The 288,358-nt window shown below is 45.0% G+C and overlaps 3 protein-coding genes across 9 annotated transcripts; all 3 read right to left on the reverse strand.

Annotated features, from left to right (window-relative positions):
- Positions 1-10,527: 10,527 nt before the first annotated feature.
- WNT2 (Wnt family member 2) lies at positions 10,528-56,321 on the reverse strand. The gene is made up of 4 exons (XM_048836932.2): positions 56,073-56,321; positions 47,240-47,517; positions 43,384-43,648; positions 10,528-11,113 (listed from the first exon to the last, which is right to left on the reverse strand). The coding sequence occupies exons 1-4, from the start codon at positions 56,290-56,292 to the stop codon at positions 10,884-10,886; spliced, it is 993 nt and encodes a 330-aa protein (XP_048692889.2). The 5' UTR covers positions 56,293-56,321; the 3' UTR covers positions 10,528-10,883.
- A 16,075-nt stretch (positions 56,322-72,396) lies between these two features.
- Positions 72,397-189,227, reverse strand: ASZ1 (ankyrin repeat, SAM and basic leucine zipper domain containing 1). Of its 7 annotated transcripts, XM_048836153.2 has the most exons (13): positions 189,044-189,227; positions 183,261-183,360; positions 174,107-174,229; positions 168,253-168,364; positions 108,495-108,606; positions 104,538-104,672; positions 101,178-101,302; positions 98,516-98,591; positions 95,623-95,679; positions 83,814-83,926; positions 76,720-76,825; positions 75,774-75,887; positions 72,397-72,879 (listed from the first exon to the last, which is right to left on the reverse strand). In XM_048836153.2, exons 1-13 carry the CDS (start codon positions 189,143-189,145, stop codon positions 72,727-72,729), a joined length of 1,428 nt encoding a protein of 475 aa, XP_048692110.1. In that variant the 5' UTR covers positions 189,146-189,227; the 3' UTR covers positions 72,397-72,726. The 7 variants fall into 7 exon arrangements, with proteins under 7 accessions (XP_048692110.1, XP_048692111.1, XP_074980542.1 ...); XM_048836154.2 differs by lacking the exons at positions 183,261-183,360; positions 189,044-189,227 and adding an exon at positions 118,022-118,085; XM_075124441.1 differs by lacking the exons at positions 183,261-183,360; positions 189,044-189,227 and having other exon boundaries at positions 108,495-108,602.
- On the reverse strand, positions 92,920-95,065 carry LOC142070920 (uncharacterized). The gene is made up of 2 exons (XM_075124879.1): positions 94,113-95,065; positions 92,920-93,524 (listed from the first exon to the last, which is right to left on the reverse strand). Exons 1-2 carry the CDS (start codon positions 94,693-94,695, stop codon positions 92,983-92,985), a joined length of 1,125 nt encoding a protein of 374 aa, XP_074980980.1. The 5' UTR covers positions 94,696-95,065; the 3' UTR covers positions 92,920-92,982.
- Positions 189,228-288,358: the final 99,131 nt, after the last annotated feature.

The raw sequence follows: 288,358 nt of genomic DNA on the forward strand, positions 1-288,358 counted from the left end.
GGGAGGAGTTAGCCACACAACTCAACCACTGTGTTTAAAGTTTAACATTTTGATAAAAACTGACAAGGAAAGGAAATTTGCAGTGAAGGCAGAATTGCAGTGTGAGGCTTCCCTATGGATGAGCATATGTGCTGCAATTGATGCTGTGGCAGACTTAACTCTCAATTTCCTTCCAGCTTGCCACCTGCCAAGGGGACCAAACATAATACAGAAGGACACAACCAAAACAGTGGAGGAGAAAACCTGAAACACAGTTAGTTTCATTTATTTAATAAAGCAGCAGTGAAAGGTGGGAAGATCTCACATAGGAACCCATTGTTAAGGAATAGGCATGTAATCTGGTGGCGTAAACCAGCTTCCAAAACAAATGATTGTGGTCACTGCCCATGCGACACTGTCGTTTTTCAGATCTGAACTATAGCAGAATGCAAGTCCATCAGTTGAACTAGACAAATATACGAACACATAGGACTGGACTCATCCATGAAGCCTGCTTTTCTGTCTCCATCTGTGACCGTCACCTACTGCCTGAGGGTAATATCCCCTATAAGGAACTTAACCTGTTGTTCATGGGGAAAAAATTCAGCCATGGGCCTCAATGAGGTTTTGTTCTTTTTAGCAAAATCTTAGTTTGCGTGACTATAAATAATTATCGAGTGAAATCCAGGAATAGTGTTTCCTGTGATGTCCCTCTACATCAGTGACTTCTAGAGAACAACTCAGTCCATTACAACCATATACTTTCATGAACAGTGATAATGCCTTACAACAGCTTTCATCTAGTAGGATCCCAAAGTGCTTCACGCCCTACAAGAGAACCACTTTATCAACATCAATTGCAACCCCCTCTGGGATGTAATCCTGCCTCAGCAAGGGGGCCAGAGGGGATGACCACTGAGGGCCCTTCCAGCCCTACATTTCTATCCTTCTGTAGCTACTGATTAACAGAACACAGCAGAACAGTTTTAAACCAGAACAAAGACTTTATCCAGTTGACACTGCAGGAGGACTTTAGACAGGCAGAGTGTAGTTAACCCTTTATACAGAGTATAAAATCAAGACAGCTGGGGGTTAACTGGATTTGCTGAAAATCACCCAGGAAGTCTGTATGAGATGTGGGGACTGATCGCCTGACCTAAGCCCAGAACTGTTTCTCTGTAAATGCTGAAAGTTCCACCGAATATGCTTGTGCCCGAACCGCCTTACAAACACTTCCTCTCCTTAAAGGGCAGCATATCAGGGCTTTCTGAGAGTTGCAGCACTCAGAGCCTGGGTGACCAGAAATGTCTGACATCATCCTTACGAGGTGTTACTTTTAATGGGAGCTATTTTAAATGGCCCTGAAAACCTGCTTAGATATATCTGTGAGAGAGAGAGCGAGAGAGAGAGAGAGAGCGTGTGTGGGGGGGTGATACTACAGGTGAAGCGACTGTCATGTTGACTGATTTTTTTTTTCATTTGACAGCCAGCAGGGCTAAAAAGATGAGCCAGTGAATAGCTGCATCTGACATGGGTCATTTACAACGAACATGGAATCAACATAATCTCGGCAAGACAGCCAAGTTCAGATCTATTCGAGCTGTATACTCAGCTTACTGCCATACAAAACACAGACATTATGCCACTTGGACTGGGCAAAGCTGGAGGCTTTCCACACAAACTGCCAACATTGTATATTGGGCATAAAGTGGAACACTTCATTCATAACTGAGAGGTTTACGGTCACTCTGGTTTACAGACTACGGGACACATAGTCCACAGATGGCATATTATGCTTTTTGGACATGTCACCAGAATGCCGCAAAATGTGCCAGTGAACGCCATTCTCCGGATGACTTGTAACAGCCGGGATAAAATTTCGTCAACCGAGAGCTGGAGATGGCCCCGAGACAGACCCCTCTATTACACGGGTGCATCAAATCTGTTCTGATGTTGGACTCTTGGCACCATCAAGCCCCTGTGGCCGCACAGGAATGGACCAAATAGCGAACAGTTGCTCTGGCCGACTGGCTAAGCATTGAAGAAGAAGTGCATGTTCTGAGTGACAGAAATGAGCTATTGAAATGGCTGCTGCCATTTTCAGGGAAGGAGCAGGAATACCGTGGACATAGCGCAGTGTACAATCATTTAACTGCCATGTAAAATAACTCCGTCCCTTTTTAAAGGCTGCTCTTTTCCCCTCCCCTCCAGTTAAGAGACACTGATGCCCTTTATTGAGGCTTCTCATGAAACAAAGCCATGCCCTAATTATTCTAGTGGGGGGTGGGTGGGAGGGGGGGCGAGTTTGTGTTTGTTTTTTAGAAAATAATTCCAAAATATTTGCATGTCCAGAAGGGTCTCAGACAGCTGTTGGCTAGCAGCACCTGATATTCCATGCTTCAGAAGAATAGGTACTTTTCCCAGAGCATAGGCTGCATATTTTAAATAACTAAATAAAACCCACACAACCTTTTGCACAAGCTGACATATTTTCTAGCAGATTTTTCAGAAATTAAAATGTCTGTCTTGGGACAGCTGGTTCTTCTTCATGAATAAACATGAAGCTAAATCTGTTCCATACCCTCGGGGATGATTTCATTTCCCTCTCTTGAATTCTGTTCACGATGGCCTACCTCAGATGGCTGAAATCCAGAGTCCAGCTCATCCCTGTCCTCTGCTTTAACCCCATGCATCAAGGCAACAAACCAAAGAGCCAAAACTGCAGATGACATGCGTATGCTGCTTATTTATTTATTTATTTAATATTTGTGGCACAATGTGGCTGCTGTGCAGCGTCTGCACACCTGGGGCACTGCTTCAGGCTGACTGATCTTGAAGGGCATAATGGAGACAACTGATGTCACCCAAATATCTCATCTGTCTGAACTCGCGATTGCTTTTCTAATCAACCAGCTGTCAATGAAGTGCCTCGCTCAGCAACGTTTGTGTCAACAGTACCCCTCCCCCACCGAAAAGGGCAAATGCTGTGAAGAGCTCTTTCCTGGAGGAAGACACAGAAACATGCCACTCCCAGAAGAAGTTCAGTGTGAGCTGTTTTTCATGTAAATACCCTGAAAATGCACCAAGGGCAAGTCATGCCTGACTAATCTAATTGCCTTCTATGATGAGATAACTGGCTCTGCGGATGAGGGGAAAGCAGTGGACGTGTTGTTACTTGACTTCAGCAAAGTTTTTGATGTGGTCTCCCATAGTATTCTTGCCAGCAAGTTAAAGAAGTATGGGCTGAAGAATGGACTATAAGGAGGGTAGAAAGCTGGCTAGATCATCAGGTAGTGATCAATGGCTCTATGTCTAGTTGGCAGCCGGTATCAAGTGGAGTGCCCCAAGGGTCGGTCCTGGGGCCGGTTTGTTCAATATCTTCATTAATGATCTGGAGCACGGCGTGGACTGCACTCTCAGCAAGTTTGCAGATGACACTAAATTGGGAGGAGTGGTAGATATGCTGGAGGGTAGGGATAGGATACAGAGGGACCTAGACAAATTAGAGGATTGGGCCAAAAGAAATCTGATGAGGTTCAACAAAGACAAGTGCACAGTCCTGCACTTAGGAGAGAAGAATCCAATGCACCGCTACAGACTAGGGACCAAATGGCTCGGCAGCAGTTCTGCAGAAAAGGATCTACGGGTTACAGTGGACGAGAAGCTGGATATGAGTCAACAGTGTGCCCTTGTTGCCAAGAAGGCTGACGGCATTTTGGGCTGTATAGGTAGGGGGATTACCAGCAGATCGAGGGACATGATCATTCCCCTCTATTCGACATTGGTGAAGCCTCATCTGGAGTACTGTGTCCAGTTTTGGGCCCCACACTACAAGGATGTGGAAAAATTGGAAAGCGTCCAGCGGAGGGCAACAAAAATGATTAGGGGACTGGAACACATGACTTATTAGGAGAGGCTGAGAGAACTGGGATTGTTTAGTTTGCAGAAGAGAAGAATGAGGAGGGATTTGATCGCTGCTTTCAACTACTGAAAGGGGGTTCCAAAGAGGATGGATCTAGACTGTTCTCAGTGGTATCACATGACAGAACAAGGAGTAATGGTCTCAAGTTTCAGTGGGGGAGGTTTAGGTTGGATATTAGGAAAAACTTTTTCACTAGGAGGGTGGTGAAGCACTGGAATGTGTTACCTAGGGAGGTGGTGGAATCTCCTTCCTTTGAGGTTTTTAAGGTCAGGCTTGACAAAGCCCTGGCTGGGATGATTTAGTTGGGGCTTGGTCCTGCTTTGAGCAGGGGGTTGGACTAGATGACCTCCTGAGGTCCCTTCCAACGCTGATATTCTATGATTCTATGACTGAACCCCTCCTGCAATGGGGACATTCCAATAGGGCTGTTTAAGCCCCCTTTGTGCTGCCACACCACAAGGGAAGTGGGAAATTAGGCCTCCTCAGTTCTAGTTTTGGCCCTGCCACTGACTTGTTTGGCTTTGGCCTAGTCACTTAATCCCTCTGGGCTTCAGCTTCTCCATCTTTGAAAAGATACTGTAATACTCACCTACCTCATAGAAAAGCTGAAAGTCTTCATTAAATTAATGTTTTAAACCACTATGGCCTGGAGCCACAAAGATACTTGTGCAGCTAACCCCCAGGTTTAAGCACTTAAATTCCATTTTTTAAGGCACCATTGCAATCCACAAAACTTCTGCGTGTCTTCTGCCGAACCCTCTAGGTGCCTAAACTCACTCAGCACCTATGTTTTCAGCGTAAAAATTCCTCAGGCACTTAGGTTTTTGCCTCTGGGCATGCGCTCTGCTACCTCCCTCTACATGTCCAGACACCTCCCATATCCCACCTAAGCCCTAGAGCAGGGGCGGGCAAACTTTTTGGCCTGAGGTTCACATCAGGTTTCCAAAATTGTACGGAGGGCCAGTTCGGGGAGGCCGTGTCTCTCCAAACAGACAGGCGTGGCCCGGCCCCCACCTTCTATCTGACCCCCACGCTTCTCACCCCCTGATGGCTCCCCCAGAACTCCTGCCCCATCCACCACCCCCTGCTCCCTGTCTCCTGACCACCCCCAGATCTCCCATCCCTGACTGCCCCCTGCCGCCCCATCCAACCCCCCCCCCATTCCTGACTGCCTGCCGGGACCCCTGCCCCATCCAACCCCCCTCTTCCCTGCCCTCTGACCACCCCAACCCCTATCCACACCCCCGAACTCCCCTGGCCTCTATCCAACCCGCCCTTGACCCCTCACTGCACTTCCTGGAGCACTGGTGGCTGGCGGCACTACAGCCGTGCTGCCCAGAGCACCGGGTCAGGCCGCGGCTCCGCAACTGTGCTGCCCGGCCGCCCAGAGTGTTGCGCCGGCAGCGTGGTGTGCTGAGGCTGCGGGGGAGGGGCCAGGGGCTAGCCTCTGGGGCCACGAGCTCAGGGGCTGGGCAGGAGGGTCCTGCGGGCTGGATGTGGCCCACAGGCCATAGTTTGCCCACCTCTGCATTAGGGTGATGCACAAACCAGGGGAGGAGAGGTACTCCTCCATCTACCTCACATTCAGGGCCTGACTTGGCAGGCGTGCTCAGAAGCTGCCTCACTCCACACAAAACACTGAGAGGGGAAAGGAGACCCTTCCTTAGCCCAGAGTTAGGGTATTCACCCAGGATGTAGGAGACTACAGTTCAAGTTCACACCCTGCATGATGAGGAGAAGGGATTTGTAGAAGGATCTACCAGCTCTCGGATGAATACCCTAGCCACTGGACTATAGAGTGAGTTTCCTTCTTTCTCTGGCCTAATTAAATTGTAACAATGTCAATAGGTGAGATAAAGGAAGATCCACTCTGCTCCCCCATCACAATATCCCAGCGGTTAGAACACCCACCTGAGAGGTGGCAATCCCTGTTCACATCCCTTTTCCACATCAGGTAGAAGGGGGACTTCACCTGGGGTTTCCCACATACCATGTGAATGCCCTAATCACTAACTAAAAGTTATAAGGGAGCTCCTCCTTCTCTGCCACATGGAATTATGCAGCCTCAGATCAGGTCCCACACGTGAGTTAGGAAGAAGAACACCTATTTCCCGCCCCCCCCCCCCCGGTTTGTGGATTTCTAGCAAAGCGAGGCTCCTGCCTGCAACCCTGACTAAGGCACCTATCTCCACAGGGGGGAGGATCTTAGGACACACCTTTATCATCAACATTTCTCACTGGCTATCTTAGATGACTCCCCACCTAGCATGCTTGCTTTTGTGGATCCAAGACGCCGATCTCTCCCCATTCGTTGTCGAGGGAGCCTAAATTCCTAACTCAGGCTTTGCAGATCACCATGTTGTTCCTCTGATGTTCTAGGTGCCACACTGCTGAACCTTGGAACACCTAAGTCCTTTTGCAGATCTGAGCCTATGATATTCTCAAATAAAAGGTGATAAGGACGTCGTAAGTAGTAATATTAGATTTTGTGTAATAGCACATCTGCTGTTTGTGGGTATATATTCTGCACTCAAAGCAAGAAATCAGCAGTTTAAGATTCTAGCTAATTACACCTCTGTCAAATATATTTTAATACCAGGGAATAATTCTGTTCATTAGTTGTGAAAGCAACTAATATTTCTCCCTGAAAATGGACAGGCTGAGAAATAGCCAATGCGTAAGATGAAACTGGTACCTTTGTAAATGATCTATAGCATCAGTATAGGAATACACACTGCGGCACTGCATAAGAACCCTAAACATATATTGTAGGATAAATCTCAGGGACACAGGCTTTCAGAAAGATTTCATAGTGGTTCCCTGGTATTTCAAGGCTCTCTGTAGGGTTAGAGCAAGTTAAAATCCCCTTGCAAGAAAACATTACAATGGCAATTTAGCATAAAATTGAATATTTTTAGACCTGTCCTTATTTAAGCATTGAAATAAAAATGATGATCTTAGCAACAAGGCCTAATTCTAGGTCTACATTTCAAATATAAGGGCCAGTTTCCAGAGTTCACATAAGCCTGTTTAATTTTCATGGTCCTGCTCTGTATTTCCAGCTATTTATGCTGTCAGAATAAGATCTACACCTGTAACCCAGTGATCCTAAAACATTTACAGATGCATTTGGAAAGTACAGACAATTTTGTTTCCGGCTGTGTTAATTGGACTATTCATTTTATCAGAGATTGATAGTGGGGGCATCAGGACTCATTTCATTATATGGAATAAGCTCACTAGCAGTAACGATACTTCCTTTGTTTTCAGAACTGTGTAAAACTTGTGTTATTAAACTGTGAAGGCATGGATTACTCAAGGGAAATCGGACCCCTGCGATCAATTTACAAAGGCTCTCTGACTCAGTCAAGATACTTAAATTAGAAAAGCAGAAACAGTTTTTAAACCTACAAAACATTTCACTGAGCTTCAGATAGTTGGTTTTAAAACATGCCATTTTCCAGATTGAGACAAGGTAGGTGAGGTAATATCTTTTAGTGGAGTAACTTCTGTGAGTGGAAGGACAAGCGTTTGAGCTTCACAGAGCTCTTCCTCAGGTCATGATGAGCTCATGAATCGTTAATAAAGAATCTCTTTGGAATTCACCGCTAAATTTCAATTCACTGCTATGTATACTATTTAGTTTATCCAAACCAGGGCCAGTTTTCGCATGCAGCTAATGCATATAACATTAACAGTGGTTATCACTGAATTGTAAGTAGCAAAAACCTGTTCTTCAGTCAGTTGCATTCATGTAACAGAACTAGTTCATACAAGAGTTTCATGACCTAGACACAGCAAATATATAGTATTATGCAGTGTCTATAATACTAAAAGAATTGCTTATCACGTATAGTGATTTGTGAATTCAGAAAACAGTATTTACACAAAAGCAACACAGTCAAATAAGGGACGGCACTTGCAAAGCAGAGTAAAGGCAAGGAAAGATTTCTGTTTGTTAAAACTTAAAGAAATGGGTTTATAAGCATTCCAGGAGAGTGTTGTATGATGCAGGAAAAAAAAAATTCTGAAGATCACTGTGTGACAAAGGTTTGTGATCTGGAATAATTTCAGGCACCAGAATCAATCCTGAGTATGACTAAACTAGGGGGGAAAAAAAGCACTATATTAACATAACAGCAAGGATCTAGCATCCCAATTAAAAGTAGCAATTCAATCTTCAGTTCCCTCTGTTAGGAATTTCCATACTGGATCAGACCAGTCCGGTTGTCCATCTAACCCACTGTCCTTTCTGGCAGTGGCCAGCATCAAATGTGTCTGAGGAAGATACACAAAACCCCATAACGGACTATTGTGGAAGACCATGCCAGCAAGCGATGTTTCTTCCTAACTCAGTCAGTGGTTGATTTATGCCCTGAAATATCAGGATTTATAGCTCTAATTTAAAGCATTACGTTAATCCTATCTAATATAACTGAGGAAGTTCTTATAATCCAAATAAATATCCAATCTGTCTTTTGAATCTTGCTATGCTTTTTAGCTCAACAATATCTTGTGGCAACGAGTTCCACATCTTAGTTAAGTATAGTTTAAAAATGAATTTCCTTTAATCAATCGAAATTAGCTGTCTTTCAATTGCTTTATTTTTATCTTCCTGTATTGCAGTGAGAAAGGATAAACAGGCATGCCTATTTTATCTTTTCTTTACTGTTTGTTATTTTGTATGTCATGACTCTCCAGTATCCCTGCTTATATTACTCTCCTTTGGAAACAAAACCAGCCTCAGTCTTTTTTCACATGGAACATTTTTATTACCTGGCCCTGGACTCCTGCTGTTAGTGAAATTTAGTTTAGTTTGACTCTCCTCCCTGGGCTTCCTGCCTCTTCACAGGCCCCTTTATGTAGTCTTTTTTCAAAGGCTCTTTACATAGTCGTTCCCTATCTCTCTTGGCAGAGAGCCCCACTTCAGGTCTTGCCTTATTCTATGGTCTCTCCTTTTCTCAGGGAAAGCTGTTCCTTACATTCTCTGGCACTCCTCCCCACTGTATCTACAATTGCTAGGCGCCCTCTGGGGCCTACATCTCCCAGAAATCCATTGTTCTGCGCTGAACCAAGTCCAGGCCATGTTTGACCTAAAGTCGCCCATATAGGGCCAATGTACACTTTGTTAGCATCAAACTTTGCAGGACATGTTTTCAGAAAAACTGATTTGGGCAGTGGGGGTGTGGGTGGGGGACACACGTCTGAGCTGAAAGTATCCCTTTAACTATATTTAATGAAAGTTATTAATAGATTCCATTGGAATGAAAGCCGTTTGCGGAATCAGGGCCTGCAGCAGAGCCAGTCTTCGGGCAACCTAATGAGCACAGCTTGTCTGTAACAGATTGGCTATACTGCCCGATTCGTTGGAAGAGACAGCAGACCAGCTCCTAGGCACAGCAGTAGCAGTGCAGTTGGCTGCTCAAAGTCTTTGCCCATGGCGGTGATAGCTGCAGCCATGCCTCAGGCCAGATAACGAGGCCTCTGATGCCAGCTCTGACTCTATCACTCTCAGGGGTATCTAGCACGGTCATAAAAGACCCGCAGATGGGCTGGCTCAACTGGCTCAGGCTGCAGGGCTAAAAATTGCAGCATAGACATTTGGGTTTGGGCTGGAGGCTGGGTTCTGAAATCCACCACCCTCATAGGGTTTCCGAGCCTGGACTCCAGCCTAAGCCAGAACAGCTCAAGTGCAATTTTTAGCCTTGTAGCCTGCCCCCCTGAAGCTGAGTTAATTGAGCTGGGCTCTGAGAATCGATGCTGTCGGTTTTTTATTGTAATGTAGATATACACGCAGAAGCCAGCTCTGATTCTCCGGCCCCTCAGCCCTAGCTGTGATGCTGGGCTCCAGTTCCTGTTTGGAGTTTGACTCCTGCTCCAACCACTAGGCAAGACTGTTCATGTTCCACTCATGTGACAAGCAGGAGAAGATTATTAATGAGACGAGCTGCTTCTGTTTTACAGAGGCTTTCTACAGATATTTTCACATTTAGCCAGTTAGTAAAAAAAAAAATTAAAAAAATATTTATGCCCAAGCTATTTCATGTCCCTTTTCCAAAGGGAGGTGAACAACTAACTTCTAATTTTGATACATCTGCTCAGATAAAGCTAGCTAACAAAGGGTCTGAGAAATAAATGCCCTCCTTCCATTTAATTACATTGCAACTTGCAGGGGGAAAATATCAGTGATTCACATGAATACATTTGTTTAAAATCCTTTTAAGGTAGGTTTTAAACTGAGAATTCTGTGCAAATGTAACTAAAAGACTTGCGCTGACTCTTTAAGAGGAAATACCATGGGGTGAATGCAATTGGATGCAATTTCCGTCGCTTTCCATTGTGGTCTGTAGTTTAAATGTGCAGCATGTTGACATCCATGGGACTAGCAAATGGGCATACAAAGGCAGAACTGACCCCACGTAATGTATAAGAGGGCAGCCCTATGATTTGACATGAGATGGAGAAAGTTACTTCTAGAACACCTTTACTCCATACTGGGCTCAGAGGTTCCTTTATACAGCAATTGCTATACTGGATCAGAGCAATGGTCCATCCACTCCATTGTGTTGTGCTGACTGGGGCCAGGACTATATGGTTTGAAGGAAGCTTTAAGAAATCTCATCCTATATAATGCAACAGTGGACGTTCTTATTCATATAAATGTATCACCTCTTTCTGAACTTTACCATGCTCTTGGCTTTAGTAACATCTTGTGGCAGTGATTTCCACAGGCGAATTATGTGTTGCATTTAAAAAACAGTGACTTAAAAGTTTCATCATTTCCAAACACCGAGAGCAAAGCTACAAAAAAGTTACAACTTCAAAAATATAAATTGGATACAACATAATTTATATTAATTATTTAGCAATTTCTCTGTGCTGAAAGGGAGGTGAAACTTGCAAAAAAGTAGCAAATGCCCTAGACATACTCCCTGCATGAAACTGAAATGTTCAGCATTTGAATGCCAGTCGCCCCACGTAGTCATGTTCGAGCTATCCATCCAGCACTTTTCGGTGCTTTGCATGTGTGTACGTCCACCACCTCCAGGCAATCTTGACAGCGGACAGCGCAGCACCAGTGGAATTTACATTCGCATTTTGTCATCTGGCTGATCCGTGAAGTGTCATAACCTCTTCCACAGCACATCACCTCGCAGCTGTCCATGCCGCGGGAGGTTTGGTTACAAACCCGGCCAGCGGTCCCAAGGGAACCTAGAATGGAAATGCATTAGAACTCAGTTGAAAAGATGTGGAGTATTTTCAAGAATGGTAGAAAATATGGGAGCAAAACAACCATTAGCCAGGCACTTGAGGCCTGTAAAGCAAGATATGTCTCTCTTTGCAGAATGGGAAGTGGAAAGATAGCCAATTAATTTTACATTCTACCTCTTGGTTGTGGAGAGGACCAGGGACAGACTGATTCTCCAGCACCAGACCACTTGCGACTCAAGGTCAAGCAACAGAAAGGGCAAATATTATGGAAAATTGCATTCAAATTATAGATAGGTCAGCTTTGGTTTTGTAAAACCGCACTTTGGGTGAGGGGAAGAGGAGGCAGGAACTGAGGCAGTGGTTCTAGATTTGGTTAATTTTTTTTAGTGTTACAGTATCTTACTTCACCTGTCCCCTGCCTCCCTGCTGTTTTAATTCTACCATGACTCACCCAGGCATATGTACTCACTCCTGGCCAGGTACCCACCTGCAGCCAGGCACCTACACTCAATGCTGTGAGAGCCTGGAGCCCAGAAAGGAGCCACTGTTAGGGCCATTCCTGTTTCCTAAAAATATTCACCTTACAGTGCCATGCCTGTAAGTACGCCACTATGTAATGAACTGCCTGGAAACGGTGAACTGTGCAAGGAGGAGGTTGAAAAGTTTTCCATTCACAAATCTAGTCCATTTCAGTTAGAGAATCGACAGCATCGATTCTCAGAGCCCAGCTCTGGGTAAAGGGGGAGAAAAGAAGCCCTACAAAGGGGCTGTGGACTGGCTATGAGCAGAAGACCCCAAACAGTGCTGTCTGCTATCTGTATAGGGAACAAGCAGCGAAGGCAGAAGCAGTTCCTACCAAAAATTCAGCACCGAAGCACCCAGAGCCAGGGGAGCCAGCCAGCAGTACACACCTACTGATGGTGGCACCAGTGGGCTGGCCCCTCAAGCCAAGGCCTGGGACAATTGCTCTGGTCTGAAACATCTGTGGCTATGTCTATACTGCAAAGCAAGTCAGGGCCCAGGCTTGAGCCCAACCCCAGACTCCAACTACATACAAATCTCTCAGACTTGGGCTTGGACCTAGGCTCCTCGGACCCTGTGGGGGTGGAGGATTCGAGCTCAAGTCAAGACATGACACAGGATTTGAGCTCTATTGCTTTTGCAGTGTAGACACAACCCTGATCTCTGACTCAGGCCCTGGGAGTCCACTGAAAGTATCCCATGGTCCTAGGGACCAATTTCCATTGTCCCCTCTATCCCAAGAATCTCTAATTGACTCCAGGGAAAATGGAAACAACCCTCCTTCGAGTAGTGCAGAGGCTCAGTGAGTCAGCATTCGCCTTTTCCATTGTCTTCTGACTGCCGAACTGCAACCACACCAGCAGAGAGCCTCCTGTGTTTGCAATGGAGACTGAACAGAAGAAGGCCTTTGCAAAGCACGCTGCTTCATGGTCACAGGAGCACAGCCTCATTTTGGTGAATCTCTGGTGGGAGGCCAGAAAAACAGTGGACTTTAGTAAGAGAATCAGGAATGACCACACATTCTAGCAAATAGCAAAGAAGCTAGCAGCTTTGCAAATTTACCAGACTGGTGACCAATGCAGGGAGCAGATTAAGGAGCTCAAAAGTACCAGAAAACCAAGGACCAGAAACACACCTTGAGCAACTTGCTGATATTACGTTAATTTTATGTGGAGTTTAACTGGATGCTGGGAACTGTGCTGAGCCTGGACCCAACGGTGACCTGGTCAGCCAGGATGGTGCCCTGCTAGCCCCAGAATCCAGCACAGGAACCGATGGCAGCCAGCAGCAGGTACTGAGTGAGGACTGTGAAGTGGCTCTGTTACTGAAACTGGTCCCCCAGGAGGCTTTGCTACAGAAGCAGCAGCAGCACATCCTGGGACTGTACTCGGAGGAGCTGCTTGATGCCTCCACGGGGAACAGCCTGACATGGAGCCTGCAGCAGACACAGAAGGGGCAGAAGCTGACCTGGAGCCTGGTAAGTTTCTGGCTCCATTTTAATGTTTATTCATATAGGAATGGGAGGGATTTCTGTTCTCTGAACCAATGCAAAAGTTATTAGAAGCCCCGGCTAGCAGAGTGTATCCATTAATGGCGAATTATATGCCAGTGGCTTGGCTCTCCCTCTGACCTCTCCCCCACCACACGGAATTCAAAATGGCAACCAGGAAATGCAAACAGTAAAAATGCCTTGAAAGTGAATTTTTACTGGAAAGGCACAGATTTTTGTTAGGGCCATTCCTGTTTCCTAAAAATATTCACCTTACAGTGCCATGCCTGTAAGTACGCCACTATGTAATGAACTGCCTGGAAACGGTGAACTGTGCAAGGAGGAGGTTGAAAAGTTTTCCATTCACAAATCTAGTCCATTTCAGTTAGAGGTAGTCCAGGCAGTCTATAGGCAACAAAATCATTTGTGCCCAATTCAACTGGGGTTTGAAATTTTGTCCAGAAATAGGCTGGGGGGTAGGGGAAGGAGGAGTAAGGGGATGGCTGTGGAGTTCTGCGTGTTTGCACGCAACCATGACAGGCTAAGCCATGTGGAAGCTAACTCAATATACTGTTGATTCCCTCATTTCTGACTCAATCCGGGGTGCTGATAGCTGCAAACTTTTCCCAAAGCAGGAGCTCTGGATAGTCAGTCACATTTCAGGGAAGGGTGTATTTTCCAGGGCCATCTTGGCAGCTGACCAGCCCACTCCACTCATAGATGTGCTGTTCAGTCACTATATGTTTGAATACTCTGGCTGCATAAACTGCAGGTTTCCCACTGGCAGTTTGGAATAACATCTTCCTTTGCCAATCGGGCACCACAAGAACTGTTATGCGGAAGGCCTGAAATGATAGAACAAGCTTTTGTGGCATGGCCACTGACAGCCCTTGCCTCAAACCCAAGTAGTTCTGCAATTACTAGAAAACAAAAAAAAAACCAACAGTTTTTTGAATTTTTAACTTACCATGTCTCTGCAGTTTTTTCTCTGTGACTAACTAGGCAGTGTCCAGTGAGCTTCTGTGGCCTAAAGCATCCCTCTCACAATACACTGAAGTTCAGTTTGGAAATGTACATTTTTATGTCCTTGAAAATCCACAAGGATTTTTTGTGTGCTCCTGCACTGGGCTATTCGAGACAATAACCCTCTGTGTCTTGTCCTGTTCCAGGCCCCTGTTCCAGCACTTCCACAGCTTGTCTACAGTGCAGCAGAAGCCTGGGCCAACCTAACATCAGGGATTGTTCCAAGAGGAAGTGTTTCTGCAATGAACTTATGGTTCTGGAGAGGGCTAACAAGCAGGTCCAATGACAGAGAGACTTGCAGCTAGAGGAAAGGCATGGTGAGAGGCAAGAGGCAAGGCCCAGGCTGGCTGCACAGATTGAGGACAGGGTTTCAGCTCAAAAGCAGGCACTTGCTTTGCAGTTCCTGGAACAGGAACGGTGGCTAGAGGAGGACAGAGCTCAGCAGAAAGAGCTGTTTGAGTGGCTGAACTCACTAATGACCACAAAAGTAGCAGTTCCTGCTGCATCATCCACACCACGGCCTGAGTCCCCTGAGCGCTACCCTGTGATGCCATCCAGAAAGAGCTTGAAAAACTCCATGGCTGGGTGGTCCTTGCAATCAGGCCCCACGAGCAGCTGGGCAGGGCAATCTTGCCTCTGCAGCCCTCCATCATAACCCTCTCCCCTGTGGATGTCTCCATTCCCTTCCCCAGCATCGTGTGCATGTCAAATGGGGAAAAAAGGGAAAGAAGAATGTGGGGTCCAGGGCACATGCCATGGTAGGGGGTTTCTGCCTTGCACATGGTTTTACTGTTTGCACTTGTTCATGCACTTGGTTTTTATTTTATTTTTCTGTAAGGTTTTGTTGATGCGGGTGTTCTGATGTGGGAATGGTGACAGGCCAGCCTGGCAATGGGCGCATGTTGTACTTGTCTAATACATTTATAAATAAAGTTTTTTATTTCATCATGAAAGTTCTTTTGTTGTCGCTGCGTCATACTATGTCATGTGTAAACACATGATCAAGGACAATTAGGAATTAGTATGCAAACATTATTCCTCAACAGTTATCTACATCAATCCATACTTCAAACAATTCCTTACATCAGGGGCAGCCAACCTGAGCCTGAGAAGGAGCCAGAATTTACCAATGTACATTGCCAAAGAGCCACACTAATATGTCAGCAGTCCCTCATAAGCTCCCCCTACTCCAACCTGCAGTGCCTCCTGCCCACCGCGATCAGCTGTTATGCGGTGCGCAGGAGGCTCTGGTGGGGAGTGGGGAAGAGCGAGGGCATGGCAGGCTCGGGGGAATGGGTGGAGTGGGGGGCAGAGCCTGGGGCAGAGCAGTGGGTTGAGCACCCCCCTGCACATTGGAAAGTTAGCATCTATAGCTCTAGCCCCGGAGTCAGTGCCTATGCAAGGAGCCGCATATTAACCTATGAAGAGCCTCATGCGGCTCCGGAGCCAAAGGTTGGCCACCCCGCCTTACATCAATCCACACTGTGAATCTAAACCTGCCCCCCAATTTGATAAGTGATCATGTCATTCAAAAGTACATTGTATGGCAATCAACCTCCTGCTCCTGCCCAAGCATTGGAAGCCCCAGAATCAATGAGCCCCATCCCATCCCACCCCACCCACACAAACACATTCTCTCTCTTCCTTGGGGCTATGCAAGTCCATAAAGTGTGCTCACAAAGCATCCCTGACCTCTGTTGTCTCGGTGCATCCAGCTCCAGCTGTGGTAGCTGCACTCTCTAGCTGAGTGTACCAATTCAGCAGACCCTCACTGTCACAGGTCCATTCAGGGGGAAATGGCTCTCCTCTAGCTCCACAAAAATTGTGATGAGACCAGCAAGCCCCGGTAAAGTGGCCAGCATTGATGATATTGGCATTCTAATGGGTCTGTAAACATCTCCAACAAGATTTCAATCTGCCAAAAGCAAATTCAATAACAATTCTACACCTGCTGAGAGTGTAATTAAACTGTCTTTTGTCAGGGCCTCTGAAATCAGAGGACGGTTTCATAAGTCAAGGCAAAAGCAGGTATGCAGGGCCCCCAGAATAATGGTGGGGACAGGAACTCTGCTTATGACAATGTCATCTGATGGGAATAGTGTCCCAGCCTGTCCATGAATATAGACTCCCGATCAGCGAAAAACCTTAGCATCATGAACTTTTCCTTTACAGTCCACATTGATATTTATAAATCTGCCTTTGTGGTCCACTAGTGCCTGCATAACAATGGAGTAGTGCCCTTTGTGGTTTATGTACTCATGTGCTCCTTGAGGAGGGCAAACTATGGGCACGTGCATCAGTGGCCCTGGGGCATTCTCTCAAAGCCAGCAGTTACTTCAGGAATATTCTTTTATGCCCACCACCTGGGGGCAAAGCATACACCTGATTGTCTCAGAAACATCCACTGCTTTACCCACAGTCGACTTTCCAATACAAAACTGGTTGGCAACAGACCTGTAGCAGTCTGGGATAGCAGCTTCTAGACAGTTATAACAACCTGCTTCTGGACTGGCACAGGTGACCTCGTGGAGGATTGGGGCAAGCTGCTCACAAAGCTCCAGAAACGTAACTTTCTTCATGCGAACATTCTGGACCCACTGCTGGACATCCCAAGTGCACTTGATGATGTGATCTCCCCAGTCAGTGCTTGCGGCCCCGCTCCAGAAGTTCTGGTCTACATAGGGGACATCAACGGCTGTACCAAGTGTCTTGAGCAGCATCGAGTCTGCCATGTCTGAGTCCTCCTCCTCTTGCTCCATCATGAGCTCTGTCAGGTGCCTTTGGTAGGTCAGAAAATGCCACCGAAATGTCCACCAGCATCTCACAGAAGCCCTGCCATTTCCTGACACAGGAGTGAAAGCACAAGCAAGAGAATCTCTTCAAAAGGCTCCTCCTACATGGCACTGGCTCCAGTAGCTGGGAGCTCAGAGACCAAAATGATTGCTTGGCAGGATGTGTTGGCGGTCAGTTCAAACTTCCTGTAACATGCAGGGGACAGTCAAGTTTTCCCACAGTGCATCAAGGTCAAAGGAAGAGTGGCCACATTTCAGGCGGGCACTAGGGAGTCTGGGATATGGTTGGTTTGACTCAGGTCTACATGTTGCACTGTGGACCCAGGCTCAAGCCCAGGATAGAAAATTCTTAAAATCTAATCAGTGTAGATGCTCAAGCCCTGGGTTCTCTAATCCAGGGTCAGCTGATTTAAGTCCCACTAACTGGGCTTCCATTGCAGTGTATAGACATACCTTGTGCTGCTCAAGCTCCCTACCTGTAGAACAAGGCTGATACATGGTGGCCTGTATAAAGTGCTCTGAAATCTCCTGAGAATAAATCAATATAAATACAAACAGCTCTTCTTACCCCTCCTCAACATGGGTTAAAGTGGACTTTTCTTTCCACTTCTAGGATTTTTAAGAAGAGTAGGAAGGCACTGGAGACATTTTACATTTTTATGAAACATTAAAATGCCTCTTGCAAGACTCAGAGAGCCTCTGCCATTCCTCCCATGGTGAGAACAGGCTGGATTTACCTTTCTAGAGCTCTAGAATTTTCCCACAGTGCACCCTGGTCAAAGAGCTAGTGACCACATTTCAGCTGGATGTTGTAATACCCTCGATTTTATAATTTTGCCAGGATTGACCTGAAAAAAAGTTCATTTGTTGAACTGAATGGAACTGTTTTATTTTAGGTCAGATTGACATTAAACTGTATGAGTCTGAGCTGCCAGGCTGCCTCCTGCCCCCATTCTCTCCTATGGGCTGAGCTCCTTGGCCAAGCTACATATCCCATGAAGCATCACAGTCTTCCCTCTGGCCAGGCCTCCACAGTGCATGATGGGAGTCCCATGAGTAGGCGAGATCAGCCATTTTTACTTAGTTGTCAGCAGGACGTTTTCCTCTCTATGGAAGAAAACACTAAATTAGTCTGTCCTCCCAGAAAATGTGCAGATGATCACTACTGTGTTCTGTGTCGGATTCTGGGTATGTTCAAGTGTATGGATGATCACTTCATCCCCAGTGGCTGAATAAACACAATACTGTTTCTTGTCTAGTAGGGATTAGGCCATTTTCTTGCGGCTGCAGATCACAAGAGGATATAAACTCTTACATTACTGCCCTATCATGAATATTTCATAGATTACAACATTAAATATGGAAGAAAGAGGACAGTATGACAGTATACAGACACAAACACATCAGCTGAGAACTGTGTTTACTATTTGAACTAATGATTTCTAGTGTTCTGCTCACTTTCTGTGTGAAGGAGTCAGTATCAGAAAACTTGGTAATTTCACTGCTGAAAAAACATGACCATAACCTGCAGACAAAGGAAAATATTATGTAGGAATTGCTATCTAATCTAAATTAAACTTACCATCGGACTCATCACCAAAGTATCTAACTACTGATCAGTGTGCGCCACCACACATCCCGGATACCTGCTCCTTATCCCATTTAACCTATTCTGTTAAACAAATTCAAAAATATTGTAGAGAGTAAATTCTGATGGCATTATCCTGTTATTCTTAGCCAAACGTATGGTTAAGAATTCATTTTAATCCCCAAATGGGTTGTGATTAAACTAATTGGAAGCACCATTTTAAAATGTACCTGCTTTTTAATAAATAAGTTTATCATCGTTTAATATTGCGGATTGGGATGGGGTTTTTTTGGTTTGGTTTTTATTTTTTTCTTTATGATGGTGGCACTTCAAATATGAAACTACATTTTCCTTCTTAAACTTTAAGAATAACAGGAATGCTGAAGTTAACTCAGACTTTCATTGCATAGAATGGCCAATAAAATACGTAACTGATCAGGAATGTAAGTTTCACAAACAGTCATTAATATTCACTGTTCTGTTTATCTAGGGTATTTACATGGTCCCCATGTCACCTTAGTATCTGAGCACCTCAGAATCTTTAATGTATTTATCTCACAATCCCCCAATGAGGTATGAAAATCCTCTTGTCCCCATTTACCAGAGAAGCAAATGAGGCTTAGACAGACTACGTGACATGACCAAGGTCACACAGGAAGTCTATGGCAGAGCAGGGAAATGAACCCGAGTCTTAGGCTCCCATTCTATCCACCGGCCCATCCTTCTTTTCAGCACTTCTATGTGTGCATGACACTTTACAAATTGCATACCTGCAGCATTGAAAAGTAAAGTATTTGGGCATGTGCCTGCCTACATGAAAATATGTCACTGTTCATAACACACAAAATCCATTCAAATGCACAGCCACTGATATAGGGGCCTGCACTTTCTGCTCAGGCAAAAGACTTGTATGGACAAGCCTGTGGCCAATGTGATTAATGCCTGGTATTAAGAATTTGCTTTGAATTCCTCCTTGCCACCCCACATACACTTAACCTGGTTCCTGTTATAGCCCCTCTCATCTGTTCTCTTCCTTGCTTTGCATACTGTTTTAACTTTCTGATGGGAAGTAAGTCTTGCCCATGGACTGCAGCATGTCTAGAACACTAATCTATAACAACCATGATTTGGATTAAGTTTCCAATTGCTTTGTGCTCTGTTTGCTGTATGCGATTTGTGTGAAACAGTCACGCAGCTGTCAGCCAGATATTATTCTTTCAGTGGGGAACAAGCAAAGCAACTGTTCACCTTGATTTGTCTCTTGAACTTGATTAAAGAAAGGGTTGTGTTGGTAGTTTCCTTGATACAGAAGGAAGACCTCAGATGAGCCCTTACATAAGGTCAGGGCCTATTCATTAGGAATTGCTGTATTTATGCAGGCACTTTCTTGCAAGGGGACAATAATATTCTTTATCTTAGATACAGGTTCATTTCCAACTTGAAAGTTTTTGTCTGATTTCCAGATGCTTGGAGCAATGACACAGGCAGTTAAAGGCAGCTCTTTGCAGAATACCCGGGGTGAAATCCTGACTCCACTGAACTCAGTGAGAATTTTGACGTTGATTGCAATGAGGGCAGGATTTTACCCCATGACACATAGAATCATGGAATCATAGTGTTAGAAGGGATCACAAGGGTCATCTAGTCTAACCCCCCTGCCAAGATGCAGGATATTTTGTGTCTAAACCATTCAAGACAGATCGCTATCCAGCCTCCCTTTGAAAACCTCTAATGAAGGAGCTTCCACAACCATTGCCTCTTGTCCTACCATCTCTGGCAAGAGAGAACAACTTTTCTCCATCTTTTTTATGGCAACCTTTCACATATTTGAAGACTGCTTTCATGTCTCCCCTCAATCTCCTCTTTTCCAAACTAAATATATCCAGTTCCTTCAGCCTTTGCTCATATGGCTTGCATTCCATCCCTTTGATCATCTTCGTCACTTGCCTCTGGATCCTTTGGTCACATTGGTGACAAAAACTGGACACTACTTCAGCTGAGGCTAACCAGCGCTGAGTAGAGTGGTAGAATCATAGAATCCAAGGATTTGGAGCAATCAAATTTTTGAATTGCTCCACTCCGGCACCAATAGTGACTGCTCCAGCTCCGCTTCGCGCTCCAACTCAAATGAATTTTTAACTAAATAAAAAAGTGCATACTGTAATTTTGAAAAAACATTATTTTTATTCAGACTTCTAAAATAATTTAAATGTTATCAACAATTATACAAACTAGAATCATTCATAATTCATTCTGTAAAAAATTATAGCAGCAATCAAGTCGTCTTTCGTAGCCTGCCACAAATCATTTAAAATTAACTTTAAAGCCGAAAACAGTCGCTCTACACTAGCTTGAGTAGTTGGCATGCTTGAAGCAATTCTACAGGCAGCCTGAATGCGGTGTGGGTAGCTGTGAATGGCCTCAAAAAACAGACTTAACTTTTAGTCTACCAATAGACTCCATGACCTCACAATCTTCCCGAAAGTTTGTCTTGAATAATGCTTTATTACAATTATGAATGGCAGAAACTTGCCGGCGTCTTGTTTATCCAATTCCTTTTCAAAGGTGTCATCTTCTGAAGAATTGGTGCTTGAATTATCTCCATTTCCCTGTGATGGTTGAAGACGTCTCAGGGATGGACCCTCCAACAAGTTCAGAGTGTAGACAGAAGTTTGAGAACAGCCTGCTATTTCTGAAGGATGTGAACTTTCCGAAACCGCAAATTTGATTGTTGATGACTCCTTTTGTTGTGTTTTGTTTTCTTCAACCTCTTTCGCCGAGTTCAAATGTAGCAACAGATTTTGTTTTTCGAGTCGTCGAGCAATATCAAGGAGCCCTTCCTTTGCCTTTGCTATTTCCCTTGAGGTAAGAAGAATCCGATACCATGGGCAACATAAACTCCAGCAAGGAAATGAACATTGTCAAAAAGCTTCTCTTTGTGTTTCTGCATGGAGGATAGAATTCCTTCTGCAATTTGTCCACCATTTTCTTGCAAGAATTTTGACAGTTTTCCCCATTCCTTCATTAAAACTCCTGGGGTTACATCGACAGCTTGAAGATTCACAGCTGTTTGGTTTGGCTTTGCCAAGAAGTCTCACAGGTTCTTCACTTCGTCCCATTCAGCTTTTGTTAACTTGAGTTCTCTTGTTCCAGCAGCAGCCACTTGTTCACAGTAAGACTGAGAATCATCGCAAATGTTGACCCCCAGCGAGTCACAGTATCCAATGATTGAGTTACCCCATGTAGATCAAGCAGAACACTTTGAATACTTGGGGTTCGTAGTTTGACAACGACTTGTCGAATTTTTGCCAGAAATTTCTTTGCATGTTCTTTGCTAACTGAAGAGTGTGAATACCACACCTCATCAGTTGGACTTTTGAGTCATCCTCATGAAGTCATGTTGGAAGTATGAGGCTAGGGTCATTAACCCATTGCGCAGCAGCATCCATGTTGAGTTCGATTTCATCCATTCCTTTAGTTCCTTCATCGGGCAAAATAGCTTCAGTTCTGTCCACATCCCTGTTCTCAGAGGTAGAAATGATTTCATTGTCCCGCTGAAATTTTTGACAGCACACGTTATGTTTGCTGCATTGTCAACACAGATGCTCAGCACTTGCATTTCACTGATCCCAAATTTTTCTAAAATAGCTTTTACTTGACTTTTCAAGTATGAAGAATTGTGACGCCCTTCAGTGTCGATTATGTCCAAGGTTTTTACCACAGCTTTATCTTTTCCTTCTTCGTAGTACTGAGCATTGATTGCAAGGAAATTTCTGTTTCCATGGGTTGCCGCATCCATTTTCTGGTAGCACAATTTTTGCTCCAAAGCTTTCTTGAGCTCTTTGCGACCAGACTCAGCTGTGCTGACAACTAAATGACGAACTACATCATGCCCCATCGAAACACCAAGCTGCCAACCCATTTCACCTGCAATTTTTTGGAATCTTTTGTTCTTTAGCCTGAAGGTAGTGAGCGGTGTTGAACTCAAGCAAACCACTTCCATCAGCCCTTCATGGAAAGTATTGGCATCCATGGTGACTGTAACCTTTGAGGACTTTGAGTCAAGTTTTGTTTGCTCAATTTTGGGTTTCTTTTCAGATGAAGCTCTGCAAAAAATCTTTTCTCCAGGAGTTTTCAAAGAGCCAGATGAACGTCGTTTAGCCACGCCAGCTTTCCATTTTGCCTCATCTTCCTGGTCCTTTTTTGTAACCAGAGCCACATAGTTTTCAGGATGGTTACATTTTACATGCCACCAAAGGTTGAAACTTTTCACGGCACTTGCTTCGTTTGTCTTGAAGCTACATGGTTTGAGCTCGCCATTCACTTCCTTTTCCACCTTGCACGTTGCCAATTTCTTCTTTGCTTTTCCCAAAAGCCCAAATTTGGGCTTTTCAAATTCAAAAGTAAAGACGTCGTTGAGATCCTTTTCCGTAAATCAGCTATCAATCATGGGGGGCAGATTTGATTTTTTTGTTGAAGCCATGGCCAAATCTTCTTGTGCTGCTACCTCATCCAAATGTTTCTTGTTATGATCTTCGAAAAGCAATGAACAAAAGCATTACACTTTTTTATAATGTACCTGCCTGTGATATCTTAACCACTTAAGGTACTTTGAATTTATTTTGGATTTTCTGGACAAAAATGATCGCATTTTCTTTTTACATAAAATTATTATTAAAGTATATTTTAATATTTTAACATGTTTCTTGCAGTTTTAATGAAGTAAGAAGTATTTTAGTATACATAATTAATATAAATTTTTATTTATAAATTGCAAGATAGTTTTTCTTATGAAATTTTGAGGTAAAACTATTCGAAATATTTTCCAAGTTTATAATTAATATCTCAAAAACACTTTAATATAGATATATCAATGAAATTTGGTATGTACCGTAGCATTAGTACATGCTATCGCTGTTCTACAACATTAATTGTTGGGAAGTAACGAGGCTACACGTTACAAGGTTGAAAATAAACTTTAATGGGAAAGCGGATTCAAATTGCAAGCACAGTCCTTTTAGTAAAGAGAGCAAATTTTCGGAAATATGTTTTTGCTTCATCAGCCTGAATAGATTATACAAGATAGAGCAATAACAGGTTGTATCTTGTATAATGTTTCCAGCCTGATGAAGGAAAAACGTATTTCCAAAAATTTGCTCTCTTTACTAAAAGGACTGTGCTTGCAATTTGAATCCTCTTTCCCGTTAAAAGTTTATTTCCAACGTTCTATCATACAACATCATTCAAATAAAATTATTTAAACTATAGGCGTTGTGAACTTGGGGGACTGGGCCAATTTTATTTAATATTTTTAAAATCTTCAACTATTTAACAGATACGACCCTGGAATATGATTTAATGCTAAAACATGCATTAAAATGGTACTCTTAATTTATTTTGTATAATTAACCATTTCCGAGAAAACTGTTTAAAAATTTTAATCATGATACAAACAATTTTACTTATTACTTATTTTTCAACTTTGGAACGATAAATTTTAAATGTCATAATAAATAATAACCAAAAATTATTAACTTATTATGGAACATAATATGACCGCTCGTAGTCAGGGGCAGTCGACGACAAGCCTTTCTTGAAATATGAAATAAAAATGACTAACTGCCAGTTCAGGACACCTATGGTTTACATAATTTTGGATAATGTATTATGGTAGCACATACTAACGCTAAGACACAGACATAATTTCATTACTTTATATTAAAGCGTTTTTGAGATATTAATCAGAAATTAACTTTTCATTACCACCTTGAAGGGACTGTAGCTCCCTTAGGAAGAATTTTAGGACACGTGTTCAAGAAACGTTTTTTCTTAAAATGACCTAAGGATTCATCCCCAAAGTTGTGTTGGGCATTTTCCAATCACTCTGGATATATCATAAAAGTCACTCCTAATTTATGCAAAAATGTTTACTGTATATTTATATGCCTGCTGCACTTGACTTTTTCAGTAAATTTAAAATTACAAACAACGCTACCAAAAGACCGTTGAACAGATGATATATAAAATAAGTCTGCCAGAGTGATACGGGGGCACGTACAAATGAACAAATGTACCGGTAATGGGAGCCCGTGTGAGAAATGAGCTTAAATGGTTAATATCTCTTGCGATATCTTAATATATCAATAAACAAAAACATTTTTTGCCATATACCTGTTTGTGATATCTTAAATGTTGCGTCTTGCGTCACACTTTTCTGTAATCACAGCACTCAGCGTGTCTCGTTGATCAACCCTTATAAAAGAAGTATCAACACATACTAATCTAACTATCTAACTAATCTATGCAAGTACGTACTCGCCTAACCTTGGCACAGGGGTGGGAGCAGTCTGCAGTGTTGCCGGATGTCTGATAATTATCTGATTCTTTAATAAAATATATCTCCAGAAAACTTTGTAATTTTGTAACTGTACATTAAATCTTGATTTCGGCCAAAGTGAGAATAACTGTGACATATTACGTAAAGTGGTAAAGTAGATGTTAATATCGTTAGACAATCAAACTTTTTGGCACCTTTAGGACTTTCTTGCTAAATATCATTCATTTTCAATTGAAAATGGAAAAAAAAAAAACCTGGAGCAGTGGAGCAGTCAAGATTTTCTGTGCTCCGGCTCCACTCCAGCTCTGGGCAAAAACCTGCAGCTTCACTGCTCCGCACTACAGCTCCGGGCTCCACTCCAAAGCCCTGATAGAATCGTAGGACTGGAAGGGGCCTTGAGAGGTCATCTAATCCAGTCTCCTGCACTCATGGCAGGACTATTATCTAGAACATCCCTTTGTCTAATCAGCTCTTTAAAATTTCCAATGGTGGAGAGTCCACAACCTCCCTAGGCAATTTATTCCAGTGCTTATCCACCCTGACCATTAGGAAATTTTTCCTCCTGTCCAACCTAAACCACCCAAGGTTCAATTTAAGCCCATTGCTTCTTGTCCTAGCCTCAAAGGTTAAGGAGAACACTTTTTCTTCCTCCTCCTTGTAACAACCTTTTACATACTTGAAAACTGTTATGTTCCCTCTCAGTCTTCTCTTCTCCAGACAAAACAAGCTCACTTTTTCCAATCTTCCCTCATAGGTCATGTTTTCTATGCCTTTAATCATTTTTGTTGCTCTTCTGTGGACTTTCTCCAATTTGTCCACATATTTCCTGAAATATTGTGCCCAGTACTGGACACAACACTCCAGTTGAGGCCTAATTAGCACAGAGTAGAGTGGAAGAATTATTTCTCGTGTCTTGCTAACAACACACCTGCTAATACATCTAAGAATGATGTTTGCTTTTTTTGCAACAGTGTTACACTGATGACTCATATTTAGCTTGTGATCCACTGTGACCCCCAGATCCCTTTCTGCAGTACTCCCTCCTAGGCACTCATTTCCCATTTTGTATGAGTGCAACTGATTGTTCCTTCTTAAGTAGAGTACTTTGCATTTGTCCTTATTGAATTTAGCAATTCTGCCATTTCCACATTTTCTGTTATTGTTTTTTACCCTCATTGAGTAACAGACCTACCCTGTCCTTGGTCTTCCTCTTGCTTCTAATGTATTTGTAGAATGTTTTCTTGTTGTCCTTTTTTATCTCTAGCTAGTGCTATCACCTCCTGTGACATGCATGCTATGTCTCTGTTAATGCAACCTAAAATTGCATTTGCTTTTTTTTGCAACCACATTGCTGACTCATGTTGAGGTTGTGATCCACCACAACTCCCAGATCCTTCTCAGCAGTGCTGCTGCCAAGCCAGTTATCCCCATTCTGAATTTGTGCATTTGGTTTTTCTTCCCTAAGTGTAGCACCTTACGTTTGTCTTTGCTGAATTTCAGTTTGGTTGTCTGTAGCCCAGTTCTCCAATTTGACAAGAACCATCTGAATCCTCATCTCCCCCCCCCCCCCCCACCTTTGTGTTATCTGCAAATTTGATCAGTATGTTCTCTATTCCTGCATCCAGGTCATTAATAAGGATGTTAAACAACACCAGACCCGGAACAGATCCCTGTGGAATCCCACTTGAGACCTCCCTCCAATCTGACATCATTCCATTAATAGTTACTCTTTGTTTGTGGTTGTTTAACCAATTATGTATCCACTTAGCGGTAGTTCTGTCAAACCCGCATTTCTCCAGCTTACTCATCAGAATGTCATGTCAAAGCCTTGCTGAAGTCCAGGTATATTATGTCCACTGCATTCTCCTATCTAACAAACCAGTCCCCTGTTAAAGAAGGAAATCAAGCTGGTTTGGCATGATTTGTTCTTCATAAATCCATGCTGGCTGCTAGTGATTATTCCTTCATCCTTCAGGTATTCACAAACTGAATGTTTTATATATTGCTCTAGTAGCATCGTAGGATCGAAGTCAGGCTGACGGGTCTATAGTTCCCCAGCTCCTCCTTTTTCCACTTTTTAAAGATGGGCACTATGTTAGCCCTTCTCCAGTCTTCTGGGACCTCTCCTGTTGATACAGGAAAAACTTCCCAGACTCCATTTTGTATTCTTAAACTCCATTTTTTGTCTCTGACTTCTCTCTGGAATAAGCAGAAATCACTTCACTAGCTGAAAGCTGCAGGTCACTTACCACTCGACGATGTGGGACACATGACTAGAGCTGAGAGATCTCTAGGCTGAGCATGCCCAGTGCTGAAAATTGAGGTAGCTACTGAGCATGTGCAGTGGAGGGTGAGAGAAAGGTCAGCTAGTTGACTAGCTGACTGACCACAGCTCATCCATACTAGTTCCAACTTGTTCTAAAGGTCAGAACTGTCAACCATAATTCGGAGGTAACGGTTTGCACTGAGCATGTGTGACTGGGGTATTTGCTTACGGGTATACAAGGAAGTCTCAGTAGGACAGTATAAAAGGTCAGCTGCCAGCGGGCAGAAGTCAGTCAGGAGCCAAGAAGAAGAATTGCTGGAGAAAGAGATCAGAGGGGTGGCCAAGACAACAGAAGAGCAGCTGAAAAGACAGTTTAGATAGAATTCTGAGGAGAGCACCTACAGCAGTAGCCACAACATCAGCAACACTGAAACAAAATAAATAAGGGACGATAGGACAGAGGCAACAGGAAGTGAGCTGCATCTGCAAAGGGAGAAATGGAGATGACTGGGAGTAAGTTGATTAAGAAGCTACAGTAGTAGCAACATTTGCAACAACACCTCAAAATCAAAGGATAGTGTGAGCTTGGCAGTTTTTTTTAAACTATAAATTTACCGTATAGTATAGTATAGATGTGTATGCTTGAAATGTGTGTGTGAGAGAGATTTGTATATTACCTATGTAGAATTTAAAGTATAAGTTAAGAATAGCTGTCAGCGCTTTGTTGCAAACTGGCCATTTGTAGCAAAGCGTCCTGCTTAGAATCATTTAAACTTTGTAATTTAAATGCTCTTTACCTTGCAATAAGAGATTTGTTTCTTATTTAGGGTTTTAGATCATATTGTAGTAGGGATTATTAGTGACATTAATAAAAATATATTTTGTTTTGGAAAATACACTGCTTGTGTCAATCACTTTATCGGAAGGTTATATGTATGTCCTTCAAGTGTTTCCTTAAGTACCCGGGAGACCCATACCCTAGGAAAAGCACATTAAGGAGGTTATTTTATTAAGGCAGGTTACTCTAGGGGCACCCCCAAGCCTAAATTTTGGGGTAAAACTGTCATCCATGAGTTTGCAAATATTATTGCCAGTGGCTCCGAGATTTCTTCAGCTAATTCCTCAGGTGAATAGCATCAGGCCCTGCTGATTTGAATTCATTCAGATTGGTCAGAAGATTCCTGACATGTTCTTTACTTATCCCAGTCTGCATCCCTTCCCCTTTATTATCTATGGTAATTTCGCTAGTCGTCCAGTCACATTATTTTTTGTGAGAAGACTGAAGCAAAGTAGGTGTTCAGCACCTCTGCCTTCCTAGCATCTTCCATTACCAGCTCACCTTCTCCATTGAGCAGCAGACCACGCTATCCTTGATCTTTCTTTTTTGTCTGACATGTTTGATGAGCCCCTTCTTGTTGTCTCTAACATTCCTTGCCTGCTATACTCACTCTTTGTCTTGTCTTTTCTGATTTTGTCCCTACATGCTCATACTATTCCCATGTATACTTCCTTGGTGACATGCCCCTCCTTCCATTTCCTGCCTGTATCCCTTTGGGGTTTTAGATAGCTAAAAAGTTCCTTGTGCAGCCACATTGGCCTTCTGTGGCTCTTCTTACCTTTCCTCTGTGTCAGAATAGCTTGATCTTGAGCCTCTGGCATTGCCTCTTTTGCCAGCCCCCTTCCACTCCTTTTCTTCCTATTTGGGCTTTCCATGGGACCTTGCCTACTATTTCTCTGAGTTGGTTGAAATCTGTCTCTCTGAAGTCCAGTGTCCTTGTTTTGCTGCTCTCATGTCCTCCTTTCCATAGGATCTTGAATTCTATCAGATCATGATCACTTCCTCCCAAGTTCCCAACCACCTTCACATTTGCAACTAATTCATCCCCATTGGTCAAAACCAGATCCAAAATGGATGACCCCTAGTTGTTTCCTCAACTTTCTGAATCAGAAAATTGTCCCCTACACCTGCTAAGAATTTTCAAGACAAAATAAGTTTTGCTATAATAGTCTTCCAACCGATATCCTTCCAACAGAGTCCTGCACTTTATTATTTGCCATAATAGCCTTCCAACAGAGCCTTCCAACTATTATTTGTTATAAAAGCCTTCCAACAGAGTCTTGCACTTCGGATGGAAGAATCCCATGCACCGCTACAAAATAGGGAGCGAGCGGCTAGGAAGCAGTTCTGCAGAAAAGGACCTAAGGGTTACAGTGAACAAGAAGCTGGATATGAGTCAACAGTGTGCCCTTGTTGCCAAGAAGGCCAATGGCATTTTGGGCTGTATAAGTAGGAGCATTGCCAGCAAATTGAGGGACATGATCATTCCCCCTCTATTCAGCATCGGTGAGGCCTCATATGAATTACTGTGTCCGGTTCTGGGCACCACATTACAAGAAGAATGTGGAAAAATTGGAAAGAGTCCAGCGAAGGGTAACAAAAATGATTAGGGGGCTGGAGCACATGACTTATGAGGAGAGGCTGAGGGAACTGGGATAATTTAGTCTGCAGAAGAGAAGAATGATGGGGGATTTGATAGCTGCTTTCAACTACCTGAAAGGGGGTTCCAAAGAGGATGAATCTAGGCTGTTCTCAGTGGTATCAGATGACAGAACAAGGAGTAATGGTCTCAAGTTGCAGTGAGGAAGGTTTAGGCTGGATATTAGGAAAAACTTTTTCACTAGGAAGGTGGTGAAGCAGTGGAATGGGTTACCTAGGGAGGTGGTGGAATCTCCTTCCTTCGAGGTGTTTAAGGTCAGGCTTGACAAAGCCCTGGCTGGGATGATTTAATTGGGGATTGATCCGGCTTTGAGCGGGGGTTGGACTAGATGTCCTCCTGAGGTCCCCTCCAACCTTGATATTCTATATCACATCAGGGAAGTTAAAATCCCCCTTAATACTAGCTCATGTGTGTTAGCTAATCTTGTTACCTGGTTGTAGAATGACTCATACACTTCCTCTTTTGGATATGGTGGTCTGTAATAGACCCCCCCACCATAAGTAAGTTCTTTTCTGTTCTTTTCTCTTTTTTATCCTGACCCAGATTCTTTTCAGTAGGTCTGTTGTTCACTTCTTCTTGGACCTCGAAGCAAGTGTGTACATTCTGGATGTATAGTGCAACACCTCCTCCTTTTTTCCCCTACTTATCCATTTGGAACAAGCTATATCCCTCAATGCTGGTACTCCACTCATGGGAGTTGTCCCACCAAATCTCTGTAATGCCAGTTAGGTCATGATATTCTTCATATACCATGACTTCCAGTTCATCCTGCTTGGTTCCCATACTCCTGCATTTGTACACAGGCATCGAAGGTGCTCAGCTTCCAGCAGCCCATCTGGAAGGTTCTTGGCAATTTTACTTGCTGCTTGCCAGCAGAAAGACAAATAGATAAAAGGCCTCTAGGAGGGCAGCACTGAGCCAAAAAAATTCCTTGAAGGTTCTTGCAATAAACGGAATTTTGCCAAAAATTCCATTTTCAGAGAACTGTAAAAGAATTTTTCTGGAATCTCTTTCTGGGAAAAAAAAAGTGTATTTGACTTTTTGTCCTGATTCAGGATGAAAAATTTTCAGAAACATGACATTTGTCACAGGAAGGGATTTGCATTTTTCGGCCAACTCTAGTTCTTACCGTACGGCAATGTTAACTTGGCCACATTACAAATACACAGTCCTTTCCAAGTGTGTGCAACAAACTCTCCCTAACGAACTAAGGACCATCACAAACTTCACCAACTTCCACTCCAAGTGCCAGGGGCACTTTTTGACCTGCTTTCTCTAATATAAACACAAAACAGTTTGCACATTTTAAGAAATACAAAAACTAAACCCTATCAAAACAAAACACTACAATGCATATACTGTTCTCCTTCTCAGGAGGGGCTCAGAAAGAGAATAAACCATACATGACAGATGTTAGTAATGTCACTTAGTGCACTACTGAAAGGTGCACAAATACTATAGTGATGAGGGCAGTATAAGAACAATATAGACTTGGCTAGACTAGAATGAGTATTTTCTACTTCTCATTTCATGTTAAATGTATACCACAAAATGCTATATATATGGAATATGACTGAGCTCCAATAAGACAGGAATATATGGTAATTTGTCAAAAGCTTCCCCAGAGCTGCCTGGTTTGCTGTTCAAGTGTTGCAACTGTCATGCCTAGGCATAACATGCAACTATATCTTCAAAATATCAACAGATTTTAATACTGCTACCTTTAGATGCATACATCTACCCCTTTCTCCACCCAGGTTATTTGTGGGGACTAATGTTGGGAGAATTCTGTTGCTGAAAACAATTATTCTCCTATTCCCAAAACCTTGGGGTAAGTAACTAAATTTAAACACTAATTTATAGTCTGAGATTTTTTAAACTAGTCTTAATTAGAAAACTTGCCCCTAGTGATGTGACGTATTAGTTTGCACTGATTTTTTTTTAATACCAATTTCCATGTATGCAGTGTGGCATATGACAAGAGTTTATTGTAAAGGAATTTAACACCACCATTGAAAGGAGCCTCTGAGTTGGTCTTCAATTCTAACATAGTCATACTTCTTATGTTCCCATCATCTTCCTATCTAGACATTCATCTTGTAGATCAGGAATTCCTGGTAGATATTTATTTATAACTCATAAGTGTGACAAAATTTGGCACAAAATATAGTCTGTCTGAGGAAAAACCCAGGACAGCAATAACAAGGATTTTTCAGACCAGGATGAGGAGTGTTAACAGAGAGGTGAGGATGAAGACGCTTACACAGATCTAGTTTGCAATAAACATGTATTTGTACACAGTGTGGCTACCCCTCACTTTAATGATCACAAAAATCTGTCACATATTTTCAGAAGTGAGTGAGGAAATCTCTTTTTAACAATATACAACAAGTAGGCTTGGAAGGATTAGGTTTTTAATTGGTAAATGTCAATTTTACTATACACAAAAAAAACAACAAAAATATTTCCATTGATAATTATTGAAACATATAGCTAGGCGAAGTAAGAAAAATGCTGCTTGAGACCTGAACAGAGTTTGATGTAAGGATATCTACTTTGTATATTTTGACATGTGATGTTGACAATTTGTGTTTTCATGGCTATGAAACTTTACGTTTTTCAATATGAACTTCTATTGTCATAAAATAATTATTGTCTGACACCCCTATCCTCTGACCCTCCAATGTCCTGCAACTGTGAAAATGTTAATCAATAAAAATTGAAAAAAAAATGCTTAAAAATAAACATCAATATTATCCATCAAAATTATTTTTTTAAAAAATCTAGTTCTGCCAAGCCTAGGCAGGTGAACATGTGCTGGCACACTGGTGCAGCATTACCAGAGAGAAAACTGGAAGGATAGCTACCATTTTATTAGCTCTCTATGACCTAGTCCAGTGGTTCTCAACCTGCTACCCAATTAGCAGCTGTGTGCTAAAGGCTGCTGCCCAGCTCCGTCCAGACCTGTCTGGCCGGGTCTGGGGCTGCTGCACATCCTGCCCCTGGAGTACCGCTCATGGCTCCACTCTGTGGAGGGGTCTCTGGGTGGGGACACTGGGCACAGGGGTCTGTGGTGGGGGTTGAGGGGGAGTGCTGTGGTTCTTAACCTGTGGCACAGGTAACACACTGGGGGGGCTGCATACGCAGCCCACAGTGATAAATAGGTTGAGAACCACTGACCTAGTCTAAGCTTGCAGCAGCATGTAGGGTATGCATAGCTACACACTGCAGTGAAAGGCTCCGGCAGGAAGGGAAGCAGTGGGAAAAGGCTCCAGCAGCAGGGAGTGCCGAAGCCTCTCTCTCATGGGCAGCGGGTGAACCGGCTGTTGTGGGAGACTAGCCCCTAGTCCCTCCCCTCCTGCCTGAGGCCCAGCTACTCCCCTTCTCCTTTTTCCTGCTTCCCCTCGCAGGAGCCCAGAGCACCCTCACCGTGGCCACCGGCCCACCGCAGCAGGGAAAGGCTCCAGTAGCAGGGAGACAGCGGGACACTACACTTCTAAGAATAGCTGTGTAGGTATGGGAGGCACTCTTTGTGCCAGTAAAGAGCTGTGTAGGGTATAGGGTAGCCTAGTATAGGGTATATAAGCAGTGCCTCACTGTCTCCATTGCTATTTATATCAGTGCTAGCTGGGTGTGCAGTTTCTGTACTATACATGCCACTGTAAGTGAACTTCTGCCCCTATTGAAGTCAGTGGAACTCAGTGGAGCCCAGGATTTAACTGTAGGTATTTTGAATGCTTGGATTGGGAGATCTATAGTTACTCAGTGACTGACAGTATGCTGGTAACCAGGGTTACCTGCTTTTGACACACACCAGAATTGGTTACTCACCACAGGTTTCATACTTAAAGTAATAATACAGTATATCAAGCCCAACACCAATAATTTACACCCTGCAGCCTTAATATCTCATTCTGCCTGTAATCCAATCTTGGTTACAAAAGTCACTGAGATGTGGTCAATTGCTAATTTGGGCTGGCACAATAATTCTGTGACATATCCAAAGCAATCAGATTTGGGTAGATGAACATAGAAGCAACAGTGAGGATCAAACAGCATCTACCACTGTTAGTTCAGCAGATTAAATATCTCTGCAATGCCATCAACTGGATGTGAAGCTCTTCCAGCTGGTGTAAGCATCAGTTTGTCAGTCTGGTTACAAAATGCGTAAGGTACAGTTTTCTGAGCCAAGTGAGGAGAGCTCCCCACACATTCAAAAAAGGTTAGGTGGGAGGTAACGGTGGATTTAACACCACTGAACCACCCAGTCCTAGAACGATTCAGGTGCTGGGCCCCTCCCCCCATAAACATGAACAGCCTGACCACTGTTCTAATGTACAATGATCCTCAAAAGGACCCCAGGGACAGATATGGCAGCCCGAGAGCCTCCAGGCCTAGGAAAAACCTGCCCATGCTGTGACAGGCAGACCGGGTGCTAGCTCATACCAAGGTCCCCAATGCCTCAGTGGAATGCTGGCAAATATATAGCTGGAATCAGTCTGGCTCACCTGCGTCTTAGTATTGTTAAAATGGGTATGAGAACTGTAGGAATGTGTTTAGATTTTATTGAATACCTGTCAGTTGCTGCATGCATTAATCTCACTCATAACCTCTGTATTCCATATTGTAAGGTAATATTTGAGCAGCTGTATCATGAGCCTTTGTAACTACATAACTCAGTAGGGGGACAAACCCCAAATTGGTTGGGAGTTCTGTACTTATGCTTGATAACTGGTTGGTAAACTCTAAGTCCTAACCATGGAGCCACAGACAGTCCCCTTGGGTATGACGATCTACTTCGCCACCCCAAGTGAGTGTACCTTTGTGACAGATGGCCCCTTACATCAAGGATCACAGCAATATTCAGTTTATTCACAGTCCCAAAGGACCAGTCATTTACCCCAGGTTAATTGCACCTTAGATCTCACACCAAAGACAATGCCTGTACCCAATCCTATAATAAACTATACACCGATTTATTAATAGGGAAAGTAAACAAGAATTATTTACAAGGTTAAAGCGGGTAAACATATATGCACAAATGAGTTACAATCTTAAAATTTCAAAAAGGTAATAGAAGCTTCTGTAATAAGCAAGCTCTACATGACCTATATGGCTAAACCAGGCTAAGCACTGGGGACCTCTTGCTTATGCCTAGTAACCACACCCACCAAATCCAAGCAGCGTAGAAATCCAGTTTCTTCTTGTTAGAATGTTTTTATCCCCATCCTCCCTTGTGCTTTAAGCTGCAAACTTAGCTGACGGGAGGAATCCACTTGCAGGACTCATCTTCATGGAGGGAGTAAAACAACCAATGCCTTTTGTTGTCTTTATCATCCCACAGTAGTCGTGTTGGTCAGGATGTAACACCTGCTGTTGGAGAGCAGCACTTCATGCTAATTAATGCCTCTCTCCTGTCAGTTGATTTACACAGCTACAGAAGCTTACAAACACAACCGCTCAAATATTACCCTTCAGTATGGGATACACAGGTTATAGATGAGATTAATGCATGCAGCAACTCACAAGCATTCAATAAAATCTAAACACAAAACCACATCATATAGTTCCAATACCTATTTTAAGAGTAACTAACGCACCGGTGATTCCAGCTATGAATGTGTCAGCATTCCACTGAGCCACAAGGACCTCGGCATGAGCTGGCACCTGGTCAGTCAGTGTTACACATGACTCCCTGGTTCCCCAGCAACATCCTCTTACATCAGCATCTCTACACCACCAGAATATCCTCCTCCACTGGGAGGCTCCTTCAGTAGCTGGTTTAGGACTGTTTTGTGACCAGCTTAAAGCAGTCCTATTGTACGAGTGAACTGGATTCTTAGTCTTGAGACCCACCACCAACACCATCCCACTGAAAACTACAGGCACCTTTCCTTCTTCGAAGTGTCAGTCACATCACTGGCAATTTACTTCAACTTTTTCTAGGCACTGGACATGATTTTGCTAGGTCTCCTGTAAGAACAGGTTTCACTCATATGAACAGAGTCTGATTGCCCTGAAGAATGTTTTGTATCGGAATACAGTCCACTACCTAAGACAGTGACTGCAGGTGAATGGCTTATAATAAAGATGCTGTCAATCAATTCATAACCTCTACACTACTACCTTTCATACATTTAGACATGGAACATGCTCCAATTTTCCACTGGCATGGTCACAATGTGATATACTTACAACAGCTTTCAGTGTACTGAGCCTAACACGCATGGCAAAACAGTGTACGTTTGTAAAATGAAACTGCCTAACAGCTGTCTATTTGAAGATGATGAAGGTGGCTTATTCAGAGCATTTTTGGAGGGATAGATGCATGCCCAGGAGGGGCAGTGTGCGGTTTTAATAAATGAAGTGTCATTTATATAAACCTCCCTCGGCTTCCCTTTATTTATTGAAATGGCTCCTGAGGTCTCCTATTGTCCAGGCTGTTCTTGCTGAGTCTTTACTCATTCTGGCAGCTGGCAATTTATAAGCAGATGAAGAAAGAGTGTTTGTGTCAGGATTTCTAAGCGGTTAAGGGGTGGGATTTTCAAAAAGCACTCAGTGTTGGCCTATCTCTGCTGCCACTGAAGTCAATGGTAAAAAGTTCTTCTGGTTTCAATAGGAGCAGAGATAAATGAATGCTAAGGGTTTTTGAAAATCCCACCTTACATCCTTTTTAAAAAGTTCTCAGTTTTAGCATGAAGCATTAACATTAGCTGAAATGTTAGGCCACTGCATTCCCCACTTACCAACCACTTGGCTGTTAGTGCTTGCCACATGTGATGTTACCTCAGAAAACACTGCCTCCCATGTTCCTTCTAGGAAGGCTGGTACAGTACCAGTGAGTTGTGTTTTATCATGTACCAATTAGTGTACACATGCATTAGTGCCTTCCACTAGGTGGACTGTGAGATCTGCACACGTGAGCTCAACCATAGCACCCACTATAGCACCCTCTAATGACTTAGGATTTACTTAGGATACAAGCCAACACAAAGAATAAAAGCCTTCATAACAGTGGCACATGGATAGGCCAGTATATTTAGGTAGAAGGTCCTTAGGTTCAGTCCTTTAGCCAAAAGTTAATACAACAATTGAGCATCTGTAACTCACTGGTCAATGCATAGTATGTCTTCCTCAGTGTGCCCAATCACTGAAGAGGTGAGTTGTAACAGACTCATAACTGGTGAGCGTGGCTCTTTAGCTCAAGCTAGAGAAACTCATAATTTTAGCCCTGGAAGTCTCTAGTTCAATCCCCAGAGTCAGTCAAGATGGCGGTCATCACACATGATCACAATTACAATTTCTAGATGTACCATGTTTAGGAAGAATAACAGAGAAATGACAGAATTCTTAGAGGTATTCTTCCAAGCATCAAAATGTCTGAATTCCCTGGGAGATGACAGACAAGCTATGTTCAGGGACATAACGAAGCTTTATGACAGTACATTTAGTTGGCACTGACATGCTAGACAACAAACATTTCCCAACTCAAACTTCGATAATCCTCCCCAATACAAAATTTCACGGGGTTTCTCCTGTGGAGGCTGCAACTTAGTGAAGTTAAATTAAGCATGAAAAAAAAATCTCCTCAACTGCTTCTATCATCTTTGTCAAAGTCTGATCCATGTTTGTTGAGTTTATCAGATTTTTTTTGTATTATTAGAATAAGCAAACAGAATCACACAGAGCTGAACTACATATTCCCTCATTACATTAAAGTTTTACTACCGTTTCTCAAAAAGTTTACCCTTTGTAACAAGTAATTTCTCAGACTCATAGAGCAGCAAGAAATTCTTCATTTAATGTGTTATCTTGAGATGAACAACAGCATTTGTCAGGCTCTACAGCCTCTGAGCGGAGCTGACAAAGTCAGAGGAAAAGTAAAGATAATACTCCGCAGAGAAAAATGCCCAATCGCCTCTGAGATAACAAGCCTGACAGAATGCATTGCACTTCCTATAAAGACTATAAAACAGCATTTTCACTTACAAAAGTTTAGGTAAAGGCCTGTTCTTTTAGGGAAAAATGTGTCACAGGATTTACAACGAAAGAAGCAGCCTCCAAAGAGAAAGTTGTATCTGTAACTCTAGGCTATGAAGTCAGTCTCTGTACAGTCAGGGCCGTCCTTAGGCATATGCAGCATACACGGCTGCATAGGGCACCTGAAAATTTGGGGCACCACTAGGACCATACTGACTTCTCATCTTGCCGGGGGGTGCTCGACACCCCGAGTCTGCTCCAGGCCCCGCTCCCACTCCACCCCTTCCCCCAAGCCCCTGCCCTGCCTCTTCCCATCCCTGCTCCACTCCCACCCCTCCTCTTCCCCACCTCCTCCCCCTCCCTCCCACAGCTGTTTGCGGTGCTTCGGAAGCGCTGGGAGGAGTTGGTAAGCGTGGGGCTGCCGGTGCATGAGAGACGTGGGGGGAGGGGGCAGAAGGGGGGGAGCTTTGCGCCGGTGGGTGCTCCCTACCCACTACATTTTCCCCGTGGGTGCTCCAGCCCCGGAGCTGGGACAGCAGGTCAGAGTGGGTCGGCTCCTGCACACCCAGCACGCGCACAGTCTCCTTACTAGGCAGAGGGCAGGGGCCGTATTCACAGGGCCGAATGCGCCAGCGTAAGGGCACCGGTTGCACCAGCATAGGGGCACCAGTATTCACAGAGCCAAATGAGCCGGCGTTGGGGCACCAGTTGCGCCAGCATATGGGCACTAGTTTAATAATACTGCGCAGCGCCCCATAAATCCTTAGGGCGGCCCTGTGTACAGTGCTACAACATGCCCGTAACATGCATGCATCCAGATAAAGATATTATACTTGCTGCCATTACTCACGATAAGGGAGCATGATGGGCATTTAGAGCACCTGCAAAGACCACTAAGTAATATCTGAATCCTCTGATCAGAAAGGCTACTTATTTTACACATATTGGGTGAAATCTTAGCCCTGATAATGTTAACTTAGCAAAACTTCCACTGACTTGACGTGCGATGTGCAGCTGTTCTCCCGCATATGTATTTGGAGTAAAACTTGGATCATAAAGAAGCAGAGATATCCAGAAGAGGTGACCTGCACTTCCCTGTGCTTGTCACTGCTACCTATTGATAGGTCACAGCAATCTGATTCTCACAACCTGTTAATTACCTCCACTCAACAGATGTCATGGTATGGCAAATCTTTTGTGCATTACTTAACTTGCCTCCCTTTTACAGACTTCTGTTCTTTTTATTTCCACATTAGTAACATATTAACATGGTTAAAGTGGACTGACAGTGCCTTACACCCTTCCAGAATGGTGAGTGCACCCACACTGAAACCTCAGAAAACCAGGAAATACAGAGTTAAAGTACACAGCAGCTCCATCCTGCAACCTTAACTCTGCCCCCTGCAACTAGCAAGAGCTCTGGGAACAGGCTTTAAGTATGTTGCAGCCAAGGCTGTCCTATTAGAAGCAGACATGAGGAATGACTAAGTAACTATCATTTTATGTGATGTATTGTGCAGAACTGTATTCTCCCATTCATCTGTATGTCCCATGCATAAAGGACAGCTGTATTGATTGCCACAGAGTTCTCATGGTAGGTTGCCATGGCTCACCCAGTGACACAGGGAGAGGAACATCAGGAATCCCTTGTTTCTGAGCCGAGTTATGTGGGTTGTGCAAGTAGAGGTGCACAATAGTCTATTCTTGCCGCGGGGATTTGCAGCAGTCTGGTACCCTGCATGACAGTGCACTACCGGGCAGAAGTAAGGGCAGGTGACGTTCTAGAGATAGTCCTTAGGATGAAGGTTCAGGGGTTGTAATGTGTGGCAACTCTGGTGTGTTATGTGCAGAAGACATGACGTGGTTGAGTACAGGCCAGGTGTAGCCAACTGATGTTCACTAACACTGCCCAAAATGCAACTTTTGCCTTACTGAGGATGTGGTCTGACAGCTTCTTCTAGTGTATTCGCGTGCTGTGTCCCCTCCCCACAGTGCTACATATCATCTGGAAGACACAGTGCAACAGTGTCTGTAAGGGGAGGGTTGGGGCACCCCTCAAAGGGGACTGGGAGAATTAAGGTTGCAGGGTGGTGCTGGGATGTACATTAACTCTTATTCCCTGGTTTTAAGAAGTTTAAGTATACGTGCAGTTGATACTCTGAAAAGGTACAAGGCGCTGCCAGTCAAACTTAACTGCGCCAGGGAAGTTTTTGGGCAGTGAAATTCCCGTGGTGGTGGTGGTGGTTTCTTTGTTTTCTTTCTTTTTTTTTTTTTTAAGAAGTGGTGGAAGTGAGAAGGTCACGACTGGGGGCCACAAGAGGCTTCCAGGGAAAACTCACTGCCACTCAGCTACCAGCTGTGCTCACCTCTTGGCCCCTCCATGCCCCCAACCCTTGTTGTGACAAACCAGTTTTCAAGGCAATCTCCTTATGCATGTGGATATTAGAGCACTTTGATTATTAAAATCTGCTCCTTACTGGGGGATAGGGTGACCAGTAGCAAGTGTGAAAAATCAGAACAGGCGGTGGAGCATAATAGGTGCCTGTATAAGACGAAGCCATGAATATTGGAACCTATAAAATCAGGACATCTGGTCACCGTACTGGGGGAGGTAGCTGTAACTAAAGAACCCCTTAACTGAACCACTGCAGCTTGCAGCACTGTCTCTACTCCTGGCCCTCGTATATCCACACCACAGTTAAGGTTACAGCAGGATTTCCATTTTAACAGGGGTGAAAAAGGTCTACAAAACATTTTCTTTGGGGTAAGAGTATCATTTTAAACTCTTTACTTCAGTTTTGTGCACTGCTTGATTTTTCTACAGAAGTTTGTGGGGGAAACTGTCATGTGAAGGTTGCTATTACTGTTTTTAAAAGGGTCAGGAGACTAAAAATTTTAGTGTCCATTTCCTTTGGACCTCTTTTCCCAAGAAACTAGAGCACTTGGAGAGTTGAAATAGATAGGTATGAACTCTTGGTTGGTATAGACTGGATGAATTGTTATAGGAAGTTGAAATTTCCTGTGTTTACTTTTCATGATAAATGTAAGTGGCTGTTTTGACTGATGACAGTATTCTAGTGTCGTATTAGTCAATGATAATCTTAATGCAGTCCCTAGAACAGGGCTGTCTGTTGTGAATGCATTTTCTGATGCTCAGCAACTTCTTTAAACATGCTGACACTGGTGAGACTCACAGCTACCTGTTTTTGTTTGATCACACTTGGTCCCACTATTCAGGGAATGGGGCTAGGGGGGAGGGATAGCTCAGTGGTTTGAGCATTGGCCTGCTAAACCCAGGGTTGTGAGTTCAATCCCTGAGGGGGCCATTTAGGGATTGGGCCAAAAATTGGGGATTGGTCCTGTTTTGAGCAGGGGGTTGGATTAGATGACCTCCTGAGGTCCCTTCCAACCCTGGTATCCTATAAGGAGCATGAAGCACAAGTGATTACATCACCCTAATGCTGCTACTTACTAGAGTCTTTCACCTTCCCTCTATGACATTAATGCTATTTCCTTGATAATACTGCAAGTAAAACCAGTCTGAAATTTGGATTTTAGAGCACTTTGAAATATTGTCTCTTAAACCAGAAGCTTTGCTCTTATTGCAAAACTTCCAGAAGGAGCCCCTGAAGAATGCAGGCAGAAAGCCGCTAATGAACACAAGACACATACAGCAATACTTGCTTATAGCACAGAGGGGGGCAAACTACGGCCCGCGGGCCACATCTGGCCTGCAGGACCCTTCCCTCTAGCCCCTGAGCTCCTGCCAGGGAGCGGGGTCAGGACAGGCTTGCAGAGGAGCCAGCCCAACTCCCTGGCAGCGTGGCTGCAGCTCAGGCTAGGCGGCATGGCTATAGTGTCGCCAGACCTGGTGCTCCAGGGCGGCATGGTCAAGGGGCCTGGGCCCTGCTGCTGGGGATAGGAACAGAGCAAGCCAGAGCCCCCCTTCACCTCCAGCATGCTTAGCCCCTGTCCCCAGCAGCCAAGCCCAGACAGGGAGCGAGCCCTGCCTGACTGTCAGGGAGAGCAGCCAAACGAGCAGGGGAAACGCACAGGGAAAGGACTGAGCCCCTTTTTCCCCCACCCCACAGGTAACATGGGGCGGGGAGAGCAGGGAGGGTTGGATAGGTGGCTGGGGGGTGGTCAGGAGGTGGGGAGCAGGGGAGGTTGGATAGCGGATGGATGTCTGGGGGGGGGGGGGGATGCTCAGGGGGCAGAGAGCAGGGGTGTTTGGATAGGATGCAGGAGTCCCAGGGGGCTGGAATGGGGGCAGGGGCTAGGCCAGATCTCTCTGTTTTGGGAGAGCCTTCCCTACCCAGCCCTCCATACAATTTCTGTATTTGATGTGGCCCTAGGGCCACAAAGTTTGCCCACCCCTGTTATAGCATCACAGAGATTGATTGGGCCACTGCAAGTACCAACTCCAGCACTCACAGGTAACATCAAGCTAACTGCTAATCCCCCTGACGTCAGGGCAACACCACAACATACAAGACGATGACAACACTACAATAAAGATATTGCACCATCTAGTGGTGGAGGTGCTGTCTATACTAATCATTACAATAATCAGAATGCTGCCAAGGGCAGGAATCAAAACTCATAGCACTTGGGGCTGCCAAGGTTCTCTGGCCATCCCATGCCACCTTGAAAAATCCACATACACTGACATCAGGCTGTAAATACTCTGGCTTGCAACAGAGCCACATTCCTGCTGTGCATTCGTATCTGGCTCTTCCAGGCTCATCAGTTTGGCTTGAGCCATGTTGCAGAGCCAACATTTACCCTGCATGACTTTTTAAATGTTGCTTCCCCAAAGGGGCAGTGAGTGCCAGACATTAGTAGAGCTCAGTTGTGTGTGGGTGATATCTGTTTTGGGAGTATATGAGCTCTCATTTGAGCCTCTGGGCTGCCCAAACTTTGCAATAATTGTAAAATGTTGACTTCACTTGAATTTTTTTGCACGGGGAGGTTGTATCTCAAGAATGCCTTGCTCAGGTGGTCTTAGATATGGAGCACTATTCCTGCTCCCCATAATGCCTAGCAATTTTGAGAGAACCCAAGTAAGCCTATGGATTTTAGAGCACTTAGAAAAACTGGCTGTTAAACAGTAAGCTGGCCTCACCATTAACTATAGCAATGCTACTGCTCACAACCAATGCCTGTCTCTTGTGCAATCTCTAACTCACAGTGAAACTGAGACTACTTCAAGCCCCTCCGTCTGGTAATCGTCACCATGGGTTTTGGAGCCCAACCCTCCTGCAGATTAGAATGCAGTTGAATATGAGAAGGTGTGTAATACACGAAGACAGCACCCAAAATGCTTAAGAATCACTGATATTGCTTACGAGGGAAAAAGGTAATACATGCAACTGTAGACCCTGCTCCATTCTTGGGACTATAATAGCATTAGTGAATCATGTAGTGTCGTCTTATTGAATTGAACGCTAGTTGAAGTCCAATTTGGGGAACTATATGACTGTCTCATTGAAAAGCTAACTAGAAACTACTGTTCTCATTGCCACAAACCCCCCAATGTATGTACAATATTGGTACAATTGGTTCTCTTCAGTTTAGAGAAGGCCAGGATTTTGCTCGCAGAGAAGTTGTATTATCTCTCACTCTTGTACTGAGTTGTCCTTCTTACTTTAGGTAATAAAGAGTGATGGAAAGAGTGAGGGAAATATATGTAAATCCAATACTGATTGTCGTTTTTTACCTTCAAGGAATAAAAGTCTGAAATCAAACCATGTATGTGTGGTAACTCAAGCTTACCTACATCCCTGTCTCTGATACAGTAGTCTGGCGAGCTCTCAAAGTATACCAGGTCATTCTTGGTGGGCTTCTTAAATCTCTTGTTAGCCACGGTGAAACCAGTGCCATCTTGATTCATGACCACCTGAATCGCTCCATTGTATTTCCTCCATAGATAATCTCCTGTTTTCCTAAAGTCTGCCATGGCCAGCCAGCAGGTTCTCAGAGTACATGATCCACTCACACCATGACATTTGCACTCCTGTTTCAAAAACCGCTTCACAGCCTGCCAAAAAAGCCAGTGAAATATAAACAGGTAAAACAGGCTACATTTTAATTTATGTTTTTCACTCCCCTCCCATTGATCCTGCAGTCTCAGCTTTGTAATGGCTCCTGTAATCATGGTCTGTGGTGACACCCACTGGCAGCAGTGAGTCATCCTCACAAGGTTAGGACAGTCTGCTTAGTTTACTCAAAAAGAAAAGCATCAAATGCTCAAATAAATTGGTTAGTCTCTAAGGTGCCACAAGTACTCCTTTTCTTTTTGAGAATACAGACTAACACGGCTGTTACTCTGAAACCTTAGTTTACTCAGTTATACCAACAATCTTCAGGATTGGTGTTTTCTCCTCTCCCTCTACTTTCAGTCTCCCTGAAGATCCAGGCAACACTACTGAGAAATCATTTCCCTCCTTCCCTCCACTGATATCTGGGACAGAAATTAAGTTCTAGTGTCAGAACACAAATGTCTGGAAGTCAATGGGAATGCACATGCATAACTGAAGGCAGAATCTGCCCCCTCAAAAATGCTATCGGGTTTACTGTGTTGTCATTCAGCTTGAGGTAACACCATACCAGACCTGTCAATCTCACTTTTTATGAGGTTGCCCATTTCCAAGAGATCTTTCACCATGGTTAAAATTGATCAAAAAATTGTGAAATTCACAATTTCAACTAATCTTTTCATCAAAATTTCAGTGGAAAGCAGGTCAAAATCCAATATAAACATTTTTACAGTAATTTTTCCATTTCTCATCCAGATCTATCCATGGTATCTGAGTGCCTATCCAGATCTACAAAGAGTTTCTTAGATGTGGCTTAGAAATTAACCTGGTTTCTCAGTAATTTTATTTTACACAGACAACATAAAGTGTGTTATGTCATCAGACTAGGGCATCCGATGTGAGCTAGTCATTTTCATCTATGTGGCATCTGAAAGCAAAATATATGTATAACTTCTATTTTTACCATTTTTTTTTAAAAAGGTTTATAAGAATTTTATTGCCTTGCACTTGAGGCCTTCATCGTCATCATTCATATAATGATTGGATGGTGTTAAAGCAGTCTCAGCTTCAGGTCAGGCTTTTAACATATTTGTATGGATGTTACTGAACAAATAACGGGTAAATTTATTAATTATGTGATAAGTCATAGTACATAGACCTTTGATCTATGACAATTACATCTCTGGAAGTCTATTCTCAGGATTCATGAAATGCATGCACGTTAGAGTCTGTGTTGCAGAAAAGAAAAAAAAGCCCTATTACTGGATCTGGAGTAGACTGGAATGGCCTTTTCCAGCCCAGAGCTTTCTAAAGAAGCTACAATACATTACATACCCTGAGTAAGAGACCAGCATCTTGGTTTCCTTTTGTGACTGGCAAACAATTAGATCACTCTGGTTCAAATCAGTCACTGACATTCTCACAGTCCTATCTGGCCTGATGAACTTAGTATTAAAATAAGGCCCCAATTCAGCAAGGAATTTAAGCACATGTCTAACTTTAAGCATGTGAGTAGAAATTAATGAGACTTCTGAGTACTTAAAGTTAGGCACATGTTTAACTACCTTGCTGAACTGAGGCCTCAGACATCAAAAGCCGCCCATTAAGATATAGGAGGGTTTTTTCTTAAGTGATGCTCAGATAATGATATACAATATAGCCATTCATTTGGTGCATATGGGATGTTCTGATTTACTCAAATGTAAGGGCTAGTTTTGAAAGGGCCTCTCATCACAATTTGGCCTTTCATTTTGTAGAGGAAAAATAACTGGATACAATTCATTCCATCTAGACCTGTAACTGCCAGATTTGTTGATACACTCAGGTAATGAGACATCTAAAGGACATCATGTTCTAACTAAATTTAAACCACTAAACTGTGGGTACAAAAGGGGAACCCCCTTCTAAAAATCAGGTTCTAAAGCATACAGGGATTTGCTTTATAACTTTTGTTTCTTTGCTGAAGTCTCTTCATTGATCTTATGCCCCCAACCTATTCACTTACCAGATGTGGTGGTACCTTTCTAGATCAATGTTAATAGTTTGTTTATTTTTTTTTTAGCAGTTAGATATCCTGAAACATTGCATGGACAGCAGATACTCCCAGCCAAGGAGCTTTCACCCTTATAAAATCAGGAGCTGTCTCATATACACAACAGCCACTTGCAGTCAGTCCCTTACACTATAAAGCCAGTTGAGATAGCCCTCTTTGACTGGCCATTCTGACACTTCATTGGATTGGATAATCTTATCTGGCTAAACCATGTGTTGTCGACAACCATTTGAAAGTAGGGGGAGAGAGGCTGTTAGAAAACAAAAAACAGACAAACAATCTAACATGGAGGACCATTGTAGATTCACCAGAATTAACCAAATCAAGGGTTAAAAAGGGACACATTTTTCTTATGGTGGATGGTTAATGTAAAAGGACTTCATATCCATTTTAGGGATTTTTTTTTAAAACGATCACACAAAATATGAAAAATATTCTTCCTATGTAATGTGCATGGAAAAAGAACAGAGATTCATGAACAAAGTCATCAAAATTCTTCATTTTTAACGAGTAAATCTTCTCTTCGCTGAAAGTACAGATTCTGGTGCGGCTATATGACAATTTTTCAGATGCTGTGCATATAATGATTTTCCTGTCCTCTGAATAATTAATCAATACACTCCAGTCACATGGACCATACTCATTTATATGTATTCTATAAATGCCAAGGCAAAAGGTGAGTGTATTTTCCAACTCACTGCACAAGCAGTAGGCAACATGCCTAGCGGTTTATTGCCATTTATTAACAAAAATAAGACTATTTTGGAAGTTCCAAGGATATTATTTTAACACACTGTTCGGATAAAGGTTGGGTCAGAGCCTTTGGGCTAAACAAGTGCAATTTGTTTCTATTTATTTTTTAATATTTGCATTTTTAGGTGAGTGAAGTAGGTATATTTCACCCCCTCTGATCATTTGTTTGCATGTTTATTGTCTCCATGTAGATGTAAATTACGTTATTTTATTTCATTGTTGGGATAGAAGGATTTGTTGGGCCAAACCAATCCTTTGCTGTTGTCTTCAAGTGTATTTAAAGGTTTCCCTTCTTTATTCACCCAGGTTAGAATTCACCTATGTGCAAGGTCTAGGCACCAATTAAACTCTCACTTACACTCTGATCTTGCAAAGACTTATACAAGTGCTTAGCACAGATTGGCACATGGTTGTCTTCGTGCTTGGGTGGGAACCCCTGTCATAGAATTTAAGGCCTGTAGGGACCACCAGACCATCTAGTCTGATCTCCTGACATGAATAATTTCATTGATTTCAATGGGATAACTACTCACTGTACATAAAATTAAGTATGTGTGTAAACCTTCTCAGGATTGTGGCCTTAGGTGAGCATGTAAGTGGTGCCATAGATCTTACACTGGCCCTCTGCACAGAGTGAATTTCATCCCAAATGCATTATTGACATATGTTAATGAGTCTCAAAGGATAATGCTCCCAGAATGATGTTTCCATTTTTTGTAAATAGATGAAGGAATTTTAGGTCATTTAGAGAAGATAAGTTGCAGTAAGACAGACATGTCAAACCCACCTTTCTTCCAGCTCTGTTGTTGTGAAGGTTCATCAGTGCCCTGGCATCTTTTCCCTTCCTTTCTTTGGCATCCACAAATGCTCTGGCAAATTTGACACCATAGTCAACGTTATCGCTGCAACCACCCCAATCAAAGTGGCCCTTGTTGTCCTTGGCAGACCCTTTCTTCTTAGGATCACAGGAGCATGATTTTAATTCTCCTTGACTACATGCCCTTGTGATAGCAAATACAACTCCAGCAGAGGAGATGGCATTCACAAAGGCAGACTCCCGGCTACCTGAAACAAGAAGTCTGGCCTTAAGATGGTTGAGATATTCAGTTCCAGATAATTTTAATGGTTAAGATCCATTTATGCTGGACTTCACAGTGTACAAAAGAGAAATTGGGTTGAATTCACACCTGGTGTAATTTCATTAGAGAATTACATATAGCTTGAATTTGGCCCCCTCTCTAGTAAAAGCTCATCAACAGAAGTCTTGAATTAGGATACATTACAAGTTTGTTTCTAGTATTTATTAATACACTTTCATAGATCAGTTGTATTGTACATATACACTTTTAGGACAGCTGTTTTAGTGAATTTAGAAAATCTTTGGTTGTACTGCAAGAAAACAAGCTTGCTACCTAGATGCCAAACCTGTTCACTTTATTCATGCAAATAAGGGCATGGCTACACTGGAAACTTCAAAGCGCTGTTGCGGGAGCTCTCCCGCAACAGCGCTTTGAAGTGCAAGTGTGGTCGTGCGGAAGCGCTGGGAGATAGGTCTCCCAGCACTCCTGGTAATCCACCTCCATGAGGGGATTAGCTCCGAGCGCTGGGAGCACGGCGCTTTAAAGCGCTTGGACTTGCTGCGCTCAGGGGGGTGATTTTTCACACCCCTGAGCCAGCAAGTTAGAGCACTATAAAATGTAAGTGTAGCCAAGCCCTAAGAACTACTGAAGAAATCAATAGGACTACTTGTGTGATTGAGTAGGATTTGGCCCTATAATTGCACTTCCACATGCCAAGTACTCATACAGTTCTGTCTATTTTCAGATACAATACTTTATTACACTACAGACAATGCCCTCTCATAAGGTAAAAAGGTACATATTTCAGTGCAATACCTACATAAAATTCTTTTAATAATAAGTAGTAACTCATAATACACAGCTGTGCTAGATAGAAAACTCTTTAGGGTCTTAATACACTTTTGCTTTCAGACAGTGCTGTATTTCATTATTAGTATGTGTACTTATTAATAGTTGCCACAATAAGTATATGAACAACTTGAAGAAAAACTGAGCTCTCCAGTCAGAAAACGTGAAACAGCTTGGTGATATCCAGAAGCCGGATACTTTTTAAAGCACACTGTATGTCAATACTAACTGGAAGAGCAAAATATTGTATAGCATTGAAGCTTTTGTTCATTTCAGATTTAAAGTTTGCTCATTTCAGTTACAATTTTGTAACAGTGGGCTGAAAATGACTTCTGCCAGTCCTATTAAAAAAAATCAGGAAACCATATCTACATCATATTAAATTACACTTACCTCAGCTTTTTAAAAAACTACCGTGCAGTCTACTTAATACAAATATTCAAATTTATTTCAAGTAGTAAAGTGTTCTCCAGAGGAAAAACACAATCATCAAATGACTGTTTTCAAAAGCAACTCAAAACAGCCAATGGACAACAAAGGATTATGAGTTGTACAAGTGACACTGTTTGCAAAAGAGACATTCAGAAAAGTAAGTTTGTGTTGAAAAGTGCAGTCTTTAAGTCTATGTTAAAGCTAGTGCAGGAAGGTGAGAAGTGCACTTCATGCACTGGCTAAACCCCTAGGAATAAAGAGGAATCTATCACTTGAGGGCTTGTCTTCACTACAAACTTTTATCATGTTAAAGTATGTTAATTTGACTTCAAAGAGTCAAATTAGCCATCACTATGCTGACCATGACTTTGTAATAGGTGTAGACCAGAAAAATTCTGAATTGTGTCATCCCCTCATGAATAAACCCTAGGGGAACAAGGTTCAACCATGATTCACTGACTTGACTTATTAGTATTTAACATTTTTATTCCAGTAGCATCTAGAAGGCTCAGCCAGATGTGGGCTGCATTGTACCACAGTGCTGAACAGGACTTGGTCTCTGCTGTGACCACAAAGTGATGATAAAGATATTGTTAACTAACTTGGCTCCTCACAGTCCTGTACTAACACAATAGCATTTCTGACAAATTTTGATTCACAACTGTTGAAATGTTTCATTTGGGTTTGTTGAACTGACCAGAACTATTTGATTTTGAGTTATCTCAACATTAAATTGCATTTTCCTATTGTCACCTATTGCTTCCTGGGAGGAGTTGTTGTTTAGGAGCCTGATGCCCCCATTCTCCTTTGCTGGCCAGACTCAGAAGAGTTTTTGACTCCCATGATGCACCATGCAGCTTGGTCAGATGGGAATCCATGTTACATTCTGAGAGATGTATGTATTCCTCCAGGGAGCCCAGCCCCTAGGAAAGAATGGGGGCCAGAACTACAACTCCCAAGAGGCAGTAGCAGTTTAATATTTTATTGAACTGATTCAAAACAAAAATGTTTCAGGTCAGTTCAACAGAATGAAATATTCCAATTTGGGTCAAGCCAATGTGAAATACAGTATTTCATTTCGATTTTCCTCACGGAAAAAAATTAAAGTCTTCCACTGGAAAACTTCAATTTTGCAGAAACTTTATTTTCTGTTGAAAAATTCCAGACCAGGTCTAACATACACAGACATCTCTTGTAACAAATAAAAGGCCCTGTGTGCCACATAGACCTATCTACACAACTTCACCTCACTTTGCAAGCAGTTAGTGACACTGGCTGACACTATACATGTTTTCTGTACCTCAGAAGTGACAACCATAAATCAAGAACATCTGTCTGCTCCCCCATACCACACCACACACATCCCTGGGTACTGCCTTCCTCCCCACCCAGGGCACTCCTCATCCCACCCCTGCGGGAGGGCATCAGATCCCAGGGCTGCCCCAGGCATCAACCTGGCTGAACAGGATGCAGCGTTGGCTGGATCCACCTCTCTCCTGTCCCCACAGCCAGTACCTAAACAGCAGTGATTGGGTGCTGCCAGCCCCAAGCTCCCCCTGTCCTGCTCACTGCTCCCAAGCTGCCCTGTCCCCATGGCTCTCAGACGCACCAGAGCTAGAGCTCCCTCTGAGCAGGAACTGCTGCCCGTGGCTCCTCCCACTACACCCACTGCGGGAGCCAACGGGGGGTGGGGATGACTGACCAAAAAAAATATCAGGACTTTTAATGTCCCAGAAGACTTGCAGATTTCCTGGGACAGCTACCTAAAATGAGGGACAATCCCAGGAAAACCAGGACAGGTAGTAAACATGATTTGTAACCATGCTACCTGTGGATAATACCGTGTTAGCAACCACGGGAGCCAACCATGTATCTCTGTTACCAGAGACAGATTGGTGTAATGTGAATCAGAGAGTTTAAGGCCAGAAGGGACTCGCAGATCACTTAGGCTGACCTCCCATAAATCACGGGCCACCAACACCACCCAGCATCCGCACCCTAAACCCAACAACCATAATTAAAATTATAATATTACAACCCACAGGAGACTAGCCTATTACGTTCCACATGCAGAGAATGGGAGAGACCGAGGTGCACCAGTGCCTGATGCCCCTGCAATGGCAGGGAAATGATTAAGTGAGATATACTTAGATAGTGTTGGCAAGTAACCCACACCCACATACTATAGTGGGAAATGAACCCAGTTCAAAGTCATTGCCAATCTGACCTGGGGGGAAATTCCTTCTCAACCGTACACATAGTGATCATTAAGAAGCTGAGCATGAACCAGCCAGCCAAGCACCTGAGAGAATGCTCAATGCTGCCTTTGCCTATGTCACCAGTTTGACCAGGCCTCCTTCCCAACGCTGTGTGGTAGCAGAAATCCCAAGGTGCATTGCTCCACTTGGTGCTGGTGCCACTCAGTTTGCATTCTATCTCCTGCAGAGGCAGTTTGGGATAGCTGCTTAGATTTTCCCAGAATGCACAGACCCAAACACACTTAGGCAACATGGGAAATGCAGACACAACAAACTCGGTGGACACCTGTCTGAGGAAAAAAGCTCCGGTTGGGATGTTTGCCACGACTAGATCAGATGAGAGAGTCACAAAGTGGCTACAAAGCCCCAGTTGTACTTGTAGCCTAGATTGGTCATTATGCACCATGGTGGGGTTGTGCAGTGTGGGGGGAAGCACAGGTAAAGCAGCCATGTCTGTGCTCTGAAGGTGGTCTTCCTGTCATCTCTAAACAAGCTGATCCATGATGGAGCTGTTGGAGGGTAGTGGGGTGTCAATTAGTTGTTGGGATCACTATGTGCTCAGTGCTTCTGCAGATTACTGGCCAAGGAGGGTGGCAGAGGAGCACTGGCTGCTTTTCTTGCCCATAGCAATAAGCACAAACAAAGCCATTCATCCCACATATAATTTCTTACTCAAGCAAAACTTCCTCTAAAGTCAATGGAAATTTTGCCCAAAGACTACAGGACCAGACTCTAAATCAGTGGTTCTCAACCTATTTACCATTGTTGGTCGCATATGCAGCGCTCTATGTGTTATGTGGACCCCCCTCCCACAAACACCTACCTCTATGGCCATGAGGATGTCACATGGGCCGCAGCTGTGTGCCAATTGGGCCACAAGCAGCACCCGGGTTGAAAACCACTACTCGAAATGCTCTGAAGAAATGTTTGTGTTTGGGCTTATCCCAGGGAATTTTTAAACAAATAAGACAGACAGTGAGGAAACATTTTAAAAACAAGTATTAACTAGGGCTGTCAAGCAATTAAAAAAATTAATCACGATTAATCGCACTGTTAAATAATAGAATACCATTTATTTAAATATTTTGTATGTTTTCCATATTTTCAAATATATTGATTTCAATTTCAACACAGAATACAAAGTGCACAGTGCTCACTTTATATTTATTTTTATTATAAATATTTGCACGGTAAAAAGAAAATAGTATTTTTCAATTCACTTAATACAAATACTGTAGTGCAAATCTCTTTATCATGACAGTTGAACCTGCAAATGTAGAATTATGCACACACAAAAAATGCATTCAAAAATAAAACAATGTAAAACTTTAGAGCCTACAGGTCCACCCAGTTCTACTTCTTGTTCAGCCAGTCGCTCAGACAAACAATTTTGTTTACAAGTGCTTAAGATGATGCTGCCCACTTCGTTACAATGTCACCTGAAAGTGAGAACAGGCATTTGCATGACACTGTTGTAGCCAGTGTTGCAAGATATTTACGTGCCAGATGCACTAAAGATTCATATGTCCCTTCATGCTTCAACTACCATTCCAGAGGACATGCATCCATGCTGATGATGGGTTCTGCTCGATAACGATCCAAAACAGTGCAGACTGACATGTTCATTTTCATCATCTGAGTCAGATGCCACCAGCAGAAGGTTGATTTTCTTTTTTGGTGGTTTGGGTTCTGTAGTTTCCGCATAGGAGTGTTGCTCGTTTAGGACTTCTGAAAGCATGCTCCACACTTCATCCCTCTCAGATTTTGGAAGGCACTTCAGGTTCTTAAACCTTGGGTCGAGTGCTGTAGCTATCTTTAGAAATCTCACATTGGTACCTTCTTTGCATTTTGTCAAATCTGCAGTTAAAGTGTTCTTAAAACGAATAACATGCTGGGTCATCATCCGAGAATGCTATAGCATGAAATTATGTCAGAATGTGAGTAAAACACAGACAAAACAGCAGGAGACATACAACTCTACCCCAAGGAGTTCAGTCACAAATTTAATCAATGAATTTGTTTTAAACGAACATCATCAACATGGAAGCATGTCCTCTGGAACAGTGACCAAAGAACAAACGGGCATATGAATGTTCAGCATATCTGGAACGTAAATACCTTGCAATGCAGGCTACAAAAGTGCTATGCGAATGCCTGTTCTCACTTTCAGGTGACATTGTAAATAAGAAGCAGGTAGCATTACCTCCCATAAACATAAACAAACTTGTTTGTCTTAGCGATTGATTGAACAAGAAGTAAGACTAAGTGGACTTGTAGGCTCTAAAGTTTTACATACAAGTTTTGGGTTTTTTTGAGTGCAGTTATGTCACCAAAAATCTTTTATAAATTGCACTTTCACAATAAAGAAATTGCACTACAGTATTTCTATGAGGTGAATGGCAAAATACTATTTATTTTGTTTATCATTTTTATAGTGCAAATATTTGTAATCAAAAATAATAATATAATGTGAGCACTGCACACTTTATATTCTCTGTTGCAATTTAAATCAATATATTTGACAATGTAGAAAACATCCAAAATATTTAATAAATTTCAATTGGTATTCTATTGTTTAACAGTGCAATTAAAACTGTGATTAATATTTTTAGTTAATTGCATGAGTTAATGGTGATTATATTAACTAAATTTTACTATTCTAAAATTCTAATATTAACTAAACAGGAACGATATTAACTCCAGTTTCTACTTACACCGACCTGTCATCAACAGATGATATTCAGTACTTTCATACACACCCGCATGTGCATCCTAATCATCATAGCCATAAGTGAGTAGAACAGCAGAATTTGGTTCTAATTGTCCTCTTTCACACTTGTGTTTTGAAGTTAAGCATTTTTACAAAGAAAATTGGCAGCTAAATTTGAGTTACTTACAAAAGGGAAGATGCAAGTTTAATATAGTATGCATTTGTTTTGCCAAAGCATAGTGCTCTAGGATAGTCAGTTATATATACATGAGACTGGTTTACAGGCCATCTACTCTTCATGCTTTGGTATATTTGTCTTGGAAGAAATATTTGTTGACTAACAACATTTTATAATAATATGGTTACATAAATTTAATCTTACTTGTTACCCAACAATTGTATGCACCTACAAAGCAAGGCTTCTTATCTACTGGCTGATTCTTTGCCTGACACAGAACAATACAATATTATCCCCTGAAATTATATACCACGACAAAGCTTAAAATAGTGCTAAGAATTAACTTAAAAGGGCAGATCCTCAGCTGATGTACATTATCACAGCTGCATTAAAATCAATGGAGTTGTGACAATATGCACCACCTGAGGAGCTGTGCCAAAGTATATAATTAATGAATCCCCATGTCAATTTCATTATTCGTGGGTTATCATAAATTGACTTAATTATTTTTTTTCTGATTTATGATCCAAAGATTTCAAACAACTATTGTTTTAAAGAAATAAATCGAGAAACATTTCACAGGCGCTACTCTCATGTTTCAAACATGGTCAGTTTTAACAACACTCTGTAAGGCACTTAATGGTTTGTGGGCTGTGGGAAATGTAGCTAACAACTCCAAGCAGCCGTCACCAAGGTTACGGGTAAAGCTTTTCTGAAGACAAAAAGCACGTGAGGCTGATTCGCTGGTGACAATGTTTAAGTGGCCCGCTGAGCTCTAGGTGGAGCCAGGGAGCGTTTAGTGCTTTCAGCGCGTTCAGAAGTACTCCCAGGACACATTTATAATCGCAATGAATTAACTCTTGGGGAGGGTAATGGTGGGATGATCACGCCCCCAGGGAAGCCTAGAGACGCTGTGCTGTACTTTTGGCCGCCTCCCATCCCAGGGGCCGGATGATTACATGGTAGCATTAGTGCAACACACTCTGCTAAGCGTCAGAGGGGAACAGCAGATCAGGCTTCCTGGCTTTAAGGAAGGCCGGATTAACCTTTTATGGGCTCACCGCCAAACATATTTGTGGGCCCCCCTGAGGGCAATGGAGCATGGTGCAAGGGGGTCGGTCCCTGAAGCGAGCGGCTGGCCAGTGGCAATGGGGCAACCACCCAGCCCAGTGCTGCCAGCGTGCCCCTTTCCCTGGGGCAGGCCCATGCTGTACCACACAGCTCTCCCACCCAACCCTGGGCCCCCAACTCCCCATGGCCAGCAGTGCAGCCAGGTCTGGTCTCAGGGCAGGGAATTATTCTGGCCCCTCAGGAGTGGCAAGATCAGCCAGGCCAGGGCCTTCCCCAGCCGGGCTCCCTCGTCAGCACCCACTTGCCTGCAGGGGCCCAGCGAAGCACCCCGCACTGGACTGCCATCTGGACCCAGTACTGGCTCTAGGGGAAGGGTTGGGTGGCCGGGGGGAACAGATGTCACACACATCAACACACACAGGGACAGCTAGGCTGCAGCCAGCTCTCCGAAGAGCACGCGTGTCGGTGTCACGCTGCCTCAGGTCTCTCCACGAATGAGTGAGCGGAGCAGCTGAGGACAGACCAGTCTCCCGTTCTGGGCGGAGCCCCTTAGGGCACATGGGCTGCTGCGGCGGCGTCTCCGACTTTCTCCGCACGTGCTGGCACATAGATCGTGTGAGCCCCCGTGTGCCGTGTGCAATTCAACTGTCCGCCAGGAGCAGGGATCCCTCCTCCTTCCCCGCCTCCCCCCAGGGACAGGGATCCCGCCTGGTCTGCCTCTTCCACGGTCAAGGATCCCTCCTGCTCCCCGCTGCCGGGGAGAGGGATACCGCCCGCTCTCCCCCCCCCCCCCCGCAGGGAACAGGGATCCCACCTGCTCTTCCCCCCACAGGGGACAGGGATCCCGCCTGTTCCGCCTCCCCACCCCGCCGGGGACAGGGATCCCGCCTGCTCCCCGAGTGGTGACTCGCGCATGCCCCAGGCGGGGGCGCCTCACTGGTCCCCCAGCAGACCGAGCCGGCGGCGCTGGCGGGCGGGCCGCGCGCTGGGGAGCCGTGGCCGGGTCCGCGGGCCGCAGCGCCCCCGTGTGGCCGGGTACTTACTGCGCAGCAGGACCCTGCCGAAGAGGCTCCGGTCCCGGTGCAGGGTGTTGCAGTTCCAGCGGTGCTGGCGGAACTGGTGCTGACACTCCGCCGTCCACTCCGCCACGCCCAGCCCGATGGAGCGCATGGCCTCGGGGTGCCGCTGGCACAGCTGCCGCTGCCGGCTCACCAAGCCCGGCACGTTGTCACACATCACCCGCGACGAGCCCACCGCCCCCATGTACCTGCGGGGAGCAAAGGCGCACAGGCAGCGGGGGCGAGGAGTGGGGCCCGCGGGCGAGCGACGATGCGTGTGGGGACAGGCTCAGCTGGGGCGGAGGGGGCAGGCACGGACCGGGGGGAGCTACTGCAGAGGGGGAGGATGAGCTAGGAGGAGGGCACCGACTGGAGATGGGCAGTTCCTGGGAGTGGGGAGCTCCTGGGAAGGGCACTGCATGGGGAACTGTTGGAGAGACCCTGGCTGGGAACGGGGAGTTACTGGGGGGGGGGCACTGACTGCAGAGCGGGGCTGAGCTATCAGGGAGAGCAGAGTGGGACTGGTACAGGGATACGGGCCCTTCTGCCTGGCTGTTTGCCAGGAGCCGGTGCGGCTTTCAGTGCTCAGTTGGGATCCCTCCGCCTTCCCCTTATTCTCCTCCAAGGAGCAAAGGCCGCAGAGCGGCTGGCTAAGTCGGCTCTTGCTGGGCCTACATTCTGATCAGCCTCTCTTCCGGAGCCCGTTTAATGTAGTCTAATTGACAGCCGCATTTGCTTTTTTGGTAGAAATCCTTTCAAAATCGTTTGCCTGCTGTGTAATTCCTGCCGAGCCTTGGGAAGAACCAAAAACTCCTTTATAGCGCCTTACTTTGGTTTTTGTCATTTTTGTTCTTAAATTACATCATCATCTGTATCCAGATGTTCGCTATTAGCCCTGAAATGTTTAGAAAGGTACCTTTTATAAAACCCAAACCGCCATGGCTGACTTTTCAAGCGATCAAACAGGAGCAAATGTCTTTTTTTCTGCGTTTTCATTAGTTTATATGATCATCGAATCGTTAAAGCTGTTATTTGCAAAAAATATATAGATTTTCGGTAACAGGTAAAAGACAACGTGACAAAAAGTCCTTGCAATGAATAATGTTTATGCACCTATGGAACAGAAATAGCAATTGAATTGAAAAATGGCCAGTCTGATAAATCAACCTTTGATCCAGTGTCAGCCCTGTCAACGTTAAATGCACTCCCTGGTGACTATGTTTACAAGGGGAAGTTTAACGCCTCTTCCTCAATGAGGTTTGTCTGTTTTGTTTTAAGACCCCATTTTCTGAAGCAAATCTCTGATTTAGGCTCCCCCTTAATTAGCCTTGTGTTTTGCAGCTAGCTTAGAAGTATCACAACCAGCACAAATATCTTTTGAACTAGGATCTGTGGTCCCTGTAGGCTTCCCCACTATTCATTTGGAGGTTTTAGTTCAGCGATGAGAAGCTTTTTTTTTCTCCTGGAGGAGGGGCTGGAGGGAATCGAGGGTCTGAACAAAATTCTGCTCTAGACTATTCTGACAATTCATGTAACGGAATGAACATGGAGGGAAGGCAGTAAACAAACGTGTGTTACACACACGTATGCAACTTTGTCCTAGTACAAACTGCACCATGCCTCTTACTTTCATCGATTCGTTTGGCCAGTGTGTTGTTACCCCAGAGATTTTCTGACAAGCTTATTTTCAGCTGTCATTTTACATGCAAAATAAGTAAATAAAAGAGCAAGGATATTCAATAAAGGAGAATTAATCAGATATATCCTTGAACCTGAAACGATGCAAAAACTTGTTGCATGCCAAAAGCAATATCTTCATACATTTCCTTCTGCCAATTCTTACATGGATTCTATATATAGTTGGTGATAGGAGCTCTGCGGGGCGTATTTTAATCAACCTCCAACTGACTCAGCTGTTACTGTCCAGCTAAAAGCTCTGATCAGTCCTCAAATCAAAGAGTCCTCCTTAGATATGTAGTAAGACAGACGTTTAATTGTTAAGGACGGGGACGGAGGAGTGGGAGCTGGGAAGGAAAAGAGAAGTTGAGAGAAGACATAGGATAATTTGGATTGATTTAACATTGGAGTTTTTGTATCTGAACAGCCGGCAGCGATAAATTTTTCTGTGATCATTAAAGGGGGGGGGGTTCAATTCTTCTAGTTTACCATTAATTTTATCCCACCTTACCCAAGAGCAAATAACCCCTTGTAACTGCAGAACTTACCACCACGAAGAAGTGACTTCTGGGGTTTCCCAGAACAAGATCAGTGGAACCGCAAACCAGATCCCAAAGCGAAAGTTCATATTAGAAACACTTCACTCCTCATCAGTTCTAATGCGAAGGGCGGAGGAAATCCCATGAAACAAAAACTACTGACACAGAGGCAAATGCACCTTGAGGGCTTCTCTCCTCACTGGATCAAGAGTCTCACCATTCCCATGTCACGGTTGCCAGGGGTCAGATTTACTGATACGCTCTGTAATGTGTCTGTGCAGAACTCCGGAGTCTGCTCAATTTGTCCAGAATCACATCCTCAAGAGGGGCAACAAGATCAATTCCGCTCTCATCCTTCTTCCTTGCCCTGATGCAGCTCTTCGGCAGTCAGAGCAAATCTGAGGGGCTGGTGTGAGTTGCTTACAGACTGGGTGGGTTCTGCCTTTCGCTCTTTCTTAACTCTGATGGATGAAATGATGTCAAGAGACATTGGAGGAGGTAACACCTCTGATTAGAGAAGGAATCCCGATGAGCCAGTTGCTTTCCAATAACCTTAAATCCAAACAGAGTTAGTTCAAACCCTGCACAGTTACCAAACACTGCACGGGATTCGTTACCATTGAGAATGCAGCAGTGAAGTCGCCAAACAACGGAAAATACTTAGCACTTCTCAATATTTGATATCAATACATAATGTTTTAGTATTTCCTTCACATCTGTGTATGGTATGATAGGAACAGACACGCCATATGAACTATGCAACTCGACTGTAACATTATATATAAGAAACAGAAAATATTTCCATGTTTTTTGTTTATCTTAATAATCTCAGCCCTAGGAAATTAGGAAGGGGAATGATCTAAATTCTTCACATCTGAGGACACTAACTGTAACTGACCAAGGTGATTCTGTAAAAGAATAGAGACCGGGTGAAATGAAGAATACAATGCAGCAAGCACATTTAAGTGTTAAAACTGGGTACCATTTTATTTAACACGCTGAGGTCTTATTCGTGTAAATGTTACCCCGATTCCTAGCAAAGGAGCTTCCTCTTCCCACCTGACTTTTGACCCTAACAGTCTACTCCAAATTGTACTCTTCAGACAACAGTCTGGCAGGGAACAACTGGTAAAAACAAACACATTGAAAATAGTCAGGACAGCTCACATGACAGCGGTTCACAAGCAAGCATCCATATTGCACACGTTTAGTTAAGCACACGTTAATAACTGTGCTTAGCTCCTTCAAGTGCCACCTGGAAACAAGACAGCTGTCCGGGTCAATTGTCTCTTTCAAATTACGTTTAAAACTTTGCCCAGACAAACAGACCATCTCTCACTAAATTGTTGTTGCAAAGCAATTGGCGGGGAGGGGTTCAAATACCATCTATTGAAGATCAAATTAAACTTCCCTAAGGGAGTGGGGCGACGGAGAGAATAAACGCTCTGAAAGGTGACTGGATTGCAAATTTAGGACCTGATCCAACTCCTGTTGCAGTCAGTGGGATTTTTTCCATTGATGTCAATGGAAGTTGGACCAGGTCCTAGGGCAGTCGGCTTGGGGCAGGCTGTTATCTAAGATAGTGAAGCAGAGAAAAACCAAGCAAGCCCACTTCTCGCTAGGCTTGACGGGGCTACAGCATCTCGTCCAGGCTAGAGATTTCTTCCCCTGAAGCATCATTCCGGGTGAGAATCGACCGCACCAGTTTAAATGCCGCGGAACTGAAACAGGAGTTGGTCGCTGCCACCCCAAGACAGGTTTATACCCCCCACCCCGCATGATCAATGCATTCGTCACCCATCTGCTTTCAGAGGGGAGGGAAGCCCAGGCGCTGCGAGGTGCAGGGAAAGGCACCTCGGGCCTTGCTGCTAGCAGGATTTTATCATCTGGCTCAGCCAAAGGGGCAGGGAGCGATCAACGATCACTCCTAGCTAGCCCACAAGTCTGTGCCTCTAGCCAGCTGGAGACGGGCAGAGATCGAGCTCGACCAAGGCACTAGAGCCGGGAGCCTACAAGCAGAGAAACTCTGCAGGGATCTACATAGACCAGAAAGTGAAGATGCTTCCCTGGAACTGGAAGTTTGTATCCTCCAGGGCACTGAGGAGGGATTTGAAGGCTTCCGTATGGCAATTGTTAAACTGAAACTGGGCTTTCCGCTGCCAGCGAGTACATCGAGAAATAACGGTAGAGGAAACCGTGTCCAGCTGCCAAGCCAGCTTGGCGCAGCCAGACCCGGGGCAGACTGAACAAATCCGGCCGCTCAGTCCTCTGCAGTGACTGACTGGCCAAGGGAGACGCAGTTCACCCGATGGGGAGGCAGAAGAAATGACCTCGCCAGAAGCAGGCGGGCTGCGAAAGCCCCGGGGCTGATAACCCCAGTTCAGGAGAGACCATGGAGGTTTTTTAAATGTAAGAGTATAAAACCTTTCCGGAGAAAGGCAGGCGGCTGAACACATCAGACACAGGGAAAGACACTGCTGGGCAGGAGCCAGGTTCCCTCCCGCAGCCTGCTCCCCAGCCACCATCCCCTGCGCTTCTCCCGCCGCCACCCCAGGAGAGCCCCCTCTGCTTGCACCCGCCCGCTGTTGCCCGGGAGTCGCCACTCGGCAAAGGGTGTGTGCTTACCACCTGGTGCCTACGGTACACTCCCGGTGAAGACAAGGCAGGTGTTATAGTCTTGCCATTGCTTGTCTCCTGTTTCTTACCTGCCCCTCTTTCCTCAAGCCCCCTCCCTTTAAAAACAAACAAACACGAGGGCGGGCTTTTTAGGCCGGGATTTGAGCCTAAGGGAGGGAAGCACCCACAATCCATTGCGTTTTAATGTGATTTGGGGGCCTAAATCCGTAGGATCCTTTGAAATGTTTTTAAATCGGTTTCCTGCTGGGGATGGATTATAAGTAACATTTCCTTTTGGGAAGCAATCCAGGTTGGTACACTAGGGCTTTCCAGGTTTGTGCCCGTACCATTTAGTGGCAGAGTTCACTTACCTTCTACCAAGACTGTCCTGAGACTGAACAGGGACCACGTTCCCATGGCCCTGTGTATCACTGCTCCAGGGGCAGCTCCTGAGCTCAGGTAGGCCAGCATAAATCCTGATGCACTTCAGTGGAATTGCTCATTTTACGCCGGTGTAATGGAAGAAAATGTGAGTTCCTGTCTTTGTAGTAACAGTCATGTCTCACTAAATGAGTGATTGTACATGGGCGTGAGAAACAAGGCAGGAGCTGCCCCTTTCTCTCTTTGGATGTGATAAGCTCAACGTTGTATAGAGCAGATTTCCCTAACCCAGGGCCGCCCTAGCCATCATGGTGCCCTACGCAGTCCCCGGGCAGCCATGAGAGCCTTAAACAGCGCTTTGGCCTTGACTCTCCCTTGTACAACTGAGTTCCCCTTCCTTTAGTTTGGTCCCATTTTGGCACAAGCACCCACTAAAGAGAGATGGCCAATAAACAGGGTTGGTTCAAACTCCTTCATCTGCAAAAGGGCAAGTGTAGGACATGCTATACGTAGAACCTCAGAGGTATGAACACTTTGGGAGTGAAGGCTGTTCGTAACTCTGAAAGGCTCAAACAAAACATTATGGTGGTTCTTTCAAAAGCATACAACTGAACTTTGATTTAATACAGCTTTGAAACTTTACTATGCAGAATTTAAATGCTGCTTTTGACCATTTTAACTTAAATGAAACAGGTATAGAAAGTTTCCTTAAAATATTTTTGTTAACTTTCCCATTTTTTAGTAGTTTACTTTAAACACACTACCGTACTGGTTTTTTTTTTTTTTTGGGGGGGGGGGGGGGAGAGAAGGGGATGTCTCTGCAACTGCCTGATTGCATACTTCTGGTTCCAAATGAGGTGTCAGGTTTCAGAGTAGCAGCCATGTTAGTCTGTATCCGCAAAAAGAAAAGGAGGACTTGTGGCACCTTAGAGACTAACAAATTTATTTGAGCATAAGCTTTCGTGAGCTACAGCTCACTTCATTGGAGGTGTGTGGTTGACCAGTCAGTTTGTAACTCTGGTGTTCATAACTCTGAGGCTCTACTGTAAATGTTTCAGAGAAAAACAGCAATATTAAAGCAAGTCTACTATGGAGGACTGATGGCCTGAAGGGATTTGCTGTGGGCGATGAAGTCTTTATCAAGATAACTCGTTTAAATCCAGCCCCCTTTGCTTGTAACTTGAAGTCATTAGATTCTGAAGACTGTTTGGTGGCCCTATTAGTGTGAGCTGAGTTCCTAGAAAGCATGTGTCTATGTCACAAAGCCATTTTAACAATTTACACTGATTTCAATCCCAGCTGAGGGTCCTAGAAAATGAAATACCGCCCCTCTGCTCTACACCCGGTCAGTCCAGTCCATGGTTAAGGAACATTTGTGGGGCAGGGAAGGGAAGCCATTGTGATAGCTGTTGGGATAAAGGGCTTCAGTATTCTGGGCTATCAATTAACACTTTTCCTGAATGCTAAATTCATTTATTTGAAATGCAAATCATTAAGGATCTAGATGCATAATGCATAATAGAATTGAAACTTGGCAAACGTAGTTCTTTGGAACACCGAATATAGGGTATGATGAATTTACTACTATGAATACTTCTGATTACTTAGGAGCTAAACAAGCATCTTTAAAATTAAACATGGCCAGCAAAGAATTGTAGCACTGAAATGGGATGTATGAAAAAGCCCATCTCAAACAAACATACATCATCCTACTCTGAAGTCTGATTTCTTCAGATCACAAACAAATTAGTGGGTCAAGTGTAAGATTTAACAGTTCAGAAGGAAATGTTCGTTTTGCATTTCATTTCCTTCCAACTGAAAGGAACATCCAGAAACCTGATATAGCATAGCTTGGATTTCAAAATTACTGACACAAAGTAACATTAGAGCAAGCTTTTGGAGTGTATAGGCTCCATTTATCCACACTGAGAAGTTATGAATCACACACTATCTGTGCCACCAGTAGGCAGCCTCCATATTTCCAGATATATAAAACTTGCTTCAGATGCATAAAGAGAGCATGAATGATGGTGTAAAGATAGGAGAGTGAGGTAATCCCTGGCAGAGTGAAGGGATAAGGAAGCAATAAGAAACAATATCCAGGATGTAGAGAAGGCAAAGCTGGGCAGGACCTGCAAGTGCAGATGAGCAGGCTAATCTTCAGTGGGCAAAACATTGACAATTTAGGGATCCGGAAAGAGTAGTGACATGGTCAGATCAAATGAGCAAGGAGGAAAATAGCAGCAGTATTTTAGGCAGACTGGAGAGAAGCAATATTAATTAAGCCAGAGATGAGGTGATAACAGTAACCATGGCAGGAGAAAGTCAGGCAGCCAGTAGAACAATCCCCCCTTTCAAATCCCTCTTCCCTGAAAGACCTGTCTAGACTGCAGCCCAGGTGAACAGCTAGGGAAGACTGTGGAGAGGGGTCATCTTTTCTCTCCTCCATGAAACCTAGAACTGTCTCAAACAGCAATAATCCATAGTTTAAAGATGCTGCGTAAGTGTTCTGGCACTCTACAAGAGTTTGTTAATGTAACTGACACGAATGAATGGATTAGAATGACAGGTTTCAGAGGAACAGCCGTGTTAGTCTGTATTCGTAAAAAGAAAAGGAGTACTTGTGGCACCTTAGAGACTAACCAATTTATTTGAGCATGAGCTTTCGTGAGCTACAGCTCACTTCATCAGAAGTGAGCTGTAGCTCACGAAAGCTCATGCTCAAATAAATTGGTTAGTCTCTAAGGTGCCACAAGTACTCCTTTTCTTTTTGGATTAGAATGGAAGATCTGAAGACACTGACACTAAATGAAATGGAGGGTGGCAGTGTCAAAACCTACTTCTGAAAATTGTGTTAAAACTAACTATGTAAATATCTTCAGCCTTCTAGAGTAAGTAGAGTCTTGTGAAATTTTGAATTTTTTAGGCTTAGGATTTTTATTTTCTGCTTTATTCTGGTAGGACTACTCCTGGTAAAAGATGTTTCTTCTGCACACTCTAGTGTTTCATAGAATCATAGAATATCAGGGTTGGAAGGGACCTCAGGTCGTCATCTAGTCCAACCCCCTGCTCAAAGCAGGACCAATCCCCAACTAAATCATCCCAGCCACGGCTTTGTCAAGCCTGGCCGTAAAAATACCTAAGGAAGGAGATTCCACCACCTCCCTAGGTAACGTATTCCAGTGTTTCACCACCCTCCTAGTGACAAAGTTTTTCCTAATATCCAACCTAAACCTCCCCCACTGCAACTTGAGACCATTACTCCTTGTTCGGTCATCAGCTACCACTGAGAACAGTCTAGATCCATCCTCTTTGGAACCCCCTTTCAGGTAGTTGAAAACAGCTATCAAATCCCCCCTCATTCTTCTCTTCCAAAAACAAAACAATCCCAGTTCCCTCAGCCTCTCCTCATAAGTCATGTGTTCCAGTCCCCTAATCATTTTTGTTGCCCTCCGCTGGACTCTTTCCAATTTTTCCACATCCTTCTTGTAGTGTGGTGCCCAAAACTGGACACAGTACTCCAGATGAGGCCTCACCCATGTCAAATAGAGGGGAATGATCACGTCCCTCGATCTACTGGCAATGCTCATACTTATACAGCCCAAAATGCCGTTAGCCTTCTTGGCAACAAGGGCACACTGTTGACTCGTATCCAGCTTCTCGTCCACTGTAACCCCTAGGTCCTTTTCTGCAGAACTGCTGCCCTACCCACTCAGTCCCTAGTCTGTAGCAGTGCATGGGATTCTTCCGTCGTAAGTGCAGGACTCTGCACTTGTCCTTGTTGAACCTCATCAGATTTCTTTTGGCCCAATCCTCCAATTTGTCTAGGTCCCTCTGTATCCTATCCCTCCCCTCCAGCGTATCTACCTCTCCTCCCAGTTTAGTGTCATCCGCAAACTTGCTGAGGGTGCAATCCACACCATCCTCCAGATCATTTATGAAGATATTGATCAAAACCGGTCCCAGGACCGACCCTTGGGGCACTCCACTTGATACCGGCTGCCAACTAGACATGGAGGCATTGATCACTACCCGTTGAGCCCGACAATCTAGCCAACTTTCTATCCACCTTATAGTCCATTCATCCAGACCATACTTCTTTAACTTGCTGGCAAGAATACTGTGGGAGACATGTCAAAAGCTTTGCTAAAGTCAAGGAACAACACGTCCACCGCTTTCCCCTCATCCACAGAGCCAGTTATCTCGTCATAGATGGAAATTAGATTAGTCAGGCATGACTTTCCCTTGGTGAATCCATGCTGACTGTTCCTGATCACTTTCCTCTAAGTGCTTCAGAATTGATTCCTTGAGGACCTGCTCCATGATTTTTCCAGGGACTGAGGTGAGGCTGACTGGTCTGTAGTTCCCAGGATCCTCCTTCTTCCCTTTTTTAAAGTGTTTGATTGAAGTATCACTTTGTGCATTTAATTATTGCTGTATTACAATCCCTGACTCTGTTTTGGATTTTGACATATTGGATTTATGATAACATAATTGCTCTTTCTGATTATGCTGTGCACGCAAAAAATTTTACATCAATTGAAAGGGTTTATTCTGCTCACATTGTGCACTATGAGGAAAGGATGGGACATTGAATCGTTTGTCTTTGCTGATCTGCTCTATGGCATTAGGACCAGATTTTGAAATATGAGCATCAGGAGTTAAGCACCTCAATCTCTACGTAAGCACTTAAATAAAGGTGGCCTGGTTTTCAGAAATGTGGAGTGCCACAGAACAAGGCACAGCACCTTTGCAATGCATAGTGCCTGACCAAGCACAGGCTTTTGTGGGGAGAGATCATAATAGAAGGATGCTGAACAACACACCTTACCCAGAGTGGGACTACTGTATCTAGCTAATTCAACATCATTTGTGTATTTGGATGTATAGAATTGCTAAAAAAGGTGCCTATTTGCATGCTCTAGGCACCCTTGCATAACTTAAATATACAACCTATGTGTAGTAGAACAATTCAAAGTAACCTTCCAGCTGCAACTGAAATATACTACACTTGATCTTATTTAAAATAGAAAAAAACCACACTGGCTGTCTTGATCCTAATGTTCACTCATTTGATACCTTCCTCCTGCCTGCCAGTGATCTCATTTCAAACTGGTCGAGAAGGTCAAGAATCCTTTTCCCTTTCTCTGAGCAGGAAAAGACAAATTTGATCTTTAAAAGTTCATGAGCATAACATTAGCACCCCCCCCCCAAACCAATAGTTAAAAATGTCTCCAAAAATAGGCCTCTGTAGTGATGCTGGCTGACAGATATCTAGGGATAGAGGGAATCTCTAGGCTCAAAAGATACCCTTCTGTTAGCCTAGCAAAGGTACATGAAAACCCACATGAGGAGGAGACAAAGAAAGGTCCAAAGCACATTTTCCTTTACAGGACTGGCAAGACCAGTTGGTGTTGATCAGAAAAGATTCCCTTCTGCTCTTAAATATCAAAGCACCCCCGAGGGGGGCAGAAAGCCAGAGGGGGGAAGAATCATTACTACTCCCCCCCATGTGATAGCTTTAATACAAAAAGAAAAGGAGTACTTGTGGCACCTTAGAGACTAACCAATTTATTTGAGCATGAGCTTTCGTGAGCTACAGCTCACTTCATCGGATGCTGTAGCACACGAAAGCTCATGCTCAAATAAATTGGTTAGTCTCTAAGGTGCCACAAGTACTCCTTTTCTTTTTGTGAATACAGACTAACACGGCTGTTACTCTGAAACCTTTAATACAAAATGACTTTTGCAAAATAAGGAGAGAACACTGAGGTTGGAGATCTAAGGCCATCACAGCTTCCCACTGGCTGGAAACAGCAATGCGAATAAGGCCCAAGGGCATGTCTGGAGCACTTTAACAGGGATGCAGGAGGTGGAAGAACCTCTACAAGTGAGGAAAAAAATTACCTATAGTTTTTCAGAACCTTTTTGCAGATGAAAGAAATAAGGAGGCAGGAGCAGATATATGCTCCGTAAGAGTAGCTGTCAGCAAAAATGCAAACTGGTGGATGGTCTGGCGGAGTTTGGGAACTAAAAAGGCAGGAGGAAAAGGAAGGCAAAACAGACTACAAGGGTGGCAATTTTGCAACAGAAAAGCTTCAAAAACAGACTCCAATGAGAAACTGCTGAGCTTGAATTAATATGCAAACTAGATACCATTAACTTGGGTTTGAATAGAGACTGGGAGTGGCTGGGTCATTACACATATTGAATCTATTTCCCCATGTTAAGTATCCTCACACCTTCTTGTCAACTGTCTAAATGGGCCACCTTGACTATCATGACAAAAGTTTTTTTCTCCTGCTGATAATAGCTCATCTTAATTAGCCTTTTATTGTTTGTATGGCAACTTCCACCTTCTGTGTGTGTGTATGTGTATCTATATATCTTCTTACTATATGTTCCATTCTATGCATCCGATGAAGTGGGTTTTAACCCACAAAAGTTTATGCTCTAATAAATTTGTTAGTCTCTAAGGTGCCACAAGTACTCCTGTTCTTTTTGCGGCTACAGACTAACACGTCTGCTACTCTGAATCTTGTACTTGGTCAGACAGAGGAATCAAGCACAAGAGCACAGTGATCTGTGCCTGTTGTTTTTCCCTCTTATTCTTCTGCTAAATTGTTGGAAAAATAGTAGCAGAAATGGAAAAAAACCTGAGAATTAATATAAATTCTATACTTGTTTGTCACCTTGCAGCCACGACTGACAGGACAGGGACTGGGCATTTCCTTATGTAGCCTTGGTTACAGACGGCTACTTTTCCCGCTCCCTTCAGAGTAGGTTGAACTGTTAAGTCAGGGCAAAGAATTATGCCACAGGTTGGGGAGCAGTGTCCCAGCCTACTACAAAACAAGACTGTTTTTCTAAACATTAACATTTTGATCCACTGTTGAACAGTAAAGTACCTCTGAGACAAACCTCTCAGAAAGAGCACTACTCAGTGACCCTGTTGTGGAAATATAGTTTTTTTGTGTTTCCTTTGCTTAGATCTATACATTCAACAATAAATGTAGCTTTGAAAATGCAGTGTCCTCTGTCCCTAGGACAGAACTGGAGGTCAGGACTCCTATTTCCAGACCATCACCAAATTGCCAGGGGCCAGATTTTTAAAGATATGTAAGGTGCCTAAAAATGCAGATAGATTAATGGGATTTTCAGACACCTAGGTGCAGAAATCAAAAGGAGTTAGGTGCCTAAGCATTATTGAAAAATCACACCAGGCACCTAAATAACTTTAAAAATCTGGCCACAGTTGAACATGGTCAATTCACTCAGCCGCCCTGTGCCTCAATTTACAACTCCATTTTACTTTACAGGGGTATTATGTGGCTTAACTAATTAATGTATGCAAAGCTCTTTAGCACCTTATCTCCAGCAACCTCTTAGAAGTGCAAAGCAATGTATTATTACTATGGTTGCAAGATAGTGACTTTGGTTCAATACTTTAAGGAATAAAATCTCTCAGCAGGATTGTTTCTAACTGAAATCACCCACAGTGAAACTAAATGGTTCAGAATTTAAAGACAGCATGACTTGGGGCTAGATTTCCAAGTGGCCTCTTCACTCAGAGTTCCCCCCCCCCTTATAGGTATGTTTGAGAAGATGATTTAGACACAACAATGACTAAAACAGACAAAGAAATTAGCAAAACTCTCCCTGAGAAGAGGGAGCATAATGGACCTGAAGTGCACGGTTTAATAAACAGTAATTTGAGATGAGGAAATTAAATGCAACTTCATATGGTGATACGGTGGAAGATAATAACCAAAGATCAGTTTTAGTCTTGCCCTCAAAATTAAGTACTCTCCTCCCCCATACTACAGCCTTTGTGACCCTGATAACTGAAGTTTCAGACAATTCATTGTCATTGTTCCAGGATTCCTGTTTCCCTTACCTAGTATATGTTGCTCTGCACAGCGATCTTGAGCAGTATAAGCAACTGGATGGGAGGAGGGGAGAAAGAAAAAAAAATCTGTACTTCTACCTAAGTGGTGTTTCTATTAAAATGATCAACATTTTCTTTATCAAATAATTTGAAAAGCAAATGGGAACCTGAGGATTTCACAGGGAGTAACTGCTCACAGATGTAATTTGCAGGATTGCTTAACAATAACAAAACAATTTATGTAATTAATATTTCTTATGAGTTGGATATGAAATAGATGCTTTATATGAAGGATGGGCATTTTGACTCATATCCTTTCAATGTTTTACTGGGTTATTTACTGAGGCAAGATCAGGTATATTAATTAGAAATTGCAAACATGACTAGCAACATGTAAACTAGTAATAAGACAGTCTCTCTCTGTTAATTCACAAAGATAAGACTCAGGCTAACTTCAATAACTACACTCTCATCAAAGCTAATTTATACAGAAGAAAATAAGAGGTAACTTTTGCAGAGTACAATTATTTACCTTGTAACTGATTATTTATCTATGAAGTCTGCAACGGATTAAACTAAAGTTTCAACCAATACAGATTCAGTGTTTATGGTTGTCAACCCAATTTTCTAAGGTGTATCTATATCAGGTACCAGGGCACTATTGTGTTTTCTAATTTGCACGAAAGTGAAGTAATTAAATGAAGACATCTGGAATTTATTTAAAGAAAGAATTACCTTTCTGTTGACTTCATCTATATAAAATCAGTTTAGTAGAATTTACAACCTAGAATTGGTTTCTGAAAAGAATTTTATAGTAACTTTTAATTACAAAACACTTATCCATAACTATGATCTTTGCTTTAATATGGCTTTTCTTCATATGTATTTTATGTCATTCATGCTATTATACTTAAAGGATTATAACAGAAATACTGACAAAACTATTTTCTGGAGGGGTTTTCTTTTTAAAATTATGGCCGGAAGTGCAGCATATTAACGGTCTCAATTGAGAAGTTAATTTTCTTCCACAAAATTTTTGGGGGAAAAGTCTTCTTTTAGTTAGTGTCTGAGATGGCAATGAAATATAAATGAGAGAAAATGGTATAGTGGTTGCACCACTAAAATGTGAGTGAGGAGTTCTGAGCTTTGTACCTGGCTCTATCACAGACAGTTTGGATTGTGTCATGTAACCTCTCTGTGCCTCAGTTGTCCTTCTGTAAAGTAAAACAACCTCTCTCAGGGAGTATCCATGAGATTAATTACTCTTTGAAAAGTATTCTAACATCTTAAGTTCCAAAGTATGTGTGTGCAAAATACCATGAAATATGAGACTCTAAACACTAAAAACAAAAGAAAAACATTCAAACAGATGCAGCTACTGCAAATTTCAAAACTCCATCTATATTTAAGAGGATGATAATCTGTAAATGGGTAAATCACAGATGTGAAGAACTTTGGCATTTCGATGTTGCAAGCTAGTTGGGAGAACAGTTTTAGTGATGACCTTGTTTTCAGCAGCAAAGAAAATAAATATTGCATACATAACACTGTTTCCCATTTCTATTCAAAGGTTTTTTGGTGACTGCTAGGTGATATCACAGAAATGGTATTGGTGCAAGAGAAACTGCTTGTAAGATAAAAGTGGCAATTGTGACAGCTAGATCCCACAAAATTCCTTCTTCAAGGCTTGCTGGTTCAAATCGACTGGGCTACAGCTGGATGCACTCCTCCATTTTTGGTGGCAGAGGGAAACTAAAGCTGGTGAGTGGCTGTGCATATGGAAGAGTTGTGCTGTAGGCTTTCCCTTCCTCCTGATAAGCCACATGGCTGGAGTTCTGTTAGTTGAAGAAGAGACTAGGACAATAGGAGGAGCAATTAAGTATACTGAAGTAAACCTACTACCTAATGTAGTTTCAAAGCAGTAATCTGCAAAGGAGCTGAGGATAAAGAATAATGCTCAAAGCAGCATTAATTTCCTTAACTTGCCTCGTACTCTCCTTGGAGAGGATGGGGCAATAGGGACAGGGAACGACCGGTCTCTGCACTACAACCCTGAAACCCAAAGGGCTAGAGTTCGATTTCACACAGAATCAAGGACTCTGAAGTTTTCTAGGCTGTGTCTCCTTAACCCCATCCCATTAGGGGAGAATGCTCCCCATTTGTAACAAGAAGGTATGGAAAGAATTACAAGATGTAAATTACTACAAGAATCAACTGTGTATGTTAATATTTATAACACCAACCACTTATGAGGAAATAAAGGTTTTCGTAACCAGGATGGAGAACGGGTAGAAACACTCACTGAAGACACTAAAACGCACACATTGAGGAAGATTCTATGCAGAGTTCTTGATCATACATATGGAGCTGTTGTAGTAAAGAGCTATGGGCATGTAGAAACATGCAGCAAACTTTTCTGAATCCCTACCATTTAAATCCTTTTGAGCACCAGTAAATCTGTAAATGTTGTTAACAAATGGTGTTGAATATGCTAATATTGATGTATCTACCTGGGGCAAGGGATCAGTTTAGCCATGGTTTGGATAGCACAGTTCAAGGAGAAAAATCCTTGTCTACAATAATCTGGATAGCTGTGCTAGAACCTTGTAACCAACATCCCTATTTATCCAGTTTGTAATCTATATATAGATTTACACAGTTCTACATAACATGGTTTTGATACCTGTGTGAACATGGTAGCTTGATCTGGTTCTAGTCATCTCAACCTTGCTCAACAGTTTGTTGTGTTTATGATCTATTCAACCTTTACAATATTGAACTACAAAAAAGTTTTACTAAAACTAAAGTGTGCCATTCAAACGTTAAACATTTAAATGATATCTACTGTTTTGTAGCACTGGATATGAAAGTACTCACTGAGGTGGGGTAGGAAAATCAAATTGATGCTTCATGATTAAATGCTTGACAAGATCCCTACAATATTGTTGGTGGTAAACAAATAAGAAATAAAGGCATAGTAACCACAGGAAAATATTTTTTGATGTGAAACTATACTGCATGATAAAATACAGAATGTCTTCAGGGAAGTCTACTTAAGTTGTCTTAATTGTTTTGATAAAATGCCCTCCAAAACTAAATTTCTCTATTGTTGCAAATATATAACTAATAAACAATATAGCAGACAAACTACTGAAAATGTTCCACATTCATAAATGACAGATAAATGGGCAAAGAAACTAGCAATAAGTACTAAGCAATAAGAATTATGTTTTTATTTCTTACAAAGGTGAAATATAAAAACAAAACTTTGAAAAGGTTTATACTTACAAGCAATACCCATTTTGTAAAGAAAACCTTTAAACACAAATAAATATGATTGGTTGCACTGAATTTGTAACCTTTATTTTGTTTCTAAATTATTTATAATATTACAAAATTTAAACTCTTCAGAAATGCAGCTAAGAAGAATTTAATGTACTTCTTCAAATATATTTTCTTACTATAAATTGGTTTGTAGTTCCATACATTGAACAGAATCATATTTGAGAACAAAAGTTTGTTAGAAGTATGCATAAAATCAGGCTTTCCTTAAGGTTAATTTGGTGATAAGAAAGAGAAATCCAAATCCAAACAGGGTTACTGCTGCCCTTTTTATTAATCTACTTTTCCAGGTAGGTGTTTTTTCCAGGGGTCGCACACGAGTGGGGTCATTCTTCTGTTCATTTTGAAGCTGAAGTTCATGTAAATATATAATTCAAAATAGTTAGTATATGAGAACTTCTTAAGTACACAAAGGCATTTCAGACAGTACATAAATGTAGATATTCATGTTATTTTACTCTCGTTAAAGCCTGGACCTGATCTTGCTTCCATTAAAATCAATGGCAAAACTTATACAGATTTCAATGGGAGTGGGAGTGGGTCTTTATCTTATCTATTTCACAGAGCGATACTATAAAAATAGTAGAAGCATGAATACCAACACCTTTTTGTAAATAAACAAAATTCCTTAAAGGCTAGTCAAAACTAACAATTGTTAGAAAACATCTTGAACCATTATAACAGCAAAACAACCCTGTTATAAAAACACTAATAATGTCCAATATTTGATTAGGGCCTTTGCTATTTAATCACAAGAGTCATGATTTGTAAAAATATATTTAGTCAAAAAGAGGCTTCCAATGACTTCCCTGTAACAGCAGAGCTATAGTGAGCATATAGGTGAGATCCTATGTTTGTAGGGTGCTACGCACCTTACAAGATTGGGCCCCACAAATAATAACTCTACCCTCGTAAAGGCAGAAGGTGAAATTCTGGCTCCATTTAGGTCAATGTGAGTTTTGCCCCCAGATAGTAAATTATTATAAAACTGGCTAATAGCCACTTGTACACTTTCACAAAGTAATTATATATTATAGCTGTTAACTGTGTATTTAATTAAATCTGGCACAACAATTTGAAATTTTATATACTAATTATATTTACTAGATTTAAAAAATGAATTTTAACTTAGATGTTTTAGAAATAACTAATTTTCACACTAAATGTTATTTCATTTGAGCTCTCTATGCCAGTGGTTCTCAACCTGTGACCCATGTGACATCCTCAGGATCATACAGGTAGAATACATATTGTGTTGACGCAGCCCACATGACACAGAGAGCGGCTGCATATGCGGCCCACTATGGTAAATAGGTTGAGAACCATTGCCTATGCCAATTCAACAATGGCCAATCAAAATGTAGAGCAAAAAAGTATGTTTAAATGTTAAAGCTGTTTCAATGTTATTCAGAACGATACTAAATGAGCAGATGATATGATGTAATGATTACAGTTGTACTGTAAGAGGAATAATAGTTTATAAAATATTAAAAGCGCCAAATGTTTACAGAACATGGCCAAACGTTCCAGTGAGAGAATGCCTGAACTTGATGCACATGCAGTACTATTTTTCACTTGAAAGTGCAACTTGCCCTTTAGGGTATGTCTACACTGTGATAAAAGACCCACAGCACGGCCACGGCTGGCCTGGGTCAGTTGACTTGGGCTCGTGGGTCTAGGGCTGCGGAGCTATAAAATTGCAGTGTGGATGTTGGAGTCTCAGATCTTGGGCTTCACTCCAAGCCTGCATGCCTACACTGCAGTTTTATAGCCTTGCAGCCCAAGCCCCATGAGTCTGAGTCAGCTGACTCAGGCTCTAAGACTTGGTACATCAACCTTAGACATCAACTATAACTGGTCAGTTGGGTGTGCAATCACCTTTTTGCACATGTATTCAATTACTGCATACACAAATGTAGTCCTGCAACTGCCATAAAGTTCTTTGTGGCAGCTTTAAATCTACTCTCACATATTTGGTTCTAAATGTTTTATAAAGCGAAGGCTGTTAACATTCATTTAAATTTACCTAAACAACGAGAGAGCATTAATAGTATTATATTCACTGTCTGACTTCCACATGACTTCATTCAGCAACAGATTCCTTTCTGACACTGATGCTCCATTTACTGAATCTCAACACTCATTCCTTTTACCAGCCTATTACTTAAAGTGATCTTGTCTGACAAGAGCTTGTCATTATGTTGGTTTGAGAGTGAGTGATGTAGTGCTAACATCTAGCATTGACCTCTCCCACCCTTTTCTTTTGACACCTCTACAGACATATCTGGATTGCCTCCTATTCCATCACATAAAACCCTAACATCTTCCTCATGAGTCAATATTTCCATACAATACCTTAATGATGTGTTCACAGAATGGCGTTTATAGTGCAATAGTTCTTAAGGAGCATAAGGATATTCCCCCATTTTTAGCAACCTTTCCTCTTCCCAAGGTTTCACTCATCTCTGCCTTTCAGTACAAAAGGAATGGCTGCAGCTTCCTATAGAACCTGTCAGCACTGTTTCGGAATTGTCCAGATGATTCACTGCTGAGTGAGGCAAAGCAACAGTTACCCCAGCTCTCAACCCCAATTCCCTGCTGCCTCCACATAGGGTGACCATGTGTCCTGTTTTGGTCAGGACAGTCCCTTTTTAAAGCCCTGTCCCAGCTATACCAACTTTTTTTTCCTTGCAAAAGTGGGCATTTGTCCTGTTTGCTCTTGATCAGTTGGCAAGAGCAAATGGGACAAATGCCCAGTTTTGTTAAAAAAGCAGGGTGTGGAGGAATGGGTGTGTGGGGTGTGTGGAGTAGTGATGCCAGCCCTGCATGGGGGGATGCAAGGCTCCAGCGGGGGGCAGGCAGGGCTTGGGCAAGCAGTGATGCCAGCCTCAGGCTTTGGGAAATATGGTCGCCCTATCTAGTATGTGCATCATGCTCACCCAAGCCCTGCCTGCCACCACGTGGGAGGGTCGGGGGGGGGGAGGGGAGGGGGAGCTCGGGCCCGCGGGGCCTTGGGTCCAGTCCCATGCAGTGTCCCATTTGCTCTTTGGGAAATATAGTCACTATCTCCACATCTCTTGCAACTCCTTTCTTTGCAGGTGTTCAAACTACAGTTTTAAAGATCCTTTCTGTGGCAGTCTGATATGCTACCACTTAGCTGATGGGGCAGTATGTACAGAATTTGTTTATAAGAAATCTGTTTATGGCATTTTATTTAGTATATTCATTAAGACACATACCCACCTTTTGCATGAGGTCCTTTAGTTTGCTAACTTCTTCACCCAAATCTTCAACATTGCAAACCAAGTCCTCACAAACTTTAGTGAAGCTCTGGGGTGGACCCCATTCGAGTACTATCTATTAGAAGTTTTACAATGTTATTTAAAATCTAGTAAAAAAACTTCTGATCTTTATATAATTGCTATTAAAATATGAACAACAATTTCTGTGAAGTGCTTATATTCTGTACAGTATGAAATCAATGGAGAGACTGGCATAGTACATAGTTCAACTTAGATCACTTACATATTTTAATAGATCAAACCAGTTATTCAAAATGTCATCTTACCTCGCATAGGTCAACTGGTAGGTAATATTGCCTGAAGGCCCCCAAACATCCCGAAAACACTATGCAACCTCAAGATAATCAGACTATTTAGACAAGCAGTATATATTTCTATGCTTCTCCAGAAGTGTAAACAAAGCAAGGAAAACAATGAAGACAGTCTAACATTACAAAATATTCTCTACTTTTTAAATATTTTTATATTTTAAATATTGTTGTGATAAAATTAAAACACAAACAGATTATTTTTAAAACACAACACCCTACATTTACACATGGTTTGTGTGTGACATGGCACACACTGTTGTGTTTCAGCCTTCCCCTGCCCTTTCTGGAACTTTTCATTTAAATATTTAAACTCTTATCAGCACAAGCAGAGAGGAACAGAATTTTTTTCTTTTAAAAATTTGATTGACTTAAGATTTTTTTAAAATGTAACTTAAAGTGGTATTTCAAGGTACAGTACTACTGGCAAGAATGCTATCTAGTTTACATAAACTGTATGATAAAGGAGAAAGTTGTAAATGGATGTCCATAACTGTTCATTTTCTCATTTATTAGTAGCTAAACTAATAATCCTCCCACCCTGTCCCAAATCAGTCTTCATTTTCCTTTGTTGAATACCTTGTGAGAGTTTGTGGGTAACTGGCTAACTATATTTTGCACAGCAGTTGTAAGATGACCACACTGTCTATTCAGTTTCAGAAGAAAAGTGAGGAACTCATCGCCACTATAAAAACAAAATAAGATAATAAGATATGCAATTTATTTAAGAAACAAAGTAATATTATTTTATTATTACAAATGCACAACTTCCCACAGAACTCTACATGTACTAAAATTCAATAAGCTTATCTATTTCCCCATAAAAATATTATCTAGAACACTGTAGCTATTAAAAACAAGTTTGAAAGTCTGAACAGTTCAAAATCCCCTAAATCTTTAGCAATGCTCAGTTTAATTTCCATTTATTTTTGCTTTTCTTCTTTACCCCGTCTGTTACATGTACCAGTGGGAAGACCTCTTATTTGCTACATGAAAAATATTAAGTGTTCCCTGTTATGCACATGAATTTACAACATTATGGTCTTTTGTGCACAATGATAAAACCTGCAACCAGTAATTTTACAAGATCAAGTACTGGAAGTCTCAGGCCCATTTTATGTTGATGTATGAAATATTCCTGGTCTACAGCTTGTATAATCAAGGATGACATGGAGAAGTTGATATCTGATTGGTACATTGGAGTGTGGGACCCTTACTGAATGGGGGAGGCAACTAGTGACAGATGATGTGGAAAAAGCTGAAGTACTCAATGCTTTTTTTGTCTCGGTCTTCGCCAAGGTCAGCTCCCAGACTGCTGCACTGGGCAGCATAGTATGGGGGGGAGGTGAGCAACCCTCAGTGGTGAGGGAACAGGTTAAGAACTATTTAGAAAAGCTGGACATGCACAAGTCCATGGGGCCGGATGCAATGCATCTGAGTGCGCTGAGGAAGTTGGCTGATGCAATTGCAAAGCCACTGGCCATTATCTTTGAAAACTCACGGCACTCAGGTCCTAGACAATTGGAAAACAGCAAATATAGTGCCCATCTTTAAAAAAGGGAAGAAGTAGAATCCAGGGAACTACAGACTAGTCAGCCTTACCTCTGTTCCCGGAAAAATCATGGAGCAGGTTCTCAAGGAATCAATTTTGAAGCACTTGGAGGAGAGGAAGGTGATTAGGAACAGTCAACATGGATTCACCAAGGGCAAGTCATGCCTGATCAACCCTGATTGCCTTCTATGATGAGATAACTGGCTCTGTGGATATGGGGAGAGCTGTGGATGTGACATACCTTGACTTTAGCAAAGCTTTTAATACGGTCTCCCACAGTATTCTTGCCAGCAAGTTAAAGAAGTATGGATTGGATGAACAGACTATAAGGTGGATAGAAAGCTTGCTAGATCGTCGGGATCAACAGGTAGTGATCAACGACTTGATCATGCGGCATGCCCCAGGGGTCAGTTTTTTCAACATCCTCATTAAGGATCTGGATGATGGGATGGATTGCACCCTTAGCAAGTTCGCAGATGACACTAAGCAGGGAGGAGAGGTAGATATGTTGGAGGGTAGGGATAGGGTCCAGAGTGACCTAGACAAATTGGAGGATTGGGCCAAAAGAAATCTGATGAGGTTCAACAAGGACAAGTGCAGAGTCCTGCACTTACGACGGAAGAATCCCATGCATTGCTATAGGTTTGGGACCGATTGGCTAAGTGGTAGTTCTGCAGAAAAGGAGATTACAGTGGACGAGAAGCTGGATATGAGTTAACAGTATGCCCTTGTTGCCAAGAGGGCTAACGGCATATTGAGTTGCATTAGTAGGAGCATTGCCAGCAGATCGAGGGAAGTGATTATTCCCCTTTGTTTGGCACCGGTGAGGCCACATCTGGAGTAATGCGTCCTGTTTTGGGCCCCCCACTACAGAAAGGATGTGGACAAATTGGAGAGAGTCCAGCGGAGGGGAACAAAAATGATTAGGGGGCTGGGGCACATGACTTATGAGGAGAGGCTGAAGGAACTAGGGTTATTTAGTCTGCAGAATAGAAGAGTGAGGGGGGATTTGATAGTAGCCGTCAACTACCTGAAGGTGGGGTCCAAAGAGGATGGAGCTAGGCTGTTGTCAGTGGGGGCAGATGACAGAACAAAGAGCAATGGTCTCAAGTTGCACTGGGGGAGGTCTAGGTTGGATATTAGGAAAAACTATTTCATTAGGAGGGTGGTGAAGCACTGAAATGGGTTACCTAGGGAGCTGGTGGAATCTCCATCCTTAAAGGTTTTTAAGGCCCAGCTTGACAAAGCCTTGGCTGGGATGATTTAGTCTGGGTTGGTCCTGCTTTAAGCAGGGAGTTGGACGAGATGGCCTCCTGAGGTTTCTTCCAACCCTAATTTTCTATGGGGATTCTGACCAGCATTAGGAAGCTGAACATAGGGTAAAGTGAGGTATCCAATCTAAAATGTGGTGGATGGAGGAGTGGGGGGTTTCCAACTGTGCTGCTCTAGCCCTGGATCTGGCACACCTTCTGTAGTGAATTTCTCTAAGTGACCTAGGGAAAGACCTGAAGCTTTCCAATCTGAAGGAAACTTTCACTTACTGTTCAAATACAAGTGAGAAGATGGTACTGAAGGGTGGTTGCATTAAGGTCTCCAAGAGCACCGATGTGAATGCTCACATCACTTTTTCTTCTTAGAACCTCCAGCCCCTTACTCTGTCCCCATCTGACTTGTTTTCTTTTCTTCCCACTTGCAGCATACAACAAAACCAAGGAGCCTCAGATGTAGATCAGAAAGCTTGGATCTTTTTAGGAAGTCATCCAAAGAATGATCCATAAGCACCCAACCCCCAAGACCCCAAAGTCTCAGCCTACAGTAGAACAACCGCTGCTCACTTCTGCATCTTGGGGGAATGCCATACAGGCCAAAAATGGAGGCATACGATGATCCAGTGCTGCCATTTCTCTATCACAGGAACCTCTCGGGATCTGAACAAAACCTTTTCTCTCAAAGATCTATTAAGCCTAGCTAACAAATTATATGAAGGGGTAAAAAATATATAGGGCACGTTCCCTAAAAATTTTGGACTAAATAAAACGATCCTAACCAGAGAGCAGTTTGAAAGTTTCTCTCTCTCATGCATGTTGAGGACCTGTCAAGCAAGTCTATCATAGAGACTTCCTTCCACCCAGAAGATAAACTTTATAAATGGCTGGAATCAATGATGACATTCTTTGTGCTTTGCCACAAATGAATACTAATTATTTTGTTGAGAGTCTCTTTCCATCATGCCTAAAACAAAATATGACAAAGGCATAAAACCAAGTAAAACACTTACCATTACCGTAGCTGTTAAAATTATTCAAATATTGGGAATGATTATTGGACTGAATTTCAGAACCTAGTAGAAAACCCCTTAAAAATTTAATTAAGTCATGTTGCATACAGAGATAGCTGTTGCACTGACACTTTCCCTTGCACCTCCAACAGGAGTGCAGATTTTCAGAAAAATAAAGGTATCATATTTCTTTAGCATGCAAAAGAAAAAAGTTAAAACAATGAGTTGCTAAACAGTGCAAGAGACCCTGTGGGAGTTTATAATCAATCAGTTCAACATTTTCAACTATGTTAGTTTTTCTATGACTTAATGACTAATATTCCTCCTTTTAGAATGACTTTGAACAAATGGGAAGCAAAATCTTTATATAACAGCATGTAAACATAGCCTGTGATTTAACCACAAGGTCAGATTCCTAGAATACATGTGTCTAACAGTTTTATTTAAAAAGCGCAACACTTCTAATAATTGAATTTGTGTCATATTTTGTATACCTCATGACCCTGAATTAGTGCTTTGTTTCTTGTAATTCATGAACACATGGAAAGTGACATTAAGCTTTATTATTTCTTATAACTCATGAAAACACAGAAAGCTACAATAAGGTTTATAGGTACAATTGATCTAATAACATACATTTTGTGCATTTCACGTATTTAGCATGTTATTTAATTAAAAATCTGTACTGGGAAACAGGTTATCTATATTTTAGACTCCTTTTCTAGATAGCCAGTAGACGGTTGATTTTTTAATTTTCCACTCAATTCTTCATAATTTATATTTTGAGGATAATCTGCCCAAATAAATTTATTTAAAAAAATACAGTATCTCTTTGGCAGCACTATTTGCTTTTATAATAAAATGCGTGAAGCCTAATTGAACTTAATTCTCTTAAACCCATGCTCCTTAAATTAACCTTTGAAGAAGATTGTCTGTAGTGTTGTTGTAGCTATGCTGGCCCAGGGAGAGAAGGTGGGTGAGGTAATAGCTTTTATTGGACCAAGTTCTATTGGTAAGAGAGAGAAGTATTCAAGCTCTTCTTCTGTGTATGCTTGAATGCTTGTCCCACTAAAGAAGAGTCAGTATTCTGTGGCATTTAGTACAAAAATATACATACTCTGTGGCGCATGCTGATACACATTAACAGTTCATTAATGCGCTCTGATTGCAGAAAACGCTGCATTTGGCTGTACAGAATCCCTCAGTGTTGACCTGCAGTATTCTCAGGACTAGCCTGATGACTCCAATGTTGGGGGACAGAATTGTATCGGGAATGTTGTCTGACAAGTGACTCAGATTCAGCCCTAGAAAGGATTTTGAATGCGGTCTGCTGATTGGATCATCAATTTCCCCATTATGAACCAGATACACACAGGATGCGTGACAAGAACACTGGTCCATTTTACATTACATTGAGATGCTCTAGAAAAAGGTGTTGTCTCCATACCATCACACATCATCCTGGTCAATGAAGCTTTCAGTGAGTGTTGAGGAGCCATCTTCGAAGATGCCTGTGCATCCACACTGTGCAGCTGCCATCCAGTCTACATACCATGCATTGATGATGAATGTGCTAAACTGCTCAGTCAGTATGAATCCTCTGATGATCCATATATTGCTGACAACATAACTGAGTCACTGGATGACTAGACAGGCATGATAGGAAGTGATGACTCAGAATCTAGAATTCTTGTTCAAATCAGAAACGCTGGAATTTGATTCATTGTCTCAGCACAGCTCAGCAATCACTACCCCTAAGCCACTCACCTGTCATGCCAATCCAAGCTGCCAGCCACCTGTTGTATGTATCAAAGGCCCCAAATGAGAAGCATGCCAGACAAATTCACGATGAATGGCAGAGGTTCCATCTGAGAGATGCCACTTGGCAATATAGTGAGCTGTTCACAGCCACCAAGCTAGACAAAATTCTGAGTGACATTAGGAGTGGCACTGTTGCTGGCTATGACAACATATTGCTAGAGTTCCTGAAGCACTTCAGGACTTGTGCTCACCCATGATTGGTGCAGTTCTTCATCTGAGTGGTCAATGAAGAGCAACTTCCACATTAGCCCTCCCCAGATTTCTCTGTGATGTTGATGCAGCATGAAGAACGGTCTGCAGCTGACGGCAGAAACCAGTCTCTTATAAGTGACCTGACCTCGCATGTACCTGGATTGATTTGCCACACTGCTCATGGGTCTTTCTGAACTGATTTTGTATGGGCTAGGGTCAATGTGCAGCCAGCCTTCATACCTGCAGCCAACGAGAAGATCCCACATGCAGCTGTGGCCAAAGACAGACAATGTCACCCACCACTAATGACTGCCCTCTGACCAGATTTGATGGTGTTCTGAGGGCTCTACACTTAGCTGAGGAGGCTGCTGTCAATTGGGTTGGCGAGCTGTGTGTCCAACAGGAAGAAGAATGCACTTTGATTAGTTCTGTTTCAAAGAGGACTAGATCAAAGCACGTTAACAAACTGTTAATGAGCATCAGCAGGGTTCACAGGGAAAACTTAGTCCTTGGCAGACTAGTGCAGGGTATAGTCACACCACAGCTTGCCTCCATCTTAAGGGCTCCCTCAGGGGAAAAATGACTTGTTCTCTATCTTGTTTTATGACTGCTCTGAGATGGCATAGCATCTTAGAGATAAAGAGCTGTTTTACTGATTTGACACATGCCAAATTCACTGAATGTTGTCAGAGTCTTTATATCTCCCAAGTCTCTCTGGAACAGTTTGGCCTAAACCAGTCTGTCACTCAGGTAGGGAATTATGCAGACCACTTCCCTCCCTGAGGGCCACTGCAATTACAACTATTGTTTTAGTGATGGTCCTAACAGACTAAAAGTGCAAGTGTTCTTGACCTTTGGGGGTGGATTTGGGAGCCACCGTACTTGTCCTTGAGCTACTGCTGAATTAGAGTGAGGCTGTTCAGACACTTTTCTGACCTGGCTCTCAGCCCTGGCTGTGATAGTTCTGCACAGGGCTGAAGTGGGAGGGAGAAGCAGGAAGTGCAGAGGAGCTATGCTGATGAATGCTGTGGGGTGGAATGGAGGACAACAATATTACAGGTTTCAGAGGAACAGCCGTGTTAGTCTGTATTCGCAAAAAGAAAAGGAGTACTTGTGGCACCTTAGAGACTAACCAATTTATTTGAGCATGAGCTTTCGTGAGCTACAGCTCAAATAAATTGGTTAGTCTCTAAGGTGCCACAAGTACTCCTTTTCTTTTTAACAATATTACAGTAGGGTTTTTTCCAGCTCCTATTCTAGCTATATATAGGTATAAAATATATAAATATCGAAGGAAAATATATATAGAAGAATAAAATGAAACAGGGAAAAAATTTTCTTCAGTCTTTTATTTGTTTTCCCCTGCTCCATTTTATTCTGGAGCTCACTGAGGCGGAAAGAAAACTGACATCTCAGTCAGAGATGCCAGATGTAGCTGTTTCCTGTGAAGCAGGAGAACAACTGGGAAAGCCTTCCCGCACACAAGACAGAGGAAGAGAGAGAAAAAAATACTGCATCCAGAGAGGTGAGGATGATCTCACACATTCAATCAAAGTGATGGCAACATCATCACAGAAAGTAACAGCAACTTAGCCCTCAAGTAACACAGATCCCCATAATAGGCAACTACATGATCTGAATTATTACACTGGTGTTCCTCTGGACCACTTGCTCAGCGTTTGCCACCAACTTTCATAATTTAAGGCTCAATCCTGCTACTAGCACAGGTAACGTGATACTCTGTTTCAAATAATTACATCTTTATGCTTTAGTAAACAGTGCAACCATATTTTCAATATATATTTATGTAACTGAAAGATGGCATTTTACCTGAATTCTAAGTTCATCACTTCAGGCAACTCTCCAAATTTTACTTCTTCCACCTGTAGCTCTTTAACAGCATCTAGGATTTTCTGCTGGTCTCTGGTATTTGTAATCCCAATCTAAATTAAAAAGTTATTTTAAATACATAATTGTGTAATGTTTAAAACAGACAATAGAATTAAAAAAGCTAAAAAGCTAGTTTTTTAAATTTTAGAAGTACACAAAATATAATTATTTATACATATAGCAGCATAGAACCTTTCATTACAGAGGATTCCAAACACTTTACAGACTTAAAAACATTCCAGAAAAGTACACTTGGGATCACTTCAACTAACTCTACAATATAGACAAACACTACTGAAGGTGAAACCTGGCAACTGTTTAATAGTGCACAGCACCGCTATATAATTAGACTGCAAGTGAAGAATGCCTAATTGAAATTGCACAGGAAACACAGGTAGACAGAATGTAATTACTCACATTGGCACTTGGCCAAAATGGGATATTTGTAAAAACTGCCATAGGATTTTCAATGATCACAAATACCTAGGGCCTCTGTTTTAGGTGCCATTTGAGGCACCTCCAGCAGTAAAACACTCCATATCACCATACTGGTTCAGTATTAACTCAACAGGAAGAAAGTCACCTAATGAATCATCAGCACCATTTCCTGTAGAACCTAGGTGTTCCTGAGAGATCTAATCCAACTACTGACCTAACCCAAACCATCTTATCTTGTTAATTAAAAGTACATTGAAAATGACAAAGATCACAAGACTGTTTAGAGTACAATTGTAAACAACAACCTATATGTTTATCATAGTCTTGCCCCCCCCAGAAAAAAAAACAAATTAACATAATGACACCAAAAAGCATATCCAAATTTGTGTCTACTATTATTTTATAAACCATATGCTAATCATTTGGAATTTCCATGTGGTCCATGTATGACCTAAATACCTTTGGATATTTGGAAAATAATAAAATAATTTTATAAAAGAATTTCAGTTGGCATAAAGTATCTAAATATATCTGGGCAATAACTATCTACTTATGAGAGACATAAATTGATGGCTTCTATACAGAGAGTGACAGTGTGTGCCCTTTCCTGCTTGTTTATATAGAAAACGGTAGTTATATTGTCCGACATTATCAGGATGTGCTGGGATTGTATGAATGGTAGTAATGCTTTGCAAGCTTCTTGTACTGCTCTTACTTCCAGAAGATTTATGTGCATTCTGGCTTCCCAAGGTGTCTAAATGCCTTGTGCTGTGTGATTGACCATGTGGGCTCCACAGACCATCGGGGAGGAGTTCGTAATTGTTGTCTTGTTGGGTGTGGGGGATAGAAAGGGAATTCCCGCACATATGTATCCAGGGTCCCTCCACTACACCAGAGATGCACTCACTTCAGTGGAAATTGTAACTATGGTATTCATGCTGTGTTTGCTCAGAATACTTACTGACCAGAGCCAACCTTGCAGACAATGGTGGAGTCTGGTGTCATGTAACATGACACCATACGGCCCAGGAGAGTAAGACACATCTGAACTGATATTTGAGGGTTGTGTGCAATCAGGTACATGAAAGCAACAACGGCACAAAATCTATTCATGGGGAAGTAGGCCCTCACCTTGATTGAATCCAATGTCATTCCTTTAAATTCTATGGTCTATGGCAGAGTCAAGGCAGACTTTTCCATATTTACAGAGATTCTCAGGAAAGTTAGAAGATGGAACAGTGACAAAGTTGATGTTAAGACTTCCAGGCGAAACCTGCTGGTTTGAAGTCAATCATCCAAGAATGGGAAGATGGTGTAGCGATCTGAGCTGAGCTGCTACTACTGAGAACACTTTTGTGAAGACACTGGGAGCTGTAGTGAACTCAAATGGAAGCACTCTGTATTGACGGTGGTGGAGACCCACCACAGACCTGAAGAATCGACCGTGAGCAGGGTGAATTTCCTCATGAAGTATGCATCTTTCATACTGAGAGCCATGAACCATGTGCCTTTTTTAACGGATGGTATTGTTGATGCTAATGTAATCATGCAGAATTTTGTTTTTTTTTAATAAAATCATTCAGTTGATGCAATCGAGAATGGGTCGCCAGCCTGCTTTCTTCTTGGGGATTAGAAAATACTCTGAATAAAACTCTTTTTCATGATGTTGAGGAGGTGCCTGATGTATTGCTCCCTGTTCAAGGAGAATTCCCTCATGACAGCGGTTTGTGACAAGAGATGGGGAAGGAAGTATGGTGGGGGAGAAACTCGATGGTATAGCTAGAATGGATGTTAACTAGCATCCATTTGTCTGTTACTGCTGCCCAGTTTTGGGAAAATTTTGCTAGGTGTCACCCTAAATGGGGTCTCAGAATCAGATGGAGCTGGCATTGATATTGGCTCGTACTTCTCTGGCATCATGTTAAAAATCTGTCTTGGTTAGAGAGTGAAGTTGGGTAGCTGTGGATGAAGTGGAAGACACCAGATACACTGGACTCTGCATTTTTTATTGTTTGCAGGGTGGCTTGTAAGGCCGCTGCTGATAAAATGGGTGAGGTAAGAGCCTTGGTTTGTAGTGCTGTTTATGCTATTTTCTCTTTGGGGCAGGTGTATATACACTAAGGGAGCAGAGGGCTACCTTAGTCTTGTTCAGTGAGTGCAAAGACTTGTTTTTCTTTTTGTTGAAAAGATCAGTCTCATCAAAACGGAAGTCCTCAATCGTGTTTTGCACAACCCTGGGAAAGAGTAGCCACAATTACTGCTGCATCACAGTGGCAGTCACCAGGGATCTCAATGCTATATCAACTGTGGCTTGTAAAGAAGCTCTGGTTGCTAGTTTACCTCATCAATAAAGGCTTGAAATTGAATCCTGTCTTCCTGAAGCAACTTGTCCTTAAATTCAAGGAACTTAGAATAGTTACGGAGATCATATTTGGCGAGAAGAGCTTGATAATTTGAGATCCTAAAATGCAGGCTGGTAAATGTTATGACCATCTTTCCCATAAGGTTGAGACGCTTGGTCTCATCTTTAGGGGAGACCCTTGGGTGTTGTTTCCTGGATCTTTCAGTGGCTGCACAGACCACCAAGGAGTTTGGGGCAGGGTGGGTGAAAAAGAATTCTCTTCTCTTAAGCAGCACAAAGTATCACTTCTCCGCCCTCTTCAGGGCAGGGGCACAGTTGGCCTGGAATTTACCACACAGCATTTGCTGACTCTAGTATGGCTTCATTTACAAGGAAAGCAAGCCAGCTGGAGCTTTTAGGATATCCAGGTGCTTATGCTGAGGGTCCTGGTCCTCTTCTAAGGGGATCTGGAGCTCTTCTGCCACTCTCTGTAAGCAGTTTCGATCATCCAGGAGAAACAGAGGTTGAAGATCATCAGGTGAAAAGGACAATATCCCTGTCAGAACCTGAAGATCCAACTTATTTTACCCCTCTTTTTCTATGGGCTCAGGTGTTTCAGACTGACCCCTCAGAGGAGAGGGTTGATAAGATTCCCTGATGAAATGGGTGGATTCTAGGTAGCATGTGAAAGGGTTTATAACAGAGGGGCATTCATTTCTTGAGCTCCTCCTGCTAGTGTGTGTGGTACTGCAGGCCTTTTCCCTGCTCCTTTCACCCCTGTTTATAACAGAGGGGCATTCATTTCTTGAGCTCCTCCTGCTAGTGTGTGTGGTACTGCAGGCCTTTTCCCTGCTCCTTTCACCCCTGTAGGTTGTGAACATCACTTGATGGGTCTTCAGTGGCTCAGCCCTCTGGCAGGACACAGTCAAAATTAACCTCTTTTGGGGTAGCAAAGAATCCATCAGGGTCTTCGGCCCTGGCTCTGGGCCCTTTAAATTCAGCCCTTCACTTGGGCTTCCAAATGAGCCCTGTCCCCTTTTCAGGGCTTAAGTAAGTCTTGTCCCCTCCCCATCCTTGGGGTTTACCACTTCATGGTGGGGAACCCAGGCCTGCCCACTACTCCAGGTTCCAACCTAGGGACCCTAAAAATAGAGCCCGGCATGGATATAAAAATTTGGATCTGCATCCGAGTTTCATTATAGGTGGCACTGCAGTCAGTATCAATGCAGAGGCGAGTATCAAAGGAGTCTTTTGCACATGCCCATGTGGCTTAGAAGGACCTAACTCCTTATAGCTTGGGTGTGAAGGCTCACCCGATTTGTACAAGGTCGGGAGGGTTTAGGAGGGGATCTATTTTGTGTTTACGAGAGTGTCCCTTTACTCTCATGAAAGAGCCCAGCAAAAGGTCCTCCTCTCTGCCCCTTTCCATTCTGAAGTCAGACACAGAAATAGGAGCATGCTCCTTGACGACCCTGGCCAATGTACAGGCCTGGGTCTAACTGGGACCTCATTGTCTGCTCCATAAGGTGTTTCCGAAGTCTAAGCTCTCATGCCTGACAGTTTCAGCTGGGGAAGGAGTGGCAGACACCTCACACAGAGGAGATATGCGCCTCCCCAAGGCAGCACAGGCAGCGCTGAGATAGTCACTGACCAAAATGAAGAGCAGGCAAGAAACAGTTTTTGAAACTCAGAATCCTGGGCATGATCTGAGTCCTGCGCTGGGATTCTAATTCTAGCTAACTAGAACTATCGTAACACTAACTAACAATGAGGTATGAATAATATAAAACTTTTACTATTTACAGGAAGAAGAGGAAGGATCAGTTCTGGACACTGGAGGATTCTGACTCAGGCCATGCGGTGGTAAGAAGGAACTGTAACTGTGGTCAGTCTGCCCTGCCCCTTATGCCCTCAGTGCAGAGCACAAGAGCAGGGACACAGGTGCAGACCAATAGACACTACTTGCAAGAATTCTCTGGTCGCAAGCACATGGAGCACAAACAAACCCACAGTGAAATACACACAGGGAGCACCAAAAGAACTAGACTAATATCTACTGTAAAATATCAATTTCAAGAAGTGTAATCAATTAACAATTCAAGATGGCTGACACTTGTAGAACCATGATGACAGGGCACCAGACTACACTGGTCTAGTTACTACATGGCTGACCCCTAGCCTGGTTACATACAATTCTATTTTATAGACTTCATCTTAACTGCCTTCGTGTATTATGCTTATTAGACTGCAAGAACTACAAGTGCTTGGTTGAAGATCAACCTAAACTACAAACTGGCACTGTGCTGTATGTTGTAATTGGGTCAGGAAACAATCACATAGACACTGAGTACTCCAACTCAGTTGTAACTTAAAAAGTAGATGAGCCCTGGGAGTCAAGAGACCTTGGTTCCACTCCTGGTTTTTTCCCTGACTCTGACTTTGGACAAGTCAATTATTTCTGAAAAACCTTATTTTCCCCATTTTTATAATGGGGGTTTAAGTTAGACTTCTTGCATGCCCACTGAAACAGCATGATCCCACAAGTATAACTGAGGGCACAATTTGGCCCACACTACTTTTATAACTGGTGATAGTGCACAAGTAGAAAATAACCTAGGGTATGTCTACACTACGAAATTAGGTCGAATTTATAGAAGTCGGTTTTTTAGAAATCGGTTTTATATATTCGAGTGTGTGTGTCCCCACAGAAAATGCTCTAAGTGCATTAAGTGCATTAACTCGGCGGAGCGCTTCCACAGTACCGAGGCAAGCGTCGACTTCCGGAGCGTTGCACTGTGGGTAGCTATCCCACAGTTCCCGCAGTCTCCGCTGCCCATTGGAATTCTGGGTTGAGATCCCAATGCCTGATGGGGCTAAAACATTGTCGCGGGTGGTTCTGGGTACATATCGTCAGCCCCCCGTTCCCTCCCTCCCCCCGTGAAAGCAAGGGCAGACAATCATTTCGCGCCTTTTTTCCTGAGTTACCTGTGCAGACGCCATACCATGGCAAGCATGGAGCCCGCTCAGGTAACCGTCACCCTATGTCTCCTGGGTGCTGGCAGACGCGGTACGGCATTGCTACACAGTAGCAGCAACCCCTTGCCTTGTGGCAGCAGACGGTACAGTACGACTGGTAGCCGTCATCGTCATGTCTGAGGTGCTCCTGGTCGCCTCTGTGAGGTCGATCAGGAGCGCCTGGGCAGACATGGGCACAGGGACTAAATTTGGAATGACTTGACCAGGTCATTCTCTTTAGTCCTGCAGTCAGTCCTATTGAACCGTCTTATGGTGAGCGGGCAGGCGATACGGACTGCTAGCAGTCGTACTGTACCATCTTCTGCCGAGCAGCCATGAGATGTGGATGGCATGCAGTCCTTCTGCACCGTCTGCTGCCAGCCAAAGATGTAAAAGATAGATGGAGTGGATCAAAACAAGAAATAGACCAGATTTGTTTTGTACTCATTTGCTTCCCCCCCTCCCCTGTCAAGGGGACTCATTCTTCTAGATCACACTGCAGTCACTTACAGAGAAGGTGCAGCGAGGTAAATCTAGCCATGTATCAATCAGAGGCCAGGCTAACCTTCTTGTTCCAATAAGGACAATAACTTAGGTGCACCATTTCTTATTGGAACCCTCCGTGAAGTCCTGCCTGAAATACTCCTTGATGTAAAGCCACCCCCTTTGTTGATTTTAGCTCCCTGAAGCCAACCCTGTAAGCGCCCCTCCCAGCGTCAGAGCAATGGCAAACAATCAGGCATCTGAGAGTGCTGTCCAGAGCAGTCACAATGGAGCACTCTGATGGGGCTAAAACATTGTCGCGGGTGGTTCTGGGTACGTATCGTCAGGCCCCCGTTCCCTCCCTCTCTCCGTGAAAGCAAGGGCAGACAATCATTTCGCGCCTTTTTTCCTGAGTTACCTGTGCAGACGCCATACCACAGCAAGCATGGAGCCCGCTCAGGTAACCGTCACCCTATGTCTCCTGGGTGCTGGCAGACGCGGTACGGCTTTGCTGCACAGTAGCAGCAACCCATTGCCTTCTGGCAGCAGACGGTGCAATACGATTGGTAGTCGTCCTCGTCGTGTCCGAGGTGCTCCTGGCCACGTCGGCTGGGAGCGCCTGGGCAGACATGGGCGCAGGGACTAAATTTGGAGTGACTTGACTAGGTCATTCTCTTTAGTCCTGCAGTCAGTCCTATTGAACCGTCTTATGGTGAGCGGGCAGGCGATACGGACTGCTAGCAGTCGTACTGTACCATCTTCTGCCAGGCAGGTAAGAGATGGGGATGGCTAGCAGTCGTACTGTACCATCTTCTGCCGAGCAGCCATGAGATGTGGATGGCATGCAGTCCTTCTGCACCGTCTGCTGCCAGCCAAAGATGTAAAAGATAGATGGAGTGGGTCAAAACAAGAAATAGACCAGATTTGTTTTGTACTCATTTGCCTCCTCCCCTGTCTAGGGGACTCATTCCTCTAGGTCACACTGCAGTCACTCACAGAGAAGGTGCAGCGAGGTAAATCTAGCCATGTATCAATCAGAGGCCAGGCTAACCTCCTTGTTCCAATAACAACGATAACTTAGGTGCACCATTTCTTATTGGAACCCTCCGTGCAGTCCTGCCTGAAATACTCCTTGATGTACAGGCACCCCCTTTGTTGATTTTAGCTCCCTGAAGCCAACCCTGTAAGTCGTGTCGTCAGTCGCCCCTCCCTCGGTCAGAGCAACGGTAGACAATCGTTCCGTGCCTTTTTTCTGTGCGGACGCCATACCAAGGCAAGCATGGAGGCCGCTCAGCTCACTTTGGCAATTAGGAGCACATTAACCACCACACGCATTATCCAGCAGTATATGCAGCACCAGAACATGGCAACGCGATACCGGGCGAGGAGGCGACGTCAGCGCGGTCCCGTGAGTGATCAGGACATGGACACAGATTTCTCTGAAAGCATGGGCTCTGACAATGCATGCATCATGGTGCTAATGGGGCAGGTTCATGCTGTGGAACGCCGATTCTGGGCTCGGGAAACAAGCACAGACTGGTGGGACCGCATAGTGTTGCAGGTCTGGGACGATTCCCAGTGGCTACGAAACTTTCGCATGCGTAAGGGCACTTTCATGGAACTTTGTGACTTGCTTTCCCCTGCCCTGAAGCGCATGAATACCAAGATGAGAGCAGCCCTCACAGTTGAGAAGCGAGTGGCGATAGCCCTGTGGAAGCTTGCAACGCCAGACAGCTACCGGTCAGTTGGGAATCAATTTGGAGTGGGCAAATCTACTGTGGGGGCTGCTGTGATGCAAGTAGCCAACGCAATCAAAGATCTGCTGATATCAAGGGTAGTGACCCTGGGAAATGTGCAGGTCATAGTGGATGGCTTTGCTGCAATGGGATTCCCTAACTGTGGTGGGGCTATAGATGGAACCCATATCCCTATCTTGGCACCGGAGCACCAAGCCGCCGAGTACATAAACCGCAAGGGGTACTTTTCGATAGTGCTGCAAGCTCTGGTGGATCACAAGGGACGTTTCACCAACATCAACGTGGGATGGCCGGGAAAGGTGCATGATGCTCGCATCTTCAGGAACTCTGGTTTGTTTCAAAAGCTGCAGGAAGGGACTTTATTCCCAGACCAGAAAATAACTGTTGGGGATGTTGAAATGCCTATATGTATCCTTGGGGACCCAGCCTACCCCTTAATGCCATGGCTCATGAAGCCGTACACAGGCAGCCTGGACAGTAGTCAGGAGCTGTTCAACTACAGGCTGAGCAAGTGCAGAATGGTGGTAGAATGTGCATTTGGACGTTTAAAGGCGCGCTGGCGCAGTTTACTGACTCGCTTAGACCTCAGCGAAACCAATATTCCCACTGTTATTACTGCTTGCTGTGTGCTCCACAATATCTGTGAGAGTAAGGGGGAGACGTTTATGGCGGGGTGGGAGGTTGAGGCAAATCGCCTAGCTGCTGGTTACGCGCAGCCAGACACCAGGGCTGTTAGAAGAGCACAGGAGGGTGCGGTACGCATCAGAGAAGCTTTGAAAACCAGTTTCATGACTGGACGGGCTACGGTGTGAAAGTTCTGTTTGTTTCTCCTTGATGAAATCCCCCCGCCCCTTGGTTCACTCTACTTCCCTGTAAGCTAACCACCCTCCCCTCCTCCCTTTAATCATTGCTTGCAGAGGCAATAAAGTCATTTCTGCTTCACAGTCATGCATTCGTTATTCATTCATCACACAAATAGGGGGATGACTACCAAGGTATCCCAGGAGGGGTGGTGGAGGAGGGAAGGAAAATGCCACACAGCACTTTAAGCACAGCACTTTAAAAGTTTACAACTTTAAAATTTATTGAATGACAGCCTTCTTTTTTTTGGGCAATCCTCTGTGGTGGAGTGGCTGGTTGGCCGGAGGCCCCCCCACCGCGTTCTTGGGCGTCTGGGTGTGGAGACTATGGAACTTGGGGAGGAGGGCGGTTGGTTACAGAGGGGCAGCAGTGGCAGTCTGTGCTCCAGCTGCCTTTGCTGCAGCTCAACCATACACTGGAGCATACTGGTTTGGTCCTGCAGCAGCCTCAGCATTGAATCCTGCCTCCTCTCATCACGCTGCCGCCACATTAGAGCTTCAGCCCTGTCTTCAGCCCGCCACTTACTCTCTTCAGCCCGCCACTTACTCTCTTCAGCCCGCCACCTCTCCTCCCGGTCATTTTGTGCTTTCCTGCACTCTGACATTATTTGCCTCCACGCATTCGTCTGTGCTCTGTCAGTGTGGGAGGACAGCATGAGCTCGGAGAACATTTCATCGCGAGTGCGTTTTTTTTTCTTTCTAAGCTTCACTAGCCTCTGGGAAGGAGAAGATCCTGTGATCATTGAAACACATGCAGCTGGTGGAGAAAAAAAAAGGGACAGCGGTATTTAAAAAGACACATTTTATAAAACAGTCGCTACACTCTTTCAGGGTAAACCTTGCTGTTAACATTACATACATAGCACATGTGCTTTCGTTACAAGGTCGCATTTTGCCTCCTCCCACCGCGTGACTACCCCCTCAACTTTCTCCCCTCCCTGTGGCTAACAGCGGGGAACATTTCTGTTTAGCCACAGGCAAACAGCCCAGCAGGAATGGGCTCCTCTGAGTGTCCCCTGAAGAAAAGCACTCTATTTCAACCAGGTGACCATGAATTATATCTCACTCTCCTGAGGATAACACAGAGAGATAAAGAACGGATTTTGGTTGAATGCCAGCAAACATACACTGCAATGCTTTGTTCTACAGTGATTCCCGAGTACGTGTTACTGGCCTGGAGTGGTAAAGTGTCCTACCATGAAGGACGAAATAAGGCTGCCCTCCCCAGAAACCTTTTGCAAAGGCTTTAGGACTACATCTAGGAGAACCGCAAATGCCAGGGCAAAGTAATCCTTTCACATGCTTGCTTTTAAACCATGTATAGCAGTTTAAAAGGTACACTCACCAGAGGTCCCTTCTCCGCCTGCTGGGTCCAGGAGGCAGCCTTGGGTGGGTTCGGGGCGTACTGGCTCCAGGTCTAGGGTGAGAAACAGTTCCTGGCTGTCGGGAAAACCGGTTTCTCCACTTGCTTGCTGTGAGCTATCTACAACCTCCTCCTCATCATCATCTTCTTCGTCCCCAAAACCTACTTCCGTATTGCCTCCATCTCCATTGAAGGAGTCAAACAACACGGCTGGGGTAGTGGTGGCTGAACCCCCTAAAATGGCATGCAGCTCATCATAGAAGCGGCATGTTTGGGGCTCTGACCCAGAGCGGCTGTTCGCCTCTCTGGTTTTCTGGTAGGCTTGCCTCAGCTCCTTCAGTTTCACGCGGCACTGCTTCGGGTCCCTGTTATGGCCTCTGTCCTTCATGCCCTGGGAGATTTTCAGAAAGGTTTTGGCATTTCGAAAACTGGAACGGAGTTCTGATAGCATGGATTCCTCTCCCCATACATCGATCAGATCCCGTACCTCCCGTTCGGTCCATGCTGGAGCTCTTTTGCGATTCTGGGACTCCATCATGGTCACCTGTGCTGATGAGCTCTGCATGGTCACCTGCAGCTTGCCACGCTGGCCAAACAGGAAATGAGATTCAAAAGTTCGCGGTTCTTTTCCTGTCTACCTGGCCAGTGCATCTGAGTTGAGAGCGCTGTCCAGAGCGGTCAGAATGGAGCACTCTGGGATAGCTCCCGGAGGCCAATACCATCGAATTGTGTCCACAGTACCCCAAATTCGAGCTGGCAACGTCGATTTAAGCGCTAATCCATTTGTCAGGGGTGGAGTAAGGAAATCGATTTTAAGAGCCCTTTAAGTCGAAATAAAGGGCTTCATTGTGTGGACGGGTGCAGGTTTAAATCGATTTAACGCTGCTAAATTCGACCTAAAGTCCTAGTGTAGACCAGGGCCTAGACTCCAACTCAGATCCCATGCTGAGTTTACAAATCTGGAATAGCAGTTAACAACCACACTTTAAAAAGACAAATAAGCTTGTGTATTTAGCTAGTTGGCTTAAAAAATAAAGCATTAACACCCATACATACACACTACTTTTACCATTCTTTAAAAAAACAGCACTGATTTATGGTTAGCCAAATTATCAAAGGAATAATCAACAAGATATTACACTACTTAGATAACAAACTTTCAGTCATCATATGGCAGTTCTAATTAATAAAATGTAAGCTAAAATGAAGGAATGGTAACAGCTCAATAATTGCATTAGACTGGTCTCAAACTCTAGGACCTGCCTGGTAATATACCCCACAGATTGATCTTTAAAATAGTATACAAAGGGCAGTCTACATTTAGATGCCAAGATCTTGAAAGCAAATAAGAGTTCTTCACGATTTCTGAGAGAAAAAGTTATTGATCCCCTTATTTTTCCCTCTAAAAATTTTCATAAAGACATACAAACAAACAAAGAAATATAAATGAAGTGAAAATAAATTAGAAAGAGTTCTAAAACATTAAACTGACCTGTGTAAAATCATCTTTTCTCATGGCCAAAAGCTGTCTTAAAGCTATATCTTTTTCCTGTAGGAAACAAAAATTTTCACTTAGCAAATATGGAAATTCAGAAGAAAGACTATGAAGAAAAAAGTTAGAAATGTAGCTACACAGGTCAATTAGCAAAAGAGCATTGTAAAATTTCTCAAATGTATTCATAATACAAAAAATATCTAATGCATATAACTAAGCCTCAATTCCTAGGAAGTTTTAATCTTTAGTCTGCTAAAAAACTATAGTAATAATCAGAGGAACACCCTCGCTCTAACTGGCCAATGGGACCACAGAGGGACTCCCTCCCTCCCCTGCTCTGACTTGCCGGTAGGGCCATGGGGGACCCCCGACAGCCACTACGGTGGGAGGTGGGGGGCTGTGAGGTGGGGGGATCTGCCTGGGTAGCTTTTGCAGGAACAGTGCTTGAGTGATCTGGAAAAGGGGTGGGGTGGGGGCTGTCTGTCATAATTAGGGAGCAGCCTTTTGGCTTGTTTAGCCTCACAAAGGAAGGCTAAGCAGGGCTATTGTTGGTCTTTATAAATACATCAGGGTAAATGTTAGGGAGGGTGAAGGGCTGTATAAACTATAAGACTGTGTTGGCACAAGAATAAATGGGTGTAAACTGGCCATGAACAAATTCAGGCTGGACATTAGAAAAAGATTTCTGAGGGCTTGGAGACATTTGCAAGTTACAGCGCAATAAAGGAGCCCCAAGCACACTAGCTCACTACCCGTCCAGACTGGCAAGGCACGTACAGCGGTCTGACTCCGCAGCTACAGCGCTGCTGGTACTCCACCTCGGCGAGTGGAATAACATTTGTTGTGCCCCTGCTGGAGCGCCGCGGCGCCATTGTGAACGAGGTGTTGCATTACTGCACTCTGATCAGCCTCCAGAAATGTCCCATAATCCCCTTAAGTCAAGTGGCCACTCTTGTCATTGTTTTTGAATCGCTGCAGGAATGCGGATATGCCCTTTGAAAGCTCCGTTTCTGACAGCCCGCTATTTATCTGCTCCGAGACAAAGCAAGCCATTATGTGGAATGCTGTGTGTGTGTGTGTGTGTATGTGTGAGGGGGGAGTGGTGGGGGGAATGGGGTCTGCTGCTGTCTGACTTTACAAGACAGCATGCTGACATACTCTCAGCCCCCCCAAAACCCACTCTCTCTCCCCCCACATACACACAACACACTCCCTGTCACACTCCACCCGACCCTGCCCCATTTGAAAAGCATGTTGCAGTCACTTGCATCCTGGGATAGCTGCCCACAATGCACCGCTCCCAATGCCGCTGCAAGTGCTGCAAATATGGCCACGCCAGTGCGCTTGAAGCTGTCAGCGTGGACAGACTGCATCGCTTTCCCTACTGCGCTCTCCGAAGGCTGGTTTAACTCAAAGCGCTCTACATCTGCAAGTGTAGCCATGCCCTAATAATCAGAGGGGTGAGTTTCTGGAACAGCCTCCCATGGGGAACAGTGGGAGGCAAACAATTAGATTTAATTAGATTTCAAGATGAGCTGGTGTGACAGGGTTGGGCCAGATGGCTACAGGATAGTGACAGAAGGCAGATATATTAGCCCCAGGTTAAGTAGGTCCTTTTTCCCTAGGTAAGGTAATAGGGAAGGTTCCAGAACAATCAGGAACTTTCTGGAAACTATTAAGGCAGACAGGCTGATTAGAACACCTGCAGCCAATCAAGAAGCTGCTAGAATCAATTAAGACAGGCTAATCAGGGCACCTGGGTTTAAAAAGGAGCTCACTTCAGTTTGTGGTGCGTGTGAGATGCTGGGAGCAAGAGGCGCAAGAAGCTGAGAGTGAGAAGGCGTACTACTGGAAGACTGAGAAGTAAAAGCATTATCAGACATCAGGAGGAAGGTCCTGGGATGAGAATAAAGAAGGTGTTGGGAGAAGGCCATGGGGAAGTAGTCCAGGGAGTTGTAGCTGTCACGCAGCTGTTACAGGAGCCACTGTAGACAGCTGCAATCCACAGGGCTCTGGGCTGGAACCCGGAGTAGAGGGCGGGCCCAGGTTCCCCCCATCCCCCCATCCTCCCAACTCCCTACTTGATACCAGAGGAGTTGAACTGGACTGTGGGTTCCACCAAAGGGGAAGGTCTCTGGCCTGTTCCCCGATCCACTAGGTAGATCAGTAGAGACTGTGGGGGATTGTTCTTCTTCCTTTCCCCATGCTGGCCAGTGATGAGGCTAACTGACTGAACGGCAGATTTGAGCCACGAAAATGGCCAAACTGAGGGCTGCCGTGAACCTCTGAGGCGAGAAAATCTGCCAATAAGCACAGGACCCACCAAGGCAGAGGAGGAACTTTGTCACAGTGGACAATAAGAAGTTGGATTATATGACAGGGTTGCTTGTGATGTAGGGAGGCAGGGCTCACTTCCTGTTTGTCTTCAGTTCCTAGCATGGGTCACTGTGAGGATTATCTGGATATATCTCAATCAATTCCCTGTCACTGCAGGGTCCTCTGGCACTGCACGTTGGTCACTCAAATCTCTGCCTGTGGCATGTAATAGTCTAGTCTACTGTGGGCTGTAATACTTTTGTCTAATTTTGGTTGTTGTATTTAGTGTGTGGGTGCTGGGTGGTGTTGGTGGCCTGTGATACACAGCAGGTCAGACTAGATGATCTGGTGGTCCCTTTTGGCCTTAAACTCTAGGACTATCACGTAGACAAATTTTACACGTAACATTTCACATACAATTTTCTTATTTATTTTCAAATAAATGCATTAAAATGTGACTTGACAAAAGTATACAATCTAACACTGAAAAATCTAAAGGTCAGAATAACATGAAGCACATTTAATAATTTACAAACTATTTTTAAAATATACAATTTCATTACATTAATCTTACCTTTAATAACTCTGTTATGTGTTCTAGACCAAGACCATGTAAAAACACTTCTAGGTCACCAAAGGCTGCATAGGAACTATACATATTATTGCACGAGTCACAAAAAGAAAAAAAAGTGGTAAATTTATTTTTCATAAATAAAGCAGATGTCTAAACTCTAATAGCCAAACACAAACACACATGCATGCATGCATATGTGTCAGTAAAGTGATGTATATTTCCAGACAAAGGACTTTATGAGACTGTAATTAAAGCTGTAAATTGGTATGAATACTTTAAATGAAAAAAAAATCTTTAGTAAATCATTGTAATTTTAAAAATCAAATGGCTGCAGGCAGGAAATTCAAAGTTAAGGTTACTATTTCAAGAACACCCCAAATGTCAGAAAATATGGAAATGTAGTTATGGTACACCAAACTACTTTAACTCTGCCCTCTAATTACCAGCCACCCTTTATGTAAGGTAGATATGTCCATGACAAGCATCACAGCTTTTATTTTTAGATTAATGGTAAGAAAGGTAAGCACACCTATCCTGGGTTCCTGTGGCCTTTGAAATAATTTTAGAAGTACAAGAAGAAATAAAACTCAGCAGCACTCAAAAGCCAGAAAATTAACAGCCAATCAGAAATGCACATACCAAACAACACCATGCAACAGGCAAAATGATGAGCCATTACTGCACTGCTCCCTCACCAAAATCCTACATTAACAGAGGAGCCTTGCAGCATGCCCCGAGATTAAGTTTATTTCAGACCAAATATGGAGTGAATTCAAAATCTGAAAGCCTTTCCTGGAGAACACCCATCTCAAAACTCCACTCTTATACCCAGAAGACTCTAGTTCAGTTGTATCCTCTAACACAATAAATCCTGAATATCTTGCTGGTTCAGATCAGGAATCCAGTTAGCCAGGAATACTGTATACGTTGGCATTTTTCCTAAGATTGTAGACATCTTAACTACACCCAGTGTCTTAAGCAACAGAGAAAAAGTTGCCTAATCCCAAGGATGTACATAGTGTATGATCTCTGCAGGAAGACAGACAATGGAAAGTAAAGTTTACAATGGTTGCAAAATTTTCAACACCCAGTTAAGAAAAAATATTAAGAAACTGGGATGGGAGTTAGATAAGTCTCAGATTGCTGCATGAGGTATAATATCACCTGGTGCTTCTGTACCTTCCATCCCACTTTATCAACCCACTTTACAAACATCAGTTCATTCTATTCATAACCTCAGTGATATAGGTACTCTATTATTCCCATTTAAGAGGTCAGCAGAGACATTAGAGGCTTGAATGAAAGCAGAGACATTAGAGGCTTGATTTCAAGAGATACTGATCACCCACAACTGCAGCTGAAGTCAATCGGAACTCCAGGTGCTCAGTACCTCTGAAAATTAGGCTATAATTGGCTTGCTTAAAAATCACACAGAAAGTCTGTAAGACGGATGGGAAAAGAACCCAGGCCTTCAGGAATAGATTCAGGCCCTATCTACACTAGGTTTTTGCACTGGTGTAAATACACGGACACAAACCCTCTGTGTTGATGTGCTGCAATGGAGTGAGATGGACCGTTCACTCATGCAATTTAGTAAACTACTAGGGTAAATTGCACCAAAGAAAGCCCAGCTTTGTACTAGTACAGCGTATCTACATTAGTTTTGTACTGATATAACCACATTGGTATAGTTCCACCAGTGCAAATTTTCCTAGTTTAAACAAGCTCTGGTATCTTAATCAAAAGATTTCCTGTGCCTCCTGTGCTCATGCCACTAAAAGGGATAAATTCTCGCGAACAGCATAACTGTATCTCAACAGTATGGCCTTGTAATTTGGTATATGCAAGGCCAATGAGGCAGACTACTTGGCCTTTCTTCCTAAATTGCACATCTTCCTTTTATCTCATGAGGAGATAGGGGAGAGGATTTTCCACTCAGTTATATTTTATTCATATATTTGATTAAGAATAAATATACACATAATATGACTAAGTGAAAAATTGTCTCAATCAACACCTTATATAGCAACTGTTTTTATCAGGAAGTTGAGTGTAGGATGTGAAAAGAATACTCAAATCCATGGAGGGACACTTGATAAAATATCTCCCACCTTGGCCATGGGAAGAACAGATACATATAAGAGCCAGAAGTCCTTGGCATGCTCCAAAAGACCTTCTTTTCTAAAATATCATATAGTGTATGTGGGGTGCTTCTGGTCAGAAGAAACCTCAATTTTTAAAGCATCTGTCATTCTCAACAAAAGTCCTTAACCTTGTCAGAAATTATCTGATGGAGAAGTATACAACAGGGTCACATTCTCCACTGATGATACAGATAAACTTAATTGTGTATATAGTGTGCCAGTGGCCTCTGTTAAAAACTTGGAAGCATCCAAACTATGTAATGCAATATTGAGTTTGTACAGTCAGGCACCTAAATGTCAGGAAATACAAAATTTAAGATGGGTTTCTGTGTTTCATAATGGGATTTCCGTTTCTCATTTTAACAAATTATTACATTAGGTATGATTGTAAAAAAAGTTCCAAAAATAGACACTGTAAATTGTTCTGCATTAATACTAATCATGTACACACCCCAAAAGTATTCATAATATTAAAACTAAAATGAACTAAAATAGCATTAGTTTTCTTCCTTCTTTACCTAACTCTATGATCTCTAACTGCATCAGGGACTGTGTTCAAGAGTTTGTGGATAGTCTCTTCTTTAAGCAGGTTCTGGAACTTCCCTTGCAAGGGATTTGCAGTCAAAGAAAGTAAATTAAAAAGCTGAAAAAAGTATAAAAAAATTTAGTTAATATTCAGTTTAAGAAAACAGAAGTAGAGTAGTGTCCTATTGAATTAAATAAGCACAAGAATAATTCAATGCACAATGAAAATTTAAATTGTAAAAAAGGTGGGAAAATTATTTCATGGACTACTACCTGGGGAGAATAATTCAGGTAAATCATCTCATTCTTCCAAAAGGCAAACATCTGTGATAGAGATGAGCCCGTGGAGCTTAAATCTCCAAGAGTGAATGTTGCTAAGCTAACCTAATTCAATGGAATACTGAACAAGAACCATCAGTATACAGTGAAGCAACACTGTGTACAGTGTGAAGATAAATAAAAACATTCTGATGTGAAATGTGAAAGGCTGAAAGAGGTCATATATAATGTAAAATTAACTGAGTATTTATTTTTGGTTCTAAGACTTAGAAGTTCTTCACTCCCAAGTAAAATCTCTTGCTTGGCTGATGGTAATGTAAATGTAATGTTTAGACATTTTCTATTCAAGGTGTGTTTTCTTTGCTGCCTCCTCATACTCAGACTGAATAATCCTCTTTACGGGATGGTCAGAGAAACAGCTGTGTCCTTCGACTTGGCCAAAACATTTTTTCAGCAGTTCCTACTGAAAATCTGCTCTACTTCAAATTTTTTTTTTATTCCTTTGGTGGGGGATTGAAGCCAAAGAGCAACAGAGATTCATCTCATTCTCATTTCAAATTCTGGTGGGAAAAGATAATCATGCGTATCTTCCTCCCATTTCGTTGGATCAGACTGACAAGCCCATATACTCCATCATATAATTAGACCAAATTCCACTACAAGAATCTTTAAATTTCACAGCAATGTTAATTTATTGTACCTTTATTAAATACTCTTTGTTCTCATTCTCCTCACCTCCACACAAACATAAGCTCCTACTGATGTAAAATTTGTCAGTGATTATTCCCAATGGATTTTTTGCCATACTCTTCAGGCAGCCTGGCTCAGAGCCTCCTTGCCAATGTGTGCCATGAAAAGTAGCTCGTATCTGATTTACAATGGCTCATTTCTCCAAATCGCTAGGCGTTGACTACTCCACTGTTTTCCAGGCAGCCCAGGTTCCTAGTCTGCAATACTGGCTCTTTTCTCCACTTCCTGGCTGTCATTAGATTCCAGCTTTGGCTCCTTGCCCCTTTGCTACCTGGCTCCCAGGAACAGGGCAGGGAAGACCCACTCTAATCCAATGAACTCGCCCTCGTGGGGAAGCTGGAGAGAGAGGCTGAAAATAGTCAGATGCCTAGATGCAGAAAAATGGTGAATTTCACTTTAATAATGCTGATTTCTATGGAGTCCTGGAAAAATGATAAATATCACAGGTATGGAGCTGCAGATTCCACAGAGCTCTGTGATGAATGGTGTAGTTCACAACTCTTGAGAGATACTGACCTGGCCTGGGAGGCTTGCTGTGTAGACATACCTTCTGTTGCTGCTCCTAGGGCCGCAGGAGAAGATTCAACCTTTTTAGACAGACTTCTCCCTGGAGCACTAATAGTTGGAAGCTGCTGCTATTTACTATACTACCTAAAGCCTGCAGCTCCTGTTTCACATTTAAGCAATTTAAAATGTTTTTCTATTTGAATTTCTGTAGAACTCTCTCAAATGAAATGTAGCTAAACACTATACAATGCAATCTCCTCCAAAGTTATCTTGGTTGAATTTAACCAACTATTTCTCAAAGAGTTGATCAGAAAAACTGTCAGTGGATATATTTTTGATACAACGCGTACTAAAATAATAACTCTAAGCAAGGAATTATGCTGGAAATTTAAATACACATATGCAAACAAATTCTTTAGGGCTTGGCTACACTTGCAAGTTAGAGCTCATTAAATCAGCTTTGGGAGCCCTAACTCCTGAGGTGTCCATACTGGCAAGGCACGTAGAGCTCCTGGACTCTGCAGCTGGAGTGCTCCTGGTAATCCACCTGCACAAGAAGCATAAAGCTTGCTGTGCCCTAGCTGAAACGCCCGGGTGTCAGCGTGGACAACGTGTTGTATTACTGCGCTGTGATTGGCCTCCAGAAACGTCCCATAATCCCCTGAAGTCAAGTGCCACTCTTGTCATTGTTTTGAACTTGGCTGCACACATGCGGATATCCCCTTTCAAAGCTCCGTTTCTGACTTATCTGCTCCGGGACAAAGCCAACCATTACTCTGGAATGCTGCTGTTGTGAGTGTTTTTGAGAGAGAGAGAGGAGAGGGGTTCTGCTGCTGTCTGAACTTACAAGACAGCATGCTGACACACTCTCTGCCCCCCAAAACACACACTCTCTCCCACCACATACAAACAACACAGTCCCCGTCACACTCCACCCCCCGCACCCTATTTGAAAAGCACGCTGCAGCCACTTGAACACTGGGATAGCTACCACAATGCACTGCTCCTTGTGGCGTTGCAAGAGCTGCTAATGTGACCAAGCCAGTGCGCTTGCAGCTGACAGTGTAAACACACAGCAGCGTTTTCCCTGCTGCGGTCTCCGAAGGCTGGTTTAACTCCCAGCGCTCTACAAGTGTAGCCAAGTGTAGCCAAGCCCTAAGTTAAAGTTCCCACAGCAACATTAACTTTGCAACATAATACATGTGTAGTAACTTTTAAAGCATGGGTCTCAAAGTCCCGGCCCGAGAACCGCCCCACTGCAGCCTGTGAAAGCTTTGAAAAAAGTTATTTCATCTGGCCCTCATGGCTGCCAGCCAAGGGGGTGGGGTGGGGTAGGAGGGGAGCGAGCAGGAGAGATTCACATGCCCCTCCCCCCAGAGGAGAGACCCATGCAGCCATGCTGTTTTGTCTGTCTGTTGCAGGCGCTGCCTCCCGCAGCTGCCATTGGCTGGGGGAGAGGGACAGAGATACCATCACTAGTCGCCGGGCAGAATTAGCCATGGAGGCAGCATTACTAGTTGCTGAGCAGAGTCAGTCAGGGTGGCATGAGGCCAAGGGAGCAAGGTGACATTATTGGCCCGCTGGGAGGATTTGAAGACTGGCACTGGCCCTAAGGTAAACTGAGTTTGAGACCCCTGTTTTAAAGCAGCATGAACACCTACAGTGTAGCACTGAATAATATTAATAAATATTGGTTAAATATATGCTGTAATACATGTTTAAGGGCCTACATTAACACTGATCTGGGAAACTGTGCAACCAGTGAGAACATGAATGTTTCAGGAAAAACAGAATTAGACCTTAGTGGAGAACAATACCTCTGAATGTTTACTGCTTTTTGCAATCTCTCCTGCTGTCTTTCCATCTTTGGTTTGCAGAATTTTATCAGCTCCAAGTTCAAGCAACTTCAGGACTACATTTTTATGTCCCTGGTGGGATGCCCATGTCAGTGCCTATATATAAAACATTTTGTTTCACTTCGTAGAATAAGTTTAAAAACAAGACAAAAAACAGAGCTTATTATCTCAGTAAAACAAAATAGGGTAACCTTTGTGAAAGGTAAACATGGAAGAGTAACTCTACCAGCTAATCTATGATGATACTGCACAATCTCCTTTTGTCTCATTATAGTTTGGAAGATGACCGGACAGAATACAGTTAATTAAAAATGGACAACATGTAAAATATCTTGTCAAATGCTTTAAAAATTAATTCAAAGTTAAAGTGCAGATTTAAATATGAATGACAAAAGTTCTCAACACATATGCAAAGTCAGTTCCAACTCTGCCCTTTCTCACTCACTCATCTTTCACACATGGAAAGGTGTTCCCTCCTCTTTGCCACACCATTGGACTACATGTATATTTAACAGACTGTCTTAGTTTGTTCTAAATTCTACGATTTTGCTTTATTTAAACATTAATAGCAAAATTACCCCCATACCCTACAGTTTGCAGACTGTTTTAAATACAGGAACATAAGGGCAAACAAGGAAGCAATAAGTTGCCTGTGAAATTCTGAAATTACATTCTAAGCAATTCTCAAAGCTTTGGGGCTACCACGACTCCACATATAAAAGGGACTCAGAGGCTATGGCAACAGGGATTTAAATGTGACTATTTTTTGGGGGGGGTGACGCTCTATACCTCAGGGGAACACGTGGCACCCCCATTTTCATCCTTATAAAATGATCGTGTGGTATCCAATGCAAAGTTTGTCATGTCAGTTGTCTTCAGAAGGCTCATGATGCACTGAGCATTGTTGTCATAGTAATGTTATAGGTTGTTTCATGTATATCGCTATAAGGCTGAAAATGTGTCCTCATGGCTTAAAACAAACCCAGGCAAAAATTCGCCAAGAGCAGAGGGGCAGTTCACACCTTATCAGGCCATGTTCAAGACAAACCCAGCCCAGGCTCACAGGAACAAAGGACACTAGCCTAGGAAGCAACAAAGGATCTGTTGGACTCTCACCCCCCTTCCCTTGGTCAGTTTGGGACTACAATGAGGTAATGCTCACCTGACTCTGAAAGGGGTGGAGGGGCAAAACCAAGAGGGAAGAAAGGACATGATCTTATTTAATCTTTTTATTACTGACCTTGGCACAAAAAGTGGGAGTGTGCTAATAAAGTTTACGGATGATACACAGCTGGGAGGTATTGCCAATTTAGAGAAGGACAGGGATATCCTACAGGAGGATCTGGATGACCTTGTAAACTGGAGTAATAGTAACAGGATGAAATTTAATAGTGAGAAGTGTAAGGTTATGCATTTAGGGATTAATAACAAGAATTTTAGTTATAAGCTAGGGACGCATCAATTAGAAGTAACAGAGGAGGAAAAGGACCTTGGAGTATTGGTTGATCATAGGATGACTATGAGCCGCCAATGTGATATGGCCGTGAAAAAAGCTAATGCAGTCTTGGGATGCATCAGGAGAGGTATTTCCAGTAGGGATAAGGAGGTTTTAGTACCGTTATACAAGGCACTGGTGAGACCTCACCTGGAATACTGTGTGCAGTTCTGGTTTCCCACGTTTAAGAAGGATGAATTCAAGCTGGAATAGGTACAGAGAAGGGCTACTAGGATGATCCGAGGAATGGAAAACTTACCTTATGAAAGGAGACTCAAGGAGCTTGGCTTGTTTAGCCTAACTAAGAGAAGGTTGAGAGGAGATATGATTGCTTTCTATAAATATATCAGAGGGATAAATACCGGAGAGGAGAGGAATTATTTAAGCTCAATAACAATGTGGACACAAGAACAAATGGATATAAACTGGCCACCAGGAAATTTAGTCTAGAAATTAGACGAAGGTGTCTAACCATCAGAGGAGTGAAGTTTTGGAATAGCCTTCCAAGGGAAGCAGTGGGGGCAAAAGATCTATCTGGCTTTAAGATTAAACTCGATACTTTTATGGAGGAGATGGTATGATGGGATAACATGGGTTTTGGTAATTAAATATTCATGGTAAATAGGCCCAATGGCCTGTGATGGGATATTAGATGGGGTGGGAGCTGAGTTACCCAGGAAAGAATTTTCTGTAGTATCTGGCTGATGAATCTTGCCCATATGCTCAGGGTTTAGCTGATTGCCATATTTGGGGTGGGGAAGGAATTTTCCTCCAGGGCAGATTGGAAGAGGCCCTGGAGGTTTTTCGCCTTCCTCTGTAGCATGGGGCACGGGTCACTTGCTGGAGGATTCTCTGCTCCTTGAAGTCTTTAAACTACGATTTGAGGACTTCAATAGCACAGATATAGGTGTGAGGTTTTTTGCAGGAGTGGTGGGAGAAATTCTGTAGCCTGCGTTGTGCAGGAGGTCAGACTAGATGATCATAATGGTCCCTTCTGACCTAAATATCTATGAATCTATGATAAAAGGGAAAGACGTTTGCCATGCTCTCTCTCTCTTCCACCTCCATCTACAGACACGACCACCAAGCTACTGAAGCGCTGATCAAAGTGGAAAGCCTGGCTAAAGGGCAACCAGCCAGCCTGTGGTGAGAAGCATCTAAGTTTGAAAGGGCACTGAAAGTGTTAAGATCAGCTTAGAATGCATTTTGCTTTTATTTCATTTGACCAAATCTGACTTGTTGTGCTTAGACTTATAATCACTTAAAATCTATCTTTTGTAGTTAATAAATCTGTTCGTTTATTCTACCTGAAGCAGTGCATTTGGTTTGCAGCATGTCAGAGACTCCCCTTGGGATAACAAATCTGGTACATATCAATTTCTTTGTTAAACTGATGAACTCATATAAGCTTGCAGTGTCCAGTGGGCATAACTGGACACTGCGAGACAGAGGATTCCTAGGGTTGTGTCTGGGACCGGAGATATTGGCGAGTGTCATTCAAGTTCAAGCAGCGGCCGGCCAGAAGTGCTCACTCATGTAGTAGTGCTCACTCAAAAGTGCTAGAGGCTGTGCGTGAACAGCCCAGGAGTGGGGGTTCTCACAGCAGAGCAGGGTAAGGCTGGCTGCCAAAGTTGAGGATTGGAGTGACCTAGCAGATCACCGGTCCAGATAATACCAGAGGAACGTCACAGGGGGAACTTTAAACATCAGCACCCCGTCCAATGTCCCCGGGCTCTGCTGCCTCCCCCACCACCTCCCCAGAGTACCCCCCGTTTCCACTGTGTCTGGCCACCTTTGTCCCGAGCTCCCTTCTGTGGCACCCCAGGCGGGCGCCAAACACTCACTGGAGGCTGCAGGCAAGGAAGGGATGGGTAACATGCCCCCTCTGGCAGAGCTGGGCTGCCACCTCTGCTTCCCTGCTCCAAGCGTCATCTAGTGGGGCTCAGCGGGAGCACTAGCTGCAGTGCCTTTCTCAGGCATGTCCCTTCAGCTGCGCTCAGCCCAACTCCCACCCTAGCAGAAAGAGGGGAGGATGGGCTCAGGAGAGGGAATCCCAGGGGGGAGGGCAGGGCAGAAGCTGGGAGTGGTGGCGGAGTGGGGGGATGGGCATGTTCCTGCTTGCCCCCCCCCCGTTCATGCCCCAATGGCAACGGATGACAGATAGATGAGAGATAAGGTTAGATAAGGAAAGAAAAACAATAAAAGTCAAAGCTGCTACTGCAAGTGCCATGTTAAGGTACAATCTCTTCTGGTTCAGAAAAAGCTGTGAGTGGTGCCAGATGGAGTTAGTTCCAGAAAAATTTGGCAAGCTGGAGCACAATAGTGAAGGGTATTTCTGAGGAAAAAGTACTAAAAACAAACTAATGTGAAAAGTGTAAACACAGTTCAGTATCACATATAGTATATACAAGTAGCTTGCTTACTGTATAACCATTTTCATCCTGGGCATTTATTTGTGATCCATAAGCAACAAGAAGAGCAACAACCTGAGGGTGTCCTTCTCGAGCTGCATACATTAGCGGAGTCATTTGCTTCCTTGGAAAAAAGAGGAATTTTTGTTAAAATACTCAACATTAGCTAAGGCATCAGCTATATGGCCTTGACTCAGCAAAGATTTAGCAGAACATTCGAGCATGAGCTTAAACTTTAAATGCAATCTTAAATCCTATTAGAGTCAATGGACCTTAAGCAGATGCTTAACTTTAAGCACATATTGAAATGATGTAAAAAATTGGGCCCATATTCCCAATGAGCAGTTTTAACACCTATCCTGTCAAGCACCTATTGTACTGCAATCAGAAGTACAAATATCAGTAAGTGGAAAATCAGTATTATATTCCTAGACAAAAAGATACAAAAGATACACTTAAGATTGCTTGTATGTATCAGCAATTTAGAGTATAATACAGTAACTCCTTGCTTAATACTGTAGTTATGTTCCTGAAAAAATGCTACTTTAAGCAAAATGATGTTAAGCGAATCCAATTTCTCCATAAGAATTAATGTAAATGGGGGGGTGGGGGGTGGAGGGAGGGTTAGGTTCCAGGGAAATTTTTTTCGCTGCGCACGCACACACACACACTATAAGTTTTAAACAAACAATTTAATAACGTACACAGCAATGTTGATTGTGAAGCTTGGTTGAGGTGGTGAAGTCAGAGGGTGGGATATTTCCCAGGGAATGCCTTGCTGCTAAATGATGAACTAGCACTCGGCTGAGCCCTCCAGGGTTAACACATTGTTAATGTAGCCTCACACTCTACAAGGCAGAAGGAATGAAGGGAGGGGAGATTGCATGGCAGAGAGAGACAGAGACACACACCGTGTGTGTGTGTGAGAGACATGCATTGCCCCTTTAAGTACGCTGACCCCACTCTAAGTACACTGCCTTTTTAAGTACATTAGGAAGCTGAGACAGCAGCTGCTGCCAGCAAGCTCCCTCGCTTCTGAGCCTTGTCATGTGTCCCCCCTGCTCTGTGGAGATGAGGTACCGGATCAGGGGAAAGGGGGCACCCTGATATTACCCTCCCTCTTCCCCCCCTCCCGCACAGCAAGCAGGAGGCTCCCTGAAGCAGCTCAGAGGCAGAGGGCAGGAGCAGCACAGGGCAGTGGGGGGAGGGACAGCTGAACTGCCCAGCAATCGATAGCCTGATGGGCGGCTGCCACACAGGAAACTTAGGGGGGCTGCCAGTCCACCCTGGTTCCAAGCCCCCACCAGCTAGCTCCAATGGGCTGCTCTTTCTGCAAGCAGTGGACAAAGCAGGCGGCTGCCAAACGTTATAAGGGAGCATTGCACAACTTTAAATGAGCACGTCCTCTAATTGATCAGCAACGTAACAACATTAACCGGGACGACTTTAAGTGAGGAGTTACTGTACATTATAGAGATGTTGTAACTATCCTAAAAGCAACCATTATAAATCAAGGAAATTCAGAATTAAGGCTAAACTTATAGGAAATATGAACACATAAAAGAATGGAATGTAGTTAGAGCACGCAAACAACCTTAACTCTTCCCTTTAGTAACACCATGCAATAACACTGTGATTAAAGCATTATGGTGTTTGTGACCGATCAGATGAAAATCTGGTGTTCAAAAAAAAACAAAAACGTATGTTGTCACTACAGGGCAGATGTGGTCTGGAGTCAAAGGGCAACACTGAGAAGTATGTAAATAGGTGCAGTTGCAGCCTGTGGCTTCAGTTCCATTAAAAACAATAGGAGATGGCAGCCATTTTGAAAAAAAACAAAGAAGTCTTCAAGAAATTCTCTGAAAGAGAAATTTTCAGTTATGAAGAAAAACTACAAAACCCCGACAATTAATCCACAAAGTAATTCTTCAAAGTAGCCAATGCAAAATATTTCAATGAGATTTAACTATATGGGAAGTTTGAAAAGTTAGCATTATTCCAAGTATTAAGATAAATAAAAACAAATGTTTATTAATATCAATAAAAAAATAATGGTGATGTTACACACCATATTATTTATGGAAATATGCTTATGATATGGATATGACATAACTAAGATTGCAGAGCCATTGGCCATTATCTTTGAAAACTCGTGGCGAACCGGGGAAGTCCCAGATGACTGGAAAAAGGCTAATGTAGTGCCAATCTTTAAAAAAGGGAAGAAGGAGGATCCTGGGAACTACAGGCCAGTCAGCCTCACCTCAGTCCCTGGAAAAATCATGGAGCAGGTCCTCAAAGAATCAATCCTGAAGCACTTGCATGAGAGGAAAGTGATCAGGAACAGCCAGCATGGATTCACCAAGGGAAGGTCATGCCTGACTAATCTAATCGCCTTCTATGATGAGATTACTGGTTCTGTGGATGAAGGGAAAGCAGTGGATGTATTGTTTCTTGACTTTAGCAAAGCTTTTGACACGGTCTCCCACAGTATTCGTCAGCAAGTTAAGGAAGTATGGGCTGGATGAATGCACTACAAGGTGGGTAGAAAGCTGGCTAGATTGTCGGGCTCAACGGGTAGTGATCAATGGCTCCATATCTAGTTGGCAGCCGGTATCAAGTGGAGTATCCCAAGGGTCGGTCCTGGGGCCGGTTTTGTTCAATATCTTCATAAATGATCTGGAGGATGGTGTGGATTGCACTCTCAGCAAATTTGCGGATGATACTAAACTGGGAGGAGTGGTAGATACGCTGGAGGGGAGGGATAGGATACAGAAAGACCTAGACAAATTGGAGGATTGGGCCAAAAGAAATCTGATGAGGTTCAATAAGGATAAGTGCAGGGTCCTGCACTTAGGACGGAAGAACCCAATGCACAGCTACAGACTAGGGACCGAATGGCTAGGCAGCAGTTCTGCGGAAAAGGACCTAGGGGTAACAGTGGACGAGAAGCTGGATATGAGTCAGCAGTGTGCCCTTGTTGCCAAGAAGGCCAATGGCATTTTGGGATGTATAAGTAGGGGCATAGCGAGCAGATCGAGGGACGTGATCGTTCCCCTCTATTCGACATTGGTGAGGCCTCATCTGGAGTACTGTGTCCAGTTTTGGGCCCCACACTTCAAGAAGGATGTGGATAAATTGGAGAGAGTCCAGCGAAGGGCAACAAAAATGATTAGGGGACTGGAACACATGAGTTATGAGGAGAGGCTGAGGGAGCTGGGATTGTTTAGCCTGCAGAAGAGAAGAATGAGGGGGGATTTGATAGCTGCTTTCAACTACCTGAAAGGGGGTTCCAAAGAGGATGGCTCTAGACTGTTCTCAATTGTAGCAGATGACAGAACGAGGAGTAATGGTCTCAAGTTGCAGTGGGGGAGGTTTAGATTGGATATTAGGAAAAACTTTTTCACTAGGAGGGTGGTGAAACACTGGAATGCGTTACCTAGGGAGTTGGTAGAATCTCCTTCCTTAGAGGTTTTTAAGGTCAGGCTTGACAAAGCCCTGGCTGGGATGATTTAACTGGGAATTGGTCCTGCTTTGAGCAGGGGGTTGGACTAGATGACCTTCTGGGGTCTCTTCCAACCCTGATATTCTATGATTCTAAGATATGTTTTATGCAAGATGGGTCATGTGAGATATTGAAAAGGTTATGATTTACTGAATGTGATTATCCAATTTGTATGCATGTATCATTTCTGTATCTAAAGTTAGGAATATGGACTACGTAACAACAATTAAAACTGGGTGTGTATTTGGAAGACACCCACCAGACAACAGGCCATCAGATTTGATGGGCCATTAGGAAGAAACAACAAGACTGTAAAGATACTAATCTCTCTCCTTTCTGGGAGGAGTCCTGGGATGCAGCTGTGACACTACTAGGTCAGATGGTCTTGTCATCGGATACTAAACATCATCTTGGACTTCTTGTAACTTTCCACTAAAAGGAGAGGGGGGGTCAAGTTTGGGAAACAAAATATTCCTGCCTTATGTAAATCTTATTTAAGGGTGGGCAGGAGGGCAAATGGGTCTCTCCTCCATTGCCTATCCAAGAAGAAATACGACTGACAGTACCTGAAGGGACAAAGAAACCAACCTGAAGGGAAAGGCAGGGGTGAGTCCAGACTGAGACAGGGGTCCAGTCTATAACAAAATAACTGGAACTCTGAGCTACAGAAACCCTGCACCCTGCCTAAATTCAACATTTAGGGTGAGAAATTACATTTTGGAACCTGTTTCTTTAGTAAATCAAGCTTAGTTTGTGTGGTTTGTTTTATTTGCTCAGTAACCTGCTTTGTTCGGTTTGCTATCTCTTTAACCATTTAAAATCTGCCTTTTATAGTTAATACAATTTGTTTTGTTTATTATTAAACCCAGTTTATGTAATTTCTAACTGGGGTGGGGAGGGGACCAAGAAGTTGTGCATCTCTCTCTTCACACTGAGGAAGAGGGTGAAATTTTATGAGTTTGAGCTGTGCAGATCTTTCTGTACAGTGCAAAACAATATACTTTGCAGTTTATTTCCCAAAAGGGGTGTGCATGTGAGTGCCGGGTGAGCCTTTTCACGCAGAGCTGATTTCAGTCTCTGTCTGTAGCTGGGTGTGGCCCTACCTGTGTGTGTATGTTCCAAGAGGCTGGAGAGCCTAATTCAGCAAAACAGGGAGAGGGAATCCAGGCTGGTGGAGCAGGAGAGGCTCAGCTAAACTCCAGTACATCAGGTGGCATCCCGGACAGGATAATTTTAACTCAAACTAAATTAATAGATTTACTGTAAAGTCTCAGAAAACTAGTCCTCTACTTGAAGAATAAGTGCTGTATCTTGGGGGAGAACACACTATTTTTTCATGTATAATCAAGAACAAAACTAAGTGCAAAACTAAACTCAACATTAACTATGGAGATGCAACTGATGCCTCCATAATTTGAACACATAAATACATCTGCAAAGCGACAGTGAAGTTTAAATTGCATAGAGGGATCACAGAAACTACAGAGCAGGGATTTCTCAGCCTTGTAGGCTTCAACAATATAGAGCCTAATCCATCTAGCAGTGGATGATTTAGAAACTCTTGAGACCTTGACATTTACACTGGAAGGACACAAACAGGGCACCTAACCTCATTGTGGATTGTGTGTGCATGATGTAGATTTTCAGCACTCTCCTGGCATTAAGGTGCCACTTCTATTCTGTCAGACGTCACAGCTTCGGACAGAATGAAGGAAGGACAACTTTTTGGGAAGTATGAAAGGGAAAATTTACTTTAGGAAGAAAAAACTGGCGTTTTCAGCACCACCTTGGCGTCGTGGAATATACAAGGTTCTTGCACAGATAATATCACCAGTTCTGATACCCATCTAGCAGATGTGAGAGACCAGAAAACAAGCTTTTATGGACAAGTAGAAGGCCATCACTAAAGTCAGGGTCTTAAAGGAATGATCTTTTAGATCTTTCAAAACCAGTGGTAGATCCCATTTTGTGAAGATCAGCCTGATCAACAGCTTGGTCAGCCTGATAGCTCTGAGGAATCTGAAGATCAAGGATTCTGCAGATCCCATAAAAAGGACGCTACTGAAATTACAAATTTGGTGCTACGGTGCTGCATTGAAGGCCCTTGTCTACGACTTCCTGCAGAAAGTTCAAAATGGCTTGGATTGCTGGGGTCCACACAGTACTCGTGGCACAAGACATTGAACCTGGACCAGAGAGAAGAGTATGGCTTTAGTGTCGAGGCTCTTCTGGATGCTAGCAAAGTCTTGATAACTTTGGAAGATAGTCTGGTTACTGAAACGGAGGCCTTAGCAATACTGGGTCTATCAACTGAAGCTGGTCCGAGACCTGGATGGAGAAACAGACCTTGGGAGATTATGTTCCGGTCTCCATGGTCACTGTAGCAGAGGTTCCACTATCAGGTCAGAAAACCAGGGTCTCCTTGGCCAATAGGCAGTTATCAATATGACTTCTGTCTGCTCCCTTTTTATTTTCTGAATCACTTTCCCCAGGAAGGGAAAAGGTGGCCATCTGTGTGAAAGGGCATCTGTCCCCAAGGATTTGGCATCTGTCTCCCTGGTGAATTATCTTGGCCTCTTCACGTTCTCACAGCTCACAAACAAATTGGCTGAAGGAAGACAGATTGTCCTTTGAAATCAAACTGAAGACCTCCTGATTCAGGCACCATTCTAGTGTGTTGAGCTAGTGTCGGTTGAGCCAGTCTACCTTCTGGTTCAATTTCCCTTTACGTGGGTCGTTCTGAATGACAAGAAAGACTGCTCTGCCTGTTTCATTATTTCCATGGTTTCTGCATGTTGCCTTGGGCAACTTCTCCTTCCATGGTTGTTTATGTACATGACCGTAGTTGTGTTCTCTGACTGAAACAGAATATGATTTCCCTCCAGGAAGATCTAGAACTTTCAAAGAGCTAGCTTGACTACTCTGAGTTCTAAAAGGTTTATGCCATTTGTCTTTTCCTCTGGGCTCCAGGTTCCCTGGGTGGTTTGAAACCCACACGAGTACCTCAGCCCTCCAGGTTGGCATTGTTAGTAAGGACAAGGGGATATGGAAGGCATATGGGCAGACCTTTGCAGACAATCCAATGGACAGTCCCTACCACTCTAGGGAGCTGAGTGCCTGGATCGGGATTCAGATGTGGTCTTTCATGTGTTCTGGGGAGTGTGGTTCCACACTCTCAGGAGGAAGATCTGAAGGCACCTGATTGTAGGAAAGATCCCATGGGAAGCAAGTCTAAGGGAAAAAAGAGCTTATGAGAGTTGGCAGGTTTTTAAAGAAACACTATTAAGGGGCTAAGAGCAAATTACACCAATGTGTAGGAAAGATAGGAAGTATGATAAGGGACTACCTTGGCTTAACCATGAGATCTTCAATTACCTGAAACTCAAAACATAATCATAAAAAAGTAGAAACTAGGTCAAATTATGAAGGATGAATATAAAAAACAACAACATAAGGACAAAATTAGAAAGGCGAAGGTAGTAAACAAGATTCAACTGGGGACATAAAGGGTAACAAGAAATCATTTTATCAATACACGAGAAGCATGAAGAAGACCAAGAATAGGGTAGGCACAATACTCAATACGGAGGGAAAAACAAGAACAGAAAATGCAGGAAGGGCCGAAGAGCTAAATGCCTTTTTTTGTTTCAGTTTTCACAAAAAAAGTTAACAGTGATTGGACAACTCACAGTGAGCCATCAGTGTAATGGGGTAGGATCAGAGGCTAAAATAGCAAAAGAACAAGTTAAGAATTACTACAACAAGTTAGATGCCTTCAAGTCAGTAGGGCTTCTGTGGTATGTGTGTTTCTCCCAGGCATCTCACACAGAGAGAATGCCTGCTGGACTGCGGAATCGCTTCTTTGTGGGAGCTGCAACTCTTACAGCCAGGGGTACCTGGCATGTTCAGGGTAGTGCCCCAAGGGAGAGGGGAAACGGAGAAAAGCTTTTACGGAATGTGCTCCCAAGGGAGCAGGGAACCAGAGAAAGAAAAACTATATATTTTTTTAACAGGTGCGAAGAACTACAATAAACTAACTAAATTTCTGTTTTGTCAATTTATAGGGTAAAAAGCTGTTGCACTGCCCTGAGTGCCGTCTTCAGACGAGGATGGTTGAGAAGGACCCGAGGGGCTTGGGCCGTGCACGCGCTAACTGAGACTCCAATGGCGCCACAACACAGCTTCTAAGCACAAGCAGCCCAACTGAGCAGAGCTACCGAAAATCTCCAATTAACAGCATCACGACTCACCATCACCTGAAGTGGAGCACCCACAGGGACAGCACTTGAAGAAGACAACGTGTTTTGTGTAAGTGAGTTTCTCAGGTCTGAGGTGAGAGTTGTTTGCAAAGAACCAGGTACCATTTTGCCAAGGGGTCTCTGTGTCACACTGAGCAATAAAGTTCTTTGGCTCCTGTAGCACCTGAGGTAAATTTTACTGATGTTTGCCTTTGTCAGGCTTGTCCCATTCCTCTGTGATCACATCCTCAGAAGAGGAGCACAGAGGAACAGCAGCTTCAGGGGAGGATTTTAAGGCCAGGAATTTGCTTTGAGGCTTGCTCTCATAAGCCTGTTCAGGCTGGATCTGGATCTGTACAACCTTTCTGTACACGATCTCAAACTTTTCGGGGTGGAGGGGAGAGAAGAGGAAGCGTCAGAGGGAATGTGCCTTCGATTTTTGGGTTTTTTTCCTGTTTTCTTCCCCTTTTTGGTCTTTGTTCTTGTAACCCATCTCACGTCCACAGGAACCCTGCTGGGGCTCTGATGAGGTTTTTATAGCTTGCCTTTCAAAGTGCTTGAAGATCTCCAGAGAGCTCTCTGTCTGATTCCTCCCCTCCAGGGTCCCAGTCCCCTAGAGCAGGGGAGAGGGGTTCATTGCCCAACTCCTCCAGCTCAAACTGGGAGGGAGAGGGTCTGCTTATGAACCCCCATTCTTTCCCCAAGGCATTTAGGAGCCATTTTAAGATGGGGGGGGGGGTGAGGGGGAAGACGGACCTGTAGCCCTGCAGCCTTGTTCTGTTTAGAGTCCTGGACCCTGGGACTTACCCCTCGGCCAGCTAAATGAGATCCTCCTTGTCCTTTGATCCTCTCCCTGCTCTGTTCTGTGGCTCCAGCTCTGATTGTCCTGTGTTGCAGATATGGCAACTCAGCAGACAGGACTCCACATGCCTGTCCAACTTGGAGACCCATTCCTAATGGAGTTAGGGTCAGTTGGTTGGACGGAGGCAGGGCACAATTCACCACCTGCTGAGCCTGGAAGGCTGCCTCGCAAACAGTGCACTTTTTTGGACCTGGTCTGATGCTTCCTTGGCTGTTCTATCATACCTGGGAGAGAGGCAGAGAAGCTGGCAGAGAGACTCTATAGAGGCAGCTTCCAGGTGAATTAACCACCCAACAGTTGATTAACTACCCAAGGGAGGAGGAGAAAGGGATTAAAAAGATCCAGCTCATCTGCTCACCACTGCCTAAAAACAGGAGAGAAAAACAAACAGGGGAGCAAATGAAAGCAGGAGCAGCTAAATCTGCCAACTGTCCCTTGCCACAGAGGCAGAGAACCTAGTGGCAAGCAGGAGCGGGAAGGCATGGCTAACACAAGCAGTGCTGAAATTCTGGAACACCTCCGTGAGTGGCCCTGTGGAGAGTAACAGGCCAGATGTATGAGCACTGGGGGAGATGCTGGGCTGGAGAATATGCATATTATACAACAAATGTCTGAATAGCACCCTCTAGCGAAAGTTATATATAAATTCAAAAATCCAGGAATACGCCACTCTTACCAAGTGGTTCTCTAAGAACAGTAGTGCACAAATATATTTTAACATCAAACAAGTTGAACACATGGTAAAATATCTGAACATCTTTAGTCTTTTACCTTTATTTCTATTTGTTATTCCAAAACTGTGTTTTGATGCTATTCTTCTACACACTTTTACCTCTTGGCAATGCTGCAGGGAAAGTCCTCTGAGACCATTCTCTCTCTCAAATCTACCCTTTATTTCTACACCCCAGAAGACCTGGTGATAGGAGGACCTGCTGACCTGGATAGATTCAAGTATCTCGCAAGCATGTCAATATCACTCTTGAATTGGCTTGGGGACTGGGCTGGAAGAAAAAAAGTGTTTCAAAACAGGAAAGGAATGGAAAGTGCTGAAGATGGGATGAAAATAGGTAAGGATTAAAATACAAAACAAAAGAAAACATTGAAAAAGTCTCATGTTATATCCTCCCCACCTCCTTTGCTGTGCGTCTACTGACAATAAGCTCTTCAGGGCAGGGATTTCTTACCACATGTCTAGAGTGCCTAGTATTCTTTTGAGCACTACAGAAATAAATAAAACAACCAACCAACACTGAGACGAACAGTAAGGGATCATACAATTATATAATGAGAAATATCTGAGGAGAAGCTTTCAAGTTCTGATTGCAGTAAATAAAAAGTAGTTTTGAGTGAGGAGCCACCACTCCTACTAAGGATGGTAAGTAATATTTAAAATGTATTAACATTCAACATTTTGTCTTCACAAGAATTAACCATTGTTTGCATTACATTGTTCTGTGACAAGGCACTCTTCTGTCTGGTGGCAACAGACGTTTCAACTCTTTTCTTAGGAAGAAATGTAAAACCTTGGGAGGGGGCTTTTCCTATAGTACCTACAGGTATTAACCATAATACTGAACACTAGAGGGACCCTGAAAAGCAAGTATATAACAGAGAGGCTGTATAATTCTGTTTGAATGGATGGTGAGAGACTGAGCTTTGTCACTCTTTTACCATATGCTAGTTACAGCAAAGTATGGCATTGTTCATCTTTTCCTGCTATTTTTCATAAGCAAAATATACGGCAGAGAGAAACCTGCTCTCCAGAACATTCACATAAGGAGAAGACTGCATAATCTGAGGCTAAAGAGCATCCAGAGATCAGAGAGGAACTGGGAACTGAAAAATAGACAGACAAAAACTGGTGAGAAAATTATGGCATACTGAAGTAGAGACTAGGAAAGGGAGAAAGGCATGAGAGTCTTATAAAAAGAGGAAGATAGCTAGAAAAGGGTCTCTAATGCTTTCCCTTGAAAGGTGGAGGATTTAGCAGTAGGAAGAAAAGAGCTGATTTAATGCACAGGCACTATAGGATCATGCCTAGGGCTCTGGCTCATGCAGATGTGTGATTATATCAGAATCTAACCTTCCCCTGGAGTTAGAGGGGGAATATTTACAGTGGTTGCACTTTAAAAGTTTATTGCGTGTTAAGAGATATCAACAGTTCTAGTATTTCTCTTTAAGTTTTATGTATTGTGTGTATTGGAATAGCACCCAAGGACCCAATCAGGATTGGGGTCCCACTGTGCTAATCGCTTTCAAACCAGAAGAATCTCAAAAAACAGAAGAAATGTTTTAAAACAGAACACTGTAATTCCATAATCAGATTATGAATAAACTTCCAAAAAGCTCTAGTAACATCTGGAGATGTTACGATAGTAAAAATGGATGTCACTTCTCCAGCGATACAGAGCTTCAATTCCCCAATACCTTCCTTTTCATATCAGTGCGAATTTATCTGATTAACCTTGCTGGTGGAAGGGTGTAAACCTCTTTCCTCTACTAATACTTTAAAAGAGGTTAGACTGAGCACTGATTTTTTAAAATCTTTCGGATGTTTACACCATGACAAAATCTTGGCATGCATTAATTACACTTATTTCTGTTTCTGCCCTTCCTTCGTTCAACAATATTCTTGCCTGGGAACTTGTGTGAATCAATTAACTCAGACAATCCCCAAAACCAAAAAGCAGTAGGTATTGTTTTTCTCCAGCAAAGTGCAGTATATGAAATGAGTATTTATTCAAGTTTCAAGTTATTTATTTATTTATTTATTTATTCAAGTTTATTCAAGTTATTTCAAGTTTATTTGCATCAGTTTCTGAAAAAGCCACAGGGAACAACTGAAAGTTCCATGAGCAGCTGTTGCAGAGACACTGCACAAGTTGCCATGTCATCCCTGCCTAAGATGGGACTAGGTGACTCCTAATGCCTATCTGATCACCTTCAAATATGATTTGGGTTGCCAGCTTAGTTCCATTTTTAACAAAAGCAGCACAAGCCATGTATTAAGCCCTGTAGGAGGATATGGCCACCAACTTCAATGTCATCAAAGCTGCCAAGCTGGATTCCCCAAGCACATTACAGCAACAGTACCACCAGCAACTTAGGGGTGAGCCCTTTTCCTTTAGTGGGCGGCCACACATCTTTACCCAGCAATTTACCGAGTGCCTGACTGAGTCATGGACCGCGGAACTGACAGACATAAACAGACCTTTTTAGACAGTATTCCCAGGAAGGTGCAAACTTGGTACAATGGATCCAGCTTTCTGCTATCAGAAGGAGGCATAAAGAGGATTTAATGGAGGTTGAATTGTTGGAGAAATCACCCTGCTTGTAGCTCAGGACAGCCATGAAAAAGGAAATGTAAGGAAGATTACTGAAGGGCCTTGTGGAATTCAAGTGGGAGGGGGAGCCAAAATGGACATCTGCCTTGACTAAGGGGGATCCATCAGCTTCTTCTACTGTGTATTTTGCCTGTGGGCAAGAGGAACATTTACAAATAATTCTATGCCATGATGGAATCTGACTTCGGAGAGACATGGGCTTGCTGGGGCCACATCTAAAAGGGACTGTCACTCAGCCTCTATGGAGGAGCAATCAGTCTTTCCAGCTGGTGGTGTGAACAAGGACACATACAAAGATTTTGTCCCTTCCAGAGGTATCTCTGTGAATTGGGGAAAAAGGAAGGGGGGAGGAGGAAAGGTGGATTAAGAACTGGTTAAAGGGGAGACTACAAGAAGTCATACTGAAAGGTGAACTGTCAGGCTGAAGGGAGGTTACTAGTGGAGTTCCTCAGGAATTGGTCTTGGGACCAATCTTACTTAACATTTTTATTACTGACCTTGGCACAAAAACTGAGAGTGGCTAATAAAATTTGTGAATGACACAAAGTGGGAGGTATTGCCAATATGGAGGAGGACCGGAATATCATACAAGAAAATCTGGATGACCTTGTAACTGGAGTCACAGAAATTGGATAAAATTTAATAGTGCAAAGTCAAGCAATTAGGGACTAACAACAAGAATTTTTGCTATAAGCTGGGAACTTATCAGTTGGAAGCAACAGAGGAGGAGAAAGACCTGGGTGTATTGGTTGATCACAGGATTACTACGAGAGGGAAGAGCATCTTCACAAGCAGGCTGGCTAACCTAGTGAGGAGGGCTTTAAACTAGGTTCACTGGGGGAAGGAGATATAAGTGGGGAAGTGGGATACCTGAGGAGGAAGTACGAGCAGGAGAGCACGAGAGGGGAGGGCTCCTGCCTAATACTGAGAAAGAGGGACGATCAGCAAGTTATCTCAAGTGCCTATACACAAATGCAAGAAGCCTGGGAAACAAGCAGGGAGAACTGGAAGTCCTGGCACAGTCAAGTGATGTGATTGGAATAACAGAGACTTGGTGGGATAACTCATATGACTGGAGTACTGTCATGGATAGATATAAACTGTTCAGGAAGGACAGGCAGGGCAGAAAAGGTGGGGCAGTTGCATTGTATGTAAGAGAGCAGTATGACTGCTCAGAGCTCCGGTATGAAATTGCAGAAAAACCTGAGTGTGTCTCTGGATCAAGTTTAGAAGTGTGAGCAACAAGGGTGATGTCATGGTGGGAGTCTGCTATAGACCACTGGACCAGGGGGATGAGGTGGACAAGGCTTTCTTCCGGCAACTAATGGAAGTTACTAGATCGCAGGCCCTGATTCTCATGGGAGACTTCAATCACCCTGATATCTGCTGGGAGAGCAATACAGTGGTGCACAGACAATCCAGGAAGTTTTTGGAAAGTGTAGGGGACAGTTTCCTGGTGCAAGTGCTGGAGGAACCAACTAGGGGCAGAGCTATTCTTGACCTGCTGCTCACAAACTGGGAAGAATTAGTGGGGAAGCAAGAGTGGATGGGAACCTGAGAGGCAGTAACCATGAGATGGTTGAGTTCAGGATCCTGACACAGGGAAGAAAGGAGAGCAGCAGAATATGGACCCTGGACTTCAGAAAAGCAGACTTTGACTCCCTCCGGGAACTGATGGGCAGGATCCCCTGGGAGAATAACATGAGGGGGAAAGGAGTCCAGAAGAGATGGCTGTATTTTAAAGAATTGTTATTGAGGTTACAGGGACAAACCATCCCGATGTGTAGAAAGAATAGTAAATATGGCATGCAACCAGCTTGGCTTAACAGTGAAATCCTTGCTGATCTTAACCACAAAAAAGAAGCTTACCAGAAATGGAAGATTGGACAAATGACCAGGGAGGAGTATAAAAATATTGCTCAGGCATGCAGGCGTGAAATCAGGAAGGCCAAATCACACTTGGAGTTGCAGCTAGCAAGAGATGTTAAGAGTAACAAGAAGGGTTTCTTCAGGTATGTTAGCAACAAGAAGAAAGTCAAGAAAAGTGTGGCACCCTTACTAAGTGAGGGAGGCAACCTAGTGACAGAGGATGTGGAAAAAGCTAAAGTACTCAATGCTTTTTTTGCCTCTGTCTTCACGAACAAGATCAGCTCCCAGACTACTGCACTGGGCAGCACAGCATGGGGAGGAGGTGACCAGCCCTCTGTGGAGAAAGAAGTGGTTCGGGACTATTTAGAAAAGCTGGACGAGCACAAGTCCATGGGGCCGGATGCACTGCATCTGAGAGTGCTAAAGGAGTTGGCGGATGTGACTGCAGAGCCATTGGCCATTATCTTTGAAAACTCATGGCGATCGCGGGAAGCCCCGGATGACTGGAAAAAGGCTATTTTACTGCCCATCTTTAAAAAAAGGGAAGGAGGAGGATCCGGAGAACTACAGGCCAGTCAGCCTCACCTCAGTCCCTGGAAAAATCATGGAGCAGATCCTCAAGGAATCAATTCTGAAGCACTTAGAGGAGAGAAAAGTGATCAGGAACAGTCAGCATGGATTCACCAAGGGAAAGTCATGCCTGACTAATCTAATTTCCTTCTATGACGAGATAACTGGCTCTGTGGATGAGGGGAAAGCGGTGGACGTGTTATTCCTTGACTTTAGCAAAGCTTTTGACACGGTCTCCCACAGTATTCTTGCTAGCAAGTTAAAGAAGTATGGGCCGGATGAATGGACTATAAGGTGGATAGAAAGCTGGCTAGATTGTTGGGCTCAACGGGTAGTGATCAATGGCTCCATGTCTAGTTGGCAGCTGGTATCAAGGGGAGTGCCCCAAGAGTCGGTCCTGGGGCCGGTTTTGTTCAATATCTTCATAAATGATCTGGAGGATGGCGTGGATTGCACCCTCAGCAAGTTTGCAGATGACACGAAACTGGAGGGGGAGGTAGATAAGCTGGAAGGTAGGGATAGGATACAGAGGGACCTAGACAAATTAGAGGATTGGGCTAAAAGACATCTGATGAGGTTCAACAAGGACGAGTACAGAGTCCGGCATTTAGGACGGAAGAATCCCATTCACCGCTACAGACTAGGGACCGAATGGCGAGGCAGCAGTTCTGCAGAAAAGGACCTAGGGGTTACAGTGGACGAGAAGCTGGATATGAGTCAACAGTGTGCCCTTGTTGCCCAGAAGGCCAATGGCGTTTTCGGATGTATAAGTAGGGGCACTGCCAGCAGATTGAGGGACATGATTGTTCCCCTCTATTCGACATTGGTGAGGCCTCATCTGGAGTACTGTGTCCAGTTTTGGGCCCCACACTACAAGAAGGATGTGAAAAAATTGGAAAGTGTCCAGCGGAGGGCAACAAAAATGATTAGGGGACTGGAACACATGACTTATGAGGAGATGCTGAGGGAACTGGTCATTTGCCGCCCCCTCAGTTCTGTCTTGCTGGCAACTCTGACAGAGGGGTAGGAACATAGGTTTTGGAATGGACAGGAGCAACACATCTCAAAGAACACCAGTTACAGACAGGTTAGCAACTGTTTTTTCTTCTTTGAGCGCTTGCTCATGTCCATTTCAATGTAGGTGACGCCCAACCAGGTGGAGGGTCCAGAGTTCATCGGCATGCCGACTGTAGCACTGCTTGGACAAAGCCTGCATCATTGCCAGCTTGTTGGGTGATGGGGTAGTTTGAGGCAAATGCGTGGATCGACTTGAAGATGACAGTGTACGGTGGCTCAGAGATAATGGCATGGATCATCATATCTGGCAAATTATAACTTTTTTGCAGATACCTTACACACCTATCTGGCATAACTCATTGTAATTTTACAATATTAATATTCATAATATCCTCAAGTGTCCCCCAGAATCCATACAGTGTCACAAGGAGAATTCATCCCTGGATTCCGCAGGCAGGAGTTCCTTGAACTTTGTCAAGGCTGACCAGGAGTTAAAGTCATAACAGCCCAAGAGGGCCCAATGGTTGGCAATTCTTAGCTGGAGGCTGCCCGTTGAGTGTACATTTCTACCAAACAGATCGAGTTTTTTGGCATCTGTCATAAATATAAAGGGAAGGGTAAACCCCTTTGAAATCCCTCCTGGCCAGGGGAAAGCTCCTCTCACCTGTAAAGGGTTAAGAAGCTAAAGGTAACCTCGCTGGCACCTGACCAAAATGACCAATGAGGAGACAAGATACTTTCAAAAGCTGGGAGGAGGGAGACAAACAAAGGGTTTGTGTCTCTCTGTATGCTGCTCTTGCCAGGGACAGAACAGGAATGGAGTCTTAGAACTTTTAGTAAGTAATCTAGCTAGGTATGTGTTAGATTATGATTCCTTTAAATGGCTGAGAAAAGCATTGTGCTGAATAGAATAACTATTTCTGTCTGTGCATCTTTTTTGTAACTTAAGGTTTTGCCTAGAGGGGTTCTCTATGTTTTTGAATCTAATTACCCTGTAAGATATCTACCATCCTGATTTTACAGGGGGGATTTCTTTATTTCTATTTACTTCTATTTTTTTATTAAAAGTCTTCTTGTAAAAACTGAATGCTTTTTCATTGTTCTCAGATCCAAGGGTTTGGGTCTGTGGTCACCTATGCAAATTGGTGAGGCTTTTTATCCAACATTTCCCAGGAAAGGGGGGGTGCAAGTGTTGGGAGGATTGTTCATTGTTCTTAAGATCCAAGGGTCTGGGTCTGTAGTCACCTAGGCAAATTGGTGAGGCTTTTTACCAAACCTTGTCCAGGAAGTGGGGTGCAAGGTTTTGGGGAAGTATTTTGGGGGGAAAGACGCGTCCAAACAGCTCTTCCCCAGTAACCAGTATTAGTTTGGTGGTGGTAGCGGCCATTCCAAGGATAACAGGTGTAATATTTTGTACCTTGGGGAAGTTTTGACCTAAGCTGGTAAAGATAAGCTTAGGGGGTTTTTTCATGCAGGTCCCCACATCTGTACCCTAGAGTTCAGAGTGGGGGAGGAACCTTGACAGCATCCATGGCCTTAGGGGTTGGCTTTTGTTGTTCCTGTCTCCCTCTTGTTCATCACCAAAACGGCCAGCAAGTCCGGTGGGGAGTGAGCATACAAAAACCCATACCCCTTTGGGAGAACAGAAGTATTTCTTCTCCATCTGTTTAGCAGCGCGCTGGAGGGATGCAGGGGTCTGCCAGAGTGCTTTTATTGGCTCTAGGACGGCATCGTTCAAGGGCAAGGCCACCTGCAATGGCTCTGAGGCCATTAGTATGTCCACTAGGGCGTGGGAGGATTCACAAATTTCTTCTGCTTGTATGCCCAGGTTCTGAGCTAACGTCTGTAGAAGTTCTTGGTGTGCCCTATAATTGTCCTAGGTGGGCACCATGGCAGTCCCCACCACAGCCTCATCTGGGGAGGAAGACGATGAGGCTTGTGCCGGCTTCCTCTGCTACAGGTGGGTCCTGTGAAGGTGTATCTTGCCTCTTGTTACCCAGCTCGGCACTGGGAACCGATCCCTGTTCTGAGGGAAATGGCAGGGGAGCTCACATCTCAGATGCTGTCACATAGGAGTGCCTCAAATGGGAACCCTGAATCAGCTGGAACATCCATGGGTTCCAACTGGCCACTTCAGTGTCATTTGCTATTGTGCTGGTGGCCATGCTGCCAGCACAAAGCCTTGTCTCATGTCTGGCGCCGGGTGTTTCCGATTGGAGCGATAACTGTTCTTGTTCAAGGCATAGGATTCTGTCTCCGAACCAAAGTCAGAAGAATCAGTCCTGGGTGACCATGGTGCTGCGGTGCTGATGGGTGCCAAAAAGTGGTGCCACGCCATCATCACTGGCTTGCCCTTTGTTGGCACCTGCCTTGGTGCCGAGATGTCCCAGGGTATCAGAACTGCCACTGACAGTTCACGATCAGCAGGGGTTGGTGGCATAGGGAAGGAAAGAAGGTCCCTCGCTGCCTCAAAAGCCTCTGGCATAGATGGTAAAACCATGGCTGTCACACCATGGTGGCTCTCCTTGGGCGGGAAGTCCACCAGTACTGGACTCAGTGATTCCCAGGGCTGGAGTCGATGGTGTTGCATGCCCTGTTGGTGCTTCAGAGTTTGATTTGCATGTCTTGGGGTCAGGGAGCATCCCCAGTTTGTCTGTCTTTGTTCTTAATTCAGCACTGGCGATGAAGAGCAGTGCTGAGGGTCCAGTACCAGCGTCAACTTTCTGTGTACCGTGGCTGTATGGACGGTAACGTAAGTCCTGGGCTGTCGGCGTGGAGTCCTTTCTGGGTGTTGGGGAGGACGACCAGCACTGCACCTCTCTCAGAGACACCGCGGTGCTCCTGACTGACACTGAAGTACTCAGTGCCGATTCCACCTGCAGCTCTGAGAGACGAAGTTCTGCCTCCATGAGGAGGAACTTAAGTCTAATGTCCCTGTCCCTTTTTGTCCTGTGTTTGAAGCTCCTGCAGATTCAGCACCTTTCTTGCACATGGGCCTCTCTCAGGCACTTAAGGCAACTATTGTGCAGGTCGCTCACTGGGTTTGTGACACGCTGCACACTCTTTGAAACCCCGGGACCAAGGCATACCCCAGTGCCCTGGATGGGCTGGCCTCACAAGGGCGGGGAACACTACTAACTACACTACACTATTTAACTCCATGCTAACTTAATTCTAGTAAACTATTTACAATTTATTTACAGAAAAATCTACAAAGAGGCAACACCTGCAAAGCAAGAAATGAGCAACATTCCAGCGATGATCACAGATGGTTAAGAAGGAACTAAGGGGTAGCAAGTCCCTATATACCATGCCATGAGGGCACATCTCCAGGGAGCACCAGAGCCGACCTGACGGATACCACTGCATGCGGAAAACTTTACAGTGGTGGTGCAAGCGGCGCACACACACCTACATTGGAATGGACGTGAGCAAGCACTCGAATAAGAATAATGAGTAAGGCTATGATTTAGTCACAGGTATTTTTAATAAAAGTCATGGACAGGTCACGGTCAACAAACAAAAATTCACAGCTCGTGACCTGTCCATGTCTTGTACTATAAATACCCCTGACTAAATCTTAGCTGTGGTGCTGCTGCTCAGGGGGTGGGGTGGGCGGGGAGCCACTGCTGGGGGGGGCCCAGGGAGAGCTGCTGCTCAGGGGTGCCTCTCGGGGGGCCCCGGGGCCAGCAGCACCAGCTGCTACGGGCCGCGAGCTGTGGCTGCTCCAGCCATCTCCGGGGCCGCCCCCCGTCGCTGCTCCGGCTGCCCCTGGGACTGCTGCTGGGGGCTGCCGAGCTGCGGTGCTTCCAGCCGTCCCTGAGACTGCTGCTTGGGTGGTCCCCAGGGCCAGCTGCCCGAGCAGCAGCTTGTGCGGCTGGCCACGGGGCAGTTCCAGCAGCGACCACTGTGGCTGGCTGCAGGGCTGCCCGATCAGCTGGCTGTAGAGCAGCTCCAGCAGCAGCTGGTGTGGCTGTCTCCAGAGCAGCCGGCCCTGGAGCCAGCTGCTTGGACAGCCCTCGGGTCAGCCACACTGGCCGCTGCAGAAGTCATGGAGATCATGGAAACTCACGGAATCCTTGATTTCCGCAACCTCTGTGACAGACCCGGAGCCCTAATAATAAGTAACTTTTAAAAAGCAGTCTGCTCATGTCTACATCCACTAGAGGGTGACCAAAGCATCTGTGTACAGAAACACAGATCTATTATCAAGAGATCATGCAGAAGACTCAACCAAGCAAAGTGAAAATAAAAGCCTGTATTTATATGATTCCAAAACCAAGATGCTTATAGTTTCCCTTTCAGGCTGAACTATGATCTAGTAATAGTTTTAAAAGTCTTAATTTTATATTTTTAGAATTGATATAAGATGCACAGTGACAGTTATTCGGATTATTTGTACAATTAGGATTTACTCTGAAGAATCCCATAACTGCTCTATGGTTTTAATTACTTGGCATAACCGACTCTGATTCAAAGGTGTCTCTGTTTCCGAAATACATTTAAAAAGAAAACCTGCTCTGTGTGGTACAAGCATGGTCTGCTCTGCCATATAAACAATTTTAATTATTAACTGAAGCTAGATTGGGCACAATGCAACTTCTGCAAATATTTAAAACATTGGAACTTGTATAAAAAATAACAAACTTTTACCACATAGATGATACAACTGTCTGCAAAATCCTGACTTCAGAACAGTCAAACTCTGATGCCAGAATTACTACGCAATATCCGAACTGAAAGAAACAAATTCCTTTGTTTGCTTTGAAAGCTAGAATTACAGAAAACTTCTTTCACTTTTAATGTCTATATGTCTGTGTTTGACAAAAAGAAGAAACTTATACTTAAGTTTTATACTAAACTTAGAAATTATTTTTTATTTAAAAGACAAAACTCCTTTAACATATTTAACTACCACTATATCATCCAGTTTAATCAGGATACACTAGCAGTAACCATCTAAATATTTAAAACAGTTAACACAACTAAGAGGGATATTTTCAGAAAGGGAGATCTGCCATTCTTAGCAAATGGACATTCCTGTCTTTGGTATGTTCTGCTTCGTATGTTCAGCTAGCATGAAATTTCTATCCATCCTTTTAGTTCAAGAAAAAATTTCTGCAGAAAACAGTGAGAGGAAAAGAAAGGTTATTTACCCTATAGTAACAAGTTCTTTGAGATGTGGAGTCCCAATGGATATTCACTGTAGGGTGCGCATATGCTCCATGCGCCAGAGACTAGCAATGTCTGTTAGTCCACGCCTGCGCCTCCTCATGCTCTGAACTGACAGCCTACGGGACAGCACAGGGACCAATCTTCTCTTGTTCCTACTCTACCACAATTCATCTAGGAAGCACCTGAAGCAGACAGGAAGGAGGGTGGATAATGGAATACTCATAGGGAATCAATGGATTCAAAGAACTCCAGTTACCATACTGTAAGTACCCCTTTTTTTCTTCTTTGAGTGGTGGTCCATATGAGTATTCACTTTGGGTGAATCACAAGCAGTATTCATAGAGGAGGAGGGTGTTTAAGAAGCTATGCTGTATCACAGCCCACAAGACTGCTTCACCAAAGGATGCATCTGCAGAAGCAGCTTACACAAGGGGGTAATATCTAGCAAAGATGCATACTGAGCTCATTGTAGCTGCTCTATAGATTTCTATGAGTGGTACATTCTGTAGAGAAGCCACAGAGATAGCTTGTGCTTTGGTCGAGTGGACCTTCACACCTTGAGGGAGAGGCGTTTCCATTTGTTCATAACAAAGCAGAATGCAACCCAAAATACAGCTCAAGAGTCTGTGAGATAAGAATGCTTCCCCTTTCTGCCATTCACTGGTAGAAAGAATCTCAGATTTCCTAAAAGACTTTGTCCTTTGCTGATAGAAAGCCAGTGGTCTATGAAAATGGGGAAAATGGGGCTTCTTGCCCTCTCTGATGATGTGAGGGTTTGGACAGAAAACAAGTCGATATGGTGGTTTGATTCAGATGGAAATCGGAGAGAACCTTTGGGATGAACTGGTCTCTTCCTGGGCTGTATAACACTAGGTGCTTGTAGTTTAGTCTCATCTGGCTGGGGAGGCAGCCCCTCCTTGCCTGCTTACACCACAAATTAGGAGCACAGCTTTCTATATAAACAAATACATAAACTCATAACCAGTCTGTATACATATCAGTGACTATTAAATTTAGAAGATTACCAGCCACATATCAATGACCATTAAGTTCAGAACATTACAAGCTTTCATAAAAGACATTAACATTAACATTGTATACAGCTGATTCAACCTGCTCATTCTGTGGGGTTCAAGCATGCTGGGGGTGTTTGGACCCTGATTATCACAATGGATTCTGAAGTGCTGATAGTACCAGATTAAGGTCCTGATTAGGAGTTGCTGTCAATACTGAAGTAAAGGTTCCGATGAGATCCTTCAAAAATCTCACGGTCGTAGGGTGAGTGATGACCAAGCAGTTTTCTATTGGAGGATGGAAAGCATTAATTGCTGCTAGATGTACCTGAAGTGAGCTAATGGATAAACCCAATATCTTCAGGAACAGGAGATACTCCCAAGATGTAGGGATCTCAAAGTCCTTTGTAAATACAGGACGATGCTGCACCAGATGGAGAAATGCTTCCACTTGGCAGCATGACATTTTCTTGTAGAAACCTTTCTATTGTTTTCATTCATAGATTCATAGTTTCCAAGGCCAGAGGGACCATTCTGACCATCAAGTCTGATCTCATGTATAACACATGCCACAGAACCTCCCCTGCAAAAAAAAAATCTTAGATCTTATCTTTTAGAAAAACACCCAATCTTGATATTAAAACTTCCAGCAATGGAGATTTTTTAAATAAAGACTGGATGTTCCAGGCCCGCTGTAAAGCACAGAACACTCCTGTGGAGTGAATATCTATATAAAATTAGGCATCCTTCAAGACAGCTGCAAATCAGTCGACTTTGTTTAGGGAAGGGGTTAGAGAGACCAGGATGGTCATCCTGAATCTTGAATGGCATATGAAGACATTCAGTTGTCTGTGATTCAGAATGGGTCTTATGCCTTCCCTTCTTTATGGGAACAAGGAATTATCTTGAATAGAATCCTTCCCTTTGTGCTGAGGTGGCATGGGCTCTATAGCTCCTAGCTGGAGAAGGAAGTCTACCTCCCAAGAGTCTTCTCATGAGAAGGGTCCCGGAAGAATGATGGGGAAGGGGGAGGGGTTGATGTAGGGATGGAAAGGAATTCAATAAGTGTCGCTGGTGGAGATGATCTCCACAACATCAGGAAGAAATGGGCCTGGAGGCCACTGAAGGGAATGACGGTGTCTGGCACCATAGAGACTGGTTGGTGGCTCTCAAAAGTTCTGTCAAATTAATTTTTTGGCAGGAGGCTGAGGGGGAAATGACAGCAGGGCATTCTGCCTGCTGCGGTGAACCCTCTGTGTTTCCTGGGAGATTCATAGACTCTTTGATGGTAAAAAGGCTGATGAGCAGGACCTTGTTTATCTGAAGGTGGTTTGGAGTACTTTCTCTGAGGTGCTGAGGTGTATATACCCAAGCAGTGGAGGACTTTCTTGTAACCTCAGGGGGTGTGCAACAACTCATCCATTTTCTTACTGAATACTGTTGCTCTTGAAGGGAGGTCCTCCATAATAGTTTGAACTTCCCTGGGAAACCCAGAGGAGTGAAGCAATGAAGCCCACCTCAAGACAACTGAAGTCCCCACAGAACACAATGCAGTAACTGCTGCATCTAACAATGCCTAGAGGAATGACCTGGCTATCAGCTTTCCTTCATCAAGGATAGCCTGAAATTAAGACCTGGGTTCCTCTGGAAGTTTATTAACTATAATAAATTGTCTGAGTTCACCAACAAAGTCATATTTACATATCAGTGCCTAATAATTCACTATACAAAACTGTATGCTGGTAGAAGAGACACTCTTCAGAGAAGATCAAATTTTTTGGCATCCTTGTAGGAAGGACTGGACCTGGACTGATGCAATCTGTTGTGTTCGGTGACTTCATGGATCATTAAAAAATTCAGAGCGGGGTGGGAAAACAAATATTCTACTTCTTTAGATGGAACAAAGTACCTTTTCTCCATCCCTTTTGGAGTCAGGATGCAGGTGGCTAGAGTGTGCCAAACCATCTTGGCTGGTACCAGTACAGTCTTGTTGATAGGAAGTACCACATTGCTATGTCCTATAGTCTGGAGCAGCGGTTCTCAAACTGTGGATAGGGACCCCAAAGTGGGCCACAACCCCATTTTAATGGGGTCACCAGGGCTGGCATTAGACTTGCTGGGGCTTGGGGCAGAAGCCGAAGTCTGAGCCCCACCACCCGGGACCAAAGCCCAAGCCGCACTGCCTGGGGTCGAAGCCAAAGCCCAAGCCCAAGGGCTTCAGGGCTCAGGCTTTAGCTTCACCCCTGGGTAGTGGGGCTCAGGTTACAGGCCCCTCATCCGGGTCTGAAGCTTTTGGGCTTTGCCCCTCCCCCTCGGGTGGCAGGGCTTAGGCGGGCTCAGGCTTCAGTCCCCCCTTCTGGGGTTGTGTCATAATTTTTGTTGTCAGAAGGGGGTCACAGTGCAATGAAGTTTGAGAATCCGTGGTCTGGAGGATGTCCAGACGGTTATGAGAATCTGGTTAGGTTAGGTTAGGAGAATCTGGACAGCCTCCATGCCCCTGCTTAGGAGGTCCTGAAACTGTTGATAGTCATCCAATAGCAATGGTGAGGCTGGTGCCACTGCCGCATTGAGAGATTAAGAGGAGAAATCCACAGGTGGATTGAACGAGTGTGGTTGCTTGGGCTGTTCCTCCTCTTCACAGAACTCCTGAGGAGACTGAGGTTTCCTGAGAGGTGATCTCTGTTCGAATTCCTGCTCGGATCCCTGGAAGTTAGGCGGTCTGAAGTAAGAGTCCCAAGCACCCCAATACAGCATTCAAGGTGATGCCCATGGGGGAGAGTACCACTGGTCCTGAACCTGACAGGATGCCCAAGAGCCTCTAGAACCCCAACAGGGGTTCTAGAGGCATCTTGGGATAGTTGAAGAAGCCGCTTCCTAAGCCTCAAACTTGCAGGAGAAGGAGGAGTCTCAGAGTCTGCAGATGGAGACATTGGTATTGCACGTCTCAAGATGTCACAGCTGGTAAATGGGACTAGTAAATAGTGCAGCATAGGCAGCTTGATGCTATGTCTGGTGAACACAACTGGTGAACAGAACAGAACTAATGGTGTGGGCACCTCTCTGGGAATCATTGGTTCCAAAAATATTGGCTATACCAAATCAGAATAAACTGTGATGTCATTGAGGATGGTATAACGAGGTCTAGCAGATGGAAAGTGAGAGGGACTTCTGTCTCTAGGTGGGGCCAATAGTGCAGACTTGAGTCAGATGGTGATTACAGGTACTGCCAAGTCCTTCTTTTTGCAGTGTGGTACTGACAGTGCAGTTAGCAATCTCTCTTTTCTCTCCCTTGCTAGTGCTAAGATCAGTCCCACCCCATGCACAGGAAGCAGTTTGGACTGTCCTTGGAACTCAGGACCAATAGTACAGACCCTGCTCCCTGTGAACTCCAGACACCCCCATACCAGATTTGAGAGGGTTAGAGAGGCAGTTCTCTTCCTTAGAGGGCTTGGTGGGGAGAGGGGGATTTCTCCTGCTTTTTTGAGGGTGTTTGTTTTTACCTTCCTTCCATCTCTTCTTGCTAGAGCAGTGGTGGGTAACCTGCGGCCTGTCAGGGTAATCCGCTGGTGGGCCGCCAGATCGTTGGTTTACATTTGCACGGCTGCCTGCATCTTCCAGTGGCTGCAGTTCACCGTTCCCAGCCAATGAGAGCTGTGGGAAATGGTGCAGGCTGCAAGGACATGCTGGCCGCTGCTTCCCACAGTTCCCATTGGCCGGGAACGGTGAATTATGGCCATTGGGAGCTGCGGGCGGCTGTGCAAATGTAAACAAACTGTCTGGGGGCCTGCCAGCAGATTACTTTGATGGGCTGCGTGTGGCCCGCAAGCCACAGGTTGCTCACCACTGTGCTAGTCATTAGGTCTAGGCTCCGCCAATCTGGGGCTAGGGAGCACCAGGTCTGGGGGAGGAGGTGGGTCGGAATGCCCAGAGTCAGAATGGAAAGCTCCATCAGATGTCTTCAGAGTCAGAATTCAAAAGATTGTTATGTTCAAGCTGGAAAAAAAACGCAAATCTCATATCTGAAAAGAGTAAGACACCCTGAGGCAATATAAGCAAGAATCATGGGGATCACTAGCTGGAAAGACCTGGGGGCAGGCCATGCAGGACTTGAAGCTAGGGATCCTTGGGCACAGAACTCCTAACCCCAAAACACTATCTAAACCACGGGTTCTCAACCTTTTTCTTTCTGAGACCCACCCCAATATGCCTCCACAGCCCACCTGGGCCACAACTGGTTTTCTGCATATCCAGTAGATTAAAAGCCAGGGCCGGCGTTAGGGGGCAGCAAGCAGGGCAATTGCCTGGTGCCCTGCAAAGCTAAATTGCTTGGGCTTCAGCTTCAGCCCTGGACCCAGCGAGTCTAACGCTGGGTCTGCTCTCTGGTTTATTTTGGTAGTCCCTCTGAAACCTGCTCACAGCTCCCCAGGGGGCCCTGGACCTCTGGTTGAGAACCACTGATCTAAACTACACACTAAAACTAGTTAACTATATAAAATAAGGTAAATAATTTACAGCCAAAACCTGATTAGGAAGGCAGGAACACTAGCAAAGCTGCAGACACTGAGTATTAAGTATTGGAGCATGAGCGGTAGAGAGGAACTGAGGAGGTGGTTGGTCCATCCCGCATCTTATGCTCTCTATTTTGAGCATGAGACAGCACAAGTATAGACTATTAGACACTGCTAATGAAGAATCTTCTGGTCTTGGGTGCATGCCCATGCACATCAAATATTTTCTGTCACTACTACTCTACAAATCACCCTCTCACTTCCCCCTTCTAGATACTCTTCCTCCCACAGGAAAATGTAAGTTCAAAAGGAAACCCACACTTAGGATGGCAGTCCTGAAATGTATGTATTATTTAAGAGTGTAAGGACTTTGGAAAAGGAAGTTTCATATCTGGAGTGGATGGTTTCTGAATAATTATACCCTGAAAAGCAGTGGAAGACAAGACTACAGCTAAAAAAGATGTAACCAGGTGTCCTGAATTCATGAAAAAAGAAATAGTTCTAAACTTCAAAGAAAGTTCTTAAGCCTAGTTCTCAATCTTTTTCATCCGGGACCTTCTTAGCAGAGAGACTCCAATAAAGACCGTAAGAAGGGTGCGTTGTGGAATGAACACGTGCAACACATCTCGAAGAACAGTTACAGAAAGGTAGGTAACCTTCAAGTGATTGCATGTGTCCATTCCACCGTAGGTGATTCACAACCATATTAAGGTGAAGGCAGGCTCAGAGTCTACCAGAACTGTGAATGTAGAACACCATGTCCAAAACTGCCACTGTTCCTGAACTGATGGGAAATGGCATAATGAGCAGCAAATGTGTGAACTGATTACAAGGTTGCTACTTTGCAAATGTCTTCAATAGATAACTGTGCTAGGGAAACTGCTGAAGCTGCCTGCGTTCTAGTCAAATCAGCCAACACTTTAGGCATGATATTAGCTAGCTGGTAGCACAAGTGAATGCAGGCAGAGATTGAGAGTGGAAACTGGTTTACCTTTCACCCTGTGAACAACTCTAACAAATGTGTTGAGGATCTAAAGGGTCTGCTCTGGTCCAAGTAGAAGGCTAAAGCTCTCCTCGCATAAAACAAATGAAGCTTCTGCTCATCTATGTGTGTGTGAGGCTTCAGGAAAAATATTGGCAAATAATAGCCTTGTTAATGTGGACATTGGAAACCACCTTTGTCAAGAATTTTGGGTGAGGGTATAGGTAAGCTTTATCCTTATGGAAAAGTGTAGACGGAGGCTCTGAAACCCAGGCTCTCAATTCACCCACTTTCCTTGCTGAGATCATTGCAACCAGAAATGCTACTTTCACAGAGAGGTGGAGTAGGGAGCAAACCATGAAAGGTCAAATTAAAGACCCATTAATTTTGTTAGCATGAGCTTCAGATCCTTTGAGGAAAACAGGTTCTCACACCTAAGCATATAACCTGTCCAACCCTTTTAGAAATCGAATAGTTATGGGGTTGGAAAAAACCAATCTATTACTCATTGGAGGGTGGAATGCTGAAATTGCTGCCAAATGTACTCTATGGAACTAACCGTCAGGCCTTGGTGTTTTAGGTACAACAGATAATCAAAAACATGGTTAATGGAAGCCTGCACTGGAGAGAGACTTTTCTGCTGAGACCAGACCAAAAAAAATTTCCCATTTGGCCAGGTAAGTACGCTTAGTTAAAGGCTTTCTTCTATTCAGAAGCACCTCCTGAACATCTTTCAAGCAAGCTATTTCCATTGATAGTGTAGATGCTTCACGGTTAAGTGGAGGGCTGGTAGGTTGGGATGGAGAGATGGCCAGGGTCCTGAAAAATTATGTCTGAATCCAACAGGAGAGGAGGGGCAGGTATGACTAACAACACTAGCTGGGTTGAGAAGTTGCCAAGGTCACATTGGTGCTATTAGTATGAGGCAAGCATGATCCTGCTTTGCCTTGAACAGGACTCTGGATAGTAATGGTATTGAAGGAAAGGCATATAGAACAGGGAATTCATCCATGAAAACAGGAAAGTGTCCGCCAAAGACCCTGGGCTCAGACTCCCTCATGAGCAGAACAAATGGCACTTTCTGTTGGCCTTTATTGCAAAACAGGCCCACTTGGGAATTTCCCCACAGCTGAAAATTGGACCTGGCCACATCCAGACGCAGTGACCATTTGTGGTGAGCTGAGATGGACCTGCTTAAGTGATCTCCCAACATGTTCTCCTGGAGGTAAGCAGCTTTGAGATGAATAGAGTTGGTTATGCAGAACTCCCAAAGCAGAATTGCCTCCCTGAATAGTGGAGACAAATGTGCCCCTCCCTATGTGTTTACATAAAACACAGTTGCTGTGTTATCCGTTAACACTAGCAGATTTTTCTTCAGCATATGTGGATGTAAGGCCAAGCAGGATAGCACATAATTCCCTGATGTTTAAATGAGTGAGGACCAGAATCCAAGTTTGCAGGGTTCCAGTGTGTGCCCTCCAACCCAGGGATGAGGCATCCATGACTAACGTCAGCGATGGTTGCAGAGAAATGAAGGAAATGCCTGCACAAATGTTCTGAAAGTCTGTCCACCAGCCCAGAGAGGACACAATTATTTTTGGAATACAAATCATTCTGTCCAGACGATGTCAACAAGGGATATATAGCAACGGTAGCCTTCCCTAAAGCTCCTGAGGTATAGTTTGGCATTCTGTAGTAGGTAGGTACATGTTGCCAAGTGTTCCAGATGCATGAGGCAAATGTGCACTGTGGTAATAGGATATGCTTTTAGATCCAACACCAGGCCTCAAAGCTTTAGGAACTTTGAGTGGGCAAAAATCTGGTTTTTATAGCATCCAGAAGTGCTATGAAAAACCTTATTCTTTTTACAGGTTTTAGAATTGACTTATCCAGACTGAGTAAAACCCCAGCACGTGGAAGGTGGATTGAATGATGGCCATGCTAGACAGCACTTGAGACTAGACTCAATTCTCACAAACTAGTCATTCAGATAGGAGAACACATGGATTCCCAACCTCCTCAGATACACAGCTACTATGCCATGCACTTTGTGAAAACACGATGGGTTGCTGAAAGACCAGGTGGAAGTACTGTGAATTGGTATTGTGCTCTATTCACTATAAACCTGGGAATCTTGTGGTGATCTGGACAGATTGCTACAGGAAAGTAAGCGTCCTTTAAGTAAAGGGCAGTATACCAGTCCCCTTGCTCCACGGAAGGAATGATGGAAGCTAGGGTAACCATGCGGAACTTTATTTTCTTCAGATACTTGTCTAACTCCTTTAGATCTAAAATAGATCTGAAATTGCCTTTTGCTTTGAGTATAAGAAAATAGCGGGAATAAAACCCTTACCCCTGAAGTACAGAAGAACTTTTTCTGTGGCTCACTAGAAAGAAAGACTGGACCTCCTACTGAAGAACAGTCTCATAAGAGTGGTCCCTCAAGGGGGACAGGGAAGAGGGAGTGGAAAAGGGGGACAGAAACAAATTGAAGAGAATATCCCAGATCCAACATGCTTAGGGACCCAGCAATCCGATGTGATGTGAGTCGAAGTACAAAGAAAATGGGATAGATGATCGGCAAAATATGCACAGGAACAAACTGGTCTGTAAATACTGGTATGCTGCCCTTGACATATCTGTCCAAATGCATATTTAGACTGGACGGCTGGTTGAGAGAAACTTGTGGTTGCAGATTAGGAGCACAGTGGTAACCTCCTGTAATTCCGCCTTCTTTTTCTCAGCACGTCTTGGGGCCGAGGAATAAAACACTGATATCCGACAGCCTGCTGAGGCCAGAATCACTTCCTCTGTCGCTGGTGTGTAGATTCCAAGCAATCTCAGTACTGGCCTGGAACCTTTCAGGCTATGCAGACTATTGTCCATTTTTTTCTGAAAAGGATGGACCCACAAATGGCAAATACTGGATAGTCTGCTGTACTTCAGGAGGGAGACCAGAAGACCCTGGCAAGACAGTTTCCTTTGCTCCATTCCTTAACTACTGCCCATGGCCAGCTTATCACCCTAGTGCTAAACAAACTTCCTGTCTACTACCTTTGTTGTACAGACAAGTTCAGATTCACAAGAAGAAGCCTCATAAAATACTGAGAAAAGCTCTGGTAATCCAAAGCAGGACTGTCAGCTAAAGAAAGTGCTTTCCTAATGGAACTATAAATTCTCCTCATAGGAATCATTTGCTAGAAGACTACTGTTTCCCTGACTATTGCTGGAACAAGATGGGAAGGAAAGAGGAAGGCTTGCAGCGAAGCTTGCTAAAGAAATGAACATTACAGCTCTTCTAAGGAGGTCCTTTCTATGGCTGGCGAACCTGGCCTCAATTCTAGCTTCCTCAGCACAGCTACAGCCCCCCTCCCACAACACATGCAGCCTGTTATTCTAGCTCCTGCATGTCTCCTTATAAACCTGAGCTTCCTCCATATCTTCCGTCCTCTGTTTCCTTCCACGCTCGCCCCCCCACATTCCTCTGCCCTTCCACTTGTAAGCACTTGAAAATGTCTACATACTATTTTTAAAAAAATGTGTAAAAATTTCCAAATATTTTCAAGTGGAAGAGGGGGAGAAATGAAGGTGTGTTCATAGGACTGGGAGATGGATGGAAGCATGTGGTGTGTTGCATGCAAGGGTCCAGGAAATTCAAAATTAAAGGAGGTTGGAAAGGAGCGTGTGGACGTGGATAGGCACAAACCTCTGTCTCCATCATTTATTTTTTATGTGTAAGATGGGATGAATTTGTCAGAGGCATAGTGGCCTATGCTGAGAATGAGGGGGGACATTTAGGTGTATAGGGACCTTCATAGGAAGGAGTGGTGCACACAGCAATGAACTGGGACACAAAGGAAAAGTCTTCTCCACAGATACATTGACTACTTCACATTTTGAGTTTTTAACAAATTCTTCACACCCGCATTCTGACACAATGCACAGTCAACCTGTGCAATGTGTTGCCAGAGGATGCTATGAAGGCAAAAACTACAAATGGATTCAAAAAAGAATTAGATAAGGTCATGGAGGATAGGTCCATCAATGGCTATTAGTCATGCAACCCCATGCTCTAGATGTCCCGAGGCCTCTGACTGACAGATGCTGGGACAGAACGACAGGGGATGGATCACTTGATGATTGCCCTATTCTGCTCATTCCCTTTGAAACAGCTGGTATTGTTGGACAGACTGTAGCTGAGTAAGCAGCGATCCCGTACAATGTCATTAAGGCACTATATATGACAAGGCCCAGAAATCCTGACATTAGCATGATGTCACATTCTGGGGTACAATCCAAACCAGTGAGAGGTTGTGTCACCGCCTGGCCCGTATCCCTGAGTGCCTCACAATGCTTTGCTGTTGTCGCATCCAACCCGGTCCGCTCACAAACAGCCTCACAGCATGCAGGTCATACCCTGAGTATCTGTGTATAGCTACAGCCCTGGGTCAGCAGCTCTGACCCTAATAGCCTGTCGGCAACAGACCAGTCATACTCTGGCTTCCACCAGCCATAGTTACGAGTTGCAGGGTGGCCCCCAACGAACTTCAAGTCCTGAATTTTCCCCAAAACTTGTGTTCTGCACCATCCAGCTCTCTCTTGTAAGGAGTCAATATTCGACAGTTTTCTACTTTAACTGGAGTTACCCAAACTGTTCAGTGTAAACACAATACTGGATTAGTTTTGATTAAAAAGAAGAAGTTTATTTAAATACAAAGAGATAGATTGAGTGAGTACAAGAATAAGGTATTAAAGGCAAAAATGGTTACAAGAGAAAAAGATAAAATGCTTTCTAGTAGCAAATACTTAACAAGCTAGGCTTGGTTCAAGGTAAAATTCTTACAACATTGCTGACCAAATTATCAGGTCAGGATCACCCCTAAAGTCAAAGGGCTGGTTCTTTTGTCTTCTTAGTGAAAGAGATAGGGAAATACACCTTGGGGTGTATTTCCCTCTTCACTTTTATAGTCCAGTCACCCTTTGAAGTGGATTCACCTGAGGATTACCCCTCAAACAAAGTTTATTCAAACAGTAAAAACTGGTGGTGAAGGTGGCTCCATGCTCTTTCTTCTCCCCTGCATATACTGAAATACAGATTTGCCTTGTCTTCTGCCATTTTCCCCTCCTGCTGTCTCAAGGACTGTTTACTACTTATATGTAAATTGAGGAAAACACATTTTCTGTTTAGAACTGTTTAACAATTTTTGCCTAATCAGGGCTGTGTGGGTTTGAACCTGTGCTATCATAAAGGAGGAATTCATAACTACATATAATGTTGCCACATACATTTCACCATATTATTGACTAGCAAGTTATTAGTTTTCAAATATGACTACAGTAGTACATAAAGTGTGAATACAGGGGTACTTTCAGTCACACATGAACTGTTGGCCTAGTAGAAAAAGAAATATTTTTTATAAGTGTCAGAATGCTGTTTAAATCATGTGTCTGAATAGGTTTTGGTTCAACTATTAATTTATTTTTGCATACTGCCCTGAACTCAGCTAACTGGATTCTGCCTCAAGGCATCCAGCACATATGTTAAACAACAATAATCTTGGCCTTTTTGGCAAGAATGGGAAGAGACCAGGTTTATGCTTTCTATTGTTTGTTTTTCACTATAAGGTGCAGTTTTAAGTTATTTTAATTAATTTTATTTAAAATGAGATTTATCTATTTTCCCTCTAATATCACCACTATCCATCATTTCCATTCCTTGACTTCAATGGGAACTGCAGGTGACTACCGCCTGTAAAAAATTAGGCCATTCACCCTTAGCACACTGCCCAGAAATTATGATCAATGGGAGTGGGTCTGGTGATCCCATTGGGCAGTCAGTATGAGACAGGTCCCTTGAATATTCATTCTCAAAGAGTAAAACTGTTTCCCAGAGGAAGCCAGCAAAGTTAGTCTCAGTAGCTACATTTAGACCCTCTCCACATCTCATTTGCCTGACCGATATTCTCGGGCTCCCTCTTTTTTGTTTATTTTTTCCACACTGCTTCTGGGTTTTTTTTTTCGTAGTTCAAAATTATTTTGGGCTTGGGGGCACAACTTGTGTATGGTATTTGAGTGGATGTATTTTCCATCAGATTTTTATCATTTAATCTTTATTGTATTGCACGGATACACCCCACAATAAGTGCTGCTGAAATGATCTAATAAAATGTTTGTCACTTTGTCCTGGGTTCATACCTCTAGAATAAGGAATCCTAAAAGGATCATTAATTAAATATATGTAAAAATCAGCTGACTTGAGTAGATCAAAGATCTTTACTGCAATACAATATTAAATGTTAATTGCCCTACCTCTCTGCTACAGTGCTGTTTATGGTTAAATTTATGATCTGATTCAAAAATGTAACACTTTTCCCAGGCTATTTACCTCTACTGAACTGTGTGCTGTTTGCCATTTGACTAAGCTAATGATCACACAATGATAATGTCAAGGCCTCTGAAATTATTATATGGTAGTGCAGACTTGCTTCTATCTTATCAGTAGCAATAAATATTTCCTGCTAAAATCAGAGTGTTATGCAATCTCTTCCAAAACTTGCACATTAACCAAGCAATCTGAAAAAACACCCTGCGAATTGAGCAACTTTTAAATGAAAGCTTCTCCCTAACACCACCCCACCATTGCACTCCCAAGAAACATCACATTTAAGAACAAACTTTCAAACCAGAACATTATGGAAAACATTTTTAGCCATCCTCAGAATTGTTTCTAAATGTGCATAATAATTGTGCCTGCATACTGGCTAGTTTGACGTCAAACTCAATTTGTGGGTGCATATAGGTACACACTCAAATTTATGCACACAACTATAGGCTGCACTCAAGTATTAGGACCTCTATCTTCAAGAGGAGAGAATACATAATGACTTAAGTTATACCACTGGCTATTTTAATTTAGCATTTGCTCTAGAGCAGAGATTGGCAACCTTTGGCACACGGCCTGTCAGGGAAATCCGCTGGCGGGCCGGGACGGTTTGTTTACCTGCAGCGTCCACAGGTTCGGCCGATCACAGCTCCCACTGGCTGCGGTTCACCATTCCAGGCCAATGGGGGCTGTTGGAAGTGGCGGCCAGCACATCCCTCGGCCCGTGCTGCCTCCCGCAGCCCTCATTGGTCTGGAATGGCAAACCGTGGCCAGTGGGAGCTGCGATCGGACGAACCTGTGAACACTGCAGGTAAACAAACCGTCCTGGCCCGCCAGCGGATTTCCCTGACGGGACGTGTGCCAAAGGTTGCTGATCCCTGCTCTAGAGTTTTATATTTTCAAATGTCAAAATTAACTTTATTATAATTATAAATTATTTGTACAGTAGTAGCAAGCAGGAACCTCAGTCATGGACCAAGACCCCAGTGTTCTAGGCACTATTCAAACACAGAACAAAGAAGGTCCCTACCCCAAAGAACTTACTTTAAAATTCTAGGAGATTTTGGATGTTAAACCATGTGAATTGGTTGGTATTTTATTCCTTTTTCAAATAGATACTGATGGACAGTATCAGGGTAAAAGTGTGCATTTGGGATGTCATGTGGCTCATATCTAACTCAATTCTGCATAACCATTAGGTTCTTTATATTTAAGCTGGCATCCTCAAGTGTGACTTATTAACAAAAAACAAGTCTATTCAACACACTGACTCATGGTTCAATATTTACCTTGTTTACCTATTTGGTTGGTATATTATTCTTAAGCCTCCCCAGGAAAGGGGGGGGTGAAAGGGCTGGGGGGATATTTTTGGGAAACAGGAACTCCAAGTGGTCTTTTTCCTGAATCTTTGTCTAACTCACTTGGTGGCAGCAGCAATACCATCCAAGGACAAAGGAGATTTGTGCCTTGGGGAAGTTTTTAATCTAAGATGGTAGAAATAAGCTTAGGGGGTCTTTCATGGGGGTCCCCAAATCTGTACCCCAGAGTTCAGAGTGGGGAGGAAACCCTGACAGAAATAGAGATGGGAGATATTTAAAGTGTGGTTCTATTCAGAGTGTGACTTGGTAATAAGTGATGCATGGAGTTCAGTGTTTGTCATCTCTGATTCAGATGAAAACAGTTCAGTTTAAAAATAAGTTTTTAAACAGTTAGACTGATAAACTCAATATGGACCTGAAGATAAGACAGAGTTTCTTTCTGGCTCACATGTCAACAATGAAGATTCTACAAGCAGAGCTCTCTCAACAACTCAGCTGATCATGCACAAGAACAGAATTTTTTTCGCTTTTCTAGAGTTGCACTGGTTCTTCAGTCCTGACAAAACCAAAATTAGTAAAACTTATTTTAGTCAGTAAACAATTAAAGAGTTATGATTCTGAATACACATGAAAAGCAGATTCCTTGATTAAGAAGCATCTTTTTTATTAAGAAGCTTCAGGTTCAGGTACTAAAAAAGGAACCTAACAATTAGGGCTGTCAAGCAATTAAAAAAATTAATCATGATTAATCGCGTTGTCAAACAATAGAATACCATATATTTAAATATTTTTGGATTTTTCAACATTTTCAAATATACTGATTTCAATTACAACACAGAATACAAAGTGTACAGTGCTCACTTTATATTTATTTTTGATTACAAGTATTTGCACTGTAAAAAAACAAATAGTATTTTTCCATTCACCTAATACAAGTACTTTAGTGCAATCTCTTTATCATGAAAGTTGAACTTACAAATGTTGAATTATGTACAAAAAAAACCTGCATTCAAAAATAAAAACGTTAAATTTTAGAGCCCACAAGTCCACTCAGTCCTACTTCTTGTTCAGCCAATCGCTCAGACAAACAAGTTTGGTTACAATTTGCAGGAGATAATGCTGCTCACTTCTTGTTTACAATATCACCTGAAAGTGATAAGAGGCGTTCTTATGGCACTGTTGTAGACAGTGTCGCAAGATATTTATGTGCCAGATGCGCTAAAGATTCATATGCCCCTTCATGCTTCAACCACCATTCCAGAGGACATGTGTCCATGCTGATGACGGGTTCTGCTCGATAATGATCCAAAGCAGAGTGTATCAAAGCATGTTCATTTTCATCATCTGAGTCAGATGCCACCAGGAGAAGGCTGATTTTCTTTTTTGGTGGTTCGGGTTCTGCAGTTTCTGCATTGGAGTGTTGCTCTTTTAAGACTTCTGAAAGCATGCTCCACACCTCATCCCCCTCAGATTTTGAAAAGAACTTCAGATTCTTAAACCTTAGGTCAAGTACTGTAGCTATCCTTAGAAAGCTCACATTGGTACCTTCTTTGCATTTTGTCAAATCTGCTGTGAAAGTGTTCTTAAAATGAACATGTGCTGGGTTGTCATCTGAGACTGCTATAACACGAAATATAAGTCAGAATGCAGGTAAAACAGAACAGGAGACATACAATTCTCCCCCAAGGAGTTCAGTCACAAATTTAATTAACACATTTTTTTTAAACGAGCGTCATCAGCATATAAGCATGTCCTCTGGAATGGTGGTTGAAGCATGAAGGGGCATACAAATGTTTAGCATATCTGGCACATAAGTACCTTGCAACGTCAGCTACAAAAGTGCCATGCAAACGTCTGTTCTCACTTTCAGGTGACATTGTAATGAAGGAGCAGGCAGCAGTATCTCCTGTAAATGTAAACAAACTTGTCTGTCTTAGCGATTGGCTGAACAAGAAGTAGGACTGAGAGGACTTGTAGGCTCTAAGGTTTTACATTGTTTTGTTTTTGAGTGCAGTTATCTAACAAAAATAAAATCTACATTTGTAACTTACACTTTCATTATAAAGTGATTGCACTGCAGTACTTGTATGAGGTGAACTGAAAAATACTATTTCTTGTTTATCATTTTTACAGTGCAAATAGTTGTAATAAAAATAATATAAAGTGAGCACTGTACACTTTGTATTCTATGTTGTAACATAAATCAATATATTTGAAAATGTAGAAAAACATCCAAAATATTTAATAAATTTCAATTGGTATTCTATTGTTTAACAGTGTGATTAATCGTGATTAATTTTTTTTAGTTAATCACATGAGTTAACTGTGATTAATCGACAGCCCTACTCACCATACTTGGACAATTTAAGTATTATACCTACATGAACTTCTGTCTGACTGAAGAAATTTAAGAAGTTCCGTTTTTACAGTTCCATTTTACACTTTTCCAAGTAAAAAAATCTCCGATACTTGCCATAAGAACTGAAAACTTTAAATAAAAACTTTCTGGTACATTTTTTGAAACAGCCAGTTGCAAGACTTGAAATGGGTATAGCTAAAATATAAGTCTCTGAACCAATAATATTTCCTTACCAAAAATAACTGACTTTGGCTTTTGGGCAGCCATGATCCAAAAGCATGCCCTGAGGAGCAAATAAATTATCTTTTTGCCCAGTGGGTATCTTAAGCACTTCTCCAACTGGAAAGATTCTTCTCCTGGCAAGTCTTGAGGTGGAGTATCTACTCATAGGATCTCCATTAAAACTTTTGTATTTGACTCTATGAGAGGAAATATGGAATTTCTGATTCTGTTAAAGGCATAATTTCCATCAGGGAAGAGTCACTTGTCAGATATATTTGCTATCCATATGTTTGTCTGTCTCTCTCAACTTTTCCCCCAAACTTGCAGAACGTACTCCCCAAACTTGGTTTACCATATTTACTACACATTCTATTTTGTATTCTTGTTCAAATCGTTTCATAAGCTCTATTTTACCATAACACACACAAGTAATCAGTCACTCAAAACATTTTTATTTTACGAAATCTATCTTTTACAAAAGAAGAAAAAGGCAAATTAAAGCTGTATACGACCATGACATATCTTGGCAAAGCCAACAAGTAATCTTGTGACTGTGATCCATCTTTCCTCTTCCTTAAGCATAAAGAAGGAAGTCACTGGCCTTCTAGGAGGAAAGTTTGATAGAGGAAGGGAAGGAATTCTGCAAGGATTTCAATGTGCTGGCTCTGGAGGGCATTTTGATGCCCTCTCATGTAGCTTCCTTGACTCCTGCCCTGATGAGATGAGCCACTGAAAATCGGTAAAGGTACGATTGGAGTGGTGGCCACATGATCCATAGTGGTTCCTCTGATCCCTGCAGGAGCTGCTTGAGGGTACCACTGGGTCATGATCCAGTAAGAGACACCAAACAGGAGCAGGGAGCTGCTGCTAGAGAGCCACTGCTGTTCAGGTGCCTCTAGAGCTCTTCAAATGCAGTCATTCCATAAACAGTCCTGCCCTGGCTTGCACCCACGGCGGAGATCTTTCAAGATCATAGTTCATACTTGGAGCTATTTTGAGGACAGAGAACAGCTGATGGCAGAAAAGATGACAGAACTGCCTATCTGCAGCCTGGAACATTATCCAAGAATCTGGAGTAGTACTGGAGACTGAAGAAAAAAATGACAAGGTTTTCTATTTCTACACAAGAAGTGACTGTGTTCAATGTAATTCTTGAAAGTAAATGGAGTTTCAAATGTAACATTTGTATTCTACTGAAAGATATAGAAGCCATTGTTACCAGAACTGGGACTACACCAACAGTAGATAGTCTATGAGTCATGAGGAAGCGCAACAGCATATTAGATACATGTACACAATTAAAGCTATATTCCTTGATTCCAAAGGCAAACTATGACAAGAAAGTGGATTTAATAAACTTAAGATGTCATCTTAAACCCTAAAAAATGCCATCAAAATGTCTTTTCCTCTTATGCGCTGTGTGCAACAGATGCACAGGGTGGAAGGTTAGGAGGGAATGAAGGCAATGTTAAGGTGGTTTGAGAGACTTGGACTGTGCATTTCCACATTTTCTAATGTTTGCTTTTTGATTAAGTGTAAATTTAACTTTGAATTTTCAGGTTTTCAATGTTTGTTTTTGAAAAAAATATCTATGTGTCAAGGCCTTTTTTCCTTTTTGAAAAACTTACGGATACAAGCTTAACTTCAGGTTAACTGAAGAGTTTTGTTTTTTGGAGGGGCAGAACACCTAGGAATATATTTTTTAATGAATAGCACCTATACACAACACCAAAATAGGTACTCCAGATGACATTTTTGTCCATCCAGAACTATTTCCAAGTATTGATACGCTTTATAATTCAATACCTAAGAAAAGGCTTTTAAAATATGCAGTCTTGCTGTGCAAACAACAAAGGTGAGGTTAGATAGTATCACAAACAAGTCATTAATAGAAGGAGCTTATATACTGACTTCCGAGTCAAGCTAAAAAGTAACTAGCATATTAAAATTAGTTTCATGACAATTTCCAAAGTGCGTTACTTGATCAGGAATCCACCCCGATAAGGCTAATAATGAATACCCAGTGCATACCAGTATGTGGCCACCACTTATTCCAATCTAAAAGGCAACACTGAACTGAAATACACTGTGCATTTTGTACCCCTTTGTACTAGAGAGAAAGCCTCGAGACTCTTCTTGCTCCAATGCAATAAAAAGGCATCATTTGGGGAATAAAAATCTTCCCCTCCTGGAGCAGAATTAGTGACATTTAATATTTATTCTATTAGACAGCTCAGAGATTGAGATGTTTCCTATGAGTGAAAGAACCCTTCAGGAACATTTATATTGGACACTTATCATAGTTCATCATCCATAAGAAAGACAGATAGCAAAGATGAGTTGTATGAAGACCATACTATTTCCAGAGCTGGAATGCTTCCTGGTACATTTTGCGGTCAATTGATATAATAGTGCAATAGCATTCTCCATTGAAACCTGGATCATGCCTGTTTTTTTTTTTTAATACAGCTTATATAGGGAGAAGAGGCTTTTACAAGATGAGAATTACTTTTAGCTCCAAAACATTTGTGAAGTCTAGTTTCTTTAGGTTTCCATGGCCTTTCATGGTCAGATTATCAAGACTAAGGGCTCAAGTAAGGGGGGAAAAGGAGGCGAGGGAAGGCATACCTGCTCCTGACTGCCATCTTGTGCTCCAGAATCTAAGATTTTTTTTTTAAAGAGTCTTGAACTAAAAAAAAGCCAAAGTATAAGCCAAATGTAGCCAATGAAGGGATGGATGTCTGTCTGAATATGCAGAGAGGCTGAAACAGTAGTTTTGAGAGAGGCATAAACTGTCCCTGTTTATCTCACTTAGGTGTTAACTCAGATGCCCAAAGATAGTTAATGCTGGCATTAAGTTATTTCACTGCTGATCAAAGCATATAAGAACAAGGAGGAGGATTACATTATGAAGGTCTTTTGTATAATCTGCTGAGGGTCATATCTCATTTTGGCACCACAAGTGGGTGGCACTATGAGATTAACAAAGCCCAGCAGAGCATCCAAACCCCACTTAGGTGGAGCCAAGCCACAGGTGCCCAGTGATCATATTTTGCACATTAGCACAATCCTCTGCCAATGTCATCTAAAAGTAAGCAGAGTTTAGTTTGTGGGCAAAGCTTAAAAGAGTACTATTACCTTTGAAAAAATCCTATTCAACTGCCATCAAACACTAACCTAAAAGCAGTGACGCTCAGACGGAGGCTCGGGAGCTGCAAATGGCTATTTAATGTATCTACTGCGGCTCTTTGCAGCACGATATTAAAATACTGTGTGATTTAATTATTAACCAATCTAAGTTATTAACCAATCAGGATACTTTTACTATGTTATTAACCAATTGTAGAACACTTGGCCAGTCATTCTGCTGAATTAGATAGATAGATACACAGTAGACACTTGTTTTCAGCAACACCTTTTAAGAGCAACCGCCGCTTATGAGCAACATTTTCCCCGAGAACGCTTGCCCCACAATGCGCTGTCCACTCAGTAACAGCAACGTAGCCACAGCATAAGAGCACTGTTGTGATGTCACATCCAGGGGTGGAGATGGGGGGGGGGCGTGTAGGGGTGTGGCTCCCTCAGACTGCACCTTTCCACTCCCCTCCCAACTTAGGCCCTTCGGCTCAGCCCCAAGGCACACAGCCCCATCCACTTGCCCTGTCTGACAGGGCCTGCAAGGAAAGCATGTGTAGGAAGGAGGGTCTGGAAGACAGGGATTTTTGGGGGGAAGCTGGGGTCGGGGAAGCAGCACAGGCACAACTGGAAGGTTTCCTCCTCCCTTCCTCAGTGTCTGGCTTGCAGGCTGGTGGGGGGTGCTATTTTGTAGTAGGGAGTAACAGGGACACCCCCACCCATGCATTGAGCTGTCCTCTCCATCTTGTTTGCAGGTGGTGGGGTGTGGGTGTGCTGTTTTTCAGTGAGGGGTTGGGGGACCCCCTTCCCAGGACACTGATCAGTCCCTTTCTCCCCTCCACTATCCTAAGAGTGCTAGGAGCCACCCCCCATCCCACTGCAGGCTGCGCATGGTGCCCTCCCCAGATATCCATCCCTCACCAAGGTGGAGCATGAAGGCTGCCAGTGGAAGCATCCTCAGCCTATCCCCTGGCAGCTGGGCTCGCTCAGCCATTTTGCTGACTGGGGGCTCCCCTGCCAAACCCAAGATTCCCCTGCCCCATTCCCCCAAATCTTGGGGTTCCCCCATCCTGCAACATGGTTGCCCCACCCCTTCCAAAACACTCTTCATATGCCATGGCCTACCTAACCCCCTCCACCTCTCCATAAGCTATCTGTCATCAATGTTCTCCACCTTAGATCAAACTGGTATTGCTGTGATCCCCCTCACCCATCTGCCCCAGGGCCAGGCTGGGGTTCTCTGGGGCTGAACTCTTGGTCTGACTGGGGTAATAGGTTGCCTCCTCCTCTGTCTCCAGCAGGAGGGGGTGCTCTCCCACCTGCTGCAGGAGAACCTGGCTCTGCAGGTTGCACTAACACTGGGGCAGTCCCAGGGCCAAGGGGAATGTGCTGCACCTGCCACCAGTGAGGGGTAACACCAACGAACTTCAGCCATCAGCCCACACAAATGCCCCTGGGGTGCAGAGGCCAGAGGCACCTTGCTTATGGTAAGAGGAGGGGACACGGAGCTTTGGCTTGATGGGGGGGGGAAGAGGAGGGGAAGGAGGGAGGTCACGGCTTTCCCCCCGGCTCTGCAAGGGAAGGGATACTGGGCAGCAACAGGGTGCACTGCCTTTGGTGTACTGTACTATTTTACATTATGAGAAAAAGTAGGCTGTCTTCGGTCAGACCACTCTCCCCATAACAGCATCAGCCGCTTAGGAACAACATAGCAAAAGGCACCAGTATGTTGCTACTAATGGGCATCTACAGAGTGTGTGCGTGAGGTGAGAGAGAGTAAATGAACCAATGAATTCACACTATGGGTCTCTTTTGGGTAATGTTGATCACTAATCTGGATTCTGAACCACTGAGGTCTGAGTATCACTGACCTAAACAATGAGGAGTACTTGTGGCACCTAAAGCAATGGCTCTCAAACTTCTTGACTGCTGACCCCTTTCACATAGCAAGCCTCTGAGTGGGACCCCCCTTATATATTAAAAAGTGTTTTTAATTTATTTAACACCATTATAAATCCTGGAGGCAAAGCAGGGTTTGGGGTGGAGGTTAGCAGCTCCCGACCCCCCATGTAATAACCTCGTGACCCCCTGAGGGGTCCCGACCCCCCATTTGAGAACCCCTGACCTAAACTGTCTTTCACAGTCATCGTTAACTGTGCATGAGAAGTGAAAGATTTAGCATTGTGACTGAGAAAGGTGAACTCTAAAACACAAGAATTTAATGTACTGTATAAATTGTCAAGATGCCAACATTTTAAAAGATTTTTCATTTTTAAAAGGATTTAGTGATTTTGGTATATATGTATTGATTTAAGTATTATAGGTGGGGCAGGTAGCAGTCAATTATTAAGCCCAAAACTTCCCAAATTAAGATCCTGTTTTCAGTTGCTTATAATTAATCCAAACTAGTCATTGGAACGGATGTTTTACATGCTGGGTGTCTGCCTCAGGCTGGTTTTTTTTGGGGGGGGGGGAAGGGGGGAAGAGGGAATGGAGGGGGAAGTGTCAGCCAAAATGGATCAACTGCTTCTGAGAGTAAAGCTAGGGAAAGCACATTGTTTTGCTCATGTTAAACTTCTTGAGAATTTTTCTCTGAATGCTTTGGTGCAAGGACTTGACATGTGGCAGTGAGCCATGTGTTTCAGGGATGGGCCTTTTGCCACCCTTAGGAAAATCCACCTAAATATGGTCAAATTATAACTCTTTGGACAAAAAAAAAAATCACAGTTCACATATACTCAGAGATTTTCTAGAATTTAAATGGGAAAAAAATCTCCTTAAAGAGCACCTATTTTATATTATTTTATCCTCATTGTTCAATATGTAGCCCCATGCTTTATTTATTGCACAAGAGTCAACTGCTCTGAAGACAGAATTAATAGTTTCCGCATGGGTTTTCAGTGGTGCTCATCCCTACAGTATCCAAGTGCTTCACAAATGTCAACTTATCACAACAGCCCTCTGAGGTGAGGAAAATCATCTCCATTTCACAAATGGGGAGCTGCAGAACAGAGATAAAGGTAAAAATATCCACTAATGTTGGGTGCCTAATCTGAGACACTTATGACCTGTTTTTCCAGAGTACTTAGCATTATACAGCACTTTATATGTTCAAAGCACAGTTCACATTTAAATCAGTTGTAGCTGTGAACGCTCAGCACTTCTACAAATCAGACACCAGGATCTCAAGCTGTGAACTCAGAAAATGAGGAAGAAAAGATTACTCACATTGTGCAGTAACTGTGGTCCTTGGAGATGTGCCTCCTTATGGCTGCTCCACTCTAGGTGCACATGTACCCCAGATGGGAGATTTTAGGTAGGAGTGCCTGTTCAGTCTGCGGATGTCCCCCATGCAGCCTCATGCTCTGCATCACAGCTATATAGAGCTGCCTGGGCGAACCACCATCAGCTTCTTCTCTATCACAAAGCTCTACGGCAAAGAACTTTAACGGTGGGGAGGTCGGGTAGTGGAGCACTCACAGGGGGACACGTCTTGAAGAACCAGGGTGAGAAACCTTTTCTTCTTCTTCAAGTAACACCCCTATGGGTGCTCCAGTCTGAGTGACTACAGAGCAGTACCCTTTACTTTGGAGTCAAGTTCAAGATTTAAGACAGTACAGTAGAGCCAAACATCACATCAAAAGCTGAGGTCTGTGTAACCACACAGTGTTCAGAAAAAAAGTCTGAGTGGAGGTCCAAGTTGTGGCTCTACATATTTTCATGATGGGAACACTCTCTTAAGAAAGACGACTTGTGAAATTGGGCTCCCATCCCTTGAAAAACCTCACTGTTGTAGAATGAGCGAACACTGAAAAACCCTCCACCGTATGATGGAAGGCCGTACTAGCTACCAAGTGTACTCTAACAGAGCTTAGAGACAACCCTGTCATGTTTGTCTCTAGAATGTAATCTAGTATATTTGACAACGGAGATGATGCAGGTGAAAGATGCCTTAGGTGACACCAGTGACTGAATCTCATTCACTTCTGCAGGTAGGTATTACGAGCAGATTGTTTCCTATTATGTAATAGTACTCTCATGTTCTCAGAACAGGTTGTTTCTAATCCTGTAAAGCATCCATCAGCCATGGCCCTGAGTCACAGAACCTTGAAGTTGGGGTGAAAAATTTGACTAGCACCCTGAGAGAGAAGATAGGGGGCAGTCCAGAGAGTTTGGTTGACAAACAATGAGCTGGGAAAGGTAAGGGAACCATGTTTGTCTTGGCCACATCAGAACTACTAGAATAACCCTGGCCTTATCTTTCTTTATCTTGATCAACAACTTGGATGCCAAGGTGGGGGGAAAGCATACAGAAGGATTGCACTCCAATGAAGAAGGCGGCTTCTTCCAGGGCTGGCGACCCAGTTCACCTCTCAAACAGAACTGGGAGCACTCCTTGTTCTTGACTGTAGCAAACAGGTCTACCTGTGGGATGCCCCAACGTTGAAATATGTGGTGGAATGTAATGCTATCCTCTTAATGAGGTCTTGAAATTGTCAGCCAGGGATGGTGGAAGAGGCATAACAGCTTCATCTGGAGATGAGGAAGATATTAATTGTTGGAGTGACCTCCTTGTCCACTCTTGCTTCATGTCCCTGTGGGTCAGATACCCTAGAGAGAAAGGCTGATGGGGACTGCCTGCCCTTCTCGTGGTGAGAAACAGTATGGACCCTGGAGAATTATTGTCAGTAAGCCGTCCAAGGGTCCCAGTACAGCCAGGGTTCTCATTCCAGTGGGAAGGAGCATGAAGATGTTTTCATAGGGCTGTTCTGACTCTCTGGAGGTCTCAGGAAAGAAGGTCTCCTGATAATGGAAATAAGAGCCCTGGACAGAAATCTGTGAGACTGATAAGAAATCCTCATTAAAAAATGGTTACTAACCTTTCTGTAGCTGATGTTCTTCAAGATACGTTGCTCATGTCCATTCCATGTTAGGTGTGTGCGCACCGCATGCACTGTTGTCAGAGATTTTTCCCTCAGTGGTAACCATCGGGTTGCCCTCTGGTGCCGCACGCTCAGGAACTCTCCCTCTCAGTTCCTTCTTGCCAGTCAACTCTGACAGAGGGGTACGGAAGGGTGGTTGTGGAATGGACACAAGCAATGCATCTCGAAGAACAGTTGTTATGGAAAGGTTAGTAACAGTTTTTTCTTCTTCAAGTGCTTGATCATGTCCATTCCATGTTAGGTGACTCACAAGCAGCTGGGCTCAGAGTTCATGAATATGCTGATTGCAATACTGCTCTTCTGAAACTGGCTTTTCTCAAGCCTATTGGGTGATGGTGTAGTGGGATGCAAAGGGATACACAGATGACCAAGTTATGGCCCTGCAGATGTCCTGGATTGGGATCTGTGCAAGGAACGCTGCTGCTGAGGCCTGGGTTCTTGTGGAGTGACTGGTTAGGATAGCTGGAGGTGGCACATTCACCTGCTCATAGCAAGCCCAAATACATGCGGTTATCTAGGACGAGATCCTCTGGGATGACACTGGAAGCCCTTTCCTCTTTTCTGCTACTGCTACAAAGAGTTGCATGGATTTGCAAAAGGATTTAGTTCTCTCAATATAGAAGGGGAGGGCACGCCTAACATCCAATGAGTGAAGTCACCACTCTTCAGAGTTCTTCTGAGGTTTCAGAAAAAAGACTGGCAGGAAAATAACAGGTTGATATGGAATTGTGAAACCACCTTTGGCAGGAAGGCCAGATGGGGGCTCAGTTGGACCTTGTCCTTGGTTCGGGACTATTTAGAAAAGCTGGATGAGCACAAGTCCATGGGGCCGGATGCGCTGCATCCGAGAGTGCTAAAGGTGTTGGCTGATGTGATTGCAGAGCCATTGGCCATTATCTTTGAAAACTCTTGGTGATTGGGGGAGGTCCTGGATGACTGGAAAAAGGCTAATGTAGTGCCCATCTTTAAAAAAAGGAAGGAGGAGGATCTGGGGAACTATAGGCCAGTCAACCTCACCTTAGTCCCTGGAAAAATCATGGAGCAGGTCCTCAAGGAATCAATTCTGAAGCACTTAGAGGAAAGGAAAGTGATCAGGAACAGTCAGCATGGATTCACCAAGGGAAAGTCATGCCTGACTAACCTAACTGCCTTCTATGATGAGATAACTGGCTCTCTGGATGACGAGAAAGCAGCGGAAGTGTTATTCCTTGACTTTAGGAAAGCTTTTGATACGGTCTCCCACAGTATTCTTGCCAGCAAGTTAAAGTATGGGCTGGATGAATGGACTATAAGGTGGACAGAAAGCTGGCTAGATCATCGGGCTCAATGGGTAGTGATCAATGGCTCCATGTCTAGTTGGCAGTCGGTATCAAGCAGAGTGCCCCAAGGGTCGGTCCTCAGACCGGTTTTGTTCAAAAATCTTCATTAATGATCTGGAGGATGGCGTGAACTGCACCCTCAGCAAGTTTGCAGATGACACTAAATTGAGAGGAGTGGTAGATATGCTGGAGGGTAGGGATAGGATACAGAGGAACCTAGACAAATTAGAGAATTGGGCCAAAAGAAATCTGATGAGGTTCAACAAGGACAAGTGCAGAGTCCTGCACTTACGACGGAAGAATCCCATGCACTGCTACAGACTAGGGACCGAGTGGGTAGGGCAGCAGTTCTGCAGAAAAGGACCTAGGGGTTACAGTGGATGAGAAGCTGGATATGAGTCAACAGTGTGCCCTTGTTGCCAAGAAGGCTAACGGCATTTTGGGCTGTATAAGTATGAGCATTGCCAGTAGATCGAGGGACGTGATCATTCCCCTCTATTCGACATGGTGAGGCCTCATCTGGAGCACTGTGTCCAGTTTTGGGCCCCACACTACAAGGAGGATGTGGAAAAATTGGAGAGAGTCCAGCAGAGGGCAACAAAAATGATTAGGGGACTGCAGCACGACTTATGAGGAGAGGGAACTGGGATTGTTTAGTCTGTGGAAGAGAAGAATGAGGGGGGATTTGATAGCTGCTTTCAACTACCTGAAAGGGGGTTCCAAAGAGGATGGATCTGGACTGTTCTCAGTGGTAACAGATGACAGAACAAGGAGTAATGATCTCAAGTTGCAGTGGGGGAGGTCTAGGTTGGATATTAGGAAAAACTTTTTCACTAGGAGGGTGGTGAAGCACTGGAATGGGTTACCTAAGGAGGTGGTGGAATCTCCTTCCTTAGAAGTTTTTAAGGTCAGGCTTGACAAAGCCCTGGCTGGGATGCTTTAGTTGGGGATTGGTCCTGCTTTGAGCAGGGAGTTGGACTAGATGACCTCCTGAGGTCCCTTCCAACCCTGATATTCTATGATTCTATCATAAGAACACAGTGTATGGTGGTTCTGACATAAGGGACTTGATTTCAGAGATCTTCTGGCTGAGGTGATCACCGCCAAGAAGGCAATCTTCAAAGAGAGAAGTAGAAGGGAGGACCCATGAACCTTGACAGAACCAGGTTTAAGTCCCATGGAGGGATCAACTTACAGACCTGAGGATAGGGTCTCTCCAGTCCCTTAAGAAACCAGACTGTCCTCTTGTGAGAGAGCACTGACCTGCCACTCACCGGCAGGTGGAAGGCTGAGACTGCTGCTAAATGTACCTGACAGACACGAGGGCCAGATCTTCCTGCTTTAGATGGAGCAAGCAGTCCAGCTAGTCTGAAGGGAAGACTGAATTGGAGAGAGACCTCATTGAGATGCCCATATTGAGAAGTGCTTGCATTTGGCCAGGTAGGTAACCCTGTCGGATGGCTACCTAGTAAGACCTGTTGAGCTTGTTCTGAACAAGCCTGCTCCTCTGGGTTCAGCCATGTAACATTCATGCAGCTAGGTGAATATTCCCAAATCTTTCAGTCATTTCCAAAGATCAAATACTTTGGTAACCCACCATAGTCTTCTAAGATCAGGTCCCGAGGGAGCGGAATGAGAAGTGGGGCTGCTATTGATAGATCCAGCAGCATGCTGAACCAGTGTTGGCATGGCCATGCCAGGGCTATAAGAATAACTCTTGCCTTGTCCCGCTTAATTTTCAGGAGGACCTTATGAACCAGCGGGACTGGGGGGAAAGCATAGAACAGGATCCCTGTCCATGGGAGCAAGAAGACATCTGAGAGGGAGCCTGGGCTATGCCTGCACAGTGAACAAAACTGCTTGCACTTCTGGTTCATGACCAGGTCTACCTAGGGAAACCCCCTCGTCTGGAAAATGAACCTGGAGACCTCCAAGTGAAGGGTGCACTCATGGCAAAAGGAAAAGGATCTGCTGAGGAGTTCTGCCAGTGTATTCCAGGTTCCTGAAAAATGTGATGCCTCGAGGTGGATGGAGTGCTTCATGCAGAAGTCCCATAGACAGACAGCCTCTTGACACAGGGCAGAGAATTGAACTCCTTGCTGCTTTCTGGAGTAGACGTAGAACATTGCCGCAATATCATCTGTCAGAACTTGCAACACTTGCCTGAGATCTGGGGAAAGAACACTTGGCATGTTGAGCAGACAGCCCTGAGTTCTCTGACATTTATGTGCAGGGAGAGTTCTTCCTGGGACCATAGGCCCTGAGTCCTGAGGCTGTCAATATGGGCTCCCCAACCTAGGTCTGATGCATCTGAGACTAGGGACACAGAGCTGAGGGGTGACAAAGGGTACCCCAATCATTACCGAACTTGGGTCCTTCCCCCAGGCCAGGTGAGGACCAGCGGTGGAACAGAGTGCGGTGAAACGAAGTGGTGTCTGTTCAGGGATTAAATTGACACTAAGCACATCTGCAGGGGCCTGAGACACAGCCTTGCATGCTGAGTGCATGTGGCCTTGTACACTGGTAGCTTGAGCCAAACTCAGGCTGTCTTAATTGGGTGGACCATGACTTGGATATCAGGACCAAGAGTCTGGAATTGGGTCTCTGGAAGAAAGGCTCTGGCTTGGGTCGAGTCGAGCACTACCCCAATAAACTTTATTCTCTGAACTGGAACAAAAGTCAATTTTTGTTTATTAACAGGCCCAGTGCTCAGAAGGTAACTTGGAGCATGCTGATATTGTTCTGTACGGGAGCCTCTGAACAACCCTTGATCAACCAGTCATTAAGGTATGGGTAGAACTGAATGCCTTGCCATCTGAGAAAGGCCGCTACCACCATTATGCACTTTGTGAAAACCTAGGGGGCTGCACACAGACCGAAGGGAAGAGTGGTGAATTGGTAGTGGATTTGGTTTACAAAAACCCTGAGAAATCTTCTATGGCCATGGAAGAGAGAAATGTGAAACTAGGCGTCTTTTAAGTCGAGGGCGGTGTACCAGTCCCCTGGATCTAGGGAGAGAATGATGGAGGCCAGAGAGACCATGCAGAACCTCAGTTTCTTGAGATATCCGTTGAGGACATGAAGCTCCAGAATGGACCAAAAGCCCCACTTGGCCTTTGAGATTAGGAAATATTGGGAGTAAAACCAATTCCCTCTCAAATCTTGAGGAACCTCCTCTATGGCACCCATCCGTAGGAGGGACTGCACCTTCTGGGCGAGGAGTTGCTCATGAGAAGGGTCCCTGAAGAGGGACGTGTATGGGGGGTAGGAGGGAGGAGTGGACGAAAACTGAAGGGTATAGCCTACCGTCACTGTATTTAGCACCCAGCGGTCCAATATTATGTAGGACCACACTGGTCTGAAGTGGGCCAGAAAGTCCAAAAATAAAAGGGAGGCAGGATCCGAGGTGGGAACTGGTATAGTGCCCTTTGGCGCACCTTCAAAAGGCCTGCTTGGGCCCACCAGAGTACCTATGTGACCCCAGCTGGGAGGTTGAGGTGGAAGAAAGCAGTTGATGTCACTTGTAACCTCTCACTTTCCTTTTATAGGGTTTCTGTCTCAGAGGTGGAGCTGAGAAGTGAGATAGAGGAAGCACTTCAGGCCCCAACAGCTAAGCCGACAGAGCATAGTGACCAAGGCCCTTGAGTCCTTCAGGCCACAAAGTCTTGTGTCCGTCTGCTCTGAGAATAATGAGAAGCTTTCAAAAGGGAGGTCCTGAATAGACTGCTGGACCTTATGAGGAAGTCCTGAGGACTGAAGCCAAGAGCACTGCCTCATGGTGACAGCAGAGGCCATCATCCTGGCTGCTGTGTTGGCTGCATCCACTGCCGCCTGGAGTGAGGTCCTGGCCATATTCTGACCCTCCTCCAAGAGGGCAGAGAATTCCTGCCTTGAGTCCTGAGGCAGAACGTCTTTGAACTTCGCTAAGGAGTCCCAGAGATTTAGTCATATCTCCCCAGTACGGCTTGGTAGTTTGAGATAGAGTCCAAAAACCACTGAGAAGAAGCCTTGCCAAAGCAAGAGAGGTTGTTCCAGCAACCATCAGAGGCAATAAGAAGAAACTGAAAGGGTGCATGGCCAGTGGCACCCCTTTTACCAGTGCATGAGCACATGGCACCAGAGGGCGCTAGAGCTGGCCCGATGGATACCACTGAGGGAAAAATCTTTGGCAATGATGTATGTGGCGCGTACACACCTATTGTGGAATGGACATGAGCAAGCACTCAAAGAACTTCCTCCTCCTCATCAGTTGGTATGGGTGGGGCACTTGTTGAGATAGGGGGACACTCCCTTGAAACTGGGGGAATGTCCAGAGATCAAGAAATCCTCAGCACTGAGAAGATGTTGTTGAATAAAAGAGATTCAGGTGTCTTTGCTACTGCCAGATCCTGAGAGAATCGAAACTCTTGCATTACTGAAACAGTGGTTGATATTGAGGAAGCTGTCTGGGCAGAAGTAACTCAGGGAGAGGCAGCCAATGGTACCGAAGGTTTTGTGTGCTCCAATAAGTGACCAGTAGGTGTTGGTCTGGTCTTTTGCAGTGCCAAACGAGCTGGTAGACTCTTTCGGTACCGGTTTAGAAGAACTGGTCTTCTCCCTACCGCTCTGATCTGCAGATGGTACCAATCTTCCAGAGCTGGAACCCTGAGAGTCCTTGGACTTTCTGGTGCTCACGGTACCTGAGGAACCTACAGCTTTGTGGGTCCTGAGTTGGAGACTGGTAGGTGCCAAAGTGGTCGTCTGAAGCGGAGACTGCCTCTTTGAGGTAGATTCTCTACTTCGAGGGCTTGAAGCCCACATCCTAGAGTCCTTTTGAGAGGATTCCAGAAATTTCCTCTTCAGTGCTCTAGGGGAGTGCTGCACTGAGGAGGTCAAGGCAATCAACTTGCTCGGAGACTGTTGTATGGAGGGGGGTGAGGGTGCCCCCTGGCCAGGGTCAGAAGCCAGTCCAAGCAAGACAAAGCTTAAGTTCCCAGTTCTTTCTGGCTCTAGATTTAAATCCTAGGAAGAAATTAAACTTTTGGGCAACACGTGACTCCCCAAGTCAACAGATACACCAGGATCACCTCTGGCATGAAAGGTAGCACTTAAAACCAGGTGTGCCCTCCCAGTGTTTAAGTTCCTGTGAGGGGAGAAAAAAAAACACACACATGAAAGGACAATGGTCCTTACACTAAAAATTATATACTGTGACGGGGCAAGGCCAGATGGGTATAGAAAAGTAGTGGGAGATAGATATATTAGCTCCAGGCTAAACAAATCCCTGGTACCAGGTTAAGTGAAATGGAAGCTGCTCCAGGTCAATTAAGACACCTGGGGCCAATTAAGAACTTTCCAGAAGGCAGGGAGAATGCTAGGTTGATTGGGACACCTGAAGCCAATCAGGGGCTGGCTAAAACTAGTTAAAAGCCTCCCAGTCAGTCAGGTGGGTGTGCATGTCAGGAGCTGTGGAAGGAAGTTGCGCTGCTGGAGAGGCTGAGTAGTACACACCATATCAGGCACAAGGAAGGAGGCCCTGAGGTAAGGGTGAAGTGGAGCTTGAGGAAGTGAGGGCTGCTGTGGGGGAAGTAGCCCAGGGAATTGTACATGTCATGTTTCTAAAAGGTCAGCTACCATAGCTGATACTATTAGGGTCCCTGGGCTGGAGCCTGGAGTAGAGGGTGGGCCCGGGCTCCCCCCCCACCTTTGCCCCCGATTAATTACTGAGACTGGGAGATAGCAGAGACTGTGCAAGGAAGGATAACTTCTCCTCACCTCCCTTGCTGGCTTATGATGAAAATGGCTCAGTAGACTGTGACCCTTGTCTCTAGAGAAAGAAGGGTTACGTGGAGGGTCACAGTGAGCCTCTGAGGCTAGTGAAATCCACCAGGAAACACAGGACCCGGGGAGGCAAGGACAGAGCTTTGTCACAACTGGCATCAGGAGTGGGACTTCATTCACAGCGTGGTGGAAGAAAGAGGTTTTAAAAAAAAGTGCACTGGGGTTTTGGATTTTTTTTTTTTGGTTTTTGTTTGTTTGCTTTGTACCATATTGGAGGAGGTGGTAAGAGCTCTGGTAGAAGCCATGGCAGCCCAGCAGGAGGCCACCCGGGTTCAGGCAATGGCATAAGAGTCTATGCGGCTACAGCAGGAAACCAATCAATTATTGATGAGCCAGGCGATCCAAGATCGTGCCCTCTTGAGAGAGGTGGTGGACCAGCTGAAGATCCTCACCACCCAGGCCTGGGGGTCCGACGGGACGTGAACCCTGAGGGCCACTGGTTGTCTGCCAAAGATGACATCAGGAGATGACGTAGAGGCATATCCCCTCTCCTTCGAAAGGACTGCTCAGCATGAGGCATGGCCCCAGGAGCAGTGGGCCAGCATTCTCGCCCCCTTTTTGTGTGGAGAGGCCCAAAAGGCCTACTTTGACTTGTCTGCCACGGATGCCATTGACTATACCTGTCTGAAGGCAGAGATCCTAGCATGATCAGGGGTAATGGCAGCAGTAAGGGCCCACAGGTTCCATGAGTGGAAATACCAGGAGAACAAACCCCCGAGCTATTCGACCTCGTACACCTTGCATGGAAGTGGTTACAGCACGAGGTGTGCAAGCCAGAGGAGATTTTGGAGACCCTGGTCATCGACCATTACATGCAGGGACTGCTGCCAGATCTCCACAAATGGGTAGGCCAGAACGATCTGTCCACATCCGACGAGATGATCACATTGGTAGAAAGACGGATGACAGCCAGGGAACTGACCCGACTACCCAAGGAAGGCCCCTTTCGAAGCAAGCACCCAACCCTGGAAGGTTGGGCAGCCAAACCCCTGGGGAGTCCTCGGTGGAAGAAGGGGGGGGGGCAAAACCAGCAGGGACCCCAGAAGGAAGGGATTGGCCTGATTGGGGGGAATCCCGGGATTAAACCCCTAATCCCCAGGATAGGGGAGTGATTAAAAGCAATTATAGATGTTATGCATGTGGGGAGTGGGGACACAAAGCAGCACACTGTCCCAGCACCGAGGAGCCTATGCAATGTAACTTGGGGGATTGGGAGGTCCCATGCTCCCTTATCCACCTCGAGGGGGTCGCATTAGCCCCGCATAATTACACCAGGTCAGTGAGGATAAATGGAGCAGAGACTACAGCGCTTGTGGACTCTGGGAGTGCTATCACCCTCATATCGGGTAAGCTGGTAAAAAACAGTCAGCTGCTACAAGCCAAACGTGTAGCAGGGACGTGCGTGCATGGGGCCGTGAGCCATTACCCCACCATCCCAGTGGAGACAGAGGTTCAGGGAAACCCCACTGAGGTGACCGTGGGTGTAGTTCCTAAACTTCCATATCCTGTAGTCATTGGGAGGGACTATCCAGGGTTTGATAATTTACTCCCCCCGGAGAGGCTGGAGGGAGGCGGGGACTCTGAGGACAGCGACTCGTCACTGGGGGAATGTCAACACCCAATGTTTGCTGAGATTCTCAGGATCTTTTCTCAGTCCCCCGAAAGACCTGGAAGACAAAAAAAGAGAGGAAGGCTGCGAAGGCCTTGGGAACTCAGATCCTGACCCAGGGCCAGAAGACCTCCCTAGTAGGCAGATGGATGCGAGCAGCCAACAGAGAAACTTCCACCACAGAAGGTGAGCCAGAAGCTGCCCCCAGCCATGACGGCGGTGAGCCGTTGGAAGACGCAGAAGCCGGCTCCTGGGAGCTGGGGCAGGTTAGTCCTGGGAGAAAGACTTTTGGGTGGGACCAGGCAGAGGACCCCAGATATGATAACGTCAGGAAAGAGGTGGCCAAGATCGATGGGATACCCGTGGATGGGAAGGTCCGGGGTCCCTGACCTTACTTTATAGTGAAGACAGATCTCCTGTACCGCATGGTGCAAAAGGAGGAGCAAGAGATACAACTTCCGGTGCCATAAAAACATCAAAAAGCCATATTGAGTCTCTCCCACTGTCACCTGTTTGGAGGACACCTAGGGGTAGAGAAAACCCAGGCACGGATCCTGCGGAGGTTCTTCTGGCCAGGAGTACATGAAGATGTCCAGCGATACTGCACCTCTCGTCTGGAGTGTCAGTTACATAGCCCTCGCCCGCATTTGCGGGCTCCTTTGATACCTCTTCCAATAATAGAGGTTCCTTTCAAACGGATAGCTATGGATCTGGTAGGGCCCCTAGAGAAGACAGTTTGGGGCCACCAACATGTGCTTGTTGTACTGGACTATGCAACCCGGAAGCTGTTCCCCTGCGCAACACAGCTTCCAAGACAATAGCTAAGGAGCTAGTACAGATATTTGCCCAGGTTGTGCTACCCAAGGAGATATTGACTGATCAAGGGACACCTTTCGTGCCCAAGTTAATGAAAGGTCTCTGTTCATTGCTCCACGTACAAGCCCTACGGACCTCTGTATACCACCCGCAAACAGATGGCCTTGTGGAAAGATTCAATAGGACCCTCAAGGCCATGATCAGGAAAGTGGTGAGCCGGGATGGGAAAGATTGGGATACCCTATTGCCTTACCTCATGTTTGCCATCCGAGAGGTTCCGCAAGCCTCCACGGGTTTCTCTCCATTCGAACTACTATATGGGCACCACCCTCGGGGCATATTGGATATAGCCAGAGAAGCCTGGGAAGAGGAGCCAAATCCCGGAAGGAACATAGTTGAGCATGTACTGCAGATGAGAGATTAGATAGCCCAAGTTACGCCTATTGTACAGGAGCACTTGGAGAGAGCACAGGAGACCCAACAAACCCATTATAACCACCAAGCGAAGCTTCGACAGTTCCAACCAGGGGATCAGGTGATGGTACTGGTGCCCACAGCAGAAAGTAAACTGTTGGCCCAGTGGCAGGGACCCTACGAAATAATCAAAGCCATGGGAGAGGTGAACTATAAGGTGCAGCAGCCAGGCCGCCGGAAATCGGAGCAAATTTACCACATCAATCCTCTAAAACCTTGGCACAATCAAGAGGCATGCTTAGTTATGCAGGAGACTCTTCCTCAGGAGGATAACTTGCACGAGCAAGTGAAGATATCATCCGACTTGACGCTGATCCAAAAGATCGAAGCAGCAGACATGATTAATCGCAACAGAGATGCGTTCTCTACAAAACCAGGGCGGACGACTGAGACCTAACACCATATCCGCACGATTCCCGGAGCCAAGGTAACATTGAGACCCTACCGAATCCCAGCAGCCAAAAGAGAAGAAATCAAGGCCGAAGTAAAGAAAATGTAAGAATTAGGGGTTATTGAAGAATCTTACAGTCAGTGGTCCAGTCCAATTGTTCTAGTGCCTAAACCTGACGGTACCATGAGATTCTGTAATGACTTTCGCCGACTGAATGAAATATCCCAGTTTGATGCATACCCCATACCACACATCGACGAACTGGTTGACCGATTCTTGACTACACTGGATCTGACAAAAGGGTACTGGCAGATTCCTCTGACCAAAGAAGCTAAAGAAAAGACAGCACTGTCCACCCCGGATGGGCTATTCCAGTACACCGTCCTCCCTTTTGGGCTACATGGGGCCCCAGCCACATTCCAGCGCCTCATGGATAAGCTGCTGTGCCCCTATACTAGTTATGCATGTTGATGTCATCATCTATATGCCAGACTGGGGACCCACTTAGAGAAAGTTGAGGCAGTACTGCGCACCTTAAGGCGGGCTGGCCTCACTGTTAATCCCGCTAAATGCACCATAGGGCTAGCAGAGGCTAGGTACCTGGGATATATTGTGGGAAGGGGCATAGTGAAGCCCCAAACGAACAAGCTAGAGACAATTCAAAACTGGCCCCGGCCGACCTGAAAGAAGCAGGTCCGTGCGTTCCTAGGTGTGGTAGGCTACTACCGATGGTTTATTCCCCACTTTGCCACTAGGGCAAGTCCCCTAACGGACCTGGTGAAGGCCCGAGGTCCAGACATGGTAAAGTGGACTGACGCAGCAGAGGGGGCATTTACAGACCTTCAGACGGCCCTCTAATGACCCCTTGCTCATAGCCCCGGACTTTAATAGGGAATTTATTTTACAAACAGATGCTTCCAAGGTGGGGTTGGGAGCAGTTCTGTCGCAAATGGTGGGAGAAGAGGAACACCCGATCCTCTACCTAAGCAGAAAGCTTCTCCCAAGAGAACAGAAATATGCAGTAGTTTGAGAGAGAATGCCTTGCTGTCAAATGGGCTATGGAGACACTGCGTTATTACCTCTTAGGCCGGCGATTTACTCTTGTGACGGACCATGCACCCCTCCAGTGGATGCAGCGGAATAAGGAAAAGAATGCAAGGGTCACCAGGTGGTTCTTATCCCTCCAACCATTCCAGTTCCGCATACGGCACAGGGCTGGATGCCACCATGGCAACGCTGATGGTCTGTCACGAGCATACTGCCTGGCGTCCCAAGTTGCCCAACTCTATGGTGTTGAGCGGGGGGGGGGGGGAGGGAGGGATATGTGACAGGGCAAGGCCAGATGGGTATAGAAAAGTAGTGGGAGATAGATATATTAGCTCTGGGCTAAACAAATCCCTGGTACCAGGTTAAGTGAAATGGAAGCTGCTCCAGGTCAATTAAGACACCTGGGGCCAATTAAGAACTTTCCAAAAGGCAGGGAGAATGCTAGGTTGATTGGGACACCTGAAGCCAATCGGGGCTGGCTAAAACTAGTTAAAAGCCTCCCAGTCAGTCAGGTGGGTGTGCATGTCAGGAGCTGTGGAAGGAAGTTGTGCTGCTGGAGAGGCTGAGTAGTACACACCATATCAGGCACAAGGAAGGAGGCCCTGAGGTAAGGGTGAAGTGGAGCTTGAGGAAGTGAGGGCTGCTGTGGGGGAAGTAGCCCAGGGAATTGTACATGTCATGTTTCTAAAAGGTCAGCTACCATAGCTGATACTATTAGGGTCCCTGGGCTGGAGCCTGGAGTAGAGGGTGGGCCCGGGCTCCCCCCCCACCTTTGCCCCCTGATTAATCACTGAGACTGGGAGATAGCAGAGACTGTGCAAGGAAGGATAACTTCTCCTCACCTCCCTTGCTGGCTTATGATGAAAATGGCTCAGCAGACTGTGACCCTTGTCTCTAGAGAAAGAAGGGTTACGTGGAGGGTCACAGTGAGCCTCTGAGGCTAGTGAAATCCACCAGGAAACGTGGGACCCATGGAGGCAAGGACAGAGCTTTGTCACAATACCTATATGTGTGCATAAGTGAACACTAACTAGTAGATAAGATTCCAGAGTAACAGCTGTGTTAGTCTGTATTCACAAAAAGAAAAGGAGTATTTGTGGCACCTCAGAGACTAACCAATTTATTTGAGCATAAGCTCTCGTGAGCTACAGCTCACTTGCTCACGAAAGCTTATGCTCAAATAAATTAGTTAGTCTCTAAGGTGCCACAAGTACTCCTTCTCTTTTTTAGTAGATAAGAGAAAAATACAGTGGAGGTCATCTCTACTTGGACACTGCTGAGGCGGATGAGAACAAACTGAGGGTGGTTTGCCTGTCTAGCTCCATATAGCTACAGTGTAGAACATGAGGCTGCATGGGGTGAATGCATGCTGAATTGGCACTGCTCCCTAAAATCTCCAATCTGAGGCACATGGGATGCATGTGCACCTAGAATGGAGCATCCATAGGGACACTACTCAAAGAACATAAATTAGTGACTATCTTTGAAAAATTTAGTCTGTCATCATATAGGAACTCTATGGCAGAGGCAGGGATAGAATCCAATTCTTCAAGGCAGCATTCATCTACCCTTAATCTTGAAACTGTCCTGTTCCTGCATTCTTCTGCCTCATTCACTACATACCTTCCAACTTCTACAATAAATGAGGCAAGGGCCTTATAGATAGACTCTTCCACTACAAAACCTTGAGTCATGCTGCCAGCAGATCCATCTTGTGCACTGAATGAGGGTGGGGTCCAGTGGAAAAAATATGATATGATCATGCAATGATATATCATCATACATACAAAGGGTCCAAATTGCAACCTTAATTCTGGCATTTCCTAACAGGAGTGCTTGATGTTACAACTTTAAAAGAATGTTAATGTTGTTGTCCATGTTATTTTATAAAAAAATTTAGTTTTTCTTTACAAAATGCAGATGCCTATGAGAGAGTAATATAAAGAATTAGAATAAATCCCCAGACATAAAAGCCTGAAAATAGAGAGGGGAAATTAATCTGAACTCACTTTTTATTTACTGTCTCATCATTATACAACATAGGATGGAGAAGGGCAGGCAATAGGTTACTTTTTCAGTTAATTTTATTAATTAATTTAATTAAACATGATATGAATGCAAAACCCATAGTATAGCAAATTCATAATTTTCTTTATCCTCAATTTATATTACCATGTAAAAGAATTTAAATAGTTGCATACACTCAATTAACTGAGATTTTTTTCATGAATCACACTGGTCAATATTGTTGCATGACAAAGCCAGCACACTACTGCCCACGACAACCCAAGTGAACAATAACACATAGAAATAGAATAACAGCACGTCAGACAACAGAGAAACAGCAACGTTATCAGCAATGTTGTTGTAGCCATGTTGGTCACGGGATATTAGAGCGACAAGGAGGGTGAGGTAATATCTTTTATTGGAGCTCTTCTTTGGGTCAGCTCTGCGTAGCTGGAAAACTTGTCTCCTTAACCAACAGAAGTTGCTCCAATAAAAAATATTACCTCACCAACCTTGTGTCTTTATTTTCAGCAATATCACATCACTGAGACACCAAGAAAGAAAAAAAATACTATAATGTCTCAAGTAATGGTGACAGCGTAAGGAACAGAAGAGATGGCCCATACCTCTCACTACTTCTTTTGTTGCCTCCCCAACCGTAGGAGAAAATCATGCAGGCGAGATAGAGAAAGAGCCTAGCAGTTTCCTCACTTCAAGACTGCTCCTATTAGGGAAAGGAGGTTCCCAGAACCTGATCCTTTCCCATGCCTGCTCCTTGAGTTTTACACATGTGGTCTTTAACAATATTTCCATTAACAGTTTAAGATTAACAAATGAAATATTTTACCGGCAAGCAACACTGGGATTGGCATTCCTTGACAGAAGTAGTTCCACAGTCTTCAAAATCTGCTCCTCTGAAGCACGTGCAGTACATGCAGCCATTAATACAGTATATTGATCTGAATTGAAAATTACAATTGGAGGATTGTGATGTCAACAAATAACGTACTCCTTGTAACAATCTGAAGCAGAGTGTTTTTAATATTATTACATCTTTACAACAGTTCAGACAGATTCTCAAGTTTGATAAAATAAAGTATTTGATCTTTGGAAACAACTGAAAGATTTGAGAATGTTCAGCTCAGTTAAGGTAAATGAAGCCATTAAGACAGATGAAACCACTCAGGAAGAGGAAGGAGAAGCAACTGAGGAAGACAATGAAATAGTAATTGAAGAGTAGGAAAAACCCAAGACCAAGCTTAAAAAAATAATCAGGTATATTAAGTGGTCTTATTTTCAAAGAACTGAACACTTTTAGGACATTTAGGTGAATTTAAGTATAAGGAAAGGAAAAAAATTGTCTTCTATAGAACAGTGATTCTCAACAACAGGTATGTGTATTCCTGGGGGTACAGAGGTCTTCCAGGGGCTACATCAACTCATCTAGATACTTGCCTAGTTTTACAACAGGCTACATAAAAAGCACTAGCAAAGTCAGTATAAACAAAAATTTCATACAGACAAAATGAGAAAGTAAGCAATTTTTCAGCAATAATGTGCTGTGACACTTTCGTATTTTTATGTCTGATTTTTGTAAGCAAGTAGTTTTTAAGTGAGGCGAAACTTGAGGGGTACACAAGAGAAATCTGACTCCTGAAAAGGTGTAAAGTAGTCTGAAAAGGTTGAGAACCACTGCTATAGAAAGTATTTGAAAAGACTGAATTTTGAAACAAAGTAACTACACAAAATGAAATTTCCCACAAGTCATTTTTCAACTTCCATGAGCAGAAAGATAATGCAGTTGATTAATATATTGATCTTAGTAATGCATTTGACATACTGGTTGACAAAATCTTATTCAAAATGTATATAAATTAGATACCAACACTGACACATTGACTGAATGCAGGCAGGACTTTAAACAAAGGGCAATGATAAACCAATCAATTTGCGGGGGCGGGGGTGGTATCTAGAGAGAGAGATTAGTGATTGGAGAGATTAGTGTTGGGTATTTATTTAACATTCATAAGCTAAAAACTGAATTTTATTAACATGCTGATTCTAAATTTAGTTAACAAATCTGAGAAAAATAATCTGAAAACTGAAATACAAATATTCAAAAGGAAGGAGAAAGCTGGAGAGCAATAATGCTGAGAGAGAGCTTGGAGCGATGGCTAGTCTAAAATTAGATAATGTGGCTGCAAAAAAGGCCAAAGCACTTTTGTGCCTCAAACACAGCTATCACGTCAGATCAAAGAATACATCAGTTTTAGGTGCCACTACACACAGAATACTACATTTAGTTCTAGGTACCTCATTACCTGAAAGATTGAAATCTTTCAGTTATTCTGAAGATTGCAATATGATTATTAGGAGTAGGAGCCAGGGACTGACTTGTGAAGAATATAAGTAGGGCACTACCAAATTCACGGCCATGAAAAACATGTCATGGACCGTGAAACATGGTCTTTTACGTGCTTTTACCCTATACTATACAGATGTCACAGGAGAGACCACATTTCTCAAATTGGGGATCCTGACCCAAAAGGAAGTTGCAAGAGGGGTCGCAAGGTTATTTTAGGTGGGCTGCAGTACTGCTACCCTTACTTCTGCACTGCCTTCAGAGCTGGGTGGCCAGAGAGTGGTGGCTGCTGACTGAGGGCCCAGCTCTACAGGCAGCAACACAGAAGTAAGGGTGGCAATACCATACCATGCCATCCTTACTTCTGCACAGCTACTGGTGGCAGCTCTGCCTTTAGAGCTGGACTCCTGGCCAGCAACAGCTGCTCTCCAGCTGCCCAGCTCTGACGGCAGTGCCGCCGTCAGCAGCAGCGCAGAAGTAAAAGTAGCAGTACCACAATCCCCCGACAATAACCTTGCAATCCCGCAACAACTCCTTTTTGGGTCAGGCCCTCTACAATTACAATACCATGAAATTTCAGATTTAAATAGCTGAAATCATGAAATTTATGATTTTTAAAATCTTATGACCGTGAATTTGGTAGAGCCCGAAATATAAGAAAGCATCTCAACTTACTAAAGCCAAACTGTGACAGGGAAGATAATTATTGATGCAAAATGCTTAAAATGTGGGTTTCACTCCTTTAGCATAATGTCAGAAATCATTTTCATAGTTCTGCGTTTTTCATGTAAAAAACTTATAAAAGCAAACGCGAGACAATGGGTAAATATGATTTCATTCTAAGGGTAGTCTACACTTAGTCTAGAGATATCATGCATAATACCCTCAATTCACACACCACTCCCCATGGACATCAATGACAGGTCTGCACTAAGATCAAAGGTAAAATAAGGCCTTTATGTCGTAATTAAACTTAAATATAATAAATGTATTCAGTACTTGTCGGTCACACTCAACATTACTCAGTGGGAAAATGATTATTTATATTACCATTGCATCTAGGAGCCTTAGTCACAGAAAATATGCTTAACTTCAGAATCTCTACCATTGGATTCTCTTCCCCATCCTCTTCTGTCTGATATCTAGCTCCCTTCCTCCCTATGCATATCTGTATTCCCACATACACACCTCTTGGGCACCATTGTAATACTACTAAGATCAGCAATGAGAGCAAATTTTTACATTTAGTACCATCATTAGCCTTTATACTTAACAACCAATTAATAAATAGAAGTTGTGGAAGTTTTTTTTTCTTTCTGCAAGTTCAGGAAGATTTACATTTAGTTCACCATTGGATGGTTATCTTTGCAACTACTAGGGCTACAATCTATATGATAAGATTCCAGGAAAGTCACTCTTTGTGTCATTTGCCTAAAATATCTGCTGAGTCAGCATGAAGTGATGGGTGATTGAAAGCTATTTTTGTTCAAAGTATCACCAGATTCTACCATCACTGGGTTTCACAGTCTGTTACCATTCAATTTTTAAGTTCTCAGCCACTTTAACTTTACAAATTACACCTGTAAAATGTACAGCTACAGTAATGCATGTATTTATGCCATGTCAAGTGTCCTAGGCCACTGTAAGATCAGAGATAACTCAACCAATCACTACTTTTACGCTACAGCTAATTTGCATGCAGCAATTTCATTGGTTGTATGAGGAAGACTGCACAGATGTTGGATTACTTGGGCCCGACGTCTGGGTCTGAAGAATCTGAATGTGCCAGACAGGCAAATACAGCTGGTTGAAATTTTTTTCATCAGAAAGATGTTGGTGTCTCCTCCCCATGGCCTTTTGACCAAAATGAAACTTTATTTTGGGGCAAAATGTTTCCTTTTTGATTAAGAGTTTCAAAATTGTGTGTCTCTTTGGTGAGGAAAAGACTTGCCAGTAAAAGAGCAAAGGAGAGAGACAAAAAAGTGAAAGTGTTTTTCCTCAGTGAAATGAGATTTCATCAAAAAACAAGTTCACGGTGGTTTCAAAGAGAATGAAAGTTATTTTTCCACATTTTTTGCAAAAGCTACTTTTTTTTTTAAACCAACTCTATAGGCCACATAAACATATCACGTCAATCTCGTTTTGAAACTACTGATCTAAAATATGCAGTTTGGCTAGGCAATAAATTAAAGTATTAAGGGGAAGAAAACTATTTGTAAGGTGCAATAATGTTATCGACTTAATACCAAAGAAAGAGAAACTATTTAGAGCAGCACAAAATGGCCTAACTTGAAATATAGGAACTGCTATATTGGATCAGACTAGTAGTCCATCTAAGTCCAATACCCTGTCCCTAATGGTGGCCACTTGCAGATATTTCAGAAGATATAAAAACTCTAAAATGGAGAGCTATGGAATAATCTTACAAGAGAAGACATTTCTTCCTAACCCCCATTAGTTAGCACCTAGCTAATGCCTTAAAGTATGAGTAAATTCCAGCCATGCCCAACCATGTCCCTTCCACCAAGAGAAATGCTGGAGTTAGTGGTATAGAGACAGTTATGCCACTTGGTGTCATATGGAAATTCCCCCATGTAAATTTAAGTCCTCTTTGCACTACCAGAATGGCACAGAGCAGGATCTGGCTCACAGAAAAAAAACCTGTTTTAATCAAAACATATACCAAGCTAAGCAGAAATTTTGGTAAAATTCATTAGGATATTGCACGCTGTAGTGTAAAAATAAGCTTTTTTTTTTAAAAAAAATTCCTGTTGTCAGGATAACACTAGTTTATTTACTGAAATGATGTAACTACATGATTGCTAGAGCAGCTTTTCCAAACTGCACTTTATAATTATTTCCTTTTAAAGCCTGAAGCATATATTACCCCTCTTTACAAAAAAAGACTCACTCACAACCATCTGTTAGTGCATGTGATTGCCATTATCTGCCCACTAACTCCAATTCAAGTGACATTCTACTGCAGTTCACTGAAATTCATCTGAGTTCAATTACTTAAAGGAGGAAGTTCGGTTTAAAACAAGATAGAAAGCACACACAGGATATTTTTGAAAACTTTCTTCATCGATATAATAACTGAAATACATTCCTGCAAAGAAAAAAAGATTCTTTAATTGTCCCACATGTTGCTGTCTTCTATGATGTAGAAATGTCTTAATTTTGACTTCCATCAAGGTAAGAAAATGAGCTGTGTTGTAAGATTTCATATTGACTAGTAAACAAAGCCACTGAAAAACAGATCAGAGTCTGTTTCTTAGAAAGAAACAGCAATGAGTATACAGGAGTTATCAATTTTTTCTATATACTTGGGAAAATTTGTTATATAACAAATTTTCCCAAGTATATAGAAAATTTTTTGGATTTTTGCAGATTATGTAAACCCTGATCATCCAATAACCAGATCACGCAAGATTAATTTGTCTCCAAAATTAATTTAGAAAACTAATTTATATTATGTATCACTAATTATTCAATTTTTACATGTTCCCTACAAGACATTTACCTGTACTGTACAATTTTTCTACAATATTTCCATTTACTCTGGTAACGGTAATACAGAGTGAGACTTTTTGATTTAAAATTTGACAACCTTCATTTTACTGGAATACCGTGCTGCATTTTTAGAAAAGTGAAAACATAACAAATGCACATTTATTTACATTGTACATATGATCACTACTCCCATGTCACTTGCAGGCAACTGAGAGGAGACATTCTGACCTATGCTACCAGATGAAAGTGGGAGAAATGAGGATCATTATCTTTAGAAGGGAGAGGAGAGCATTTCTATTAGTAGTTAAACTATAGAGACCCTGTCTTCAAACATTTATAAAGCATTTAACATAACAGGGGCCCAATCGTAATAGGTGGCTCTGGGTATTGCCATAATATACATATTTAATAAATGAATTAAATTATTTAATTACACAACAGTGTCCTGTAATTTAAGCAAAATATTTCCCCCCTACTCCATTTCTTACAGGATATAAGAAAAAGGCAGTAATTGAGGTCAGCACAGGTCTAGCAATACAATTTAACTTGCATTTACTGTAGAATGAGTCAAGGGGAGCACAATACATTAAGATTTGTTTAAACAAAATTAAACCCAAAATTTTGTGAGTGATGGTGTGGTCGACTATTTTAAAATTTTTCTACAATCTTGATTACAGTCTCCAGATTATGAAGCCAAGTTTAGGACCTAGTCTACTTGACAGTGACCCTTTCTTTTTTCCTGAATATTTAAGAGATGACATAAATAGGAGAAAGTGTACTAGTCAGAATCAACTGTAACTTCTAATTTGATTCACAAGTATCTTACCCTTATCAAAGCTTGCATTAGCACCTCTGTCCAGTAGGATACGAACTAATTCCACATTAGCAACACTAGCAGCATACATCAGGGGAGTCCATCCAAACTGAAAACTAGATTCTACGTTCACACCTGTCAAAACGTTAAAAAATTTACAAAGATAAATATGTATTTTAGAACTCAAACTCCAATACACACAGTAATGTAAATATTTAACTGTTTTCTCTAATGTCTTTGTATCTATTCCTAGGGAGAGGAAGTGCTTTGTTCCATATTTTTATCTTCTTCGATCAATTAAAAGACTCCATCTCTGCTTGGAACTCTGGAATCAAATTCCACAACTGAATATCAAGAAGCCTGATTCTTAACTCATCAAAACCAAACCACCATAACATTTCAAACATGATCCCAGAGACAAAAAGATTTTAGAAAGACTAGCAACACACAATTGCAGCAAACTTATTCATTATCGCAGCTGTGCCCAGATTTATCTTCTCCACTTAAATAATGCAGTGATTCCCACTAATAATAAAAAGATGATGATGATTTTTGGTTTTGCTTCATAAATTGGACTTTGTGTGGGAGATCACAAAACAGAAAGTAGGCTGTGTCTAGCAACAGTGAGAGGAGCAAGTAATTCCACCCTAGCTGGTTGCTAGGGTTTTCATGATTTAGAACTCCCCTATACCGGCCCCTTCTGATCTCTGTCTGCTTTTGCTTTAGCATAAGCTACCTTAGCATTACCTAATTAAAGGTCTCTAGAGGAAAAAACAAGACTTAACCACAACACCCAGATGTGGTTCTAGACTAATGATTTCCCATGCACAAGAAAAAAATATTACCCAACAGTAATTCTGATGCTCTAAAACGATCATTTATGCAAAACTGCATTCTTGTTGGTTGTTATAACCTTAATACATATTCTTCACAATTCAGAGACAGATGAGCCCAAACTGGGTCTCTCTTACGGCATGCTACCATTATAGGTTTTCCCTTCTAGTGAGAGAATGGTATGGTAGATCTCAAATCAGTGAAGGCTATACTCAGAAAGACCTCAAGACTTCTGGAGTATACTGCTCAAACAGTTTCACTATTGTTTCTACCGTCTGTCCCGCTCTTCTCACATTTATCTCCATACTACTTCTCCTTGTCCAGATCTATTCCACCCCCAACAATCTTCTATTCATTGAACTTTTTGAAACTTTGCACTTTTAGAGAGCAGTGACGAATTGACTCTGTGTACACAAATTTGCAGAGGGACAATAAGGCTGAGGTCTGTTATTTCTCACCTCTATAAATTATTTATTTAAAAACATTTTTTGCCGTTGACAAGCATATTATCTCTGGAGACACAAATCCACAGTTTGAGAACGGCAAAACTAAGCATCTCTGATGGTATCTTCTAGACTTAGCACTGAGTCCCATTGGGTAGATAGAAATATTAACCTAAATAATCTATACAGAAACCCCTGGAACCGCATAAGATTGGATCCCTAATCCATGAACTATTGGAACGCATTTACAAAACTTTTCTTAAACATTACATGAATATATTGTCTCATACTGTAGAATTAGAATTTATAATCCCTATTCCATGATGAGATATCTTTGAGCTATAACGTATCTTAATTAAAACTATCTTTAGATAAAATGCTTTTTGAGGAAAAAAAATCAAAAAATCCGATTTAAATAAAAAAAAATCTGATTTAATTTTTTTTTTAAATCATTGATTTTTATCCACTCTGCAGCTGGTCAGTCTTCCCTCACTGCCAGCTCAAAAAGTGGAATTAAATTACCTAATTAGCAATGTGTCACGATCAATAATACCAGGGACTATCAACCTCTTCACGTCTGTACCCTCTGAATCAACAGTAGTGCCTGGTTTATTTAAGTGAGAGAGGCACTACCAGTTCAGTCTGGCCAAGGAAGGCCATGTCCTCTTGTGTGGGGGTCTTTCCCTTTCTGGAAATGGTGAAAGGTGGCACAGAAACAAGGGACTGCTACTGGAGTGCAAGACAGAGCTGTAGGGGGTGCAGAAACTTATACCACTTTGAGTGAGCCACCTCACGGTACACCTTACTGTACAGCCACTGCAAGGAAGCTTTGATTTGCCATTAAGGTAGCTAGAAACTGGAGAGAGAAGAGAAAAACTCCTAACAGACATCTTGGGACAAAGCTACATTTGTCTAACAGCTGCATGAGAAACAGACCATTTCCAAATTGGGGTGGGGACTCCCAGAAACAGAAACAAAACTGGACAATTGTTGTATGGAATTACACAAATCAAAGAAAATGGAGCCAGTTTGGAAGCCTACAACAGTCACAGGAACCCATTAGGAAAAGTAAGGAAATACTGTATGGCTGGGATGGAGATCTAATCTGAATGCTGAATTAGACCTAGATTATGAAGAAGCAAGATGCTTGAAGTATACTATTAAAAGGGTAAGAACCGTGAATCTTGTAATCTTAAAGGCAAATTGTTTCATGCTCTTACCAGAGACAGAAAGGAAAGAGCATGAGGTACAGGAATGAAAAAATGAGGGCTGGTTTCAAGATACTGTACACTATTAACAAAAAACATGTTTAGATCTTGGCAGCACTTTTAACTCAGAAGGTTTGTCTACACAGCAGCTGGGAGATGTAATTCCGAGTACAAGCAGACATACGCATGCTAGTTCTGCTTGAGTTAGTGCCTAAAAAAAACAAGTGTGGCCGTGACAGCATCAGGAGCAGCTTGGGCAAGCCATCTGAGTATGTACCCAGGTATAGTCAGCTACACTGGTTCCACATAATTTGAGTTCTTTTAATAATACAGTTGTGCACATAGCTGGCCTATGTAACCAAACAATCTTATCACCTTTCAGGTCCCTTCCATATCACTGTTCCACTCATATCTTGTTTCAAATTGGAGTAAGCTCTTTAAAGCAAGGACTGTTTCTTCATATCTTTGTGCTGCTAGCACAATTGGATCCTCATAGGGCCTGTCATAAATATAAAGGGAAAGGTAACCACCTTTCTGTATACAGTGCTATAAAATCCCTCCTGGCCAGAGGCAAAACCCTTTCACCTGTAAAGGGTTAAGAAGCTAAGATAACCTCGCTGGCACCTGACCCAAAATGACCAAGGAGGGGACAAGATACTTTCAAATCTGGGGGGGGGGGGGGGGGACGGAGACTAAGGGTTTGTCTGTCTGTGTGATGCTTTTCCCGGGAACAGATCAGGAATGCAGCCTTACAACTCCTGTTAAGTTAGTAAGTAATCTAGCTAGAAATGCGTTAGATTTCCTTTTGTTTAATGGCTGGTAAAATAAGCTGTGCTGGATGGAATGTATATTCCTGTTTGTGTGTCTTTTTGGTAACTTACGGTTTTGCCTAGAGGGATTCTCTATGTTTTGAATCTGATTACCCTGTAAGGTATTTACCATCCTGATTTTACAGAGGTGATTCTTTTACCTTTTCTTTAATTAAAATTCTTCTTTTAAGAACCTGATTGATTTTTCATTGTTCTTAAGATCCAAGGGTTTGGGTCTGTGTTCACCTGTACAAATTGGTGAGGATTCTTATCAAGCCTTCCCCAGGAAAGGGAGTGTAGGGCTTGGGGGGATATTTTGGGGGAAGACGTCTCCAAGTGGGCTCTTTCCCTGTTCTTTGTTTAAAACGCTTGGTGGTGGCAGCATACGGTTCATGGACAAGGCAAAGTTTGTACCTTGGGGAAGTTTTTAACCTAAACTCGTAAGAATAAGCTTAGGGGGTCTTTCATGCAGGTCCCCACATCTGTACCCTAGAGTTCAGAGTGGGGAAGGAAACTTGACAGGGCCTTTAGGTGCTACTTCAGTATAAAAAAAACACTACCTCTATTGAAATTATACTCTGAGGCTCCATGAAATAAATTTTACCTACCATTATGGAAAGTTTTCACTGTGCAATCTGCATATACAGTGGACTGCAAGATGGCCATCAAGAATAACGGCAAGGTTCACTTTCTTTGAGGCCAAACTCACAATTCTTACAAGTATGAGAGGGGTAACCATGTTAGTCTGGATCTGTGAAAGCGGCACAGAGTCCTGTGGCATCTTATAGACTAACAGACGTATGGGAGCATAAGCTTTCGTGGGTGAATACCTACTTCTTCAGATGCAATTTTTACAAGGCAACTAAGACAAGCATTTTGAAGACTAGTACCAGCATTTATTTACAGTTAAATTCTTCTAGTTTTCTACCTCTGTCCCCCCCGCCTCACTCCACTGTATATATCACTGGCTAGAGCTAGACAATGAAACTTAACCAAGAGATAAACAGAATGGAAGCAGAGCAAGACAGAAAGGTGGCACAGCAAAATTTGGTATGGAAACAGGCAACTGGGGGTATGCGGAAGAGAAACATCAAGAAAGGATGGTATGGCAATACCAGGGGAAAAGAAATGTAGGAAAAACAACAATACACACTGCTCTAACCACTAGAAGTAATGTCAAAACCTGTTGCAGAGATGTGACTTGCTGTCGATTACAACTACATATGAGTAAGGTAGAGTATATTTTTTAAGGTAAAGTCTACATTTTCCTGGTAGAAAATGACATGAAGTCCCTCATCCCTCTGCAGTAATGTAAGTCCCTTTAGACTCAACTCTTGGTTTTACTGGGAACTACACAGGGCCATCCCTAGATATTTTGGAGCCCTAAGCAGCCCCCCCGCAGGGGGGAGGAGAGCGGCTGGCCCCAGGCCTTTGCAGCGGGGGGGCAGGAGCAAGCTTGGGGAGCAGGGGGGAAACTGCCCCCCAGCACGAGCCAGCGGAGCGGAGCGAGTTGGGGCTGGGTTGCTCCACTTCCTGACACCCAGTGAGTGCAAGGCAGGCCCAACCCCACACTCATGGGGCGGAGGGAAGTGGAGTGACCCAGCCCACTCCGCTCTGCTCCCCTGGCTCCCAGCCTTGGGACTTGGGGGGAAGGGGCAACCGCCCCCGCAGCAGTCACCGGTGGTGCGGCTGGGAGCCAGCGGAGCAAAGTGGGCTGGGGCCAGGTCAGTCCACTTCCCGCCACCCGGGAAGGGACATTACCCAGGGGAAGGGGTGGAGTGGATGTGGGGCTGGGGCGGAGCAGGGGCGGGAAGAGGTGGAGTTGGGGCGGAGCAGGAGCCATGGGGAAGAGGCAGGGAAGGGCAGCTTTCCAGGGCGGTTCAGCCAGCCGGGGGATCAGGCTGGCTGCTGGAGCAGCACGCAGCTGCATAGGGCACCAGGAAATTTGGGGCAATTTGGTGCCCCAAATTTTCTGGTACCTTACACACCTGCATAGTTTGCGTCTGGGTAAGGACAGCCCTGGAACTACAGCATTCCACAATCTCCAGCCAAATGCTGTCTCTGCCGAGTAGTGCAGACCTGACCATGTTGCTGCTTTATATATTCAAATAGCTTGGTCATGTGGTTTGTCTGTCCTATATATTGCTATCACTATGATAAGAAGGGTGTTTAACAGCCAATGATGAGGATATTTGTTTTACAGCATTCAATACTGTACAAAGTACCTTACAAAGAATCATACTAATCCTTCTCAAAAGGTTTTACCAGCTATATAAACAAAAATGGAGCCCCAAAAAAAAAAAAAAAGAATGGAGACTGGCATGCAAGAAGCAGAGGGAGAAGGGATTAGTGCACATCATATGGAACCTGTGACTCCTGCAATGTTTTCTCCTTTTAATATTCCTTTTTAGACTCATATCCTTTTCTTTTCTCTAGTCCTCTCACGGACCGCAGCCCTGATTTAATACGGCTATTAAATGCTTAGGTTTAATTAACCCCTACACATTAGCAAACTTTTATCATGTTATCCTCCACAAAGTTACCCACAAGTCAATCTTTTAACATACAAAACAGCTGAGAGAGTTAGAACTACTGACGCCTAAAGAAGGAAAGGTGGGCCCTCCATAGCACCTTATAGCTGCTCCTGCTGCTGTGTGCCTCCTAAAGGAAGCCAGGTACAACTTTAAGGGCTACTCCCTAGGAAATGCTTTAGGCTTTAATCTACATGGCCTCAACAGCCCCTCTCCCTAGACTGCTGTGTACTCTAGGGATCCTTCTTATGGAAAACAAAGACTTCCCACTTTTTATGCTATATGTACACAAATTCTCATCCATCTTGCAACTCAGGTACAAAACCAAACCTTTCCTTTGCCCTTTTAATGCAATTGTTTTCAGTGCTTGTTATGTCCAGGTTGTGCCAGAGGTTTTTCTTTAACTAGCTGGATTCTAGCAATATAAAGATAAAGATCTGTGATTCACCTCCAAAGGCAATATTTGGCATAAAAGTACCTTCCTTATCTCTGTGAACAGAAGAGAATGCTGCTAGAGGAGCAGCCTATTGCCCAAATATTCTGTTGGCTTATCTTACTATCAACAGGAAAGCTACTTTTTGTAGACAGAAAATGAGATCTGAAGTTCCAAAGGTGAATGAGGTAACGCTTGAAGAACTAAGGTCAAGTTCCATGTACAGACTCTTTTCCCCAACAGATTCAAGTTACTTGACACCTATGAAAATCAAGAGGATGTACAGATTTTTTTGGCCCATTCCTAAAATAAACTTTAGCACACAGTCTGTTCATATTCAGACTCAGTTAATTTGTCCTGTAAGAATTCAAAGATACAAGTCAGTGGTGGATTTATATGACTTATTTCTCTGAGAGAGCAACAGTGCTCAAAACAATCGTATCTCTGCAGACTCTGTCAATGTGCAGTGTCCCCCCCACCATAATTAACCAGATATTAATAATTATTTCTGAACATAATTTCTCTCTCAGCAGCAATGCAGAAACACCAAGATCTAGCCCAAGTCTAACAAGAATTTTTGGATTCAATAGGTCTTCACTGTTGAACAGAAGAGAGTATTAAAAACTGAATTAACTCAGAATTTAGCCTTATTGGCCACTGCAGAGTTGGCAGAGCAATCAATTTTTTCCATCTTTGTGGATGAGAGAGAAAATGGGGCAAGAAGGCAAACAGGAATTATAAAGACCACTCAAGTCTGTGGTCTAGATCTCATGAAAAGAATCTTATTTGAAATAAATTGTGATGATAAATGCCTAATTTTGAAGTTCTCAAAAGATGCTACCATCATTTTTAAAACCTTTTTTTTCTTCTTTTCAGTACCCAAGGAATCAAGTATAGCCCCAAAAACTGTTCTGAGCACAGAAGAAACAGAGCTAATTCTCTCTCTTAATACCCCAAGTTGGTGTTTTCACTGTATGTACACACTTTTTTATTCACCCTATTTACATACATTTCTAAGGTAACTTTCTCCGTAGCATCTATGCAGTTAACTGCATCAAAATGAAAAAATGCACTTTACATAAAAGACCAATTAGATTGCCTGTTCCCTTATCTACTCACTTCCCCTGCCAACACAGAATTTTACCCTATAGTATGACAATGTGATAGCCACAGAATTCCCTTCACCCCTATGTTACATCAACACCTCCAAAACCCTTTGGGTGGATTATTTCCTTACTGAAAAATATGCTAATTCTCAATCACTTTGCCAGATTTGCTTCCGAGGCAAAATTAACATTTAGATTATATGTAATTTCTCATGGGCTGCTCTAGTTTGTGACATGGACTGCAGTGGCTCCCAGAGCAGTCCAGAGTTTGGCTCAAAACTGTCATTGCCCCACTTACTTCCCTCCTCAGGCTGCACCTTGGGAGTATGCCTCTATCAAGTTCTACTAAGCAAATCTGGTTGGATTTTCAAAGGGGCAACAAAGTTACCTCTATGACCCCAGAACCAACTCCTCACCAAATTGAATTACTGCTCTTATACTATAGCTCTTCAAAGAAACTGATGAACAAATTTAACATTGTCCAGACTACTTCCTCACCTCCCATTGAACCCATTCTCAGAAACAGCCATACTGTTTTTGCTAAAAACTTCAAAAAAGAATTCAGCCTGTGGCAGAGAGCAACATCAAAAATTTCAGACTGAATGGTTAAAGTCTGCCAAAGTTATAAGCCACTAAAAACAGAGGCTTATAATGTAAAACATTAGGCAACCCTAACTGTATAGGCACCACTCACAGTCAGCTCCACCTATCAACAAAGAAAGCTTTGACACAAAGCATGAGGTCACAAACATTTCATACACAGTGATGTTAATTTGCTTCACCCTTTTAAACAACCAATTTTGCAATAGTGTTTTACTTAAAATGAATGCACTTCATACTGTGGTCAAGAAATTGGCAGTTTTTATTTTCAGAAGAGCAAGATACATCACCCAGTTTAATATCTTGAAAAAAAAAAAAACCACCCTAAGTTTGCCAACAAGCTACAATTTTCCAGAAATTATACTAATTTTCTCAGAACAGAAACTCCTTTCTGCTATACTCCAGTTTTGTGTTGAAGCACAGTTTTCTGAAGATCACCACGAGGCAGGTTAATTTATCTGTGTAGCTCATGACTGACCACTCTAACTGTCCTGGGTGCTGCAATAAAGGATCCAATCCCCGAATAGTGGATTAATGGAAATGTTTTCTAAGTGAGGAAGCCATTTTAAAATCAAATTAGTATTTTTAAGCAGAATTTGTAACAGTGAAAAACAACACACAAGTTGATTAAAGATTTAGACCTCTTAGAATCAGACAATCTAGCAATCTGAAACTACTGTTGCCAGGATAGCCCAAGAGGCAAACCAAAGACACAATAACGCTGGTGGAGTAGGTATAAAAAAACTGAAAAGCAAGAACCACTGAATTCCACCCTCAATTTAAACCTCCTCCCTGCAAATTTACAATATATTGTTTGCAAACCTAGTATACTCTTTTTAAAAAATATGAAGAGAACAAAATGTAAGGAGGTAGAGGATACTATACAGCATGCTTAGTATATTCCATCTGAAAGAAAACCTTACCAATGAATCAAGAACTCTGAACATCGGAGCTATGCTACACAATGTTATTCCTGGCAAATTAATGACTTTGTGGCAATGCTGGATGGTGACCCACTCATAAGGAGACAGTGATTCTGTAATTACATTTTGAATATAGAGTCTATACTGTTTTACAAATGTTTGATTACACATACACAGGCTTAGCAATACTCCTTTGAAATTAGAAATTTAGAAGGCCTTCAAATTACATTTTCCCAAATTCAATAAATTTAAGTTAAGTTTACAATCCACTTTTCTCACCTGAATTTAAAAGTTCTTCAATCATGGACACATCCCCAGAAGTCAAAGCTTTCTTTAATGTTTCATCCTTGTCTTCTAACTGTATTTTTTTACTAAATTGCTAAATAGGCAAGAAAAGAAAATCAGAGCCCGGTTACTTCATAATAAACATTTTTTCTACTCAACGTTCAACATGCTTTTGAAGGCACAGTGGGGAAGGAAGTAGAAGAAAAATCATTGTTTTCTTTCCTCTATCTTGGTCTGAATAATTGCCAAGATTTGTTTAGGTTCTACTATAATTTACTGATAAGGACAATGTAAGAGAAAGTTACAGCACAGAAAGGAAAATAATTTACATACAGTTCTACACTGAAACAAGTGTGCCTGTAAAAATGGCACTTTTTTATTCAATAGATCTGCTCTCCTAGCACATTCCACCAAACTGGCTTACCTTATTAAAAAATGAGTTTTTTACGAACCAGCACAGTTCTTGGAGAGGTAGATTTATTTTCTTGCTTACACAAGAGAATTGATAATTCCTATAGCAAGGCTACCCATTCCCAAAAGCGATTTTGAGTCCAAGGCCGGCAGTACCACCTAGAGACAATACTCCTGACTGTGTCGACCAATGGCAAGAATCAATGGCCACCTTGCCTACTGGTGGGATTCAGCACCTACGTCACCCAATGGCAAGAGTCAGCAGCCAAGGATAGGGGAACTCAGGCTTCCCTGCTCCACTGGGTTCCAACCCAGAGTCCAAAGAAACAATAATTTACATTGTACAATCTAGGAGACAGGCGCCCCATACATAGTCCCTGGGCCACTTCCTACCGCGGCTTCAGATCATCTGCTTGTCTGACTTGTGGTTCCCTTTGGAGTTCCTGTCTGTGGCGGTTCAGTGTCCACAACCCCTGTGGCTGAAAAGTCTCTGGCGGAGTGACCATACGGCCTGGTCCCAGCCTTTGGGAACCTCAGTGGCTTCTCTGCAGGAGATTGTAGACCCATCTGCTCTCCTGCTCAGTTAACCCAAACTGAGTTGAATGCTCCCTCCCCAGCAGGGGCGACGGGGCATGGCTTTCTGTGTCCAGAGCAACCCGTTAACCCTTGTCTCATCAGTGTGGGGCTCATACACCCTGTCACACCCATGAAAGCCTAATCAGTTACACTTGCATACACAACAGAATCCAAGGCCAGTGCAGTTGAATAGATATAATTAAAGCAGTTTTTGGCCACAAATTATTACTGGAAGTGCTGGCAGAATACTAGGGTGGAACAGAATCATTAATATTTCATTATTGTTTGTTTCCAGTCACAGCATGAGATAAATGTCACCTAAACTCTGCATTTCCTAGTTTTCTAACATTCATTATTCCTTACAAGAATATTAGAAACATAGCCTGACCTGATAATTAAGCTTGGAAGGATTAGATATTTATGGGTTAATGTTGATTTTACCGTATACACAAACCAACAAAAAATATTTCCAATAATAATCATCAAAATTTTCAGATAGGTAATTCCCAACTGAACATTCAAATAGATAAAAACAGAAAAAAATGCTTAAAAATAAACACTGATCTTATGCGTTGAAATTTAAAAAAATCAAATGCTGCAAAGCGAATGCATAATTCACGCAGTAATACCTGCAATAAGCTCACTAAACAGTGATAAACTAGAGTATATCTTTAGAAGGACATCCAATCTTGATTTAAAGACTGCAGAAGATGAAGAAACTAGCACATCCCTGTTAAACTGTTCAATGAAAGGTTACCATAATAGTCAAAAGCTTGCATCCAATTTCCAGTTTCAAATTCCAGCCAAAGTCTGTCTGGTAGCCTAAAGAGCCTTCTATTAGAGCTCTTCTCTCTGTTATCAGTATTTATACACTGATCAAGTCACCTTTTAACTTTCACTTCCAGGAACACAATCAATTTAGTTTATTAAGTCCCTCATGTTTCCATGTCTCAAATCTTTAAACTCTTTTCTGAAACATCTCCAATATTCAACATCCTTACTAAAAGTGCAGACACCAAAACAAAACATAATATTTAAGTAGTGGTCTCACCATATACAGAGGCAAGATCACCTCATTACTCCTACTCTATAGCCTCAATCCCAACATTTGCGTTTGGAAATGTACACTCTTACATTAATCGCACAGAAGTTGATCCAATGAAAGATATTACATCACCCATCTTATCTCATTAAGAGCATAAGGCACTTTGCAGCCACATCCTTACATCTACAATATAAGGATTTTTTCTATGAAAATCAGGGTGGACTGATTTAAATTACCAAGTGGAAAGCCTTAATTTCCATCATCGATTTTAATCAAGTTTTCCATTTGTACTGAAGTTATTGTCTAAAGAAAGGTACCCTCTTATTGGTTCATATAACTACTAAAATATGTTGATTTACAAAAAAAAGAGCTTGATATTTTCAGATTCTTATTAATTATACATTTTAGTATGTTAGACAATGGTAAGTGATATATTGCTTATCTACTAGATAATAAACTTTTTGCTCATGATTTGTGTGAAGCTGCATTACGATAGTAATTAGAATTTAATTAATATACAAAATATCATATAAAATTTGTATTAAACAAAACAAGCCCTTAATTCAATACATAACCTACCATACCATATTTATGAAGCTTGACCTCAAGAGTTAGATTTTTTCCCAATTTCTTTCTTTCATAGCAAAGCAGCCTTTAACTCAAAGTTTTTGATAAAGGCTCGTGAATTCAGTGCATTTATTTTTCATTCAAATGTTTTAAGAGATAAGTTTAGGCCTTACCTTTTGTATTAAAATCAGACTTCAATTTAAACAGGTTCATTTTTAAGCAAGAAAAAACCTTATAATTTAAAAAACAAAACAAGTCAGTTTTTAATTTTTTCAAAGAAAGCATGGATTTTCATCCACCTTCATGTAAATTAAACATCAGCAATATTTTCAATGGTTCCCCGATGTTGCCATTATTAGTCATCAAATTTTCAGTTGGACTTGGTATCAAAGGTCTTCAGAAAGGACTTAATTGCTGAGAAAGTAGTGGCTCTGTGAGCTAGTTCAGGAAAGGTGTTCCGTGCATAAGGAATGGTACAGAAAAAAGCACATAGGCAGTAGTGAAAGAAGATGACAAAAGACGTGTCAAATCTGATACTGTTAGTAGAGCAGGAGGGACTGGTGAGGGGCTCAACAAAAAAGCTTCTAGGTTGATCTGTATGATGGGGCTAAACACGCATTTTCAACCCACTAGTGTTGAAGCCTCTTTATTACACAGCAACATGAGAAGTATCCAAGTAGCCAGTGATAGTGAGAAAACTTAGTGCATGATATGAATTCACAATATTTAATCAATAGCTTACTCCACCTCTCAGCTAGTCAGGGCACAAAAAGCAAACCATTAAACTGGTCACCCATATTGCAAAGTCTAAACAACAGAAACTCACATCAGTAGCCCACAGATTAGCAATTTTGTTCATTCAAAACATTTACTGAATCCTGAAAATGGTCCCAATTCAGCAAAGCATTTACACAGGTGCTTATTTCCATGCCTATTCAAAGTACTTAAGCAGATGCCCCACTGAAGTTAATGTCACAAAGTCCCTTTTCAGAGTAGATTAGAACTTTTAAGTCTGAATCCTGTAAAACACAGGAATCTTAAAAATATCAATTTGCTCGGAGCAGCCAGAAGACTACAAGACCCCAGAACTATAATATTCAGTTCAATTGTGGTGAAACTCCAATGCAAAACTAATGTAATTGAGTGGAATTTTTCCTCCCCATCATTACAAACGCACGTTTGTCAATACAGTGATATGTCCTGGCTGCTCCTAAAATCATTTTGGTACATGAACAATTTATGCTTTATTTAAATAAAAACAAAATTAGAAATAAGAAGCTATAAGAAGTTGTATTTCTTATGAATACCTAATATTCTAAAACAGAAATAAGATTTTTTTTGGTATTATCTTAAAACTTCCTATGGTCACTAATTCAACTGGAAACTTTTGTGTGGATTCAGTATCAGGCTGTGAGAGTATTTAACACTTAGCTATACAGCATGCTGCACTTCCAAAGCCACGTACAAATAATGTACAAACAAGGCAGAAACGCGAGGGAGGAAATACGGGGGGGAGTGGAGGGGTACATCCTCAGCCACATCCCCGTTGACGGATGGCCAACGTGACCCAGAGGGTGGATGACTTATGGGCTCTGCTGGATCAGCACAGGTCACACATGGGATACTGCGGCTGCTCAGAGGTTGTCCCCAGCGCTGGTACCACGGTAGGACTCTACAGTGAAGCAGGACCCACATCACACCCAGCGAGCCACATGTGCAGCAGCGGTGCAGCCCACTAGGTTGCCAGACATCCGGTTTTCGACCAGAATGCCCAGTCGAAAAGGGACACTGGCAGCTCCGGTCAGCACCGCTGACTGGGCCGTTAAAAGTCTGGTCGGCAGTGCAGCGGGCCTAAGGCAGGCTCCCTATCTGCCCTGGCTCCGTGCAGCTCTCGGAAGTGGCCGGCATGTCCCCGTGGCTCCTTGGCGCAGGGGCAGCCAGGGAAGTTCTGCGTGCTGCCCCTGCCCTGAGCACCGTCTCCACAGGTCCAATTGGCCAGGAACCAGGGCCTATAGGAGCTGCAGGGGCAACGCCTGCAGGCGAGGATAGCATGTAGAGCCCCCTGGCGAACCCTGCACCTAGAGCAAGGGTGGGCAAACTACAGCCTGGATCCAGCCCACAAGCCGTTTCAAGCCAGCCCAAGAGCTCTCACTGGGAGTGGGATCTGGGGCTTGCCCCACTCTGGCGCTCCAGCTGGGGTTCAGGGTCAGAGGCCGCACCACGTGGCTCCTGGAAGCCTCGGTGTGGTCCCGCTCTAGTGCTCCAGCTGGGGCACAGGTCGGGGGCCGCACCACATGGCTCCTCGAAGTTGTCGCATGGCTGCACTCTGGCTCCTATGACTGCCAATGGCCCCTCCAGTGCTCCAATGGGAGCTACAGGGGCGGTGCCTGTGGATGGGACAGCACACAGAGCCGCCTGGCCACGCCTCTGTGTAGGAGGTGGAAAAGGGACATGCCGCTACTTCCGGGAGCCGCTTGAGGTAAGCGTTGCTCAGAACCTGCACCCCTGAACCTCTTGCCATGTCCCAACACCCCTGCCCCCGCCCTGATCCCCCTCCCACCCGCCAAACCCCTCAATCCCAGCCCAAAGCATCCTCCTACACCCCAAACGCCTCATCCCCAGCCCCACCCTAGAACCTGCACCCCCAACCAGAGCCTTCACCCCCTCCCACAGCCCAACCCCAATTCTGTCAGCATTCACGGCCCGCCATACAATTTCAATTCCCAGATGTGGCCAAAAGTTTGCCCACCCCTGGCCTAGGGGCTGCAGGGACATATGGGCCGCTTCCATGAGCTGCCAGAGGTAAGGGCCACCCCCTTGGCCCCACCCCAGAGCCTGCACCCCCAGGCGGAGCCCACACCCCCCTCCCACACCTAAACCCCCTGCTCCAGCCCAGTGAAAATGAGCGAGTGAGGGTGGGGGACAGTGAGCGAGGCAGTCAGCGGGGGCGGAGCCCCAGAGAAAGGGCGAAGAGGGGGCGGGGCCTCGGGGAGGGGCGGGGCCGCGGTGGGGGGATAAAGGGGGTTCAGTTTTCTGCAATGGGGCAGTTGGCAACCCTAGGCCCAATTGATGAACGCCCAGCACGCGGGCCAGGCCCAGAGCCCCCGCAGCCCAGCCAGGCCCCCAGCACCACCACCGCCTGCCTGGCAGAGCGGCGGGAGCCCGGGGGCGCCCCCACCTGCGGCTCCTCCTGCACGAACCCGATGACCCAGCGGTCCTCGTCGCTGTCGCTGCTCTCGCCTCCCCCGGCCACCGCCAGCGAGCGGGAAGCCCCCGGCATAGCCCCCAGCTGCCGCCGCGCGCCCACACTGCGCCCGCGGAGCCCCCGGCACCCCAGCCTCGTTTCCACTCCCCGCCGCGAGAGCGGGACAGCGTCTCACGTGGGAAGCCGGTGCGGGTCACGTGGCTGTGCGGCGGGGCCCTGGGGGACGGTGAGCGAGCGTGTGCTCCGCCCCTGTCCGCGCGTCGCCCCGCGAGCCCCGCCGCGCGGGTCCCCGGGACCGGGCTGGGGAAGGGACCCCGCAGGCGGGGCTGGAAGCTGACTCATAAACTGGCATTTCAGGACTGGGGTTTTTAATTTTTCTTAAGGCAGCATAAATCCGTGTCTGGAGCAGAAGGGGCCTTGTGAAGGACCCTGAACAAGGTCCGATCGATTTCAGTAGGCACTGGTGTTTTCTGCTGGTGCCTCTGGGACAGACATGACACCCCCTGAAACATGATGGCTGCTACTTACAGAGTGGGAGAAAGTAAACCCCGTAGTCCAGTCTGCTCTCAGAACAAGGTGCAAGCATTGTCCTGGATGGAAATCTTTGAAGTAACACAGCAGTGGCATAGAAAGGAGTGCTGAGGAGTCACCATTATTATGATCTCCTTTTACCGTCACTAAATTCACAAATCTGTTTACAAAACAAATTAGGAACCCAATCCCACATTCCTTACCCAAGGAAAACCACTATTTGATGTCAATGTGAGATTTGGCTAGTTAAGGAGTGAAGAATTTGGCCCTAAATCTAGTAAAAGTGTGCACTACCTGTGGACCAATGGCCAAATGCACCTGATGAGTCATAAAATGTGGCCCTGCCTACTGCTTAGATTCTTACTTCATCTAAAGCGTGAAGATAAGATCAAATGTAATTTTTTATTGCTAGTGAATTCTAAAAGACAGCAACTGTTATTAATCTGTCAGAATAGGTATAGGTAATAAATATTATAGTTGTGTGCATGACTTTGTTAATGTTAGGAACCTTTAGGAAACAGATAGATAATAAAACAGTAAATACTATTATACCACTATGTAAATCCATGGATGGTCCCCATGTTGAATACTGTGTGCAGTTCTGGTTGCCCCATCTCAAAAAAGATTTATTAGAATTGGAAAAAGCACAGAGAAGGGTAACAAAAATGAAGAGGAGGTAAAAATAATCTCTTCCATATTAGGATTAGTCTCTGAATTAAGTTTAGAAGCGTGAGTAACAAGGGCGATGTCATGGTGGGAGTCTGCTATAGACCACCAGACCAGGGGGATGAGGTGGACGAGGCTTTCTTCCGCCAACTCGCAGAAGCTACTAGATCGCATGCCCTGGTTCTCATGGGCGACTTCAAACATCCTGATGTCTGCTGGGAGAGCAATACAGCGGTGCACAGACAATCCAGGAAGCTTTTTGGAAACTGTAGGGGACAATTTCCTGGTGCAAGTGCTGGAGGAACCAACTAGAGGCAGAGCTCTTCTTGACCTGCTGCTCACAAACCGGGAAGAATTAGTAGGGGAAGCAAAAGTGGATGGGAACCTGGGAGGCAGTGACCATGAGATGGTCAACTTCAGGATTCTGACACAAGGAAGAAAGGAAAGCAGCAGAATATGGACCCTGGACTTCAGAAAAGCAGACTTTGACTCCCTCCGGGAACTGATGGGCAGGATCCCCTGGGAGAATAACATGAGGGGGAAAGGAGTCCAGAAGAGATGGCTGTATTTTAAAGAATTGTTATTGAGGTTACAGGGACAAACCATCCCGATGTGTAGAAAGAATAGTAAATATGGCAGGCGACCAGCTTGGCTTAACAGTGAAATCCTTGCTGATCTTAAACACAAAAAAGAAGCTTACAAGAAGTGGAAGATTGGACAAATGACCAGGGATGAGTATAAAAATATTGCTCGGGCATGTAGGAGTGAAATCAGGAAGGCTAAATGACACCTGGAGTTGCAGCTAGCGAGAGATGTTAAGAGTAACAAGAAGTGTTTCTTCAGGTATGTTGGCAAGAAGAAGAAAGCCAAGAAAAGTGTGGGCCCCTTACTGAATGAGGGAGGCAACCTAGTGACAGAGGATGTGGAAAAAGCTAATGTACTCAATGCTTTTTTTGCCTCTGTCTTCACGAACAAGGTCAGCTCCCAGACTACTGCACTGGGCAGCACAGCATGGGGAGGAGGTGACCAGCCTTCTGTGAAGAAAGTAGTTCGGGACTATTTAGAAAAGCTGGACGTGCACAAGTCCATGGGGCCGGATGCGTTGCATCCGAGAGTGCTAAAGGAAATGGCGGATGTGATTGCAGAGCCATTGGCCATTATCTTTGAAAACTCATGGCGATCAGGGGAAGTCCCGGAAGACTGGAAAAAGGCTAATGTAGTGCCCATCTTTAAAAAAGGGAAGGAGGAGGATCCTGGGAACTACAGGCCAGTCAGCCTCACCTCAGTCCCCGGAAAAATCATGGAGCATGTCCTCAAGGAATCAATTCTGAAGCACTTAGAGGAGAGGAAAGAGATCAGGAACAGTCAGCATGGATTCACCAAGGGCAAGTCATGCCTGACTAATCTAATTGCCTTCTATGATGAGATAACTGGTTCTGTGGATGAAGGGAAAGCAGTGGACGTGTTATTCCTTGACTTTAGCAAAGCTTTTGACACGGTCTCCCACAGTATTCTTGTCAGCAATTTAAAGAAGTATGGGCTGGATGGATGCACTACAAGGTGGGTAGAAAGTTGGCTAGATTGTCGGGCTCAATGGGTAGTGATCAATGGCTCCATGTCTAGTTGGCAGCCGGTATCTAGCGGAGTGCCCCAAGGGTCAGTCCTGGGGCCAGTTTTGTTTAATATCTTCATAAATGATCTGGAGGATGGTGTGGATTGCACCCTCAACAAGTTTGCAGATGACACTAAACTGGGAGGAGTGGTAGATACGCTGGAGGGTAGGGATAGGATACAGAGGGACCTAGACAAATTGGAGGACTGGGCCAAAAGAAATCTGATGAGGTTCAACAAGGACAAGTGCAGAGTCCTGCACTTAAGACGGAAGAATCCCATGCACCGCTACAGACTAAGGACTGAATGGCTAGGCAGCAGTTCTGCAGAAAAGGACCTAGAGGTTACAGTGGATGAGAAGCTGAATATGAGTCAACAGTGTGCCCTTGTTGCCAAGAAGGCCAATGGCAATTTGGGATGTATAAGTAGGGGCATTGCCAGCAGATCGAGGGACGTGATCGTTCCCCTCTATGTGTCCAGTACTGTGTACTGTGTCCAGTTTTGGGCCCCACACTACAAGAAGGATGTGGAAAAATTGGAGAGAGTCCAGCGAAGGGCAACAAAAATGATTAGGGGTCTGGAACACATGAGTTATGAGGAGAGGCTGAGGGAACTGGGATTGTTTAGTCTATGGAAGAGAAGAATGAGGGGGGATTTGATAGCTGCTTTTAACTACCTGAAAGGTGGATCCAAAGAGGATGGATCTAGACTATTCTCAGTGATAGCAGATGACAGGACAAGGAGTAATGGTCTCAAGTTGCAGTGGGGGAGATTTAGGTTGGATATTAGGAAAAACTTTTTCACTAGGAGGGTGGTGAAACACTGGAATGCGTTACCTAGGGAGGTGGTGAAATCCCCTTCCTTAGAAGTTTTTAAGGTCAGGCTTGGCAAAGCCCTGACTGGGATGATATAGTTGGGGATTGGTCCTGCTCTCGACAGGGGGTTGGACTAGATGACCTCCAGAGGTCCCTTCCAACTCTGATATTCAATGATTCTAGGAGAGATTAAAAAGACTAAACTGTTCAGTTTAGAAAAGAGATGCCTAAGGGAGGATACCGGCCAGGAAAGCTGCCCCCACTCCGGCCCCACGCCCACTCCACCCCTTCCCCATAGCCTCCGCCCCAGCCCCGCCCTCACTCCATGCCTTCCCCTGAGCTATGGCTTGGGGGACTGCAGCAGGGCTCGGGCCTGATCCCACACTCACTGGATGGCAGGAAGTGGAGTGACCTGGACCCAGCCCGTTCCGCACCATTGGTGAGTGCTGGCGGGTGGTTCCCCTCTGCCCCCAATGCCCCAAGCCTGCTCCTGCCCCCCACAGACTTTGGGCATAGCCCCCCCTGCATGGAGGGCTGGGGCCAGCTCCCCCCCGGTGGGGAGGGGCTGCGTAGGGCACCACACTGTCTAGGGACAGTCCTGTTACTACCCCTTCCCAGAACACAAGAACCAGGGGACTCCTCTTGACACAGGTGCCGGCTTCCTCCTTGCTTTGGGGGTGCTGAACCCCTGCTTTGGCCCAGGCCCTACCCCCACTCTACCCCTTCCCCAAGCCCTCACCCCCACCCCGCCTCTTTCTGCCCAGTTCTGATCCCTCCCCCGAGCGTGCCCTGTCTCTGCTCCTTCCAGCACTTTCTGCATGCCACGGAACAGCTGATCCGGGATGGATGAGAAGCGCTGGGAGGGAGGACGGAGGAGCTGATTGGCAGGTCCGCTGCCAGGCAGGAGGCACTGGAGGGGGAGAGGGAGGAGCTAGCTGCCAGTGGGTGCTGAGCACCCACTAATTTTTTTCCGTGGGTGCTCAAGGACTGGAGCACCCACAGAGTTGGCACCTATGCCTCATGAAATTAATAGACAACAGGTTTAAAACAAACAAAAGGAAGTCCTTCTTCACACAGCGCACCGTGAAGCTGTGGAACTCATTGTCAGGGGATATTGTGAAGGCCAAAAGTATAACCTGGTTCAAAGAAGAATTAGATAAGTTCATGGAGGACAGGTTAATCAATAGCTATTAGCCAAGATGGTTGGGGATACAATCTCATGCTTATGTTTAGGGCCCGGCCATGAAAAACACATCATGGACCATGAACTCTGGTCTCCCCCACCCCCATGAAGTCTGGTGTTTTGTGTGCTTTTACCCTGTACTATACAGATTTCACGGCGGGGACCAGCGTTTCTCAAATTGGGGGTCCCGACCAAAAAGGGAGTTGTAGGGGGGTCACAAGGTTATTTTTGTGGGGTTGTGATATTGCCACCCTTATTTATGCGTTGCCTTCAGAGCTGGGTAGCCGGAGAGCAGTGGCTGCTGGCCGGGCACCCAGCTCTGAAGGCAGCGCCCAGCCAGCAGCAGCGCAGAAGTAAGGGTGGCAATACCAGACCGTGCCACCCTTACTTCTGCATTGCTGCCTTCATTCGAGCTGGGTGGCTGGAGAGTGGCGACTGCTGACTGAGGGCCCAGGCAGCAGCACATAAGTAAGGTGGCAGTACCATACCATGCCATCTTTAGTTCTGTGCTGCTTCTGGCAGCGGCTTTGCTTTCTGATCTGGGCACTCCGGCCAACAGCCGCCACGCTCCAGCTGCCCAGCTCTGAAGGCAGTAACACTGCCAGCAGCAGTGCAGAAGTAAGGGTAGCAGTACCACAACCCGCCCTACAATAACCTTGTGACCCCTCCCCACAACTCCTTTTTGGGTCAGGACCCCAACAATTACCAGACTGTGAAATATCAGATTTAAATAGCTGAAATAGTGAAATTTATGATTTATTAAGTCCTATTATTGTGAAATTGACCAAATGGATTGTGAATTTGGTAGGGCCCTACTTATGTTCTTATGTATGTTACAGGCAGTATAAGTAGTGATGCCTATAGTTATCATTGCCCAATACTTCCCATTCTAAGACCCTTTTTTAAAATTACTTATTACTTTGCCAAAATTTAACTGTTTGGGCTGAAATTTTCCTTGCCAGGTGTCTAATTTTGGAGGGGTGGGGAGAGCGGACGGGGGTGGGTGGGAAGGAGGGTGGAAAAGGTTCATCTATTTCCAAGAATGAGTTTAGGAAAATATTTTGCCCAAGTTAAAGAACTGTGTATAAGAATTTTTTTGGAAATCTCTAAAGCTTCCATGCTTTGGAGCAAGAACTTGAAATTTGGCAGGGAGGTCAGCCTGGTGTCAGGGATGTGCAGTGCCCATGAAAAATTAGCCAAGTTTGGCAAGTTATAAGCCTTTGAAACATCCCAGGTAGCATGTGTTCAGTATAGACTTGTTAGAGTTTGGTTGTCAAGTTCTCCCAAAATTCCATCTGTAACAACTATGCTCCTGTCCCTAATATCTCTTGCATGCTAACCAGACTTCCCTGCACCATCCCCACAGATGATGCTCCATCCCGAAACTGTAGGAGCAGAGCAGGATTTTCCTGCTATTGCTGTTCAGGGACAGAAAGTATTACAGAAAGTCTGAAAAGTTGACCATCATTATACCACACCCATATCACTTCCAAATATGAGAAAGTATACCTCTTTATTGGCTTTAAAGCTAGTGCTGAATCATAGAATATCAGGGTTGGAAGGGACCTCAGGAGGTCATCTAGTCCAACCCCCTGCTCAAAGCAGGACCAATCGCCAACTAAATCATCCCAGTCAGGGCTTTACCAAGCCTGACCTTAAAAACTTCTAAGGAAGGAGATTCCACCACCTCCCTAGGTAACGCATTCCAGTGTTTCACCACCCTCCTAGTGAAAAAGTTTTTCCTAATATCCAACCTAAACCTCCCCCATTGCAACTTGAGACCATTACTCCTCGTTCTGTCATCTGCTACCACTGAGAATAGTCTAGATCCATCCTCTATGGAATCCCTTTCAGGTAGTTGAAAGCAGCTATCAAATCCTCCCTCATTCTTCACTTCTGCGGACTAAACAATCCCAGTTCCCTCAGCCTCTCCTCATAAGTCATGTGTTCCAGACCCCTAATAATTTTTGTTGACCTTCTCTGGACTCTCTCCAATTTTTCCACATCCTTCTTGTAGTGTGGGGCCCAAAACTGGACACAGTACTCCAGATGAGGCCTCACCAATGTCGAATAGAGGGGAACGATCATGTCCCTTGATCTGCTGGCAGTGCCCCTACTTATCCATCCCAAATTGCCATTGGCCTTCTTGGCAGCAACAGCACGCTGTTGACTCATATCCAGCTTCTCATCCACTGTAACCCCTAGGTCCTTTTCTGCAGAACTGCTGCCTAGCCATTCGGTCCCTAGTCTGTAGCGGTGCATGGGATTCTTCCGTCCTAAGTGCAGGACTCTGCACTTGTCCTTGTTGAACCTCATCAGATTTCTTTTGGCCCAATCCTCTAATTTGTCTAGGTCCCTCTGTATCCTATCCCTACCCTCCAGCGTATCTACCACTCCTCCCAGTTTAGTGTCATCTGCAAACTTGTTGAGGGTGCAATCCACGCCATCCTCCAGATCATTTATGAAGATATTGAACAAAACCGGCCCCAGGACTGACCCTTGGGGCACTCCGCTAGACACCGGCTGCCAACTAGACATGGAGCCATTGATCACTATCCGTTGAGCCCGACAATCTAGCCAGCTTTCTATCCACCTTATAGTCCATTCATCCAGCCCATACTTCTTTAACTTGCTGGCAAGAATACTGTGGGAGACCGTGTCAAAAGCTTTGCTAAAGTCAAGGAACAACATGTCCACTGCTTTCCCCTCATTCACAGAGCCAGTTATCTCATCATAGAAGGCAATTAGATTAGCATTACAGAGAGACTGAAAAGCTGAAATCCTTGCAAAGCTGAAGATATAGGAGGCAACTATCCTATGGCAGGAGGATAGGAGATGACTAGATGATGGAGACCCCTGTATAATGCAGGGAATGGACTACCCTTGAAAGAGGACACCACTTACTTTTTCTTTCCCCTCTCCTAATAAACCAAACTCTTTTTTCTGCTCTTTTACATAAGTGACTGACACTCAGAGAGACAGACAGTTACACTCACACACACACACAAAAAAGATACATACAAGCACACATTTCCTGTTTAATTTATTTGTCTCCTTTTCTGTCCTCTTCACGAATACATTCCTTTGACTCATGATGAGGTCCTTGCAGAACATAGCTTTGATGCTCTGTTCTGGTAACAAGAAGGGGGAGTTGTGTTTATATACTTTTTTTCTACAAGATAAACAGTGCAAAAGAAAGAAACAACAAATGTATCCAGAAGGCTCACTCAGTGCTTTTGTTAAAAGCAGGTCAAATCAATGCACATTTTAAAGTGTGAGAGTTGCTAACTTATGTTTACATGGACCTGGAAAGGACTTTACATATTGGTTATTTTTAAAAATTCAGAGCCAAAGGGGAGTAAAATGATCAGTAGAAATCCATCTTAAAAGGATTTTAATTGGATTGTGATGGATAACTTTAGAAATAGTATTGTAGTCTAGAGGGACAGAGGAAAAATATTAAGATCTTTTGAGATGACTGTAAATTATCTTCTTTCTATATAAAGCACTACATGTAAATGTACAGGTAAAGAACATAATTATAGTCATCCGAAGAGATCTTAATCTTTTTTCTCTGCCACTCTGGACTGCAGTACTGTTTCTGCTGTTTAATGGGTTACAAATATTTGCACAAAACTGGCCAGGCAATAATTAAGCCAAATGAAAAATGTTACTTTCCCATCATTCTGCAGCAGCTTATCCCAAAAACATAGCCACATTTCTAAAATTGGTCATTGACTAAGTGTGCCCCAGGTTTTCCAGGCCCACCTTAAAACACCTTAAGGGCTTGATTTTCAGAAGTTCTGATGACTCAGTACTTACTGGATTTCAGTTGGAGCTGTAGGCCTGTTGCACCTCTGAATATCAGATGCTTAGGGGCCCAGTTCTCTGGTGCCCTGCACCTTATGTAGTCAGTTACATCAGAACCAAGTGGATGTAAACTGCTACCATTCTGTTAGGATAGCATTTTGCACTAGTCAAAACGACCACATAAGATACAATCATGAAATGGGTCCTTTGAAGTCAATAGGAGTTATATGTGCATAGCCGAGGGCAGAATTTGGACCTTATAAGTGTTACAATTAGATGATGATATGGTTGTGTTTCTACATACCTATTCCTTTTTTATTACTCAGTCCTGTAAGATCTAGTATAAGCATTGATGTTAATCTCCAGCCTTCTATTGATTGTGTGGTAAGGTAGGCGTGCTTGCATACTGTGACATTCTGTACCTTGAGGAAGCATGCTGTAACCCCATATTCATTCATTCTATCATTGTGATCTTACATATAAAGCATGCCTTGTAAGGTATCAGGAAAGGTTATAATCTGCTAAAAGTCATTTCTCTATCTATGTATGTATATCATTAATGCATATGAAGTTATAAGAATTGCGTAGTATGGTTGTCACTAAAACATGCTGTAAATTGCGGGAATCAGCCAGATATTAGCTCCCCAGTGGCAACAGCAAGGAAAGTAACCAACACTCGGGTGGGGTATCAATCAACCCATCAACAACCATTGTCCAGCAAGGGAGCTACAATGCAATACTCACCTGCATGAAGCCACACCAGAGGATTTGCTCAGCCTTGCTTGGAGAGACTCAATAATGCTCACTTGACTCTGAATGGGGGAGAGGGCAAAGCCAAGAAGGAAGAAAGGACACAATAAAAGGAAGAGACATTTGCCATGTTCTTCTTCTCTCTTCCACCTACATCTACAGACACCACACCACGAAGTGACTGAAGCGCTGATCAAAGGGGAGAGCCTGGCTGAAGAGCAGCCAGCCTGTGGTGAGAACCATCTAAGTTTGTAAGGGCATTGAAAGTGTTAAGATCAGCTTAGAATGCATTTTGCTTTTATTTCATTTGAGCAAATCTGACTTGTTATGCTTTGACTTATAATCACTTAAAATCGGGTTAGACTCCCCTTGGGAGAACAAGCCTGGTACATATCAATTTCTTTGTTAAATTGACAAACTTATATAAGCTTGCAGTGTCCAGCGGGCATAACTGGACACTGCAAGATGGAGGTTCCCAGGTTGTGTCTGGGACCGGAGATATTGGCTAGTGTCATTCGCTTGCAAGTAGCTGGGAGCAGCTTACTTGCCAGAGGCTGTGCATGAACAGCCCATGAGTGTGGGTTCTCACAGCAGAGCAGGGTCAGGCTGGCTCCCAGAGTCAAGGATTGGAGTGGCCTAGCAGATAACCGGTCCAGATAATACCAGAGGGGAAGATCACACATACATTTTATACTATTAAGCTTTAGTTTTAAATTATACTATTCTTCAGAAAAATCAGTAAGATAACCAGTCTTTCAATACATCGGAGCCTACCACAAATAATTTTTTAAATGATATTTTCTCTACAAATTAATAAGTTATATTTGGTGCTGTTAAACAGCTGGTGTCCATTTCAGAGGAGGCTGTGTTTCGGTGTGATGTGCAAAGTGATTCCTATATAGCTGTTACCTACCTCACAAAAAGCGTTGTAAGGCCTAATTTGTTAGCATTTGTATAGCACTTTGAGGTTATCAAATGAAAATCACTATAGAATTGTAATAAATATTATTTCATTGAAAACATGCATTACAACTTTCATGAGATCAAATTAATGTCAACAGACCTTCCACATTTTTAATCACAAAAAGGACTATCCTGTGCATCACTGTATTTTTCTATATTCAACATTATATGGATTTCTGTTTTTGAATATATTAATTTCCATATGGTTCTATTGTTTTAATTCTATGTCATTCTTTAAATGAATATTACAATCGTACAGTGTATAAGTATTATTATTATTATTATTACTATTATATGGTTTAGTGTTTATCTTACTGCAGCATCCAGAGTGCCAGTCAGGATCAGGATCCCATTGTGGTAAACATGGTTCAAACATATATAAAGATACAATCCATTCCCCAAAGCTCTCACTACTTTATTTACTGTAGAACTGGAAATGTTTGCTGTAAATTAATTGTTAGTATATTCACTGATATGAAAAGGCATACGTATTAATTGACATTATCATGCAGAACTTTTTAAACTGATGTCCATGGCTTACCAGCGGTCCTTAATGCACTTCCTGGTAGAATATAGAATTAAGCATTTTGTGATTTAAACAGTAGCAAATTAAGGTGAGGAAGTGGATAATGAGAGTTGTCTCTTATACAAAAGAGGCCACAGAATAAAAAGAGTTGGAAATCTATCCTGCAAACTTCAGCACTTGCCTGCAGAAATTTGTTGGAAGCATGAAAATAGTTTTGATCTAAAATGTACAGTGTGATACAGGAGAGCCAGGGAGCATTGGGGAGTGCTAGAGGGAAAATATATAAACTCAAGGCTAATTAAGGCGTGGTTCCCTGTAGACTAGGCAAGGTGGCTGCAGGTTAATTGGATTACCTGCAGTCAAGTAAGGCCCTATTAGGAACCTAATAAAACCCCCTGCTTCAGGCAGACAGAGGAGGCGGAGGCGGAGGCTTGGAGGTGTGCTGTAAGACCTGAAAAATCAGAAAATTGAAGTAAGGGGGACCCTGCCCCAGTAGGGGAGGGAGACTCCCTTCCCCAGCATCTAAGGACTGCAGGTACCCCACCCAAGGGGGAAGAGGGTAAGAACCCACAGGGGTTGAGAGGGGCTGGAGCTCAGAGTGAGGAACAAACCCAGACCCCTTGACCGCTTTCCTCCTTTACCACCTTCCTGGGCCCCTAGCGGGACCAATGATGATCAAGAACAGGGGCAAGGGGTGGCATCTTAGCTCCCTGCCAAGAAAAGCGCAGGACCCACCAGACTATCTTGTCACAACAGGCACTAAATTAATTAATTTTACAATATTTGTTCATCTTGTAATTTATCATTCAGATTAAAAACACAATAAAAAGACACAAACATACAGCAAGCAATACTGAAAGTACTGTATACTAAAAATATTTCTGAAAGATGAAAACTGTGAAGATTAATATCAGCTTTTTTTAAAGGAATTTACAGTGTATGAAATTGTTTTGTTTTTTCCATGTGCTTCAAAGGCATGTTGAGGTTTCCAGGATTTTATAAATAGTAAATGGAATTTTTAAAGATTTCCTGATTTCTGAGGCCCCCCCCGCCCTTTGTTTGAAGACACTGAAAAGTGCATCTACAAGCTTTTTCTTCTATGTGATTGCATTGGTCTTTGTAAAAAATAATAAATACAGGAAAGGCTAGAGGGCTAACCACATAACTAAGTATGTTACGCTCAGGAAGAAAACAGATATTTCAACATATTTACTTCTGGAAAATATTTTGTTTTGTTTAATAGTTTTTAATTGATATTCACTAGCATGTTTACAAAGCACATGGTGAACATTTCAGGTTTAACTCTGGAGTACCTGTCAGTAATATTTTATTTCAGTCCTTTCAATGGTATTGGGCCCTCTCCCGTAGTTGTTTCTGACACAAAACTCCCATTTGCTGCAATATGAATTTTACCTCTGTAAAGATGGTTTTGTTATTTACTTTGTCCTATTATCCAAGTTAGGGCCCAGTCCTAATTGTATTAAACTTCACAAACAAGGTCAGCTCCCAGATTACTGCACTGGGCAGCACAGCATGGGGAGGAGGTGGCCAGCCCTCCATGGAGAAAGAAGTGGTTCGGGACTATTTAGAAAAGCTGGACGAGCACAACTCCATGGGGCCGGATGCGCTGCATCCGAAAGTGCTAAAGGAGTTGGCGGATGTGATTGCAGAGCCATTGGCCATTATCTTTGAAAACTCATGGTGACCAGGGGAAGTCCCAGACGACTAGAAAAAGGCTAATGTAGTGTCCATGTTTAAAAAAGGGAAGAAGGAGGATCCTGGGAACTACAGGCCAGTCAGCCTCACCTCAGTCCCTGGAAAAATTATGGAGCAGGTCCTCAAGGAATCAATTCTGAAGCACTTAGAGGAGAGGAAAGAGATCAGGAACAGTCAGCATGGATTCACCAAGGGCAAGTCATGCCTGACTAATCTAATTGCCTTCTATGATGAGATAACTGGCTCTCTGGATGAGGGGAAAGCAGTGGACGTGTTGTTCCTTGACTTTAGCAAAGCTTTTGACACAGTCTCCCACAGTATTCTTGCCAGCAAGTTAAAGTCATATGTGCCAGATGAATGAACTATAAGGTGGATAGAAAGCTGGCTAGATTGTCAGGCTCAACGGGTAGTGATCAATGGCTCCATGTCTAGTTGGCAGCCGGTATCAAGTGGAGTGCCCCAAGGATCGGTCCTGGGGCCGGTTTTGTTCAATATCTTCATAAATGATCTGGAGGATGGTGTGGATTGCACCTTCAGCAAGTTTGCAGATGACACTAAACTGGGAGGAGAGGTAGATACACTGGAAGGTAGGGATAGGATATAGAGTGTGACAGGTTTGGGCCAGATGGCTATAGGAGAGTAATTTTTTTTTAAAGCAAAAGATGTTTTTATTTGCATAACACACTTACAAAGTAAAAACAGCAGCATATGCAATGTGTAACACAGCAACCAATCACAATTGTTTTCTCATTAGCTTCAGGGGAGGGAAGTGTTCAAGCTTGCCTGGGCCCAGAGCGGGGGGCTTCCTCGACTCTTGTGGTCTTCCACCCTTCTGAGTTACCTGGTGGTCCAGAGCGAGGGCTTCATCGACTCTCAAGGTCTGCCACCTCCTCGAGTTACCTGGCGCCACGCCCGAGTGTCACCAACAATTCCCTCCTCTGAAAGCACCCAACAAGAGGGGCAGGCTGTGGGGTGGACAATCCGGGGGGGGGGTGTCACGTGCACCCACGTGTGAAAGGACCCCTCTAGGGTGGTGGTGTCCGCAGCAGCAATGGCTGGGGCTGGGGTCCCTTACTCTTTCCCCCAATCAAAGGGTCAGACAGAGGGACCTGGATGGGGACACCGAGCAGAGAACCTCGGACAGCGCCCACCACTCCTCAAAAGCATCAAGGGAGTCGGTGGACGCCACCCAGAGGATCTCTGCCCGGATACGTGAACGGACCGAGGATCAGAAAACAGCCCCACAGTCACAGGAAACTCTGTCGGCCAACCTCCTCTTTCTGGTTTTATAGATGGCCGTTTTAGCCAGGGCCAGGAGGAGGTTAACTAGGAGATCCCGCGACTTTGTGAGGCCACGGATAGGGAGTGCATAAATAAAAAGGTGAGGGGAAAAATGCAACCAAAAACATAATAGGAGATTTGTGAGGAGCCGGAACAGGGGCTGCAACCTGGCGCACTCCAGATATACGTGCACCAGGGTTTCCCTCACACCACAAAAGGGACAAGTATCTGGGATGGTGAACCGCGCCAAGTACGTGCCCGTGCTCACAGCTCCGTGAAGGAGCCACCAACTGATGTCCCCGACAGGCATCGGAACCAAGGTGGAATATAGGCTGGCCCACCGGGGCTGCTCACCCTCCAAAGGTGGCAGAAGGTCTCACCACTTTGTGTTGGGGCGGGACACTAGGGTGAGGGCGTGAAGGGTGTGGAGCGCGAGCATGTATAGATGTTTCCTTGGCAGGGTTTGGAAGCGTACCAGCTGCAGTTCATGCAGCCGGCTCGCAGTGAAGGGGTGGGGGGGTCGATTGGATCAGCAGGGCAGAGGTCCAATTAAAAAATCTGGCAGGCCTGGGGTAGAGGGTGGGCGGGGCTTGCCCTCGAGCAGGACCCGGTCGAGGTAAGCTTGAGCAGCGGGCAGCAAAGTGGCCTTCCCCTCCTGAAGTACGCGTCGGGGGGTACGACATTTGGAGAGCCCCATGCGTCGGGCGAGCATCAGGGGATCCAGCCAGTCTCCCTGGTCATAGTCCAGGAGGTCTCCGACTCTCATGACTTCTGCCATGATCAAGCTCTGGCGCACCGAGCGAGACTCCGCCACCTGCACACGGAGCTGGGGGTTGTGTAGCAGGGGCTCCGCGAGGAGATCTACCCCCTCGGTGGCCGCCATGGACCTGGTCGTTAAAAACAGTTTCCAAGTCCGGAGGAGGTCCTAGTAGAAGGCCGGCAGCCCGGAGAGATCTCGTGGAAGACCTGCCGGACGGAGATAAAAGAGCTGCTGGTCATATCAGAGCCCTCGGATGCGGTGCAGGATGGCGTGCACCAGTGTCCTCCACGCCGAACTGCCTACACCATAGAGGAGCCTCTGTAGGGCCTGGAGGCAGAAGACACGGACCTGAGTGTGTAGACACTTCAGGCCCTGTCCTCCTTCCTTCAGGGGTAGATGAAGGACCCCTACAGGGGCTCAGTGCATTGCTGACCAAAAGAACCCCAGAATCGATGTCCGGAGGTTGGTCAGGAAACCTGGGGCCGGGACCAGGTTGTTGAGCCGGTACCAGAGCATGGACAGGACTAGTTGATTAAGCACCAGCGCTCTCCCTCGGAGGAAGAGACATTGGAGTAGTCCCGTCCATTTCCGGAGCCGCTCTATCACCCCGCCCTCTAAATTTTCCCAGTTCTCCGGCAGAGAGGGATGTGTGGCAGACAGGTAAACGCCGAGGTAGAGCAGCGGACCTGCACTCCACCAAATAGTGTGAAGCGTGGATGGGAGGGAGCTTGCCTGCCGCCAGTCTCCTACCGCCAAGCCAGAGCTCTTGACCCAGTTGACGCAGGCGGAGGGGGCTGCTGAATAGATGGCCTGGCAAGCCTCCACTCGCGCCAAGTCGCCTGAGTCCTGGACCACAAGGAGCACATCATCAGCATACACCGACAGGACCAGCCGCAGCTCCGGCTCCCGCAGCACCAACCTTGTCAACCTCCTTTGGAGGAGACAGAGGAAGGGCTTGATCACCAGAGCGTACAGCTGGCCTGAGAGGGGACACCTCTGCCGTACTCCTCGCCCGAAGCTGACCGGTTCGGTCAGGGTCCAGTTGAGCTTAATCAGACACTCCGCGGAAGTATACAGCACCCGGAGAAAACCCACAAACTGGGGTCCGAAGCCAAACGCCCGCAGAGTGCTCAGGAGGTACCCGTGGTCCACCCTATTGAATGCCTTCTCCTGATCTAGGGACAGGAGGGCCAACGACAGACCGTCTCTACGCCCGAGTTCCAAAAGGTCCCGAACCAGAAATAGGTTATCAAAGATACTGCGGTCCGGGACGGTGTAGGTCTGGTCTGGGTGGATCACGTCCACCAGCACAGACCCTAGCTGCAGCGAGATTGCTTTCGCTACGATTTTGTAGTCTGTGCTGAGGATCGAGACGGGACGCCAATTTCGTAAATCGCGGAGGTCCCCCTTCTTCGGCAATAAGGCGAGCACAGCTCGCCTGCACAAGAGAGGGAGGACCCCGCTCTGCAGAGACTTGGCCCAGACGGTGACTAGGTCTGGGCCGAAGATGTCCCAAATCACGCGGTAGAACTCCACGGTCAGCCCGTCCATGCCTGGAGACTTATTAGTGGGCATACGATGGAGGGCTTCCGAGAACTTGGCCAGAGTGAGAGGCAACTCTAGCCAGTCTCGGTCACTCGCGCTGACCATAGGGAGCTCCTCCCAAAGCACTCTACAAGCGCTAGGGTCGGTCTCAGGCCCTCCCGCACATCTCCGCCGGTTCCGTGAGGGGGATGCCGTCTTCTGACAGGAGGCAGGTGACGTGTTTCTTGGCCCTCCTCATTTTCTCCAGGGCATAGAAGAAGCGGGAGCCACGATCCATCTCCCGAAGGAGGCAGATGCAGGATCGAACAAAGGCACCCTGGGCCCGATGGTCCTCGAGGGCCTGGAGCTCCTCCCGCTTCTCCCGTCACACTCCACAGAGGAGCGGGTCTTCGGGGTTGACGGCCAGACGCCTCTCCAGCTCTAAGACCTCCCGTTCCAACTGCTCTATCGCCGCATTTCTCCGTCGGCTGGTGCCCCAGGTGTAGTCGCAACAGAAAAGCCTGGCGCGCACCATCCCCAGGTCCCACCATTGCTGCGCCAAGGGAAAGGCACACCGCTGCCCTCGCCAGGCCAGCCAGAATTCCCGGAAGGACGTCACGAAGCCCGCATCCTCCAACAGGCTGTTGTTAAAATGCCAATAGGCCGGCCCCTGGCCTCTCTGCACAGAGGGAGTTCTGTCACAGTGGCTAGGTAATGGTCAGAAAATGGGGCCAGCCGAATGCTGGAGGAGTGGGCTCATGAGAGGTGGAAGCGTGATAGATAAATGCGGTCCAACCGGGAGTGGCTCGACCGATGGGCTTCCACCCAGACAAAGGTGAACGTGGAAGTGTCATCCGGGTGGTGGTCGCACCAGATGTCCACTAGGGAGTGATGTTCAACTATCTCCTGGAGGGTGTCCGCGGCGGCCAGGCACTGCTCGGTCCCCGAGCGGTCTCACTCCTCGAGGATGGTATTAAAATCCCCTCCCAGGACCAGGCACTCATGAGAATCTAAGCTGTCGAGGAAGGCAGACGCCTGCTGATAGAATTGCAGCTGCTCTGGGCCCGATGTCGGGGCATAGATGTTAACGAGGTTAACCACAAGCCTCTCTATACGGACCCGGAGTTGCAGCAGATGACCCTGCACGGCCTCGGCGATCCCTAGCACCTCGGGCCGTAGGTCGGGGGAGAACAGGGTCGCCACTCCAGCCTACCGAATCGTGGAATGGCTAAAGTAGACCCTGTCCCCCCACTCTAGCCGCCAACTATCTTCGGCAGTCTGATCCGTATGGGTCTCCTGCAGGAAAATCACAGAGTACCCTCCCTCCTGAAGGAAGGAGAGCACCTGAGACCTGCGGAGAGCCATCCTACAACGCCGGGTGTTCAACGTTGCGATGGTGAGAGGTGTCATGGGGAGGGCCAGGGAGGATTCTCACTGGCAGGGACGCTCGCATCCCCCAGCGGGCCGCGCGACAGTCCCTGACCCATCCCGTAGGTGAGTAATTGGTCACGGAAGACACGGACCCGCCAGTAGGCCGTGGCATCCTGTTTCCCCGTCCCTTTACCTTCCCCCATGAGGGCCCTGTGGCCCAGAGGATTTGAAAAAAATCTCCCTATCGCTGGAGAGCAAGCTGTACCTTGTTGCGGGAGCCACGGACATCCTCTAAAAACTTCCGCAGCTCTTCTCGCAGCTCATGGGGGGATGGGGTTACGGTTTCCCGGTTGTTCCCCAGCAGGGCCCTTGGTGCAGCCCCATGGTCCACTAAAACGGGCAAGCAGGGTGCGGACCCTCGACGGGGTACCTGATGGGCTGGAGCTTCCAGGCTCGCCTCAAACCCTGGGGCGATAGGGGGCGATGGAGGGAAAATAGCAGCCCCTAATGGGTCGGGGCAGGAGAACGCAAAGGCCGCTCCCTGGGTGTCATTGGTTGGAAAAGGGAAGAAGACAGCCCCGGGGGCGGCGATAACATTGCAGGAGGTAGACTGGTAGGCGCAGGGGCAGAGGCAAGGTTCTGGGTTTTGGGAGGCAAGCAGCTGGATAGTGGCGCCTCCCGATCAGGCTCGAGGGTTAAGGGGGTAGGGAGGGAGCTCTCAGTAATACCGGGCGTGGGCTCTATGGTGGATTTAGCAGCTACAGCATCAGGAGGTGGATTATCTTCTGTGCCCCCCCCCGGGAAGGAAATCGCACCAACGGGGGATGCCCTGGCGGCTCGTGTCCCGGCCGTGTGGTGCTGGCTGTCACCTGAGCAGACTTGGTGGTCGTCAGCGGGGTGCCATCAGCGGCCGGGTCAATGGAGGAGTCCAGGGGCTCCTTGGAGGTGGGAGTAGAAACAGCAGTTAAGAGGAGGGAGCATGGGGAAAAGAGGGGTGGAGTAAGGTCGCCCAAATCGAGGTTTGCTGGCAAAAGGTCGTCCTCCCCCTGGCCGACCAGGGTCAGATCTAGGGCCTCGATCTCCTCGAACGTGGAGGAGAGGACACTTTCCATCGCCCCGGGGTTCTCCCTGCTGGCACCCACCATGACGGTTGTCTCGGGGTTCACATGGGGCTTCGGGTAGTGTCAGGACAGACGGGGCTTTCTTGAGGGTCTCGGAGGGGAGGGTCTCCCGTGGAGGGGAGACACTACCTTCCGGTACTACCACGTTTTTCCTGGCTGACACTGGTGGATGGGACGCACTCGTAGGCAAAGCGGAAGCTTCGGCATCGGTGCCCCCCTTCCTGGTTTTCCGGGGGCCTCCGCCTCGGGTAGATGAGGATGAGCTCCAGCCTTCCGCTTGCCTCGCTTCCCCTGGACTAGGGCCTAGCCCTCCATGGCATCATCTGGGGGCTGGTTAGCAGGGGTCGTATCAGTGGGTAAAGGTGATGGCTCAGGGGCTTGGGGGGGATGGTGGGGCGGCATAAGGGAGGGAGGATTCTCCCTGGGGCAGGCTCTTTCCCATGCCTGGTGGTATCTCTGCCAGACCCTCCTCCATAGGCCCTGCCAGATTGTCAGCAGCGAGGGCGGGGCTCTCCCTCTCGTCTGGGCGTTGTAGGGGAGGTGCCCCCCGGGCCTGAGCAGGAGCAGTGGTGGTCTGAAGAGGAGGGGGGGCGGGTTTGGGTATCGGGCGGCCTGGGGCGTCAGCAATGATGGGGCCAATGTGCTGCCGGGTCTCGGGGATCCAAGGTGCCCCTCCTTGCCGGGCTAAGGGGCAGTCCCTCCGGACATGCCCTGATGCCCGGCAGAGGTAGCACCGGGCTTCCCCCTTGGAGAAACCTGGTAACGGGCCCCCTGGTGGGGGACTAGGAAGGACCCCTCGAGCACCTCTCTGTCACGCGCCGCCGATGGCAGTAGAAGTAGGCTGCACTTGCTGGTGGAAGGAAAAGGTGTGACGGAGAGTGGGGTCCTTACACCCCAACTGGAGGGGGCTGATGACAGAAACAGGTTTCCCCAGGGTGGAAAGGGCGGGTAACAGGGCAGCATTGGGGAGAAAAGGGACAGAGGTCAGGACCAGGTGGACGCCCAGGTCCTCCAGCAGCTCTAGGGGGACAAACACCCCCCCACCGCGAGGCCCCTCTCCACCGCCTCCTGGGTGGCAGCCTCCGATGCTAAGAAGACGACCTTCCCATACATTTTGGAGGCCACCAGAATGGCCGAAGGCCCCACCACCCTCACCAATGCCCACATGTAGGTCTCCACGTGGAGCGAGGTGGGCACCAGGAGGCATCAGACACAGTGCTTCCTTGTCATGGTGGGGAAGGGGCCCCGGACGCTGTTGATGGTGGTGGAGGCAGTGGGTGGGAGAGATGATGAGATGGCAGGCGGGGGAGCTGCCGCTGCCCAGGCATATGTCCCGGGGGGTGAGGGAGGGACACCCGCAGAGCCGGTGGAGGGGGTAGCGGGGAGGGACGCTGTGGTCGGTGGCGAGGCTGCAGCCACCCACGGAGGGCCTGGTGGTTTTAGCGGGTCCCTTCCCCTTCTTCTTGCCCTGGCCTTTCCCACGGGCTGAGGGGGTTCCCCTAGGGGAGGCGGTGGGCATATCAGCGGCGGAGGTCCCCCTGGTGCCCTCCATTGCCGATGCCCCAGCGGGGGCGGAGGCAGGTGGTTAACTGGAGTTGGGGTCAGGTAAAAAGGGACAGACTGTGGGATGGGCAGTTCGGGGGGGGGGCACATGAACCACTGTACGCTTGTCCAGAGAGTCCTGTTTGGTTGGCTGGTGCTTCTGGCCCACAAGAATCATGGCAAGCAGCTAAGTCCAGAGGCAGATGTTAAACAGCCAGCAATGATGATGGAGGGGGCAGTGATGAGGATAGTAGTGTGTGTATGTGTGTGGGGGGAGGGACACAGATGGATTGGGAGGCAGCTCCGTGCCACATCCCCTGTGTCCCTACAAACACAGTCACGACACAGTTGAGGCCTCCCCCCACACAAGAGCACAGTTCAAAAGTTACTCAGTCTTGGACCCCCTCCACGGCGATTTGTAGATTCCCCGCGAGGTGTTCCTCTGGTAGACGGCTGTTTCCCTTTTCGCAGCTCCAACATTCCAGGGATGCCAGAGCAGGTGATAAGAAATTTTCTCAGCTGGAGACAGGTCCACAAACAAACAGCAAGCGGCTGGGTCTGGGGGCTGGGTCCTTCCACTCCCCCCCCCCCCCGGGGAGCGGGTCAGCAGGCCCCCCTCTCTCAGGGGGGGTTCAGCTGGAACATCAGCAGGGTCTGAGGGTGGGCGGGGGGGAGGGGGACTAACAGCCACCCGGCAGCCGGCCAGCACTCTAGCAACAGCAGAGAAAGAAAAAAAAAACAACAAAAGAAAAGAAAGAGGGAGAGCGTCTGGCCTGGTTGGGGGGGAAGCCGAAGCAGGGGCAAAGAGCAAGAAAAGCCCAGGCCAGAGGGCAGCAGTAGGAGAGCAGGCTAAGTAGGTCCCTTTTCCCTGGGTAAGGTAACAGGGAAGGTTGTTTTTTTTTTTTTGAAACAGAAAAGAAGTTTATTTGTAACACTTACAAAGAATTACAAAAGGAAACAAAACAAACTATGCAACAAAACAACGCAAACAGAAGGTATAACACAGCAGCTTTCAGGAGGGAGAAGTGTTCAGGTTAGCCTGGGCCCAGAGCAGGGGGGCTTCCTCGACACTCGTGGTCTTCCACCCTCCTGAGTTACCTGGTGGCCTAGAGCGGGGGGGCTTCCTCGACACTCATGGTCTTCCACCCCCTTGAGTTACCTAGGGCAGCGCCCAGTGTCACCAATTATCCCTCTCCTGAGAGTGCCCGGCAAGATGGGCATGGCTGCGGGGTGGGCGGTTTAGGGGTGGGGGGGGTAGACACCCATGTATTATAGGACCCCTCCTAGATGACAGTAATGATGGTATCCACAGTGGCAACGGCTGGGGCTGGCCTCTCTCGCTCTTCCCCTCAATCAAAGGGTCAGACAGAGGGAACTGGACGGGGTCACCGAGCAGAGAACCCCAGACAGCTCCCACCGCTCCTCGAAGGTGTCAAAGGAGTCGGTGGACGCCGCCCAGAGGAACTCCGCCCGGATACGTGAATGTACTGAGGATCGGGAAAAGGCCCCACAATCACAGGACACTTCATGGGCCAACCTCCCCTCTCTGGTTTTATAAATGGCTGTTTTAGCCAAGGCTAGAAGGAGGTTAACCAGGAGGTCTCGCGATTTTGTGGGGCCACGGATGGGGAGTGTATAGATAAACAGGTGAGGGGAGAAATGAAGCCAAAAGCGCAATAGAATATTTGTGAGGAGCCGGAAAAGGGGCTGCAATCTGACACACTAAATATACATGCTCCAGGGTTTCCCTCACATTACAAAAAGGGCAAGTATCCGGGATGGGGGTAAACCGTGTCAGAAACACACCCGTGCTCACAGCTCCGTGAAGGAGCCGCCAACTGATGTTCCCGACGGGCCTCGGGACCAAGGTGGAATGCAGGCTGGTCCACCGAGGTTGCTCACCCTCCAAGGGTGGCAGGAGGTCCCGCCACTTTGTATCGGGGCGGGACACCAGGGTGTGGGCGTGAAGGGTGTGAAGCGTGAGTGTGTATAAATAGTTCCGTGGTGCGATTTGAAAACTGACCGGCTGCAGTTCTTGCAGCCGGCTTGCAGTGAAAGGGTGAGAGGTTTGTTGGGATCGGCACGGTAGGGGCCCAATGGAAAGGTCTGGCGGGCCTGGGGTAGAGGATGGGCGGGGTACGCCCTCGCGCAAGGCTCGGTTGACATAAGCCCGAGCAGCGGGGGTCAAGGCGGCCTTCACCTCCTGAAGTACGCGCCGGGGGGTACAAGGGCTGGAGAGACCCATGCGCTGAGCGAGCGTCAGGGGATCCAGCCAGTCTCTCCGGTCGTAGTCCAGGAGGTCTCCGACCCTCGTGACTTCCGCCAGGACCAACCTCTGGCGCACCGAACGGGACTCCGCCACCTGCACACGGAGTTGGAGATTGTGTAGCAAGGGCTCCGTGAGGAGATCTGCTCCCACGGTGGCCGCCACGGACCTGGTCGTTAGAAACAGTTTCCAGGTCCAGAGGAGGTCCTGGTAGAAGACCGGCAGCCCGGAGAGGTCTCGCGGAAAACCTCTCGGACAAAGATAAAAGAGCTGCCGGTCGTATCGGAGCCCTTGGAAGCGGCGCAGGAAGGCGTGCGCCAGTATGCTCCATGCCGAACTACTTGCACTATAAAAGAGCCTCTGCAGGGCCTGGAGGCGGAAAACGTGGACCTGAGTGTACAGACACTTCAGGCCCTGTCCTCCTTCCTTCGGGGGTAAATGAAGAACTCCAACAGGGGCCCAGTGCATTCCTGACCAAAAGAACTCTAGAATCAATCTCCGGAGGTGGGTCAGGAAACCCGGGGCCGGGGCCAGGGTGTTGAGCTGGTACCAGAGCGTGGACAGGACTAGTTGATTAAGCACCAGTGCTCTCCCTCGGAGGGAGAGACATTGGAGTAGCCTTGTCCATTTCCGGATCCGCTCTATCACCCCGCCCTCTAAATTTTGCCAGTTCTCCGGTGGGGAAGGGTGCGTGGCGGAAAGGTAAACACCGAGATAGAGCAGTGGACCCGCACTCCACCGGATGGTCTGAAGCGTGGGTGGGAGGGAGCTTACCTGCCGCCAGTCACTCACTGCCAAGCCAGAGCTCTTGACCCAGTTGACTCGGGCGGAGGAGGCTGCCGAGTAGATGGCCTGGCAAGCCTCCACTCGCGCCAAGGCGCCCGGGTCCTGGACCACGAGGAGTACGTCATCGGCGTACGCCAACAGGACCAGCCACAGCTCCGGCTCCCGCAGCACCAACCCTGTCATCCTCCTGCGGAAGAGACAGAAGAAAGGCTCGATCGCCAGAGCGTACAGCTGGCCCGAGAGGGGGCACCCCTGCCGCACTCCTCGCCCGAAGCTGACCGGTTCAGTCAGGGTCCAGTTGAGCCTAACCAAACACTCCGCGGAGGCATACAGCACCCGGAGAAAACTCACAAACTGAGGTCTGAATCCAGACACCTGCAGAGTGCTCAGGAGATACCCATGGTCTACTCTATCGAACGCCTTCTCCTGATCAAGAGACAGGAGGGCGAATGACAGACCATCTCTCCGCCCGAGTTCCAAAAGGTCTCGGACTAGAAAGAGGTTGTCAAAAATGCTGCGACCCGGGACAGTATAGGTCTGGTCTGGGTGGATCACGTCCGCCATCACGGACCCTAGCCGCAGCGAGATTGCTTTCGCTACGATTTTGTAATCCGTGCTAAGGAGTGAGACGGAACGCCAGTTTCGTAAATCGCGGAGGTCCCCCTTCTTCGGCAGCAAGGCGAGCACCGCTCGCCTGCACGACAGAGGGAGGACCCCGCTCTGCAAGGACTCAGCCCAGACAGTGACTAGGTCTGGGCCGAGGATGTCCCAGAACGCGCGGTAAAACTCCATGGTCAGCCCGTCCATGCCCGGAGATTTATTGGTGGGCATGCGACGGAGGACTTCCGAGAACTCGGCCAGGGTGAGAGGCAGCTCTAGCTGGTCTCGGTCGCCCACGCTGACCATGGGGAGTTCCTCCCAGAGCACCCCGCAAGCGCCAGGATCGATCAGATCCGGGGAGAAAAGGCTTGTGTAGAAGTCACGGGCCCTCCCACACATCTCCTCCGGATCCGTGAGGGGGGTGCCGTCTTCCGCAAGAAGGCAGGTGACGTGTTTCTTGGCCCCCCTCGTTTTCTCCAGGGCATAGAAGAAGCGGGAGCCGCGGTCCATCTCCTGAAGGAGGCGGATGCGGGACCGAACGAAAGCACCTCGGGCCCAGTGGTTCTCGAGGGCCTGGAGCTCCTCCCGCATCTCCCGGCACGCTCCGCAGAGGGACGGGTCCTCAGGGTTGGTGGCCAGACGCCTCTCCATCTCTAAGACCTCCTGTTCCAACTGCTCTATCGCCACATTTCTCTGTCGGCTGGTGCCCCGAGTGTAGTCACGGCAGAAGAGCTTGGCACGCACCTTCCCGAGATCCCACCATCGCCGCACCGAGTGAAAGGCACGCCACTGCTCTCGCCAGGCCAGCCAAAACTCCCGGAAGGACGTCACAAAGCTCTCGTCCTCCAACAGGCTGTTGTTAAAGTGCCAATAGGCCGGCCCCGGTCTCTCTGCACGGAGGGAGACCGTTATGGTGACTAAATGATGGTCAGAGAATGGGGCCGGCCGAATGGTGGAGGAGTGGGCCTGTGAAAGATGGAAACGCGATAAGTAAATACGGTCCAACCGAGAGTGGTGTGACCGATGGGCCTCCACCCGGACAAAGGTGGAAGTGTCGTCTGGGTGATGGTCACGCCAGCCGTCCACTAGGGAATGATGTTCGACTATTCCTCGAAGAATGTTCGCGGCGGCTGGGCTCGGCTCGGCCCCTGAGCGGTCCCGTTCCTCGAGCGTGGTGTTAAAGTCCCCTCCCAGGACCAGGCACTCGTGCGAATCTAGGGTGCCGAGGAAGTCGGACACCCGCTGATAGAATTGTGGCTGCTTTGGGCTCGTTTGCGGGGCATAAATGTTAACAAGGTTGACCACGAGCCCCTCCATACGGACTCGAAGGTGCAGCAGGTGGCCCGGCACGGCCTCAGTGACCCCTAGCACCTTGGGCTGTAGGGTGGGGGAGAACAGGGTCGCCACTCCAGCTTGCCAAGTCGTGAAGTGGCTAAAGTATACCCCATCCCCCCACTCCAGCCGCCATCTGGCCTCGACGGTCGGGTCCATATGGGTCTCCTGCAGGAAAACTACAGAGTACCCCCCTTCCCGAAGGTAAGAGAGCACCTGGGACCTGCGGAGAGCCATCCTACAGCCCCTGGTGTTCAAGGTTGCAATAAGGAGAGGCGTCATGCGGAGGGCTGGGGAGGTGGGGGGTTCTTATTGGTGGGGGTGTCCATGGCCCCCGGCGGGTTGTGCAGCAACCTGTGACCCATCCCGTGGATGAGTAAATCTTTTCGGAAGCCGCGGGCCCGCTCGTAGGCCGTGGCACCGCGCTTTCCTTGCCCCCTGCCCTCCTTTATAAGGCACTTGTGCCCTGAAAAATTTGATCGAAGTCCCCCCATAGCTGAAGAGCTAGCTGTACCCTATTGCGGGCACCACGGGTGTGTTCTAGGAACTTCCCTAGTGCATGCCGCAGCTCATGGGGGGGTGGGGTTACGATTTCCGGGGTGTTCCCTGGTGGGGCTCATGGTCCGCTAAGGCGGGTAGGCAGGGTGCGGACCACTGGCGGGGCGTCTGACAGGCTGGGGTTATTAAATCCATTTCACGCCTTGGGGTGGAAGGGGATGGCAGGGGAAAAAGTGCAACTCCTAATGGGTCGCAACTAAAAAGTGCAAAGGCTGCTCCCTGGGGGGGGATCTACGGAAGGCGGGAAAGAAATAACCCCAGGGGCGGCAATAGCATTGCAGGAGGAGGTGAATTGGGCAGGGACAGGGGTGGGGGCAGGGGCAGAGGTAAGGCTCTGGGCTTCAGGAGGCGAGCAACTAAAAGAAGGTGCCTCCTGAGCAGAGTCGAGGGTTATGGGGTAAGGGAGGGGGCTCCCAGTGACGCTAAGCTGGCTCCGTGGTGGTCTTGGCGGCCATGGCATCAGGTGGTGGACCACCTTCTGCGGGGCGCTTGCCCAGGAAGGCAATTAGGGGGAGGGAGCATGGGGAAAGGGGGGCTGGGGTGAGGTTATCCAGATCGAGGCCAGCCGGCAGTAGATCATCCTCTCCCTGGGTGACCGGGGTCAAATCTAGGGCCTCAATCTCCGCATACACGGAGGAGAGGCCAACTCCTGCTACCCCGGGGGCCTCTCCTCTAGGGCCCGCCTCAACGATCGCCTGGGGCTTCGTGGGGGGTTCGGGTGGTGTCCGGGCAGAAGGAGCTTCCTCAGGGGTCTCGGAGGGGAGGGTCTCTCGTGGAGGGGGGATTCTGCCCTCCAATGCCAGTCTGTCTTCCCCTCCCGACACCAGCGGATGGATCTCACTCGTGGCCGTAGCGGAAGGCTCAATATCAGTGCCTCCCTTCCTGGTCTTCCGGGGGGCTTCCACATCGGATGGGTGCAGCAGAGCTCGAGCCTTCCGCTTGCCTCGCTTCCCCTGGACTAGGGTCCAGCCCTCCATAGCGTCATTTGGGGGTTGGTTAGCAGGGGTCGTGTCAGGGGGCGGAGGCGATGGTTCAGGAGTTCGGGGGGGTAACGGTGAGGCAGCATGAGGGGTGGGGGGTTCTCCTTGGGGCGGGCCCTCTTCTATACCCGGTAATATCTTGGCCACAGTCTCCTCCATAGGCTCTACCAGATTGGTAATAGCAAGGGTGAGACTCCCTTGCTCGCCTGGGCATTGTAGGGAAGGTTTTTCTTGGGCCCGGACGGGAGCAGCGGTGGATCGAGTAGGAGGAGGGTTGGTTTCAGGTGCCGGGCGGCCAGGGGCGTCGGCAACAACGGGGCCGATGTCCTGCCGGGTCTCGGGTGTCCCTCCCCCCTGGGCCAAAGGGCAGTCTCTGCGGACATGCCCCGCTGAGCGGCAGAGGTAGCACCGGGCCTCTCCGGTGGAGTAAAAGACCCGATAGCGGGCTCCTTGGTAGGGGACTAGGAAGGACCCCTCGAGCGCCTCTCCGTCACGCACCGCCGCTGGCGGTAGAAGCTGCACTTGCCGGTGGAACGAAAGGACGTGACGGAGGGTGGGGTCCTTGCAGCCCAACGGGAGAGGGCTGATGACAGAAAGATGAGAGAGCGGGTAACAAGGCAGCATTGGGTAAAAAGGGAGGAACGGAGGTGAGGACGAGGCGAACGCCCAGGTCTTCTAGCGGCTCTAGGGGGACAAACACCCCCCCCACCGCCAGGCCCTTCTCCACCGCCTCCTGGGCGGCAGCCTCCAAAGCTAAGAAAAAAACGACCTTCCCATACATTTTGGAGGCCGCCACAATAGCCGTGGGTCCTACCACCTTCGCCAATGCCTGCACGTATGTCTCCACGTGGGGTGAGGCGGGCACCAGGAGGCAACGGACACCATGCCTCCTGGTCAAGGTGGGGAAGGGGCCCCGGCTGCTGGTGATGGTAGCGGGGACAGTGGGTGGGCGAGTTGACGAGGCGGCAGGCAGGGGGGAGCCTGCCATCGCCAGGGCATACGTCCTGGAGGCCGGGGGAGGGACGTTCGCAGAGCTGGTGGAGGGACCAGCAGGGGGGGACGCCACGGTCGATGACGAGGCCACAGCGGTGGGGGCAGCCCCTGCCATGGAGGGCCTAGTGGTTTTAGCGGGGCCCTTTCCTTTCTTCCCGCCCTGGCCTTTTCGGTCAGCTGGGGGGGGGGGTTCCTAGAATCTGGGGGGGCGGTGGATGTAGCAGTGGCAGTAATCACCCCGGTGCCTCCTGCTGCCGGTGCCCCAGCGGGGGCGGTGGCAGGTGTTTTGACAGTGGTGGTGGTGGGGGGGGCTCGGGGGTTGGGGGTGGGGGTGGGGGAGGAACCACTGATATTGGTAAAGGGGCCTTGCCCCTCTCATTCCCCGCATTGTGAGCAGGGAGAGACGGGGAGACACCAGAAGGGGGGGGAGGGGGAAGCAGATTAACCGCTCCTCCCTGCTGGGCTGCAGGTGGGGGGGGGTGTGTTACCAAATGGGTTGGACTGGAAGGGGGGGAAAAACAGGAATCGGGGTCCAGTGATAGGGGCAAGCTGTGGAATAAACAGTCCGGGCGGGGGTGTGTGTGGACCCACGCACGTTTGTCCAAAGAGTCTCGTTTGGTCAGCTGTTATGTCCGGTCTGAAAGGCAAAGTTCAAAGCAAACAGCTGGATCCGAGGCAGATGGCAGGTTGCTAGCAGGGACGGACAGCGGGGGGGCCGTGACAGTTGTAATAATTTTGGGGGGGCACCGATGGATCGGGGGGCAGCTCCATGCCACACCCACTGTGCCGCCACAAATGCAATTAAGCCACAGTCAAACTCCCCCCCACGAGAGCATAATTCAAAAAATTACTCAGTCTTACGGCCCCCTCCACGATGATTTGTAGCTTCCCTGGGTGATTTCTTCTGTCTGCTATCTTCTTCTTCTCCAGCTGTGCTGGCTGTGTTCCAAGGCTTCCAGCAGGCCGAGAAAAATTGCAGAAATAAGCTGACAGTGAAACGGCTGGGTCTGGGGGCTTCCACTCCCCCCTCCGGATAGCGGGTCGGCAATCTTCCCCCACTCCTCCGGGGGTTTCAGCTGAGGAAAATAGCTGCGCCCGGGAACAGGCGTGGGGGGGGGGGTTGCTGGCGGCAAGTTGGCAGCTGACCAGCACTCAACGGCAGCAGAGAAAACGGCAGAAAAACAAAACGAAACAAAAAAGCGTCTGGCCCGGTCGGGGGGGGGACTAAGGCAGGCTCAAAAAGTAAGAAAAATCCAGGCCAGGGGGCTTTAGGAAAGAATAGAAAGCAGATAGCTGAGGAGCAAGCGAGGGACGTCCCGTTTCCCAACAGGGAAGCTTCCAGAACGATCAGGAACCTTCTGGAGACAATTAAGACAGGCTGATTAGAACACCTGAAGCCAATCAAGAAGCTGCTAGAATCAATTAAGGCAGACTAATCAGGCACCTGGGTTTTAAAAAGGAGCTCACTTCAATTTGTGGTGTGCGTGAGAGGAGCTGGGAGCAAGAAGCACTAGGAGCTGAGAGTGAGACTGTAGACTGTTGGAGGACTGAGGTGTACAAGCATTATCAGACACCAGGAGGAAGGTCCTATGGTGAGGATAAAGAAGGTGTTGGGAGGAGGCCATGGGGAAGTTGCCCAGGGAGTTGTAGCTGTCACACAGCTGTTCCAAGAGGCACTCTAGACAGCTGCATTCCACAGGGCCCTCGGCCGGAACCCGAAATAGAGGGCGGGCCCGGGTTCCCCCCAGATCCTCCCAACTCCTGGTCAGACACAAGAGGAGTCGACCTGGACTGTGGGTTCAGAAAAACGGCCCAGCTGAGGGCTGCCATGAAGCTCCAAGGCAAGCAAATCCTCCAATAAGCGCAAGACCCACCAAGGTAGAGCAGGAACTTTGTCACAAGAGGGACCTAGACAAATTAGAGGATTGGGCCAAAAGATATTTGATGAGGTTCAACAAGGACAAGTGCAGAGTCCAGCACTTAGGATGGAAGAATCCCATGCACCGCTACAGACTAAGGACCGAATGGCTAGGCAGCAGTTCTGCAGAAAAGGACCTAGGGGTTACAATGGACGAGAAGCTGGATATGAGTCAACAGTGTGCCGTTGTTGCCAAGAAGGCCAATGGCATTTTGGGATGTATAAGTAGGGGCATTGCCAGCAGATCAAAGGACGTGATCGTTCCCCTCTATTCGACATTGGTGAGGCCTCATCTGGAGTACTGTGTACAGTGGCTCTGTTCTTGGCTTCAGCCCCACAGGGGGTGCCAGGGCTCAGGGCTTTAGCTACGAGGGGAGCACTGGTTTCAGTCCCAGCGCTCCCCTAGTACTAAAGCCTTGAGCCCCAATGCCATCCCCCCTGGCTGAAACTGGGAGCAGAGCCATGGAGACCCCTTAGCCCCAGCACCCCCCATGGGGCAGAAGCCAGGAACGGAGCTGCAGAGCTGAAGCCCCAAGCCATGGTGCCCCCCAGAGAGGCTGAAACTGGGAGCAGAGCAATGGGCTGAAGCCCTAAGCCCCAGCGCTCTCCCCAGGTCTAAAGCCCTGAGCCCTGGCTCCCACCACCCTGCAGCTGCATCCCCAACTGCCTGTAGCTGAAGTCTGTAATGTCTTGTTCAGAGTTACAGAACATTTCAGAATTATGAACAACTTCCATTCCCAAGGTGTCTGTAACTCTGAGGTTCTACTGTACTTGCAATTTGATATTCACCATTATCTGTCTTTAGTCAGAATGAACTATCCTAATTCATCATACTCATTATTCATAAAGAGCAACTTATGGTATTTCCACATTTTGTTCACTCTGCCAACCATTTTTAAGAGACATTGATGGAGGATGGGAATGGATGTTAAAGGATATTTGCCTGGCCTAATATTCTCATGATGGTATGCACTTCTTGATATTATTCTCACTGCTGTTGTATGATTACAACCAAATAACAGAAAGATCAGCCACTGGGAGAGAGGTTTTCCAATAAATTGTGAAGATTTTCACACTCAGGGAGACCTGGAAATCCCTGGGGGACAAATAGAACTTTCTTCTGGAATTACAATAATAATCTGTTGTACATCTTTAAATAAATGTTCATCTGCAGCGAACAAGAACCTCCATTATCCTAGATCAGCCATCTCAATTGTTTCACTTGTACAGAGGTTGAAGGGTGGGGAGGAAAAGGGGATACCAAAAGGAAGAAAACCAAACATCATTGTAGTTATATTTTATAACTGCAGATTAGTTATTTCTCTTTATCAAAAGCTGATTAGTGGAAATCAGGACTAGCTATGGATGTAGGGCCACCTATAAAATACTGTACTTTACACATACCAGTGATCTTTTTAACATTTTAAAACTAAAAACAGGGCTCCATTTTCTAACTATTGACATTCAAGAAAATTAATCGTTTAAATATATTTGAAAGCTCTAAGTCTTTTAGTACAGGGACTATCAATTTCTGTATGGTTGCTCAGTGCCTAACACAGTGGGACCCTGGCTGAGTTGTAGTCACTAGGTGGTACTAAAAAGTACAGTGAGTAATAATAACAACTGTAAAAATCTCAGAATCTTCATCATTTCAAAAGCTTTCCCTGAGAAAATCTGTTAGTGCTCCTGTATGAGATTAAGACAAAGAACGACCTGCAAACTCTTATTCATTTTAGGACATGTCTGCACTACAAAGTTAAGTTGACTTTATGTAAATCGACATCTACCCTCCTAATTAAACAAGTCGATTATGCCTGTTCACACCATGCTCATTTTGCCGGCAGAGTGTATCCTCAGTAGCTGTGCTTGCATCGATTCACAGAGCAGTGTCCCATGGGTAGCTATGCCACAGTGCAACTAGCCACAGGGGATTTTGGGAAGGGCTTGCAATGCCTTATGGGACAAAAACATTTTGTCGCGGGTGACAATGGGAACATGGTTTCAGCTTTCCTCCCTTTCCTAATCAAAATGGCAAACAACCCATGTTTTTTCATGCCGTTTTTCAAAAGCCTGGCTTAGCCACGCATATGCCATAGCCCAAAAAGCATGGACCCTGCTCAGCTGTGCACTCTTGTGTTGTCAGCATTACAAACACCTCATGCCTTATCCTGCAGTATTTCCAGAGCCGAGACAGGACCTGCTGCACAGAACATTGCAATGTCACACAAGCAGCCCTGCTGCAAGCCATAGAGCAAAACAATTCCCAGTTGCTGGTGGCAGTTGTGCATTGGCTGAACACGATTGTGCACCGTTCCTCATCCCTGGGAACAAGAACTCACTGGTGAGACCGCATCATTATGCAGCTATGGGATGATGAGCAGTGGCTGCAGAACTTCTGAATGTGGAAGGCTACTTTCCACTTTTTGTGCAGAGCTTTCCCCAGTGCTGAAGCACAGCAATACCAGAATGAGAGTTGTTCTGACAGTGGAGAAGCGAGTGGCGATCGCTCTATGGAAGCTTGCAATGCCAGACTGTTGCCCGTCAGTGGGGAATCAATTCCAAGTTGGTAAATCCACTGCAGGAGCTGTTGTGATCCAAGTGTGCAGGGCCATTAATAGACTTCTGCTAATAAGGGTAGTGACTCTGGGCAATGTACAGGATATAGTGGATGCTTTTCCTTCAGTGAGGTTCCCTAACTGCAGTGGGATGACACATAGCATGCATATCCCTATCCTGAGTATCAGATCACCTTGCCAAAGAGTACATAAACCAAAAGGGATACTTTTCAATAGTGTTGCAAGCCCTGGTGGGTCACAGGGACCATTTCACCTACATTCATGTGGGATGGTCAGGAAAGGTGCACATCTTTAGGAACACAGGTCTGTTCAGAAAGCTGTAATCAGGGGCTTTCTTTCCAGACCACAAAATAACCACTGATTATGTTGAAACGCTAATCATGATCCTGGGAGACCCAGCCTACCCCTTGCTCCCATGGCTCATGAAGACGTACGCTGGCCACCTGGACAGCAATAAGGAGCGGTTCAACAATAAGCTGAGCAAGTGCAGCATGGTGGTGGAATGTGCCTTTGGACACTTAAAAGGTCACTGGCACTGTTTGCTTACTAGGTTAGACCTCAGTGAAAGCAATATCCCCATTGTTATTGCTGACTGCTGTGTGCTCCATAATATCTATGAAACAAAGGGAGAAAAGTTTCCACCTGGCTGGCGCGTCAAGGCAGATCATTTGGCAGCTCATTTTGAGCAGCCAGATACTAGAGCAATAAAAAGAGCCCAGCAAGGGCTCTGTGTCTCCGTGAGGCTTTGAAAACCTATTTCAGCAATGAGTCACAGTAATGTGTGATGCTTATCTGTGTTGTGCCTTCCCAAACCATCCACACCATTGCTTTAGTTCCCCTGTAATTCCCGCCCCCCCGCCACACACACCCCCTTATATCTGGAATAATAAAAGGCATTTTTTTTCTCAAACTGTTTTCTTTTATTATGCATACACAAAGACACAGAAAGAAAAGAAAATTTAAGGTAACCTTGGGCAAAAGGGATAACATTGGGAGGAGAGAAACGAAGTCAGCTTGTTTGCAGAAGCACTGCACTCCTAACCATCCAAGGTCTTGGAAGGGGCGCTGTAGTGGGGCAGCTGCCCCACTACTGGAAAAACAAGGGTTAAAAGCAGCCCTGGAAAGGGCTGCAGCTGTGAAAGGCTAAGCTGATTGGGGAAGCAGCCACAGCTGGAGCCACGCCCAATCGGGCCACAGCTGACCTTATAAGAGGGCTGTGGGCCAGAAGCTGGAGGAGTCTCACTCTACCCCTGGAGTGGGAAGGGCTGGCTGCCTGGAAGCAAGGTAGCTGAAGCAGAGCAGTGCCGGGAAAGAGCAAAGGGAGCTGGGGAGCTCCAGCCTGGTAAACCCCCAGGCTGCAGGCCTTGTTTAAGGCCAAAAGGGGCAGAGGGGCAGCCCGAGGATAGGCAAAGGCAGCAGGCTCTAACCCCTCACCAATGATGAGTGGCCAGCACAGACTGCAGTCTGCCCCAGTGAGTGGGGGCTAGATGATGACTGGCAGTAGCTACTGAGGCAAGATGGGGATAGAGGGTTGGGGGTTCCCCTGGGAGGAGAACCCCAAGTTAAAGGCACCAGGGTTCGGGAGGGACACAGGACTAGTGGCAGGCAAGACACAGGCCAGGAAGAGGCGCTGCAAATGCTGGAAAAGAGCTAATTCCCAAGATGACTAGCAGGAGGTGCTGCACCCGTGAGTCTCGCTTTGCTACAGGCGCCTTCTGTTCTTTGTACCCTCCCCTGGGGTTGAATGGAAGGGATGCTCTACCTCCCCACCCCCGCCTCATGGAACGTTTGTGGGAGGAGGATTGTGAATAGGGGAATGCTGGCAGGCAGTTCTGCAAAGGCTTCAGAGGGAGTCTAGCATCAAGCTGTCTTTCTTGAAGCTCAACCAGATGCCTCAACATGTCTGATTGGTCCTTCATAATCTGCAGCATCTCCTCCTGTGTGGCACACTCCTGCTCCTGGGATACTCTCCTGTTTTACATGTCCATGTCTAGTTTCTCGGGCTGTGAAATCCTCCATGATCTGAGCTCCATCGCAGCTGTCTCGGAGGTGTTCATTATCTTGCGGAATATTTCATCCTGAGTCCTCTTTTTCTGTATTCCAATCTGAGAAAATCTCTCTCCTAGTGTGGAGGATGCGCCGAAGGACAAACTTTCTGCTGTGAGGCATAAAAGCACAAGAGAACCATTGTCATGCGTACATCATTTCTGGTGCAAGATTGATATTTTAAAAAAAAATAAACCCTTATTACATTTCACTGAAAGCTACAACGTAATCAGAATCCCTAGCTATTCCCTGAGTCGGTTAGCTGCTCCAGCTGTGGTGAGTGTGGCCGCAAGGCATGGGTGACAGGTCTTGTGCTGCAACTTTTGGCAAACCCGCATTGGGAGCACAGTTGGGCGGTTGAGTAATGTCCCCCTCCCCCTAGCAACATGGTCTGTGCTTGAGAAAAGGCATCAGCATTAAGCCTCCCAAATAGTTTGTTTTTTCCCAAGGTGGCCTGGGTGCGTGTGTGGAAGACACAATAAGCCCTCCCCTCCTTTTCTTAACACTGCCCGTAATCGACAGCTACCCTTTCCAACCACAGCAATGGCACTTAGGGAAAACATGGTTGTGGGGTGGATCACTTGTTCTATTGTTTGCGGTTTGAGTACTTGTATTGAAAACTTCCCCTGTTTCCCCTAGGTGACCCTCTGTGATATCAGTCTCCTGAAGTTACCAGAGGCAGCAAGGGAGCAGATGCTGCAAGCATCTGGGTACAGACCTGGTCCTTATACTGCTATATTGTGTGCCACAATGATGCCAGCAGAGTTAATACTGGAGTGACGAGGGAACGTCTCCTACCACGGTGGAAGAAAGAAGGCAGCCCTCCACAGAAACCTCCTGCAAAGAATTGCAGAGTACCTCCACAAAAGTTTCCTAGAGATCTCAGTGTAGGATTCCCAAGCCATCCCTGTGCACATAAACAGTCTTTTTTGGGGAGCACCCACAGCAGAGCTGGAGAGGTCACCAGCAAGCAGCTACCCACTGTGCATCATCTTTTGTTCTGATTAAACATATAATGTAATAGCATGTAACCCCTACAGTTTGACTGTAAATGTATATTCACCAGAGCAGCAGGGCTCTAGGGTTAAAAAATAAATAAATAAAATAAAATATATAAATGAAAATAAAATAAATGAAATAAAATGTATATTCCTGCAAACAGCAGGGCTCTAGGGTTAAAAACAGGTCCTGGCTGTTGAGGAGAATGGATCCACTGCTCACCTGTCTGTCATTCTCCTCTTCCTCATCCACAATGTCCTCCTCATTGTTGCCTGAGCTGGCCTGGAACTCAAACTCCTGGGAGTAATGGTGGGGTCACCATCAAGAGTCACGTGCAGTTCATCGTAAAAGTGGCATGTCTATGGGGCAGAATCAGAATGATTGTTCACCTCCCTTGTCTTCTAGTAGTATGCTAGTCGAAGTTCTTTTATTTTCACACGGCACTGCTGTGTGTCCCTGGCATAGCCCTTTTCCACCCACCCTTTCTCCCCTGGTAGATCTCCAGGCCTGCTGAGGGTTCTCCAAAGGAAGTGGAAAAGCTGTTGCAAAAGCATCTGATTGCTGTTTTCCACGGGGAGAGTGTGTTTGGAGGAAAATGGGGCTTTAGTACAACCATGCTGTCTGACTAACATGAAAGTCAAATAATTTCTTGGAAACTACTGAGCAGAGTATTGAGAAGACGCAAGGATACTGCAAAACATCTGAGCAGCCAAGAAATGCATTGTTTCCTTTTTGGAGTACAATGTATCCCTATACCAAAGAAACTGTGAGCTGGAAATAATGGATGTGTTTTCAGAAAATGAAAGATGCTGAAATGCCGTAACTACAGAGCCCAAACAAAACTACATGTGTACTTGGAAAGAATAAACAGACTGCAACTATCTCCAAATGAACCTAATTTTGTAAAGAATCAACATAACCTTTCTAGCAGGCTTTACAATTGCAAGAGAACTAGTTTGGTGAAGTCAGCCTCTCAGCCCTAAATATTTATAGTACAAAAATACAGCCATTTTTAGAACTTGCATTAATTCCTGATTATCTTTGAGATCAGACCATGTTAAAGATGTTTGTATTTTCATTTAATTCATGTAAATTTTGCATGTTTTCCTGTATGTATTGTTCCTGTTTTATTATGTAAATATAATTTCTGTTTTTTTTAATGTTCCCTGTTGTTCGTGAATACAAATGCATTAATCTTTTGTTTCACCTGCCTTGGTGGCCTGCAAATAACTCTGCCCTAGGCCACTTAGAAAAGCACATGGTTGTAACGTAGCTTTGAGGTTACAAAGGTTTGAGTTTCTGTGGCAAACATCGGATCCTGATCAACCACAAATAGAAAAAGGCATTTCAGGCCACAGTTGTCACCAGAAAGTCAAGGAATTGCAACAAAGCCAAAATGACCTCAAGACATCAACTGAAGGTGTACTCACAACACCTTCCATCCTTACATGTTTCCCCAGGGCCATCAGAATTACTTCCATCTTATTTGGCCTGAGATTTGCTGACATCCATTCCTCCATATATTTCAGGCAGTGTGTGGCCCAGAGAACACAGTATCCAGCTCTGATGTCTAAAACCAAACAGGTAAATATTATAACTGAGAACGGTTATGAGCATCTGAGACATAAATGGCAGAATCTTTCTGTAACACAGTAGTTCCTAGGACAGTCATTGTAACTGGACTTGCTGCCACCATCCACTCTTTTTAGTTTAGTAGCACTTCATTGCTGAATAAAAACTTCTCAATCTCCCTTACATCTGTTATCATGGAATTGCATGTGGTCCAAATTCAGGCTGTTTTTGTAGTGTATTTCCTTATAACTTGGTTCACTTAAATGCAGTCAGTCAACAGAAAGTGTGTTGAAACTGCTACCACACTTTTTTTTTTATTCAACATGTCTGGGGGGACATTTAGTTCTGATTTTCAATATTAATTACATTAGGCTGCTGTGTGACTAGCTCATTCAGTTCCAGGCATTTCAATAGAAGACAGATGTAGACAAATAGAATGGAATTCTCAGAAAAGCTACAAAACATTTCAAGGGCTAAAGGGAGTAATTTGTGAGGAATGATTAAAGAAACTAACTATGCATAACTTGGCTAAACAATGCCTAAAGGGGGGGTTGGGTGTGGCAGATGCATAAGTGTTTGTTTAAGGACCATGTCTGGTATTCCATGACGTTCATGGATTTATAATTATAATCCATAAATATCTACATTCCAGTTGGGTGATAGGTGCTTTGTAAATGTAGATGAAGAGATTATGTAGCATTTTAACCCATTCAGTAGGTTTGACACCATCTTTTCCAAAGTTATACATTAATTCACACCATAAGAGAATACATTATTCTCTACCTCATTACACCATCTTTATGTTGGTGTAACTCCAACGAAGCCAGTGGAGATACACCAGTATAAAACTGGTGTAATGAGCAGAGAATTAGACCTGAAATATAGCAACATTATGCTACTTCACATAATTTTTTTTAAATGTTCCATGAATCTCTGAATATAAACATCTCTTACTATATAGAGAATAATTTTGTGTCTTCAGAACTCACTGGAAAAAAACAAGAAGCAATAAATTTGAGATCCTAATGTGAAGTGTAGCATAGCAGCTCCCATTGACTTAAATGATGCTATACAGTTGAATCAGATTTCAGAGTGGTAGCCGTGTTAGTCTGTATCAGCAGAAACAACAAGGAGTCCTTGTGGTACCTTAGAGACTAACAAATTTATTTGGGCATAAGCTTTTGTGGGCAAGAACCCACTTCATCAGATGCATGGAGTGGAAAATACAGGAGCAGGTATAAATACATGAAAAGATGTGAGTTGCCTTACCAAGTGTGAGGTCAGTCTAACAAGATAATTCAACTGACAGCAGGATACCAAGGGAGGAAAAATAACTTTTGAAATGTTAATGAGAGTGGCCTATTTCAGACAGTTGACAAGAAGATGTGAGTAACAGTAGGGGGAAATTAGTATAAATTAGGTTTAGGTTTTCTAATGGCCCAACCACTCCCAGTCTTTTTCAGGCCTAATCTGATGGTGTCTAGTTTGCAAATTAATTCCAGTTCTGCAGTTTCATGTTGGAGTCTGTTTTTTAAGTTTTTGTTGTTGAAGAATTGCTACTTTTAGATCTGTTATTGAGTGACCAGGGAGATTGAAGTGTTCTCCTACTGGTTTTTGAATATTATGATTCCTGATGTCAGATTTGTGTCCATTTATTCTTTTGCATAGAGACTGTCCGATTTGGCCAATGTATATGGCAGAGGGGCATTGCTGGCACATGATGGTATATATCACATTGGTAGATGAGCAAGTGAACAAGCCTCTGATGGTGTGGCTGATGTGGTTAGGTCCCATGATGGTGTCCCTTGAATAGATGTGTGGACAGAGTTGGCACTGGGGTTTGTTGCAGGGTTTGGTTCCTGGGTTGGTGTTTTTGTTGTGTGGTGTGTAGTTGCTGGTGAGTATTTGCTTCAGGTTGGGGGGCTGTCTGTAAGCAAGGACTGGCCTGTCCCCCAAGGTCTGTGAGAGTGAGGGATCATCCTTCAGGATAGGTTTGTGATACAGCATAGCCAGAGGGCAGCAGGAGAGTGTTAGAAGGAAGCCTGATTCCCTGTAGAGGGAAGAAAGTTTGCTATAAATTAATTAAAGCACCTGAAGCCAATTAAAGCACCTGAAGCTAGCCACATGATAACTCCCCCCCCGCTTCAATCAGACAAGAGGAGGAGTTGAAGCAGAGTGGATTGGTGTTGGAGCAGAGAGCAGTTTGGAGGAGTTGAAACAGAGAGGAATGGTGTTGGATCAGAGAGCAGTTTGGAGGGAAGCAGAGGAGAGTTTAGAGAAGTGCTGCGGTGGGCTAAGAAGACCAAGATCCTAGGTAAAGGGACCCCTGGTTTGTGCAGAGGGAGGGCAGGAAGCCCCACAAGCTGAAGGGCAGGAGAGGGAAATAGCCCAGGGAAAGAACCGCTAGTTCTAGTGGTTTACCACTATCCCTAGGGCCCTTGGGCTGGGACCCAGAGTAGAGGGCGGGCCCGGGTCCCTCCCTCTCCACTCCCCTCCTCTAGGACACTAGTAGGGCAGTTAATACCTCAGTTCAGGGGCAAGAAACGGTGCCCTGAACCCCCACCCAAGAAGAGAAAGCGTGAGACCCATCATAGTGGTGCCAGCAATTTGCCACATGTGGTTCGAGGAGTGGGATCTATGCGCTGGGGACTTAAATCAGGGTAAGCCAAAACCCTCCTGTCCTTAAGATGGACGACGTGGTCAAGGCCCTAATACAAGCCACTGCAGCCCAGCAGGAGGCTATCCGGGTCCAAGCAACCGCCCAACAGGAGGCGACTTGGATTCAGCAGGAGACTAATCATCTGTTGATGAGTCAGGCTGCCCAGGACCGAGCCCTGCTGCAAGAGCTGGTGAACCAGATGAAGGCCCTTATGGAGCTGAACCGCAACTGCGTCGGGACCCGGACCATACAGGCGAGCCACTGACTACAGAAAATGACACATGAGGATGATGTGGAGGCATACGTCCTGGCTTTTGAAAGAGCAGCCCTACAGGAGGCCTGGCCCCGAGACCAGTGGTCTGGTATCCTCGGCCTGTTCCTGTGTGGGGAGGCCCAGAAGGTCTACTATGATATGGCCGCGGAGACTGCAGCAGATTACCCCCAGCTGAAGGCAGAGATCCTGGCCAGAGCCAGAATAATGACAGCATTGTGAGCCCAGAGGTTCCATGAGTGGCAGTATACAGAGGACAAGACACCGCGATTGCAATTGCTTGACCTGATTCACCTGATCCAGAAATGGCTGCGCCCTGAGGCCCTCAGCTTTGAGAAGATAATGGAGCTCCTGGTACTGGACTGGTATATGAGGGGGTCACTACCAGGCCACCGGGCTTGGGTTGGCCAGAATGACCCCTCCACCTATGATGAGTTGGTCTCCCTCGTGGAAAGACAGCTGGCAGCCCACGAACTGTTCCAGACCCCAGCGAGTGAGACATGGCAAACCAGGAAGCCAGTCCCAAACCCAAGGTCCCGGACTGTCGAAAACTCTAGGAGAATCATGACTGGGAGGAAAGACACCGAGGAATGGCCTGAGGCCAAGAAGGGGCCTGGGGGTTTGGGAAGAGAGGACTGGGGGGGTGGGCGCGGCCAAATAGCCCCAGGCTGAAGATGGCAACCGGAATAAAGCGGTGCTGTTACAAGTGTGGAGAATTGGGGCATATAGCAGCCCAATGTCCCAACAGGGAAGAGCCTATGCAATGTAATCTGGGGATCACGGGGAGCAATGTGGCCTAATTGGCCTGGTAGGGGTCGCAATGACCTCACATGGGTATACAAGATCAGTAAAAATGAATGGTATTGAGACTATAGCATTAATAGATTCTAGGAGTGCTGTCACTCTGGTCTCAGGAAAGTTGGTGGGGCAAGACCAACTAACCTGGGCCAAAAACACAGGGGTAACATGCGTTCATGGCAACGTAAATTTCTTCCCCACAATCCCGGTATGGATTGAGATCCAGGGGAATACTACCAGGGTGACTGCAGGGTGGTCCCCAGGCTCCCCTACCCTGTCTTAATTGTTAGGGACTTCCCTGGGTTTGAGAGCTTCCCCCCACAATAGAGCCAGGGGAGGGTAGCAACCCCCGGGTTGAGACAGAGGCACCTACAGATAGCCTCACCCCAGTGTTTGCTGAAGTTGCCCCAGAGTTATTCTCATCCCCTGGAAAACCCCGAAAGTCTAGGCAGGAAAGGAGGGCAGATAAAAGATTGGGGACCAGGATTCTAGCAGAGAACCAGAGAACCTCCTTTGTTGGTAGGCGAACCCGTTCATAGAATCATAGAATATCAGGGTTGGAAGGGACCTCAAGAGGTCATCTAGTCCAACCCCCTGCTCAAAACAGGACCAGTACCCAACTAAATCATCCCAGCCAGGCTTTGTCAAGCCTGACCTTAAAAATATTTAAGAAAGGAGATTCCACCACCTCCTTAGGTAATGCATTCCAGTGTTTCACCACCCTCCTAGTGAAAAAGTTTTTCCTAATATCCAACCTAAACCTCCCCCACTGCAACTTGAGACCATTACTTCTTGTTCTGTCATCAGCTACCACTGAGAACAGTCTAGATCCATCCTCTTTGGAACCCCCTTTCAGGTAGCTGAAAGCAGCTATCAAATCCCCCGTCATTCTTGTCTTCCGCAGACTAAACAATCCCAGTTCCCTCAGCCTCTCCTCATAAGTCATGTGTTCCAGTCCCCTAATCAGTTTTGTTGCACTCCGCTGGACTCTTTCCAATTTTTTCACATCCTTCTTGTGGTGTGGGGCCCAAAACTGGACACAGTACTCCAGATGAGGCCTCACCAATGTCGAATAGAGGGGAACGATCATGTCCCTTGATCTGCTGGCAATGCCCCTACTTATACATCCCAAAATGCCATTGGCCTTCTTGGCAACAAGGGCACACTGTTGACTCATATCCAGCTTCTCGTCCACTGTAACCCCTAGGTCCTTTTCTGCAGAACTGCTGCCGAGCCATTTGGTCCCCAGTCTGTAGCGTGCATGGGATTCTTCCATCCTAAGTGCAGGACTCTGCACTTGTCCTTGTTGAACCTCATCAGATTTCTTTTGGCCCAATCCTCCAATTTGTCTAGGACCTATCCTCTGTATCCTATCCCTACCCTCCAGCGTGTCTACCTCTCCTCCAAGTTTAGTGTCATCTGCAAACTTGCTGAGGGTGCAGTCCACACCATCCTCCAGATCATTTATGAAGATAATGAACAAAACCGGCCCAAGGACCGACCCTTGGGGCACTCCACTTGATATCGGCTGCCAACTAGACATGGAGCCATTGATCACTACCCGTTGAGCCCGACAATCTAGCCAACTTTCTATCCACCTTATAGTCCATTCATCCAGCCCATACTTCTTTAACTTGCTGGCAAGAATACTGTGGGAGACCGTGTCAAAAGCTTTGCTAAAGTCAAGGAACAACATGTCCACCGCTTTCCCCTCATCCAGAGAGCCAGTTATCTTGTCATAGAAGGCAATTAGATTAGTCAGGCATGACTTGCCCTTGGTGAATCCATGCTGACTGTTCCTGATCTCTTTCCTCTCCTCTAAGTGCTTCAGAATTGATTCCTTGAAGACCTGCTCCCTGATTTTTCCAGGGACTGAGGTGAGGTTGACTGGCCTGTAGTTCCCAGGATCCTCCTTCTTCCCTTTTTTAAACATGGGCACTACATTAGCCTTTTTCCAGTCTTCCGGGACTTCCCCTGATCGCCATGAGTTTTCAAAGATAATGGCCAATGGCTCTGCAGTCACATCCGCCAACTCCTTTAGCACTCTCAGATGCAGCGCATCCGGCCCCATGGAGTTGTGCTCGTCCAGCTTTTCTAAATAGTCCCGAACCACTTCTTTCTCCACAGAGGGCTGGCCACCTCCTCCCCATGCTGTGCTGCCCAGTGCAATACTCTGGGAGCTGACCTTGTTTGTGAAGACAGAGGCAAAAAAAGCATTCAGGAGGCCAGGAGATAATTCAGGCCAGTGAGGACTGGAAGGTGGTTCCTAGTCCAAGTAGGGGAACCCAAGGGGTGGAGTAGAAACAGGCCCCCTGGAATTAGGTCAGACTGGTACCGCACGTGAGAATTTTGGCAGGACCAAGCCAATGACCCGCTATTTGCAAATGTAAGGGAGGAGGTAGTGGAAGTAAATGGCGTACCTGTGGAAGGAAAGACCAAAAGCCCAAGGCCATATTATGTGCTCACACATGATCTGTTGTACAGGATAGCGTAAATACGAGGGGAAGAAGTAGAGCAACTCTTAGTCCCACAGAAACACACAAGGGCAGTACTAGAGTTAGTTTACAATCATCTATTTGGGGGACATCTAGGAGTAGACAAGACACTGGATAGAGTCCTAAGAAGGTTTTATTGGCCAGGAATATGTGCAGAGGTCAAGCACTATTGTGCCTCCTGCCCTGAATGCCAGTTGCATAGCCCCTGACCGCACTTGCAGGTCCCATTAGTACCTTTGCCTATTATTGAAGTCCCTTTCAAGAGGATAGCCATGGACATAGTGGGCCCACTGGAAAGATCAGCACCGGGCCACCGAAACATAGTAGTCATCCTTGACTATGCCACGCAGTATCCAGAAGCCATTCCTTTAAAAAATCCCACATCGAAGGCAATAGCAAAAGAACTACTCCCAGTTTTTGCCAGAGTGGGCATCCCAAAGGAGATCCTGACAGACCAAGGAACCCCTTTCATGTCAAAATTAATGAGAGACTTATATACCCTGCTCTGCATCCAGGCCATACAGACCTCAGTCTACCATCCACAAACAGATGGACTGGTTGAGCGGTTTAACCATACCCTTAAAAGTATGATCCGGAAGGTGGTAGATCAGGATGGAAAAGACTGGGATACTCTTCTACCGTATCTAATGTTTGCTACATGGGAAGTCCTCCAGACGTCCACTGGTTTCTCTCCCTTTGAACTGCTATACAGACGCCACCCACGTGGAATATTAGATATTGCCAAGGAAGATTGGGAAGAACAACCCAACCTAGGAAAGAATGTCATTGAGCACGTGACACAGATGAGAGAGTGAATAACTCGAATAACCCCTATAGTACGAGAACATTTGGAAAAAGCACAAGAGGCCCAGCAGACATATTACAACCATCAGGCGAAAGTATGGAGATTTCAGCCGGGGGAACGGGGGATGGTGCTAGTGCTGACAGCAGAAAACAAACTCCTGGCCAGCTGGCATGGACCATATGAGATAGTGGAAGCCATTTGGGAGGGGGACTATAAGGTCAGACAACCAGACCACTGAAGGCCAGAGCAAATCTACCACATCAACTTACTGAAGCCCTGGCATGACCGAGACACGTGCCTGGTCATTAGGGAGCTCCACCCCAGACAGACAACCCACAGGGGCAGGTGAAGATGTCTCCTTAGTTAACTCCAGAACAACGAACAGAGGTCATTGATATGATCCAACGGAACCAGGACGTGTTCTGTACACAGCCAGGCCGTACGACACTTGTCCAACATCATATTGTCACCAGGCCCGGAGTAAGGGTGACAATAAGACAGTATTGGATACCAGAAGCTAAAAGGGAAGAAATTAGGACAGAAGTGAAGAAGATGCTGGAACTTGGATTATTGAAGAATCCCACAGCCAGTGGTCCACCTCTATCGTCCTAGTCCCCAAGCCTGACAGCACCCTGTCATAAATATAAAGGGAAGGGTAATCACCTTTAAAATCCCTCCTGGCCAGAGGAAAAATCCTTTCACCTGTAAAGGGTTAAGAAACTAAAGGTAACCTCGCTGGCACCTGATCAAAATGACCAATGAGGAGACAAGATACTTTCAAAAGCTGGGAGGAGGGAGAAAAACAAAGGGTTTGTGTCTGTCTGTGTGATGCTTTTGCCAGAGACAGAACAGGAATGGAGTCTTAGAACTTAGTAAGTAATCTAGCTAGAGATGCATTAGATTATGATTTCTTTAAATGGCTGAGAAAATAGCTGTGCTGAATAGAATGAATATTCCTGTCTGTGTGTCTTTTTTGTAACTTAAGGTTTTGCCTAGAGGGATTCTCTATGTTTTGAATCTAATTACCCTGTAAGGTATTTGCCATCCTGATTTTACAGAGGTGATTCTTTTCTACTTCTATTAAAAGTCTTCTTGTAAGAAAACTGAATGCTTTTTCATTGTTCTTAAGATCCAAGGGTTTGGGTCTGTGGTCACCTATGCAAATTGGTGAGGATTTTTACCAAACCTTCCCCAGGAAGTGGGGTGCAAGGGTTGGGAGGATTTTGGGAGGAAAGACATTTCCAAACAATGTTTTCTCAGGAACCCAGATAAAGTTTGGTGGTGGCAGTGGAAGTCCAAGGGCAAAGGGTAAAATAGTTTGTACCTTGGGGAAGTTTACCTAAGCTGGTAAAAGTAAGCTTAGGAGGTTTTCATACAGGTCCCCACATCTGTACCCTAGAGTTCAGAGTGGGGAAGGAACCTTGACGTGGTGGCAGAGAGGTGGGATTAACTGGAAATCATTTTGAAATCAATTTGAGATTTTTTGAACCAGAAACACAGATTTTAAAAAGGAAATATCTTTTTTCCTTTGGGGCTGCTGGAAAACAAGTCCAACTGAAAGCAGCTAGTTTTTTCTTTGCTTTGGGGCCAGAGCAGAGACAAAAGGGAATTATCTTTTGCAAATTGCAGGTTTTCTTTGCCTGGAGACAGAGTAGTTAACCTCCTGCAGGGAAATTCACAAGTCTTCACAGACCTGAAGTTTTTTTCCCCCCTAAAAGTAACTAGGGGGGGGGTTTCTGCCTATTTGCCTGGAGACAAAAGGTGTTAGGTTTTTAATTTTTTTTTTTTTTTGGATTTTTCTGTAGGCTGACAATCACTATCAGAGAATATAGGTATTCTATTCCAGCACAGCAAAATTTTACAAGCCAAGTTTTGTTTGTTTTATTTCTAACCCTCAGATGTAAAGTTAGTTAAAAACAGAGAGGTAAAGATGACAGACACCAAGGCACTACACAAATTGGAGTTAGCCAAACTGGAGGCAATGAAAGAAGCCGAAAAAGCCCTAGAAGCTGCTCACAGGAGAGCAATGGAGGCAAAGGACAAAGAAATGGAGGCAAAGGACAAAGAAAGGGAGGCAGCGAAAGAGGCAGAACAACACCAAGTGGCTGCTCACAGGAGAGCTATGGAAGCAAGGGACAAAGAAATGGAGGCAAGGGCCAAAGAACTGGAGGAGAAGGAAAAAGAGAGGAAGCATGTGGAGGAGGAGAAGGAAAAAGAGAGGACGCATAACTTGGAGATGGAGAAGGTAAAGGCTCAGCAGAATATACCAACAAACCCTAGCAATCCTTCTCCAGGTAATCCCACTTCCCATCCCAGAAAGTTCCCCACCTACAAGGCAGGCAATGATACAGAGGCCTTCTTAGAAAACTTCGAAAGGGCCTGCCTTGGGTACGGCATCTCTACAGACCAATACATGGTAGAGCTGAGGCCACAGCTCAGTGGACCCTTAGCTGAGGTGGCGGCTGAAATGCCTAAGGACCACATGAACAAGTATGAACTGTTTAAAACCAAGGCGAGAGTCAGAATGGGTCTAACACCCGAGCAGTCTCGTCGGAGGTTCAGAGCCCTAAGGTGGAAACCAGACATGTCATTTACCCGACATGCTTACCACATTGTGGAACATTGGGATGCCTGCATATCAGGAGCAAGTGTTAAATCTCCAGAAGAGTTGCCCTTCCTCATGCAAATGGAACAGTTCTTAGAGGGTGTTCCTGAGGAAATAGAAAGATACATCCTAGATGGGAAGCCCAAAACTGTAATCAAGGCGGGGGAGATTGGAGCCAAATGGGTGGAGGTAGCGGAGAAGAAGAAAACTGGTCCCAGTTGGAGCAGAGACCAGAAGGGACCATCCCAGACCACACCCTATTACCGGGGGCTGCCCAAGGCCCCACCTGCCCCCCCAAAGAACCCTCCAGACACCTTATCGTTCCACCACACCATTCTCCAGCAACCCACCTCGCCCCAGTGACCCATCAGCTGGACGATGTTTTAAATGTAACGAGTCGGGGCATGTAAAGGCCAACTGCCCCAAGAACCCCAACAGATTACAGTTCATTGCACCAGAATCACACCAGAGGTCCATAGGCCCAGATACCTCCCAGATACCCTTGGAGCAGAGGGAAACTGTGAGTGTGGGCGGGAAGAAGGTCACCGCGTGGAGGGACACCGGAGCACAAGTGTCAGCTATCCATACTTCCTTAGTGGACCCCAATTTAATCAACCCAGATTAAAGTGATGATTCATCCAAGTGGCGAGTCATCCCTCATTTTGCCACAAGAGCAGGGCCATTGATGGATTTGATAAAGGCTCGGGGCCCTGAGATAGTAAAGTGGACTGATGTGGCAGAAGGAGCATTTGCAGATTTAAGGACAGCCCTTTGCTGCCATCCAGTACTCATAGCCCCAGACTTCGAGAAGGAATTAATCCTATAAAACAGATGCCTCGGAGGTAGGGCTAGGAGCTGTCCTTTCGCAGATGGTAGGGGAGGAGGAACACCCGATCTTGTACCTCAGCCGGAAACTCCTCTCCAGGGAACAAAAGTATGCCGTCGTTGAAAAGGAATGTCTGGCAGTAAAATGGGCTATGGAGACTCTCCGCTACTACCTACTGGGGCGGCAGTTTACCCTCGTGACAGACCACGCCCCACTCCAGTGGATGCACAGAAACAAGGAGAAGAATGCAAGAATAACTAGGTGGTTCCTATCCCTGCAGCTCTTCCATTTCCGGGTACAGCATAGGGCCGGAAGCCAACAGGCAACGCTGATGGCCTATCTTGACAGCACAGCCTCTCATCCCAAGTAGCCCAACCCCATGGTGTTGAGCAGGGCCAGAGGACATGGCCAGAGGGCAGCAGGAGAGTGTTAGAGGGAGCCTTATTCCCTGTAGAGGGAAGAAAGTTTGCTGTAAATTAATTAAAGCACCTGAAGCCAATTAAAGCACCTGAAGCCAGTCACATGATAAAAGCCCCCTGCTTCAATCAGACAAGAGAGGGGTTGAAGCAGAGTGGATTGGTGTTGGAGCAGAGAGCAGTTTGGAGGGAAGCAGAGGAGAGTTTGGAGAAGTGCTGTGGTGGGCTAAGAAGACCAAGACCCTAGGTAAAGGGACACCTGGTTTGTGCAAAGGGAGGGCAGGAAGCCCCACAAACTGAAGGGCAGGAGAGGGAAGTAGCCCAGGGGAAGGAACTGCTAGTTCTAGTGGTTTACCACTATCCCTAGGGCCCCTGGGCTGGGACCAGGAGTAGAGGGCAAGCCCGGGTCCCTCCCTCTCCACTCTCCTCCTCTAGGACACTAGTGGGGCAGTTAATACCTCAGTTCAGGGGCAAGAAACGGTGCCCTGAACCCCCACCCAAGAAGAGAAAGCACGAGACCCATCATAGTAGTGCCGGCAATTTGCCACAGGTTGTAGATCCTTGATGATGCGCTGGAGAGGTTTTAGTTGGGGGCTGAAGGAGACGCCTAGTGGTGTTCTGTTACTTTCTTTACTGGACCTGTCTTGTAGTAGGTGACTTCTGGGTACCCTTCTGGCTCTGTCAATCTGTTTCTTCACTTCACCAAACGTGTATTGTCGTTTTAAGAATGCTTGATAAAGATGCAGAATCAAACCTTTGGTGTGAATCTTCTCTCAGAACAGCTGACTGATTTAGGGCGTGTCTTCACTACCACACTAAATCGGTGCCGTTGCGATGGATACACCAGCATCGATTTAGCGCGTCTGGCGAAGACACACTATGTTGATGGAAGCACACTCTCCTGTCAACATAATTATCCACCTCAATGAGAGGCAGAAGCTATGTCGATGGGAGAGCATTTCCTGCTGACATAGCGTGGTGTAGACTCTGTGTTAAGTTGATGTAAGTTATGTCACTGAGGGGGATGGTTTTTTCACACCCCTGAATGACATAACTTACATCGACTTAAGCGGTAGTGCAGACAAGCCCTTTGTCTTGTTATGTTATTAAAGTGGAGGAGCCTTGGGAAAGGCTGCTTCCCATTAGACTAGTTCTCATGCTCTGATCAAGTGGTCTAGGCATCTGGAGTCAAATGATTTATCAAAAAGCTGTAGTAATTATTGTACTTTTGGGAAGCGGCAAGTTTTAAATCCTGTCAACATTTTGTTTATAGTGTTTCCAGAAATATACAACAGGTGGTGCTAAAAGATTAAATTACTAATCTTCATTTCCAGAAAACCCAAGAAAGAAAGAGAAGGCTTAATTTTTTGCACAGAGATATTATATAAATGCTTCTAGAAGGAATAAGAGACTATTGTGAACCCAAGCTCTAGTCTTAGAATTAACAAGAATAGTACTGGTAGAATGATTTTTTTTTTAAATTTTTAATGAAAACAGGATATTATGTGTACTTAATTAGAGAAAGGAGATCTATCCATTTGATGATGATGGAGACATTAAGAAGTCTCATTTTACTTGTGCATGAAAATCACTTTTGAAAACTGAAGTCACCAGCAATATATGACACTCTTTATATTTAGCACCTAAATATTTAGGACTTGATTCAATGCCCAATTAAATTAAGGGGAAAGATTTCCATTGATTTGAATGGATGTTGGATCAGGCCCATAAACGGTGGCTGAACTGCACTGTAAGTCTTGAGAAACATTTATTTTGGTTATTGTTTGTATTTCTCTGCTCTCACTCTTTTATTACTAAAAAGATCTGCATCAAACAGGATCTAAGGGCCCATTCTAGATAAAAAAATATTTGCAGCCAAGCTGCATATCAAGCAGGAGTCACTCCAACTCTATGCTGTGTGTGTGTGTGTGTGTGTGTGTGTATCTTTTTGCCTGTTTGGCTCATCTTTCTGTCCCTGATTAACAGGTGTGCAGGGGTCTGTCTTTGGAAGCCATTCCTGGAGAGAGATAGAATGTATCTATTTTAGTTTTTTACTCTCTTTATACTACAAGGTGGTTCTTTTGATATTTCTGCCTGCTGAAACATGAAGCATGGTTCTTATAACAAGTTCAACTCAAGTTCACTGCATGCAGAGAGTATGTTGTCCTGGGTGTATAGACTTGAGCCGTGTCTACACTACAAACTTTGGTTGACTCAAGTTCCGTCACATTAAAGCTGCCACAGTTATTATATCACTTGTGCGTGTGCATACTTGGCTTCTTGCATCAGTGCTGTGCATACTCACCAGGAGTCCTGGCGTTGATGTAGAGTGCAGTGCATCATGAATAGGTATTCCAGTATGCAACCCACCACTGCCCACTGCACTGTCTCTTGGAAAGTTTTGGCCCTGCATGGTTGGGAAGAAATGAGTTGTGCAGGGATGACTGGAAGCCAACTTTCCAGTGTGCAACTGTCTCAACCCCGTAATGTCATCTAAAATCCCATAATTTTTGCATCTTTTTAAAAAATTCCACAAACCTGCATGGCCCTCCTCACTATCCCCCATCTCTGACAGAAGCATGTAGACTGCACAGACCTGCACTATTGTCATTAGCATCTCAGCAAAGGACAAACCATCCTCCGGTATTTGCAGAGCTGTACAAAGAACCAAATCAGCAGGGAACATGATGATTTCTTGGGGGACAGATTACTGTGGGACATAGCAAGAACCAATTCAAGGTTGTTGATGGCATTTATGGAGGAGCTCCAGATGGTGGAGCACCATTTCTGGGCCCAAGAAACGAGCACTGACTGGTGGGATCTCATTGTAATGCAGGCTTGGGATGAAAAGCAGAGGCTGCAGAACTTTTGGATGTGCAAGACCACATTTTTAGATCTGTGTGCTGAGCTCGCCCCAGCCCTCCAGCACAGGGACATCAGAATGAGATCTGCCCTGCAGGTGGGAGAAGGAAGGGACGATCACACTATGAAAACTTGCAATGGCATTTTGTTACCAGTCAGTGGGAAATCATTTTGAGGGGAAAAATCCACATGGGGGGGCCACTGTCATGCAAGTGTGCAGAGCCATTAATCATTTCCTGCTATGCATTACTGTGACTCTCAGCAATGTGCAGGACATAATGGATGGATTTTGCAACACGGAGGTGTCCAAACTGCAATGGGAGCAATAGATGGCACGCATATCCCTGTTTTGGCACCAGCCCACCTTGTCACAGAGTACATCAACAGACAGGGCTAATTTTCTATGGTTATGAAAGCATTGGTGGATCACTGGGGATGCTTCACTAACATCAGTGTTTGCTAGTTAGGAAAGGTGCATGATGCTTACATCTTTAACAACACAGGACTGTTCAGAAAGCTGCAGGCAGGGACTTTCTTTCCCAATCAGCCGATTACATTGGTGATGTTGAAATGCCAATAGTAATCCTGGAGACCCAGCCTTCCCCTTGCTTATGAGGCTGTACACTGGCCACCTCGACAGCACCCAAGAAAGATTCAATTCCCAGGTCAGCAGGTGCAGAATGACAGTTGAGTGTTCTTTTAGTAGACTGAAAGGATGCTGACATAGTTTCTCATAAGACTTGGTCTCAGTGAAAAAAATCATCCCAATGGTTATAGCTGCCTGCTGTGACCTGCAGAATATCTGTGAAGCAAACTGGGGAAAGTTGCTGTGAGAGTGGAGTTGGAGCAGCTTTCTGCTGAATTTGAAAAGTCAGACACAAAGCTTTTAGAAAATCTCAGTGTGGAGCTATATGGCTCAGTGAGACTTTGCAAGAGCACTTTAACAGTGAGCCACATTAAAGCATCGTGGTGAACTGTGCTTTACCTGGCCTGGAAGTTTTGGGGCCTGTTAGGGATTGTGTAGTGGTTGGTGCACATCTACGAATATAGCACTGTCAATGCACCTATTAATTTTGCAGTGCTTGCTGTATATTTATGATTATTAGACTGGGTCATGGATCCTAGTAGCTGTGTCACACTGTACAGAACAAGTAAGTGGGTGTTTTCAGAACGGCTAGACACTCTGCAGCTTATGCTGTGAATTAATAAAGATGAATGATTTTCCAAATATAAGTTTTTCTGTAACAAAACCAGTGCAAAGAAAAATCTGTGCAATTTAAAAGCAAATACATAAAAAATTTAATAAATGAATGAAACAGAACTTAACAAGGCGGTACAACATTCATGTCCATTTTACTTACACATACAGCAACGGTGGCTTCCACAGGTCACTGTAGGTGAATTTGTGGTTGTCCTTACTGTCCCCTGGGGTGGAGTGGTTGGGGTATGGATGCAGCCCTGGATGCTCCATGGAATGTTGGGGTGGGGGGTGTAGGGAGGTGCTGTAATGGAGTTCTTCCTGGACTGAAAAGGGGAGGCAAGCTCGTGATTGTTGAATCTGTAGCTCCACCAGAGTCTGCAGCATCTGTGTTTGCTGTCAGAGAAGCACCAGCCTGTCCTGGTGTATCTCCCTCTCCTCTTCTTGCTGGGACTCCTGGGCCTTTTTCTTGTCTGCTCTTTCCTTCTCCAGGCTGTTTGCCATGTTCATCCTCCAGGCCCTTTGCTCATGCTCTGATGCAGCGCTGGCTTGCAGGATCTCATTGAACGTGTCAGCCCAAGTTCCCTTCTTTCTCCTCCTTCTCTGGCTCAGATGTTCCTTGGGTGTCGAGGGGGAACCTCTCCAGGGTGCCATGGCAGCTACAGATAAAACACACAGAGGTAACACTTCAGTATAGTCACAACAGAAAGCAAAAGTTAAGATTCAGAACTCCCTTTTCTTGCTCCCCTAAAGTTTTAAACAAGACATGATTCTTGACCCTTCTGATTTTGGAGTGCTTGTGTACAGCACCAGCCATGGTGAGTATGGCCCTCCATGGGTAGAGAAATGGGGAGGGAATTGCTTGGTTGCATAAAACTATGAGAATAGGGCAACGGCATTGAATACTGGCACCATTTTCCACAGGCCATGGCGATTTTAGCTAATATCTCACTCCTGATGGTAACAAAGGCACAGAGAGCACAGCTGCTGCTTGGCCTGGATGCTGCTAGCCTGTTTCCTGCAATGCCGAAGGTATTACTGACTGGCGAGGGGAAGCACACTACCATGAAGGAAGAAATAAGGCAGTCATCCTTAGAAATCTTCAGGAGAGGATTGCAGAGAACCTGCATGAAAGTTTCATTGAGATCTCTCAGGAGGATTCAAGGGACATCCCTGTGTACATAAGAAAAATGGGTCAGATGGCCCCAGTGCCTAACTCTATAGGGGAATGAAAAGCTGAGAGCAACACTACCTCTCTTTGTTGTACTGCTACCTTTTCCAGTAAGAAGTAAATGAATGAAGAGTTGATAGTTGTGTACTGTTAAGTTGCGGCACCATCACTACATCATTGTAATGGGAAAAAACATTTATACACTTACCAGTGGTTCCTTCCGCTGCCTCGAGCTCACCTGTACTTGACTACCAAGACATAATGGACTGCAGTGGAGTCCCAAACAAGTCCGGGCTCATGACAGAGTTGGACCCCCTGGTCACATGCCCCCCATCCTCTTCTTCTTCCTCCACCTCCTTCTCCTCACTGTTCTCGTCAGGGCCTGTGTCTCAGGGTCCTCAGAACTATCCCTGGTGATTTGCAGGTTTGTTGCCAAGTATGGCACGCAGCACTTTGTAAAAGCAGCATGTCTTCGGCTCAGCCCACAATTGATTGTTGGTATGCCTGCTGCAATTCCTTTGCTTTCATATGGCACTGTTACTAGTCCTGGCATGGTCAGCTGGGAAGTTGCACACAACATTGGAGCACTGCTAGGTGTGCTCACAAAGCTGGACAATCAGGAAAAGTCATATCAAAAATTCACAGGGCTTTAAAGGGGAGGGAATGGGCTTCTGGTCTGCATTACCCCTGGGCCATGGAATTTAAACTTGTGACCAGAGCGGTCAGTATTGGGCACTGTAGGACAGCTGCGGGAAGACTGTTAGGGTTGACATAAGTAATGTAGTGCCTAGACTCATGATGCATCAACCTCATCACATTGACCATGGCTCAATGCAACTTGGGGAGGTAGTATTACTGCATTGCTGTAACAGGGCACTTACATCAGTGGGAGACAAATTTAAGTGTAGACATATGGAGAACTAGGTCAATTCAAGGTGGCTTATGTCAACCTAACTTTGTAGTATAGATCAGACCTTAGTGTTCTTCTTAGTATTTAATTTGTGCTTTCCACAAGCAGATATAATAGAAGATATAAATGTTTTTCTCAGCTCTTGCTAAGCTGGATAAAGTATTAGAACATGTAACATAGGGCAGTAGTAGAGGCTAGGCACATGCAAGTTGTGATGCCTGCTCCTGATTGTCCAAGAATTGCAGACATCCTATTATTTTTGTTACTCTGTCTCCTCCGCCCCCACCATGACCCACTTAGAACATAAGAATGGCCATACCGGGTCAGAGCAAAGGTCCATCCAGCCCAGTATCCTGTTTACTGACAGTGGCCAATGCCAGGTGCCCCAGAGGGAGTGAACTTAACAGGTAATGATCTAGTGATCTCTTTCCTGCCATCCATCTCCACCCTCTGACAAACAGAGGCTAGGGACACCATTCCTTACTCATCCTGGCTAATAGCCATTAATGGACTTATTTGTCTCATCTACTTGTTATAGTTCTTTTTTAGATCATAAGCTCTTTGGGGGCTGTAACTGTCATTTTCTGTATGTTTTGTGACAGGGCAAGGCCAGACGGCTATAGAAAAGTAATGGGAGACAGATATATTAGTCCCAGGCTAAACAAATCCCTGATACCAGGATAAGTAATTGGCAGCTGCTCCAGGTCAATTAAGACACCTGGGGCCAATTAAGATCTTTCCAGAAGCCAGGAAAGATAGCTAGGTTGATTGGGACACCAGAAGCTAATTAGGGACTGGCTAAACCAATTAAAAGCCTCCCAGTTCGTCAGTTGGGCGCGTGTCAGGAGCTGTAGGAGGAAGCCGCGCTGTTGGAGGAACTAAGCAGTACAAACCATATCAGGTGCAAGGAAGGAAGCCCTGAGGTAACCGTGAAGAAGATATGGAGTGGGGGCTGCTGTTGGGAAGTGGCCCAGGGAATTGTACATGTCCTATTTCCAAAAAGTCAGCTACCATAGCTGCTACTATTAGGGTCCCTGGGCTGGAGCCCGGAGTAGAGGGCGGGTCCGGGCTCCCCCCTCCCGTCCCCAATTATTCACTGAGACTGGGAGACAACAGAGACTGTGCAAGGGAGAGTGGCTTCTTCTCACCTCCCTTGCTGACTTATGATGAAAATGGCTCAGTAGGCTGTGACCCTTACCTCTAAAGAGGGAAGGGCTATGTGGAGGGTCACAGTGAGCCTCTGAGGCTAGCAAAATCCACCAGGAAGCGTGGGACCCACTGAGACAAGGACAGAGCTTTGTCACAACTGGTGTTAGAAGTGGGATCATTGTTCACAGCATGGCGGAAGAAAGAGGTTTAAAAAAAGTGCACTGGGGTTTTGGGTTTTTTGTTTGTTTGTTTTGTACCACAATGGAGGAGGAAGTAAGATCTTTGGTACAAGCCATGGCAGCCCAGCAGGAGGCCACCTGGGTTCAGGCAATGGCACGACAGGAGTCTATGCAGCTACAGCAGGAAACCAATCAATTATTAATGGGCCAGGCAACCCAAGATTGTGCCCTCTTGCGAGAAGTAGTGGATCAGGTAAAGATCCTCACCATCAAGGCCCAGGGGTCTGATGGGACATGAACCCTGAGGGCCACTGGTTGTCTGCCAAAGATGACATCAGAAGATGACATAGAAGCGTATCTCCTCTCATTTGAAAGGACTGCTCAGTGTCAGGCGAGGCCTCAGGAGCAGTGGGCCAGCATTCTCGCCCCTTTTTTCTGCGGAGAGGCCCAGAAGGCCTACTTTGACCTGCCTGCCACAGATGCCATTGTCTATACCCAGCGGAAGGCAGAGATCCTCGCACAATCAGAGGTGATGGCAGTGGTATGGGCTCAGAGGTTCCATGAGTGGAAATACCAGGAGAACAAACCCCTGAAGTCCCAGCTATTCGACCTCATACACCTCACACAAAAGTGGTTACAGCCCGAGGCATACAGCCCGAGGCATACAGCCCGGAGGAGATTTTGGAGACCCTGGTCATGGACCATTTCATGCGGGGACTGCCACCAGATCTCTGTAAATGGGTAGGCCAGAACAATCCATCCATCTATGATGAGATGATCATGCTGGTAGAAAGACAGATGACAGACAGGGAACTAACCCGACTACCCAAGGAAGGCCCCTTTCGAAGCAAGCACCCAACCCCAACCCTGGAAGGTTGGGCAGCCAAACCCCCAGGGAGTCCTAGGTGGAGTCCTAGGGGGCGGCTGAAAATGAGCAGGGACCCCAGAAAGAAGGTACTGGCTTGAGTTGGGGACACCCTGGGACTAAATCCCCTAACCTCTATGATACGGGAGTGATTAGAAGCAATTATAGATGTTATGCATGTGGGGAGTGCAGACACATAGCAGCACAGTGTCCCAGCACTGAGGAGCCTATGTAATGTAACTTGGGGGATTGAGAGGTCCCATGCTCCCTTATCCACCTCGCGAGCGTCGCGTTAGCCCCACATAACTAAACCAGGCCGGTGATGATAAACTGAGCACAGACTACAGCGCTTGTGGACTCTGGGAGTGCTATCACCCTTATATCAGTTAAGCTGGTAAAAAGTAGTCAGCTGCTGCAAGCCAAACGTGTAGCAGTGATGTGCATGCATGGGGCCATAAGCCATTACTCCACTATCCCGGTGGAGGTAAAGGTTCAGGGGAACCCCATTGAGGTGACCATGGGAGTAGTTCCTAAACTCCTGTATATCCTGTAGTCATTGGGAGGGACTATCCAAGGTTTGATAATTTACTCCCCCCAGAGAGGCTGGAGGGAGGTGGGGACCCTGAGGACAGCGATTCATCACTGGGGGAATGTCAACCCCTGATGTTCACTGAGATTTCTCAGGATCTGTTCTCAGCCCCCCAGAAGACAAAAAAAGAGAGGAAGGCCGCGAAGGCCTTGGGAACCCGGATCCTGACCCAGGGCCAGAAGACTGCCCTAGTAGGCAGATGGACACAAACAGCCAACAGAGAAACTTCCACCCCAGAAGGTGAGCCAGAGGCCACCCCCAGCCGTGATGGCAGCAAGCCGTTGGAAGAAGCGGAAGCTGGCTCAGGTTAGTCCCGGGAGAGAGACTTTCAGGCAGGACCAGGTGGAGGACCCCAGATATGATAACACCAGGAAAGATGTGGCCGAGATCGATGGGATACCTGTGGATGGGAAGGTCCGGGGTCCCCGACCTTACTTTATAGTGAAGAAAGATCTCCTCTACCGTGTGGTGCAAAAGCAGGAGCAAGAGATATAACAACTTTTGGTGCCACGAAAACATCAAAAAGCCATATTGAGTCTCACCCACAGTCACTTGTTTTGGATGACACCTAGGGGTGGAGAAAACCTAGGCACAATTCCTGCGGAGGTTCTTCTGGCCAGGAGTACAAGAAGATGTCCATCGATATTGTACTTCTTGTCCGGAGTGTCAGTTACATAGCCCTCGCCCACACTTGTGGGCTCCTTTGATACCTCTTCCAATAATAGAGGTTCCTTTTGAAAGCATAGCCATGAATCTGGTAGGGCGCCTAGAGAAGACAGTTTGGGGCCACCAACATGTGCTTGTTGTACTGGACTATGCAATCCGGTACCTGGAAGCTGTTCCCCTACGCAACACGGCTTCCAAGACAATAGCTAAGGAGCTAGTACAGATATTTGCCTGGGTTGGGCTACCCAAGGAGATATAGACTGATCAAGGGACACCTTTCGTGCCCAAGTTGATGAAAGGTCTCTATTCATTGCTCCACGTACAAGCCCTAAGGATCTCTGTATACCACCCGTAAACAGATGGCCTTGTAAGGTCAATAGGATCCTCAAGGCCATGATCAGGAAAGTGGTGAGCCAGGATGGGAAAGACTGGGATACCTTATTGCCTTACCTCATGTTCGCCATCTGGGAGGTTCCACAAGCCTCCATGGGTTTCTCTCCATTCAAACTCCTATAAGGGTGCCATGCCTGGGGCATATTGAATATAGCCAGAGAAGCCTGGGAAGAAGAGCCAAATCCCGGAAGGAACATAGTTGAGCATGTACTGCAGATCAGAGATCAGATAGTCCAAGTTATGCCCATTATACGGGAACACTTGGAGAGAGCACAGGAGACCCAACAAACCCATTATAACCACCAAGCGAAGCTCCGACAGTTCCAACCAGGGGATCGGGTGATGGTATTGGTGCCCACAGCAGAAAGTAAACTGTTGGCCCAGTGGCAGGGTCCCTACAAAGTGATTGAAGCTGTGGGAGAGCTGAACTATAAGGTGCGTCAGCCAGGCCCCTGGAAACTGGACCAAATTTACCACATCAATCTTCTAAAACCTTGGCACAATCAAGAGGCATGCTTAGTCACCCAGGAGACCCTTTCCCAGGAGGATAATTTACATGAGCAAGTGAGGATATCACCCGACTTGACACCAATCCAAAAGATCGAGGCAGCCGACATGATTAATCGCAACTGAGATGTGTTCTCTACAAAACCGAGGTGGACAACTGAGACCTATCACCATATCCGCACGATCTCTGGAGCCAAGGTAACTTTGAGACCCTACCGAATCCCAGCAGCCAGAAGAGAAGAAATCAAGGCTGAAGTAAAGAAAATGTTAGAATTCGGGGTTATTGAAAAGCTTACAGTCAGTGGACAAGTCCAGTCCTTCTAGTGCCTAAACCTGATGGTACTACGAGATTCTGTAATGACTTTCACCATCTGAATGAAGTATCCCAATTTGATGCATACCCCATACCACCAGGGCTGAATTAAGACCTTTAGAGGCCTAAGCACTGAAAAGATTATGGTGCCCCCCTCATATGTAATTCAAAATAAAAACAATACTATACTGTAAAATAAAATTTTATTTTTTGAAATGACACAAAACTTACATGTATGCTGAAATTAAAATAGCTTCTTTCTAGATTTTCTGATTGCAAAATTCTGGATAAGTTAATCGAAGCTGACTCTACGAAGCATGTCCACTTCCATACACAATAGGGAAAGTGAATCAAGTCTGTCCTGACACATTGTTGTTCTCTGAAGGTTTTTTATTCTTTTTAGCTGAGAAAAAGAGCATTCTGCGGAGCAGTTAGTAATCATCAATGTTAGAAAAATACATAGTGCGATCTCTACATTTGGAAATACACATTTTATTCCGTCTTTCAATATTTTGTCATGAAGATCAATGTGACTGAATTTCATTTTTCCTGTTTCATTAAACTTTGCGCACATATAACAGTAAAGAACTGCCGAACTTCTCCACAGAGGTTCATGTTCAAGTCATGGGTATGAGTCACCTAGCTTTTGGGAACCTTGTGAATATTGTTCATCAGATTAGTCCATGTCATTTAGAAAAGAAAAGTTACTTGATACTTCTTTGTACACTTCACCTCTCCTCTTCATATGAGCTTCAAGTGTATCAATTATTGCATAGTAAGTAGATACGCGAAATTTGTCTCTAGGATTCAATGCTGTTTCTGTTGCACTGCTATCATTTGCTTGTTTTTTCCTGATTCGCTTGCGGGACTGGGCTTCTTTGTAGTTAGTATCAGGCAAGGTATCTTTTGATAAGTCTTCAAATCTTTCGAAATCATTCCTCAAGATGTGTAAGTGGTCTGCTAATGATTGACAGAGGTCTGCACATGTTTTCAAATCCAATTCTTTTTCTTGGAGAGCTTGACTTGTGTGGTAAAAGTGTTGTAAAATTTCATTCCACATGCTCAACATGAATACAAACTCTAGTTCTTGCATCTTGTTTGCAATGTTTTCTGCCTCTCATATAGTTTCTCCCTTTTGTGATTGGTCTTCAGCTATACTTTCTAGTGCAGTGGTTCCCAAACTTGTTCCGCTGCTTGTGCAGGGAAAGCTCCTGGTGGGCCGGGCCAGTTTGTTTACCTGCTGCGTCTGCAGGTTCAGCCGATCGCGGCTCCCAGTGGCCGTTGTTTGCTGCTCCAGGCCAATGGGAGCTGCTGGAAGTGGCGCATGCTGAGCGACGTACTGGCTGCTGCTTCCATCAGCTCCCGTTTCCCTGGAGCAGTGAACCGCGGCCACTGGGAGCCACGATTGGCCAAACCTGCGGACACAGCAGGTAAACAAACCGGCCCGGCCCGCCAGGGGCTTTCCCTGCACATGCGGCGGAACAAGTTTGGGAACCACTGTTCTACTGCATCCACAATCTTTGAGTAGGACTCCAGAATTGCACTTGTTGCCGCTGCATGTGCCTCCCAGCGAGTATTAGAAAGAGATTTCAAAACATGATCATTGCCCAAATATGTTTTAAGAACTGCCCATCGGTGTGTTGAGGCCGATAAAAATGTATAAAGTAACTGGACTGTTGAGAAAAAATGTACTGCCACCGGTCAACAATCAACAGCATTGCGGCCAACATGATTGAGAGAGTGTGTAGCACATGGTATGAATATGGCATATTTGTTCTGTTCTAAAAGCTTCTTCTGCATTCCTTGATAACGCCCTGACAAGTTGGCAGCGTTGTCATAAGACTGACCTCCGCACTTTGAGAAATCTATTTTGCAAACTTGGCACAGATAATGCAGTACTTGATTTGCCATTTCTTCACCAGTGTGGCTTTTCAAATTGAAGAATGTTATAAATGGTTCAACTGGTTTTCCATCTGTGGGAGACACATATCTTAGTACAACACTCAATTGATCAATATGTGAAAGAGTTGACAGATAAACTGAAGTACCCAGCAGTACTTATTACATCCACAATAGCTGAATGACCTTTGTCACTCATTAGACCAATGAGTTCATCATGTACTATCTTGGATAAGTATGATGGGCTACCTTTGCCAGCATTCCCATATTTTGAGATATGGCCTGTTAAAAATGGGTCAAACTGAGTCACAAGCTCCAACAATCCCAAGAAATTTCCATTCTGCAATGATTTAAATGTGTCATTTGATCCCCGGAAAGGCAGACCACTTTCAGCTAATGTTTGAATAACAGCTATAACATGCTGCAAGATATGTTGCCAGTATTCACGCCCCCCTTTAATTTGTTCTTCCAATTTTTGTGTCAATCCAAAGCCCTGTCGTCAATTTAAATATGACAACATTGAATCTCTGTGAGTAGTGCTATTTTCATGTTGTTCAATTAAAACAGTATTCTGCCAGTCACCAAATCCATCTGCAGCAAACCGGGATGTTGAAGGTATATATGCAAAAAGTTTGCAAACAAAACAGTACACAGACCCTGCTGATGGTGAATACAGTAGCCATTTTTGAGTGTATTTCTCACCATTCGATTTTATGCCGAAAAATATTTTTTGTGGACAATATCTTGTTTGTTTGCCATTGGTAAAAGTCCGACGTGATTTCTCAAATGGCCCAGTGTGCTGTTGACAGTCATTTGGTCCATGATCTATCCAGTAAGCTACATCATCGGTACTGAAATCAACCCACATACCAGGATCTTTTCTCCTATTATTTACAGCATGAGCAGGTCCAGTCTCTGACACATCCACACATTGCAATACATGATAGGATCTGATTTCCTTGCATTATTTTGATCTACGTTAGTAGGATGTAGGGGGGGATAAGTAATAAAAAGAGAACAGAAAACGGGGGGAAGAGTGTGTTTTGGAGTGTAAGGAAGTCTAACAAAGTTCTGATTTTTCCCATGATGACTACTTTAATGCTTTTTTTGAAATATCAAATACCAAATTTAAAAAAAAACCCTCTCTTTGTTTGGTGCCCCCTGCTTTGCTGGTGCCCTAAGCACATGCTTAGTCTGCCTATTGGGTAATTCAGCCCTGCAAACCACATATCGACGAACTGGTTGACCGACTGGGTAGTGACCAATTCTTGACTACACTGGATCTGACAAAGGGATATTGGCAGATTCCCCTGACCAAAGAAGCTAAAGAAAAGACAGCGTTCTCCACCTAGGACAGGCTATTCCAGTACACCATCATTCCTTTTGGGCTACATGGGGCACCAGCCACATTCCAGTGCCTCATGGATAGGCTGCTGCGCCCCCATACTAGTTATGCAGCCACATACCTAGATGATGTCATCATCTATACTCCAGACTGGGGAACCTACTTGGAGAAGGTGGAGGCAGTACTGCACATCTTAAGGCGGCTGGTCTCCCGCTAAATGTGCCATAGGGCTAGCAGAGGCTAGGTACCTTGGGATATATTGTGGGCAGTGGCTTAGTGAAGCCCCAAACAAATAAGGTAGAGGTGATTCAAAACTGGCCCCGGCCAACCCAAAAGAAGCAGGTCCACGCATTCCTAGGAATGGTAGGCTACTACCGAGGTTTTATTCCCCACTTCACCAATAGGGCAAGTCCCCTAACTGACCTGGTGAAGGCCCGAGGTCCAGACATGGTGAAGTGGACCGACATAGCAGAGGGGGCATTCACAAACCTTCGGACGGCCCTCTGTAATGACCCCGTACTCATTGCCCTGGACTTTAACAAGGAATTCATTTTACAAACAGACGCTTCTGAGGTGGGGTTGGGGGCGGTTCTGTCGCAAATGGTGGGAGAAGAGGAACACCCAATCCTCTACCTAAGCAGAAAGCTTCTCCTAAGAGAACAGAAATACAGAGTAGTCGAGAGAGAGAATGCCTTGCTGTCAAATGGGCCATGGAGACACTGTGTTATTACCTCTTAGGCCGGCGATTTACTATTGTGACGGACCATGAACCCCTCCAGTGGATGCAGCAGAATAAGGAAAAGAATGCAAGGGTCACCAGGTGGTTCTTATCCCTCCAACTGTTTTAGTTCTGCATACGGCACTGGGCTGGATGCCACCATGGCAACGCTGATGGTCTATCATGAGCACACTTACTGGTGTCCCAAGTTACCCAACTCTATGGTGTTGAGCAGGGGGCCAGATATGTGACGGGGCAAGGCAGATGGCTATAGAAAAATAGTGTGAGACTGATATATTAGTCCCAGGCTAAACAAATCCCTGGTACCAGGATCAGTGAAATGGCAGCTGCTCCAGGTCAATTAAGACACCTGGGGCCAATTAAAATCTTTCCAGAAGGCAGGGAAGATAGCTAGGTTGATTGGGACACCTGAAGCCAAGTAGGGGCTGGATGAAACTAGTGAAAAGCCTCCCAGTTAGTCAGTTGGGCATGTGTCAGGAGCTGTAGGAGGAAGCCACGCTGTTGGAGGAACTAAGCAGTACAAACCATATCAGGCGCAAGGAAGTGGCCCAGGGAATTGTACATGTCCTATTTCCAAAAAGTCAGCTACCATAGCTGCTACTATTAGGGTCCCTGGGCTGGAGCCCGGAGTAGAGGGTGGGCCCAGGCTCCCTGCTCCCCTCCCCGACTAATCACTGAGACTGGGAGACAACAGAGACTGTGAGGGAGGGTGGCTTCTCCTCACATCCCTTGCTGACTTATGATGAAAATGGCTCAGTAGGCTGTGACCCTTGCCTCTAGAGAGAGAAGGGCTATGTGGAGGGCCACAGTGAGCCTCTGAGGCTAGTGAAATCCACCAGGAAGCACGGGACCCACTGAGACAAGGACAGAGCTATGTCACAATTTGTACAGCAGAGCCCTAGCACAATGGATCCCTGAGGTGATTGGCCTCTACGTGCCATCACAATATAAATGTTAAGTAATAATATGCATAATAAAAAGAATTAAAAAATAATAATAATAAAAGGGTGGATTAGATGATCTAAGAAGTCTTTTCCATCTCTAATTTCAAGAATATAGGGTATGGATGGCTGTACATATTTGTAGTTCCACCATTTTCATACTGACTACATCTTTGTGGTGCTTATTAGGTACTAATTGTTGATCCCTAGAGATTGTCTCTTACTTTTCAACCAGAGTGGAAAGATTTGGAGTAGAGCTATAGTGATGATTGAATAGCAGTGTGACGACTTGATGGAACCAAACTCCTTTTCCTGACTGTTTTGGGTCCATACAAATAGAAACTTAGGTATTACCATCAGATCAAATCACTGGCCTGTCTAGTCTGGCAATCTACAGTAGAACCTCAGAGTTATGAACTGACTGGTCAACCAAATCCCTCATTTGGAACCGAAAGTACACAATCAGACTGCAGCAAAGACACACAAATTATATATATATATATATTAATAAAAAGCAAATACCACACAGTACTGTGTTAAACGTAAACTACTAAAAAAAAGGTTTAAAAAAATGATTTGACAAGGCAAGGAAACTGTTTCCGTGCTTCTTTAATTTTAATTAAGATGGTTAAAAGTGGCATTTTTCTTCTGCATAGTAAAGTTTCAAAGCTGTATTAAGCCAATGTTCAATTTTTGAAAGAACAACCATAACGTTTGGTTCAGAGTTATGAACATTTCAGAGTTACGAACAATCTCCATTCCCAGAGGTGTTTGTATTATCCACAGTACATGATACTACAGTGAAAGGTGTAAACCCCAATAATAAGCAATTTCATAATCTATCTATGCAAGAAGTTTCATCCTAACATCAGGCAATTGATTATTTCCTTGAGTCTTGAAAGAAGGGGATTGAGTAACCCTAAGGAATGGGTAATGTAAATGCATTTTTTATTTTATTCTTATGTACATGTCTTTCTATTTTAAATCCTGCTTAAGATCAATATTGTCTTGTGGCAATGAGTTCTACAGTTTACTATGTGTAGTATAACAAAAGGATTTCCTTTGATGTATTCAAAATGTTTCAATGCCTGCCTTCTTATTCTTCCATTATGTGAAAGGGAAAATAGAAGCACCTGATTTGCTTTGTCTGTCCCACACATTATTTCACACATGTCTATCCTGTTTCCTCTTCTCAGACTCCTTCCTATACTCCACAGTCCTAATCTTGTCATCTGTCTGAAGTGCTATCCAGATCAGTAAGGGGTTGTGTCTCTGCCTGCCCTGTAACCCTGGGTGCCTTGACACTCTGCTGCTGTGGCTCATAGCCTGGACACCAACAGCCAGCAGACAAGCATGTTGTATCCCTAGCATCTATGTACTGTGCAGCCTTATTTCAATGCTTCTGACACCAGCAGCGTACCACTACACAACAGCTCCCACAACAGCAGCGTTAGTTACACTTGGCAAGCTGACCCCAACATACTTCCAGCCCCAAATTTTCCCCAAACTAATGGCCCTGAAGTGTCCAGGCCGCTCCTGGACCACTCAGAGAAATAAGGTTGTTTCCTCCTTTAGAGGAAAGGACTTGCCACATTCAGTGGAGTTAGCAATTTCTTCAGTTTAAACACATCACTGGAGTGGTTTAGATTAAAAGGAAACAAGTTTATTAACAACAGGATGTAAGTTAAGTGATGCCAAATAACAGAAATAAAGGTAGAGATGGTTACAAGCAAGTAAAAACACACTTCTGAGTGTCTAAAACTTAATCTAGCAAGGCACAGTCTTTGTTTAAGAAGGTTTCCCTCACCAATTATTTTTTGTCCTGTCAGGACTTTCTCAGTCAGGACTTTCCACAGGAGTAGGAGCTGCTGGTTTCCCTTGTATTCTTAGGTGAAAAATCTTTGCCTAAGCAGGTTTCTCACATATATTCAGTTCTGAGACTTCAATGCAATTCAAAGACATACCCATCTTTTTCAGCTTGCAAGAACTCTGGCTCCTTCTGGGATAGCTCAGTGGTTTGAGCATTGGCCTGCTAAACCCAGGGTTGTGAGTTCAATCCTTGAGGAGGCCATTTAGGGATCTGGGGCAAAAATTGGGGATTGGTCCTGCTTTGAGCAGGGAGTTGGACTAGATGACCTCCTGAGGTCCCTTCCAACCCTGATAGTCTATGATTCTGTCTTCCTAGTGATAGATTCCAAGATGGTTTCTTCTCTTTCCTTGTAACTTCCCAAACTCACTGTTTTGTCCCTAAACTGCATACCATTCTTCCCTTCCTGTGAACTTCCCATCCCCCTGCTGATTCAGATGTAAATGGAGCTTCCATTGTTTCTGGTCACACCTTGCTTAATTTCATTGGAGACAGGTACATAGCTACCTTCCCCCCTGTCTGGGAGAAAACCTGTTTACTAACTCTTGTTGTTTGGTAACAGACTTAAAAATATAACATCAGTGAGTATTTATAGTTCCAAATATAGGGTTAGTACATGCATTTTACAGTGATAGTAATCAGCAGTGTCATTACCTTTCATAAAAGAGACTAGATAGGCCAGTGATTTGATCTGATGGTAATATCTAAGTTTCTATTTGTATGGACCCAAAACAGTCAGGAAAAGGAGTTTGGTCCCATCAAGTCGTCATACTTTTATAATTCAGTAATATTGTATAAAATCAGTTGATTCAACTACTTACCATTTGATGTTCTGACTCCTCAAGAGATTATTTTCCTCATTTGCTAGGTTGATGGATTTGTTTACCCTTTATATAGATGTGTTTTCATTGTCTTTGCCTGATGTCCAGGCTGGTCAACCAAGCAAACCATCCCATTGTCTAGAGCAGACTGGGATTATGCATTGCTTGCCAAACACAATTAAGAACATAATTCTAGCACATATTCATAATTCTTTGTACACACCCTATACATTCATTACCCAAGAATATTAATGATCAGTGTGTTATTAGTTTTCCAGTGATATTTGACATGCCACCTTTTGGGTATATATCATGGAAACAGTAGGTTAGGTGTAGTGAGTATGTCAGGGCTGACAGAATTGCTGACACGTATTAGTGAACTACAAATTGGCCTCAGTGTCACACTTTCCTCAAAGGGATATCTTTCCAGCATCTAATAATTTTGCTGCCATTCTCTGGATTCTCCATTGCTGCTGTATTGTTTCTAAGAAAGAGTGACCAAAATCAAAGACTGTATACACAGTAAAGGCATCCCAATTTTTAAGTGGCATTAAATATTTTCATTATTATACTCTCTCATTACACCTTGTTTGCTTTTGTAACCTCTGCTATACATTGAGCAGAGGTTTCATTGTGCTGTCAAAAAATGAAGCCCACAGTAGGTCTTTTCCTTGAATAGTTCCACTTAATGTAGAACCTTTCAAGGTGTCTGAATAGTTCAAATTGTTCCTTTAGAGCTTTCACAAGGAGAAGTAAATTAAATTTCCCCGTGCTGAGGTACAGAAAGTGTTTTAAACCACTGCTATCCTGCCACAAGGTTTCTGTCAAGGCAGCCTTGGTCTACGCCAGCACAGACTATGTAAAGGATGTTCTGAATCAATGGATTCCCTGGTCACATCATCTTGCTGGCTGGACCACACACTTGTAGGTTGAAACAAACCCTGTCCAAATCCTCCTGGGGCAAATGAGGTTATGGTCACTTTGGTCCACCACACATTTTTCCTAGCAGATTTTCCACCATTGAGATCAATGATCCATGATGCATTCACCAACACAGACTCTGTGCTGAGTCTGGCCTAGTCTTTTCAACTGGTACAAAGACTGATTTGGAGCAATAGAGCATCTGAAGGGACATTTTTTCTCAAAAAAGATAAATCACCAGTGGAGCTATGGCTTTCAGCCTCCTCCACATTGATCTGAAAAGAGGATTTTGCCTCAAGACTATGAATATGGAGTATGTGTGAAAAGAAGGGCTGTTATTGGTGTTTGTTTCAGAGAAAAATCAAAATCCATACTATTCAGCATGGAAAATACAAGTTAAATTTGAAGATATTTGGCAAAATGAACTAAGGAGAATTTGGGCTTAAATCACTTTGTCTGGCACCAGAGTGGGAACCTGTAGTAATACCACCATCTGTTTTCCCCAACGTATTGTTCCCTTAGATGCTGCTTCCTGCCCAGATGTAAAGAGTGTAAGTTGTACCCTTTTTTATTGACAGTGGTGAATCTGGCCCTTTAAGTCAGTTTATTAAGAAATGTTTTTTTAAAATAGAGACGTTGCATAAATACAACCACAGCATGTCTGATTTATCTTTACCTGAAGTCTTCACTATTGCTAATTTCAGCAAAAAAATTATCAAATATTTCAAGTTTTATTGATTCTCTTGTCCATCTGAGAATAAATGATAACTGATCATGTGGATAAATCTAGCTCTTCACGAGAAGTAAGGCATCTATAATACCAATGAAAATTAGACCATGACAAAAATTAGACAGAGATCAGATTCCTATATTTACTTTTTTATAAATACAACAGAAATAAAAACCAGTCATGGCATATTCAAATATTTTGCATTTCTCAAAGCACAAAGTTACTGAAACCCAAATATAGGATATTTGAACTTTTCTAAAAACAGTGTTTTTTCAAACCTTATATTAAACTTTTAACAAAGATTGCTTAAGTACTCAGAAAAGCCAGTGTGCATATTTGGACACTTGAACCACTTAAAGGTTGTACTGAGCAATTCACATTCTATGGCCATTTACTGTAGCCACTTAGTTAACTATAGAAACACTTGTTACACAAAAATTAAAACAACATCTCACAAAGAGACCTTTTAGATCTCAGTCTCCATTAATAAGCTTTTTCAAAACTGCTTGACTCTTTCATTTTTTAATGCCAAGTAAGTTTAACAGTCACTCTTTATTCCTACTCTCCATTGTTTAACACCTTCCCCCACTGATATAATCCTGTTGTAGTTCGGAAACACTAATTTCACCCTCGCCACATATTTTGAATGGAACAGAAATTGACTGATTGTCAGGGCTGAGACATAAGCTGCTAGGTCTAATGGTTGGAACAGGAGTTGGAGTTGGGAATCAAGCCAAGGGTCAGAGTCAGAATCAGAGTCAGAGAGTCAAGCCAAAGGTCAAGAACAATGCAGGGAAGCAGGGTTCAGGAGTCAGGGTCCAATGTAGCAGCAAGGTAGAGCCCAGTTGTATAGATAACTTCCTATGCCTCTCTTTGGGTCTAAATAGGAATCCCTGACCAAGCAGAGTTCACAGTTTCCCTCAATCAGGCCCAACCAATTCCCTCCCCAATGTAGCTTCAGGTTTCATAGCTTTTCCTACTCAGTTGGTTAGTAGAAAGCCATTGGAAGGGACATAGAGTTGACTGAGGCCCCTGGTTCAAAACCTGCAGAGTCATGACACTGGGCTTGCTGGCTGTTTTGATTTAAGTACCATATTTAGAAGGCCTTCTCACGTGAACACATTTTTACCAGTGCACCAATGTCATGAGGGTGCCAGCCCCTTTAGCTCTGGGAGTGGTGATATAGTCCTTTATTGCTGCTGAGAGGCCATGAAACATTTTTGAGGGTACCACAGAAAAAGTGATTATTTGTTTTCATTCACAGTGAGTGAATGGTAGATACTGTTAAGAAAATAAATAAAATATAGGATATTTACTATCCACCTGACCCTCACATTTACACAATAACAAATTTAGAGTAGGTCCAACACTTGATTTTAAAAATATTAACCATTTAAAATACAGCCACACCTGTTTGGCTTAGCATAGTGTTCTGCAAGTTCACACAGTGAGACACATTTCTCACCAGGTATAAATTTTCCATTGTGTCTGAAGTGAAAGGTTTTTAGTTAAGTTCAGCAATTCATAGTATTCTGCTGGCAGCTGCTGTACTATTAACAAAAAATGACACCACTTCTCATGCTGGCCCTGACAGAATCCACCGTGAAAGTCACTAAACCCCTTTGCTGCTCGGCTATAGCATTCATAAAAAGAATATCACTGTTTTCTCAAGTCTGGCTAATACTAGGCCCCCAACCTGATGCTGTGAACCTCAGTCTGTCCTCCAAAAATGGGCTGAGGATGTTAGTAGTGCTGCATGCAGCATAGTGAACCCATATTCCTTCCATCCTGCCTCCCTTCTTCACCTGGAGCAGTCCACCCACAACAACCCTAGGACCTGAGGGCATCGCTACACTTCAACATAAGCCTAGACTCAATCTTGAGCCCAGACCCCCTTCCATCTACAAGCAACTCTGTTGGACTCAGATCCCAGGATCCGGCGGGGGGAGGGCTCAGATGCAAATGATATCATTTTGCAGTGTGGATGCAACTTGGCACTAAGCCCTCCAAATTTGCATCCTGACAGTCCACCAAGGCTGTCTCACAATTCCATGGGACAGTGTCCATTGTTCTTTCTATCCCAAGACTGGCCAACCGACTCCCAGGAAATGGAAGCAACACCCCTGTTTCAAGTATAGCTGTTCAGTGTTCAACCCCCTCTACTTTATTCCAGCTGCTGAGATCCAAGCAGTTCTCCTGCATTTGAAATGGCCACAAACACGAAGCAATCCTCTGTCAAGCATGCAGCTAGCTGGTCACGGAAGCATAGCCAGATTTTGATTAATCTCAGGGGTGAGGCAAGCAAATAGTTAGACTTTAGGAAGAGTCCCAGGAATGATTATGCATACCAGGAAACAGCAAAGAAGCTGGCAGCATTGGGAATTTACTGGCCAGTGCAGGGAGCAGATTAAGCAGCTCAGGAACAACCACTGCAAAGCCAGGGATGAGAATCACTCCTCTCACCATCATTGTGCCCGTTTTACAAGGAGTTTGACTGGGTGCAAAGTACTGCCCTAAGCACTGAGCTTCCAGTAATTCATGATATCCTGGTCATCCAGGTGTGACCAAATGCATCCCTGTATTCACCTTCTACACACTATTGGAAAAATCTCTGTACAAAATTGGCCACTTGAAATATCATTTGAAAATGAATAACTCACTGGTCAATAATATCATGGTGAAATGTGTGCAGCCACATTATATGTAAAGTTATAAACACAAGATGAAATAAGATCTGAAATATGATTACCAGACAAATCTGGATAAACCAGTTTCTCAGAAACAAAGAAAAGGAGTACTTGTGGCACCTTAGAGACTAACCAATTTATTTGAGCATGAGCTTTCGTGAGCTACAGCTCACTTCATCAGATGTTTACCGTGGAAACTGCAGCAGACTTTATATACACACAGAGAATATGAAACAATACCTCCTCCCACCCCACTGTCCTGCTGGTAATAGCTTATCTAAAGTGATCAACAGGTGGGCCATTTCCAGCACAAATCCAGGTTTTCTCACCCTCCACCCCCCACACAAATTCACTCTCCTGCTGGTGCTAGCCCATCCAAAGTGACAACTCTTTACATAATCAAGTCGGGCTATTTCCTGCATAGATCAAGGTTTTCTCACATCCCCCCCACCCCCATACACACACAAACTCACTCTCCTGCTGGTAATAGCTCATCTAAACTGACCACTCTCCAAGTTTAAATCCAAGTTAAACCAGAACATCCGGGGGGGGGGGGGGGGGGGGTAGGAAAAAACAAGAAGAAACAGGCTACCTTGCATAATGACTTAGCCACTCCCAGTCTCTATTTAAGCCTAAATTAATAGTATCCAATTTGCAAATGAATTCCAATTCAGCAGTTTCTCGCTGGAGTCTGGATTTGAAGTTTTTTTGTTTTAAGATAGCGACCTTCATGTCTGTCCACAGCCTCAGAAACAACTCTGACATCATAATCAAAAAGGCTGACAAAGGAGGTGCTGTTGTCATCATGAATAGGTCGGAATATGAACAAGAGGCTGCTCGGCAGCTCTCCAACACGAGTTTCTACAAGCCATTACCCTATGATCCCACTGAGAGTTACCAAAAGCAACTACAGCATTTGCTCAAGAAACTTCCTGAAAAAGCACAAGATCAAATCCGCACAGACACACCCCTGGAACCCCGACCTGGGATATTCTATCTACTACCCAAGATCCATAAACCTGGAAATCCTGGGCGCCCCATCATCTCAGGCATTGGCACCCTGACAGCAGGATTGTCTGGCTATGTAGACTCCCTCCTCAGGCCCTACGCTACCAGCACTCCCAGCTACCTTCGAGACACCACTGACTTCCTGAGGAAACTTCAATCCATCGGTGATCTTCCTGATAACACCATCCTGGCTACTATGGATGTAGAAGCCCTCTACACCAACATTCCACACAAAGATGGACTACAAGCCGTCAAGAACACTATCCCCGATAATGTCACGGCTAACCTGGTGGCTGAACTTTGTGACTTTGTCCTTACCCATAACTATTTCACATTTGGGGACAATGTATACCTTCAGATCAGCGGCACTGCTATGGGTACCCGCATGGCCCCACAGTATGCCAACATTTTTATGGCTGATTTAGAACAACGCTTCCTCAGCTCTCGTCCCCTAAAGCCCCTACTCTACTTGCGCTATATTGATGACATCTTCATCATCTGGACCCATGGAAAAGAAGCCCTTGAGGAATTCCACCACGATTTCAACAATTTCCATCCCACCACCAACCTCAGCCTGGTCCAGTCCACACAAGAGATCCACTTCCTGGACACTACAGTGCTAATAAACAATGGCCACATAAACACCACCCTATACCGGAAACCTACTGACCGCTATTCCTACCTGCATGCCTCCAGCTTTCACCCTGACCACACCACACGATCCATCGTCTACAGCCAAGCTCTGCGATACAACCGCATTTGCTCCAACCCCTCAGACAGAGACAAACACCTACAAGATCTCTGTCAAGCTTTCTTACAACTACAATACCCACCTGCAGAAGTAAAGAAACAGATTGATAGAGCCAGAAGAGTTCCCAGAAGTTACCTACTACAGGACAGGCCTAACAAAGAAAATAACAGAACGCCACTAGCGGTCACCTTCAGCCCCCAACTAAAACCCCTCCAACGCATTATTAAGGATCTACAACCTATCCTAAAGGATGACCCAACACTCTCACAAGTCTTGGGAGACAGGCCAGTCCTTGCCTACAGACAGCCCCGCAACCTGAAGCAAATACTCACCAACAACCACATACCACACAACAGAACCACTAACCCAGGAACTTATCCTTGCAACAAAGCCCGTTGCCAATTGTGCCCACATATCTATTCAGGGGACACCATCACAGGGCCTAATAACATCAGCCACACTATCAGAGGCTCGTTCACCTGCACATCCACCAATGTGATATATGCCATCATGTGCCAGCAATGCCCCTCTGCCATGTACATTGGTCAAACTGGACAGTCTCTACGTAAAAGAATAAATGGACACAAATCAGATGTCAAGAATCATAACATTCATAAACCAGTCGGAGAACACTTCAATCTCTCTGGTCACGCAATCACAGACATGAAGGTCGCTATCTTAAAACAAAAAAAACTTCAAATCCAGACTCCAGCGAGAAACTTCTGAATTGGAATTCATTTGCAAATTGGATACTATTAATTTAGGCTTAAATAGAGACTGGGAGTGGCTAAGTCATTATGCAAGGTAGCCTGTTTCTTCTTGTTTTTTCCTACCCCCCCCCCCCCCCAGATGTTCTGGTTTAACTTGGATTTAAACTTGGAGAGTGGTCAGTTTAGATGAGCTATTACCAGCAGGAGAGTGAGTTTGTGTGTGTATGGGGGTGGGGGGGATGTGAGAAAACCTTGATCTATGCAGGAAATAGCCCGACTTGATTATGTAAAGAGTTGTCACTTTGGATGGGCTAGCACCAGCAGGAGAGTGAATTTGTGTGGGGGGTGGAGGGTGAGAAAACCTGGATTTGTGCTGGAAATGGCCCACCTGTTGATCACTTTAGATAAGCTATTACCAGCAGGACAGTGGGGTGGGAGGAGGTATTGTTTCATATTCTCTGTGTGTATATAAAGTCTGCTGCAGTTTCCACGGTAAACATCTGATGAAGTGAGCTGTAGCTCACGAAAGCTCATGCTCAAATAAATTGGTTAGTCTCTAAGGTGCCACAAGTACTCCTTTTCTTTTTGCGAATACAGACTAACACGGCTGTTCCTCTGAAACCTGTCAGAAACAAAGGACAAGCTGATGGCTGTAGCCGGGTGTCATCACTTGTTAAGTTTCAGAGTGGCCGTTCTTTGGCAAGGAAAGGGGTCAGGATCAAATAGATCTGCATCTAACAACATCAGCAAACAGTATGGAACCTCTTTCATCAGGAGACTCCTTGTCTCCCTCCTCACAGTGGGAACAAATTTTATCTAGGGGTAACCCTCTGGAAAATGCATTTCAAAGGGGGACTGGACTATACAAGTGGGGGGCAAAAGCTCCCCAAGGTATCTCTCCGTATCCTTCTCTTTCACCTAAAAAGACAAAAGAAACAGCCTATGAACTTTGGGAGCAGATCCTGGCCTGAGAATTTGGTCAGCAATATTACATGTGATAAGGGATTTCACCTTGAATTAAGTCTCATTTGTTAAGTTTTAGGAAGCCTTTTTTTTTTTTTAAATTTCTCTTGTAACCATTTCTGGCTCTAATGCCTTATACTTGTACTCACTAAAAATCTCTCTCTTTGTATTTAAACAAACTTGTTTTATTGTTTAAATTAAAATGAATCCAGTGTTGTGTTTAAACTGAATTGTGTGGGTAATTCCATTTCCAGTGGCAAACAGTTGGATATTGATCCCTTTAGAGGGACTACAGACCTAAGATATCTGAACTGTTCAAGAGAGGGACAGTGCAGAACACTTTTTTGGGGAGGGTGGGGGAGGAGGAGGGGAGAATTTGGGACTGGGAGTGTGTTGGAGTCATCCTGCAAGTGATAACTAAGGCTGGTGGAAGCCTGAGAGAATATTGCTGGCATGCTGCGTTATACACAGAGGCTCAGGATGTGACCTGCATTCTGTTTTGGGGGGGGCCCAGTCTTGGCTGCTACAGCAACAAAACCTTGTGAGGCCCCCCAAGATGCAGGGCAGGTGGTGACAACTCCTCACTGGTCTGGATTGCACCCCAGGACAGTGACCTTCTACCCTAAGAATCTAGTGTCAGAATGGATGGAAGCCAGCAGACACCAACTCAGACTACTGAAGTGACTCTGGTGTTCAAATCAGTCCCTGAGAAGGCTTTGCCACCAGAGCAGCTGCAACATGTCCTAGGTCCGTACTCAGAGGAGCAGCCTGCTATGGAGCCAGTGGCAGAAGCAGAAGAGGCAGATGTAGCCCTGGAGCATAAGCATTTGGCTTCATGGCTGTTTTTATTAATATAGGAATGAGAGGGATTTCTGGTTTATAACCCAATGTAAAAGTTATTACAAACAGTGGGCATCAGCATGTATCCACTAACAGCATCTCACACACCCCACCACCGCCGTTTGGAATTCAAAATGGAGACTAGGAAGTGCACAAGACAGTGAAACAAGCATTTGTAATTAAAATTACAATTAATGTTTTACTAGAAACTCACACATTCTTGTAAAGATGTGCCAAGCTGTTACAAATAAGAACCCAATATTGCCTTTTAGTACGCCACACTGAACAAATTGGCCATGCCACAATGTGACAAGCAGTCTATAAACTGAAAGAGATGGAGGGTAAGTAAAGTTAAACGTAGTTCATGGGTGACAAAATCAATGTCCAAAGTATGGCCAGAGTTTTGTATGTAGTCCAGAAGTGGGGGAGAGGACGGGAGGGAGGAGAGAATGGCTGTGTAGTTCTGCCATTCCCACGCAGATGCCTACTCCTGTGAACACCTCCACCCTACTACAGTGGCAGCTAAGTGCATGCTAAACATAGAAAGAACGGGAAAGAGAACAATGGCAAGAGGACACAACAGTAAGGGGTTTACGTGCAGGCACTGTTTTCACTATTTAGTGTTTGGTTTGTGCACTTTGTTCTATTAGTGATTTTTGTGTTGGTTTATTACCGGTGTTTTGATGGCAGCTGGCCTGCCTGCCTGCCAATACTTTAATATGTTTTTTTCCTAACATAAACAGGGGAGGCTCTGAATGAGCTCTCCCTTGCCATCTAGTGATGAGCTGGGGGAGGAAGACTTCAGGGTCAGATCATATCTGTTTGCATAAAAACACATACTCTGCCTAAATAGTCAGCAGACAGAGTTGTGTTGCCAAAGTGTTGTGTTGCCAATTTTGTCTGGTGTTGAGATACAAATCACTTTTGTATTGAATGCAGGGGTAATGAAATGTTATCATCCTTACTGTGTGAGCAAAGGGCCGCAGAACTGTGCTTAGCACTCCCTGATGGAGGAGCTCACCCTCAATCAAAGCACACTCGCTAAGCAGGGGTCAGGGATGTCAATGCCCATGAAAAGGGAGAGAAGGTGGGGACAAGTATGGGCTCTGCCTAAGAGTCCTAGATACCATTTGACTCTCCCCATCCCCACTGTTTAATGACAGAGCTGATTAGACTCAACTGAAAGTTCTGTTGGAGGAGAAGGGGAGTTCTGTTGGAAGAGAAGGTATTTGTGTTTGGTTTTGGTTTTGTAGTATTTGTATGTGAAGAGGCTTGTAGGGGCTTTGTGCTGAGAGAAGCTGAGCCCTGATTAGGGGGCGGAGCTTCTCTGACGAGGGGTTCTAAAAGGTAGCCAGCCAGTCAGGCAGCGGCACAGGACCTCGCAAATGTAGCTGTAAACAGGGGAGGTTGCCTGGTGGTGCTTGTTTGGGGTGTGTTTTTTTCTGTGGGTGGTGGTGTTTTGGTGTGGTTTGTGTTTCCCAGATTAACAGGGTTTAGGTGGCAAGGCAATGACAGATACAGAGGCAGCAGTGGGGGTGACTCATGTAGTGGAAGACACAATGAAGATGACTGGACGTGGAAGCTGTGGTATGTACATGATCCAGGAGGGGGTACCTGGTAAGAGTTTTGTCTGTATGAAATGCCGTCTGATGGAGGAAAAGACTCAAGGTTTGGAGATGCAGGTGGAAAGTCTGGTTGAGTTTAGGAAGGGGTTTGAGCAGATTATGGAGCAAAGACATGAGGCAGCTGAAGGGAAAAGCTCAGACTTGCAGACGGAAGCAGGACTGAAGAATTCTGAGGGGAGACTGCTGGGTGAGGAAAGAGGTCAGTGGAAGCATGTGACTAAAAGAACCAGGCAGAGGAAAAGATGGGCTAGTGAAGGAGAAATAGAGCTCAAGAATAGGTTTGCAGAGTTGGAAAATGAAGAAGGGGCTCAGCAGGTAGTCACTGAAGGTGGAAGGGCAAGGAAGAAGAGAAGAGCGGCTAGTCCTATAGGAAAAGGGGAAGAGTTAATGGAGACTACACCAAATATGAGCCCCAGGAGGATACAGGATGGGTTAAAGAGGATTACAAGGGAGAATAGGAATGGAAAGAACTTGCAGCCAGAGGGAACAGGGGATAGACTGGAAAATAGCACCGTCACCAGGAAAAGGCAGGTCTATGTGATTGGGGACTCTTTACTGAGAAGAATAGACAGGCCTGTAACCAGAGCTGATCCAGAGAATAGAAGGGTGTGCTGTCTTCCAGGTGCTAAGATGTAGACCTGAGGTTGAAAAGGATTCTAAAGGGAGCAGGAAAGAATCCACTAACTATCCTTCATGTGGGAACAAATGATACGGCTAGATTCTCTCTGGAAGGTATTCAGGGAGACTATGCTAGGCTGGGGAAGACGCTGAAGGAAATCGAGGCTCAGGTGATCTTTAGTGGGATTCTGCCTGTTCCTAGAGAAGGGCAACAAAGGTGTGACAAGATTATGACTATCAACAGATGGCTTAGGCAGTGGTGTTATAAGGAGGGCTTTAGGATGTATGGCCACTGGGAGGCATTCACGGACAGAGGACAGTTCTCTCGGGATGGACTTCATCTGAGTAGGGAAGGAAATAGACTTCTAGGATGGAGACTGGAACAACTGATTAAGAGAGCTTTAAACTAGGAATTTGGGGGAGATGGTTGGGAGATGTCCAGGTAATCTCCACGCCGGATTTTAGCATTGAGAGGAAAGAAAACGAAGTAAGAGAGGATACAGCAGTGGGTAGGAGGAAGAGCAGTGTAGATACCAGTCTAGTAGGTTATACTGGCTGTAGAATGACCATGCCTAATAGGGTACAGAATGTGAGTGAGGTCAAACAGCAAAAATTAAGATGTTTGTACACCAATGCGAGGAGTCTAGGTAACAAAATGGAGGAACTAGAGCTACTGGTGCAGGAAGTGAAACCAGATATTATAGGGATAACAGAAACATGGTGGAATAGTAGTCATGACTGGACTACAGGTATTGAAGGGTATGTGCTGTTTAGGAAAGACCGAAATAAAGGTAAAGGTGGCGGAGTAGCATTGTATATCAATGATGAGGTAGAACGTAAAGAAATAAGAAGCGATGAAATGGATAAGACAGAGTCCATCTGGGCAAAAATTACATTGGGGAAGAAAACTATTAGATCCTCCCCTGGGATAGTGCTTGGGATGTGCTATAGACCGCCGGGATCTAATTTGGATATGGATAGAGTGCTTTTTAATGTTTTTTTAATAAAGTAAATACTAATGGAAACTGTGTGATCATGGGAGACTTTAACTTCCCAGATATAGACTGGAGGACAAGTGCTAGTAATAATAATAGGTCTCAGATTTTCCTAGATGCGATAGCTGATGGATTCCTTCATCAAGTAGTTGCTGAACCGACTAGAGGGGATGCCATTTTAGATTTGGTTTTGGTGAGTAGTGAGGACGTCATAGAAGAAATGGTTGTAGGGGGTAATCTTGGCTCAAGTGATCCTGAGCTAATTCAGTTCAAACTGAATGGAAGGATTAACAAAAATAAATCTGCAACTAGGGTTTTTGATTTCAAAAGGGCTGACTTTCAAAAATTAAGGAAATTAGTTAGGGAAGTGGATTGGACTGAAGAATTTATGGATCTAAAGGTAGAGGAGGCCTGGGATTATTTTAAATCAAAGCTGCAGAAGCTATTGGAAGCCTGCATCCCAAGAAAGGGGAAAAAATTAATAGGCAGGAGCTGTAGACCAAGCTGGATGAGCAAGCATCTCAGAGAGATGATTAAAAAAAAGCAGAAAGCATACAGGGAGTGGAAGAAGGGAGGGATCAGCAAGGAAAGCTACCTTATTGAGGTGAGAACATGTAGGGATAAAGTGAGACAGGCTAAATGTCAAGTAGAGTTGGACCTTGCAAAGGGAATTAAAACCAATAGTAAAAGGTTCTATAGCCATATAAATAAGAAGAAAACAAAGAAAGAAGAAGTGCTAAACACTGAGGATGGAGTGGAGGTCAAGGATAATCTAGGCATGGCCCAATATCTAAACAAATACTTTGCCTCAGTCTTTAATAAGACTAAAGAGGATCTTAGGGATAATGGTAGCATGAAATGGGAATGAGGATATAGAGGTAGATATTACCATATCTGAGGTAGAAGAGAAACTCAAACAGCTTAATGGGACTAAATCGGGGGGCCCAGATAATCTTCATCCAAGAATATTAAAGGAATTGGCACATGAAATTCCAAGCCCATTAGCAAGAATTTTTAATGAATCTGTAAACTCAGGGGTTGTACCGTATGATTAGAGAATTGCTAACATAGTTCCTATTTTTAAGAAAGGGAAAAAAAGTGATCCGGGTAACTATAGGCCTGTTAGTTTGACATCTGTAGTATGCAAGGTCTTGGAAAAAATTTTGAAGGAGAAGGTAGTTAAGGACATTGAAGTCAATGGTAAACGGGACAAAATACAACATGGTTTTACAAAAGGTAGATCGTGCCAAACCAACCTGATCTCCTTCTTTGAGAAAGTAACAGATTTTTTTAGACAAAGGAAACGCAGTGGATCTAATTTACCTAGATTTCAGTAAGGCGTTTGGTACCGTGCTACATGGGGAATTATTAGTTAAATTGGGTAAGATGGGGATCCATAGGAAAATTGAAAGGTGGATAAGGAATTGGTTAAAGGGGAGACTACAATGGGTCCTACTGAAAGGTGAACTGTCAGGCTGGAGGAAGGTTACCAGTGAAGTTCCTCAAGGATCGGTTTTGGGACCAATCTCATTTAATCTTTTTATTACTGACCTCGGCACAAAAAGTGGGAGTGTGCCGATAAAGTTTGCGGATGATACAAAGCTGGGAGGTATTGCCAATTTAGAGAAGGACAGGGATATCCTACAGGAGGATCTGGATGACCTTGTAAACTGGAGTAATAGTAATAGGATGAAATTTAATAGTGAGAAGTGTAAGGTCATGCATTTAGGGATTAATAACAAGAATTTTAGTTATAAGATGGGGACTCATCAATTAGAAGTAACGGAGGAAGAGAAGGACCTTGGAGTATTGGTTGATCACAGGATAACTATGAGCCGCCAATGCGATATGGCCGTGAAAAAAGCTAATGCGGTCTTGGGATGCATCAGGAGAGGTATTTCCAGTAGGGATAAGGAGGTTTTAGTACCATTATACAAGGCACTGGTGAGACCTCATCTGGAATACTGTGTGCAGTTCTGGTCTCCCATGTTTAAGAAGGATGAATTCAAACTGGAACAGGTACACAGAAGGGCTACTAGGATGATCCGAGGAATGGAAAACTTGTCTTATGAAGGGAGACTCAAGGAGCTTGGCTTGTTTAGCCTAAATAAAAGAAGGTTGAGGGGAGATATGATTGCTCTCTATAAATATATCAGAGGGATAAATACCGGAGAGGGAGAGGAATTATTTAAGCTCAGTACCAATGTGGACACAAGAACAAATGGATATAAACTGGCCACCAGGAAATTTAGACTAGAAATTAGATGAAGGTTTCTAACCATCAGAGGAGTGAAGTTTTGGAACAGCCTTCCAAGGGAAGCAATGGGGGCAAAAGATCTATCTGGCTTTAAGATTAAACTCGATAAGTTTATGGAGGAGATGGTATGATGGGATAACATGGTTTTGGTAATTAAATATTCATGGTAAATAGGCCTAATGGCCTGTGATGGGATATTAGATGGGGTGGGAGCTGAGTTATCCAGGAAAGAATTTTCTGTAGTATCTGGCTGATGAATCTTGCCCATATGCTCAGGGTTTAGCTGATCGCCATATTTGGGGTGGGGAAGGAATTTTCCTCCAGGGCAGATTGGAAGAGGCCCTGGAGGTTTTTCGCCTTCCTCTGTAGCATGGGGCACGGGTCACTTGCTGGAGGATTCTCTGTTCCTTGAAGTCTTTAAACCACAATTTGAGGACTTCAGTAGCACAGACATAGGTGAGAGGTTTTTTGCGGGAGTGGTGGGTGAAGTTCTGTGGCCTGCGTTGTGCAGGAGGTCAGACTAGATGATCATAATGGTCCCTTCTGACCTAGGTATCTATGAAAGTCTGTGTTTTGTTAAGTGATCATTAGAGCTGAAATCAGTGAGAACCAGGTCTAGCTGCTGAACCTTAGAGTAGCTGTGGGACAGTATTATAGTGAAAGAGACTGCCCAGCCTGCACTAAACAGTGAGTTTCCCCATTACCCAGTGAAATCAGAGAGCTGGGTTAAGTGGTGGAACCTCCGAAAGAGGCACTGCTGAGAGTGGCAGCAACAGCCCCAGAGTGAAGGATGATGGCAAAATGAATGGCAGTAGCAGCACCCAGTGATGTCAGAATGAATGATGGCAGCAGTGGGCAGTGACAGCGACAGACACAGTAGATGGTGATGGCAGAGTGAATGGCAGCAACTGTGAGTTAGCTGCAGAGGCATTGCTCGATGTTCCTCCCCACACCCACAGGTAGGAGGTGAACCTACACAAATGCACCTGTAAACTCAGGGTCTTTGCTAAGGACAGCCAACTGTGAGTGGGGTGCAGTGGAGGGAAGGGGAGTGATGTGCTAAAGGGACAGTTGTTTGTCAGACTTTTGCCCTGCAAGGTGGGAAACTGAGGCAAAGGACACTGCCCACCACACTGTGGGGTCAGGTTGGCTTATGGTTGCATATTTTTGAATATGCTTATGATGCTTTCCCAAACTGATGGTTGTTTCCCTTTCCCTTTTAAGGAAAGTTCTTGTTTTTATACACACAGACTCAGGGCTTGTGAGTAGGAAGTATTACCTCTTAGAGGCATCCAGGCTGGTGGTAAATTTTCCCAGATTGCTGGGTGGGGGGTCACACCAGTACTGTTTTGTAGTATTAAGAAGGACCCCTTCCTACTGAACCCAGCCCTTGTTGCTGCCAACTACACCTGGTAGAACAGTTATACTAATACATGTTCAAAAATAAAGGCTTTTTTAAAGAAGTTTTGTTACCATCACTGCATCACATCATAATGTCTATTTCAAATAGTAAAGATGAAACATGAGACAACTGGGACTGTTTCCCAATACATTTATCTACCTCAAGCCATACTGTAAATCTACTATTCTTTCCCCACATCCTGAACCCATTGCATAAGTAGTCATGTGAATCACAAGTGAAGTCCCTCTGCATTGTAATCTGCCAAACACACATACACCCACCATTCTACATCTGCTGAGTATAATTAAACCTTATTTTACCAGACCCTTTAAGATCTGCCTACAGTTTCCTAAACCAAGGCAAAAGGGTGTAAGTGTGTTCCTCCAGAACAAGAGTAGGGACAGTAACTCCATTTATGACAGTGTTATTTGGTGGGAATAGCATCCCAGCCTTTCCATAGACTCCCAGTCAGCAGAAAACCCTAGCATCATGAACTTTTCCAGTGCAGCCCATGCTGGCATAAATCAGCCTCTGTGGTCCACAAGAGCTTACATAACAATGGAGTAATACCCTTGCAGTTTACGCACTCATGTGCTCCTGGAGGAGGGCAAACTACGAGTATGAGTCCCATCGGTGGCACTGGCACGGTTTGGAAAGACTATTCTCTCAAAACCAGCAGTTACTTCAGGGATATTGTTTATACACCACCACCTTTGGGTTTAAAAAAAAAAAAGAGAGACAACCACCTGCCTGATAGCCTCAGAAACCTCCAACACCCAGCTGATTAGCCATGGACCTCATGCATATTGCGACACTGGAGGGTTAGGACAAGCTGCTTTCAAAGCTCCAGGAATGTAGATTTCTTCATGCAAAAGTTCTGGATCCACTGCTGGTTATCCCAGGCTCACAGGATGATCTAATTCCCACAAGTCTGCTCTTGTAGCCCTGCTCCAGAAGGGCCAGATTACACAGAAGGCATCAGCCGCTCTACAAGACTCACGAGCAACAGTCAGTTTCATCTCCCATGTCTGTGTTGTCCTTCTCCATCAGGTACCTTCAGTAGGTCAGAAATGCCACTCGAATGCCCACCAGCATCTCATGGAAACTGCCCGTTTGCTGAAACCAGGAGTGAAAGCAGAAGCAAGAGCAGCTGTTCAAGTGGTGACTCCATGTTGCTGGCTCCAGTTTCCAGGAGCATGCAGACCCAAAAAGATGGCTTGGCAGGATGTGACAGCTTTCTTGTAATGTGGAGGGTGGACAGTCAAGTTTTTCTACTCTACACCACAAACCAAGGCGGCCACATCTGGGGAGGGCACTGACAAGCTTGGGACATGGCGGTTTAATTCAGGTTTGCCTAATACACAGAGTGGATATTGGAGTCCTGGGTCCAGAAATCTTAACCCTAGGTTCACCAATGAGTGTTGACACTCAAGCCATTGTCTGACAAACCCTGGGTCCACAGACACAAGTCTCATTAATCCTGGGTTTACATTACAGTGTAGATCATAGAATCATAGAATATCAGAGTTGGAAGGGAGGTCATCTAGTCCAACCCCCTGCTCAAAGCAGGACCAATCCCCAACTAAATCATCCCAGCCAGGGCTTTGTCAAGCCTGACCTTAAAAACTTCTAAGGAAGGAGATTCCACCACCTCCCTAGGTAATGCATTCCAGTGTTTCATTAGTTTTTCAAAACTAATGAAAAAGTTTTTCCTAATATCCAACCTAAATCTCCCCCACTGCAACTTGAGACCATTACTCCTCGGTCTGTCATCTGCTACCACTGAGAACAGTCTAGATCCATCCTCTTTGGAACCCCCTTTCAGGTAGTTGAAAGCAGCTATCAAATCCCCCCTCATTCTTCTCTTCCACAGACTAAACAACCCCAGTTCCCTCAGCCTCTCCTCATAAGTCATGTGTTCCAGTCCCCTAATCATTTTTGTTGCTCTCTGCTGGACTCTTTCCAATTTTTCCACATCCTTCTTGTAGTGTGGGGCCCAAAACTGGACACAGTACTCCAGATAAGGCCTCACCGATGTCGAATAGAGGGGAATGATCACGTCCCTCGATCTGCTGGCAATGCCCCTACCTATACATTCAAAAATGCCATTGGCCTTCTTGGCAACAAGGGCACACTGTTGACTCATATCCAGCTTCTCGTCCACTGTAACCCCTAGGTCCTTTTCTGCAGAACTGCTGCCTAGCCATTCGGTCCCTAGTCTGTAGCGGTGCATGGGATTCTTCCGTCCTAAGTGCAGGACTCTGCACTTGTCCTTGTTGAACCTCATCAGATTTCTTTTGGCCCAATCCTCCAATTTGTCTAGGTCCTTCTGTATCCTATCCCTACCCTCCAGCGTATCTACCACTCCTCCCAGTTTAGTGTCATCTGCAAACTTGCTGAGGGTGCAGTCCACGCCATCCTCCAGATCATTAATGAAGATATTGAACAAAACCGGCCTGAGGCCCGACCCTTGGGGGACTCCACTTGATACTGGCTGCCAACTAGACACAGAGCCATTGATCATTACCCGTTGAGCCCGACAATCTAGCCAGCTTTCTATCCACCTTATAGTCCATTCATCCAGCCCATACTTCTTTAACTTGCTGGCAAGAATACTGTGGGAGACTGTGTCGTCCAGCTTTTCTAAATAGTCCTGAACCACTTCTTTCTCCACAGAGGGCTGGTCACCTCCTCCCCATGTTGTGCTGCCCAGTGCAGCAGTCTGGGAGCTGAAGACATGTTCATGAAGAGAGAGGCAAAAAAAGCATTGAGTACATTAGCTTTTTCCACAACCTCTGTCACTAGGTTGCCTCCCTCTTTCAGTAAGGGGCTCACACTTTCCTTGACTTTCTTCTTGTTGCTAACATACCTGAAGAAACCCTTCTTGTTACTCTTAACATCTCTTGCTAGCTGCAACTCCAAGTGTGATTTGGCCTTCCTGATTTCACTCCTGCGTGCCCGAGCAATATTTTTATACTCTTCCCTGGTCATTTGTCCAATCTTCCACTTCTTGTAAGCTTCTTTCTTGTGGTTAAGATCAGCAAGGATTTCACTGTGAAGCCAAGCTGGTTGCCTGCCATATTTACTATTTGCAAAAAGAAAAGGAATATTTGTGGCACCTTAGAGACTAACAAATTTATTTGAGCATAAGCTTTCGTGAGCTACAGCTTACTTCATCGGATGCATACTGTGGAAAGTACAGAAGACGTTTTTATACACCAATTTATTTGAGCATAAGCTTTCGTGAGCTACAGCTCACTTCATCGGATGCATACTGTGGAAAGTACAGAAGACGCACGGCTGTTACTCTGAAACCTGTCATATTTACTATTCTTTCTACACATCGGGATGGTTTGTCCCTGTAACATCAATAAGGATTCTTTAAAATACAGCCAGCTCTCCTGGACTCCTTTCCCCCTCATGTTATTCTCCCAGGGGATCCTGCCCATCAGTTCCCTTAGGTTGTCAAAGTCTGCTTTTCAGAAGTCCAGGGTCCGTATTCTGCTGCTCTCCTTTCTTCCATGTGTCAGGATCCTGAACTCGACCATCTCATGGTCACTGCCGCCCAGTTCCCATCCACTTTTGCTTCCCCTACTAATTCTTCCCAGTTTGTGAGCAGCAGGTCAAGAAGAGCCCTGTCCCTAGCTGGTTCCTCCAGCACTTACACCAGGAAATTGTCCCCTACACTTTCCAAAAACTTCCTGGATTGTCTGTGCACCACTGTATTGCTCTCCCAGTAGATATCAGGGTGATTGAAGTCTCCCACAAGAACCAGGGCCTGTGATCTAGTAACTTCCATCAGTTGCTGGAAGAAAGCCTCGTCCACCTCATCCCCCTGATCCGGTGGTCTATAGCAGATTCCCACCACAACATCACCCTTGTTGCTCACACTTCTAAACTTAATCCAGAGACACGCTCAGGTTTTTCTGCAATTTCATACCGGAGCTCTGAGCAGTCATATTGCTCTCTTACATACAATGCAACTCCCCCACCTTTTCTGCCCTGCCTGTCCTTGCTGAACAGTTTATATCCATCCATGACAGTACTCCAGTCATGTGAGTTATCCCACCAAGTCTCTGTTATTCCAATCAGATCATAATTCCTTGACTGTGCCAGGACTTCCAGTTTTCCCTGCTTGTTTCCCAGGCTTCTTGCATTGGTGTATAGGCACTTGAGATAACTTGCTGTTTGTCCTGCTTTCTTAGTATAAGGCAGGAGCCCTCCCCTCTTGCGCTCTCCTGCTCGTGCTTCCTCCCAGTATCCCACATTCCCACTTACCTCAGGGCTTTGGTCTCCTTCCCCCCGGTGAACCTAGTTTAAAGCCCTCTTCACTAGGTTAGCCAGCCTGCTTGCGAAGATGCTCTTCCCTCTCTTCGTTAGGTGGAGCCTGTCTCTGCCTAGCACTCCTCCTTCTTGGAACACCATCCCATGGTCAAAGAATCCAGAGCCTTCTCTCTGACACCATCTGCGTAGCCATTCATTGACTTCCACGATTCGACAGTCTCTACTCAGGCCTTTTCCTTCCACGGGGAGGATGGACGAGAACACCACTTGTGCCTCAAACTCCTTTATCCTTCTTCCCAGAGCCAAGTAGTCTGCAGTGATCCGCTCAAGGTCATTCTTGGCAGTATCATTGGTGCCCACGCAGAGAAGCAGGAAGGGGTAGTGATCCGAGGGCTTGATGAGTCTCGGCAGTCTCTCCATCACATTGTGAATCCTAGCTCCTGGCAAGCAGCAGACTTCTCAGTTTTCCCAGTCGGGGCAGCAGATAGATGACTCAGTCCCCCTGAGGAGAAAGTCCCCGACGACCACCACCCGCCTCCTCCTCTTGGGCGCGGTGGTCATGGAACCCCCAACCCTAGGACAGTGCATCTCATTCGTTCCATTCGGGGGAGTCTCCTTCTGTTCCCTTCCCTCAGATGTATCATCTAGTCTACTCTCTGCATTAGTACCTGTGGAGAGAACATGAAAACGGTTGCTTACCTGTATTTGCATTGCTGGTACATGGACACTCCCCTTTCTTCTTCTGGAGCTCACATGCTGCCAAATTTCTTCACCGTCCTCCTGTCCCTGCTGCGCAGCCTGCTCTGAATCTTCAGAACATTGTGCCTGTAGAAGCATATCCTGATGTCTGTCTAGAAAATCTTCAGTTTCTCTTATGCAACACCGGGTCGATTTCTCCAGACCTTGAACCTTCTCTTCCAATATGGAGACCAACTTGCACTTTGTACAGACAAAGTCGCTTCTGTCCTGTGGAAGAAAGACAAACATGGCACATCCACTGCAGGTCACAACAGCTGAACACTCCTCATCCATATTGCCTTCCTTCTACGAGCTTCCTCAGGAGTTGAAGTAACTACTCAGAGAAGCCGGCAAGATGTGAGCCTCAGTTGGCTCTCCCCAGGCGAACTCCCTCTGTTAGCCTCTCAGCTGGTTCTCAGCTGACTGGATTTTTATAACAGTCAGACCCACCTGAAACAAAGCGCTCCCAATTCACACTTTTCAAACAACCAATCAAGCACATGGTCAAACTGTCCCCATAACAGACACTCACCAACACAGTCTCCCTAATGCAGCCCTTAGCGTACCTCCTCTCAGACAGGTCCCAGGCAAAGTCCCTCTGTTAGCCTCTCTGCTGTTCGCTGCTCATTAGAATCATAGAATATCAAGGTTGGAAGGGATCTCAGGAGATCATCTAGTCCAACTTTCTCCAATCCCCAATTTTTGCCCCAGATCCCTAAATGGTCCCCTCAAGGATTGAACTCACAACCCTGGGTTTAGCAGGCCAATGCTCAAACCACTGAGCTATCCCTCCCCCCAGTGATCTACACTTAGATGTCTTTAGAGGGATCAGTCGCTCATATCCTCTCTTGTGGTTATGGGCTGTGGGATACCCTCTCTTCCCGGGATTTCAGGAGTGCCAGGTAGCTACTCCCACCCAGCAGCATTTTCATTGCTCCTTGCATTAGTATCTTTGTCCCCCAGTCCACAAAGGATTCCTGTGTTGGCTCAGAACTTATGTCTATTTTCAGACTTTAATGACTTGCTATTATGTTTATTCCATAATAATTTTCTCTAAATAAAAGGAATGTCTGATTCACACAGCATCCGTTCAGCTTACTAAATTTAAGGACTTGTGTAGAATTGTTTCAGCATGGGCTCCCAACTAGAACTATACCTGATTTGCAAAAGAAAATGGACAGGATCCTCAAGAAGCATGGTGTGAATTCACACAATGGAACTAGTATTGTATCACTATTTGCAGTAATTCTTAAATACAGAAGATGCCAATCTCTATATTCACCTTCTAAAAAAATTGGGCTCAAAGAATCTTTTAAATAGTTTGTAAATAATTAAACACTTTCATATGGAGTAGGTGGTTCAATACTCTGTTCCTCAGCTATTTGAGATAGAATGAATCTGTCTTTTGGTGAGTCACAGGAGATCTCACTCTTGGATTTTTGCCCTTTTAGCCTCAATAATATCATTGTTCTAGGATTATTAAATGATAATATAAGGAAGAACTTAAATAAGGCTACCTTTGGGAACAGAAAATTCATGTGCCAGTCAGAGTAGGATTCTCAGGCTTTCAACTCCTCTTATCTTTATTCTGCACTTCAAAGGAGTTCTAAGAATTCCCCAAAAAATCATTCCCCCCCCCCCCGCCCCATCTCCTTTTCTTCAACAGCTACCAGAAAAACAGTTTTATTTACTAAGGATCCTCTCAAATCTGTAGGTCTCTATTTGCTGGCCCTCTCCCTGTAAAAGTGGTTCAACTTTTGTACTAGTGATCCCTTTCACATAGCAAGCCTTTTAGTGCGACCCCCGCCCCTATAAATTAAAAACACTTTTTAATATATTTAACACCATTATAGATGCTAGATGCAAAGCAGGGTTTGGGGTGGAAGCTGACAGCTCGCAATCCCCCATGTAATAACCTTGTGACCCCCTGAGGGGTCCCGACCCCCACTTTGAGAACCCCTGCTGTAGTATAACCACTCCTCACCTCATTGCGCCACCTTCTTTCTGATCCTACTACTTCCAATCTTCCTTCTTACCCACCCCTCTCCAACCTTTTATTTCCTTTCTTATCCTCCTTTCCCCAACATTCTGTCTAATAAGGAGCATAAATGCGAAGAATTGGTATATTCACTTCTTGAATTATACACCACTGCTTTCAGTTTCAGTATTGACTGTGTGATCAATATTATTTTTCTATCATAATATTTACATTTAAAAAAAATTTAGTTCACACAATCTAGACCTGACTGTGACTAAGACCCTTTTATGCTCGCCAGTGGTAAAAAGAGACCATGAGAAGTAAGTGATCTGTCTGCTGAGGAATACACAAAGCTGGATCCTGGGCAATGGAAAGCTGGTATCAGGGCTGTGTGTTGGCTGCTTACAGCCCCAGCACAGGGGGTTTGCACTCATTTAACTCAGCTGGCTTAGTTAGACTGGTACAAGGTTGTGTGCAGACATGCCCTACCTTAGGCCATGGGGCTCAGAGTGTAAGGTGAAATGCTAAGATGGCATAAAGCCCCTCCCCCCCATCAATTCCTAAACCAAGGGTGAACAGATAATCATATACTCTAGTGTAGTATCCAAACTCACTCTTTCCCTATTAATGTTTTTACTGGCAACTGAAACATAAAACTCAGGCCTGGTCTAAGAGGGACTTGTTTTAATTTAGGATTTGTCTTCACTACGGGGAGATAGACGCTGCTGCAATCGATGCAGCAGGAGGTCGATTTAGTGCAGGGGTGGCAAACTACAGCCTGGGGGCTGCATCTGGCCCTCCGGACATTTTAATCTGGCACTTGAGCTCCTGCCGGAGGGCAGGATCCGGGTCTTGCCCTGCTCCAGCACTCCTGTTGGGGAGAGGGGTTGGGGGCAGCTCCTGAAAGCAGCTCTGTGCAGCTCCTGGAAGCAGTGACATGTTCCTCCTCTGGCTCCTACACATAGGGGCAGTCAGGAGGCTCTGCATGCTGCCCCTGCCCCAAGCGCTGCCCCCATGGCTCCCATTGGCCAGGAACCACGGCCAATGGGAGCTGCAGAGGCGGTGCCTGCAGACAGGGCAGTGTGCAAAGCCGCCTGTCCGTGCTTCTGTGTAGGAGCTGGAGGGGGAACATGCTGCTCCTTCTGGGAGCTGCTTGAGGTCAGCACTGCCTGGAGCCTGCCCCCCTCCTGCACCCCAACCCCCTGCCCCACCTTTGGTCCCCCTCCCTCCAAATCCCTCTATCCCAGCCCAGAGCAACCTCCTGAACCCCCAACCCCACACCCCCACTCCAGAGCTCGTACTCCCAGCTGCAGCCCTCCCCTCCACCCCAAACCCCTGCCCCAGCCTGGAGCCCCCTCCTGCAGCCGGAACTCATTTCTGGCCCGACCCCAGAGCCCACACCCCCAGCCAGAGCCCTCACCCCCTCCTGCACCCCAACCCCCAATTTTGTGACCATTCATAACCTGCCATACAATTTCCATACCCAGATGTGGCCCTCGGACCAAAAAGTTGGCTCACCCCTGATTTAGCGAGTCTAGTGAAGACCCACTAAAATCAATGGCGGAGTGCTCTCCGGTGGGTGCCTGTACTCCACCTCTCCAAGAAGAGTAAGGGAAGTCAACCAGAGAGCATCTCACATAGCTGGAGTTGCTTAACTTAGGTCAACTTACCCCAGCGGTGAAAACAAGCCCTTAGTTTCAACTAATTAGTAATCAGTACAAGCTAAACAGCAATAAGCCTCGTTTAAACTGAAATAAGTGGTGCTGCATGTATTTAGGTAAACCAGTGCAAAGTCACAATTATCTTACTGGGACAACTTTCGTGTGTAGACAAGTCCTCAGTCTAATTTGTTTCCCCTTTCCAGACTCCAGTGCCTGCTATTGTGCTCTCATATCCAAGGTAGGTTAGAAATATTCCTGCCACAGTAAGTCAACAAGAAATGAGTGAGCATTTCATGTGTGGGTCCAACACCTGTTAGCAAAATGGATCAATAGAAAACCCTGCCATCCTGTCAGAGAGTCTACTGTCTTACTGGTAGATAGGAGAATTACCTTTCAGTATCAATGGGAATGATCTGTTTTAGCCCCCCCCCCCACACACACACACTAATCCATGAATAAACCTAAGCAAGGTCATATTTATTGCTCAGCAACCCAGAAGCCCACGTTTTTAAAGGGGCTCAAACATAGCCTCCAATTTTCAGGCACAATTTTGCAGGTGTAATGAACTGCAGTGGCAAATGGCAGCATCTGACTTGCCTACGGATTCAGTCAGGTAGTTAAACATCTAAATAATGCCCATTATGATTTATGCCAGCCAATAATTGTAGGTGCAAAGTTGCACACAGGAAATTGGAGACCTTTGGAAACATGTGATTCAAAATTTAGAGTCCACTTTTAAACTCATGTAGGTCAATCAACTGTAGTCAGATTGACCAATGGGTTTATGAGAATGTGATTGTTGTGTATCTACTACCCATGAAAAGGTTAATTTGTAAACATCTCAGAAGTAACAGTGTTAGCAGTGGGAATTTTTTCTGCTGTTGTAACTTGGTATCCTGCTTAAAAGCATTTGTAGTTGGAGTTCTCTTAAAAAGGCAGGAAGGAACTGGATTTAGCACTCTCCAGTTTTCATGCAGATTCATTTTTTTATGCTTAAAAAAAGCTAGAGCTAAATTCTTGCTCTCAGATTAACCAGCCCCAGTGCCTTTGGGTCACCACATACCACTAGGAAACATTCAGAGCAGTACCTGTTTCTCCACAGGAACCACAACTTCAGCAGCCTTTAATGGCCTGTGAATGAAGAGACGGTTTATTTTGAGCTCCTCCTTCATACATCCCTAGATGGCCTGTCACAAACTGGCTCTCTGCAACTGTTTTGCTCCCCAGAACTGATGTCTGGGCCTTCGAGGATGCTTCAACTATCCTTTAACACTGAGCTGTGCACACACACCCCTCGAGCACACAGTCAGTAGAACAACATCTCTTACTGCCATTGAAGTACTAGATGATTTTTCCAGAATTGATAGAGACAAAATATTATGTTGATGTAGTCAGACATCAGTGATGATCTGTGGGGGAGTTTGTGCACAGAGCAGGTGTGGCAAGGGCAGCATTACAAAGATCAAGGCCCTTAGTCCAGTGGTTCTCAAACTGTGGGTCAGGACCCCAAAATGGGTCACAACTCCCTTTGAAGGGTTGCCAGGGCTGGCTTAGACTTGCTGGGGCCTAGGGCTGAAGCCCGAGCCACACTGCCCAGGGCTGAAACCAAAGCCTGATGGCTTCAGCCCTGGGCAGCAGGGCTCAGGTTGAGTGTTTCAAGCCCTTGAGCTTTGGCTTTGGCCTCTGTGCCTGGAGCGGTGGGGCTCAGGCTTTGGCCCTGTAATGATACTGCATCTGGTGGGACACAACTGAGAGTACCAATTCAGGAAAAATTGCCTAGAGCAGGGCAGTTACAGCCCAAGGCTGGGGTTTCTCCACCTTTAAGGCACACCAAACCAGCCAGACAGAGAGGACTTTGGTTTTACCCCACTGGCTATCCAGAAGTCATACAAGCAATTCCCTTAGACACTCCAGTTTCCCTGTTTCATCACCAGTGCCACTCATTATGGGATGAATAGTTATGAAAATCAATACCCCACTAAAAGAGAAAAGGTTGTCCCGATCCCAAAAGGGCCAAGTCCCAGACCCAGGTCAATATACAGATCAGATCTTACCCACAAATCACGCTGTTGCCAATCCTTTAGAATCTAAAAGCTAAAGATTTATTCATAAAAGGAAAAAGATAAATGAGAGCTAAAATTGGTTAAAGGGAATCAATTACATACAGTAATGGCAAAGTTCTTGGTTCAGGCTTGTAGCAGTGATGGAATAAACTGCAGGTTCAAATCAAGTCTCTGGAGTACATCCACAGCTGGGATGGGTCATTCAATCTTTTTTTCAGAGCTTCAGTTTGTAGCAAGGTTTCTCCAGAGGCAAGAAGGATTGAAGACAAGATGGAGGAGATGCAGCTGTCTTTTATAGTCTCTTCCTGTGGAAGGACACTCCTTCGTTTTTATTGTGAAAAATCACAGCAGCAAGATGGAGTCTGGAGTCACAAGGGCAAGTCACATGTCCATGCATGACTCAGTTTGCAGGCCAACACCACTGTTTACATGTTAGTTTGAATGTTCCCAGGAAAGCTCAGATGTGGATTGGCATCTCCCAAAGTTCATGGTCAGTTAAGTGTTTCTCAACTGGGCACTTACTAAGAATAGTCCTTTCTCAAGAAGCTGACTAAATGCTTCACTGAGGCTACTTAAAATCAAAACCCATTGAGATACAAGTACATAGCCAATATTCATAACTTCAACTACAAAAGTGATACACACATACAGACAGCATAATCATAACCAGCAAATCATAACCTCTTTATAAACACCTCACATGACAACCTTTGTACAGTATTTGCTGCAAGTATATAATAGTGGTTGCAATAATGATCTATACGGTTACAGTTTATGTCAATAACGTCACATGTCCCCCATCCTGGGGCAGTGGGGTTTGGGCAGGCTCAGGTTTCAGTCCCCCCTGCTGGGGGTCAAAGTAATTTTTGTTGTCAGAAGGGGGTCACGGTGCAACGAAGTTTGAGAACCCCTGCCTTAGTTCAAGGGCCAAATTCATGGTTGGAACAAACAATTACAGCACCAGAGAACAATGGAGTTGTGCCTACTTATAGCAGCGATGACTGAATTTGTCCTATAAATTTGGAACTAAATTCACTTAACACAAACAAAACAAACAACATCATCCTTCTGCAGTCTCAATCTTGCTGATATTGACTTCTATAATTATGTTGTTCCAGTAAATATTTGTGAATGCTTAACCTTGTTAAACCAATATCAATATCATAAAGGAGTAGATCATTAACTTCCTAATATGTCAGCCATGATGTTCAGTCAGTCATGATTAATGAACAAAATAAAATTGCATATTATTAAGAGCTAATTTACCTACAAGTAGAAAACACTAAGGATATAAAAAAGAAAAGAAAATGAGTGCAAGTCATTTGATAGTGTCTCTCTGGTCTTCTGAATATTAAGAAATGGAAATATAATTTACAGAACCATAACAGAGACTGTTTATTGCTTTACTATTTTCAGCATCTTTTCAAGCACCACAACATTAAAAGAGAACATTTCCCCAAGAATGTTTCCCAAGGAACAGAGAAACTACAATTTGCTTCCACAATGGCATCCACACAGTTCTGAAACAGACAAACCTCTGCTGTGTCAACTGGGGTAGGGGGAGGTCAACTCTACCATCTGTAAATAAAGTAAAGGGTAACATGCAGAGCAATGAAGAAAAGAAGATGTTGGTTGGTGCATCTTCTTCTATAGGACCACTGCAAGCTAAGAAACAGGAGCAGGATGTGCCCATAGCTTACATTGACTATTGACAGAGGCATATGTTCAATTGCTATACGTATTCCCAAAACCACAGATCATAACCCTTGGGATCATAAGGCCTAATCCAAAGCCTATTGAAATCAATGGGAATCTTTCCATTGACTTTGGATCAGACTTATGGTGTGAAACATCATGCTTGGCTAACCTTCTCTCCTAGTACTCTCTCATGAACTGTAGGGAGTATATGGCCTGCTGCTTGTGTGCCGGGTGGGATGGAAAGAGGCATACCCTCCTCTCTACCAGTGTAGCCAAGGGCCATTTTTTGTATTTCTTTTTTTCAAGGGACGTCAACTAAATTTAGGCCCTAGATTTAGGTGTTTGAAAAGCCAGCAGGGCGAGACTTAAAGAAAATCTTTTTGTTTGTATTAGGTACTGTATTATAAACAATGACAAATCCGTGACCACAAGTGTTGTTTTTGGCAGCCACAACAGCATTGTTAGTGCATGACAACCCAAAAGAAAAATCTGACTGGAAACAAAAAGAAATAGATTTGTCTAATTTTTGGTCACTAAGATGTCAGGGGAGAGCATGGGGGTGGAGAGGGAGAAATGGAAAAAAAAAGGTTTTTTTGGCCAAGTGCAACTAATATAGTGAAAAACTACGTGAGGAATATGCATGACAATGCTCTTTTCAGGCTGAAGTGTGAATGCCACAGTCAAAGCTCCATGCAGTTTTAGAGGTATGTCAGTCCAGTATTATCATCCTCCTGTGAAATCCATGTGATTAAATCAGGGTCTGCATAACAAGCTAACCCTTTTTTGAACTACTGCATCCTTAAGGTGAACTCAGACAACAGGTTGTGAAGCATGGAATTAGTATTCACTATTTACAATAATAATTCTATAAAAGATGCCAGTCTTGCTATTTAGTGGTTATAGGATGAATTTAATGCTAGTATTCCCCCAGAGATCTGGCAGAGTAGTTGCTGGCCAGGGATTTTTGCTATTGACTTCAGTAGGGCCAGGATTTTACTTAAGGAATTTCAGAGTTCCAAGGACTGATCAGAATATCTCATCTCGAGATCAACTTTAGCCCTGGTCATGAGTTACCAAAACTTCCTGCCCTCTTATATTAGCCAATAAATAAACATCATACATCATACAAGTTGAACAGGAGTACTTGTGGCACCTTAGAGACGAACAAATGTATTTGAGCATAAGCTTTCATGGGCTACAGCCCACTTCATTGGATGCATAGAATGGAACATATAGTAAGAAGATTATATAAATAAAATACATATACACAGAGAACATGAAAGGGTGGAGTAAGAGGCTAATTAATTAAGATGAGCTATTATCAGCAGGAGAAAAAACTTTAGTGATAATCAAGATGGCCCATTTAGACAGTTGACAAGAAGGTGTGAGGATACTTAACATGGGGAAATAGATTTAAAGGTGGCAATTTTGCAACAGAAAAGCTTCAAAAACAGACTCCAAGGAGAAACTGCTGAGCTTGAATTATGCAAAATAATATGCAAAATAGATACCATTAACTTGGGTTTGAATAGAGACTGGGAGTGGCTGGGTCATTATAACAGGTTTCAGAGGAACAGCCGTGTTAGTCTGTATTCGCAAAAAGAAAAGGAGTACTTTGCCACAAGTACTCCTTTTCTTTTTGGGTCATTATACATATTGAATCTATTTCCCCATGTTAAGTATCCTCACACCTTCTTATCAATTGTCTAAATGGGCCATCTTGATCATCACTACAAAAGTTTTTTTCCTCCTGCTGATAATAGCTCATCTTAATTAATTAGCCTCTTACAGTTTGTATGGCAACTTCCACCTTCTCTGTATGTATATCTATCTTCTTACTAAATGTTCCATTCTATGTATCCGATGAAGTGGGTTTTAGCCCATGAAAGTTTATGCTCTAATAAATTTGTTCGTCTCTAAGGTGCCACAAGTACTTCTGTTCTTTTTGTGGATATAGACTAACACGACTGCTACTCTGAAATCTGAAATAATACAAGTTGGTATTCTCATCCCATTTCTTAGTGGACATATCCAGGACACAAAAACAACCATAACTGGCATTAATCAATATCTGGCCTGGCATACAGGAGACATACAGGAGACATCAGGAGACATACAGACTGAACTACACTCCCATGTTTAGATGTAGTCCCCTCCATGTACCAATAGGAGCATGTTGACTGAGACGGGAAACTTAAACAGCTGCTTCCTGTGTCGTACTTGGTCTGTGGACAGAGTGTGGAATTTGGTTACTTGGGGTATGTCTACACTACGAAATTAGGTCGAATTTATAGAAGTCGGTTTTCTAGAAAGCGTTTTTATACAGTCGATTGTGTGTATCCCCACACAAATGCTCTAAGTGCATGTAGTCAGCGGAGTGTGTCCACAGTACCGAGGCAACCGTCGACTTCCGGAGCGTTGCACTGTGGGTAGCTATCCCACAGTTCCTGCAGTCTCCGCAGCCCATCTGAATTCTGGGTAGAAATCCCAGTGCCTGATGGGGCTAAAACATTGTCGCGGGTGGTTCTGGGTACATATCGTCAGGCCCCTGTTCCCTCCCTCCCTCCGTGAAAGCAAAGGCAGACAATCGTTTTGCGCCTTTTTTTCTTGAGTTACCTGGTTTGCCCAGACGCCATACCACGGCAAGCATGGAGCCCGCTCAGCTAACCGTCACCGTATGTCTCCTGGGTGCTGGAAGACGCAGTACTGCATTGCTACACAGCAGCAGTTTATTGCCTTTTGGCAGCAGACAGTGCAGTATGACTGGTAGCCCTTGTTGACGTAGTCCTGGGTGCTCTTTTAACCGGGCGCCTGGGCAAACATGGGAGTGACTCAGCCAGGTCATTTCCCTATTAAGTTTCGTCTCATGGTGATTGAGTCCTACTGGCAGTGCACTGTCTTTTAATCTGGAGCTAGCAGAAGACGATGGCCACTAGTCATACTGCATCGTCTTCTGCCGAGCACCCAGGAGATGACAATGGCTAGTGGTCGTACTGCACAGTCTGCTGCCAGCAAGATGTATAAAGATAGATGAAGTGGCTCAAAACAAGAAATAGACCAGATTTGTTTTGTATTCATTTTCTCCTCCCTCCCTCCCTCTGTGCTAAACCCAGTTTTGAGTTCTATCCTTGAGGTTTTGAGTTCTATCCTTGAGGGGGCCATTCAGTTTCTCGCAAAGCCACCCCCTTTGTTGATTTTAATTCCCTGTAAGCCAACCCTGTAAGCCATGTCGTCAGTCGCCCCTCCCTCCGTCACAGCAATGGCAGACAATCGTTCTGCACCTTTTTTCCATGCAGACGCCATACCACGGCAAGCATGGAGCCCGCTCAGATCACTTTGGCAATTAGGAGCACATTAAACACCACACGCATTATCCAGCAGTATATGCAACACCAGAACCTGGCAAAGCGAAACCGGGCGAGTAGGCGACGTCAGCACGGTGACGAGAGTGATGAGGACATGGACACAGACTTCTCTCAAAGCATGGGCCCTGGCAATGTGAGCATAATGGTGCTAATGGGGCAGGCTCATGTGGTGGAACGCCGATTCTGGACCCGGGAAACAAGTACAGACTAGTGGGACCACATAGTGTTGCAGGTCTGGGACGATTCCCAGTGGCTGCAAAACTTTCGCATGTGTAAGGGAACTTTGTGACTTGCTTTCCCCTGCACTGAGGCACCAGAATACCAAGATGAGAGCAGCCCTCACAGTTGATAAGCGAGTGGCAATAGCCATGTGGAAGCTTGCAATGCCAGACAGCTACCGGTCAGTCGGGAATCAATTTGGAGTGGGCAAATCTACTGTGGGGGCTGCTGTGATGCAAGTAGCCAACGTAATCAAAGATCTGCTGATATCAAGGGTTGTGAGTCTGGGAAATGTGCAGGTCATAGTGGATGGCTTTGCTGCAATGGGATTCCCTAACTGTGGTGGGGCCATAGACGGAACCCATATCTCTATCTTGGCACCGGAGCACCAAGCTGGCAAGTACATAAACCGAAAGGGGTACTTTTCAATAGTGCTACAAGCACTGGTGGATCACAAGGGACGTTTCACCAACATCAACGTGGGATGGCCAGGAAAGGTACATGATGCTCACAACTTCAGGAACTCTGGTCTGTTTCAAAAGCTGCAGGAAGGGACTTTATTCCCAGACCAGAAAATAACCGTTGGGGACCGTTGAAATGCCTATAGTTCTCCTTGGGGACCCAGTCTACCCCTTATTGGCATGGCTCATGAAGCCATACACAGGCACCCTGGACAAAAGTCAGGAGCTGTTCAACTACAGGCTGAGCAAGTGCAGAATGGTGGTAGAATGTGCATTTGGACATTTAAAGGCGCGCTGGCGCAGTTTACTGACTCGGTTAGACCTCAGCGAAACCAATATTCCCACTGCTATTACTGCTTGCTGTGCGCTCCACAATATCTATGAGAGTAAGGGGGAAGACGTTTATGGCGGGGTGGGAGGTTGAGGCAAATCGCCTAGCTGCTGGTTACGCACAGCCAGACACCAGGGCGGTTAGAAGAGCACAGGGGGGTGCGGTACGCATCAGAGAAGTTTGAAAACCAGTTTCATGATTGGCCAGGCTACGGTGTAAAAGTTCTGTTTGTTTCTCCTTGATAAAACCCCCCACCCCTTGGTTCACTCTACTTCCCTGTAAACTAACCACCCTCCCTTCCTCCCTTCGATCACCGCTTGCAGAGGCAATAAAGTCATTGTTGCTTCACATTCATGCATTCTTTATTCATTCATCACACAAATAGGGGGATAACTACCAAGGTAGCCCAGGAGGGGTGGTGGAGGAGAGAAGCACCAGGAGGGCTGGTGGAGGAGGGAAGGACAAGGCCACACAGCACTTTGAAACTTATTGAATGCCAGCCTTCTGTTGCTTGGGCAATCCTCTGGGGTGGAGTGGCTGGGTGGCCGGAGGCCCCACCACCACGTTCTTAGACGTCTGGGTGAGGAGGCTATGGAACTTGGGGAGGAGGGCGGTTGGTTACACAGGGGCTGTAGTGGCAGTCTGTGCTCCTGCTGCCTTTACTGCAGCTCAACCATACGCTGGAGCATATTAGTTTGATCCTCCAGCAGCCTCAGCATTGAATCCTGCCTCCTCTCATCACGCTGCTGCCACCTTTCAGCTTCAGCCCTCTCTTCAGCCCACCCCTTCCTCTCTTCAGCCCGCCACCTCTCCTCCTGGTCATTTTGTGCTTTCCTGCACTCTGACATTATCTGCCTCCATGCATTCGTCTTTGCTCTGTCAGTGTGGGAGGACAGCA

The sequence above is a fragment of the Caretta caretta genome, chromosome 1 (assembly GCF_965140235.1).
Source record: "Caretta caretta isolate rCarCar2 chromosome 1, rCarCar1.hap1, whole genome shotgun sequence".
Taxonomy (NCBI): Eukaryota; Metazoa; Chordata; order Testudines; family Cheloniidae; genus Caretta; species Caretta caretta.

What these genes read in the sequence shown, in the direction of transcription:
- ASZ1 (XM_048836153.2), bottom strand. Translation starts at nt 189,145, where the DNA reads ATGCCGGGGGCTTCCCGCTCGCTGGCGGTGGCCGGGGGAGGCGAGAGC. An exon ending in TGAAGAACTTTTAAATTCAG is followed by an intron (nt 174,230 to 183,260) that starts GTGAGAAAAGTG and finishes ACGTTTTGACAG; the next exon opens with GTGTGAACGTAGAATCTAGT. An exon ending in GTGATGAACTTAGAATTCAG is followed by an intron (nt 76,826 to 83,813) that starts GTAAAATGCCAT and finishes TTGTTTTTATAG; the next exon opens with TGGCGATGAGTTCCTCACTT.
- LOC142070920 (XM_075124879.1), bottom strand. Translation starts at nt 94,695, where the DNA reads ATGCAGAGCTCATCAGCACAGGTGACCATGATGGAGTCCCAGAATCGC. An exon ending in AGGCGGAGAAGGGACCTCTG is followed by an intron (nt 93,525 to 94,112) that starts GTGAGTGTACCT and finishes TTTCTCCACCAG; the next exon opens with CTGCATGTGTTTCAATGATC.
- WNT2 (XM_048836932.2), bottom strand. Translation starts at nt 56,292, where the DNA reads ATGGGGGCGGTGGGCTCGTCGCGGGTGATGTGTGACAACGTGCCGGGC. An exon ending in CGGCAGGGTCCTGCTGCGCA is followed by an intron (nt 47,518 to 56,072) that starts GTAAGTACCCGG and finishes TTCTTGTTTCAG; the next exon opens with GTAGCCGGGAGTCTGCCTTT. An exon ending in TATCAGAGACAGGGATGTAG is followed by an intron (nt 11,114 to 43,383) that starts GTAAGCTTGAGT and finishes TTTCCATTCTAG; the next exon opens with GTTCCCTTGGGACCGCTGGC.